The 240,679-nt window shown below is 37.9% G+C and overlaps 22 protein-coding genes and 5 long non-coding RNA genes across 35 annotated transcripts; 14 read left to right on the forward strand and 13 right to left on the reverse strand.

Moving 5' to 3' along the window:
- Positions 1–2,794: 2,794 nt before the first annotated feature.
- LOC133717437 (cyclic nucleotide-gated ion channel 1-like) lies at positions 2,795–15,188 on the forward strand. Its single transcript, XM_062144157.1, has 5 exons — positions 2,795–2,991; positions 13,319–13,623; positions 13,921–14,035; positions 14,245–14,301; positions 14,579–15,188. The coding sequence occupies exons 2-5, from the start codon at positions 13,586–13,588 to the stop codon at positions 14,930–14,932; spliced, it is 564 nt and encodes a 187-aa protein (XP_062000141.1). The 5' UTR covers positions 2,795–2,991; positions 13,319–13,585; the 3' UTR covers positions 14,933–15,188.
- Positions 4,912–7,970, reverse strand: LOC133713612 (uncharacterized). Of its 2 annotated transcripts, none has more exons than XR_009848151.1 (7): positions 7,771–7,970; positions 7,350–7,431; positions 7,150–7,247; positions 6,737–6,945; positions 6,329–6,387; positions 6,096–6,182; positions 4,912–5,341 (listed from the first exon to the last, which is right to left on the reverse strand). It is a non-coding gene; the product is annotated as an uncharacterized LOC133713612 (long non-coding RNA). The 2 variants fall into 2 exon arrangements; XR_009848150.1 differs by having other exon boundaries at positions 4,917–5,336; positions 7,771–7,967.
- Positions 15,189–16,263: 1,075 nt separating the features above from the next.
- Positions 16,264–19,641, forward strand: LOC133713552 (stemmadenine O-acetyltransferase-like). Its single transcript, XM_062139592.1, has 2 exons — positions 16,264–17,080; positions 19,053–19,641. Exons 1-2 carry the CDS (start codon positions 16,264–16,266, stop codon positions 19,589–19,591), a joined length of 1,356 nt encoding a protein of 451 aa, XP_061995576.1. The 3' UTR covers positions 19,592–19,641.
- A 30,822-nt stretch (positions 19,642–50,463) lies between these two features.
- On the forward strand, positions 50,464–54,415 carry LOC133715430 (probable methyltransferase PMT15). The gene is made up of 6 exons (XM_062141918.1): positions 50,464–51,355; positions 52,420–52,630; positions 52,705–53,002; positions 53,397–53,789; positions 53,896–53,973; positions 54,068–54,415. The coding sequence occupies exons 1-6, from the start codon at positions 50,699–50,701 to the stop codon at positions 54,312–54,314; spliced, it is 1,884 nt and encodes a 627-aa protein (XP_061997902.1). The 5' UTR covers positions 50,464–50,698; the 3' UTR covers positions 54,315–54,415.
- Positions 54,416–54,641: 226 nt separating this feature from the next.
- On the reverse strand, positions 54,642–59,742 carry LOC133715431 (plant UBX domain-containing protein 8). 2 transcript variants are annotated; one of them, XM_062141919.1, is made up of 11 exons: positions 59,555–59,737; positions 58,679–58,740; positions 58,121–58,547; positions 57,953–58,036; positions 57,786–57,866; positions 57,294–57,416; positions 57,043–57,192; positions 56,847–56,960; positions 55,889–56,032; positions 55,754–55,810; positions 54,642–54,920 (listed from the first exon to the last, which is right to left on the reverse strand). In XM_062141919.1, exons 1-11 carry the CDS (start codon positions 59,636–59,638, stop codon positions 54,813–54,815), a joined length of 1,434 nt encoding a protein of 477 aa, XP_061997903.1. In that variant the 5' UTR covers positions 59,639–59,737; the 3' UTR covers positions 54,642–54,812. The 2 variants fall into 2 exon arrangements, with proteins under 2 accessions (XP_061997903.1, XP_061997904.1); XM_062141920.1 differs by lacking the exons at positions 54,642–54,920; positions 55,754–55,810 and adding an exon at positions 56,251–56,296 and having other exon boundaries at positions 55,938–56,032; positions 59,555–59,742.
- Positions 59,743–64,210: 4,468 nt separating this feature from the next.
- Positions 64,211–65,629, reverse strand: LOC133716026 (senescence-specific cysteine protease SAG39-like). Its single transcript, XM_062142758.1, has 2 exons — positions 65,148–65,629; positions 64,211–65,007 (listed from the first exon to the last, which is right to left on the reverse strand). Exons 1-2 carry the CDS (start codon positions 65,575–65,577, stop codon positions 64,415–64,417), a joined length of 1,023 nt encoding a protein of 340 aa, XP_061998742.1. The 5' UTR covers positions 65,578–65,629; the 3' UTR covers positions 64,211–64,414.
- A 7,696-nt stretch (positions 65,630–73,325) lies between these two features.
- LOC133718139 (senescence-specific cysteine protease SAG39-like) lies at positions 73,326–74,540 on the reverse strand. The gene is made up of 2 exons (XM_062144954.1): positions 74,097–74,540; positions 73,326–73,949 (listed from the first exon to the last, which is right to left on the reverse strand). The coding sequence occupies exons 1-2, from the start codon at positions 74,524–74,526 to the stop codon at positions 73,357–73,359; spliced, it is 1,023 nt and encodes a 340-aa protein (XP_062000938.1). The 5' UTR covers positions 74,527–74,540; the 3' UTR covers positions 73,326–73,356.
- A 1,603-nt stretch (positions 74,541–76,143) lies between these two features.
- On the reverse strand, positions 76,144–77,516 carry LOC133717079 (senescence-specific cysteine protease SAG39-like). Its single transcript, XM_062143713.1, has 2 exons — positions 77,056–77,516; positions 76,144–76,941 (listed from the first exon to the last, which is right to left on the reverse strand). The coding sequence occupies exons 1-2, from the start codon at positions 77,486–77,488 to the stop codon at positions 76,349–76,351; spliced, it is 1,026 nt and encodes a 341-aa protein (XP_061999697.1). The 5' UTR covers positions 77,489–77,516; the 3' UTR covers positions 76,144–76,348.
- A 1,459-nt stretch (positions 77,517–78,975) lies between these two features.
- Positions 78,976–80,471, reverse strand: LOC133715930 (senescence-specific cysteine protease SAG39-like). Its single transcript, XM_062142633.1, has 2 exons — positions 79,984–80,471; positions 78,976–79,828 (listed from the first exon to the last, which is right to left on the reverse strand). Exons 1-2 carry the CDS (start codon positions 80,411–80,413, stop codon positions 79,236–79,238), a joined length of 1,023 nt encoding a protein of 340 aa, XP_061998617.1. The 5' UTR covers positions 80,414–80,471; the 3' UTR covers positions 78,976–79,235.
- A 1,525-nt stretch (positions 80,472–81,996) lies between these two features.
- LOC133716643 (uncharacterized) lies at positions 81,997–86,396 on the forward strand. The gene is made up of 5 exons (XM_062143326.1): positions 81,997–82,295; positions 83,898–84,763; positions 85,052–85,191; positions 85,522–85,734; positions 86,322–86,396. The coding sequence occupies exons 1-5, from the start codon at positions 81,997–81,999 to the stop codon at positions 86,394–86,396; spliced, it is 1,593 nt and encodes a 530-aa protein (XP_061999310.1).
- Positions 86,397–87,640: 1,244 nt separating this feature from the next.
- On the reverse strand, positions 87,641–88,554 carry LOC133714251 (uncharacterized). The gene is made up of 3 exons (XR_009848512.1): positions 88,439–88,554; positions 87,930–88,116; positions 87,641–87,825 (listed from the first exon to the last, which is right to left on the reverse strand). It is a non-coding gene; the product is annotated as an uncharacterized LOC133714251 (long non-coding RNA).
- A 4,507-nt stretch (positions 88,555–93,061) lies between these two features.
- Positions 93,062–94,685, reverse strand: LOC133716644 (uncharacterized). The gene is made up of 5 exons (XM_062143327.1): positions 94,426–94,685; positions 93,947–94,133; positions 93,632–93,859; positions 93,311–93,543; positions 93,062–93,227 (listed from the first exon to the last, which is right to left on the reverse strand). The coding sequence occupies exons 1-5, from the start codon at positions 94,683–94,685 to the stop codon at positions 93,062–93,064; spliced, it is 1,074 nt and encodes a 357-aa protein (XP_061999311.1).
- Positions 94,686–98,811: 4,126 nt separating this feature from the next.
- Positions 98,812–100,452, reverse strand: LOC133718572 (uncharacterized). 2 transcript variants are annotated; one of them, XR_009850382.1, is made up of 4 exons: positions 100,080–100,452; positions 99,472–100,001; positions 99,237–99,354; positions 98,812–99,130 (listed from the first exon to the last, which is right to left on the reverse strand). It is a non-coding gene; the product is annotated as an uncharacterized LOC133718572 (long non-coding RNA). The 2 variants fall into 2 exon arrangements; XR_009850381.1 differs by having other exon boundaries at positions 98,812–99,138.
- A 7,389-nt stretch (positions 100,453–107,841) lies between these two features.
- LOC133713723 (COP9 signalosome complex subunit 1) lies at positions 107,842–111,708 on the forward strand. Its single transcript, XM_062139759.1, has 6 exons — positions 107,842–108,379; positions 109,218–109,538; positions 110,064–110,180; positions 110,262–110,347; positions 110,746–110,980; positions 111,309–111,708. Exons 1-6 carry the CDS (start codon positions 107,978–107,980, stop codon positions 111,483–111,485), a joined length of 1,338 nt encoding a protein of 445 aa, XP_061995743.1. The 5' UTR covers positions 107,842–107,977; the 3' UTR covers positions 111,486–111,708.
- Positions 111,709–112,254: 546 nt separating this feature from the next.
- Positions 112,255–116,309, forward strand: LOC133713722 (probable pectin methyltransferase QUA3). The gene is made up of 7 exons (XM_062139758.1): positions 112,255–112,861; positions 113,549–113,752; positions 113,828–114,038; positions 114,129–114,390; positions 114,576–114,950; positions 115,574–115,669; positions 115,794–116,309. The coding sequence occupies exons 1-7, from the start codon at positions 112,433–112,435 to the stop codon at positions 116,014–116,016; spliced, it is 1,800 nt and encodes a 599-aa protein (XP_061995742.1). The 5' UTR covers positions 112,255–112,432; the 3' UTR covers positions 116,017–116,309.
- Positions 116,310–124,035: 7,726 nt separating this feature from the next.
- Positions 124,036–126,228, forward strand: LOC133717394 (uncharacterized). Its single transcript, XM_062144097.1, has 2 exons — positions 124,036–125,565; positions 125,749–126,228. The coding sequence occupies exon 1, from the start codon at positions 124,192–124,194 to the stop codon at positions 125,377–125,379; it is 1,188 nt and encodes a 395-aa protein (XP_062000081.1). The 5' UTR covers positions 124,036–124,191; the 3' UTR covers positions 125,380–125,565; positions 125,749–126,228.
- A 6,478-nt stretch (positions 126,229–132,706) lies between these two features.
- On the forward strand, positions 132,707–138,813 carry LOC133714303 (homeobox-leucine zipper protein ANTHOCYANINLESS 2). 2 transcript variants are annotated; one of them, XM_062140398.1, is made up of 9 exons: positions 132,707–133,625; positions 133,733–133,965; positions 134,062–134,179; positions 134,285–134,959; positions 135,129–135,230; positions 135,368–135,580; positions 136,897–137,074; positions 137,162–137,529; positions 137,915–138,813. In XM_062140398.1, exons 1-9 carry the CDS (start codon positions 133,407–133,409, stop codon positions 138,305–138,307), a joined length of 2,499 nt encoding a protein of 832 aa, XP_061996382.1. In that variant the 5' UTR covers positions 132,707–133,406; the 3' UTR covers positions 138,308–138,813. The 2 variants fall into 2 exon arrangements, with proteins under 2 accessions (XP_061996382.1, XP_061996381.1); XM_062140397.1 differs by having other exon boundaries at positions 132,709–133,625; positions 133,730–133,965.
- Positions 138,814–164,808: 25,995 nt separating this feature from the next.
- LOC133714698 (uncharacterized) lies at positions 164,809–165,272 on the forward strand. Its single transcript, XR_009848800.1, has 3 exons — positions 164,809–164,942; positions 165,051–165,126; positions 165,212–165,272. It is a non-coding gene; the product is annotated as an uncharacterized LOC133714698 (long non-coding RNA).
- A 639-nt stretch (positions 165,273–165,911) lies between these two features.
- LOC133718781 (ABC transporter G family member 37-like) lies at positions 165,912–167,743 on the forward strand. 5 transcript variants are annotated; one of them, XR_009850577.1, is made up of 6 exons: positions 165,912–165,998; positions 166,193–166,514; positions 166,563–166,616; positions 166,714–166,804; positions 166,913–166,996; positions 167,235–167,421. XR_009850577.1 is itself a non-coding variant. In XM_062145658.1 (6 exons), exons 2-5 carry the CDS (start codon positions 166,215–166,217, stop codon positions 166,956–166,958), a joined length of 465 nt encoding a protein of 154 aa, XP_062001642.1. In that variant the 5' UTR covers positions 165,912–165,998; positions 166,193–166,214; the 3' UTR covers positions 166,959–166,996; positions 167,235–167,421. The 5 variants fall into 5 exon arrangements, 2 of the variants coding, with proteins under 2 accessions (XP_062001642.1, XP_062001643.1); XM_062145658.1 differs by having other exon boundaries at positions 166,939–166,996; XR_009850578.1 differs by adding an exon at positions 167,474–167,743 and having other exon boundaries at positions 166,193–166,616; positions 166,714–166,996; positions 167,235–167,362.
- Positions 167,744–177,187: 9,444 nt separating this feature from the next.
- On the forward strand, positions 177,188–182,167 carry LOC133714131 (shaggy-related protein kinase theta). The gene is made up of 13 exons (XM_062140207.1): positions 177,188–177,629; positions 178,257–178,502; positions 178,658–178,750; positions 179,250–179,309; positions 179,415–179,687; positions 179,796–179,870; positions 180,222–180,278; positions 180,396–180,536; positions 180,738–180,788; positions 180,878–180,973; positions 181,067–181,150; positions 181,517–181,619; positions 181,704–182,167. The coding sequence occupies exons 1-13, from the start codon at positions 177,567–177,569 to the stop codon at positions 181,763–181,765; spliced, it is 1,404 nt and encodes a 467-aa protein (XP_061996191.1). The 5' UTR covers positions 177,188–177,566; the 3' UTR covers positions 181,766–182,167.
- A 346-nt stretch (positions 182,168–182,513) lies between these two features.
- Positions 182,514–183,924, reverse strand: LOC133714133 (probable mediator of RNA polymerase II transcription subunit 26b). The gene has a single exon (XM_062140210.1). It carries the CDS (start codon positions 183,904–183,906, stop codon positions 182,734–182,736), a length of 1,173 nt encoding a protein of 390 aa, XP_061996194.1. The 5' UTR covers positions 183,907–183,924; the 3' UTR covers positions 182,514–182,733.
- An 8-nt stretch (positions 183,925–183,932) lies between these two features.
- LOC133714132 (GDP-L-galactose phosphorylase 2-like) lies at positions 183,933–185,282 on the forward strand. Its single transcript, XM_062140208.1, has one exon. The coding sequence runs from the start codon at positions 183,948–183,950 to the stop codon at positions 185,265–185,267; it is 1,320 nt and encodes a 439-aa protein (XP_061996192.1). The 5' UTR covers positions 183,933–183,947; the 3' UTR covers positions 185,268–185,282.
- A 709-nt stretch (positions 185,283–185,991) lies between these two features.
- Positions 185,992–188,858, forward strand: LOC133714134 (uncharacterized). The gene is made up of 3 exons (XR_009848471.1): positions 185,992–186,900; positions 187,576–187,651; positions 188,577–188,858. It is a non-coding gene; the product is annotated as an uncharacterized LOC133714134 (long non-coding RNA).
- Positions 188,859–207,867: 19,009 nt separating this feature from the next.
- LOC133718215 (E3 ubiquitin-protein ligase At1g63170-like) lies at positions 207,868–211,409 on the forward strand. Its single transcript, XM_062145041.1, has 5 exons — positions 207,868–208,852; positions 209,182–209,298; positions 209,400–209,532; positions 210,433–210,597; positions 210,953–211,409. The coding sequence occupies exons 1-5, from the start codon at positions 208,359–208,361 to the stop codon at positions 211,127–211,129; spliced, it is 1,086 nt and encodes a 361-aa protein (XP_062001025.1). The 5' UTR covers positions 207,868–208,358; the 3' UTR covers positions 211,130–211,409.
- Positions 211,410–212,245: 836 nt separating this feature from the next.
- On the reverse strand, positions 212,246–213,074 carry LOC133715405 (BON1-associated protein 1-like). The gene has a single exon (XM_062141889.1). The coding sequence runs from the start codon at positions 212,922–212,924 to the stop codon at positions 212,385–212,387; it is 540 nt and encodes a 179-aa protein (XP_061997873.1). The 5' UTR covers positions 212,925–213,074; the 3' UTR covers positions 212,246–212,384.
- Positions 213,075–218,997: 5,923 nt separating this feature from the next.
- LOC133718407 (BON1-associated protein 2-like) lies at positions 218,998–219,739 on the reverse strand. Its single transcript, XM_062145245.1, has one exon. It carries the CDS (start codon positions 219,663–219,665, stop codon positions 219,129–219,131), a length of 537 nt encoding a protein of 178 aa, XP_062001229.1. The 5' UTR covers positions 219,666–219,739; the 3' UTR covers positions 218,998–219,128.
- A 10,739-nt stretch (positions 219,740–230,478) lies between these two features.
- LOC133716646 (BON1-associated protein 1-like) lies at positions 230,479–232,414 on the reverse strand. The gene is made up of 2 exons (XM_062143328.1): positions 232,395–232,414; positions 230,479–231,058 (listed from the first exon to the last, which is right to left on the reverse strand). The coding sequence occupies exons 1-2, from the start codon at positions 232,412–232,414 to the stop codon at positions 230,479–230,481; spliced, it is 600 nt and encodes a 199-aa protein (XP_061999312.1).
- Between the last annotated feature and the right edge of the window lie 8,265 nt (positions 232,415–240,679).

Consider the following 240,679-nt stretch of genomic DNA (forward strand, 5'->3'; position numbering starts at 1 on the left):
TAGTACTAATGTCAGACACGTTGGACTATGTTGGTATAGATCTCACATAGAAAAATTAGGGACCTTGCTTACGGGTTATAAGGATTTGGGTCACTCCATCCATTATCGATTGGTTTTGATGTAAACCCCATATTACTTTAACATGTTCTTAGAGCGGGTTATCCCATGTGCGCATTACTTCGCAACCACACAGGCTACATGTCCTCAATTGATTTTGGATGTGAACCTCAATTGCTAAGAAACATAGATGGAAATGCACCACACGTGCGGGGGCGTGTTGAGAGTATAGATCCGGCCACATGGAAAATGAGAACCTTGCCTATGAGTTTAAGGATTTGGATCACACTCCATCCATTGTCAATTGATTTTGGATGTGAACCTCAATTGCTAAGAACATAGATGGAAATGCATCACACGTGCGGGGGTGTGTTGAGAGTATAGATCCCGGCCACATGAAAAAATGAGAACCTTGCCTATGAGTTTAAGGATTTGGATCACACTCCATCCATTGCTAATTGATTTTAGATGTGAACCTCAATTGCTAAGAAACATAGATGGAAATGCAATTTGACGAAGGTCATGGCAAAGATGTATGCGCGAGCGCGCGCACACACACACACCATCCATTGCCAATTGATTTGGATGCGAACCTCAATTGCTAAGAAACATAGATGGAAATGCAACTTGACGAAGGCCATGCCAAAGATACACACACACACACACACACCTTGTAGTGAGGGATCTTTTAGCCATTTTAAGGGATCGCTCATTAGACCCACTTTTTGATCATATATTCACATCCTAACCGTTCAGTTTTTAGGTATATATGAGTAGATCATCTCTGCAAATTTTCATCAAATTGATAATCATTAAGGCCTTCATAACTGTGATTTACAATTATGAACGCGAACGGTTCATGTTTGACAGATTTGGTTCGTTCATTGACTTAATGTAGTTCGATACCTTAACGATCATCAATTTTGTTGAAAATTTGTAGAAATGATCTATACATTAGGGTCTAAAACTGAACGGTCGATATGTGAAAATACGATCGAAATGTTGGTCCCACAAGGAATCCTTAGTGGAAGGGCCCTAGATGTGTGTGTGTGTGTGTGTGTGTATACATACATATATAGTCCTTCTTGGCTAAGGATGTCCTTACCTTAGCTTAGGAACGGATTTCAAGTTTTTGACCACTTTTGATCATATATTCACATCTTAACCATTCAGTTTTTAGGTCATATTGTATAGATCATCTCTGCAAATTTCAGCCAAATTGATGGTCGTTAAGATATTCAAAACTGCAATTTACAATAATGAACATGAACGGTTCCGGTTCCACAGATTTGGTTCGTTCATTGGTTTAATTGAGTTCGATACCTTAACGATCATCAATTTGGCTGAAAATTTGCAGAAGTGATATATACATTAGGACCTAAAAGCTGAAAGGTTAAGATGTGAATATGTGATCGAAAAGTGGTCAAAACTAAAATCCGTTCCTAAGGCTAAGGTAAGGACATCCTTATCTGAGAAGGACTGTATATATATATAGCTAGATTTCATCTATATATATATATATATCTCTTGAAATTATCGGTGAGCTGTGACTTGGTTGGTAAGTTATATTTCTAATATTATAAAGGTCATGAGTTCAATTCTCACTGACATATGCAATGATGAGGTGGCTACGATTTTTTTTATTTTTTAAATTTTTTTTTTAAAAAAAATCTCTTGAAATTTTCAGTTATTACAAGTACCCATTGATATGAGATGCAGTCATGCAACAGCTTAATTGTTTATATTATTTTTAGACTTTAGTACAATTTTAATTGATTCTATAATTTTTTTTTTCAAATATTAATCTAATATATGATATCTATTTCTTCAACAGTGATTTTCAACGAAATTTTTATTTTCAGACCCTTAATATTTTTGTCAACTACTGTTTCTTTTTTATGTATATACATTTTTCATTTTTGTCTTCTTGGAATAGGGAGTTGGAATCCGGAAGAGGGAGAGCGAAGGACATAAAAGTACAAGTAGAAAAGGGGGAGCGGAAATTCTTAAAGACGACGATGAGCCAAGACATAGATGGAATACAATCTTTACAATATCATGTGCAATTGCGATCTTCATTGATCCTTTGTACTGTTACGCTCCTGTGATCCACGTCCACGAAAAACACAAGTGCTTGAAACTGGACCCAAATTTGTTGTGGACGTATATTGGTTTACGATCAGCCGTCGATGTCTTTTATGCAATCGACTTCGTTAGTCGGTGTATCACAGTTCTTAATTCCAAAGGGAAAAGAAGGAGCCCGTTAGTTGGTCAAAGGAGACAGTTGGGACTTCTGGACTAGAAGTAGCCGAAACACAGTTCTTGGTTCCAAAGGGGAGAAGAAGGAGCCCGTTAGTTGGTGCATGAAGACATTTGGGACCTTCTGGACTAGAAGTAGCCAAAAAGACAGAGGTTCTATATCTCATTCTAGTTTCTTTACCCCTTCAGAGGTAAAAGACGCCCCTTTTAAAGTAATTAATGTTTTAACGGTTGAAACTAGTTTATGAGATCATACAAATATGCTCTTTCACTCGTACACTTAAGGTTTAGGAAGTTTTACAGCTAGAGGTGTACATGTAATCTTTACGAAAAATATACACGATTGATTCTTATCATTAGCTTACAGGCCGGAATAAAGGCCTGTAATTGCGTCTTCATTCTATATAATCAGATTTTAATTACCTACTGTTTGCTATATCATCCCATTAATTGTCATATAATTTATGTGTGTAGGGACTGATACTATCCGCAAGATGCTCATATTGGGATCCTACTTATGCTCTGATAATTTCCACTCCAGTCCAATATTCCTTACGAATTTATCACATCTACGTAACGACGGTAACGTTGAAGCGGCGACGTCCTAACCAGACTAAAGTGGAAAAATGGCTAAAAGCTGTATTGGACTACCTTCCGTTCGTCCTTGCTTCTCATGTAAGTTTTGATCTTATACATCTACTCCCATTAAAATCAAATTTCATCAGTTATTTCTTCATTTATTTTTCACAGCTTAATAAAGTTTTTACTTTAGATTAATGCTTAATTGGAGTATTAGTAAAAGTTTAGGTTGTGAAATACATTTCGACCACATAACTAACAAATTAACTAGCTCTTAAAAACAAATTTATATCCTTTCAAAAAAAAAAAAAAAAAAAAACTGACACAGTCGGAAGGAACCCTAGGTTTACAAGCAATAAATCTAAAACAAGAATTCTGGATTCCACAAGAGATACATGAGAAAAACTCTCAATTTAATTGATAATATGATAAAAGATAAGTTCTGCAGCCGTTTAAGGTTGCTTATATATGAGAAAAGAAACCCTAGGGCAACTAACAATGAAACTCTAAAGTCGACAGATTAAAACAAAACAAATCCAAATCGAACTAAAAAAACCTAAAATAAAAAAAGAATCCTAAAAAGAATGCAAAACTAGCTAAAAATATTAAATCCCGAATCGGAAAATTAAAACGATATATTTTGGTCTAAATCTGTTAAGGCTCACTAAAGTGAGTCTTAAAGATCTCGTTGTTCTCATTCCAGAAAGGTATCATGCGTCTCAAACGGACATTCTGGCCAAAAGTTGATCCAATCTGATTTACAATCAAAACCTGACTTTTCGCACGAGAAACCTGAAAAATCCAAAACCGAATCTTCTTGAATTAATAACCTCATTACGCGTGAGTTACCTATTTTCCAATCACTTTTCTTGATTCTAGGCCGCTTCTTTACTTTTATGATTTTTGTACTAAATCGGGCTCATTCTCGTCATACTTCAAAAACAAATATATATATATATATATATATATATATATATATATATACGGAGCGGTTCCAAAGAGGACGTCCGCACTGTTGTTAAAGTGCGGACGTCGACGCTGCAGCTCGGCTCGGGGCGCAACGGAGCGGCGGAGCTTGCCGGATGGACGCCAGGAGTAGGACGGACGGGTCTGCAGTCGGTGGAGTCGCCGGCGACGTGGTTGCAGCCTTGCCCAGAAACCTGCAGTTGCAGGTGAGCTCGCTGCCTAGAAACCTGCAACTCCGACCTCCTCCGACCTCGAACGCTGCCCAGAACCGTCCGTCAAGCCTCCGGCCTCCGTCCGCCAAGCCCCGAGCCGCCGTCGCCGCCTGGAATACCGCCGCTGCGTCGCCGTCCGCACTTTAGCAAAGTGCGGACGTCCGCTTCAGAACCCGCCTGTATATATATATATATATATATATATATATATAGTCATTCTCTGCTAAGGAGGTCCTTAAATATTAATATCTAAAGATTTTCTTGATAGACCCACTTTTCGATCATATATCCACATCTCAACCGTTCAGTTTTTAGATTCTTATGTATAGATCACTTCTGCAAATTTTCAGCTAAATTGATAATCGTTAAGGTATCGAACTATATGAAATCAATGAACGAACCGAATCTGTCCAACCTAAACTGTTCGTGTTCATAATTGTAAATCGCAGTTTTGAATGCCTTAACGATAATCAATTTGGTTGAAAATTTGCAGAAATGATCTATACATTAGGACCTAGAAACTGAACGGTCCAGATATGATGTGGATATGCGATCGAAAAGTAGGTCTATCAAGAAAATCCTTAGATATTAATATCTAAGGACCTCCTTAGCAGAGAAAGACTGTACATGTGTGCGCGCGCGACCTGCTTAGCTAGTGCTCAATCACTCAAGAATTTTGTGGCTTTCAATTCATTGCAACTTCATTTGCAAGTTGTTTTAAACTCTAATATTTCAATGAAATCAGGAACGGAGACTGGATATTATAGTGAGGGGTCGAGTATAAAATTCATGATAAAAAAAAAACAAAAAAAAGTAATAAGAAACTAAAAACTGCAATATAGTCATCTACTAGTTGGATGCGCCCGCGCGTTGCTGTGGGCTTGTTAACTTTAGCGGAAGTTTGCACTAATTAATACAAAGGCAACATTAAATATTGATGGAGTGCTTCAAACCAGTTCATAATGCCTAATTGTAGTAATTTTTTGTAATCCATGCTTGCTTGAAAGACAAACTTTGAAGCTAAGCAGTAATCTTCCCATTGATACTGATCTGGGTTTGATATAGACTACTAATTCACCAATCTGGGTTCTTCTTTCCAGAGAAGAATACACACATGCAGAATTTAAACAATGATATTGCACAAACAGGTCATTAAATTTCAATTTCTGACATAAAATTACAGAAAACTGATCACCAAGCTTTATGGACCAAAAGCAAGTAATCCAAAACAAACCCAGCATCAAAAACCTCACCCATCGCAAGCTGCACTTGAACACATAGAAAATGCAGAAAAGTCAATGAAACCTTAAAATTAATAACACAAAAAGTGAGAACATCTTATTGAAATTTGCATAAATTTCTTGAGCAATAAAAAAGAAACAAATCTGATTCAGATCAAAAAACTAAAACTGAACCATATCCATATCCAAAAACAACAGAAAAATGCTCAATTTATTGCATACTGAAAGGCCGAAAACAGGTGTAAAAAACCTATACAATTTATGCATACTCAATTTATTGCATACTTATTTTAAGGTGTAAAAAAAAACCCCCTTAAAATAAAAACACTAACAGAATCTGCCAGAGAGTTAATACAAAGGTAAAGTAAGGAAATCAAAGTTAATTAGGTATATCATATATGCATATTCAAAATTCAATTCAACATTAGATAGAGAGAGTGAATGTCTTGTTTCTCATTTTTTGTTTTACTATTCTTTAAAGTTGAAACCAACTTAGATGGTTGATTCCGATAAGCAAGTGATCTTGTAAAAATCCATTCGAAAATCATAACAGCAATCTGTGGCCTGATGGAAGTAAAATGCCATGGCAATGAGTCATATAGTAACGAAGTCACATTCAATATGGGAATCCCTCATACATAAAAACACATAACACACCAGGCCAATCAGAAGTAACAATTATTTATCACCAATAGCATTGAAAAGAGTAATTTGCAATATATAAACCACACAAAGCAAATTTAATAGACACAGGCAATCAAACGCAATATAATTTGCATACCATTTGGCCAATTGGAGTTGTAACAACAGCAGGTATGTTTCTGTAACATAGTCCAGGAATCTCAACTACTCCCGACTGCTCAATCACCTGAAGATAATTCGGCATAAAAATTATTAATCGCAATTCACCACATTGATAAATCAGCTGCAAAGACCTCACATTCCATTCGCAACTCAAACTCGTAAACCAATTGAGCAACACAATTCGTAATGCAGAAGTTGATATTCACTTACCACACTTTCCTCAGCCTCTTTTGGCTGAGATTCTGCTTCAAACTCGTTTCTGTCATTGCCTGGAAAAAAAAAAAAAAATCAAGAAAAGCCTTTTAATGACTTATACAAATCAATAAAATCTCAATCAATATCAAAATTAAAACCAATTTCCTACTTCTTGATAACTCAATAATCCTAAACCAAGGATCCAATTCTTCTAACTTAATTCACCAAAGGACACAGAGTATTCCCCAGAAACAAAGTTCTCTACTTTCAAATACCCTACAATCTCAATTGCATGTATCTGTTGAGAAAATCCTTAGGTAAAATTGAGGATGTACAACAGAATGTTATATAAAAACTAATAATTGATCACTTTCAACTGCCACAGAAGATACGCAAAGTTATCACATTTAGTAAGAAGCAAACCTCATTCACATGCAGATCCACCGATGTATTTAACTCTGCTTGTCTAAGGAGAGCAGAATGCCCTTTCCAAGGAGACAATCCAACAGTAGATCCATCAACTTTCAGCTGTTGTTTTTAGCATTCTGTATCTATGTAATTGGCTTGAAAATCTGATTCTCTATAATCTAAATAACTATGAATTGAAGCTCCAAATGAATTCAAGATCAGAGCTGCAGAATCACAAACCAAGAAATGAAAACAATAACAAAAGTGGCTAACAGAAAGCACAGTCAAATTAAGTACAATATGACAGCAATCTTGTACACAGAGGAAAAAGAGATCAACTTTGTCATCAAAGCTAAAGAACTATTGCCACCTAAATACAAAAATATAAATGAATAAACACATCAACAAACAGAAGAATAGTAGCTTACGTCAAGCCAAGTATGTTATATGAACGTCACAATGTGATAAAATAAATCCCCTTGAACATCAAGTAGCTCCACTCTGTGTTCAGCCCAAGACAGTGCGGCTGGAGAGTGAGACAATTATACAATAAGTGAATAGTTAATTTGTTCAATGAATTAATACGCTTTTGCTTTCAAAATAAAAAGAACAGGGAGTACTTGTTTACCTGGCTGCGATCTGAAGACTCTGTTGAATGACTAAGAACAGAGCAAGTGACCTCCGGATGTGCAGACCACAGCCGAGAACACCTGGAACGAAAAAAAGAAGAAAAAAGAAGTGTTCATGAAGACACCAAATCAAGAATTGCTCGCAGAAATAACAACAAAGCAAAAAATGATATATACTAACACATGCATGAAACGATTTTCTGAATCTAACTAGTTCCCATATCTAATTCCACAAAACACAGCTCAAATGCAAACCCACACAAAACCCAGATAAAAAAAAGAAGGCTAAATCACCCACAAAACCAAATTCAAATGCCAAACCAAACACAGCTAGATAAACCTATGTACCCACCTTCATATGCACCACCCAAAATTGCATGCACCGAAATTCAAAACAAATCAACCAAATAAAAAACTTACCTGAAGGTCAAAATCTCAAAGATATCTGATTGCTCAATCGGATCCTCTGATTTGATCAAAAAGTTGCCCGCTCAATCGCAACTGAAAGATGAAAGCGGTGCGTCTGGCTCAATCTCGATCAAGAGATTTGATCGATATTTGAGAGAGAGAGAGAGGAGCGCGAGAGAAACGAAAGAAGGGCAAAACCGTCATTTTACAGTGCCGGCTCAGCTTTAACTCGACACTGTTAATAAGTCAATGAACAGTTAACCCACAAATAATATATAGTAAATAAATATTCTATAAAAAAAAATAATAAATTAAAATTTCAACATTAAAATGGATTTCGTCATTCTTACATATAGCTTTTTGAGTCTATAATAAACTTTTCCGCTATTTTTTTTTTTCTGTAAAGATAGTAGAGGAAAACAATAAATCAAGTAAGAATGACAATAATGAGTCAATCCATGTGTTCTTCCTAATGAGTAATGGAATAGATGTGAATCGGTTAATATTTTTCAAATTGATCTGTTGAGAGAGCAACCCAACGGTCCCAGTTGATAATTTTTTTTTTTTCCTCTGCCCAGTCTTATTTTCATATTTAAGTACATAAAACTCAGGTTCTTAACCTTTTTGGATAATTTGGGTCCATTTGTATTAGACTTTCATATGACATTTTTTTTTTTTAAAAAAAACTCAATGAAGTATATCAAACGTTATTGTTGATGCGCAAATATTGAAAAACAGAGCACGTAGTAAAGGCCATGAGTTCATGTAAATCAAATAGGACCATTAGCATGAACAAAAGCCTTTACTTCTCTATAGTGAACCCTAAAGTTCAAGAATACCGACGGCGGCAGAACTGGGACCGGCAGTCTCTCTCCATGTCAAATCAAGTAGGCCTCTGGCCTTTGTTAGATCGCTGTTTCAGAGGGAGAAGAAGTTGGCTTTCATGGCTGGGTCTGTACAACGATCGTTGTGTTTAATCAGATCTCGGGTTAGTGGGATTGCCAAATCGGGAAGTGGAATAGGTACATGTGTCTGGGTATCGACGCTGCCCAAAATCCTTTCCGGCGAGGCGCGGGAGGAGTCATTGAGGTCATGGCGGCGGGGATTCTCTTTTCCTACCGGTCCTCTGTGGGATTGAGGACTGTTGACCGCGTGTAACCGGTTGGCGATGTTGATGAAAGAGTGGAAAAGCCAACCGCCGGAGCTGTGGTCAAACGGGATGCCACTGGAGGACATGACGATGGTGGAGGCAAAGGAGCAGTGTGATTCTCCTCCTCTGTTGGCTTGAGTTTGGGCTTGGGCTTAAATTTGGGTTGATGGGGCAAAGGAGTCTTCCTGCTAGGTAAAACTTGATTTGGGCTTGGGCCTACGGGCTTAGGCTCATGTTAAGGCAATCTTGGCCATAATGTATTAGGGTATTAAGCATGCGTGAGGTTGGATTAACTTTTATGAGTCTTCTATGTCTTCTATGACGTTTCTAGTGTCTTGCTTTTACCATAATTGCGTGATTGGCAAGTGGGGGCTAGTTGAATGATTTATTTTCCGTAGGAGGCGAGATATTTTCATTCTTGTATAGACTCGCTTAAATGTGAGCGTCCCAGAGATTTTAATGATCTGCTCTAGCTTAGATAGTTTAGTTCGGATTTTCTTGCCGAGTTTTACTTATGTAAGTTATGGTAGACTCTAGCCTTTTGACTATTGATCTAATGAATTCAACTTCTATTTCAATGAAGTACATCAATCTGGAAAAACTCCCAACAAGAATTACTCTCCTACTGCTTTTCCTCTGCTCAGTCTTATTTTCATTTTTAAGAACTAAAACTCAAGTTCATGTTTAAACTTTACATTATTCTTTTCCATTCATTTCTCTTCTTCTCTCCCTTTCTCTGAACATTTTTTTTTTGATACCTCTCTAAACGTTTGTGCTCGTTCTCTAGCTCCCCCTTATCATTTTTTTTCTGGCTCAAACCTTTAAATAACGAAGCATAGGTATAATCTCTCCCAAAATTTGAGCTAAATTCTTCACATTGTTTTTCTGGAATGAAAAAAAGTCTCTAGGTTCACAACATTTAATTTATAGGATTGAGTGAAGCTATAAGATACTTGATAGATAACAAGTGGGGAAGGTTGAAAAGGAAGGTAGATAGAGAAAGTTGCGAACATTCCTCTTATTAGAAACTCAACTTTATTAAACTCAATGAACATCAATCTGGGAAAACTCCCAACAAGAATTACTCTCTTACTACTTCTTGACAACTTTCATATATATAATTATTGTTGTAAGTTGATAACTTGTTTTTAGGGTTAATTACATATAAGTGCATCTTTGAATGTTTTCTTAGCCATAAGGCCACCAACTAGTTTTTTCCCTCATAAGGCCAATAGATTAAAAAGGGTGTTATATTTTGGATATTAAAAACCAACATATTTACATAAATGCCACTAGAGTACAAAGTCAACAATTACTCTCTCTCTCCCCTCTCCGGCGAGGTCTCCGGTCGACCTCCTGCCAACTTCCGACGGGTCTCCAGCGACCACAAAAGCTACTGTCACTAGCACTAAAAGCTACTGTGGCTAGCAACAAAAGCTACTCTGATGAGATTTCCGGCAACCTCCGGCGAGATAACAAAAGATACTATCACCAACAACAAAAGCTACTACTTACTAAAAAAACCTATGCTTCTCAAAACCAAAAGCTACTATCCCCACCAACAAAAGTTACTCTCACAAACACCAAAAGCTATTGTGACCAGCAATAAACGCTACTCTCACCAACACCAGAAAACTACTCTCACCAACAGCAAAAGCTTCTCTCACCAACACCAAAAGCTACTCAAACTAACAACAAAAGTTACTATCACCAACACCAGCGAGCTACTCTTACTAACACTAGAGAGCTACTCCAGTATCAAAAGCTACTCTCACCAACGTAAAAAGCTATTATCACCACTGCAAAAAACTATATTCACCACCAACAAAAACAACTCTTCCAAACGTCAAAAACTACTATCACCACCTCAAAAAGCTACAATCATCACCACCAAAAATTACTCTTACCAACAACAAAAGATACTCATCAACATACTCTTCTCACCAAAAACATAAAGCTACTTTCACAAAAATCAAAAGCTACTCTCACTAACTCCGAAAACTACTCTCACCAACATTGAAAACCAACATTGAAAATCACTTCATTTGCTCTCTTTTTGAAATGATGCAAGACAAGTGCAAGTGCAAGACAACACTCTTGATTGGATATCAAAATTCAATGATGTCAAATGCAAAAATCGTCGGATTAGACAAGTAATTACTCGCACATTACACAGCCAATTCATATGAGGAATAACATTCATCATTAACAAAAACAGAAAAGATATCAAAACAAACCAATTCTAAAGATATCAAGGACATCGCCGGAGTCTTATTAGAGGCAATTGAGATGATGAAACGAAGGCGGTGGTGGGAAGGGATTTGAATCCGATTCGATTTCATCCAAATGTAGTAATATAAAAATGAAGAAAACTGTTCCGATTTCATTGAGGTTGAAGAATCAAGGACGTCAACGACGCCGTACAAAGAAGCAAAGCTTCTCATTGGGCTGTCATCCCGATCGGAGAGCTCTCTGACCATAAATGACTGATTCAAACTGAAGCTCAGATATGCAATCTCAGATCTCGGCGATGGGAACGAGGTTGAAACTGCCAGAAGAGGTTGGACTTGCCTTCGAAGGCAGAGACGATGTCGTCGCTGTCGATCTGTGGGAGAAGCAATGGAATCAGTCGACGACGACAGTGATATGTGGGAGACCGGAGTCGGTGGAGGGAGACAACAGCGAAGTCGAAAGGATCTGGGAGATCCAGTTGATTTTGTGACATCGGTGGGTGATTTGTGCACGGCGACCATGGGTGGTCCAACCGGTGGGCTCGGACAGATGTCCGGCTTCCTTTGAACTCATTGGTGCTGGCGGTGCATTGAAAGGATGGCCGGAGCTCGATTACAATTGAGGAACAACGACACCGCAGCCTTGAATTGCGTGTGGTGGCCGGAGCCTTAATCGGCGATGGGTGGCTGGGCTTTGGTCGGCTTTGTGTTGTGGTTCAATTGATGGTGACGGTGATGAGATGGTGGCCGGAATTGATGCTTTCCGGTGATTGCAGAGGGAAGAGAGGAAGAAGAGAGATCGGGGAGAGAGAGAGAGAGGAGAGAGTGAATTTATGTTTGTTTTGGCGAGAGAGGAACACGAAGGGTAAAATCGTCAAGGTGAAAATAGTTTGAAGATAGAAGTGGCCTTATGTGTACAAAAAAACTTTTGTGGCCTTATGACTAATTTAAGTTTCAAAATGACACTTGTGTGTAATTTTCTATTGTTTTTATTATCTTTGAGTGTTTCTATTGGGACCTCCAAATCTGCTCACTTGACCTCACTCTATTATGAATTATTAAATGGCATATATAACCTACTATAAAATGACTATTAAGGACAATAATTTTACCAAAAAATATTATATTTATTTTATGTAGACTTTCCAATTCAATAATATTAGATTGTATTCTTTATTATTTCCCTTATCTATTTTCATTTTCCAATTCACTACATACTCATTAAAGCATTCATATATATTTAATAAGAATTAAAAATATGATTAAGATAATGTGACATAAAAATGTATGATATATTGATATATATGTTGAACACATACTGGTGAGGGAAAACAAAATAAATCCTATTATAATTTATGACCTGAATCTAAGTCTATCCATTATATTTGCAAAAAAAAAAAAAAGAGTAGCAGTTATAAAAAATATATATATTTTTTAATAATTAATCATGAGGTACAAAAAGTAGAGAAAATAAATAAACATTAAGAAAAAATGATTTCTTCATTGTCTTTAACAGCTAAAATAGAAAAAATATATATAAAAAAACCACAGAATAGTTCATGTTATTTTCTTATTTATTAGAAATTAATTTTGAAAATCAATACCTTGTGTTTGATTTATTTTATTTTATTGGAAAAGCGATTTATGCATGTTGTTTGATTAAGGTATGTATATGTAGTTAATATTTATAGAGTAATTAAATCATTGAAATGACTACGTTTTTTATTTTAAAGATAATAATTTGTTTATGAGTGAGGTTATTTGAGGAACTTTAGTGAAAATTTAGTATTTAAAAATTTGATAAGAGGTGTAAAAAGCATAGAGGTGATCAAGTGAGTAAATTTGGAGGTTCCAATAGAAAAACTCATTATCTTTTGGAGAATGAAAATCACACTTTTTGTTGTTGTTGAAATTCTTATAGAAAAGACAAAAATTAAGTTAGTAAAGACAAATTTTAAGTTACTTAAAATAGAATAAGTTACTTAAAAAAACGAAACATAGAGTGTGAATTTCACTCTCCTTTCTTTTTTATTAAAATTTGGCCAAGTGAACTATATGGAGCCACAACTGCAATACATACATAAATTTTTCTCCAAATAGAATAATATAACTTAGACATTAAGGTTTTCATGCATACTTATGAATTCTGAGTATTAATTAACTTAATTCTATCATTCAGCTATTTGGAGCTTTGTGGTACCGTCTTGCTGTTCAACGACTGGTAGATTGTTGGAAGTCACATTGTCACATTCTCCTAGGAGATCCTCAATCTAACAAAAGTCGACATTTTTTCTGTGGAAATATTACCATACACAACAACAACAATCTCTCTAAATGGGATGAATTATGTCCGGTAAAAGAAGCAAATCCAAATGTCTTTGATTTCGGTATATATCTCCATGCTCTTCAATCTAATGCGACAAGTTCAACTCATGTCGTGCAAAGAATGTCACAATCTTTTTGGTGGGCCTTACGGAATCTGAGGTTAGCATACACCATCAATTGAGTTCATTAAAGAGAAAAAAGAAAATACAAACAATACTTCAAAATACAAGTTTTCGACCGGCGATTATCTATAAAGAATTTCATTTGTGCATTGTGCTTTAATTAATTCATGAGTCACCATTTAGTGGTCATCATTATGATAGATGGGAAAACTGAAACTAAATGATTGTCTTTGATCTAACAGATACAATAGATTGTGTTTTCCATTTCTAGTCTACGATGATGTTTTTTCTTTTCTATAAACACTGCAATGTTTACACTGATTTTATTTTACAGTTCTCTTGGTTCGAACCTCCAGACTAGTCTGTATACAATGGAAATCTTCTTGTCTGTGATGATATCTATAAGTGGCATGGTGTTATTTTTAGTATATCTAAATGCAAGGGTGCAGGTCAGTACTCATCAGTCTCTAATCAGAAATTTTAACTATACTGTATGCGGCATTATGTTCCGGGATTTAATGATGTGGGTCCCTATCTTGAGCACCATGCTCAAAATTGTACTTACTAGTTTCATATTAATAAAGTGATTGCCGTATTCCCCTTAAAAAAAAAAAAAAAACTTATTTCTTATTGATTGAATCAACTTAATTAGATGCAGGAGCCGCAAGAATTATTAGATCAGCCTAAATCAAAAAAGATGCAGTTGCTGAAAAAAGTAAGTAAATCCTTCTCTTTATCATGAAGATGTAAGTAATCCTTATCTTCGATCATCATGTATACCTAAGTTCTCATCCATATATTCTAGTATAAACAAAGATATAAGTGTTAGTTTGATACTTATTGGCCTCCCTAATTGATGATCAAGCTTTAGTGGCGGATTATTGATCATGCATGGTTTAACAGCTCCGGCCATATTGAAATAAATCTCTCTTTAGTTTTATCGCATCTTACTAATTAGTGTACCTAACTAACCAATAACACTGATACTCTAGGTGCCTGTGCTTGAAAATATTCCTGAAAATATTTTGATAGCAATCTGTGAGCATCTTAAGCCAGTGACATACACTGAAGACAGCTATATTGTTCAAGAGGGGAGACCCCTTGTGAAGATGCTCTTCATCGTGGAAGGCCTTGCATGGACTTACACAACCGGTAACATTGACGTAGGAACGTTAAAGAGAGGCGATTTTTACGGAGAAGAAGTTTTAACTTGGGCATTCCAATCTCCCTCCTTTTCTGGTTTACCCATCTCAACTAGAACTGTTATTTCCGAAGGAAAAATCGAAGCCTTTGCTCTCAGAGCCGGCGACTTGAAGAGTGTTGTCTGTAGTTTTGGTGGCATTTAAGGAAAAAGGTCGATGTTTCTTAGTTGGAGCTCTGGGGGCATTTGGCAGCGTCTTCCATACAAGAAGCTTGGCGCCTCCGTAATTCAAAGCCGCGCCTAAACTCCCAACTATGTGGGACATGATTCCTTGTCCCTAACTGCTGCTATTGCGTTTCAGCTCTGCTATTGCAATTCCATCGCTTTTGTTTGTAACTGTTTGTGTAATGTGTGTAGTACTCTTTTATTTTATTTTTATAGAATCAGTGGCTTTTGTTGTAGTTTTTTTTTTTTTTTTTTGTGAAAGAGTGGCTTTTGTTGTAGTTGTTTGTGTTATGTGTGTTGTAATTTTTAAATTCAACCAAAACGATTTGTCCATATAATTTAGATCTTTAGGTCTCAAGATCATGCCAACAGTTCTCAATTAATGTGGTGGTGGTAGTTATTTTTGGGATGATGAAGCTAGATTTCTCTATGGTTTATGCTTCAATTATTATAGAGTTGCGTTGTATTGTATTAGACTATTAGGACAAAATTGTTGGTATAGTACAGTTCTAGTTTGTTTTAGCTTAACTCTAGGGTCAAGCCAATTTGAGCTCATTTATGCTCTCAATCACTTTTAACCGGATGTCCTCTTAGGTAATTTTTATCGCTAATAGTTTAATTAATTTGACAGCTTCTTCCATACAAGTACTAAAAATGTGAATCTCACATGAGAAAATGAAAACTTTGCATATGTGCTTATATGAATTTGGGTTAACTTTATTCATTGTAAATTTTTCTGATTGTGAAGCCCACATTGTTAAACAACCTAGCTTATTCCATATTATGGTGGGTTTGTTAGTTATCCTTCTGTTTGTTAGTTCTCCATGTACGTCAGTTTAAATATTTGTGTAATGAATTCTAGAAAACTCATACACCCATTTACTCAAAGAAAACTTTGATGGAACCCTAGACCCCCCACAAATTTTTTTTTAATTTCAAACACTCTTGCTTGTTACTCTCGATTATAGGGTAGAAAGGATGGTTATCTATCAAAAAACTCTTCCATGATATTGAGGTTGGGGGGTGTGCGCCGACACTCTCCATGGTGGCCGATCACTAATTGCCTATGGTCGACTTTCCAAACATAACTTTACCGAGCATCCATGAGCAGCCTAGCTAGCTAGGTAAAGCTAAACAGAGTACGTATGCCTGCCAATGGATGGTTAATTTAGCGGCCACGTACGGCCGTCGCTATGGACGGCGCAATTCAGCACTACAAACTTCAATAAATACGAAAAAAAACTTATATAGTAAGATGTGGCTAATAGGATAGCTACAGCCAGCCACTTCTTTCTTTAGTTACTTTGCAAGATGGTCAACATTGAGGTCACTGTTATTTCCAGATACACCATTAAACCATCAACTGCTTCCTCTTCGCCTCACCTTCTACAACCTTACAAGCTTTCCATCTTCGATCAGCTCACTCCCAACACTTATGTCCCAACGATTTTCTTCTACCGCATTACTGTCCCCAGCTTCAATCTCCCTCAAACCCTAATCCACTTGAGAAACTCCCTCTCCGAGACCCTCACTCTGTACTACCCATTGTCCGGAAGGATAAAAAATAACCTCTACGTACATGACTTCGACGCGGGTGTTCCCTACCTTGAAGCTCAAGTCAATTGTCCCATGCTCGATTTTCTTAAGCTTCGAGAAACCGAATGGCTAAACCACTTCGTACCAGTCCATCCATTTCTCAAGGAAATGGATTCTGAGCTACTGCCCCTCATCGCATGTCAAGCCAACATCTTCGATGGTGGAATAGCAATGGGCATTTCCCTTTCTCACAAGCTCATTGATGGGGTAACAGCCAATGCTTTTCTCAAGACTTGGGCTGCTATTTTTCGTGGCTGTCGCCAAGAAATCATATACCCTAATCTCTTCCAAGCCTCATTGGTTTTTCCACCACGAGATAACTTGCCTAAAAGGTATGTAGCTCTCATGGAGAGGTTGTGGTTCGAGCAGAAAAAGGATTACGTTACAAGGAGATTTCTGTTTGATGCTAAAGCCATATCCGCACTTCAAGTCAAAGCAAAGAGCCAGCTCGTGCCCAAACCATCACGTGTTGAGGCACTTACATGTTTTCTCTGGAAACATCAAATGGCTGCCTCTCGGGCATTGTCATCAGGTAATTAGTTAATCTCGAACATCAGCCATTGTCATCACAGTAAGCCTAATTTCATATATAGTAACCTCATACTCGCAATGCATGTGTCTTTCAATTGCTATCCGCTTCTTTATTTATTTATTTTTCTTTTTTTTGTATTTATGTTTTTTTATTTTTTTTTATTAGATGACCATTAAATGATTTTATTGTGAGTTTTTATTTTTTAGACTAAAGGGTAATTTGGGCAATCCATATTTTGGTGAAGTTTGAACGATTCGTTTTATATACACTAGCCTCATTCTCATGCGATACACGTGTGATTGGTGAAGGCCCTTCAATTGTCACCAATTTCTTTTTTTATATTATATTTTTCATATATTATGAAAATAACTATCTAGATGGTTTCATTAAAAGTATTTATTTTCTAGACTAAATGGTATTTTGAATTATCTAAATTTTGGTGAAGTCTGAGCGCTTCGCTTTATAAAACAGACGAGTATGCATACTTGTGTGTGTCTATATATATATATAAGGATGATCTAGAGAGGACCTCCTTAAACTTAAAAAGTGAGTATAGTTAATAATCTAATCCATTCATTCTCTTATTAATCCTACAAAAAATTAGTCAAATCTGAAAATATTAAACCATTTGATTAGCACAATGTTCGTTTTGATTTTATTTGTCAGACTACACTTGTTTACACAATTTTGAGTGACCAAATGATAATGGATTTGATTGATTTTTTGTAAACACAATTCTTGCATAGGAATTTAAAGGATTAACAGTTGAAATCATTGAATTAGGTCATATACTAGCTAGTATAAAATAATAAAAATCCTCAAACTGTTAAAGTAAGGATGTTATTCCCTACTCCCTATAAATGTGTGTGTGTACACAGACACACTAAGAATAATTTTTTTTTTTTGAGAGAAGGACATCAAACTTTATCAAGCAATCGAAATTAACAATTACAATTTGAGAGTACAAACTCCCTAATACTTAGAGGAATAGAACCCACCCAAGAAACATCTAAACAAGAAGGCTAGGTTAGCAAGCTTATGAGCTGCTGTGTTGGACTCACGATAGACATGAGAGAAAGAAGCTCCAGGGAGGACTTGCAAAGATGCCACAATGTCATCAATAATGCGACCTAGAACAGAGGGTTGCCACCGCTGTCCTTGGTAGCATTTACCATAGTCAAACAATCAGACTCAAAACACACATATATACTAAGATGATCACAAAGTCATCAAGTGACCAAGAATTTTATGGTCACTCACCATTTGGATTTAATTTCAAAGGTTAAGATTAAAATACTTAAAATCAATTCTTTTAATCTCGACCCTTGATATTAAATTCAAGGGTGAAAGGGTGGGTGACCACAAAATATTTGGTCACCGATGATCGTGTGAACATTACTATATATATACTAGCCGGGCGTGTCATTTGGCTTTTTCGTCTTTTTGTTTTTTCTTATAAGAATGTGAAATAGTAAATAAACAATAAATTATAACAGAAAAAAAAAATTCTAATTAAAAAAAAAAAGTAGTTTTTTTTTTTTTTTCCAATTCTTATTGTCAAGCAGTTTTCTTGATTTATCCTCTTTTGCCATAAAATCCCATATATTTTGGCCATTTTGTTTGACACATATAATACAATTACACATAATTCTTGTTTAATGAATATATCTTTAAATACTTAAAAAGAAATTTATATCAAGACAAGGATAGAAATCTTTTATTTCATTTATGGGGTGATACAGATGAAATTGTGATGAGATTTGAACAAAGATGCCTTATGTTTAAACCTCTTCATTATAATTTTTTCTATATTTTTAAAAACTTCGTAACAAAGTGGCCCACAATAAGTTGTGAGCTCGAACGAGACCTAATTCATGATGGGCTTCGTGCTTAGCCTAAGTCAAGTGAGTTTCGTGCTCAGTCGCTCGATTGTCACCTCTGTATGCTAAATTTAATTTGGCAGCACTTGCAGGTACTTATCCAAAACTCTCTATAGTAGCGCATGCAGTAAACTTGAGGCCACGAATGAACCCGCAAATGTTGTTGGATAATACCATTGGGAATATCTTTTTGTGGGCTCCGGTGTTATTAGATATCTTGGAAGAGACAGCAACAAAGAGTAGTGATCATGAACTGTGTGACTTGGTGAACATGCTTCATGAATCCCTCATCGAATTTAACAATGAGTACTTGGAGACTCTGAAGGGTAAAGAAGGATTTGGAGCCATTTGTGACTTACTAGATTTGATGGAGGAAGGGACTTCTATAAAACCACCACCAGAGATTTATGCATTCACGAGCTGGACTAGAATTCTTAACAAACTCGATTTTGGATGGGGAAAGCCATTTCAAATTGGAGTCATCGGAAAAGTTGGACCTGTATTTAGAAATCTAACGATATTCGTACAATGCGATCAAGAAATTGAAGCATGGGTGACTTTGGAGGAAAAACAAATGGCTATGCTAGAAAAAGATTCTCAATTTCTAGCATTTGCATCTCCAAATCCCTAATTTTCAGGCACTGCTCTTTAGCTTGGTGATGATTAATTCATAAATAAGTTTCAAAGATTTTGTAATACACTCCACGTCGAGTTTGGTACTTTTTTATGCTCTCTTTTATACTGAATGTCTTTTTAAGTGATATTTATAGCTAATATTTCAATAAATTTCTTTTATCAAATAAAATAAAAATTAGCTATGTTCACTACTAGAAAAAGTAGCTACTGCACACAGATAGTCACATATTTTCACACCGATGAGTATTTGTGGCTTATAGTACCGTATGATACAAAAATCTGTGTGAACTAATAATACACATGGACACCATGTGGAATCAAAGGGTAATATAGGAATGAAGTAAAATTGGAATGCTATTGCACACGGATACCTGTGGGTGAAAAAATTGATTAGACATTCGCATAAGAGATTCCTGAACTCCATCATATTTAATTATCCTAACAGATACAAAACTCAGTGTGATTTTAACTACACACGGATATTTGTGTAATGTTAATAATCACGTCAGGAACCCTATCTCATCATGTACTATTCACACACGACTATCCATGTGCATCTTTGTTTACACACGAATGCCTGGGTGACCACAGATTTTGGTCACCGATGATCGTGTGAACATTACTATATATATACTAGCCATGCGTGTCATTTGGCTTTTCCGCCTTTTCGTTTTTCCTTATGAGAATGTGAAATAGTAAATAAACAATAAATTACAACAAAAAAAAAAACGGATTTTCTAATAAGAATAAGTAGTTTTTTTTTTGTTTCCAATTTTTATGGTCAATAGCAGTTTTCTTGATTTATCCTCTTTTGATAAAAATCATAAAAGTTTCGTATAACAGTATCGTGTGCCTTGCGGTTTAACATTTTACTTTATTTCTTTTCCACCATTCAAGTTAAATCTATCCACAATTGAGTAAATGATTAACTAAATAAGTAAACATGACATATATAGTATAAGTAATCATATTCAACAACATTAATAATAATTAGATAACAAACTTATTAAAAAACAAATTATTCGAATTTTGATAAAGCATTACATTCTATTTTTATTGACATGTTTCTCGCATTATGGGTAAAGGTGGCAAATAGATCAGGCTATTTTAAGTGCGTCTATTCGAAGTTTGGGCCAGCTCATTTATTATTGAGCTCTATTTCCTCAAATGTTAGGCCTGACCCACATTTGGACCTCGCATTGTGACAAGTCGAAATTAAATTAAATATTAAAATATTAGTTAGCAACTGTAGTCAGTAAAGTTTTATTCCTCAGATGAAATCAATACAAGCATGGGACTGATTTTGTGTACTCCCAGCACTCTCTCTAGACACAGGGGGGTGTGAGATACTCATGTACTCAACATGGCAATCAGTCAAAGACATATCGCTAGCAATAATAAACATAAGCCAAGAAGGTCCATCCTCCAACCATAACCCTCGCCCATTCTCTCGGGCTACAAGACTCGCAATGACATGTACAACTTTGTTTCCTTCACAAGGCGTGTGTCGTACATAAGTGATATGCAAAGATAAGAGCATCTCCAACCATTTAGCTATAAGTCATTTTGACTTTGGCTTTTTGGTAGAGGGATCTCCAACCATGCTCTTGCTTTAGCTATTTTGACTCTTGAGCCATAACTGGAGTCAAAATGACTCAACTTTGTAGAACGAAAGCCAAATTTCTTTGGCTGAAAAAATGGTGGGCCCCGCTGCATGTGCTGCAATTTCAGCTGAAGACGTTGACGCGCCTGAGGGAGAAGACAGTCTTGAATCGCGCAAGAAGACAAAATAATGGCATGAAGCTGCTGAACGCGCGAGACACGCGCTGATGGATGGCCGACACCTGGGGCCCGCCTGGGCAGAACTTTTTTGGTCTTCCAACGGTAAGAAATTGAACGGCTCAGATTCAACTTCATTAATTCTATTTAAAATGAAAGGCCCAGATTAATTCTTTCTTACCATAAAAAATTAAATATATATATACTGAATATCTCATTTGACGGTTCAAAAAATTGTATGGATAATCAACGGTTAATAATAAAGTAAATGTGTTTTAAACCAAAAGAAAATTTTATAAAAAATCAGAAAAATGTTTTTTGCCCATTGGAACAGTAACTTTAACAAATTCTATAAATACCAACCCTCTTCTTTATATTATATAACATAATTATGTATGACATATAAATTCATATTGTTGTTAATTAATTCTCGAAAATGATTAATTTATTAAATGACTTTGGCTTTTGATTAAAGATGGCTGGAGATGCAAAAATTGAATGATTAGTGATGACATTAGGGGAGTCATATTTTACATATGGCTTTGGCTTTTGACTAAATGGTTGGAGATGCTCTAAGCCGTTGTAGACCTGTAAATGGACCGGATTTGGATCGGATCGACCTAAATCCAACTTCGTTTACTTAAAAAAAAATTCGATCCAAACCCGCTCCGTTAACCCGGCGGATCATTGATAGATCGATCCAAATCCGTATCCACCGGATTAACGGATACCCGATCCGCTAATCCGACCCGTTTATAATTTCAAATATTTTAAAATTTTAAATAGTAATATTAAATTTATATCATAATACCTCACAAGATATTAATAAAATATTAAAACAACATAAAAAGTATCACCAAAAATAGAATTACATTATCAAAATTCTTAATGCTTCTTGGAATCTTAGGTGATGGACTGTCCCTTAGATTTCTGCAAAAAATTTGTATTAGAAATTCTTCATATTTTATATTTTATATATTTTTAAAATAATAATATATTAATAAAAAATAATATTTTATTATTACAAAAACGGGCCGGATCATTAACGGATCGGATCGACCTAAATCTGTATTTGATCCGTTAAATAAACTGGTTAACGGATTCAGATCATTAACGGATCAACGGATCAAAATTTTCGATCCAAACCCGTCCAATAGCCATGGATCTGGAGCGGGTTTGGATCAAAATCCAGTCCATTTACAGGTCTAGTTGCACATCTTCAACTATCACCCTTTCTGCCACATATCACTTATCCTTTGCATTAATGAATTGCACCGCCTCAAGACAATCCGTTTCAACCTCCAAATTAATTATTCTCTGGAAATTATACAAAGCTTTCTCTGTAGGAGTTGGTATAAAAAGGGGTCCATTCCTGTATTCATGTTTTTTTTTAACATGAACAGATCACACATGTACGTAAAAGAAAAAATCATTAAGTAGGGCACCTCTCTCTTCACATATATATTCCAATTAAGTTTACAATTCTCACAGTCAAAAGTTCATATAAATGTAGGTCTCACTCTCACAGTTCGCTCAAGTGATGAAGAATGTGGAGCAATGGTTTGGTCTAAGATATTAGATCAAGGTTTGATACGCACCTCCTGTATAACTAAAATTTATAAGAAAGAAATAACCATATACACCAAATGATGCTTCACCATGTACGTGCACTCGGCAATTTCACATCTGCATTTTAAGAACATGGAATTGTAAGATATCAAATTTCCAATATATGTTAGGAATTGGGACACGAACATGTCTTCCTTTCAATTCTCTAAGAGCAAGTCCACCGGTGTTGGATTGCCCGGGCAAAAAGAAAGAATGTTGATGTGGCTGCCTGGCTATGCAGAAAAATGGTTTCCACCGGCCCAAGCTTGACTGGGCAAAGCTTGGCTTTGCATGACTGAGGTAAAAAAAAAGGGCAAGTCTGTGACTTTTTTCTTGCCCAAGTCATGGAGCTGCCAGCTTGATATTGTGAGGAACGTGGGTGACGTCAGGAAGAAAAGCAAAGAGGCAGGACACTTGGCAGCGCTGGGTTAGCTTCTTAAGTGATTTTGATTCCAATGTGAACAGTAATATGAACAGTAAACAGTAAATGCAAACAGTAACAGTACTATATGAACAGTATGTGCTCAGCTCAATACAATGGTGAACTACGTGAACAGTAATTTGAACAATGAATTACGTGAACAGTGTTGACCGGGCAAGAAAAACAACGGGTGTAAACCTATGTCCAGTGGCAGTGAATAGTAACTTGACTGGTCGAATTCTTGACTTCTCGACTTTGTCTTTTCTTGACTACGGGTGCACTTGCTCTAATGCAGGAAGTGCAATAGGCAATAACCTACTGCTACTATTTCACTGTTTTGAGTAGTGGTGAGGCCAAATGAGTGGAAACTAATAAAAGAAACCTGCATCATTTGGGTCTGGGAAATAATCCTTTCCTAAAAGTGTAATTCAGTACAGTTATTGAGCGTTTAATTAAACCTTTCCAAATTGATGGTGATGTTTCGTAAGATGGCACGTTGGACGTACAGTGACTGATCGACAAATAATTGACATTCATCGTAAGATGCATGGCAAGTTGGACATAAAGGACTTGCATGTGGTTGCAATAATGAAGCCATTTATGCATGATTGTTTGTTGAGAGGTTCTTGCGTGGGGCAGCCGCACGGTCACGTAGTGCGGCTGACCAATCAGTACCCAAGAAGGGAGGTATTTTGGGTATTTCACATTAAAAATCAAGGACAATTCCGAAACAAAGACAAAAAACTCTGAGACTTGATTGGGCAGCCGCACCTAAGAATTAGTCTTGTTAATAATATCAGTACGTGAAGTATGAGGCAGATGGTTCGGGATAACGCTAGGGATGGCAATGGGGCGGGTTGGGGATGGGGATCACAATACCATCCCCATCCCCGGAGTCATTCTCTACCTCCATCCCCACCCCAATCCCCAATAAAAATATATTGGGGATTCCCCGTCCCCATCCCCACTGGGGACTAAGCCTCCAAACCCGCCCCAAATCTCCAATAAGAATTTAATAAATAAAATAATTTTTTTCTCATATTGCCTTTTTTAAAATCAAAATCTACAACGAATAAAATTAAAACATGATTAAATTCATAAATTATAATTCAGTGAGTGCAAAAGTCAAAACATCATTAAAGTAAAAGTGTAGCTATTAAAGTAAAGTAGTAAATGTATATATTTTTGATTTATATTATAAAAAATAAATCAATATATATATATATATATATATATATATATATATATATATATATATATATAAATTAATATATATATATATATATATATATATATACATATAAATTAAATATATGTATATCTTATTGGGGCGGGTTTGGGGATGGGGATCACAATACCATCCCCGCCCCATCCCCTATCTTAGATAGCGGGGATTGGGGATCCCCATCCCCATTCCCCATTTGTCCCCGAATTCTCCCCCCATTAGGGGCGGGTATCCAATGAAGCTCCGCCCCGCTGGAGATTTTTGCCATCCCTAGATAACGCTATGCTAATATGGTTAAGAGTTAGTTAAGCCTCAGTTGATTTCGTACCACCAGACTCAATAATCGCCAGGCTAGCAAGTTATTATGAACCATGATAGAAACTGATCGAGGTCCATTTTTGTTTGAGATTAAAGAAGTTGCTACATTCATTCAATCGATCAATTTTCTGTGGCATGCCCTTCACTTCAATCTTTTCCTCCAAATCCTTCCTCCATTTCTGACGTGTCAATGCGTAACATATAAGTTTCTAGATTCAGTTAGTTCGATTGAGTTATAGGAAATCTTTCATATTATATCTTTGAACTTTTTTTTTAATCAGATATATCTTTTAACTCTTAAAAACATCTTAAAGAACTTGTATTATATAAAGTCCAAACAAAATCTAATCGGACTTGCTTCTTCCATGTTCTGGTGGCTTTGTTATTTCTCCTCTTGTGTCAGTTTAAATATTTGTGTAATGAATCCTAGAAAATCTCATACATCCATTTTCTCAAAGAGAAACCTTAATGGAACCTAGACCCCCCACAAACTATTTTAATTCAAAAACTCTTGCTTGTAACTCTCGATTATAGTGTCGGTAGGAAGGATGGTTATCTATCCCCATCAAAGAACTCTTCCAATATATTGGGGGGCAAGCTGGCTAGTGGCTACCGACATTCTTCATGGTGTTCGATCAGATCCGATCAGTAATTGCCTATCGTCTCGACTTTCCAAACATAACTTCACCGAGCATTCATGAACGCTCAGACTAGGTCCGCAGGTCTACCTGCCAGTGGATGATTAATTAGGGGCCAGGGTCGTTGGGAGCTGCCAGGGTCTTTCCTTAAGTTTTCCCGTCCTTAAGGTTTTGATGTCCAGGGCGAAATTTTTCTAGTGTTCAGGACCGATCTTGAGATTTCTTTTGTTGACGATTCTGAGATTAATTTGACTTCGAAAAATTATGAATTAATAAAACGTTTTTAGAATAATCAACAGAACTAAAAAAAATAAGCAACAAAACTTCTATTATCTAAAATTTCAAAATTAAAGAACATCCAATAATATGGAATGTCAAAATATGTCTGCTCACCGTAGAAGAACAGAAAAATAGAGAGGAGAAAGATTATTGGGAGATGAAAAGCAGATAGGAGAAAAATTGGAAATGACAGATGATGCAAGTGAATTGAGGGATTTAATGACCATTGAAACCCCAAATTTAAAAAGAAATTTGTTTGATTAATTGATTTCAAGGTTTTGGAGAAAGTGAAAGACTCTGCAATAATGATGCTTGACTTTTTACAGTTGTCGATGTCTCGAAGAGTCGAAGAAGAAGAAGAAAAACACGCAGAAAATTTTGATTGTTTTACGTTCCTTAGCATATATTGCTATTTATAGATAAATATATCAGTATATATATAACCTTATTCTCAACAAAATTGTGCCCTACCTTCCCTTGGGCAAGGCAGGGCCGGGCAGCACCACATGGCTACCACATGGCTATGGACGGCGGAATTCAGGCCTACAAAATTCAATAAATACGAAAAGAACTGAAGAACCTCGTACGTACAGATATGGGGCAGTCTCTTATCATTGCCGCTGTTGAACTCTCTCCTGTCCAGCTATATATATATGTAGTAGATGTGGCTAATAGAATATAGAATAGCCACAGCCAGCCACTTCTTTCTTTAATTTGGGTCTGATATACTCTGCAAAATGGTGAACATTGAGGTCACTGTTATTTCCAGAGACACCATTAAACCATCAACTGCTTCCTCTTCGCCTCACCTTCTACAACCTTACAAGCTTTCCATTTTCGATCGGCTCATTCCCAACACTTATGTCCCAATGATTTTCTTCTACCCCATTACTGTCCCCAGCTTCAATCTCCCTCAAACCCTAATCCACTTGAGAAACTCCCTCTCCGAGACCCTAACTCTGTACTACCCATTGTCCGGAAGGATAAAAAACAACCTCTACGTACATGACTTCGACGCGGGTGTCCCCTGTTAGAAATCATGGTGTGAGGATGAAAGATTGAGAAGAGCGAAGAAGAATGGCTATGGAGGTGTGAACAAAACCGTAGAACCAGTGAAGGTGAGGAAGAAGATGAAGACGGAAGAGAGAGAGAGCTAAACAAACTTTACTATTTCTCTGAGTGTTTGTTACAATGCTTAGCTGAACTAATTACAACTGCTAATTGAGGCTATATACTATTCATGCAAAACAGGTTGCCTAATTTCCACTAACTAATTCTAGGTTGCAGCACAAGTATTGAAATTGACCTGTACTAAGGCCCTTGGTAAAGATGTTAAGATGAAGAATGAAGCTCCATCTATCAGTCAAGAAAAAGGTCAACCAGATCAACGTACAGATTTACAATCTGATCAAGAGACTACACGTGCCATACACTCAAGACATGACTCAAAAGATAAAAGTTAACCAAGCATATCAGCTGCATCAACAACCAGTGAACACGTGTCATTAATCCAACCGTTTTGTTAGAATTAGTTAGTGGAAATTAGGCAACCTGTTTTGCATGAATAGTATATAGCCTCAATTAGCAGTTGTAATTAGTTCAGCTAAGCCTTGTAACAAACACTCAGAGAAATAGTAAAATTTGTTTAGCTCTCTCTCTCTTCCGTCTTCATCTTCTTCCTCACCTTCACTAGTTCTATGGTTTAGTTCACACCTCCTTAGCCATTCTTCTTCCACAATGAACTTTGATGGACAGGGATAAGATCCATCAACAAACTTCAAGAGGCCATGACCCCTAAGATGATGTTGCATCTGAAAAACCCAAGTAGGGTAATTTGTCTCGTCCAATCTGACTGAGATGGTGTTGCAGGTCTGAGTGGGAAACACCATGATTTCCAGATCGAACTTGATCTGAGAGAAGCTTGATCTAAACAAAAAACTGAATCTTGAAGAGTAATCTAGATGACAATCACAAACAACCACAAGATGTAGCCACAAACGCTCAACAAGGTATGAGCAACACAAATTGCTATGAAAATAGCCCCAAATCTTGATTCACAAACAGATTTTCACAAATCAAGAACAAAGCAGATTATATCTGCAAGTAGAGAGATTTCTTTTTGACTGGTAATTTGATGATTCTAAAGGATAGTTTCTTGTTGGTTTTGCTTGATTTCTTGAACAATATCGGTTTTCTACTAGTAATTGAACAAAGAAAAATGAAGAACAAAGAAAGAGGAGGAGGAACTTAGGGTTTTGATCGGAGTTGCAGCGGAGATCTTGAAGAAGAATCGAAGTTGCAGCGGAGAACTTGATGAAGGATCGAAGGTCAGGCCACCATGGGCTTTGATACCATGTTAGAAATCATGGTGTGAGGATGAAAGATCGAGAGTTCAAATCAATTAAGTATTTCAATTGTGAAGATTCCAGATATCAGCCGAATCATAACATTTATAAATGAATCAACCCAAAAAAGGAAGATGAATCCTACTTGAATTCCACGTCTTAGAGAGCAAGTTAGCCTAGGTTTTGATCTGTATATATAGTAGCTTTAAACTCATTGTAAAGGGTCTGGCACCACACAAACAAATCAATATACAACTTTTACTCACAAACTTTTCTCTTGCTATCTCATAGGTACTTTGCCTTCCATTCAACTTTTACAACTTGTTTTCATTTCTAGTTTCTTAGTTTTCAATTCAGAACTTTACATTCAAGCACTTTACTTTCTTGTTCATTTATTTTATATGCACTTTAATTATCGCACTTAGGATTAGTTCGTAACATAGAGTTTTCGTCCGTTGATCTCTTTCGGCCAGTCCGGATTGGGTCAATGTGATTCGCTGTTCACACACATATCATCTCACAACGTTTTGACAACCGAGTCCATTTCACCTTCGTCTTCACCGTGATTTGCGAGTACCTTCACCCGATAGATCTCTCGCTTGTCACCCAAACCTTTGAGTTTACTCAAGAAGTGAACGTGATAGAAGATCCCGGTCAGGATTGACGCCTAACAGAAGCCCTTGCAACAGAGGCATTAGAACCTAGCGGCCGAGAGGGTTCCTTCCTCGGCCTACAATCACTTGAAAGTAGTCAGATACAAGCGCAAGTCATATCTAAACCTCGCTCGGCCAATAGGCCACGAGTTGGCACGCCCGCACAATTACAGAAGGACGATTCAACCACAAGTCCCTCGGCCTTCATTTCGGCCGAGACGATTTTGAGGCAAACAGTAATATCATCTACTGTGACATCACATTATTTAAGAATGCTCATTACTATTTCAGGTAGAATCTAGAACACTGATAAAAAATATTAGTGTACATAATATGTACATCTCCTAGATCTTCCAACATATAGACGGGTACCCAAGAAGCAGTTGAATTACACAATTCAATTCTTCTCCAAATCAGAATTATTTTCAATTGTCACTCTTAAAGAAAGATTGTTTTTTACCTATATACATTTTACTCAATTAATCAAGAACGTATCAGTGCTGCCCAAAAATAATACATATCTACATCATCATCGAATAGTTAGCACGCCTGCACTCAAGTAAATGATATAAGGGTAATGATTGATTGTACTTGCATGCCATGACCAGTCTGGTGAAAGACTACTTCAGGAGCCATCCAGTAAGATGTACCCTTCATAAGTTCATAGACTTTGCACCAGAAACAGTCGCCTACAATAATGCAGTAATTAATGCACGTCTCAATTAGATGAGATATGCAAAGTTGAACAAACCATGAATAAAAAAATAATGTAAATCTACATCGAAAATGAAGGAAAAGAAATGTATGTGTCAGCTCAACGACCTGTCGGGATACACCAAAATCTGCAAGTTTAATGCACCCTTTGACATCAACAAGGATATTTGCTCCTTGAAAGTTCAACCAAATGCATATTTACCACTTTAAGGGAAAGTATTAGGAGCAGTTAACAAATTAATCCAGCAGGTACCGCAAACTAGCTACCTTAATATCCATGTGCATGATTCTGTTATTGAGTAAATATTCAAGTCACAACAACAACTGCTTGGTGTATATTATTGTTAGCTTCTAAAGTTTAGAAGTCTGATACTTACACACTAACACACCTACAGATGCAAATGTAGTTGACATGAACTTACAGGGCAATATCTGAATTTCTCCAAAAGTGATTTTATAGATCAACCAGAGACAAATTCCAACCAAATATACAAGCTTTCCTCCTCCCTAGCGGTACCCAAATACCTCTGAGAAACCAGAACATCAGAAAAGTGATGACAGATTTCAAGAACTGAAAAGATGCAACAAGGTCTACTCACCACGATGTTCTGATGAGACAGATATTGTAAAAGCTTCAGTTCATCAAGCTCTTTGATGTGAGACTATTCATCACATTAAAATTGATAAGTAAATCAATACTAACTTATATCAGACATCAATTTTTAGGAAAACAAGCAATAATAAGATACCAAATATCATACTTGCCAAATCTTCAGAAAATTGCGGTTATCAGATTTCTATTTTTGGCAGAACAGTTATCAGATTTCTAAAGCGTAGAAGATATAGTAAGCTTTGTGATCAATGTTAGTGATCGATAACATATAGCAGACATTCTACAGCAATAAACTTAGTTCAACATTCTCTCTATTGCAAAAGAGCCATGTCACTGCAAGACTGTAGAATCTGACAGTGAGTTAATGTAGTCCTGATAAATTAACTAAGAGCAGATATTTCCAGCTGAACAGAGATGATGCAATAAAGGCCTTTGTAAGCTATAAATACTATAACCAATTGATCCCTAATTAATGAGAACAGGAATCTTTAGCCAGAATTCTCCCTTTTTGATTTTTTTTTTCTCTATGATTCAATCACATCTACCAAACAGTCTAGTTCTTGAATTTCTTCTTGTTATCATATATAGAGAAATCATCCCTATGGCTAGCTCTCCGTAATCCTATTTCCTTGCTCTCCGATCCTACACCCTTTAACAGAGATGACCGTGAGGAGAGTTGTGTTTCATTTCAGTAAAACATCTAGCCAGATGGCTTTCTACCATAGCTATTATGGTTAGAACACCTTTGTTTACGATTGTTGCTTCTCAAGGATGTAGCTATAATAATGATTAATGAACGGATGTGGTGCAATTTTTTTTCCTTTTTTCAATGAAGTGATGGAGATGGAGAACAAAAAAAAGAAGGAACAAGCAGCCTTTTAGCTTTAATTCAAAAAAGGCCTAACCTATGTTAATTGTAGATTTCTAAGGCCATCTCTAACCGAAAGGACTAAAAATAGCCCTGGAGCTAAATTTTAGCCCTAAAATCTTCACTATTCATCGATGTGACATTAACCGTTTCCAACCCATCAAGGCTAAATTATAACCCTAAAATATATTTTAAACATTTGAATGTGTTATATATATGTTCTTATTTTTTATCAAATTCTTACTTATAGTAATTGAAATCATTTTTATGATAAAAAATATTTTTCCGGTTGTACTTTTCAAATTCCATGTGTTACTTCACAAGTAATGTTGTAGATTTCTTATACGATTTCATATATGTGGCATAGGTACCGGTCATGAATAAAATAAATATTGAAAATATGACACATGGTAGTAGAAGGATAATGTGAAAAATAAGGTTGAGGTGATATGTATTTATAGTGTAAATTTTTTAAAACCATATGTGAAAAAAAAAAAAAAAAACCAACGGCTACATGACGTCAGCAACTCATGCATTGGTCAAGCTGACCCCAAACGTGGGCCATTGTAGCTTTCTGATCCATTTCTTTATAGGGCTAAAAGGCTAACCAAAAGGCTATTTTTGCCCCTTTGGGTTGCCCTTTGCCCCTCAAATTTGACCCTTTAGCCCTCCCCTCATGGGTTGGACACCATTTGAGTTATTTTTTTGGCCCTTTAGCCCTTTCCTCCCATGAGTTGGAGAAGGCCTAAGTTCTGGACCATGTCTTGGCAAGTGTTAGAATATAGAATTTCAAAGTTCAGTAAATTAAACGGTCATTAGAAATTGAATCAAAACCTCAGCATCCTCTGTTTGATCAGAACCTCAGAGAGAACCAAGAAGCAGATAAAATATATATTTTTAATCCCAAACTGAGACTGCACTATCTAGGGGAACTGATGAAAGCGATTTGAAATTAAGTAATAGATAGAACTGATCAAATAAATACGAACTTGAGTAACCAGTTTGGCCATAGATCACAAGCACAGCATGGAAATGAACTAATATTGGAAGAACCTATCTGAAATCAACTCCTAAGAAAAACCCATACAAAACCAAGAAGAAGAAAGGTAGACTATATTATATACTCAACCAACCAAAACCCAGAAAACATGAAACCAAAGAAAACAAAAACTCAAAATACCAAGTTAATCAAAGAAAATAATAATTCACAAGCCAATTCAACCACAGCCCAGAAAAGAAATAATAAGCAACACACATGCACCAGAACGAGAACAAAACCTAGAAGGAATCAACAGTTGAAGGCACAAAAAGAAAACCTCAAAACCCATAATTGACAAAACCAATACAAGATTGCACCTCTTTCACAGCAATAGGTTCTCCAGTAGAAAGATTTGTGCCCTTGTAGCCACGACCAGAGGCACCCCAACGGCCCAATAACGATCGACCTGCCCTTGCTCCATCGAAATGATCGGGAGGTGTGGTTTCTTGGGATGGAAGTCATTTGTGATGGGGATTATGAAAAGGCTTGAATGTCCGATGCGATAATTTATTGAAAATCACTAGTCTTGATGGAGCAGGCATTTCAGTGATAGAATCCAGACTAGGTCTAGCAACCCCGCCATTGAAAATCATAGCTTTTCATTACCTAGGTGGCTAGGTTTTCAGGCTACAATTTACAAATAACAAAACCACGTGAGCCAATAAATAAAGATTCAAAATTTTCATCTTTTTTTCCTATTGGGTACAAGACTTGGTTGCTTTAATTATATGGTCAAGAATTTCTCATTACATAGAAACCTCGCCTGCTTCACTTGGGGTGCAATAATTTTAGTTCACCTTGGGAATGTATATATCCTGCAGTTGTAGATTAACTTCTTGAAGCCTCTTTTCATAATTTGCTCTGCTAGGGTTTTTAAAACCTCTTACTTGGGGTCCTATGACGGCAGCGTCGCTGATCGTGGAACTCTCCTTCCTCTCGATGCCGTAGTGAGTGGCCGCGATGTGGTGGCAGATCAAGGCTGGATTGACCTGGTTGTCACGAAGATTGCTGCTTACGGCGGCAGTGGCGGTAGGTAGGAGACAGCACAGTCTTGGGCCTCTCAGGACTGTAGGGCTTGGATCTTTTGGGCTCGGACTGTAGGGCCTCCATCCTTTTTCACGAAAGGATGGTGAGCTTACCATTTTTTTTTTTCTTTTTTTGAGAGAGGGATGGTGGGCTTACTTGAGCTGAAAGGATCACAAAAAAAAAAAAGATCATGTTGTCTGCTTTATTCTTCTTCGAGGAATTTATCTTTTTTTGTTTTGAGCTTGGGCTTCATTTGATTCTTAGAGTATGCTAGGAGATTTCTAGTTTTATTTAGAACTTTAGAAGTGACTTTATTAGAGTAATTTTTATGGAATAGTTATTTTTGTCAATCCCATAGAGATAGACCGTTTTTGTATTGTTTGCTGAATTGTATAGTGGATCACATTTTCAACTAAAAAAAAATATAAACATAATTTGCAATGTTTCCCTTCATTTTTTTCTTTTGTCCTTTAATGTGCCTTGTCATCAATCAACATAAAAACAATAGTAAAAAATGTCACTTCATAAATTGATCATACATAAATATATTTATTCTGGATTAAATACATAACTAGAATTCTAACAAAAACTTACTCTCTTTTTTTTAATCTTTTTACAAATATAACTTAACATATTCTAAACGGAATCTTTTCACTCAAAATTATTAGGACCAACATCAAAATCAGTGTCATTGGGTATGCTTTGTCAACATTAATCATGTTGTTTTTTCAAAGTAAACCTATTAATTTCGGGAAAAAAAATGAATTGAGTTTTCAGTTATATTTTGGTCAAATATAATTTTAGTTTTCTCCAATATCTTTCTTTAATTAGCTATGTCATGTACATACACATTTTCAAATGATAGATCCTCCTTCAATAAATTTATTGTTCATTGTCATATTTAAAGTATGCAATTTTAAGGTAAAGTTCATGCTAAAGGAAACTGATATAGTGTTCATAGAAAACTAATTCTTTGTCACATGTTCAGTGATTAATGTAATCTCTAGTCATTTGTATTCCAATGTTTTGAATTCTTTCACTTAAAATGAAGGCCTTTAAATTAGGGTTAGGATAGACAGGAAATTCGATGTCTATAACCAAAAGTTTATAACAATGAATATTGCATGAAATACCACACCTCAACGAGCTCATAAATCATAATAGGAACTGATTTTGATGATGAACAAAAAGGTTAGGAACTCGATCATAATCGAGTCATTAGCTTAAGTCTGCCTTTATAGTTTCTTCTTTGACCAATCTTAATTAGCTTTTAAGCCATATTTTTAGATTAATCCAAAAAATTAATGGGAAGTTAATTGGTAAACATAAATTATTGCCCATGGTTAATTATTTGAACCGAATTTTGTAAACCAGTTTTGATTATCTTGAATTCTTGACAAAATGGTTGGAGAACAGAAAACAAAGTGTAAACAGTAGCAAAGAAAAAGTGAGAGCTCTTCCTCTCGGCCATCATCGAGTTGAAACCCTAGCCTAGGATTTCTAGTTCAGCGAGCGTCATTTTAGATTTTAATGAGTTTAGTTTGGCTTAGATATGTTATCTGATTTTTCCAAATTTTCTTATGTAAGTTCTGTTAGATTCTGACATGTTTTTATAACTTGATTACTAATGAAATCAATTCATATTCACAAAAAAAAATTGGAGAACAGAAATATATATGGTTGTAAAGCTAATAAAAGAGGGCCACGCCTCTTGCACTACCCGGCCCATATTTGCAAAATGTATGCTTCTCAGTTACTACTTGGGTTCAGTATGCTTATGTATATATCATGGTAGTAGTGAGTAAATTCACAAATTACATGAAGCGGATATATAAGTTGAATGAATTCGTCTGACGAGGTACATAATGTGGCGTTCATCAATGCTCCCGACCAATTTATTCTCGAAAAGTTTGGCTAAATTTGAGCACAAATTGTCAAGCTTTACAGCTCGACCGACATGTTTAAGTCTCATTTTACTCTGTTGGCTTACATCCTTCAATATAGTTGCTTAACATCCACTTCATACAAGATAGTTAGCTCCGTCATCACAAGTCTGGAACATATGAAATATATTATTCTGATATGAATAGAAGATGTTCTCAACACCGGCCATTAAAGGTATTAATACAGTCTAACCAGTTGGTCCACTAATTTCTATAGGGTCTTTCTAAATGTACCCAGCAAATTTTTTGTAGACCCAACAAATTTATTTGTTTATAAATGTTTTTAATTAAACCACCTAATTTCCCAAACTGCCCTTATCTTATACCCAGCAAAGAATCAAAGGCCATGTTTGGAGGTTAGATTTATATTTCCTAGATTCTAAGGGCCTGAGTATCGATATTGTGGGAAGTAGCTAGTCATGGATTAGTGTCTCTTAAGATTGTCTGATTGGAACGCAACGACAAACACAATCATATGGAACCCGTCAACCAAACAAGTTACGTATTTGGAAGGATCAAATTTTTTTATTGACGAGGAAAATGAAGAAGATAGTGCAGACCCGTTTTTGTTTGACCCTGTGACCCAGAAACAAAGTTACAATTGGCCAAACAAAACGAGTTTCCACGACTTCGCTGTTCATCTCTACCTTGATCTGGAATTGATTGTTCCTTTGTTTCCATCGATCTCATTGTTGCTCCCAAAGAATTTTTGGCTAAGCTGAGCTTCTTATTTCCTTTAATTTTTAGTTATCCAATTTCTAATCCAATTGTTATACTATTGCTCCAAACACCAAGTAAGATTGAGATTTTAAAATCCAATCTATTTCCAATCTAATCCAAGTCAGTCATCGATGCCAATCCATTCCAATCAAGTGTGCCAAACGTGGTCTTTGTTTCTTTGCTGGGTATAAGATAAGGGCAGTTTGGAAAATTAGGTGGTTTAATTAAAAATATTTATAAACAAATAAATTTGCTGGGTCTACATAGAAATTTGCCGGGTACATTTAGAAAGACCCTTTCTATATTAAGATCAATAACATATCAGATTAAATTTGGTCTTGCATTTCGTTTATATTCTTATGGATATGTTTTATCCTTTCCATGAAATGGAATTAAGCTTCACAATTTATTATGTTTGTTATGCATTCAAATAATTTCGTCCAATATCCCACTTCAGGTTTGATATATTCGACCACAAAACATATATACTTTAATGCTTCCAAACCGTATATACTCCAATTTCACATTAGCATTTTTATGAACATGGAATAGTAGGAAAACAAATTTCAAATATATGTTGGATATTAGGCCACGGACATGTTTTCCTTTCAATTCTCTAATGCAGGAAGTTCAAACCTACTACTACTATTTCATTGTTTTGCTAAGAATTAGCTAATACAAATTTGCAGGCCATGTGATTGCATATATACATCAAAAGAAAATGTAACATCACAACATGCTTATTGCAATACTCGCACTCTCCGATTGATAGGCATGTTATGATGTAATAATCAAACCATATGCATCAATCCATGGCCCTATTCCGACCTAAATAATGTACGTATATCTAATTTTGCAGGACTAATTTCAAAATTTCATAGGTGAAGAGGTAAATACATGTTAGCAGAGAAATAAGATTGGAGCTTTCGCATCCACGGCCTTACAGCTAGGACTCTAATATCATGTTAGGCACTTGGATCTTAAATCGATCTCCATGTTTTAAAATGTTGAGCGTGACATAGAGTCTTTCCATCACCTCTTTGTATATATGTCTACGTTTTGAAAATTAATGTTGAGAGTGATATATTGATTTGTCCCTTCATATTTTGCGCCCTTCTTTATTTCTGCCTCATTTGATATTACACATTAACATCAAACTCTACGTATCCTCACATTTGTTTCGTTTCTTTCCTTAGTGATTCATTGATTTGTATATTAGTGTGTATAGAGATGCCTTGTGAAAGAAGAGGTCCACGAAGAGCTGTGCTGCTAAATTAATATATATGGCCAGAAATAGCAGTGCATGGTAGTAACTTTTTGGCCATACCTTGGTGCTGACCTTATTGCTAACTAGATTTTAAACTATTAGTGACAAGCATATTAAGTGTTTTTGTATTAATTTGTATCCTGCAAAACAAAAATATATCTGGAAATGCTAGCTTGCATTGCATTTTGTAATCCTGAAAAGAGACGTATTACGTAGAGAAGGTTGTGAACTAGAACAAAACATTGTACATGACACATGACAAAGAAGACAAAGAAGACCTATATCTGACACATGACCACCAAGATTATTCGGAGGTTGAATTGGAGAGTGATTGCAGCCATGGCACATGACAATGAAGACCTATCTGACGTTGGGCTTATTATCAGTGGCACATGACCACCAAGATTATTAGAAGGTTGAATTGGAGAGTGATTGTTCACTCGTGATTGCAGCCATGGCACATGACAAAGAAGACCTATCTGACGTTGGGCGTATTATCAGTGGCGGAGCCACATAGGGGCATAGTGGGTCCCGTGACCCACTGGCTTTTGATCATACAAATAAAATTTAGTGACATTATATATCTAATTGCAAACTTGGTGCATTGGTTGGGCTTTCTTATGCTACTAAAGAGGTTGAGGGTTCAATTCTCCTTATTACTTTTTTTTGTTGTTGTTTGTTTCTGGTTCGTGTTTTATGCTTAGTTAATTATAAAAGTTTTTTTATATTAAATAATTATATATGTTTTTCTTTACTTAATATATTCATTTAAAAGAAAATCAAATATTGTTGTGATCTATTTTCTTCCTCTAAGCTGCAATGGAAGCCCTATGTTAGCTTTAGCATAAGAAATAGAGAAGCAGAGAGAATTGAAGAAGCAACGAACTGGTATCAAGTATTTTTGTAACTTGTTACAGAAATAGGAATACAGTTGCATCTATTTATACCTATAGCTAGAGATGTAGTACAGCTGTAAAAAAGTCTCCTAACTAACAAATAAAACTATACTAAATTTTTACTATTTTACTAACAATTATCCTTAACACCCTCCCTCAAGCTGATGGGAGAGAAGGTACCATCAGATTGCATCAACAAAGAGCCAAAGACTTCAGCAATACAGTAACCCATGATATTGGTTTCAACCAGGATTAATGAGTGGCAGTGATTGGCATAGCTTCATAGGATAAGCTGCCTGCCTACAATGTAGTGTAGTTTGATCCAAAGGAGTAGATAACAGCCGCCAAGTGCCTTGCATCGGAAAAGCTTCAATTTCCTTGAGCAGTTCTTGTTGCCATTTGGAGAGGTCAGAGGGAGCTGGAGTTGCATTGTTAATATGCAAGGGAAGACTTTGACTAGCATCTGAGACATAATTTGGTGGCTGAAAAGTATAGTTATGCCTGTACAAGCATTCAGCTGCACTGTGACCTGACTTCATGCAAATCTGACACTGCATATAAGATCCAGAGGCAACAATTTGCCGAGGAGCAGATCTTTGAGGACAAGTTCCAGCAATGTGTCCAAATCGTTTACATATTTGACAAATTTTGCCAGAACACACACTTTGAGAGTCACTAGATCTTGCTTGAGAAACTTTATTATTGTGCACAAATGGATCAATCCTCCCACCATCAGCACTGGACTTATTTCTCTGTCCATAGACACCATTATTCTTATGATCTTGACCACAAGAATCATTGCTTTTCTGAGAATTATCAGGAGCTTGCTGCATAAAGCCATCATTGGTCTGAAAGTCACCATTTTGACATGAAAAAGTACCATGTGGTTCAATAAAGCCTCCATTATGTTGAATTCTACCATTGGGTGGAATAAATTCTGTGTTGACTTGTGACTGAACCAAACCATTATTATAAGGAGAATAACCAACATCTTGAGGTTGGACATTGAACATGTATGGTGAAGGAGAAGGATAAATGATGCAGCCATTTAATGCAGCAGGAGTAGCACTCATCATAAACTCAGAATTAGGCATGTATTGCATAGTGCATCCAGTAGGAGAAGCAACACTACTCGTAAGCATCATAGTATTAGAGGCATGTACAGTACTAGTAGCATGAGTTGATACAGAAACATACCCAGGTGTGGTAGATATAACAGTCGGTTGAGCCACACAACCAAATTGAGTAACAGGTTTTGAAGAATTGCTTGTAAGAGTAGCAGCAGGTGTAGTAGATGAGCTAACCATTTCGGAATTAGGTAAATTATTATTCAAAGAATGAGAAGGTAAAGTACCTCTGGAATTATCATCAAATGCAGCCATAGCAGCCTCCAAAGACAAAGAAATGGACTTCACAGATTGATTAATCTCATCTTCCGCAATTAACAAGAGAGATCTTAATTCTTCCATTGAAACAGGGGATTTTTGTGTTTTGATCCTTATTATAGTTTTCATGGTAGCAAACTCAGAAGGCAATCCATTCAAAATCAAAATAACTATATCTTCATCAGGAATAGAAACTCCAGCTACTGAAAGTTGATCCCTCACAGTTTTAAAACGTTGCATATACTTGTCAATACTATCATTACCTTTTTGAATTTTCTGCATCGAGGTCTTGAGCTCAAAAGCTTTATATTTCGAAAGTTTACCATATCTCTGCTCGAGTGAAAACCACACTTCTTTAGATGTTTTACTCCCAACAATGAATGAAAGTGCATCAGATGACAAAGTAGCAGCTAGTAAAGTGATCAAAGCAGAGTCATTCTTCCTCCAATCCTTAAAGTCTTGTGTAAGCTCTGAGCTAATACAACCCTCTTTTGTTGTTTTGTATTGTGGGGGACACGGAATAGACCCATCAATGTATCCCATTAGAGCACACCCTACCAACATTGACTCGAGCATAAATCTCCAAGTTACGTAATTAGTGTCATCCAAGCGAATTGTGATTACATTGCTGAAGTTGGAGAGTAAAGAAAGCTGTAGCTCACTGTTCTGATGCATGATTCAAGGTGGCAAAATCTGACAATATGATTCCTTTAATGTAGAAAAGCAGAGAAAACAGGAATTCCTATCTTGAATAACCAGCAGACAACCTACTCCAAAACCTGGAGTAACAATAATATGAATGCTACTGAAATTTTCTTCACAAAACTGATAACCAAGACCAATTGTTAACAAGTAGTACTGAAGCCCTTCTTATCTTTGTATGAAATCAATGAATGCAAAACCCAACTTATCTCAAATGGTTCATATCTTGATTTGAAGTCAAAAGAACCCGGAGCTATACCAGAACCCAATCTTATCAAGATACCAATACAGCCACGAATTGAGGGCAGAGAGAACACCTCAACAAACTTCAATAATTGGCAGAAAACTTGTAATAACTGAGTAGCATTCTTCAATAGGAGCCCAAAATGAGCATATACTCCTCTCATACAAAAATACCCATATGCAGAACCAAAGAAAATTATCCCAAAAATTCAAGGAACTTCTGGTCTTCAATTAAAAGTCCTTAAATATAATCGATTCTAGCAATAAACTTGTAAGGAATTCAGGCAGTGAACACGAACTAGTATCAGATTGTTCAACAAGTAGTAGAATCAAAGTATGCGTTTCTTCAACAGATCTAGGGTTTTCACTTTTCTTCAATCTTTTAACAAATCTCCAGGAATAACCTTTTTCAATCAGTAATAGAGTGCATAGAACACAATTTCAAGGCTCCGATGTAAGAAATCAACAGCAAATGTCAACAATCTTGATGAAATTTCATAACTCGATCTATGAAAATGAACGATGAACTTATCTGAATAGCTTGAATGCTTGAATCATAAGCAGACAGAAATAGAGAGGATGAATTTCTTGAAGGAAATCTAGGTCGCCGGCGAAAAATTTCGATTTCAATCCCGATCGAACCTGGCTCTTTGATACCATGTTAGCTTTAGCATAAGAAATAGAGAAGCAGAGAGAATTGAAGAAGCAACGAACTGGTATCAAGTATTTTTGTAACTTGTTACAGAAATAGGAATACAGTTGCATCTATTTATACCTATAGCTAGAGATGTAGTACAGCTGTAAAAAAGTCTCCTAACTAACAAATAAAACTATACTAAATTTTTACTATTTTACTAACAATTATCCTTAACACCCTAAACCCTAGCCGCCCTGGTTTTGGGGTTCTCAAATGGCAGCCAACTCCGGCCTCGCCTATAAGTGGAGCCTTCCTCTCCATGCTTTGTGGCTTCTCTTCGGCCCTGCAACGCCGTTTGTTTTCGGCGAACACCCAACCAAAACAATCTCTTTGTCAGACTGATTTTCTCGACCATGAACCCGGATCTTCCCATGGGTTTGTTCGAAGAAGAACTGGCCTCCGGTGTTGGGGCGTTGAAGCCTTCCGACGCCGAATTGCAGAACAGGGTACATCGGGTCGGATCCGACCGAGTCGAGCGAGACTAAAGGATGAATGGCTCGAGTTGCGGGGACTGTCCAGATCTGGTGGGATGTTTCAGCCATGGCAGAGGAAATTCCTCTCTGTTCAGAGCAAGACGGCGAGGAGAATTCAGTTCAGACTTGCAGAGATGGCGGTTTGGAGAGGATTTTCAATCTGGATCAGCGCTGGTATTGTGGGTCGTGTGAAGTTTGATGCGGTGGCGATGGTTGCAGATGCACAGGCGGTGGTCAGAGTGCAAGCTGACGGGTTACAAGCGGCGATGGCGGTGGTGGTCGCGGCTGGGATAGTTACCAGAGAAGGGGTGACCGATTATGGGGTGCACAGATCAGTTGGGAGGCCCAACTCTAATTGGGTGCCCATATCAGTTCAGTGGCCCAAATCCAGATGGAAGCTTTGGGTGTCCAAAGCAAATTTGGAGGTTGCCTGGGTTCTTTCACAAATCAAACTAATGGGCTTTAACTCTATGGGATTTCGCATCTGGGATCCAGGAGGATTGTCTCAGCTACGTGCCATTTTTTTCTTTATGTTTCGGGATGTGTCTATGTACTATGTTTATTTTCATAGTTTTATAGGCTCACTCTTAATAAGTGTGCACTGGTTGTTTAATGGGTGGTGCTAGCATACCACGTCCTAAACTTGCCCTTGAGTTGGCAAGGGAAGGTATGTATCCGTGCCATTCTGGCTTGCGATGAATGAATGATTACTTGGTTAAAAAAAAAATATATATTGTTGTGATCTATTAAATGATTGCTTGATTTCATTTATTGAGAAAAACATTTTACTAATATAGATAAGGAGATTGTGTTGAAACGTTTTAAAATATAAAATTACGTCGATGACAATAACCATTTTAATGTTCGTGTTTTATGCTTAGTTAATTATAAAAGTTTTTTATATTAAATAATTATATATGTTTTTCTTTACTTAATATATTCATTTAAAAGAAAATCAAATATTGTTGTGATCTGTTAAATGATTGCTTGATTTCATTTATTGAGAAAAACATTTTACTAATATAGATAAGGAGATTGTGTTGAAACGTTTTAAAATATAAAATTACGTCGATGACAATAACCATTTTAATAGATAGAAATTTTATCTAGAGATTTTGTATGTTTTGATATATATCCATTTGTGCCCCAATAAACTTGAAATTCTGGCCCCGCCACTACGTATTATCGATGATTGTAAGTCATATTTGACGTTCTTTCACTCAACTGAGGTTAGGCATATTTTTCGTGAAGCAAATGGTGTTGCTCATATATTAGCACACCTTGCTAGCTTTAATTTTCTAAATGATGTTTGGTTAGATGAGACTCCTGTTATTATTCAGAATGTACTCTATGAGGATGTCTGTAATATTGCTAGAGGTCAAGACTCTATGTCCCCCTCTATGCATCATTTTCATTATAAGTCAAGCGTGGGGATGAGCCTCCCAGCTTGGCTGGGTTCCAAACCCCTTCAAAAAAAAAAAAAAAGTAACGTTTACAGGGTCTGACGGTCATCAGGTGACCAAGAATTTTATAGTCAATCATTCTTTGATTTAATATCAATAGTTGAGATTAAAAATACAAATTTTAAGTGTTTCAATCTCAAGTCTTGAAATTAAATTCAATGATGGATGACCACAAAATTCTTTAATTACCTGATGAACAAGATCTATTGTATATATTTTTGTGGTTTTTTCTAAACTCTATAAAAGAAAAGGTTGATTGTTTAAAAAGTAGTGATGAACTCTAAAACGGAGAAATTTGAACCTGGAAAGGGGCCAAAGACTGCAATCTAATCATATGATTACTCGTAATTAATTGAAATTAGGTAGATCGCCGTAAACATATAATATAAGGTTAACTATTCGAGTAGTACGTATTTCCCCTGTGATTAAGACTGATAAGAGTTGCAACTTGGCATAAGATGGCATGGCCCTTGCTTCATCGAGCTTGTTTTTCTTAATATAACTAGTGTTTAATTAATTCCTGTACGTTAAAATATTAATACATACAATTTGATAGTTGCCCAAGATATAACCCTCCCATGCTTCCCCTGCTAATCATGTTTACGTACGTTTATACTTTGCAGCTTGTAATTGCAGGACATTAATTTGAATGAGTCGTCATATATACTCTAATTCAAGCAATCCAGACTAGGATATATATATATCTGTGTGTGAACAATTTTAACATCATTTTGTGATATTTATTTATTATACCATGCATGTAACTAAATGATAGAATTTATTTTTACAGAAATGGCATCTGAATTATAATGTAAACAATAATCGGTTTGGGAAGAGTGAGTTATATAATGAAAGATACAAAATGATTAATAATTACTGAGTAACTCAGTTATATAAAATAATTTCATTTAGGAACCTATTCAAGATGGTGGAAAGATTCCAACAGAATCATGGGACTCCACCATATATAGCAAACCCAATTAACACCTATCACATAATATGCGCATCTCCAAATCATGAAGACATGAACCCAAACCAAAGGAAATGATATTTTAATTATAAATTAGATACGTCATTTTCTTGTTCAGAATTAGGGCTAAGTAGTGGCTAACTAGTGCTCTAATGTCGCGTTTGTTAGGGGGGATTGTGTTACCTAGGCTTAATTTCTTATTGAGTCCTGCACTCCTCAAGCTAGGCTTATGCTATATAGTGCCTTGACCCACGTTTGGTGCTAGCGGGATTAAGTATAGAACTGAAACCTTCAACACCACCAACCTGCAAAACCAGCGAAGCTCCAAACGGTGATCTGATCAAAGCTCCGCTATCAGGCACCTCTGGCAGGCGCACCGGTCGGGTTTGATCTATCTTCTGGTCGCCGACGTGCCTCTAGCCTCAGTTGGTCCGATTGGTGGGTGTGGAGAGAGAATTGAATGCCGAGGTCTCCGGCTGTTTCTCTACAAATTCTGGCGGCTCCGGCGATGTTTTGAGGTGCATGAGGTATGAAAGTTGATCTACTCTTCGTGTTCTACATGCTAGTTTACATGATTTTCGAATTTGATTATGTTTTGGAAGAATTGGTTTCTGGGTGTTTCAGCCATCGTTGGGTACACCGTATGTGGTGGTGGTTTTGGGTTTCTTTAGGCTAATTTTGATTCAATTATGAATGTTGGGGCTAGGAATGAGGTGTTTGTGCTGAATTTCAAAACGGGTGAAGATTGTGGAGAAGGCGAGCAGAATTAATTGATTCAATTTCTGGGTTGTTCATCAAGGTCAGTCAAACGATGAGAAGAAACTGATAAGAAATAACGAATTGATGACAAGCAATTGAAAACAAAAACGATGTAGACGGAGCTGAATTGCAGGTAAGGAGGTGAGAAGACGAGGTGAGGCTGAAGTGAAGAACGGAGCTTCCACAGTCCGATGAAATTTGGGGAGACTATGTAAGAAGGTGTTGAGGTTGATTCGGGGACTACATAGTCTCATTTAATGGAGTCCTGAGTGATGCCAAACAAGGGATTAGTCTGTTTATATGAGATAAGCCAGTCCAATCCCATCCAATCCTCCCTAACAAACGCGACCTAATAGTTCAATCTAGCTCCATCATCCTTATAAACCTTACGCATGTGGATTAATCAGAGATTCCATTTTAATTTAGTAGTAGGAATCTATAGGTCTCTTGCTTATGTTAGAATTATTGAGAAAGAAAAACCTCTGACATGTAAAGTCTCTACTTTAATATATTTCGTGAAATGGGAAATTTCAATAATCCAATGTGACTTGAGAACCATGTTTAGAGATCTAAATAAACATGAGAAAAGTAGGAGGTATGCAAAAATTTTCTTGTAATAACACTGTTATATCTTTTTTTTATCAATTGCTTAAATAGCAACATTTTTTTTAAAAAAAAAAAGGATCAAAGGGTTTCACTCCTGAAATAAAGTATATTATATACTGAAATATACGGTAGAATTTACGAGAAATATGATTGCATGATTACAAAATGGTCATGGGCATCTTTTCCTTCTGTCAAAGTTCGAACTCTAAAAAATCTCACAAGATCGAGTAGCAACTAGCTAGCTAGGATTCTATATCCTTTTCCTTGTACAATTTGACCTAGTTGAACAAACACTTTTTCTTGTTTTAAGATTTATGACGGTGCATGCGTGGTTGGCTACTGACTCTCCTCAAAATAACATGGTTCTGTTAATGTTTGGTGGAAGTAACATTTGTTTATTGAAATCTCATCATCCTCTCTAATATTCCTCCCTTAGTTGAAACTTGAAATCAAGTTCTTAATCTTTCACTATATATATTGTTTCTTTTTTACTTCACTCTAATTAACAACTTAGCAAGCCTGGATTGTTAAATAAAAATATCCATTTTTGTCTTTGCCAACAAATAACTTTTATCATCTTCTATTCGTAAGTTGATTTAGAAAGGAAATAAATCTGCTGCGCATATATGTCACATGTTACAGATATTAGGTATGAAATACTACAGTTTATATATTTATTTCTTTCTTAAACAAACCACAAATTCATTAAAAGAAAAGAGATCCACCAACGACTGAACCTTGGGTCAAATTAATACAGATCGAAAATAATACTAGAGATATCTGTATTAAGTATATGAGTTCTATAAAATTATAATTTTGAGGTAATTAAGCTCAGAGAGAGAGAGAGAGCATATCGATCACTTGGATCATCTCTAACAAATTACAAACCTGCTAATTGGTTCTGATCGATGCCGATTTCAAAGTACATATATGGTCAATTTCAGCCTCACCGGCCAACTCAAAGACTTTTTGTTAAATGGTTCTTTAAGTCAAAGACTCAAAAGATTCAATAGTTGACATCAGGATAGTCAATGTAGGAACTCTATACTGCATTTTTATGTCTTCTTTACATTTTGTTCTACTAAATGATTAAAATGGTTATGTTAATTTGCCAATGAAGAGAGCAAAAATATCAAACCAGTAGTTGCATTTTTTGTTTTAAATTTTTTTTTTCCTACGAGTACTATAATGTAATTAGGAAAAATTTCACAAATAGTCACTCAACTATGACTCATTCGACACTTTGGTCACTGAAGTTTCAAATATATCACTTTAGTCACTCAACTATTACACTATCAATCACTTAAGTCACTTTGTTAATTTTTTTCATTAAAAAAAAATTATAAAAAATACTATTTGGGTGACTTAAGTGATTGATAGTGTAATAGTTGAGTGACTAAAGTGATATATTTGAAACTTCAGTGACCAAAGTGTCGAATGAGTCATAGTTGAGTGACCATTTGTGGAATTCTCCTATGTAATTATATGTACATAGCAAAGAAGACATTTAACATCCAATCACCGCCATATATATTTATTTTGTTTATTTATTGTGTTATGACCAGTAGTCAAATATATATTTATTTGATTAATGATCAATTCCCACACATGAACGATTCATTATGTGCAGCTTCATTCATCGTGCATACAACTGATACTTTTAGAAAACATAATTTTTTTTTACATTTTTGATGTAATTATTTCGTATCAATTTTTACCAATGGAGATTAACTGCACCGTTGGCGTCCTTCACTCAAATTATCGCAATATTCGTGTCCTTGAATGTTCAATATTTTTGCAATCAGGGGCGCTTTGTATGCAAGTACGCAGCCAACGCAGAAGCACTTTTACGTTAGGATCGCGTGTTTGTCCGTGCAAAGTACTATTCTTTTCAGCCAAACCCGACTTTTTCCAAAACCTTCCTCACGCGCGCCACGCGCTTTTGCTTGTAGAGTACAAGTGATTCCCCCAACCATTGCCACCTCAGCTTCCAAAAATGGGCTTATTCCCCATCACCCCTTACCAAGCACCAACCAAACACACCACGATAAAATTGCTTTCTTCACAAATCCTATAAATTTGTGATCCAACCAAAAAAAAAAAAAAAAAATTTAATTTTTGGTTTGGCAACATAATTCAAATCATTTTGACCAATTAGGTGGTTTCATAGTTTAAACTATTCAATTACAAGACCCCCGACGCTCTGCCTTCTCTCTAGAAACTAGAGAGAGAAAGTAGATCTGAAACCATCCTCCCCCTTCTCTCTTGCCGAGATCTAGATCCAACCGGATCCTGATCTCTGGCTTGAGAGTCGGGGGAGCACTCTCTTGGTCGGGCTTCTAGTCCCAGTTCCTTTGTTGTTTTGTTTGCAGCTTATTTTCCCTTCCCACCTCTTCTCCGGCTAGTGGCGGTCCTGGAGGGGATGGTGGCTCAGGCTATTGGCGTGGCTTTTAGGCAGGGATGCGGCCCAGGGTTGGTGGATCTGTGCTCGATGCGGGTTCTGGCGTCTCCACTGGTTCTGGGATCGGGGAGGTGGATGGGAGCTAGCTCTCATGGCAGGGTCGATCCGGGTGAGGCTCTGTTCCTTTCTTCCGGGTTCCAGGGTGGTCGGCGATGTGGTGCGGTGGTGGTGCTGTGCTGGGCTACGGCGCGGCGGTGCAAGGCTACGGCACGGCGATGTGGGGCTATGGCGCAGCGGAGTGGTGTCGGCGGCGTGCGCTGCCAACCGGTTTGGTGTGCCACAGCGCCTCCGGAAGTGTGGTGGTTAGGCCGCGCATCTGTTTCTAGGCCTTGTCGGTGGTTTGTTCTTCGTAGTTGTTCTGTATTTAGTAATTTCTTTGTGCTCGTTGTTTTATTGTTAATAAGTCTATATCCTCTTGGATGGAATTGGTCACTATGGATTCCAGATTTGCTTCGTTCTACACCACCCCTAAACGATCTAACGCCCGTTGGCGGTTTATTCGTTCCCCATTTGCGTGTGGCTCGATTGCTGCGGCAAACACACACTGCTAAGTTACTCGGTGTCTCATGGGCGTTCTTGAGCCCTATGTGTGTCCCAACCGGTGTTGAAGGAGGCAAGATGGTGCTATGGCGGCTATTTCTCTTCCAGCTAGGACATGGAATCGGCGGTAGTAGGGTTCTCAGTAGGGAGATGTCTTCCACTTGGGGCTTGATAGCTATTTCTGTAGGGTTTTCTTATTTCAATGTTTGCTGGGCCTGTGTGCCTCATTTGCTGGGCCTGTGTGCCTCTGTATCTGGGCCTATGTGCCTCTTTATCTGGGGTCTCATGTACCTCTTGTATTTTGTTATCTGGGGCCTTTTGTGCCTCTTTATCTTGGGTCTTATGTACCTCTTGTATTTTGCTTGATCCTTTGGATCTTCTAATACAATTATTGACCAAAAAAAAAAAAATAGTTTAAACTATTCAAGGCATGATTATGTGAAGCTTCCAAAACTTGTTGTAGAAGAAGTTCTTCTTAACATTATTATTGATAATAGTGATGTAGATGGAATTGATTGTATTCTCTTGTACCTTGGAACCTTTGGGTACCAACCAAAAATACATGGTGCCAAAGTAGGAGTCTCCCCTTATGCATTAAGGAAGTAAATGAAGAAAAAAAAGGATAAAGTGCTCATTAAGGAAGCTAATAAAAATGCCAACTATATATTTTTCATTCGGACAATTCTTAAGTTTACCCATTTGAGTGAATGAGCATATTCACACTCTTTTGCAATTAACACATAATAACTTTATACTTTTCTAATCCAACCATCTACGTTGTATAACGTTATACAAATATTAGCTCTGTAAAAAATAAATCAAATTGAAGACTTTTTAGTTATTTATTTTCATGAAATACATGGACGGTTCATCATAATAGTAGTAAGTGTTGTTAGAACCATCCATTTCTTTTATTCAATTAAATAATTAAACAATTTCTGATTTGATTGATTTTTTACAGAGATGATCTTTAGAGGCTAATTTAAGATATAGACCGTTGGATTATAAATTTATTAAGTAAAAGTATGTTAATAGAAAATTGGGGTGAATATGCTCCTTCACTCAATTGTCCTTTTCATTTTGAGAGATATGGTGCTTGGGTGGAGCTCCTACGATGTTTGAGTGGCGGCTTCCTCTCAAGCGACGAGTTGGATTTATTAGCAGTGGTTCTTCGCAGTTAGAGCTGAATCAGCTAAATCTTGTTTTGGTGGCGGTTAGTTAGAAGTCTAGGAGTTATAATTTTTGGTTTCAGGCATTTAACTTGTAGTTGTGCCAAGCCTATTGCAAGCTTTATTCTGTTTTTTTTTTGGGCGTCTGTGTCTCAATTTATCCACAGAATTTATCTTTTTGTTATCTAATCGTTTCTTTGATCATTGAGACAGACATTTAGCAATGATATGGGACATTAAGGATGTATTGCCATCAATCATTTGAAAGATATTTTTGAGACTTCATATGGTAGCTTAAAGTGATGAAACATACTTCAAAGTACAAAATTTTCTTCTAGACATGGTGGTTATGAGTATCACTAGAACCATATCCTGACATTGTGAATAATAAATTATAGAGAATGTGACAGAGAAGCTATTAAAATTACGAAAGAAAAATCATAGAGATTTTAACTTTTTAGTCCTTATAATAAAGATTTTATAAAGAAGCTGTTAGAGTTATAAAATTTCATTCTCATTCATTGATTTTTCAACTTCATGTAAGTAAATATGTACCTGTACATGGCACGAGAAATACACTTAATGATATTTATCTGCAAGCTTTTATTGGCAACAGGATTTCACATCCAAAAGTAAGTTTTCAGGGATTCGACAACATGGTAGGGAATATGTCATCGAATCTCCTTATAGAAATTCATTCCCATTCATCCATTTTCAAATTCGTATAAGTAAATCCCGCCCTCGTGCATTCCATGGGAAAAACACAAGAGTATAGGACTGCCAAACCCTAATTACCACAGGATACGGTTCTTACCAATTATGGGAAATAAATTAACAAACCTTTTATTACCGACTATAGTACTGGCGTGTATATTGGACATTCTCTTGAAGACAAAAATCCATCAAACAATCCAAAAGATGCCCCAAAACAATTGAACCCAATGCCAATGCCACGTATTGAATTTGACAGTCTCCCCGCATTCAATAAATTCAGATCAAAGGGAGCCCCCTTCTACTTTCCTTCAAACCAACCCACCCCCAACCCCTCGCGCGTGTCTCTCACTCGCCTTCCCCCCTGTGTCCCAAAAGCTGCACACCGAGACCCCGCACACAGTTCGCATATAAAATCATCCTTGGAAACCAAACTTCGTCATCAACAACCCTTCACCTCCTTCCCCTCTCTCTCTCTCTCTCTCTCTATATATATATATATATATATATATACACACACCTATACATACACAACTCTTGATCAAGAGACTCTTTTCTGTCTCTGTAAACCATGGCGAAGTTCTCGCTGAAGCCGAAGCGGACCAACCTCTACTTCCTGACTCTGGCCACAGTGCTCTGCACACTCTGCTACCTAATCGGCGTCTGGCAGCACTCCGCCGGGACCCCCTCCTCCACCGCCGCCACGACCTCCATCACCTCCGCCGTCTCCTGCCCCCAGTTTTCCAAAAACATCACGACCCACCTCGACTTCGAGCCCCACCACCGCGCCGAGGACCTCCACGTCCCTCCCGCGACGGCGCGTGTCACCCACGTGCCTCCATGCGACGCCAGCCTCTCCGAGTACACGCCCTGCGAGGACGCCACCCGGTCCTTGAAGTTCGACCGGGACCGGCTAATTTACCGGGAGCGGCATTGCCCGGAGAAGCAGGAGCTCCTCAAGTGCCGGATTCCGGCGCCCCACGGCTACACCGTGCCGTTCCGGTGGCCGGAGAGCCGGGGCGCGGTGTGGTACGCCAACGTTCCGCACAAGGAGTTGACTGTGGAGAAGAAAAAACAGAATTGGGTTCACTACGAGGGCGACCGGTTTCAATTCCCTGGGGGAGGGACCATGTTCCCTAACGGTGCGGACGCTTATATTGACGATATTGGCAAGTTGATTAATCTCAGAGACGGGTCTATTAGGACCGCCATTGATACCGGTTGTGGGGTAAGTATTACATTTTCCGATTGATCATTATTTTCCGGTAATTAAGTTTCATTATAATTATTTTTGTTCTAATGGTTTCTCTTTTTCTCTTAAAAAAAATTGAGAATTTTGTCCAAATGGGGGTTCTTCTCTGAAAGGAAAATGAGTCGGATACCTTTTATCGTAATCAAAAAAAATTTACGTGAATTTATGATGAATTCGCATCTTTTTGAGTAATGAGATTTTCAAGCGGCAAAAATGGTAATACTGTATTTTTAGGTGAGTTGTGAAAAGAGTGATTTGGGTTGGAGGAGATTTGGTTTTATAGATTAATCTTGGTTTTTGTAAAAATGGAAAGTTACAGCTCATAAAAGGTGTGACCAAATCAGATTTAAGGTGTTTGAAATTGTTTTTTTTTTTTTTAACACTGTTTGAAAATTGAAATTGTCTTTAATAGTGGCATGAAAGGGCCAGATTTGTTGACCAGCTATGGACATAATTAATTAGGGGGTTATAAGAAATTTAAATTGTGTTTTCTTTTTGGTGTGAACTGTGAAGACAAAAAGGAGATTAGCAAAAATCTGGTGGGTAGATTCCTCATTAATTAGGAAAATAGGAAATGGTTTTTGAAAACTGTGTACTGATGCTATAATTAGTAGTTATAATGATACAAATAGCAATTTAATTCAGATTAGAAACTCTTTAAGAGAACATTAATGGGTTGGTGCAATACTATTTTTTAGCAAAAGTTCAAGGAAGAATTTGGTAGTAAAATCACTTTAGAAGAAGGGTTTGTTAAAAAAGTTGTATCCTTGACACTGAAGTAAAGTGGTTTCAATATATTAGCATTGGCATATGGGAAAGTAATTCTTGCAATGCACTCTTTTCTAATTTTAATAATTAATATGATTTCATATCTGAATTCAGTTTTCAGATTTTAAATCTAATAGTTAGTTTACTTCGTATCTGAATTAAATTTTCAGATGTTAAAAGTATTTATTGGTTGACTTACTCAGCTTGCTTTCTTAGCAAGTCACATTCTCATCATATAACTGGTTTTGATTTGTTTTTAAATTTTGATTCAGGTTGCAAGTTGGGGTGCTTACCTTTTGTCTAGGGACATTTTAACAGTGTCATTTGCACCAAGAGACACTCATGAAGCACAAGTTCAATTTGCTCTTGAAAGAGGAGTTCCTGCAGTGATTGGTGTAATGGCTTCAATTAGACTTCCCTATCCCTCGAGAGCTTTCGACATGGCTCACTGCTCTCGTTGTCTCATTCCGTGGGGCCAATATGGTAACTAATCACCTTCGACACTGTCATTAACTAATCGCGATCATTCTTATGAAATTTGGATTATGGTTATGCAGATGGGCTGTACTTGATTGAAGTGGATCGTGTTTTACGACCCGGGGGGTATTGGATTCTGTCCGGCCCACCAATCAACTGGCAGAATCACTGGAAAGGTTGGCAGAGAACTGAGGCAGACCTCAAAGCTGAGCAGGACATGATTGAGAGAGTAGCAAAAAGCTTATGCTGGAAAAAATTGAAGCAGAAGGGTGACCTTGCCATTTGGAAAAAACCCACTAACCATATCCACTGTCAATCCAATAGAAAGGTTTTCAAGAAACCATCCTTCTGCCAAGCTCAAAATCCAGACACAGCATGGTAATTATTTGCTTTTCAGTCCCCTACACATGCATTTCCTTGTTTTCATTCTTTTTGGGTTTCTATAGAATTTTGGTGGAGTGGTTTAGATCTTTGTTTTGAGCATTTGGAATCTCTAACTTTGTCATTGATACCAAAACCAATCAGATGAAAAAGGTAAAATGTCCAAGTCCTTTAGAACAAACCAAGTGTTTGTTAAATTGTCCAACTGTCTATACTATTCACACTAGCTGGTGTGTTAGTGACTTGGTGCTTCTTTTTTGTACTTTACTCCAATGGTTGTTTAGTGGCAAAGAATAAGTTAAATGAGTAAATGATAGACTTGATTGGCGTCAAAATGAATCATTGGTTTTTGAGGTTCTCTTAACACAACGTCTCTTTTTTCCTTTGGTAGGTATACTAAACTTGAGGAGTGTTTGACTCCATTGCCCGGAGTGAACAACATAAAAGAAGTTGCAGGTGGGGAATTAGCTAAATGGCCAGCGAGGCTAACTACAGTTCCTCCAAGAATTAGTAGTGGAAGTTTGAAAGGAATTACAGCTGAGATGTTCAGAGAAGACACGGCGCTATGGAAACAGAGAGTTGCACATTATAAGACCTTGGACTATCAGTTGGCAGACCCTGGGAGGTATCGTAATTTGCTTGACATGAACTCTTACTTGGGGAGCTTTGCGGCTGCACTGGCTGATGACCCTGCATGGGTTATGAACATTGTCCCGGTTGAGGCTGAGGTGAACACCCTTGGAGCCATTTATGAACGTGGATTGATCGGAACTTATCAGAATTGGTATGCTCTATAACATACTTGGGTTTTAGGTTCATAATCAGAAACCTGTCAGTACTCTGGTGTTATATTACCTTGTTACTGAAGCTATCTGCTTTCTTTCTGTCAGGTGTGAGGCCATGTCTACTTACCCAAGAACTTATGACTTCATCCACTCTGATTCGGTTTTCACTCTTTACAAGGACAGGTGACTAATCAGTCTTACAACCCGGACATGTTTAACTGACTTGTGTTTGAAGTATATGAAAGTTAACTAACTTGACATAATTTTTGTGTTGCAGATGCGAAATGGAAGACATTCTTCTAGAAATGGATAGGATTTTAAGGCCACAAGGCAGTATAATTTTCAGGGATGATGTGGATATAGTTCTGAAGGCCAAGGCACTCTTAGATGCAATGCAATATGATGCCAGAATTGTAGACCATGAAGAGGGTCCTCATCATAGAGAAAAGATATTGTTGGCGGCTAAGCAGTACTGGACAGCACCAGCACCAAACCAAAAAGGAGAAAGCAGTAAAGAATCATAGGGCTTCTCCGCTTCTTTTCTTTGATTATTACATTTTTCTGTCCATAATTTGACTATCAAATGATTTCTTTTCTGGCACCCATTTCTGTGGTGCGATAGTTACTTGGGATTGAAATCGGCATACCAATGAAAAAGTAAAGGTTTTTGGAAAAGGATACTCTTATTGACCATCATTTCCTTTGATGATAATGACTTAAGTTGAAACAAAATAAATGTCAAAGAAAAGTTCACAAAAATGATAGGGTATACGCTACCAACTAGTTCAACCAAAAACCACAAGTTAACTAGGACTAAGCTGAAAAACCAGAAGTTGCTTGAGACTAGAATATTAGACATTAATATACTATATTAAATTCTAATAAATCATATCATAAACTGTACTGCATGGAATTTTTAGGCTTCTTCAACATGACTTTAAACCTTATATACAAGAAAGAGCTTGGTATCAACTGTCTGATCTTATGGAAGCTGATCATGATTCAGGGGGGAAACTAGGCTATTAAATCAGTTCCAAAAATAATGCTTCTTGCTTGTTGGTCAGGCCAAGTTCTCTCAATGTTAATAAGCTGTTATTGGCAGTGAAAGCATGCCGAGGATATGACCTCACCTGTTCATGGAAATCAAGCAGCATAATCAGAATATGAAAAAACAATGGGAAATTCGCTGTCTATTGCTGTCACATAGACGAACAAAAACTACTTGACAAACTACCGCAGGGTTTAATACTCCAGATTTCAATAATAGAAAGACCAAACTATTATAATGTTCATTGAAATTAAAAACACCTCTGGATTTCATAGTCTAATTTGACTGTCCCATGGTAAAATGATAAAGGGACCACATTAGGGTCAGACGTCTCAATATAAAAGAAAATTATCCTGTTACTGAATATATTAATCCCATTGATTGCCTGCAGTTGGGCAACTGCAGGCAATTGGATGACATTCGTAAAATATCAATTATTTCTTTAGAATTTTGGGGAGTTGGAAGGTTTATCCATTGAGTGCTAAAATCCAATTAGCATTTTGGATCATATGACATATATTATTTCTCAATCAGCATGCTCAAATCATGATTCAAACAATTTCAGCTATTTAGAATGAGGTCAACTCCAACTAGCATAATTATTGTTTTACATCCTGAAATCTAAGCAAACAGCAACTCAATAGCATTCCCAAAGTTTAGTAGTTTACTAATGACAGCACTTTAATAAAAAGGAAAAATGGGAGCAAGATTATCAAGATATGAGGCATGGATAGGAACAGGAAAAAATATTTAATATATAATTATATATATATATATATATAACCCAATTTAAGAGCAAAGTGACATTTCATTCACTTCATTAATGTCCAATGCAAAAATCAATCAAAATAATTCTATTTTTACTCCTTTAATAATAAAAAGAAATGAAAATCAGATCAGAAGAAGAACATTTACCACTCTATAAGTTCCAGGCTCCACCACTCTACCAACATCTATGAAGTCAAAAAGAAGCTAAAAAGGAACAGAAGTTTAGTGAATTTTGGAGACAGAGAAATGTATATAAGCCTCTAAACAATTTTAACGTCATACCTGAAGCTTGTCAGATTTGCGAAAGCGACGGCTAAGGCGGCTGCCATTTGGCATCCGAACAAGAAGAGTCACAGCATTCTCATCATCTGGTGCTGGTTCACAAGGAAGTGAAGCACTTTTTGCATCTAGCCTTCTCTCAAATTCCTGTTATCTTATCTCGTGAGACAATAGATCATAGACCAAAAAAATAAAACATCTAGCAAGTGAAAACTAAAATGGTAAATCACTCCATCATAATGGCACAGCCTATATTTAACTATTACCTACAATCTGGAAATCATATCTTAACTACGTGATAGAGGAAAACTACCAATAACCAAACATCCAATAAAACTTCACGTATTGGTTGACTGAAGTAATACCAGCACTCAAGAGATCATATTAAGCAGTCGAGTTACAGCTTCGTATCTGCAGATGCAGACAGCATTTTAACTAAGTTATGGTAGACAGTGTGGTAAACTAAATCCAAATGACCTCGGATCTTTCACACATTTGACATATCCAAAATCTCCACTGACATCAATAATTCCACCATCAGTTCTAAACTATATGGAGCTTACGAGCATTAACATTCATTTTTATTTTTTGGTTATGAGTTCTTAGCATCTGACACAAATAAACCACATTTGTAATTGCCATTGGGATAAACATGAATCCCTATAATTACATATGTTTTATAAGACAAATTATTCTCACTTGTATTGTATATTAGCATTACATTCAAAAGCTTCCTGAGCCACATAAGGACATCAAGGACACACGACAGAATCAAGAATGCAACTGTTTCCCTGTATCCTCGCAATATTTAAGATTTTGGCCTTCTTATCTACCAAAATGTAAAAAACGAACTTAAGCAATTAACCAAATTTCAGTAATGTGAATCCAAAATCAATTGTAAATAGATTATTACTCTGAAAACAATATGGTAAAATACTGAATATAATCAGCAGTACACTACCATTGGCTCGATTCTTTTGTTGACATCTCCCTTCAACTGACAAGTTGCAGCTTCATTGACAGCATTCATTTCTTTCTCTTTATCAGCTAAGAGGGATGCACGATACTCATCATCCTGCAAGTAAATATTTAACAATCAAGTGCTGGACAATACAGTCACAAACTCATGATGGTGATTGCAAGCAGGAGATTAGAACCTGTTGTTCTCTGAGCAATTGCCTTGCTGATAGAGAGGATGAGGAAGAGCCATATATAGGCTGATTATTAGGAGTGTATGGAGATTTACCAAAAAGTGCAGTCTCAAGCATAATTGCTTCGTCAAGCTCTTTTGGAGATAAGCTTCCCAACTACAAGTATATATGTGATCAATTTGACTAGTCTAGCAGTCAACTTTCTTTTACATGGGCTAAATAAATAAAAAAGTAAGAAGTAAGAACAGAGATTATACCTCATCACTGTGAGTTGCCAGTTTTCCCTGCTGAAGATGACTACCACCATCACGCTTAGACTCTTCACTAACTAATTGCTGCTCTACAACTTCAGCTCCATTTTGCTGTGATGACCTTCCTTGCTAGAATCCACAAATATTTTTCATTAGCAAGGGGAGACAATCTACTAAAGTTTCATAATGTACTTCGTTTGATAGATGCATAAGCAGAATTTAGGCCTGACATGCTTTTTAAGACAGATAAGTAAGAAAAGCTAAAACAGTTACATGCAGCCTAAAATATTACTTGAGAAAATGTCTGCCAAAAATTAGAGAATGTTTCTTCTTATTTGTATAACATGAGACCTAAACCCTCCATTCTGCAGTGCATACAACCTGAAATTAAACTGTTTGAATGAAATTCTGATATAGTTATTATTACAAATATCTTTTCTACTATTTCTAATATTTGTATATGCAACTGAGCAACTCTACCATAAATTGAAGGTATACCTTCCATGTACTATAAACTCCTGGATCTTGATTCCTGTCGTTCAGCTGCATCTCACGTATTGCTTTCTCTTGTTCTGCTGTCTGAACTCACTTCAAATTACAAAAAATCAAGGACCTCAAAATAAGGAAGCACCCACCTCCCAGAAAAAGAAAGACAGATTAAGGACCTTCAAGGACAACGAAACTGCACGATCAAAATCTGAATTTTCTTCAGGAATTTTGTCAACCGGAAGCCCATTACCAGGAGATACCTGAATGAACAAATCTAATAAGAGTCATAACTTTAGAAAAAACAGAAGATATAGGCCAAGACAATTAGATTGGCAGGAGCATACATTGGGAGTACTGTTTCGCACATTCGGAGAACCCATTTCAGCTTCTCGTTTTGAAGCTTCAATAGCAGCTTGAATCATTTCTTCCTCCACATCATTGCCATATCTTGAGGCGTCCAAGTCAGTTCTTGCCACATCCGGAATTGTAGGCCTCTGTCCTGAGAGATAAGGCTGCTCATTCCCGGCATTGAAACCTACAGGAACCCCAGTTACCTCTCCTGGGTGTGAAGGTGATGGTGCCCGACCAGTTAATGCAGAACCAATCCGATTGTAGAGATCTCTACTGTAACTACGGTCAAGTAGTAATGAAGGCTTGAAACTCCTAGCAACAGAGAGAAGTGGCAGAAGTCCTTGTTGTGGTGCTACTTGATTCTGATTACTCACTTGAGGGAAATTGTACTGTGGGGGAGCAGTAGACGAAGGACTTGTACTGAACCAAAAAAGAACAAAGGTAAAACAAGTATTAAAGAGAGAAGACACAGACGCGGAATGTTACAAAAATTATCACTAAAAGTTGAGCAAGAAAATAAAAAGGAATGAGATGAAGTGAAAATGTGATACCTGTGTACATCTCCTTCCCTAAAATGTGCATTCACAGCTTCATTGAGATCGCCTCCATGTTCCTGTTGACAATCAAAAGCATACCAGAAGAACTCAGAAACTTAGTAACAAAGAAGTTACGTATGGAGGAAAGTACAATTCAATGTACACAGTGTAGAACATCAGGGTTTCATTCACAGTACATATACATCCTGATTTTCATTCAAGGAATCCAAATGAACTAGTCTACCTCATCAGCTTAGCTCCCAACCTTACAACCAAGTCACACCAGAAGCCTTGGTGATATGACTTGGTCTACAAAACCCAATGGTAAAGTCTAATCAACAAAAATCATAAATTCATTAGGCAGGGTTCATTAGCTCAAAGCACAAAGATTAGAGTGACTATATGTAACCTTGTTTAACTTGGACCCTCTAAAATGAGGAAAGTAGGAAAGAATCATAAATTCATTGTGTGCATACTTCTGCATTCCCTTCCAATCTTCTACATGATGAAATCAAATTCCATTTAAGTTCAACCTCTAAAGTTGCCCAAACAAATTCTTAATACAGCCGACATATATTTTAACTTTTTCTTCAGAAACTCAAAACTCTAGTAAAATATATGATCCACAGATCCTGCATACAATTTAAGCATGATTTCCTACATTCTAAAAAGTAAAAGATATCACATTTCATCCAACTTTACCTAAAAAAAAAAAAAAATTAGAATGGAACAAGAAACCACAGATTCTTGTGATTTTGAAATGGGATCGGTAGTATTTCAAGCAAGGGAGTAAAAGCTTGCAGACCCAATTTGACAAGTTACTGAAAGTTTACTAGAAATGACGATACAAAAAACTAGAGTAGCAATTAAGCAGGTGAGAGAAGAGAGAACCTCGAGCTTTAGCAGCGCGAGTGAGTGAGACGCGCCGGTGAGGCTGATGTAGGTCTGGATCATGTCCTCAGTTGGCCTCGGCATCGCTATTCAGGTTTCGATTTCAATAGAAAGATTGCACCTTTGGGTTATTCTTCTTTCTTTCTTTTGTGTGGGTGTGAGATTGCTGGAATCCTATGCTACAAAACAACGGCTTGCGCGCCTTTTTCTTCAGAGGACACGTGTAAAGCAGAGCAATCAGTGGTGAGCACGTGACATGGCGCCGAATTGTTGGAAAAAAAAAAGAAACATGACTGATATATGGATAGGAGTGGATTTAGTGCCGGAATGTTCATCCTAATTTTGCTGCAAAATATTCAATTTACGGCTTTGATTTTGGGGAAAGGTCGATTCCTAGTCTTTTCTTTGGTTGAAGGTATGGCATTAGAGTCTCACATTTCATCTCATTGTCTTGATCGACTTTCGGTTTGATTGCATTGTTATTATAATTATGAATTTTTTTTTTTTGATAATGGAGCCAGTAGGCGAATATATATTCATCAAAAGTCAGAATAGGCCATTACGTACATACCCTTCCGCTGTCATTTACAGACAAGAAGATAGTGGTAGTACCCACAACGGTACATAGAAACATAGACTCACTCATTGTACAATTAATACGTAGACATAGCGGGAATCCACCTTTGGTACTACGCCGGAGGCGCTAGAGAGATCCGGCCCTTCCAACCTAACTCTTTAACCAATAAACCTAGCTGCCTAGAGACCTCAATTGGTGTACACCTAGATCCACTGAGAATTAAGTCGACAAGACCAGACCAAATTCCAAAACTAGATGCACAAAGGTGCGTAGAATGTCCCTGGAAACGGAACCTTATTGTAATTAGAAAAACTAAAAAACATAGGATGGGTCTAGGGCAAAAACACCCCAGCCCAAAAGAGAGCAGTCCGAAGAGAATGGGCCCAACTCAAGGCCTAGCAGCCAAAGGATGACCCGAGCCTGCCACTTCCTCCCACCTCCAGCCATCGGCTACGCTGCCCGACCCACGACCGCCTCGACCTCCCCCACGGAACCGCACAGAAACACCGCCCAGACGCCGCCACCACGTTTCGAGCAGATTCCCCATAGCCACGTCTCCCCAGTGATCATCCCAGACCACCAAAGCCCCGCCGCCCCACCAATCTGCCGGAAAAACCGCCATGACCACGCCGTCACAGGTCCAGGAGATTCCCTGCCGAAGATGCCCACCGCCATAGGTCATGGAAGCCGTCGACAAGCACCACCTGCACAATTCGAAAAAACCCAGGCTCCATCATCACCCAGTCCGCACAAAGCCTCGAGCCACACCTGCATAATTATGATTGTTCCGACTGTTGTGATATATATTAATTTTGAAGACAGAAAATACTTTTGATCTTTCGCCTGACAGAGGTTTTGGACAGCAAATTTTGATTTTGGTTAGTGAGTCGAAAAGTCAATTGTTTAGAGTGCATTCCGACTCTTTAAAGATGGGTTATGATTTGAGGGAGTGTATTTCATGCACCGTCAGTGCATGGGTACTTGCAATATGAATTGATGTAATTTTTTTGATATTAAAATATATAAAGGAGTAGATTAGATGAGTGGCTGTTATTTTTTTAAAGATTAAAATAACTGACAGTGCAAGTGCACTGTCGGTGCATACAATCCTCTTCCAGTGCATGATTTGACACTATGGGTTTACTTCACATTTTTCCTCTCTCATATCGTGCAATTGCTTGATGGGTAGTTTGTGACTGCAAGTTGCACATATATACAAGACTGACTTGTGAATACCTGCAAGTCCAATGTCTGTAAAATTGTCCGAGGGGACTAATGTAGGGAAAGTAAATGATAGAAAATCTTTGAAACTTTGTGTCCTTTCTATGTACTTGTGAGGAATTTCCTTTAGTAATGATGAAAACCCCAAGATCTAGTTTCCACGAGCCTTTACGTGCGATCATTTGCAAAGTATATTAAATAAAATCAACGTTTTCTAACTCTTAAATGTAAAAATTAAGTACGACGTTTAAGTTTACAGCTCGTTTCATGTTCACGTTTTATATATGATTTCATGCATGTTAAAACGTGTATGTCTAGTTAATGTTGGTTGAATCACTACATTACGCGTTCACTCCTAGTGTTTGGCTCCAATTTTGCAGCTGGTCAACAGTCTCTTTTCTGCGCGGGCGTGCCAGCACCGTTCAGGTGCGGTCGTCGGGGGTGTCCCTTGACCTGACTTCTTTCAAGCGATTGTAGACGAGGAGACAACCAACCTCGTCGTGGGATTCTTTATGCCTCGTGGTGAGGGCTTTTGCTGAGCTTCTTGAAAATCACAATCGATACTCGATGTTGTAGATCGAGCAGAGCGAGAACCACTGGGAAGTAGAGAGAACTTGCTAAAGCGTGACTTTAGCTTGGCTGGTTTGCGAGGGCGTTACCCTTGCTTGGCTAGTTCCGTAACCGTTGTGGTCGTGGTACTACAATCGTCTCTCGAGGAGACTAGGACCGAAGTACGTTGACAGAGGGTTTGGTGGCACTGAAAGTCGGCTTCTGAGAAGACTAGGACTAGGAGTGTGATCACCGGTAAGAGAAAGAGAAGGAGAGGAGTTGCTCTTAGAGAGGTTGCTCTAGAGAGAACTTAGATCATCTTAGAGATGTTTGTTGAATTGTGTTTCATTATTTGGTCGCCGCACTACCGTCGGCTCCCGAGGAGACTAGGACCGAAGTACGTTGACAGAGGGTTTGGTGGCACTAAAAGTCGGCTTCTGAGAAGACTAGGACTAGGAGTGTGATCACCGATAAGAGAAAGAGAAGGAGAGGAGTTGCTCTTAGAGAGGTTGCTCTAGAGAGAACTTAGATCATCTTAGAGATGTTTTGAATTGTGTTGTTGTTCCTTGGTCGCGGCACTACCGTCGGCTCCCGAGGAGACTAGGACCGAAGTACGTTGACAGAGGGTTTGGTGGCACTGAAAGTCGGTTTCTGAGAAGACTAGGACTAGGAGTGTGATCACCGATAAGAGAAAGAGAAAGAGAAGGAGAGGAGTTGCTCTTAGAGAGGTTGCTCTAGAGAGAACTTAGATCATCTTAGAGATGTTTTGAATTGTGTTGTTGTTCTTTTGATACTTGTTGTAGCCTCTATATATAGGCTACCAAGCAACACTATTTGGCCTTAAAAAACTCATAATGGGTTAGGTTTTAGCACTTAAACATTAATGGAATGTTAGGTTTAAGCACTTAAAACACTAATGGAATGTTAGGTTTAAGCACTTAAACACTAATGGAATGTTAGGTTTAAACACTTACTGCTCCAATTTTGCTGCAGCTATATCTCCACCAAGAACTCAAAATGGGCCTTCGACCTCTTCACATAAAATAATCCACAATGAGTGTAGATCATTGTGGCAAATTTTCAGAGCTTTCTTCCATGTGGTTGGGCCGGAAACGCTGCTGGACCTCTTACAGGTCTAGTTTTCCAGTTTTGCTTCTGCAGAAAATTGGACTGAATGTTTGAAGGCCTTCCACTCAAAACTAGCTATGGAACTCTTCATAAGAAATGATCCTTGAGCTGTCTACAGAGTTTCAGCTCATTTCGAGTTCATTTGATCAGTCTGCCACCCCTCCTTCCTTGTTTATCTCGGTTTCTCCTAGCCGAAGTAGGAAAATGTGCTAAAGTTGAATTTTCATGCTTCCATAGTAGGCTTTATTTAGCCTCTAAATATATATTTCGAACTTGTCGACAATATATAGCTTGAGCCACTGACTTTGGCTCAATTTCTCCAAGACGTGCCTTGTCAGGTAAAAATGCTCATTTTGGGTCCAAACACCTAGATCGAAGAATTGAATGGAGATCGGTGTATATATGCAAAATAGTTTGTGCTAACTAGTCATGGGTGTGGATGGGATCATATGGGTCTTGACTTCCTTCCATTCTCTCTGATTATATTGACTTCAAGCCAGTAGTTTGACATCGACCCCTTGTAATTGTCCATCCCTTCTGAATTTTTTTTCAGCTCATATTTAATGGAAGGGAAAGAGTAACTATAACTTTACTGTAATGGAATCTCAGGTTCAACATATTACTTTAAAAATCAAATATCCATAAAACCAAAAAAAAAAAAAAAATCAAATCAAATATCCATGACACAAAGCAAATCCACCAGAATTCGAAGGCCTCTTCTGATTAATTTTTTGATATTTCTGGTGGTAACACATTACGGTGCAGGACTGCAGGGACCAACTCAGTAAAAAATTGTTTCAAATTTAGAAGACAACCAGAAGAGAGCTTTCTTCGATTCTAAGAGGGACTAACTCTACAGCAGGAAGTTGCGGAGTTACATTTTACGAGCTTTCATCAAGTCCGATATGAGTCCACACAGTAGTATGACCTGCGATCCAGTCTGTGAAAAACTTTTCCAGTATTTGGTATGAAACAAACTGATGAGAAACACATTAGTGAGGACATATATAAAGGGGGAGTCATTGTAGAATTTCATGGTATACATAACATCAGGACAATAAAATTCAGTTCCAGTACGTTAGTTAATGAACGAACAAAAGTGATATATCAGACACTAGATGTCCAAAACCAAGCACAATATCTCACTTTTGAGTTTTATCTAAGACTCAAGGCCAAAGGTCTGCAGATAGCAAATATATAATTTTTCTATTGATATAATGGTTTGATTTCATACATTGGCCGCACTAGTTTCTGTATTTCATGAAACTTGCTACTATTCTTACTGATCTATGTTCTTAGTATTACACACAAGTTCATGTACATATCATGATAAGTATATGTACCTACAATGGTAGTAGGGCTTTTGATTCGATTTCAATGGTACATTAAGCAGTGGGGTAAGAGGCTTCCATGGCAATACCACACAGACCTTCCGGTGCAGCAACATCTCTTTGCATTCTTATGTAACCTTCTTCACCCCATTGTGCACCCCATGAGTTCTTTACCAACCAGTACTTTGTCCCATCAGCACTCACACCATAACCAACAGCGGTAACACCATGGTCTAGACCCGTTCCACATGTTCCTGTGAAAACACCACTTGAATAGAACTGGAAGTCAGATCCACTAGCATCAATAGCAACAGAGATAGGTTGATTAGCCACGGCCTTAAGAAGGGCACTTTCGCTGTTTGCAGGCACATCTTCGTGGCCAGTTATTGTGGCTGCATGGCCTGCTTCCTTCTTGGCATTGCATGTACCATCGGCAGCCGTGTAGGGATAATTAGCCTCGGTATTAATACCATGATTTTGAATAACGAACTGAAAGGCATCATCCATAAGGCCACCTGCACAGCCTTGGTCTACACCTTTGACATCACAGTCAACAAGCTCTTGCTCAGACAAAGAGATTAGTTTACCAGTTGTAAGTTGAGTGATTCCTTCCATAGCTCCCACTGCTGAGAATGCCCAACAACTTCCTGTATACATTTCAATTGCAAATTTGTAACAGTTAGAATAGAGTTAATTAGCATCACGTACAACTTTTTTTTTTTTTTTTGCAAGTGGAAAATAATCTTATGACAAGAAAAAAACAAAGAGAGAAGAGTGTGTTACATACCACATTGGCCTTGGTCCTTGATGGGAGTTACAGCTCCCTTCTTTCTCCAGTCCATTGTAGCAGGCACAGTAGCATTTTCGTACTTGAAAGTAGTGGTCTTTGTGGAACATTCGTGCGCCTTGAATCGATTTCTTGAGGCAGTGAACTCTTCATTTGTAAGGTCTGCAAATTGGTTCAAACTCAACTTGTAAAGTTTGTTTCCGTCATTGTTGGAAGATTCTATAAATGCCTCATTTTCCTTGAATATCTTGAAGCGATCCTCCTTCTCGTTGATATCACTATACACACGTCCATAACCAGCTATCCATTGCTCATACCTCCCATACGCCAATACATCTTGGAGACTGCGAGAAGTGGCTTCGGAAGACCAAGCCCCCAACATGAGGACCAACGCCAAACAGATGCATTTTCTCTGGTTGGTGAACTCCATTGTAGGCTAGGATTTGAAAGTTGATGAATATGAGGAGGTGTGGTGAAATGGTAAGACTACTCAGACAGATTATATAGAGAAGATAATGGCCTTTGTATAATAACTCCGTGCCCCAAAATACGGTCTGCAATGTCCTTACTCCTTGCCCCAAAAAACGTTCTGATATGAACCTGCTGTAAGATTAATATATAGTTCATATGACTATTGTTCTAATTTAATGCTTGTCTTGCTAAACCCCTATTATCTATGTCGTTATGTGCATATGTAGAGCCGGCTAAGTAACTTATATGAAGACAGCGTAATAACCACGAGAATAAATTGACTTATACTGAGATAGACACAAGTCACAAGAAGTCTATAACTTAGTTAATTAAACATGTATTGTACTCTGATCAATGACCAAAATATCGAGTATTGAGGATATATCGATACTCTGAAAAATAGAAATTTCGACGGAAATATCGATATCGATAAATTTTTGAAAGAATGGGTGGAAATTAAGAGAAAATTATTGAAATTTTAAGTGAAACTTTGTGAGCTACTTATTTGTTCCATTATCTATTATATTTGGCAAAAAATGGTGAACAACCTTCATTTCATAGTGAATTATAGTAATTTAGAGTACGTATGCTGCCTCTAGTAAAATATATGGTACCAATTATAATTAGAGACTTAGTAAACTTGTAGAGTTATTCAATCAAATACAAACGAATTAATAATACTAAAACGTGGCAAAAGTATTTAGGAGATCTTGTAAAGCATTAAACTATTTAGAAATGTTAGAGTCAACAAATTAAAAATACAAAATTGCTAGAAATTATATCTTAGAAGTTTAAATTAACTGTAAAAAAAATTAGTAATTTTTTCCATGAAAAATACATTCTAATATAAAAAAGAGTATATTAGAACCAAAACCAACAGTCAGTCGAGTTGGTTGGGACCTTGTGCGTTTGCTGACTTTATTTTGGAAGGGCACAGGTTTGAAACCTGTTTATGTTCAAGGTTTGCTTGGATTTTCTTTGAGGAAATATTTTAGAATATTCCCTAAATTTCAAAAAATATCGCACATTTCCGTAAATATTGGGATATTTCGAGAAATTTTGTAAATATCTCCCAAAATTATGGTGGTAGGCAACAAAAATTTAGAGGATTCAAAAAAAATGAAATTTTCGCCGAAATATCAATATTTTAGTGCTTGACTCTGATTCAATTTGAAGTCAATGTCTTTTAAAAAATTAACTATAAACAATGTCCCAACACCGTTAAAATTTTGAAGCACGTACCAAGCAAACTACTCTTTGTATTAGGAAATACCATATATTTTGAGCAAACTAATATCGTGTTTCATTTTGAGCAATCAGTCTCACTTTTCAATCTCAGCTGCATCGATGGTGATGGCGGGGCTTCTAGCGGCGGTCTGGTTTTGGATTGGGTCTGCCTTGACGACGGGGTTAAAGGTTTCAATGTGAATCGCGGCGCTGCAGGTGTCGGCGGCGGTGCGGTGGTAGTGGTGAATGCAACTTTGGGTGCCCATAGCAGCTTTGGGGGGGGGGGGGGGGGGGGGAGGTTTTTGGGCCTTTAATTTGGCTTGGGCTCAAATTTTGCTGGAGTTTGTTTTGCAATTTTTAATTTTGTTTTTTGCTTGTTTTGGTAGATGGAGATCTACTTGTTTAGAAGAGATGTGGCAGACTAGCCCCCGTTTCCTATGCCTTTGATTTGTTTCATGGGTTTTTTAAGAGCTGTTCTGGTTGGGCTTAATAGCTTGAAAATATAGATTTACTCAATTAATGGTTTTTCTGTCAGCCCTATTGATGTAGATCGTTAAGTAATCTAGTTGAATTATAAACTTACATTTCTTCTTCTTAAAAAAATAAAAATAAAAAATAAAAAAAGTTCTCTCTTATCACTTCAGTAGAAAAAAATTATAAAAATAAAAAATCCACCCCACCCAAATTTTGATCAATTGATCCGCCACTACTGGTTAGCACTTTGAGTAGGTGCAGATTCGAGTAAACTTTAGTTGACCCGAAAAGAAAATCAAAACAGGATAACTGAACTCGAAATGAGATTGAGGCCATTAACTTACCGCTGAAAGAGGATTACCGACCAAAATTAATCTCACATTTGAACAGAAAACATGCATACAACAGTAGATCCACCCGATAAACCTTATAACGGCGATCTGGGCATGGCTAGGTGCAGCTGGAATCAATAACACAAGACAGTATGGAAAAGTAAGACGCTGAATCCCAGGTTCTTTACTCCAGCGCGTAGAGCCATGATAATTTGCATTATGATTTTGTGAACCACATGTCGCAGCTAGACAAGATATTCTATAGTTCAGAATTAAGACTATTTCGTCACACAGAACTGGTCAGGTCGATCTTGGGCCATTTTTTCTATTAGATCCTTTTTTCTATTAGATCCTTAATGTGTATATGATGATTGTTGTTAGTTGTTACACATCTGCGCCGCCCTCTATTAATATTCCACGTACTTGACCAAGAATTGTACCCTATATTTCAAAGAAGCCAAATGTATAATATATCTCGATCAATACTAATTGCACTTCATCAAGTGATCAATATATGAATGGAAATAGTATATTAATTTGCATGTACCAATTCATGCATGACTTGGACCCTTTCAACAAGAAAATTAGTTACGACTTGGACTCCGTAACAGAAAGAAGAGAAAGAACGAAAGGAGAAGAGAACAATTAAATACAAAACCATGACTTGGGAATCACATGAGAAATTTTGCATGGACTATTTCGTTATATGCTTGCACATATCTTTCAAGTCAAAGACTTTGACTTTGGCTTGGTTCCAATACTCAGCTTTTTGTCAAATAACAAATTGATTAAAAACTAAGACGTCGTTTTACCAAAGTAGCTATAAAAAGGGAAAAGGAGTAGTAGCAAAAGTACGTAGTCGCACAGTTAGTCCTTCCCTGTATAAGATAAAATGGTTCACCTCAAAGGCTGCGCTGTTTACATGATTGCCTTCATGCTTTTGCTAGTTTTGTCATCAGAGATGGCTTTTGCTACAGGTACTCTCTCTCTCTCTCTCCCTCTCCCTGCGTTTTATGTTGCCGGAGACGTTGAATTGATGATCGATGATTAGCTGATCAGAGATCATGTCTAAATAAGCAGGGTCTTCAACATAACTGGTATTGAATTTTTTTTCCCTTGCAGAAGTAGTGAAGAGCACTGGGAATAATATGGAGTACAGGAAGATTTTCATAAGGAAACTGTTACCATCCATTGACGTACCAAAGCCACCTGCTATTCCAGATAATCATGGTTGATTACTGAATACTGAATTGTTATTATTACCGATTCTAGTGGGAAATTAAGCTGTGTTATTTGTAATGATGTTTTTTCGTAATAAAGTTATATTTCCGGTATGTCACCACAATTGTAAAGCTAATAGAGTAGCCAGTCGTGCACTCTTCGCTAGTGGGTGCTTGTTAGAATACATGTTTGTAGTGGAGACTCCTATTATTATCTAGTAAGTTCTCTTGATGTGCTTTGTAATCTGGGGTATAGGCACCATGTCCCCCCCATGTATTCTGCTGTTTCATTAATCAAGGCTTGAGGGCAGCCGCACCGGCCCTTACTTCAAAAAAAAAAGATGGGAGATGTATTGTTATATAAATTTAGAAACTATTTATTTTATTTTTACATAACAACGTGTCTTTTTTTTTTTTTTTGAAAGGGGTTTGGAACCCAGCCTAGCTGGGAGGCTCAGCCCCACGCCCGGTTCCATTTATTGAAGTAATACTTTGCAACGGGGGGGGGGGGGACATAAAACCTGAACCCCGTGCTACATTAGAAAGATTACAAACATCCTCATAGAGCAAGATTTCAAATTTCTTAATGAGCTAAAAGCAAGATTTCAAATTTCTTCGAAACTACTGAAATTTCCATCGAAATTTCTGTAATTTGGAAGTACCGAAACGAAATTCATGTGTTATATCATTTCCGTCAGGAGTTTCCCAAAATTTTTTGAAATTTTCCGCGAAATTCTTAATTTCTGAAATATCTATACACACAAAATATATTTAAAAATTCACACAAAAATTTTGTCCAAAATTTCTCCAAAATTTCTGTGAAATTTGTATGCCACCGACAATGAAGTTTTTTACTCATATTTTCATAGAGAAAATATGAAATTTTGATTTTTTTTTTCCAATCAAGTTGAATACAACAAAAAACCTATTTGCTTTTATCTGCTACAAAAATCATTTCCAAAATTCATGTACTTGGGAGCAGTATTGTATGATACTAAATTGAAGCAATTCAACCATATGGATGAACCACATCGTAGTAACACTTATTCTTAATACTTTATATTGTTGTACTTATTCATTTTCATTCACAGGGTTTTGGTATTACGTTCCCCCTCCCAGTTGTATTTTTCTAATTATTAGTGAAAAATGTGTAATGGTCAAGCCTCCCACTGGGTTCCAGTCATAAATAAAAAATGTAAATCACATTCACATTATTAATATAAAGCACAATTATAATTACATATAGATAAAAACACTAGTTTAGCAACCTACTATAATACTAGTTAATTACTCGTACATATTAAATATCACAATTATATTATAAATGTATAATTTTAGAGAGGCTACATTGTAAATAGGTTTATTATAGGTTAGTTTAGTCTATGTAAAAGTTTCATTCAAAAATAACATTTTATAAAATGATTTCTTTATTTTTAACCGAAGTAGAAATTTTCTTAAATTTGAAGTACCGAAATCGAAACCCAAACCGAAATTTGAAACCTTGGGTAAGACTAGTATTGCTCAAACGGTGCTTTTATATGCATTGTCCGAATTCAACTTGTACGCCATTTAGTGTGGAACAATGACAATTCAACTTGTACGCCATTTAGTCAAGGTTGAGTGATTTATATATTGTGGAACAATGACAATTCAACTTGTACGCCATTTAGTCAAGGTTAAGTTGGTCAAGGTTGAGTGATCTATATATTGTGGAACAATGACAATTCAACTTGTATGTCATTGACAATTCAACTTGTACGCTATTTAGTCAGGTATGAGTTAGTAAAGGTTGAGTGATCTATATATTGTGGAACAATGACGATTCAACTGAATTCCAGCCATAAAAAAAAAAAAAAAAAAAGTAAATCACATTCACATTATCAATATACAGCACAATTATAATTACATATAGATAAAAACACTAGTTTAGCAACCTACTACAGTACTAGTGTTTTTGAAGCGCTCACGAGCGAGAAAATATATTCATAAGCCAGAATAGGCTGTTACATACCCTTCCCCTGCCATCAGACAGGCAAGAAGATAGTGGTAGTACCCATAGTGGTACATAGAAATACACATACTCATTGTACAATTAAATACGTAGAACATAATGGGAGCCCCCTTTGGTACTACGCCGGAGGCGCTAGAAGGATCCGGCCCTCCCAACCTAACTATTACCCAGTAATCTAGTCGCCTAGAGACCTCAATTGGTGTACAACTAGAAACACTGAGAATTAAGTCGACAAGACCAAAACCAATAGCTAAAGCTAGATGCACACAAGTGCCTAGATAGTCCCTGAAAATAGGGAATTATTGAAACAAAACTGACTTAAACAAAATAAATAGGGTCTAGGTCAAACAACCCAGCCCAAAATCACAGCCCAACAACCCAAGAAGGAAACCCTAGCTCAGGCCCAACAATGAAAGCTTGACCCAAGCCCACCGTCCATCTGCAGCCTCCAATGGTCGACCGCTGCCACCCGAAACCAGATCCCACCGCCGCAATCGGCACCAGCCCTCGCCACTGCCACTAACTCCAGCCTCGCCGCCGCACCGCAAGACCCAACCTCACTGCCTCAACCCATGTCAAAGCCCGACTGAACCACGTCGAAACCAGTCTAAAGCAGCCCGATTCAGCATGCCATCGCCACCGTCCAGCCCCTCCACCCACTGCCCGTCATGGAGATCCAAGAGGTGCCTCAGCGACACTCGATCCGCGTTGCACCGCCGCCCACTGAGGCCAAGATTTCTTCCGGTGCTCATCGCCAAAACCATCCAGCGCCGAACTCGAGCCGTAACCCCTCTCCCAGAAACTGCCGGGCCACTAGTTTTCAAATTCCCATCCGGCAGTCGCGTCGAGCAGGCGAGGCGAGCCAACGCCGCCCAAGCACGCCGCCGGACAAGAAGAAAGTTGCAACCCTAGACCAAGAGCGAATCCGGGTTTTGTGAAGCACTAGTTAACTTTCCTACTACAGTACTAGTTAATTACTCGTACATATTAAATATCACAATTCTATTATAAATGTATAATTTTAGAAACGCTACATTGTAAACAGGCTTATTATACAACATCGATTGACTCGGCACTACTTGACTTTCAAAAATCTAGACCTTTTTCTTTTTTTGTGCTTTCACTAACAAAAGATGTCATTGGAGTAATGGCAACAATAGATTCATATCAAAATCAATTTCCAAGTCTTCATCAAAAAAAAAAAAAACAAAGCATGGCAAGATAAGCTCAGAATTGAATCAAAGAGTTAATCAACATAAAAGAATACGTCTGAATTGTAAAATGAGCAAGGTGGGACTGAATCAGTATATATTGGTAACATATTCCCAAACTTCAAAGATAACCAAGGTGGAGACACTCCCAGAAGTCATTAAGATATGAAAAGTTTAATCATATAATAAAACTTTCCAGATCTTCATAGAGAAAACAATAGACAAAGCTACATACTTCAAAGATAACCAAGGTGCGTATCAAAAATACCTTTTTAACAAGTGATGATTTCCACAAGATTCACAGGTTGAGGTCAGCTCCAGGTCAGTTCGTCTTCTCAGGTCAGATCTTCTTCTCTCTTTGACGTCTTTTCATCTTCAGAGTGCGAGAGGAAAAAAAAAAAAAAGACGTCAAAATCTCACGTCTAGAGGGTGGATTTCTGATAGGGTTTGGTATTTATACCAAGCACCCTAGAATCCTACAAAATCAAGCATCTAATAAAATCTTTCAAAATCGTTGGGCTTTTGAATACCATCAGATTTAAAAGGACTTTTTAAAATCTTGATTGAATACCACAGGATTTTAAAGGATTTTTTAAAATCTTGATTGAATACCACAAGATTTTAAAGGACTCTTAAAATACAAAACAATCCTATAAACTCCTATGACACGTTTACTTACTTGGAATGGAAAATAATCATGAATCGGAGACAAGTGGAATGGGAGAAGAAAGGAATCGGTATTGATTCCGGAGGAATGATTCCTAAACCCATCTCCCCCCTTCGTAATCGAATTCCTGAGTATTCAGGAATCGATTCCTGATAAGGAGGTGGGACCTACATCCATTCTGATTCCTTCATGTGTTAGTAAACACAGGATTTCTTTTACCCGGAATCATTCCGATTCCTTTATGTGTTAGTAAACGCAGGAATGTTTTTACCCCGTAATCATTCCCTTTCCTTCCAAGCAAGTAAACGTGCCCCTAATTGAATACACCCCCCTTAGAATAGAAAAGAAGAAGAAAAAAACACTGAAGAGTTTTAATAGGGATGTAAGTAAATAAGGGTACAAAGAGAATTATTTTGAGTCCATTAATTATCTGATTTTTTTGTCTTGGTGGAATACACGCGGCGAGTAATAAATGAGAAAGATAGAAAAATAAAAGTTGGAGGAGAAAGCTGCTAGCATTCCTCCATGTGCATATATACCATGATAAATATATACCTACAATGGTAGTGGGCTTTGATTAAATTTTTATTGGTGTACTATGCAGTGGGGTAAGAGGATTTCATGGCAATGCCACAAACACCTGCCGGTGCAGCAACATCTCTCTGCATTCTTATATAACCTTCTTCACCCCATTGTGCACCCCATGAATTCTTTACCAACCAATACTTAGTCCCATCAGCACTCACGCCATAACCAACAACGGTAACACCATGGTCTAGATCCGTTCCACATGTTCCTGTGAAAACACCACTTGAATAGAAATGAAAGTCAGATCCACTAGCATCAATGGCAACAGCAATAGGCTGATTAGCCACGGCCTTAAGAAGGGCGCTTTCGCTGTTTACAGGCACATCTTCGTAGCCAGTTATCGTGGCTGCATGACCTGCTTCCTCCTTAGCATTGCATGTACTATCGCCAACCGTGTAGGGATAATTAGCTTCGGTATTAATGCCATGATTTTGAATGACAAACTGAAAGGCATCATCCATAAGGCCACCTGAACAGCCTTGGTCTTCACCTTGGACATCACAGTCAACCAGCTCTTGCTCAGACAGAGAGATTAGTTTACCAGTTGTAATTTGAGTGATTCCTTCCATAGCTCCCACTGCCGAGAACGCCCAACAACTTCCTGTATACAATTTGATTGCAAATTTGTAGCAGTTTGAGTAGAGTTTATTAGCATCATGTACATTTTCTTTTTCTTTTTTTGAAATGGAAAATGATATTATGACCAAAAAAAAAAAAAAACAGAGAGAATAGTGCATGTGTTACATAGCACATTGGCCTTGGTCCTTGACGGGAGTTACAGCTCCCTTCTTTCTCCAGTCCATTGTAGCCGGTACAGTAGCATTTTCGTACTTGAAAGTAGTGGTCTTCGTGGAACATTCGTGCCCCTTGAATCGATTTCTTGAGGCAATGAACTCTTCATTTGTAAGGTCTGCAAATTGGTTCAAACTCAACTTGTAAGGTTTGTTTCCATCGTTATTGGAAGTATCTATAAATGCCTCATTCTCCTTGAATATGTTGAAGCGATCCTCCTTCTCTTTGATATCATTATACACACGTCCATAACGAGCCATCCATTGCTCGTACCTCCCATAAGCAAATCCATCGTTGAAACTACGAGAAGTGGCTTCGGAAGACCAAGCCCCCAACATGAGGACCAAGGCCAAGCAGATACATTTGCTCTGGTTGGTGAACTCCATTGTAGGATAGGATTTGAAAGGTAATGGATATGAGGAGGAGGTGTAGTGAAATGGTAAGCTACTCAGACAGTTTATATAGAGAAGACAATGGCTTTTTTATAATATCTCCGTGCCCCTAGAAAGGGTTTGCTCTGTGCTTGCCCAGAAAACGTTCTGATCTGAACCTGTAATATTAATGTATAATTCATATGAATATTGATCTAATTTAAGGCACATGCTGGTGACGTTAATAAGTTACTTGCTAAACCCTAAAATCTGTCTTATAAGGGCATGGTGGTCAATTCTTTATTCTTCTATATGAGGACAGCTTTCTAACCATAAGAATGGATCGACTCATTCGAGAAAACGTACAAGTCACAAGAACTCAAGAAGTCCTTGGTTATTTAACATGTAGTGTACTCTGATTCAAATTGACGTCAAGGGATTTTATAAAACTAATTACTATGAAAAATGTCCAATTTCAGTTAGAAGTTCAGAACTTTGAAGCACCTAGGCGGCTAGCCAACTAGCTCCTTCATAAATTGTAAGATTTGTGCACTTTGGCACTCGGATAATTTATTCTCAATATTATACAGTATAGAGTAGTAAAATTATGGCACCCATACGGCCATACAATTTAATTCATGGACACAGGTGACAACGTGCGGAGAAAGACGGAGCCTGTGGTACATGGTGAATTTATGTTCCGAAATATAAAAAAAAAAATGACATGAATTGATTTTTGGAACAAATCGGATTGAAGATCTCAAATTGTGAAAGAAACTTTGGCTTCGGAAATTCTAGATCTAGAAATCAATTTTGGGACAAATTAACTGGAAACCTCAACTAAAAAAAAGGGAAACACTTGAATTGAGAAAACAAGAAAACCTAAATCATGACCCTGAAATCAAGAATAAAGTGTTTTCATACTTGTGTCTCAGCTGATTTTGACTCCCTATACACATGAGTAAAAGAAGAACAAGGTAACGACTCTTTTAAGAAAGTAGTTGATCTCTCTACCACACTCAAAGATCTTTACAAAACAGTGCAAATATTTAAAAGATAATTTTGGTCTTTTCTTCATTTCTCCGGTTCTTCTCTTCCTCTCTCATTTCTCATCCAATAACCTTCAGATGAGTTTATAATTTCAACATCCAAATCGGAACCCAAATGAATATAAACACATTTAAGAGAAAATCTGATAGAATCGACGACATCGACCCGTTTCTCTGTTGTTCAGTCTTCAGTCCATCAATTACAATTTTAAATTTTTCCAAGTCTACTTGGAAGGTTTGATTGGGCTACAGAAATTAGGAGGAAGGGAAGTAGAGGGAAAGTGGTGGATGTGATCATATTATTCTGTGCTACTGCATCTTTTAATCCATGATTTTCAGTATAATTGAAACAAATGAGGGATTGAAAACCCTCGTTAACGAATTTGGGAGATATGATGTTTCCCCTCAATTTGGATCAAAACTCAAATGAATCTGATATTTTGATACCAAATGGGATAGCAACCACAATATTTTCAACTTTTGAGTTTTGTCTAAGAGCCAAAACCATATATAGGAGCAGTGATCATACATAAAGTAATAGAGTTCTGCTGGTGGAGGCCTAGCTTAACATAGTTCCCAAAGGTTTCATGACAGCAAATATGTATATTTTCTATTGATATATATAGTGATTTGATTTCATACATTGGGCACACTTTCTGTAATTCATGAAGTTACTAGTTTTCTTAGTGATCTATTTTCTTAGTATTACACACATAAGTTCTTGTACATATCATGATAAAGATATACCTACAATGGTAGAAGGCCTTGATTCAATTTTTACTGGTTTACTATGCAGTGGGGTAAGAGGCTTCCATGGCAATGCCACAAAGGCCTCCCGGTGCAGCAACATCTCTTTGCATTCTTATATAACCTTCTTCACCCCATTGTGCACCCCATGAGTTCTTTACCAACCAGTACTTAGTCCCATCAGCACTCACGCCATAACCAACAGCGGTAACACCATGGTCTAGCTCCGTTCCACATGTTCCTGTGAAAACCCCACTTGAATATAACTGGAAGTCATATCCACTAGCATCAATGGCAACAGAAATAGGTTGATTAGCCACAGCCTTAAGAAGGGCAATTTCGCTGTTTGCAGGCACATCTTCGTGGCCAGTTATCGTGGCTGCATGGCCTGCTTCCGCCTTGGCATTGCATGTACCATCAGCAGCCGTGTAGGGATAATTAGTCTCGGTATTAATACCATGATTTTGAATGACGAACTGAAAGGCATCGTCCATAAGGCCACCTGAACAGCCTTGGTCTACACCTTTGACATCACAGTCAACCAGCTCTTGCTCAGACAAAGAGATTAGTTTACCAGTTGTAAGTTGAGTGATTCCTTCCATAGCTCCCACTGCTGAGAATGCCCAACAACTTCCTGTATACATTTCGATTGCAAATTAATTTCTAGCAGTTAGATTAGAGTTAATTAGCATCATGGAAAATAATCTTATGACAAAAAAAAAAATAGAGAGAATAGTGTGTTACATACCACATTGGCCTTGATCCTTGACGGGAGTTACAGCTCCCTTTTTTCTCCAGTCCATTGTAGCCGGCACAGTAGAATTTTCATACTTGAAAGTAGTGGTTTTCGTGGAACATTCGTGGCCCTTGAATCCATTTCTTGAGGCAGTGAACTCTTCATTTGTAAGGTCTGCAAATTGATTCATAGTCAATTTGTAAAGTTTGTTTCCATCTTTGTTGGAAGATTCTACAAATGCCTCATTGTCCTTGAATATCTTGAAGCGCTCCTCCTTCTCGTTGATGTCATTATATACACGTCCATAACGAGCTATCCATTGCTCGTACCTCCCATAAGCTAATGCATCTTGGAGACTACGAGAAGTGGCTTCCGAAGACCAAGCCGCCAACATGAGGACCAATGCCAAACTGCAGATGCATTTGCTCTGGTTGGTGAACTCCATTGTAGGCTTGAATTTGATAGTCGATGAATATGAGGAGGTGTAGTGAAATGGTAAGACTACTCGGACAGTTTATATAGATAACATAATGGCCTTTGTATATTATCTCCGTGCCCCTAAAAACGGTTTGCTATATGTGCTTGCCCAGAAAACATTCTGATATGAACCTGTAATATAAATATATATTTCATATGAAACTTGATCTAATTTAATCCATGTCACGATAAGTTACTAGCTAAACCCCTAATATCTATGTCCAAAAGTACATAGTGGTCAATTCCTCGATATGAAGACAGCTTAATAACTATAAGAATGGATCTATTCGTTTTAGAACACGAGTCACAAGAAGTCCTTAGTTAATTAACAAGTAGTGCACTCTAATTCGAATTGAAGTCAAGGGCTTTTATAAAACTAATTACTATAAAAATGTTAGACATCAACTAGAACTTTGAAGCACCTTAGTCGGCTATTGTAACATTTATGCACTTATCTAAGGCCACTTCTGCACCGGGATGATTTTTTCTCAATATTAGATAGTGAGTTTTTTTTTTTTTTTTTTTGAATAAATATTAGATATGAGTTTATGCTCCAAAACAAATAATAATAAATAAAAACAAAACAAAGAACAAAATGAATTGACTTTTAGAGCAAATCCACTTTGTTGAGAATATATACATCCCTCATGGGAAAAATGGGACCTTGCCATAAAGGATTTGGGCCTCTCCATCATTGTCAATTGGTTTTAGATGTGAACCCCGGATTACTTTATCTTAAAATCCCAAATTGTAAAGGAAACTTTGGCTTTGAAAATCTAGATCTAAAAATTGATTTTGGGACAAATCGACTGAAAATCCTAACAAAAAAATAAATAAAACACATGAATTGAAAAAAAAAAAAATCCTAATTCGTGAATCGTGATTGTGAAATCGAGAATAAACTATTATTGTGTTTATGTTTCTGAGTCTCAATTAGAAATCAAACTTTGGTCTCACTCAGGCAAAGTACTGTAAAACATTTTTCCCCTTTTCTCTCATAAAGTCAAAATTTTGCAATGCATAATTTTTACAGGAGCAATTCCAACACTCTATTTTAGTATTTTATCACTTCAACTTCACTTTTCTGAGGGAAAACGAAAAATTGATTACTCAATTGTCAATACAACCGCACCAAGTCAATGCCAGAGTTCAAGCCCAAAAAGCAAGAGCTACTGCCTAATCCCCGGGTCCAAAACCCACTTTATGGTGAAAAGCCCAATTCGTGACCAAGGCCTTGTGAATCCGAAAGTCCAGGATCTAAAGCCTTAATAAAATAAAAAGTTACAGACTACCGAAACGACGTCGTGTGTTCGCTCCACAACCCATCTCCCTCCTTATACACGGTAGTACGAGAGAGAAAGAAGTAGAACAGTCTCTTAGCACCACCATAGGAGCAGTGATCAAATATAAAGTAATAGAGTTCTGCTGGTGGAGGCCTTAATATAGTCCCAAAGGTTTGATGATAGCAAATATGTATATTTTCTATTGATATAGTGATTCGATTTCATACATAGGGCAAAGTAATTTGTGTAGTTCATGAAACTTAATTACAACTTTTCTTATTGATCTATTTTCTTAGTATATATTACAGACACGAGTTCATGTACATATATACCATGATAAATATATACCTACAGTGGGGTAAGAGGCTTTGATTAATTTCTATTGTATACTATGCAGTGGGGTAAGAGGCTTTGATTAATTTCTATTGTATACTATGCAGTGGGGTAAGAGGCATCCATGGCAATGCCACAAAGACCTCCCGCTGCAGCAACATCTCTCTGCATCCTCATATAACCTTCTTCACCCCATTGTGCATCCCATGAGTTCTTTACCAACCAGTACTTAGTCCCATCAGCACTCACGCCATAACCAACGGCGGTAACACCATGGTCTAGATCCGTTCCACATGTTCCTGTGAAAACGCCACTTGAATAGAATTGGAAGTCAGATCCACTAGCATCAATGGCAACAGAAATAGGCTGATTAGCCACGGCCTTAAGAAGGGCGCTTTCGCTGTTTGCAGGCACATCTTCGTAGCCAGTTATCGTGGCTGCATGACCTGCTTCCTCCTTAGCATTGCATGTACCATCGCCAGCCGTGTAGGGATAATTAGCTTCAATATTAATACCATGATTTTGAATGACAAACTGAAAGGCATCATCCATAAGGCCACCTGAACAGCCTTGGTCTTCACCTTGGACATCACAGTCGACCAGCTCTTGCTCAGATAAAGAGATTAGTTTACCAGTTGTAATTTGAGTGATTCCTTCCATAGCTCCCACTGCCGAGAACGCCCAACAACTTCCTGTATACAATTTGATTGCAAATTTGTAGCAGTTTGAGTAGAGTTTATTAGCATCATGTACATTTTCTTTTTCTTTTTTTGAAATGGAAAATGATATTATGACCAAAAAGGAAAGGAAAAAAAAAAACAGAGAGAGTAGTGCATGTGTTACATACCACATTGGCCTTGGTCCTTGACGGGAGTTACAGCTCCCTTCTTTCTCCAGTCCATTGTAGCCGGCACAGTAGCATTTTCGTACTTGAAAGTAGTGGTCTTCGTGGAACATTCGTGCCCCTTGAATCGATTTCTTGAGGCAATGAACTCTTCATTTGTAAGGTCTGCAAATTGGTTCAAACTCAACTCGTAAAGTTTGTTTCCATCGTTATTGGAAGATTCTATAAATGCCTCATTCTCCTTGAATATGTTGAAGCGATCCTCCTTCTCTTTGATATCATTATACACACGTCCGTAACGAGCCATCCATTGCTCATACCTCCCATAAGCAAATGCATCGTTGAAACTACGAGAAGTGGCTTCGGAAGACCAAGCCCCCAACATGAGGACCAAGGCCAAGCAGATACATTTGCTCTGGTTGGTGAACTCCATTGTAGGCTAGGATTTGAAAGTTGATGAATATGAGTTGGTGTAGTGAAATGGTAAGACTACTCAGATAGTTTATATAGAGAAGAGAATGGCTTTTGTATAATATCTCCGTGCCCCTAAAAAAGGTTTGCTCTGTGCATGCCCAGAAAACGTTCTGATGTGAACCTGTAATATTAATATATAATTCAATAATTCATATGAATATGGATCTAATTTAACACACATGGTGGTGACATTAAGTTACTTGTAAACCCCTAAAATCTGTCTTATAAGAGCATGGTAGTCAATTCTTTATTCTTCTATATGAGGACAGCTTCCTAACCATAAGAATGGATCGACTCATTCGAGAAGACATACAAGTCACAAGAACTCAAGTCACAAGAACTCGAGAGAAGTCCTTGGTTATTTAACATTTAGCGTACTCTGTTTCAAATTGACGTCAAGGGGTTTTTATAAAACTAATATATTCTCTATTCTAAAGCACGGGAGCTGGGTGAATAGTAACTCCCTAAGTGATTTGACGCTTTTACCCCAGTTTGTTTCTTAATTACAATGCTGCCATTCGACTTTCAGAAAGTGATGGCCACGGATTGCGAGAGAGAGAAAGAGGTTTTCTATATCACTCTGAAAGATTCTTAAGTAGGGCAGGCGGTAGGCCCAACCAATCAGTACTTATGCATGGAGGTGTTGTGGGTATTTTATTTTTATTATACATATATGGGTAGTTCGATCATGCTTCAATTCTAGCCCTTCTAAACAGGCTCCATAAGTTCTCTTTATGACACGTTTACTTACTTGAAATGGAAAATAATCATGAATCAGAGACAACTAGAATGAGAGTCAATCGGTATTGATTCCGGATGAGTTAATTCCTAAACCCATCTCCCCCGTTCGTAATCAAATTCCTTAGTATTCAGGAATCGATTCCTTATAAGAGCAAGTCCACTGGTAAGTTCTTGACTGGGCATAGTCAAGAAAAATCTGACTATATGACCTTGAGATGGATTCTGATGCTTCCACCGGTAGAAGATTGACTGGGCAAGGTTTTGCCTTTCTTGACTACAGCCAAGAAATAAGTCACAGCCATGACTATTTTCATGACCGATCAAGTATGAACGCCAGCTAGGCCCAGCAGCCATCGTGGCTGACGTCATGGAAACATGCAGAAGTGGACGACGCGCCTTGGGAGGGAGTGGAGGTCCAGGCATCGACGCGTGGCAAGGCAATTGACAGAAAGTGGAGCGCGCCAGAGATGGGCCAGCCTGCCACGTGGATTCTTCCCGTTGGTGGGTTTTGAATTCTGGGCCTAACGGTCAAGCAATCTCAGCCCTTCATTTCAATCAAATTTGCAATCCTACGGCTTACAATTAACATGTATATATATATATTTTTTTAACGTTATGAACGGTAATAAAACGGTAACAAACGGTAACAAAGTAAATTTTAAAAAATTCTAAACATTTCTCTATAAATACCTACCATTTATTTTACATCTCACACCCAAAAAATTATCTTTCATAGTAACCCAATTTTGTGATTCCTCCTCTTCATATAGCTCTCATCTTCCAAATTTATTTATATCCAATATGGCCGAAGAAAGGGGAAACACAGGTCCAGTGGCCGGACATGAGGGAGATCAAAATGAAGATGATAATATCCAAGACAAAAGGAGATGGACGGATGAGGAAGATGTTCAATTGTGCAAGTCTTGGAAAATTGTTGGGCAAGATCCGGCTGTGGGCACAAATCAGAAAAACAACGACTTATGGATGCGTGTGAGGCGACACTTTGTCGCAAATTGGCCCCAGAGCCGATCAGCTTCCTCTTTGCAAGGAAGGTGGAAATTTTTGAAGGTTGAACTCTATGAGTGGCATTGTGCATTAAGGCAAGCGAAAAATTGGTACAAGAGCGGTTCGAATGCGGTTGATGAGGTATGTATTTTTTGATAAATTGTCTAATTTGTTGATACATTAAATTAAAATATTACATGATAAATAATGTAGTTGATAAATAATGATGTAATTACAACGATGTTTATATTTGTAGTAATTGATTTTTTATTGTAAAACGGGATAGATACTTTTTTATTAAAATTATGACATTTATATTTGTTGATAAATCTTATTGATACATTATAGTAAAATATGTCTTGATAAATAATGTAGTAATTATAATATCGTTTTAATTGTAGTAATTGTTTTTCGTTATAATTAAAATATGTCTTCATTAAAATTATGACCTTTATATTTGTTGATAAATCTTATTGATACATTATAGTAAAATATGTCTTGATAAATAATGTAGTAATTATAATATCGTTTTAATTGTAGTAATTGTTTTTCGTTATAATTAAAATATGTCTTCATTAAAATTAAGGGAAATGATGGAAAAGGTCACTTTAGAGAGTGAAATGATAATAAGGTCACCTAGTTTCCCACTTGATAAGAAGGTCCATTGTAAATTGTTATTAATATTAGTTTAGTCCTTATGAATAATGAGGTCATGTTAAAAAATGTCAGTTTTTAATTTTTATCATTCCGATTCTGCCCCTAAGGTAATAAACCTTTATAACCTTCCATTTCAATATAGTGGAGCTCAAATTTTCTCTCTCCTTTGATCAGAAAGCTTCCGATTCGATTTGATCGGAGATCTCTTTCCGAGATTCTTTCTTCGCTGCCCTCTCCGTCGGAAGCTTCCGATTTCTCTTTGTGCCTCTGCGACGATCTGAAAGTGGTTTTGGAGCTTCCTCAGGTCTTTTCTCTTTTTCTGGATCTCTGGCTTCGTCGGTGTTTGTCTTGATCACGTTATTGTGTTCTTCTTCTTCGTTGACTCAGTGCTTAGTTACAGTCTCTCTATTTCTTCCTCTTTCTGGTTTTCTCTGATTTGATCGGTAAGCCATCTCTCTGTGAATTTGTTCGTTTTGGATTTTGCAGTGTATTTTTGTTGTTTGTGTTAAATTGTTGAATTGTTCGTTTTGGATTACTGTTTTCTTCTCCTTCGTCGAACTCAGTGCTATGTTGAATTGTTGATGATGTTTTGTGCTATTGCTGTACTATATTTGTTCTATACTGTGATTTTTTTATCAGTGACATGGCCAGTTACATTTTTAATACTGCTATTTTTTTCAGGAATTATCATTTATTTAGCGAGAGTATGATGTTGTTCTTCTGTTCAGGCATTAACAGTTACTTTGGCAGTGACTTGTTTGTGTTGATTCTGTTGATTTCCTTAGTAGTGACATGGATGGTGATTTGTTTTATTCTTGTGCAGTTGTTATGGATACTAGCTATGTTGTCAAGTTTATTTATTCTGGTGAAGCAGCGACAGTTCCATTGTTGCATAATTGGTCGTTTGTTGACCTATGCAATTCCATACGCTCTCGTTTTCCGGATTTGATTCAAGGCAATTTCATGTTGAGGTACATTATTCCTCTGGATTCTACTTCATGTTTTCTAGAGAGTGAAGTTGATATGAGAATGATTTTTAGGAATTTGGTTCGTTACAATTCTGATTTTGTTGAAGTGTTTGTGACTGATTTGCCTTCTATTAGTGAAAGTGTGGTGAGTAATACAGTGTGTGAGGATTCTAGTACCATGCTTGAGGAGAATGATTATTTGGGGTGTTATAGGGCAGAGGCACCGAAGAGTTATATGACGAAAGGTTGGGAGAGTTATATTCATTCTGAAGGCCAAAAGTTTGAGGGTGGGGTTGTTGAGTTTAGGGATAAGCTGCGTAAGTATGCTATAGAAATTGGCTTTTCATATGAGTTTGTTAGAAATGACAAGGTTCGTGTTATTGCTCAGTGTTCTAAGAAACATTCTCAAGGCTGCAATTGGCTGGTGAAGGCTTATTTATGTAGGGCTAATGGTTTCTTTATGATTAAAAGGTTGGTTAATGTTCACACTTGTCATGGTGTGATTCGTTTGCAGAAGAGTAAGATGATGGGATCCAAGGTTGTCAAGTCTATTGTGCTTGATAAGATTCGTGCCAATCCAAACAAAAAGCCAATTGATATAGCTGATGAGATCAAGAGTGATTATGGTTTGGATGTTGCTTATCGTACAGTTTGGTATGGTACAGAGTTGGCAAAAACAGCCCTACATGGTGATGAAGCTGAGTCTTATGCTCAGCTACTTTGGTTCAGTGAGTCTGTTATGAAGTCAAACCCCGACTCTAGGATAGTGGTTGAGTTTCATCGAGAAACACACAGGTTTCAGCGTATGTTTGTGAGCTATGGTGCATGGATGAAGGGTTTTCAATCTTGTAGACCTATTCTTTTCATTGATGCTACATTCATCACCAACAAGTACAAGGGGCAGATTATTGCTGCATCGGCAAAGGATGCCAATCAAGGTTGAATCTCCTTCATTACTTGTAGTTTTTTATTTTTCTTGTTTTCTATTTGCTGCCATGTCTTGTTTTTTTTTTTTGTAATGTAAGTGACATGGTTAGTTACATAGCTACTGACATGGTCACTTACATGTTCATTGACAGTTACATGTCCAATGACCTAAATGTTCTGTGATTTGAATGACATGTGTCTGGCCATGTCACTGTCAAGTAATTTGCAGTTATGTCAGCGACATGGTCAGTGACATTAACAGTTACATGGCAGTGACATTATTTTGTTTTTCTGTTCAGGCTTGTATCCAGTTGCTTATGCTATTGTGGATTCTGAAAATGAGAGTAATTGGAGATTTTTTCTTGAGGTTTTGGCTGAAGAGTTTGCAAAACGCCCTATGAGGAGGGTGATATTCATTTCTGATCGTCATGTTGGGCTTGTTAGTGCTTTCCCTAGAGTGTTTCCTAATAATCCACATGGGTTTTGTTTTAGACACCTGATGTCTAACCTTTCTGACAAATTTCCAGCTGGATCTTACCTCAAGGATCGGATTCCTTACTTGTTTATGTGTTGTGCTTATTCTCGCACACCGGAGATGTATGAGTTCAACATGGAAATCTTGAGGAGTGAAGGCGGTGACATAGTTGCTCAATTTCTGGAGGATCTTCCCAAGGAGAACTGGTGTATGGCTTACTTTAATGGTGAAAGATTTGGTGAAATGACAAATAACTTGGCTGAGTCTTTCAATAATTGGGTGTTGCCTTTGAAGAGTCTTCCTATTCTTGATATTAATGATGGCATTAGAGTGAAGTCCATGGCTTCAATTGCTTCTCGGAAGCAGGATGCTCATGAATGGTTGTCTGAGTTGTGCCCAGTGATTGAAAAGAAGCTGAAGGACAATTTGGAAGTCGGAAGGCATTGGAGAGTGAGCAGGTCTGATACCTATGTGTATGAAGTTCACTGCCAGAAGTACAATAGCATGGTAAATTTGGAAACTCGGTTTTATTCGTGTGGAGAATGGCAGCTGTATGGCTTCCCATGTTCCCATGCACTTGTAGTGATCCAACAACATGGTTCTTCCCCGTATTTGTATGTCAATGCGCTGTACAAGGTGGATAAATATCGAGAAACTTATTCTTTCCCAATTAATCCTCTTCCCTCTATTTCGAAGCAAGTGCATGATTTTGGTAGAGATGCGGTGATCTTGCAGCCGCCTTTGACTAGAAGACCACCGGGAAGGCCTAGAAAGAAGAGGTTCAGAAAAAGGAGCGAGAAAACCAGGGTGATCAAGTGTGGTAGGTGTGGAAAATGTGATGGTCACAACAGAAAGAGTTGTACAGCTCCGATATAGGTTCAATTCTGCCTACATGCCTTTAACAGTGACATGGCAAGTGACATAGCAAGTGACTCCAATACAGTTTGAATTTTTGTTTTGATTTTTCATTTTTTTCAATAAATGATAAGAAGTGCTTGTAAGGTGCTTACTCATTGGAATTTTTTTTTTTGACTATGAGACAGTTTTTCTGCTTTCTTCTTTTATAAATCCTTCAGTATTCTTTGTGTCTACAGGTTCTTAATAGTTACATGTACAGTGACATAACCATTTGTAAACTAATTGACTTGTCCATTGACATTAGTTTTTAGTTATCTTGTCGGTGACTTGTTCTATGACTTGTAGTTGGATCACTGCATATAGATTTGGTCATTGGCAGCGGAACGCTGCCGTTGCGGTGCAGCGGCACGCTGCAAATATTAATGAAAATTAAAAAATGAAGTAGCTACAACAACTTTGGTTTATTAATTGGCAGTGGAACGCTGCCGTTGCGGTGCAGCGGCACGCTGCAAACTGAAATAGGAATATCATTTTGGCTGTGACTTCTCTAGTGACTTATAGTTTTAATGTTTTTTGTCCAGTTACATATTCATCTACATGCTTAGTTACATGTTCAGTTACATGGTCAGTTACATATATTGTAAGTTACATGGTCAGTTACATGGTCAGCTACATTATCAGTGACTTGGTCAGTTACTTGAGTTTTACAGTAACTTGCCTAGTGACTTGGCCACTGACATTCAGTTTTCTTTTTACTTGGCCAGTGACTTAAGCAGTTACATAATGGGCAGTAGTGAATTTAACAATGACACTTTCAATTATATGTGGCCTTCATATTTACATAGTCAGTGACTTGCCCTATGAATTCAGAAGATGCATTAATCTTGAATAAAAAGATCCATACAAGTCATAGTCTGAACTAAACAACAAATTTCTGAAATTCTGAACTAAACAAACAAATTTCTAAAATTCTTAATTTGCTGAGTTCCAGCTCTGCTTATGTTCTGCAAATTTTTTGAATATTTGAGCTTTGAACTTCATCATCTGAGCTTTGGTGACTTTGTTTGGCAGCTTCTCCTCTTTTGCCATTCTGTCCATGTAATACATTACAAAAGGTCCGCAATCTAATCTGTTGACAATTAAAAATTTCAAGTTAATGATTTTGACCAACTTAGTAACAGTAAAGTTATCATTTTAAATTTTTGAATATAGACTTACGATCCTTGGTCTTGTTGGGGGCAGATTCTGGCATGGTTCAAAGGGATCCTTCCACCATCATAATTTTCCTTTATCCAGCTTATTGTTCTTATTTCGTCATCGCTCAATATACTTTCAACCATCTTTAATTTTGTGTGAGTGCTTTGACTCTTGTCAAATTTCATTCGGCAGCCTTGCTGCAGCATATCATCTGCTTGATCTTTCACTGCTCTCATCCACAGCTCGACCATTTCAACCTGTAGTTTTTAACAGATTAGTGAGTGATAGTTACATGGTCAGTAAGAAGTTTCTTACCAATTTTTTTATACTTTTAAAGCACTCCCCTGTTTCTGCTCTTCTTGGTTTCATTGAATCAAAATGCAGCCATTGCGGTATGTCCTTGTCAAAGACCAAGAGCGTGTGGTGAAATTCTTCATTATGGGTAATTGGGAAGAAAAGCATGCTGCATTTTCCCATGTTTTGGAACAGCGGCTCACACAAGTATTGATGGAGGTTTCTCACAGTTAAATGTATTGTCGAATACTATTTAAAAAAAGAAAGAAAGAAATACATAGAACAAGTTATAAATAAACAAAGAATGAGAGATAAGGATTCAATGTTTATGAGAAAGTGCTCGTCATACTTACCCAACACATGCTATGCATAAAAGCAGATCTTCCCAAACTTTGTGAACTTTCGTTTTGCAGTTCATCCTTCAACATTTCCCCATAGCAATCAATCCAGTTGTTTGCTATTGATTGATCGCTTATGAACATTTTGACATCTGCCCTTGTGATTTCGCTTCCAGGCTCTTTTCCCTCCCAGAATAATACGCTGCATAACATAGAACGTTGTTAGTCCTGTGACTTAGCCAGTTACTTTTCACTTGCCAATGATCTGGACAGTGACTTGGCCAGCTACATGGCAATTGCCATGATCTGGACAGTGAGTTGATCAGTGACTTAGCCAGCTACATGGCAATTGCCATGATCTGGACAGTGACTAGGCCAGCTACATGGCAATTGCCATGATCTGGACAGTGACTTGGCCAGCTACGTGGCAATTGCCATGATCTGGACAGTGACTTGTCCAGTGACTCAGACAGCTACATGGCAAGTTAAGTCACTATCTTGTGAGCTGTAACATGAAATATTACCTTTGTTCTGCCTTGTTCCAGTACTTCTCTAATTTGCTTTTAGTTGGGCTGTCAAGTAGGTTGTACAGTTGTCGTTTTTGCCAATCTATCACTTCAATTTCGTTTTTTTCTGTTTGTTCCTCATCATCCACATTAATCGTCAAATCATGTATCACTTCCTCCTGTGGCTTCTGTTCAGCTGTCTGTCCTTTTTTCTTTTCCTGTGCTGTGATTCTGGTCATTTTCGCCCTCTGCCTTTGCTCTTTCACCTCGTCCCACCAGAAAATATGATGTGTTTTTTGTACTCTCTCCTTTCTCTTCGTCCTAACCACATAACAATATAGGCCAATAGATTCTGAGTCCTGCCCTGATATCTCCTCTAAAATTGGCTTGATGAACTCAGCTCTTGTCATCTGTTCTGTAGGAGAAATGTAATTGACTGGTTCGACGTCAAAAACAGGCTGAACCTCTGGTGATATAATGATCTGATACTTGTTTGGCTCTGCTTGCATATCTTCCAAACTGACTTTTCTTGGAGGTGGAGTTTGAAACACGCCCGGAGGTGGAAACACAAACAATGCATTAACCCAAGCAGTATTCGGTGTGCAAGCATCTTCCGTCATTCTCAATTTAACCTCAGGAGAGGTTGGTGAATGAATCTGTGCAGCTGCTTGGGCAAGGCATTGAAGTGGTGACTGATGTCCTCGGTCGGTTGAGTGAGGTTCCGCAGATGCCATCTCAGATGCGCTTGCTGTGGAGCAGGCAGGTTGTGATTGAGTTCCCTGACTACCACCTTGAGATTTTGTGTTTTTGGAGTGCTTGCTGTCAGTTGGCTTGTCCTGAGGGGCCTTTGGTTTTGGCGGAGGGAAACTAGGTGGTGGGGGAGGAGGAGTTGAGTCGTTGTCATCACCTGGACGTGCTATTGGCGACTCAAACTTCTCAGTTAGTGCCATCACTATGCCCTCCAAGTGCTTCACTCTGTTAATTAGTGAGGCTTTCTCAATTTTCAGCACCTCATTTTCCAATAACACATCCTCATTCTCTTCTTTTATTCTGCCAATTTCCTTTTCTTTCTCCTTAACTTCTTTTTTCAAAGCCCTTAGCTCTTCTTCGTTTCCCTCTAGCTTTCTCTGTAATTCGTTCTTCTCTTCATTGGTCTTCCCTATCTCTGTCTCCATCTTCTCATCCTTAATGTTTCCACTGGTTCTATTTTCAACATTATCTTCTTGCCCATCATTCTTTTTTTCTTTACTTTCTGTGTCTGTATTAGACTCAGAATCTTCTTCCTCTGCATCTTCTTTAACTTTATCAAAGATTTTCTGAAACAAAATTACAAAAGTTGTCAGTGACAGAAATAAAACAGCAACACAATCATAGACATGCAAAGATACATGCACTGTGACATGAAAATATAACAATAACATGAGCAGTGACATAGTCAATGACTTGGTCAGTGACCTGACCAAGACGAGGTCACTGAACAAGTGACAAGACCCAGTGACAAGACCATTGACCTAGTTTATCTACATCAAATTAACATACCTTCAACTTTCCCATGGTGTTGAAATCCCCTTTTTTTTTTCTATCAGGGTCTTTAATTGCCACTTTCTTATTCCGTGTTTTTCGGTTTCTCTTCCAGAGATTGGCGGCACTACTCCCGTCTTGTGGCAAAACCAATTCTGTTTGGAAAATAAAAAATAAAAATAGAAAACTAGTTAGTTATTTTTCAAACAGCTGCTTACCCATATGAATATCACAAACATAACCAATGACATATGCAAATACAACAGTGACATTGTCAGTGACATAAACTTGACAGTAACATTAACAGTGACCTAGCCAGTTACCTGTCCAGTGACCTTAACAGTGACATGACACTGATCTAGTTTTTGTACTTACAACAGCATACGACAGCAAAATGATGCATAAACAAATTTTTAACAAGTTACGGGAATTTACCATCACCAATATCACGCAACCTGCCATGTTTTGGGATTCTTTTGCCTTTCGTTTAATTGATTTTTTAAGGAAGTCGCCAACTTCCTTTGCCCAGCTATATTTTCCCAGACTTTCCACCTCTTCACATACTCTTATATAGTCCCAAGATATTGTTCCTCCAGAGTTTGGGAACAGGAGTTTGATGAAAAGGTTCAAGAGTACTAATACGGCAACATTTCTGTCCCGTTTCGTTTTTTCATCCCCTGTTTCTGGAGTTTCTGCCAATGCCTTCTTCAAAGCTTCCTCTGCAGCCGCCTTGTTGATCCTCTGCTTTTTGTCAAAGTATTTAGTCACGAACTCAGATTTGTATGCCCCCTCTTTGGTCTTTGGTACTGATAACCCGGATGCTGGCACTCCTAAAATCATAGATATATCACTTGTTGACATTCTAAATTTCCTGTTCCCAAACACAAAAAGGTCTGTGTCACTGTTGTATGCTTGTAGCAGAAGTGTGATTAAATCATCTGATTTCTTTGCATCCTTTTCTTTAATTGAACCTCCATGGAATGCATCTATCAGCGTTGCAAATGGTGTTTTCTGCAGCAGCTCTAAAGTACCTTCAGTCAGGTTATTTTTGTTTTCTACAATTGTTTTCAGAAAAGCAAGCATTGTGCAGCGATACTGCACATAACCCTCTTTTACATATCTTTTCCTTTTCCCTGGGACTTTTTCCTCTTCATCATCCTTTGTATCTTCTTCCTCGTCAGTTTCTTCCTTCTTCTTTGTACTCTCTTTTTTGGTCTTCCTTTTATCCATTTTCTTCTTCTTCTTTGCACGAACTTCTTCTTCATCTTCATTTTCTTCCCTTTTTCTTCTTTTCTCCTTTTTAATCTTATTCTTCTTCTTACTGCGGACTTGTTCTTCATTAGATTGTTCTTCATCTTCAGTTCCTTCCGGTTTTCTTCTTTTCTGCTTTCCAGTTTTCTTCTTTTTATCCTTCTTCGTCTTGTTACGCCGGACTTGTTCTTCATCAGATTCTTCTTCATCTCCAGTTGTTCCTTCCTCATCTTCACTTGATTCTTCTTCATCTTCAGTTTTCTGCTTTCGCTTTTTTCTCTCTTTCAGTTTCTTCCATTTTATCACTTTCAACTTTTCTGCAATTGTTTCTTCTGGACTTTGTCCTTCAGATTGTTCTTCTCCAGATTCCTTACTTTGTTTTCTTTTTAGTTGGTCCATTCCTCGAACTTTTAAAAAAAAATCCTGTAAACAGTTAAGAAAATTAGAATTCAATAGTTATTTTTGACAGTTACTTAACCAATGACATATTTATGCACATGTTTATGATAGTGACATGACCAGTTACGTGACCAGTTACATGACCATAGCCAGTGACCAGTGCAGCGACATGGGCAGTGACAAAGACATTGAACAATGACAAAATGCTGAAATTTTCTCGCATCATCCCACATGTAATTCAAACAAAACTAACATGGAAATTCATTTTGTCATCAAATTCCACATGTAATTCAAACAGAAATCATCATTTTCTCTCATTAGATTCCGCATGTAATTTAAACAAGTCTCACCATTTTCTCATCAGATTCCACATGTAATTCAAACAAATGTCGCATGCAAATTCATTTTCTGATGAGACTCCACATGTAATTGAAATATGTCTTTTCTAATTCAAACAAAACGCAAGCTATTCAAATCGAAATTATATGAAAGAATGAGGAGGAAGTTACCGGTAAATTTTCGGTAAATTTGTAGAACCCTAGAATTTACTTGTAGGGCTCGGGTTAGATAACTGCCACTGGCAGTTTACTTGTAGTTGAATGGTTAGATAGGTAATTTCAAACATAGAAAGTGACATAAGCAGTGACTTTAATTTTTACAGGTACTTGTTCTATTTATTGGCTCATGACATTAGTTTTTAAAGTTACTTGGCCAGTTACTTTATAGGGTACATAAGGACATGAATTTTTTTTACAGTTACTTGCTTTATGTATTGGTTCATGACATTAGCTTTTACAGATTTTTAATTGAAACTTAAACTTTGTTTGTTGTTGTGCAGCGGAACGCTGCAGTTGCGGTGCAGCGGCACGCTGCATTTAAAAATAAAAAGATCAGTTTGGTAATGTCTTGTCTTTTGCTAGTGAGTGACTTTGTCAGTTACTTTGCCAGTGACTTGGCCAGTTACTTTATAGGGTACATAAGGACATGAATTTTTTTACAGTTACTTGCTTTATGTATTGGCTCATGACATTACCTTTTACAATTATTTTTGCCAAATCATGGCTGATTACTTGTTCAGTGTCTTGCTATAAGATCTGTAGACTTATTGATTGACTCGTTTAGTGTCTAGGCTAGTTACTTGGGCAATTACGTTGTCAGTGACATTGCCAGTTACTTGAAACGTACAGTAACTTGGTCAGTGACTTGACCAGTGACTTGGTCTATGACATACAGGTTGCCATTTCCAGTGACATTCAGTGTCTCTGTAACTTAGCCAGTTACTTACTTTAAAAGGTACCTAAGTACATGAATTCGTTTCAGAAGATCATATCAAACAAACTTTTATATACTGAAGCAATATCTGCAAGAAAATATTAAAAAATTGAAATTCTGATTGAACAAATGAATGGATATATATGATGAATCAATTCGAAAAAACTATATAACCTATCCTATTCCCTGAACAAATTTCTACGATTCTTCATGTGTTGAGTTCCAGCTGTGCCTACTTTCTGCAAATGACTTTACAACATGAGCTCTAAACTTCAAAATATCATCCTTTGTGAGCTTCTTTGGAACTCTCCCTTTTTTCGAAATTTTCTTCATTGTGTACATTACAAAAAGTCCGCAATCCAATCTGTTCATCATATAAAAATTGAAGTAAATGAATTTGAACTTTATAATGATTATATTGACATTTTTAAAGAGCTGTGTACTTACGAATCTTCTCCTTGCTGAGGGTTGTCTTTGAGTTCTGTCACTGCCATTTTTGTTTTATAGTTATTCTTGATCCACTTTATGCTTTCTCTCTCGGTTTCAGTCAATGGAACTTCCATCATTTTCAGTTCTTCTTCTGAACTGTTCTTTTCATCAAATTTCATTCTGCATCCCTGTTCCAGCATGTCATCGGCTTGTTCTTTTACTGCTGTCATCCAAAGTTCTACCATGTCAACCTGCATTTCCAACATCGCAACATAATCAATAACATGCTTTCTGCTTAAATGAAATATATGAAATTAGTATGACGAAAGTGTTCCATACCATTTTTTGTACATTTTTAAAGGATTTTCCAGTTGATGATTTTTTCGGTCTTTTTGAATCACAGTGGGACCAGTTCTTTAATTCCTTGTCAAAAATGAGCAGTGTATGATGAAATCCTGATTCATGTGAGATTGGGAAGAATATATAGTTGGATCTTGCCAGATTCTGGAACAGTGGTTCGCATAGGTACAGATGTACATAATACACCGTCAAATTTTCTGCAGAATTCTGTTTGTAAGAAAAAAAGAAGACAAGTTATTATCAATTAAGAATCATTTGCTTTGATTGTAGATTGATAATCGTTCCACTACTTACCCAGCACAAGGTATTCATAAAAGTTGGGACATCCAAGCCTTGTGATTCTTTCTCCAACAGCTGATCAGTCAAGAGAATTCCATAACATTCGATGCAATTGCTTGCTATCGGTTCGTCCATGATCATGTCTTTTAAATCCTGTCTTGAAACTTGTGCTCCATACTGTCTTCCATCCCAGAAGTATACTCTGCAAAGAATGAATAGTGTAAGTAACATAGATAGTGATGTCGTTTATTTAACAATCACATGGCCAATGACTTGGCCTGGCCAGTTGCTTCCACAGTTACATGGACAGTGACTTGGCCAGCGACTTTACTTGGCCAGTTACTTTGTCAGTTACATGGACAGTGACTTGGCCAGTGACAATAAGTTTAAAATAGAACTTTCGTCTTGGCCAGTTACTTTGATAGTTACATAAACAGTTACTTGGCCAGTTACAATAAGTTTAAAATAGAATTTTAACTTAATTAAAGCATTACCCTGATGGTGCATTTTGCCAGTATTTCTGGACTCTCCTCTTTGTGTCCTGGTCCATAAAATTGTATACTTTGCTCTCCTCCCAGTCTACGACCTCAGGAGGTAGCTGTTTCCCTTCTTGCTCTTTATTGATTTGTGCATTTTCTGCAGCGTCCATCTGTCTTATTGCTTCCAGAACATCCTCTGGTAGATCGTCCAACTTCTGTTGTGCTACCATCTGTTCTATCCTTTTAATTTCAGCCTCTGGCAGTGAGGCCTTCATCTGCTTTTCTTTTTCTTCTTTTTCTTCTTTTTCTTTCTTTTCAGCCTCTTTCAATCTCTCTTCAATCTCCTTTGCTTTCTTCTTTCGTTTTGCTTTCACATCCCCCCACCAGTAAATGTTGTCCTTTTTCTATATTCTTCTCCTATTCTTTAATCTCACAACGTAAGAGTAGAGACCCATTGATGATACAGTTTCACCAGAATGTTGCTCTGTAAGGCGCATTGTTAACTCGCCTTTTTTGTTCTCCTCTGGTGTCTTCTGCTATTTCTCTGGGCTCAACGTACAAAGTGGAAGGCCACGCGCAGCTACATGACTTTTTACTATCTGAAACATGTCAGGTTGTTTTTCCATTTCTTCGACTGTGAGCATGCAGACTGTGGGGCTCTGGAACAGTGAGTCCTTTTGCGATGGAGTTGTCGATTGAGTTTCTTCTTGCACTGTGCAGTGAGGTGGAGATTGAGCTGCTGCTGCTGCTGCACATTCTTCGACTGTGCAGATGCCATGGGACTGAGCTTCCTCAACAGTCGATTGATCTTTATTTTCTGCGTTTTCAGCAGCCTTAGATGCAGCTCCATTTGATTCATTTTTTTCTTATGCAGAGGTAGGTGGTGGGGAGCTGTGCTGCTGAGCTGCTGTTGAGGTGTGAGTCTTTTGGCTCAACATTTGCTCCAATTCCTTCAATTTTATCTCTAACTCCTTCACCGATGATGCAAGGCAGAAATTGTCAGTCACAAGTGTAGCATTTCGTTCCTCCAGATTCATCATGTCCTCCGTGATTTTCCTTAGTTCCTGTTCCTTTTCGTTCAGTTTTGTCTTCAAATTATCTTTCTCCACAGTGATATATCTTATCTCCTCCTCCTTTTTCTGAAGCTCTTTCTCCCACATGTTTTTTTCTGAAGTTGTTTCCTGTTCAGCCACCTCAACTTGTAGGTTATCTTCTTTGTTTTCACAATTCTGATCATCAGTTCCTTTTTCCTCTCCTTCCGGAACTGTCTTTGCTTCATCTGATCTATTCTCCTCTTCCTCGGATTCTGATTCCTCTCTATCCTCCTTCAGGTTTTCAAAGATTTTCTGAAAGAAACATATTCAATATGTCAGTGACATGCTATGTGACATGAGCAATGACATGTTTACAACAGTTATGAAGGCCAGTGACATGAAGTGTGAATTGGCCATTGACATGCAGTGTGATAGTGACTTAATCAGTGACTTTTAACCAAGATAGTTACTTGGCCAGTGACAACTACTTTGACAGAGAAGAAAATACCTCTAGTTTTTTCAAGCTGTTAAAACTTGTCCAATTCTGTATCAGCTTTTGGATGTCCCATTTTCTCATCCTATGATCTTCGTTCTCCCTTCCAGATATTGACTTGATTTTTCCAGTCTTTTGACAGAACCAGTACTGCTTGCACAAAAAACAAAAAAAAATTAGTCATAGTGACTTGACGAATGACATGCAGTTTGTCTTGATTAGTGACTTGACCAGTTACATTTCAGTCTGACAGTAACTTACCAGTATTATCAGAACGCAGCCCCCCGTATTACCATATGGGCTGCTTGACTCCTTTTTCTTTTTCAAAGTCTTTATAGACTTTTTTAAGAAGCTTCCAACTTCCCTTGCCCAGTCATAAGATCCGATCTTATCCAAATTTTCGCAGGCTTTGACGTAGTCCCATGAAATTGTTCCTCCTGCGTTTGGGAACATAAACTTGATGGACAAGTCCAGCAAGATTAATCTTGCCACATTTTTGTCCTTCTTCTCAATCCCATCCTCTGTTGTTGGATTGTCTTTCAGCGCATCTTGCAGAGCTTTCTCCACGGCTTTCTTGTTAATTCTCGCTGTGTTTGAAAAAAAACTGCTGGACAAAGTCGGACTGATATGCACCCTCAGAAGTCTTTGGGACCAAGTCACCTTTTTCTGGCATTCCTAGGATCTTTGAAATATCTCTTGTCGAGATCCTGAATTTCTTCTTTCCAAAGAAGAAGAGGTCAGTTTCATGGTCGTAGGCCTGCAGGAGGAGTGTAATGAAATCATCAGATTTCTTGGCTGACTTCTCCTCTATGTAGCCACCATGGAATGCATCGACAATATTTCCAAATGGTGACTGCCTGAGCAAATCTAATGTTCTTGCACTGAGATTCTTCTTGTTATCTTTAATTGTGTTCAAGAAACTTATTAATGTGCACCTGTACTGCACATGTCCTGGTTTCACATTTCTCTTCCTCTTTGGTGCTGCTTCAGTTTTTTGAAATAGCACCAAAGAGGAACCCTTGTTTGGTGATTGTTCTACTTTTTCTTCTTCTTTTGTTTCTTCCTGTCTTTTTTTTTTTGATTTCAAGCTCTTCTTGAGAATCTGCTTCAGTGATGGTTCTTCTTCTTCTGTTTCTTCCTGTCTCCTTTTTTTTTATTTCTTCAAGCTCTTCTTCGAATTCTTCTTTCTGTGTATCGTTCGATCGTGTTCTTCATCTTCTGATTCCACCTCTTGGTAGTCTTCGTCATCATCGCTTGGTTCCCTTTCTTTTCTTTTTGTTCTTGCCATTTCTGATGTTTAAATTCTGTTGAAAAAATAAGAAGGTTAGCATTGAGTTTGCAGTTACATAATCAGTTACGTAGTCAGTTACTTGGCCAGATACATATATTGTAAGTTACATGATCAGTTACATGGTCAGTTACAGCTCATGTCAATGACAACGTCAGTTACATGATCAGTTACTTGGCCAGTTACATATGTTGTAAGTTACAACGTCAGTTACATGATCAGTTACATGTTCAGTTACATGCATTGTAAGTTACATGGCCAGTTACATGATAAGTTACATGTTCAGTTACATACATTATAAGTTACATGGCCAGTTACATGATCAGTTACATGATCATTGACAGGAGTTTAACACACGTTGCCAATGAGTTGGCCTTTTCCAGTGACTTATCTGGCCTTTGACTTGTCTAGCGACCTGGCCAGTGACCTCACTGGCCAGTTTCATTATCTGAGCCTATAAAATATGTATTTGCACTAGCAGAATTTCCATTCAAGTAAAGCCTAAAGCCTAAACAGCATGACCACTACAAGAGAAAATGTCATCAGCGACAACCCAAAGTTGTTGTAAAAAGTCTAAATTTCTCGCTTAATTGAAAATGTGACGACTTTGGGTTGTCGCAACCAGTTGTCGCCTAATGTGTTTTACTGATTGTCAAAAACGACAAAATTACACGGTCGTCGCTTTTTCAATATGCGACGCAATTGGTTCCTCGCATATCACAAATTGTGAGACACACAAGTATGTTACCATAAACTATATGCGAGACTTTATATTTATTACTATTTTTAATATACGAGGCTTCGTTTAAGTCGCATATTCCATATGCGGGGCTTGTATGTTTCTCGCATTTTCAATAAGCGACACAATTCGTTCCTCGCATATGACATCTTGCGAGTCACGCAAGTGTGTTACAGAATGCTATACGCGAGACTTTATGTTTGTTACAATTTTTAATATACGAGACTTCGTTTACGTTGCATATTCCTTTTGCAAGGCTTATATGTTTGATCAAAAATTTATATGCGAGACTTTTTTTTGTTGCAACAAATAACTGTGAGGTTTCATTTTTGTTGCATAAGTTAATATATGACACATATATTGGTTGTAGAAAATTATATGCGAGACTTCTTGTTTGTCCCCTATAATTTCATCGAGTAACTAATTGTGTTGCATATTGAAAAAGAGACAACCATGTAATTTCGTTGCTTCTGACAATCAGTAAAACACATTAGGCGACAACTGGTTGCGACAACCCAAAGTCATTGCATTTTCAACTAAACGAGAAATTTAGACTTTTTACGACGACTTTCTAAACGAAAATATAAAATGCAAGATTAAATATTTGTTGTAGAAAATTATACACGAGACTTCTTGTTTGTCGCGTATAAAGATATGCAACATTGGTATAGTTGTCAAAAACAACAACATTTCATCGCTATAGCATTTTCACTATGTGTTCTTTTAGCGAGAAAACCAGCTATCCCTAAAGGTACCAAGTGAAGAGGAAGTTACTTTGTCATTCTTGATTCTCTAATCTATAGCAAGAGAATTCATTTCCGTAGCATTGATAGAAAGTAAAGATGAGTAGACAAAATAAGAATATATCAACCGAAAGTATTCTTTACAAGTTACAGTCAATACCAATTCAAAATAGTTAGATCAATAATAATTCAAAACAGTCTAGAGATACTTGTGTACTAAATCCAACATACTAGTAACCAAATTATTGGTTGTTGGTTTGCTGGAAAGTGTTGCAATGAACTCCTCATCTTTTTGGCATGCTCCTGATCAGTTCCCCAAATCTTTAAATATTGTCTACTCGCTCTTGCACTTTGAACTCATCACTATAGAGTGGAGACACATTTGCCGCGCTAAAAGTTCTTATTTAGAGGTTTTGTACAGGCCTGTGGCACTTGCAGGGCAAAACAATGACTCAGTTCTAAGAAATGAGAAGTGTTTGACAATGAATGACTAACTTGGCTTAAAAAGAAGATCATAGTGCAGACTTACCTCCACTATGATACCAAGTTCTCCTGATCGAGAAGTAATTTGAATGATAGCTTCACTGCATCTACCAACCTAGGAGTCACCAAACTCCATTGCAGCCCAGAAAGCTTCTGCATCATGCCTGCATAGTATCAGAACAGCAAGTATGCGAGTTGCTCAATCTAATCCCAAATTCCAACTAACTCAGTATTCTACCCAAAATTGAAATTTTTTTTGATTAAGTAAATAGAAAACATACCAAATTACATGATGAATTGGCCAAGAAACAATCACCTCAGTTCCAGTGCCAGCCAAAGCACTAGAAGTGGACTATTGTGCATCAAAAAGCTTCATTTTATTCCATGCTCCCGGACCAATTGTATCACTAAAGTCACAAGTTCCAGAATAAACAATTTCGTATTCACTCTAACTGAAAAGTAGAAATATTGTTACCTGCCCCAAAGAGACCTTCATAATTACAGTTCAAATAAATTATAAGGGAGGAGAATATAACCAAACACAGCTCCCCGCAGATACATCTTGAAACATAGAAACTCATGCATTGTCATAATCATCAACAACCAACCTTGGAACAAAACCAATTATCATAAGAAAGCACAAAAACGTTCAGAACCCTAACCTCTATTTCCAACACAGATCATTGCTCAACAAGATCTCTTTGAGCCCACCACATGCCTCATGACCCAACCTTAAATTACCATCCATTACCTGATCTATGCAATTTCAAAAGTCTATCTGGGGCGGCCTCAGATTGCTTCGATAAAAACCCTACAAAATAGAATCAATCAATGAAGAGTATAATTAAACAATAGAAAGCTGTAATTAAATCGGAAGCAGGAAACTCACCTTTGTTTTTCTTCGAGATGTGATGCACGGAAGGTGGTGGCTAGAAAAATTACCAGGTCCTATAGAACAAGAACTGAAATCAAATAGAACATGACGTTCCTCACCAAGTTGAGCGAGACCGGCCCCGTAGACCCCGACGGACGTCCCAGCAGAGAGGATCGCGCCGAACCATGTCCGGTAGTTGCCGCGGCAGACGGTGGTGACGGAGGTGAAGACGCCCGGGACGCCATTTCCGATGGCGAGGAGCATGATGGCGGTCATGGACGGCGTGAGGTTGGGAGCGGAGGTGAGCTTGGTGGTGACGAGAGAGAAGCGGGCCTGGGCGGCTATGATGAGGAATTGAGGATGCAAGGGGATGGGAAGAGGCAGAAGTGATTAGGTTTTTATTTTGATTTCACTTTGATTTTGGGATAGAATCCCGCTGATTTTGGGATAGAAGCCCGCTCATTTTTTTACTTAGGTTAGCTCAAGGTTCAGTTTCCCTCCAATGCATATAAAAAATAATTTAAAATTTTAGACTTTGGAAACACACTGCCACGGCAAGGCATCATGTAGCAAATTTCATTAAAGAGCAACACACCAATTTAGTACCGCCGTATGTGGCTGCGTTCTCTAAATAGACTAAATTAATTCAGAAGTATAGTCAAAGCATTTAGAAATCTGAGAGATTGAAATAAAAGTGTACTTATGGGGAACTGTAACTATTAGAAGATGGGATGCATGTGATCGACCTATTTTCTTTGTCTCTTGGTCAGTTTATGTTACGAAGTGTCCTTGTTATTTATGCTATTCATTTGATTCCCTACTCAATTGTAGTTAATCTCTATTAGATCTAAATTAAATAGTGAAGAATAAAAATCTAACTATGTTCACTTGCTTGTTCGCCCCTCCTCATGGTTAAAATTTTGATTTGGCACTGTACATACTAGGGAAGTCTCAACTAAGTTTGGCACTATCGGCCAGGCCCCATCGGTACTCCCATGTACTATGCCATGGGCCGGGTTCACGACCCACCATGGCGGGGTTCATTTGGGATGCCACCCCGGGCACCCAGGGCCCTGGGCAAGGCCAGCACAGCCCAACTATTTACACACAGGAGGACTGATATGGCATCAGAAGAACAACTAGTGTCCCACATCGAAGATGGGGGAGACTTCCTTCACATGCTCGAGTATAAAGGCATTAGCACAACCACCTTTTACGGGTAATAACTCCTTTGTCTACTATTTACTTACTATACACCTATATTAGCTTCTCACTCAGGCATCGGAGAGGTGTAAACCGTCCGGTACGGTTTACCCCTCTAAGCGTGTGTTCTTGGTACAGGATTTAGGAGGTGCATCGGTACCCCAGACGGTATAGCATTCTGTGTGAGGTACCCGGAGAAAGCCACCAGAAACAGGCACTTTTTCATTACCATGAAAATTTATAGAAGCAACACTTTACCTCTCTCTGTTTGATCAACCACGGACTAGTCTCTCTGTTTGACTTGGTATTACATATTCTCTTTTTTTTTTAGTTACAAGGATATCTTAAAAAGAACCAAACAACAAAAAGCAAAAACTAAGTTACAGCTTACAAACCTAACAAAAGATTTGGATATAGAAACTTCACAAAGATCATCATGAAAAGCAGTAGCAGCTTGGGGAAATGAAATATTTTTTTTTTCTTTGAAATCTTCATATAATTGAGGGATTTCTCCTCAATCGGATTTCATACAAAGAATTAAACTATCAGTTTATACAGGGATATATTGAAATTAAATATTTTAGAAAAGAATTTTCTTTTGAAATATTTAATTTATTAGCCTCACTCAGATTTGCCTTGAACAGATTTCTCTTTACTGAGATTGCCTCAAGTGGAATTTTCTTCACCCAAATTTTCCCCTTGAGGGGATTATTCCTCACCCATGTTTATCTTGCAGGGATTTCTACTTACACAGATTCACCTTGAGGGAATTTTTCCTTACCCGAATCTACCTTGAGTGGTTTTACCTTACTCAGATTTGCCTTGAGGAGATTTCACCTCACCTAAATCCGCTTTGAGAGGTTTCACCTCACCCAGATTCGCCTTGAGGAGATTTTGCCTCACCCAAATGCTCTTTGAGAGGTTTCACTTCACCCATATTCGCATTGAGGAGATTTCGCCTCACCCAAATCCGCTTTGAGAGGTTTCACCTCACTTAGATTCACCTGAAGAGAATTCCGCCTTACCCAAATCTGCCACATAATCATTAAGTAACAATCTGTAGAAGTCGTCGCCTAATTGTTTTTTTGTGAGAGGTTATCACATAAGTATTAACCGACAACACATACAAGTCATTCTCTAATTGATTTTCAGCGAGGAAGTTGAAGTTGTCACACAAATATTAAGCGACAACATGTACAAGTTGTCACTTAATTGGTCGTTTGCAAGAAAATTAAAGTTGTCACATAAACATTAATCAACCATTGATAGAAGTCGTCGCCTAATTGGTTTTTAGCGATGAATTTCAAGTTGTCACATAAACATTAAGAGACAACCCGTTGAGCTCGTCGCCTAATTGGCCTTTTGTGAGAAAATTAAAGTTGTCATATTAACATTAACCGACAACTCGTAGAAGTTGTCACCTAATTGATTTTCAGTGAGGAAGTTCAGGTTGTCACATAGTCATCAAGGGACAACCTGTAAAAGTCGTCGCTTAATTGGTCTTTTATGAGGAAATTAAAGTTGTCACATAAACATTAACCGACAACTAGTAGAAGTCGTCGCTTAATTGGTCTTTTACGAGGAAATTGAAGTTGTCACATAAACATTAACCGACAACTAGTAGAAGTCGTCGCTTAATTAGTTTTCAGTGAGGAAATTGAAATTGTCACATAAACATTAAACGACAACTCGATAAAGTTGTCGCCAAATTAATTTTCAGCGAGGAAATTCAAATTGTCACATAAACATTAAGCGACAACTCGATAAAGTTGTAGCCAAATTGATTTTCAACGAGGAAATTCAAATTGTCACATAAACATAAAGCGACAACCCAATAAAGTTGTCGCCAAAATGATTTTCAGCGAGGAAATTCAAACTGTCACATAAACATTAAGCGACAACTCGATAAAGTTGTCGCCAAATTGATTTTCAGCGAGAAAGGTAAGGTTGTCACATAATTATTAATCGACAACTCACATAAGTGGTCACTAAATCAGTCTTTAGTGACAAAAATCTAGTTGTCACATAAACATTAAGCAACAATTCACAGAAGTCGTCGCCTAATTAATCTTTTGCGAGGAAGTTAAAGTTGTCACAGAAACATTAACCGACAATTGGTAGAAATTGTCGCCTAATTAACATTTTGCGAGGAATTGGGTGTCGCATAATGTCATATGGGCGACAACTGTCAATTTCTTGCAAATTCCTACTTTATGCGACAAATTGGTTGTCGCCGATGGGATCATGTGCGACAACTGAAATTTCCTCGTATTTGGCAAGTTTTTGCGACGATTTTTGGGTTGTCACAATGAAATTCCTCGCTTTTGCTATTTTCTCTTGTAGTGGACACACAGTCATTATCTCCATATAAATTGTTATGTTACTGTCCATGTCTCTGTATCAAATCACACCAAAATGGAAACAGAGCCCCTCCAAAATCAAATGATACCCAGTCAGTAGCCTATGTCACTGGCTATGTTACAGCATCAAACTAAAATTTGAAGACAGTCATTGATCATCTCCACTCAAAAAAGCTTTAAATCTTCACTCAAACCAAAACTTGGAATCGAATTGTTTTGTTTCAGAATCAAATGCAGAAATAATTATATCATATTCGACTTATAATTCCAAAACTAAATACTATATCAATGACTCGAAATTAAGTAAGAGAAGTTTCTGAGAATCAAGGCTGAAAGATTACCCGGTCGAGGTAGACGATTCGAGTTCTGCAATTCTTCAAATCCCTAAAATTTGGGGCTTTTTCTGTGAAGTACTTTTCAGAGTCGGCGCTGCTTCACCGTTGAGCAAAACAGTCGTCGGAGAAGGTATGTGTCTAAGAATGTGGCCGCCAGATATTAATATTTCTCTATTTCGGAGTAGGTTTGAGCGGTTTTTTGAGGTTTGAATTTCCGAAGTAATGTGGAGAAGACGAAACAATAGTGCCGTTTTAGTCTACCTCTTACAAACCGCTAGAGAAAACTGACGGTGGCAGTTTTGTAATTAAATTGAAGTACAGTGGTAGAACGTGAACAGGTGACCTTAATTATCATCGGAACATTTGTGCTGTTTGAATTATAATAAGGCACTTCAAAATGACCTTTTTTATCATTATCCCTTAAAATTATGACCTTTATATTTGTTGATAAATCTTATTGATACATTATAGTAAAATATGTCTTGATAAATAATGTAGTAATTATAATATCGTTTTAATTGTAGTAATTGTTTTTCGTTATAATTAAAATATGTCTTCATTAAAAATTATGACTTTTATAATAGATGACCATTCTAATAGGGTTTATATTTGTAGTAATTGTAATTTTCCGCCACCTTTTTTTTTACTGTTTTTTTATTTATTTCGTAGCGAGATGAAGCACATAAATTGTGGCATGCCGGGATGAAGAGAAAAAAGAAGCCAAAAAAACACAATTTTCAGAGTTTTGCTAGTTACGCTGTTGTGGAGGGCTTTGCACAATTTAAAGACATTCCTAGTCATACATCTGGAGGAACATCAAATGAAGGAAATCAACATACGCCTACACAACCAATTCCTGGAAATTCTCCCATCAACTTGGACATGGATGTAGATGAGGTAATTGCAGGTGAAACTACAGATCCTAATGTGAGGCCTCAAGGAAGGAAGGCTGCGAAAGAAGCAATCCGGAAAGCCAAGAAGGCAGCGAACAACCAAAGTCCTTACTCAAGCAGTCTCGAGAGTATAGCGAACAACCAAATAGAGGCAACCAAGGGCAAGAAAAAACTCGACGACGAATTCGCTCGAAGTCTCCAAGAGGAAGAGAAAAGAGCATGTATCCTCTTGCAAATCGAAATGCGAAAAGAGCAACTCCTATTTCAAGAAAGGCAAGATCAAATTAAAGAGATGGAAGAGCGTATTAAAGAGAGGGAAGAGCGTATTATGGAGATTGATACAAGTAAAATGACGCCAAATAAAAAGCGTTATTGGTCAAGAAAACAAAAGAAGATAGCGGAGAAAGAAGATCTTGACGAGCAGCCGCCACCTTCTATGGGTGGATACTATCCGCAACCCAATTTTGGTGGTGCATTCCCACAACCAAATTTTGGTGGTGCATACCCACAACCTCCTTACCCCGGTGCATACCCACAACCACCTTACCCCGATGCATTCCCACAACCTCCCTTAACCAGTGGATTCCCACCACCTCCCTTCACCGGTGGATTCCCACAACCCCCTTACCCCGGTGGATACTATCCGCAACAACCTTACCCCGGGGGATATCCTACACAACCACAATTTTCATCTTTCTCTACGGGTGAGTCCACCAACCCTAACCCTAATGATGAGCCTTCAAACACAAATTGGATTTCTAGAGAGGATGAGGATTATGATTTGAATAATTAGGTTATTATGCATGTTTGTTATTGTATTGTACTTTTTCCTAGTTTTTCATTTATGTAAGCGACAATTTAATGAAATAAAAGTTGTATTTGGAAATTCCACGTATTAAAGCACACACCTTATATTCAAATAAATAGCACATAATAAACATAATACGATGACGAATTTAGATCACATTGACATAAAAAACATAGACATTGGCCAAACTAAAATGACACCAACTTTCCAAAACATAATACAAGCCAAATTCAAAGCACACAAACATAACAAAACATAGATATTAGCCAATTATTCCAACAAAATTTCATAATCTTGATCTAAATCTCCATGTTGCCTTGAACGTTCCAGAAATGCTCTATTAGATCTTCTTGAAGGTTTGAGTGACTGTTTGCACTTCTAATGGCATCGTATCGATCCATGAATCCGTTGAAGTAATAACCATCTCTACCAACAGGATCGAAGTCAGCACCAGTCGGTCCTTCCCAAACCACTCATTTCAAGATAAATTGTCGGTGGCTCATAATTTGTCCACCGAAAAATATTTTTGAAAAAAGTAAATTGCATAATTATGACATTAATTATTCATAAATATTCATTATTATCATTAAATATATTTTATTGTTAAAAAAAAATTCTAAAAAAACCTATGAACAGTAAAAAAAAAAAAGAACAGTGAAACCCACGGGTGAACCGTAAGTGTGAACAGTGCTGTGAACAGTGAAAATGTGAACAGTGTTGACCGGGCAAGAAAAACAACGGGTGCAAACCCATGTCCAGTGGCAGTGAATAGTAGCTTGACTGGTCGAATTCTTGACTTCTCGACTTTGACATTTCTTGACTACGGGTGCACTTGCTCTAAGGAAGTAAGACCTACACCCATTCCGATTCCTTCATGTATTAGTAAACGTAGGAATATTTTTACCCGAAATCATTCTGATTCCTTTATGTGTTAGTAAACGTAGGAATAATTTTACCCCGTAATCATTCTCTCTCATTCCAAATAAGTAAATGTGCCCTTAAATCATTGAAACTGATCAGACATGCTTCAGTTATGGCCTTTCTAAACAAGCTGATCGACATAAATAAACACACTTGAATATAAATATGTTTGAATGGCGAAGTAATCTTGTGCGTGATTTATGATTTTTGTGCAATAATTTTTATCAATCTCCAACTAAACAATTAAATTAACTTAATGACAATTCCAAATCACACAAAAGATATAATGTTCTACTTATTTGAGTTTAACTTCGTTCAATTTCCCTGTGTTTTCATATGGGGTTTTATAAATTCTAAAATTTCAAGCAATTTAGAAGTGAATTGAGAATAACAAAAAAGGTGGAGGACATTGGTAATTTCCATTCAATTGTGGAGGACGTTGATGAAGCTTGGTGGTGTGAAAGACGGGGAGGTGGGAAGATGATGAAATGAAAAGAGAAAGACACAAGGAATAAGGTTAAATTTGGAAGTTTGATGACAAAATTATAAGCGGAGGTCTAAATGCTAATTGTGGAGGTATGAATAGAACCTCCCAATAGTGAGTTTATGCTAAAAAAAAAAACAAAAAAACAAAACAAAACAAAGAACAAAATGAATTGACTTTGGATTTGGTCCACTTAAAATCCCAAATTGTCAAGGAAACTTTGGCTTTGAAAATCTAGATCTAAAAATCGATTTTGGGACAAATCGACTGAAAACCCTAACTAAAAAAAAAAACCTGAATTGAAAAAAAAAATCCTAATTCATGAATCATGATTATGAAATTGAGAATAAACTACTATTATGTTTATGTTTCTGAGTCTCAATCAGAAATCAAATTTTGGTCTCACTTAGGCAAAGTACTGTAAAACATTTTTCCCCTTTTCTCTCATAAAGTCAAATTTTTGCAATGCATAATTTTTACAGGAGCAATTCCAACACTCTATTTAATCACTTCAACTTCACTTTTCTGAGGGAAAACGAAAAATTGATTACTCAATACAACCGCACCAAGTTAATGCCAGAGCCTTACGTACACTAAAGTTCAAGCCCAAAAAGCAAGAGCTACTGCCTAATCCCCGGGTCCAAAACCCACTTTTTGGTGAAAAGCCCAATTCGTGACCAAGGCCTTGTGAATCCGAAAGTCCAGGATCTAAAGCCTTTAATAAAATAAAAAGTTACAGACTACCGAAACGACGTCGTGTGTTCGCCCCACAACCCATCTCCCTCCTTATACACGGTGGTACGAGAGAGAGAGAGAGAGAGAAATAGAACAGTCTCTTAGCACCACCACCTTCAGGTCCCTCGAAATTTCCCAAATCCCGGTTAGGGTTTCCCACACATTCCGCCGCAAATGGACGCCGACGACGAGACCTCGGGGCCGATGATCGACGACGAGATCTACGCCAACGGCGACGGGGGGGAAGACGAGAAGCGCAACCGTCCCATCATCTCCGGCGAGCCGCTGGACGTGGAGGCCTACGCGAGCCTCTACAGCGGGCGCACTAAGATCTCGCGGCTGCTGTTCATCGCCGACCACAGCCGGGGCAACGAGGCGGTGGAGCTGGAGGCGCTGCGGATGGCCTACGACGAAATCAAGAAGGGCGAGAACACGCAGTGGTTAAGAGACGTGGCGCAGAGGATCGATGGGAGGTTGGGGCCGGAGTATCAGATGGACTTGGCTTGGTGCGAGTCTGTGGATAGGAGAGCCGAGCAGAAAAGGGAGAAGCTTGAGAACGAGCTCAATGCTTACAGGGTACGCACCTCATTGCTCGCTTTTGTTTTTCTTGTGGTTCTGTTTCAATTGAATTTCTAGGGTTATCTATTATCAATTTGTTGCTTTGGGTTCTGGCTTTTGCTGGGTTTATTATGATGTGTGGCCTAATTGTCTTTGTATTGCTTGCGCTGTGTGTGGAGAGTGTGAGAGAGGTTTATATGAGAGAAGAATTTACTGCAATGTGTTTGCTATAATTTTTTGTTTTAGGGTTATATTGTATCTACAACTCTGGTTATGGATGGAGGTATTTTAATCAGGTTCAAGAGAGTCACATGCCATTGTTTGTCTTTAAGGCAGTGTTGGTCATCACTCCTGGAGTTTAGCTTATTTGCACATATTTTGGTGGATGGGAGTGGAAAGATTTAGAAGGGTTTGAATGAATTCTTTTTCTTTTTCTAGAAGTCAGAACGTTAATTTATGGTTGATGAGGAGGTGGTCGACTTTGCTTTTATGCTAGAACAGGCATCCTGGATCATGGATTCGTGATTTTTGTTTAATTGAAATAGATCACTGTTCTTTGGTGTCGTCAACAAGCTGAAAAAAAATCAGCTCTAGGACCAAAGTTGAAGTTGCCAAATGCAACTTTATATTTTGAACTTATTTTGTCGGAAAAAAACTTTCTGGATTTTGAGGTCTTGATGCTTTAATTATATTTAGTGGCCAGGAAAACCACACTTTAATGGTCTCTGTATGATGGGTTGTATGTGTATTTCTTTTTTGCTTGCATACCCCTAAGTATTAAAATACGTGCAGTTTTTTGAATTCCCATTAGCTCTTTCTATGATGTCTCATTCTGCCTTAAAATGCTTTTCTGCAGACAAATCTGATCAAAGAAAGCATAAGAATGGGCTACAATGATTTTGGAGATTTTCATTATTCTCATGGGCAACTGGGGGATGCTTTTAAGAACTATGTTCGTACTCGTGATTATTGTACTACATCAAAGCATATTGTTCATATGTGCATGTGTTCCATTCTGGTCAGCATAGAGATGGGTCAATTTACTCATGTCGCAAGCTATGTTAGCAAAGCAGAACAAACACCAGAAGCTCTGGACACAATTACTGTTGCAAAACTTCGCTGTGCTGCTGGATTGGCTCTCTTGGAAGCTAAGAAATACAAGCTTGCTGCTCGTAAGGTTTGTTAGCAGTTACATTATGGCTGTTCAGTGTTGCGTCTGTTTGCTTTCCTTTTTATAAGAAAACTCTTGTAGCTTTGTGGTTTAACTGAAGAGCTTAGGTCTGTCTGTGCTTGGTATGGTGATAGGATTTATAATATTAAAGCATGTGCTCATCTCTTTTTTGGACCAATAGCACTTGAGGAACTAGTGATGAGTACATGTGTGTGTGTGTGTGTGTGTGTGTGTGTATATCTGTATTTTACAGGAAGAGCTTGCGGTATAATTGTTGCTGATTTACTGTTGCCTGTCCTCTAATTTTCAAAATGGTTCCTTGTTATCCAAAATCTTAGTCTGTTGTCGGATATAAATGGTGCAATCAAACCCATTATATAGTCATATCATTTGAACCTCCATTGATAGAATTAAATGAATATATGCCTTCCATTATCTGTTGTTCTTGTGAGACTTCTAAGAATGTAGGAGAGCTATCCTGGTGTTATGACGTATTGTTTTAATCTATGTTATTCACTGTGGCATATGCAGTTCTTGGAAACTGGGCATGAGTTAGGAAACCACTACAATGAAGTCATTGCACCTCAAGATATTGCAACGTATGGTGGGCTTTGTGCACTTGCAAGTTTTGACCGAACGGAGCTGAAGGCATGACTATTTCTTTTTATTTTCTTTCGTTCTTTTTTGGTTGTTTACTGTCTTTTCTCATCAACTGCTTTTATTTGACAGAACAAAGTTATAGACAACCTGAATTTCCGGAACTTTTTAGAATTGGTGCCTGAAATAAGGGAGATCATCAATGATTTCTACTCGAGGTAATCTTCTATGATGGTATATTTTTAGTTTGATCTTGCCCTTTATTGTCTATCCATCATCTGGGTTTACATAGTTTCGATGTGCGGAATACTATATGGTGCAAAAATGTCAAGTTCTACTGAGAAATATATTGAAATATATATATATATATATATATATATATATATATATATATATATATATATATATATATATATATATATATATGAATCATGCTTTAGTTTGTTTGTTCCAAACATCTTCATCAATTGGCATTGGACACTATCCAATTCCTTGTTAGTATTGAATCTGATAAAGGCATGCCAGTGCAACTGATTTTAATCAATTCGTAGTGGAGCTGATATCTTATGTCAAATTATTTTAGTTTCAGTAACATTTGTTTTCTCTTCTATTGTAGCCGTTATGCTTCATGCTTGGACTACCTTGAGAATCTCAAAGCTAACTTGTTGCTGGACATCCATTTGCATGACCACCTTGAAACACTCTATGACCAGATCCGCAACAAGGCCCTTATACAGTACACACACCCCTTTGTGTCTGTAGATCTAAACATGATGGCCAATGCTTTCAAAACTGATGTTGCTGGGCTGGAGAAAGAACTTGAAGCTTTGATCACCGACAACCAAGTTCAGGTGTGGTTTGAAGTGCTATTTTAATCGTAATCGACTTATTGTTAGCTTCAAACAGTAAAAATTTAGAAACTAGGTTCATGCCCATTTGTCAAATATACTTTGTATTTTCTATATATTGGTTAACCTGCATAAGCAACATGGCGACCGGCCTTTATACCTGACCTCTAAGAGCATGACTGACAGTTTTTAAAATTAGTCTAGAATCAGTTTTTCTTTTGTATTTCTCTGTGGTAAAAGTTTGGGCTGGGATGATGTGGAACTTTAGAGTCAGTCTTATACATGTGTAATTGTTTGTTCTTTATTGAACCAACTCTTTATGTCACTGCAGGCTCGTATAGACTCTCACAACAAAATTCTATATGCACGGCATGCGGATCAAAGGAATGCAACTTTCCAGCGGGCCCTACAGACAGGGAATGAGTTTGATCGGGATGTGAAGTCAATGCTGCTCAGGGTAAATCTTATCAAGCACGAAATCAATCTTAAGCAATCAAAGAAGTCCTGAATTTATTTTGCGGACAATGTTTTAGTCTGGCCAACCTTGCTTGTGCACTGTTATTTTGGCATTTTCATCCGCATGGATGACAACTAGTATTAGCGGTGGATTTTGCACATTTAGAATACCAGGGTGGGAAAATATGGCAACAGTTACAATATTAGATGGTTGATGTTTTGTATATTGACAGTTATTTTCATGAGTTGCATGATTGCTTCAATTATTCAGATCATTCTGCCCCGCTGCTGCTACCTTCCTTCCTTTTTTTTTTTTTTTTCTTGTGCAAGAATACTCTGACTCCTTTCGGGTTTGAAGAGGGGCGCTTACTTACACTGTGCCACCACAATTGAGTTTCTTTTGATTCCTTCACTTTCTATGGTATTTGTGTAAATCATATCATTACTTTGTTTGAACATGTTAAAGTTTGGCCAAGTTCATGATATGATTAATGCAAATTAACCAGAGTAGAAGCTTTTGCCAGGTTCTTTGTTTGCTGAAGTAACCAGATCCTTTGAGTTGCTAGGCCTCAAGGTGCTAAGCCACCTAAATATTTTCTTCATTTGAAATCCCAATTCATTAGTCATCGATCTCATTAACAGATCTGATCTCCCAAAAAGAAAACATTACAAATTTTTTCATGCCAATAATTTAATCAATTATTTTCTGCTTTTGATTAGGACAACAAAGTTCAACTTAGGCTGACACACACTTGACTAGTTAAACATAATGGTCCACTCAACCTCTATAAAATTAAAAGCATGTTACTAAGAGGATCTACTAGTTATAGAAATGATAGATTGAAGCAAAAACAGGGAGCTTCACCACCTCTCACTCTCCCACCCAGCAAGAACTCATAAACCCTCTCATCCAAATCCACACCTCAAAATCCAATCTTTACCACAACCCAGAAACCCAACCCCCTCCAATTTGATCTCGGCGGATCCGAAATCCTCAAAATGGGCCACCTGAACCTGCCCGCATCGAAGCGGATCCCTCGGAACTGGCGCCTCCTGGACCTGGTCTCGGCGGCCTTCTTCGGCATAGTGATTCTCTTCTTCCTCCTCGTCTTCACCCCCTTGGGCGACTCCATGGCCGCCTCCGGTCGCCAGGCGCTGCTGCTCTCCACCAACGCCGATCCGAAGCAACGACACCGTTTGGTGGCGCTGGTGGAGCAAGGCCAGCACCAGCAGCCCATCGACGCCTGCCCCGCCCACGCCGTCGACCACATGCCCTGCGAGGACCCCAGGCGCAACAGCCAGCTCAGCAGAGAGATGAACTTTTACAGAGAGCGGCATTGCCCTCCGCCGGAGGAGACCCCTCTCTGCTTGATCCCGCCCCCCGACGGGTACAAGATTCCGGTGCCCTGGCCTCAAAGCTTGGAAAAGGTGTGTGCTTATTCGAAGATTCGAACAACTTGGTCTGAATTGGATGTGTTGTGTTTTGCTAAGCTATGATCTGAGATTTGTTGTGTGTTTTATAGGCTAATATTACTGTTAGATTAGGAGTAGGAGTGGGAGCCAATTAGGGATTAAGCTGCTTGGAGGATACAACTCTTTTATTGCGCTACTAATAGGTTATTGTTCAAGCGAAAAAGAAAAGGTGTAGTTGCTTGTTGAGGATAGTTAGACCCGCACAGGCATTCACATTCTGGCTTCCTCCTCTTGGTTAATATGACTGCTCGTATTCCTTTGCTTTTGGAGTTGACCATCATGTAACTCATTCGCTGTTTTTATGTGTTATTACGTTTCTTCAAACGATCCATATCTGGTTCATTGCCCAAATAAGTGAGACTTGAACTGCTTAATAGAGGCCTTTTCCCTTGTTTTCTTTCTTTAACTACTGATGGACTGAATGTGCTTGTCTTTGTAGTCCTCTTCTTAGGAAATATATTACAATGAAGAGACCATGTTGTGATGTTGAGTCATCTTTGTTATGGAAGTGTTTGTTCAACTGTTATATCCAACGATAGACTACGGATAGAGTGTTTCATTTGATGTTCTATATCAAAGACGTGAAGTAGCAATTTATTAGATCTTTATCAACATATCTTAAAAATTTTAATCTGTATACAGATATGGCACAGCAACATGCCACACAACAAAATTGCAGAGAGGAAAGGTCATCAGGGATGGATGATGTTGGATGGCCCGCACTTCATTTTCCCTGGTGGCGGCACCATGTTCCCTGATGGAGCTATACAATATATCGAAAAACTTGGACAGTACATCCCTATCAGTGATGGAGTTCTGCGGACTGCTCTTGATATGGGTTGTGGGGTAAAAGAGCGTTTTCCTGTTTTCTGGAGACCTTAGCAGTTATCATTTCAAATATTACAATTGGTTTTTGTACAGGTTGCTAGTTTTGGTGGGTATCTTCTGTCCAAAGACATTATAGCAATGTCATTTGCTCCAAGAGACTCGCACAAATCACAGATTCAATTTGCCCTAGAAAGAGGAATTCCAGCATTTTCTCTCATGCTTGGCACTCGCAGACTACCTTTTCCTGCTTTCTCATTTGATTTGGTGCATTGCTCTCGGTGTTTGATCCCATTTACTGCGTACAGTGAGTTCTTTTCACCTTTAGCCTCTCATATTTTTACAATATTTCTCTCCCTGCTACTTGCTCTTATCGTCAAGTAATCTGGATTTGCAGATGCCACATATTTCCTCGAAGTGGATCGCGTGCTTCGCCCACGAGGATACCTAGTAATCTCTGGTCCTCCTGTACAGTGGGCTAATCAAGACAAGGAATGGGCAGATCTCCAAGGAGTTGCAAGAGCATTGTGTTATGAGCTAATTGCTGTTGATGGAAACACAGCTGTCTGGAAAAAGCCTGCTGGAGATTCATGCCTCCCCAACCAAAATGAATATGGTCTAGAATTGTGTGACGAATCAGATGCCGCAAATGATGCATGGTAACTGTCTCAGAAAACCATTCTCAGTATGAAGTGATTTCTGTTTCCAAAATTCTTGTACAAGTCTTGTTTTGTTGTGTCAATAGGATTTTCAGTTGTTGAGTCACCATAATGATCTTTAACTAACTTGATTCTTATTCAAAGATTCTGTGGAATTGGTACCAATAAACTTAATTGTCATGCAGGTACGTCAAGTTAAAGAAATGCATGAGTAGGACATCTTCTGTCAAGGGAGAATATGCTGTTGGGATGATTCCAAAATGGCCAGCAAGGCTGACCAAACCTCCTGCAAGGGCCACACTCTTGAGAAATGGCGTTGATGTGTTTGAGGCTGACACTCGACGATGGGCCAGAAGAGTGGCTTACTATAAGAACTCTCTACACCTGAAGCTTGGAACTTCAGCTGTGCGTAACATCATGGACATGAATGCACTTTTTGGAGGTTTTGCTGCTGCACTGATATCTGACCCTGTGTGGGTGATGAATGTTGTTCCTTCTCGCAAGCCTTCTACTCTGTCTGTAATCTACGACCGAGGTCTCATTGGACTCTACCATGATTGGTGAGTACTGCAATATCCTTAACCCCAATATTTTCTTCACATAATTCTTCTGATGGAGCAGGCCTTATACCGGTGCTCTGCAAAATCCACTCACTATACTATCTTACATAATAAGCATCAATCAAGGAATAAACTTAGTTTTGAATTCTTGGATCACAGTATGTTTCTTGCCAGGTCACATTGCATGTATTTTAGTGCCACTCACCAGGTCACATTGCATGTATTTTAGTGCCACTCACCAAGTACCGATGCTCCTAGTAACCATCGATAACTAGTTGATGGTACAATAAATATCGTTTATCGCACAACTTGATGTGAAGTGTGCACCTTTTGTGTTATCCATTCTTTGATACCAGTATCCGCAAAAGTTTCTTATATTTGTTCTAGTTGCATTTCCGCATTTCCTTATAGAAAACTATAACACTGCTTTGTCCCATGGTTTGAATTTTGTGCTAATTGGTGAATGGGGAATCAAAGCAAACATGGTTTTCTACACAAAAGGAATAGAAAATATTTACTCAGTGTTACCAAGTGTGGTTGATGCTAGTCGCAATCTCTTTTTATGCATTCATTTTCTAAATTAGATCCCTTCTCAGTTGATATTTTTGCTTGATTTGGCTCAGGTGTGAGCCTTTCTCAACGTACCCTCGTTCTTATGATTTCATTCATGTAACCGGCATTGAATCACTCATAAAACATCCAAGTACAGGCAAAAACAGGTATTACACCCTTGATTTCTAGTTGTGCAACTGTTCTTTGATTCTTCAGGTTCTTGCTACATTCCTGCAGCAATATTTAACAGTTGCAGATGGTATATGCTCATGCTTCTTTATTTTTCTACAGATGTAACCTTGTGGATTTGTTGGTGGAGATGGATCGATTCTTGCGTCCTGAAGGAACGGTTGTGATTAGAGACTCTCCTGAAGTTATTGATAAAATAGGTCGCATAGCTCATAACGTAAGGTGGACTGCTAGCATACACGAGAAAGAACCAGAATCACATGGGAGAGAGAAAGTTCTTGTTGCGACCAAAAACTTTTGGAAGTTGCCTTCAGCATCCAACTGACAGCCAATACTGTTGCGATGTAGGTATAATTCCCTATTTTCCATTTATTCTCCATCTGTTGTCAAGTTTCCTCTCTGCATCAAATGGATGCAGTTTCTTTCTTACCCACCATTCCCTGTTATGTAAGGAGATATAGATTTAGGATAGGGAGCACCTGAAAGATGGGAAGACATGCAGGCTTTTTTGTTAGATAACACAAGAAAAAGAAAATGGTAATTATATGTTTAGTTTCCGTGGATAATGTAATTTGATGTCATTTATCACCAGTAAATTTGATTATTATTCTTTTATCAGACGGTAACATTGTTGGTGTGTTAACTCACAAATTATTGCAGTCCCACTTTGTGGCATATGATTTTAACAGGCATTCCATATACTTTTTGCATCTTATAGTTACTAAGTTTTAGTTAGTTGCAGGATTGCCTGCAGAGAACTTCTGAATGCACCACTTAATCTGATCATTATACTCGGTATCCAAAAAACATGTCTGTATTTTGACTATTTTCCAATTACTCTGGGCATGTAATGATTAAAGAATTCAAAGGAAAGAACAAAAAGGGCCAGCAATGGCTCAATTCAAGGTAAAGTCTTGAGTGTTGGATTTACTGAACATATTCTTGGCTGCATTTAGAAGATCCCTACTAGCAGTCAAATAATGTAGCCAAGTTGCAGATGACATTTAACTTTTGTAACATTGTGGTGGGATGAGGTAGGAGTTGTAGTTGGGTTCTAGTCTCATTTTAACTGGCAAATACAAAAATGTTTTCACAATATTAGGTACATAGACCTTTATTTTTAAGAATACTCTTCCAAAATGTAATCATAGCATTTGGTAGAGAGAGGGACATATCGTTTGCTCAGATGCAAAAACTTACCGTAATACTTCATTCGAGCTGTACTATGCATCTTGTCATGATGAAAACCATATTATTCCCAAAGTCATGATGGCATGATCTTGTCTTCTACTCAAGGGCGTATTGGAACCCATTGTATGGCATTAAGCCTGGTAAAGGCATAATTATCAAATTGCTACTCTAGGTTTTATTTCAGCCAATTTGCTATTCTAGATTTTCACAATTAGTCAATTTTGCTACCTTATGTTTTCAAAAATTAATCATTTGCTACATTTTCGTCATATTAATTTGTCCATTTCTTCATCCAAACATTGATTAATTTTGAAAAACTAAAGTAGCAAATGGCTAATTTTGAAAATTTAGGGAAGTAAATTGTTTAATCTTGAAAGCAAATTTGATAGAAGAGTAACAAATTGGCTAAAATAAAACTTAGGGTTGCAAATTAGCTAATTTTAAAAACCTAGGGTAGTAAATTGACACCAATGTGAAACTTAGGGTAGCAATTTGGTAATTATGCCTTTACTAGGCTTAATAGCCAATTTATGGTATTATGATTAAATAATATGGTAAGAGCAACTCCAACAGATTCCCCATATCTTGATTTTTCTCCATTTGAGGGAAAAATTGGCTTGTTTTGCTCCAACAGATTCCCTATAATTATCCCTTAGGGGTCATCATGGGCCGGGCTAGGGCCGGCCCTACCCTAAATTTTAGGGTTTAGGGTCCGGCCGGGTCTAGTCAAAGTCAACAAAATTTAGGGCGGGGTAGGGTCGAGCCGGGGCTTAAATATGCTAACCATTACCCGCCCTAAAAGCCCGATCTATTATGGCCGAAAGGGCCGGGTCGGGCCGACCTTCCGAATAGGGCCAAATAGGGCCGAAAAGGCCTTATTTTGTTTACTAAAAAAAAACTTACATTATTTTTTTTCCTCAAAATGTGGCTCAATGGTTATATATGTAATATAAGATATTGTTTTTGGTTGATCATATTTAACATGTGTGTGTCTGTTTGTGTGTATATATAGGAATTAACTTATAACATTTATTAATATTAGTTAAGATGGTTATATTCAATTAACTATTTCTCTAAATCTCCTAATATTAATTGTTATGAAACAAAGAAAATAAAAACTAAAGAAAACAAAGCTTAAGAAATCAATTACAAAGAAAGAGATAAATTGCATATTATAGAAAAAAAAGAAACATAATTAAAAAATAGAAAAAATAGAAAATTATTAGGGCTTATTCGGGCGGGCCGGGCCGGGTTGGGTTTCATTCTCATGGCCCATACCCTACCCTATTTTAAAAAGGGTCGGGCCGGCCCGCCCTAATGCAAGGGTCGAGTCGGGCTTCGGCCCTACGGACCGGGCGGGTTTAGGGCCTAAGGGCCAAATGATGACCCTAGGGGTCATCATTTGGCCCGCGGGCCTAAAAGCCCATGGGCGCCCGCCCGGCCCAGTGGGCAAAAGCCCGGCCCGGCCCGCAGCAAAGCCCATCTCGGCCCTGCCCATTGGGCACGAGGCAGGGCTAGGGCGGAGGGTTCAAAGCCCAGGCCCGGCCCGTTATATGCCCATTAAAGCCCGCCCGGCCCGGCCTTATAAGCCCACCCGAAAGCCCATTCAATTCTTGTATTAATATCTTTTTATGTAGTTATATTGAACTAATTATTGCATTAGGTCATATGTTTTTTTAATTTTGTATTTTATTTTGGTCAATCATTAACATATCATAATTTTTTCATAGCTTTTTGTATTTTTTTTAACAAAATATTATGACATATAAATATAATGGGCTCGGCCCTGCCCACCCAAAAAAGCCCGTAAGGCCCTGGGCCCATGGGCGGCCCTGGGCCTTGATTTTTAAGAGAAGCCCGGCCCGAAAAATAAAAAAAATATGTTTTGGCCCTGCCCGGCCCGGCCCGAGCCCATTAATTTTGGGCAGGGCCGGCCCTGCCCTGCCCATTGACGACCCCTAGATGACCCCTAATCCCTAAAATAGAGATAGTGATGAGAGAGAAAACAAAATTCCCTATATTTACAGCAATCTGTAAAATTTTAGGGAAGGATTTAGGGAAGAATTATGAAATCTGTAAAATAGAGAATCTGTTGGAGTTCGAGCAGAATTTTTTTTGGAGATTTTAATTTTTGCTTCCCTGTGAGCAACTCCAACAGCTTCCCTATAATTTTTGTATCATAGGGAAGCAAAAGTCAAAGCTTTAGTTTCTTTTTCTTCTCCAATTCCAACAGATTCCCTATTTTACAACAATCTCTAAAATCTCCATATTCTTTCTTAAAATTTTAGAGTTTGTTGTAAATATAGGGAATTTGGTTTTCTCTTTCCTCACTTTCCCTAAAATATGGATAGTTATAGGGAATCTGTTGGAGCAAAAGAGACTTATTTTTCCCTAAAATAGAGAAAAATCAAAATATAGAGAATCTGTTGGAGTTGCTCTTAGTGATAATGTGATATGTCAAGTCATGTTATTTGTCAAACAAATCGGTAATCAAACCGTCGAAATAAGTTGGTGATTCGATTTTCTTCATACTTCTCACTCTTCACTGCAGAGACTAACTCATGTGAATAATGAGGAAATTAATCAAAGTCCTCAAAAAAAAGACAGCTCTCTTGCTGGCCTTCTGAGATGGAGAAGAAGAAACTATATATCCTAGGAGATCGACCATGCAGCAATGCAAGTAGGTGAAGGCCAAACTGCCAACCGGCGCCTCTCACACCATTAATTCAATCCAAAGTCATTGGGACATTTCATTCATCACAAAATTACAAAAGAAGAGTAGGTCCAAATTGTAGATTACTAAAGGACGTAGCTGGAGTCATTGCTAACTCGGATGAAAGCAACAGGTTTTTTTTTTTTTTTTTTTTTCTTTTAGGTGACAATTGAAATGACAACACCACACATCACAACCCAAGAAGTTTATTTCAGCTTAATTTCTGGGAATTTTGCCCCCACAATTCTGGACTCCATTTCACAAGAGACTCTCTTCTTGACTTTCAATAATAAAGATGGTAACCTTTTGCTATCATAGCTATCATAGCAAGAAATTACTCTTCCTTTAATTGTCCAACCCAGTATCTGAACTGCTCCCTTTGGTCCAAAGGTGTGAAGGGGGTGAACATGAAAGCTTGGGGAACAAGGAGAAGGTAGTACTTTGGGGTCAAGGGTCAAAATCTTGGCCGTGATCTTACGATTAAATGGAGTTAATATTGTTTTGTTTGAAAACGATTTGCTTCTTGAAAATTTATTTCACAAGGAAAACTTGTTGGGAAACTTTCCCTAATGACCCAAAATACGAAGTCGTGTGAAAATGTAGACGAAGTCGTAAGTTTAATTCATAAATTTCTTCGAAATTCAATGCAAATGGGTCATGCTTAATTTGATCGATCTCCTTTCATGGCCGTTCTCGTGCCATGCTCGATGAGTCGTCGGACCTATAGAGTGAACAAGATCAATTACTTGAGTCGTACTCGGTTTATTTCTTGCTCGAATTGTGTCGAACCTATTTTAATTAGGTCATGCTTGTGCTAGTCTCATAAGCCTAGTCACCCTTTTGGTATACTATTTCAGTTAGTTCATACTATACCTAACAATGTGTCAATGTGTACGTTGTATTTAGGAATGGAGTATTGTCCTGGATGGAAGGCTGGACAAGAAATTTCTTTTGTGCTTTACCTCACATTGATTGCAGTGTGGAAAGCAAACAAAGTCCAAAGAATGAGTTCTATCATATACCTATTTTTAATGGTGATAACGATTGAAGATTAAGTTGCAATAAGTCTAAGTTGCAATACCTCTTGGATAGTTATGGTTATTAATTGTCTACAGGTGTAGATAGTTTTCATCATCAAGCACGTAAATGATGTAATCAATCATGGACCTTTTGTAATCTAGTTTGCTACATAATTAGGCCATCATTTCTTGCTTTTCCTTGTTGCTTTCGTGTCACACTTTAAGGAATTAGGAAGGTCACATCTTTTATAACAAATGTGTTATGCTTAAGTAAAAGAGATTTACATATATGAGTATCATATACTAACTAGCTAATAAGAAAAAAAAACCCCTAATAAATGGTACATGATTCTTAAGGAATTTATAACTTCATTTGTTCATAAGGACAATGCATGCTCTCTTGGAATGTCCAAGAGAAATGCTTAAACAAAAATGAAGTATCACAGTACGTGATGGCAAATCATACAATGATAGTATGTGAGAGTAACCTATAAAGGTTTGGGGCCAAACTAGCACCAATTAAGAGGCTTGATCATTAATTTAAACCATTATTACCGTGCATAAATTTCGAAACTTTAGCCTTTTCTAATAATGTTAACTCAAAGGATTATAACATTAATTAACTAGTCTTCAATTAGATTTATCATAGTTTGCGTACCATGTTGATGTTTAAACATCCGATAAAGAGTGCCATAAAATTAAATTTTCAGGTAATTTTTTTTGGTACAACATATAATTAAATTCTCTAAAAAAAAAGTACTTATAATTGATATTATAAGTGACCCTGTTTTTTTCTTAATCAAATGTCATTAAAAAAAAGTTTGAGCTGGTCTATTCTCAGGGCCATTCATGCTATAAGCTCAGAAAACAAATTGAAAGGAGAATTAACACTGCCTTTTCAAAATGCTACCGTACTGATCGAATATGGTTGAAAAGAGTATTGCCAGCATAGCTTTCTATATATATAATTCCTGCAAAAGAAAGAAAGACTGCTCATCATATTCAATGATGCAAACACATTTCATGATGGAACCTTCATAGTACTGTGAAAGTTGGAATGGCATGGAAGCTTCACAACTGCATCTTGGGGATGATGCTTCTGATCGATTTTGTGTGTGTGTGTGTGTGTGTGTATATATATATATATATATATATATATATATATATAATAGATCGAGTCACTAAGATGTACGTGTAGTTCTCTGTAGATTGCACTACAAGAAAAGTAGCCTACCACAACATCAAAATAACAACATGCTGTAAATGCTCATTGTTACTTACAATATTTCACAACGGGCAAAAGATGTGCGTTGTAGAAAACCATGTATTACCACATGGGTCATTTGCATGTTGTTAATTTAGTTATCAACAACTTACTTTGCGTGTTGTTATCTAAAAGTTGTTAATTAAATTATCAACAAGCAGGTGTGCACGTTGTTGAAAATTTTTCGGAATGACAACATGTGGCGAACGCTGTCAAAACTTTGAGATAAAAAAAAAAAAAAAAAATTGGTGAGGGGAGCTGTCAGTTTTATTCTAATTATTCTAAATTTTAGGAGAAATTTGAAATTTCATTGACCTAGCTTGTGAGAAGCGAGCTGTCACTAAACGCTCCCGCCACCAAAAGCTCTCAACTCATCGACTCATCAACGGTGACCTTCATAATGTTTGACGGGGTCGGAGCCACCTAGTTGTTTCCTTCCCTCTCGCCGTCAACTCTCTCAAGGTACTTTTCAAGCAGCTCTTCGTTCTCAGTTTTCAATTTCAAATTCTCAGTTTCAAATTCTCTCAAGGTATCAAAATCAAAAGCTCAGATATCAGTTTCAATTTCAAATTCTCTCAAGGTATCAACTCACTCACTCACTTGCAGCGTCTCTCAGATCTGCTCACTTCTCTCTCTTTGATTCCCAAGAAGATCAGCTCGCTTTTCTCTGCACATTACTCCCTTTGATTCCTGCAATGCTTCTCCAATTCTGATTACAGGTATTGTCTTTGACTTGTTGTTCGTTCATGGCTGTGTTTTGGTTCGGAAATTGGAAGCATGGGCAATTGAATGGGCAATTGAGTATATAGCTATGTGGAATTGAATGGGCTTCTCTTTCTGTATCTGCAATCTATGAATAGTTTTCTGCATTTTGAGAAAATAGGTAGAGCAAAGTCAATATGAGTTTCAAATTGATGTTCTTGTATGTGTTTGTGTATTTTACGTTGGAGTTTAGGCTTTGAGAAATTGGGCCTGTGGTTTTTGAGAGAATGTGTTGTAGTGAGCATGGGGGAAGAGAAAATTAATGCCAATTTGGGTTTAAATGTATCTGTTTCGGAACGATGAAAACCCTTTAGCATATGAAACCTATTACAGTATGTAAACAAATACTGCTGAATGGTGTAAAACACCTTTTTGAATGGTGTTGTAAACGTTGTTGTTTGTTGTGTAATTCTGGATTATACCATAAGCGTTTCGACTGCTTTGCTGAGCTTGCTGGTTTCTTCCCAGTGCAAGTCTCTTGGACTTGGAATTTTCCGTGATGTAGAGCTTGTCCAAGTCTTGAGGAAGAGATAATAGGATGTAGATCTGAGGTGAAATCTTTATTTGCTTTATCTGCAAATTTTGATTCTTGGATAACCTTTTTTGGGTTCTTTAATTAATTGTGTTTTCCAATTTGTTACTTTGGATTATTTTTCTGGGTTTGGGTTCTATGCATTAGTTTCGTCAGTTCAAAAGAAAAATAAATTCATTCAGAAATATAATGGTGGTGATGATTGGTTTCGGTTCTATACTTCATCATTATTGCAGTCTTCAATTAGGTAATTATTGTATATTGATTCCTGAAGAGCAAGCTTAGGTGTTCTCAGCAGTGAAAGAAATTAGTATGAGCATAGCAACTGCTTTATTTCAGATTATTTTTGTAAAATTCTGATTAGGTTCTATCCGATAGGCTAAATTTCTATTCAGAAGGCACCAGACTGTTTTCTAGCAACAGTGAACTTGAGGGTCATTCATCTAAGTGATCTAACCCAAGTTGATGAGTCAAAAATGATTTTTTGGATGATAAGAAAAATTATGAAACTGATAGTTTCAAATTGACCCACATATTTCCATTTCAAACTATCTAATAATCATCGGATACAAGTGTAATACCAGCTTCAAAAACACAACAGCATGCATTTTTAGTTTTTAACAATTTGACTAACAACGTTATGCCATCAGCAGCAGCCTTCTTTATATTTTAATTATGTAAACAAATACTGTCTAATTTGTTTGTTATCTGTACTTTCAGTATATTATATATTCATAGCATGCATCAATCTGGGACTGATTTTATGCTTTTCCAATTTTAGGCTTAGCAAGTTGACTTGGAGTCTTTGGCTGTTGAATTAGACGAGGAGAACAAGCGGCTTTTGAAAGAGAAGGTAATTGCTTTTGAATTAGACGAGGATTGCTTTTTGAGAAGGTCATCACTTGGTTGTTGCACTGAAACTTATTGTACATAGTATTTCAATTAGAATACTTGTCCTTGTCCTTGTGGTTCAGAAGGAATAGCAATTGAGTGGCACTGTGGTAGTGGTTTTTGTTAAGATGGAGAAAGAATGGCTGCAATTTGATAGATTTAAGGATGAATACAGAGTGGGAGCTCGTATGTTTGTGGATAAAGCAAGGGCAGATTATGGGAATTCTGAAGATGAGATTATATGCCCATGTATCAAATGTAGAAACTCTGAACACCACCACTTTGAGATAGTCTATGAGCACTTGGTAACAAGAGGAATGGATCCTACTTACAAAATTTGGATTTGTCATGGTGAAACAGGAAGTGAATCCAATCATGAAGATCTTGAGATTCCTGAGACATATAAGTTGTTTAAGGATTTATGTTTTCAACATGATGAAAATGATGAAGATGATGAAGATGTAGATGACACTATTGAGACTAGAGAGGCAGAAATTTTAAATTTAGTAAGAGAAGCTGAAACTCCCTTGTTCTTTGGCTGTACAAACTATACGAAGATGTCAGCATCAGTTGCTTTATTGAAGATGAAAGCAAGACATTATTTGACTGATATTGCTTTCGATGACATTCTTCGCACTAGCCGTAGTTTCTTACCGGAAGATAACACACTTCCAGAGTCCTTATATTCAATGAAGAAGCTAGTGAAGGCATTTGATCTTGGATATGAGAAGATACATGCATGTGTCAATGATTGCTGTTTATTTAGAAAAGATTTGCAGCATCTGGAAAATTGTCCAAAGTGTGGTGCTTCAAGATGGAAACTTAATGAAAGCAGTTCTAAAATTCAAAAAGGCATCCCTGCAAAAGTTTTGCGTTACTTTCCAATAATACCAAGGCTTAGGAGAATGTTTGCTATTACTGAAACAGCAGAACAATTAAGGTGGCATTCGAATAATAAGAGTCAAGATGGTAAGATGAGACATCCTGTTGATGCATTAGCATGGGAAACAATAAATAGAAGGTGGCCATCTTTTGCATCAGATCCTCGAAATATCAGATTTGGCCTTGCTACCGATGGGTTTAATCCATTTCATGATCTTAGGTCTACGTACAGCTGTTGGCCAGTCATTTTGACAATATATAACTTGTCTCCATGGTTATGTATGTCTAAAGAAAGTCTCATGTTGACGTTACTCATACCAGGTCCTAAGCAACCGGGTAACGATATCGATGTTTATTTGGCACCACTAGTCTGGAAGGATAATCTTTTCCCTCCAACATATCCTCCCAGTCCCTACCCTATCCCGCCATTTTAACACCACTTCTCCTTTCCCAGCCCTTTAACACCAAAGCTTAACGGTGAGCCTCTTCCACCACCACAGCTCAATCCACCGTCCACGTGTCCTCAGAACCCAGCCGATCCCCGACCGCACCCTCGTCAACCTCCAATTGGTGCCGAAGGATCCTCTAGCCGGCGCCGTGAAATCCCGAGATCTCAAAAGGTCGCGCAATCTAGCCTCTCAATTTCTCTGTTATACTAATTTTGATTCTATGGCTGCAATAGAAACTGTTAGTTACTAATTTTCCTTAGGGGTGGGCATCTGTTCACTGCAATTAGGTTAGGGTTTGGTAGTTTATACTTAAATCTACGTGAAATTTTGGAATATTGACGGCATTAATTGCAGGGCTCCAAGCAATGATCTTGAAAATAGAAGATGTGCACTTTTGAATTGGAACAATTATGAAGAAGATGAAGTAGTGGCTGAAGGGAAGATCTCTTCAACAAATCCAAGTACAAAAGTTCATTGTGTGCCTCTTGGACGAGATTGTTAGAAGGTTTGGGCTGATGTGGTGTTTGATAAGTATCAGACTATGGAAGTGTATAGAGCAACCATGGATGCCAAACAACTTGGTGAAGCTGTAGGAAGCACTCTTGCATGGCCCAAAAGCTCCATTAAAATGCTCCCTTAGTAGTTGAAGTAGCAGGTACATTTTGCTTTACTAGAGAATATATGTAGGTCAGGAAGTACCATGCATGTTTTGTCAATGCTGATGAACAAAGAATCTAGTACAAAGTTTTGTAAAGAACATATGTATAAGAGAATGTGGCACTCCGCACTCCTAATGAAATGTATATTTTTCATACATGGTTAGTGTGTATTAATATTGGCATGTGAATGTGTTTAAGTAATGGTGAATGTTTATAGAGGTACAGGAAAGCAGAGCCCAGCAAATTGGGTGCAATAATATGTACTGAAATTTATAACAACGTATCCAGTAATATGACAACATGCCATGTATGTTGTCGAAAACTAAAGACAACATGCTGAGAGTATTGTTAAAACTTACAACATGCGCTTGAAACATTGTCAAAAATTTATGACAACGTGCAGAGCTTATTGTTGAATAATTACAACAACATGCTTTGCCTCTTTTTGACAACGTGCAAAGCGCGATGTTAAGAACTCGTGGACTTTTAATGACTCTGGCATCTACAACATGCGCCAAACGTTGTCAAAAGTGATTGACAACGTGAATTGCATGTTGTTAAACATGTTTTTTCTTGTAGTGTTGTAAAGGAAAATAATGAAAAGCTGTACTGGATTCTGGGTGTTGGAGGCAGCCGAATATGGTGTGTGAGGAAATTATTGGTTATGGGGAATAGAGGCTTCGTCATATATATATAAACGACTATGAATGATTGAGAATAGTCAATAATTGTGACCAAACCCAATAAACCTGGGTAGGATGGGAGAAATGAACAAACACAACAAGACAAGCAAATAAATTTGCATGCACTTTGATTGGAGTGAGGGGAAGAAGGAAATTGTAATTGTTATTAGAATCGTTCTACTGGTTTGATCGATCAGTTTCTTTGTGTACTAAGCAGTGGTGGTAAATAGAAGTAAGTAAATCAAGAGACACACATATGAACATGTATGAAAATGGAATACTTCGAGTGTTAACAATAATGATACAGAATTTGCTAGGTTGGGGATGAGATTACGATACCGGCCATTTTTATTCTCGAGCTTAACCCGTGTCCATTTCTCCTATCCAATCCATTGATAATATTTGGAGATCCCCCGTTATCAACCCATTGAGGACCTTACCTCCATTCCTCCCCAATCTCCATTAGTTCATTGCATTGTACAACACTTGTTCCAATTATTTTTCTTCTAACCTGCAGTATGATCAACAATTACCAAAATTAATATATCGAGTACGATTTTTGAGAGTATATATCCTGCATGTTTATTGTTATTATATATGCGGATTTAGGTGACTTTAGGCTGATGACAAATATAGGGGATGTGGGATCACAATGCCTAATTCTTATTTTTTTTATTTTTTATTTTTTGCAACTGAGTTTGAAATCCAGCCTAACTATTGTTGAGAATATATACATCCCACATGAGAAAAATGGGACCTTGCTAGTGGGTTTATAAGAATTTGAGCCACTCCATCCATTGCCAATTAGTTTTGGATGTGAACCCAAGTTTACTTTATCATTGTATCAAAGCCACGTTACTCACGTGTGCATGCCTAACTGCCACACGGGCTCCACGTCACCCAAAGTTATCCACGTGTATGGCTTGAAAATTCGCCACACGTGCGGGGGCGTGTTGAGAATATATACATCCCACATGGGAAAAATGGGACCTTGCTAGTGGGTTTATAAGGGTTTAGGCCACTCCATCCATTGCCAATTGGTTTTGGATGTGAACCCCAGATTACTTTATCAACTGTGAGGTTCAACTCCACGTCTAATAATATTATTAATAAGTAAAGGATAATTATACAGCAAGGGGGGCATATTACCTACACCTCGAGTACTAGTACAAGCGTCCTCATATAGTGCATCATGGATAATCACAAGAGCCTTGTCTAACCAATAGTCGTCTAAGAACTCAATGCTAGCAAGGTGTGCCAATCTATGGGTATCATTTGCTTCACGATAGATAGAGCATAAATTAAAAGAAGAAATTGCCCGCAAATATGCTTTGCAATCATCCACAATACATCCAACCTCAGAGAAGTCCCTCCGTACCTCCTTTATTTTAGAAAGTAGGGATCGGGGATATCTATCTTTGTTACACATACTTTCGTGAAGTTCACATTTTCTTCTAATTTTTCAAATATTGTCTTTATAATTGAATTTTATTATTTCTCATTTTGACTGTTTTTCCATATTTAGTTCTAATACATTGAATCGAGCTACATTTTTTTCTGAAATTTTTACCATATCGAGGCCAATGGCAGCACATTAACAATTCACATGACACACTTGACTATATATTGATCTAACAGTTTCCAATTAAACTGAAATTGTTTGGATTTGAAAATTGAGAAGTTACATGTTCCCTTTTTTTTTTTTGCAATTACATAAAATAAAACTCAAAGTAAATCATTCTCAAAAAAAAAAAAAAAATCAAAGTGAAGAATCAAACTCTTGTCATTTTTTTTTTTTTTTGGTCTGAGACTCTTGTCTATGGGAAAATAAGTAGTGCTGGTTTGAATCATTGGTTTGGTTCACCTGGAAGCCATGCAAGAAGAAACAAAACACATAACAGGTAGGGGAACTCCCATGAGTCTGTTGGCTAAATGTAGTAAAATTGCAGTGCAGAACGAGCCAAATTTGCAATGAATATTACACAACAAAAACTGAACTGGCATGGAAGTTTCAAATTCAACAACAACGTGGAGGAGTTGCCTGTGGTAATTGCATCTTTCAACAAATTTAGAAGATGCCTGTGATTTTCTCCTTAGATAAATCTCATTTGGAGGAGATTATATGATCAATTGTGATCTAAATTAAGGTACTGAAGGTAGCCAAATATGGTTCAAAATTTGATTTTTTTTTTTGTTTTTGAAGGGATATGGTTCAAATTATAATGAGAAGGAGTTTCAAATGTAATAATGTAGAACAGATGGAAAAAGAAACGGAAAAAATGAGTTTGCATGGATTTTAACTTGAGAGGAAAAGAGGAAAAGAGAAAAGGAGAAAAAGAACACATGAAGACAATGGATTGAGTTGAGTTTTCATGCATTTTAAGTTAGAAAGAGATAAAAACGTAACACGACTCTATTGGAGCTATTAGAGGGGAGAAATGATTCAAATGAAGAAATTGTGATTGTGTTTTGTAGAAATATGTATAGTACTTTTCTAGACCAACTAAAAAATTATTGAAAATATAACAAAATTAAATCCTTTAAACTCATTTGAGTCTTGTAAGTTACATGACTTACATCAGAATCTTTTGGTGAATGCAATTTCAAATTTTGGAAGGTCTAAGATTTTTTCTCTCGGGTTTAATTTAAAAAGATGGATGTGCTAGAGGTGTGGTGTGTAGTATCCTGGTACGAGGGGTGTGCTAGTATAGCTAGTATGCTCTATGTAATGACTTTTTCTGATGTCTAGCTAGTATGCTAGACAGCTGGTTGCTGGATTGCAAATAATAGATGACATTTTTAACTCAATTTTTTTTTTTTGATTATGGAGAACAAAATTTACGATATTCTAGACTATATTACTTCTCTATAAATACTTCAATTAGAAGTGGTTTTGTTAAACAAAAAAAGAGATTCGTTGTTTGATAAAATTTCAAGCAATTCATTATGTGCTCGGTTTGTTTGAGATTGATTTTCAGAGACTTTAAAGCGCTTTTCAAATAATAATATTAATAATAATAAATATCAAAAAATTACAAATAAATAAATAAATAAAATGTGTCTTGGATATTTTTTTTTTTTTTTGAAAAGGAGTTTGGAATCCAGCCTAACTGAGAGGCTCAACCCCACGTCCGTTATTATTATTAATAATAGTAGAAATACTTGAGGCTTCATCTTAATAAAACGCTTTTATTGAATTTGAAAAGCGCTTTTAGGCATTGCAACAGATAAAATGTATCAAAAAGTGGTTTTTATAATTCAAATAACTTCCTACTCTTTTTGCCAAACTGACCGTTTATTTCAAATATTATCAAAAGTGCTTCCAGACTGCTGGAAGCACTTTTACCTATTTTTGAAATAATTATAAGTCTCTATCCTAAATCGGCTTATGCTAAATAATTATTCCTTAGATGCTAAATTTGAAATCAATGCTTGAATCAAAATCATTTTTGTTTATCCATGAGCTTGGACTATGTTTTATAACATTAGCATTGATTGTACACAATCAATTTAGGCACTTTCTTAAAAGCCCTAATTCTTTTTTGTGGAGAATGAACCAACGAAGAGAGGCACTGCGGCTGACTTTCAGTAAATTCCTTCTTGTTTAGTGGCGATCCGATGCCGTGATGCTGTCGGACGGGTAATGGATGGATCAGTGCCCATTGACCTTTGGTTGTCTGGCTTGTGGTTTTTTGACAACGGAGGTTTTTCAGGCTGTTCGGGTCGATGCAGCAGCAAATTGGTTTCTTGCCCACTATGTAGGACAGGGCAACGACGGCGGCAGACTGGGTTTGGTTCTAAGACAATGGCGACAGCTGTGCGTGCTATAGTTGGGATGTAGCAGCCTGCTTTGGTTTTGAATCTACATGTGTTTGCTGCATGCCTGCTTTGTCCTATTGATGGCGGTGCGTGATGGTGTCTTTCCTACAGCGGGACGAAGGTTGGCGGCGACGTCGATGTGGAGAAGTCTGCAGCGGATCGTGGCAGCTTTCATTGTACGGGTGGTAGGAAGGTTGTGGAGATCGAAAGACGCTGGGCCTTGGGATCTAATAAAATTGTTTTGTCTATTTTTATCAATTTCCTATTTCTAGGAAGCTATTCCCAAAGTTTTATTTTTTTAGACTTGGCCTATTTACTGTGTATTTTCGTAGTTCATAGGCTCGCTTTTAGAATAAGTGAGCATTGTTTGTCTAATGAGTGGTGTCGGTGAGCTGTGACTTGTTGGTAAATTATAATTCTAACATTGTAAAGGTCATGAGTTCGATTCTCACTGACATGTGGAGGAGTCTGCAGCGGATCGTGGTAGCTTTCGTTGTACGGGTGGTAGGAAGGCTGTGGAGATCGAAAGACGCTGGGCTTCTTGCTGTTAGGTCTTGGGATCTAATAAAATTGTTTTGTCTATTTTTATCAATTTCCTATTTCTAGGAAGCTATTCCCAAAGTTTTATTTTTTTAGACTTGGCCTATTTACTGTGTATTTTCGTAGTTCATAGGCTCGCTTTTAGAATAAGTGAGCATTGTTTGTCTAATGAGTGGTGTCGGTGAGCTGTGACTTGTTGGTAAATTATAATTCTAACATTGTAAAGGTCATGAGTTCGATTCTCACTGACATGTGGAGAAGTCTGCAGCGGATCGTGGTAGCTTTCGTTGTACGGGTGGTAGGAAGGCTGTGGAGATCGAAAGACGCTGGGCTTCTTGCTGTTGGGTCTTGGGATCTAATAAAATTGTTTTGTCTATTTTTATCAATTTCCTATTTCTAGGAAGCTATTCCCAAAGTTTTATTTTTTTAGACTTGGCCTATTTACTGTGTATTTTCGTAGTTCATAGGCTCGCTTTTAGAATAAGTGAACATTGTTTGTCTAATGAGTGGTGTCGGTGAGCTGTAACTTGTTGGTAAATTATAATTCTAACATTGTAAAGGTCATGAGTTCGATTCTCACTGACATCTGTAATGGTGGGGTGGGCAAAGGGTTTTTTTTTTATTAAAAAAAAAAAAAAATTAGTGGTACTAGCATGCCACGTCCTAGACTTGCCCATAAGATGATAAGATAATGTATGTATCTGTGCCATTCTGGCTTAAGTTGAAAGAGATTTGATTTGTTTGATTCAAAAAAAAATTGAGGTACTTTCTTATATAATGAAGAAAATGTGCCATTAAAAGAAAAATCGGTCATTAGTTGATCACTTTTGGCGATTTTTGCTAGATTATCCAGTCAAAACATTATTGAAGATTTATTTCTTTTCTTTTCCCAAATACATTCAACGTTGACAAGTCAATACATTTGACACATATAACGGTTTTTGAAAATCTGTACATTCAGCATCTTAAAAAAGAACCTACATTTCAACCCTTACGTAACGCTCCCTGAAAACCCTTCTCCTACCGAACTTTTATTCTTGCACAAAAATCTAACAATTGCATTTGATAATTTTTTTTTTTCCTTTTATTACGACTTTCTGTGGAAGTCATTTACGCGTTTACAATGTTCGACCGGATCATGTTACTTATTTAAATGAGACACAATCCAAATTGGTCTGATTTTCTACAATATTGTTCCATAACAAGCAAAAATTAAGATCTTAACTATCATCCACCTTATGATAAAATTTTCCATCATCAGGACATCACCTACCCACCAGACCATTATGTATATATATAGTTATATACACTCACTCTTCCTTCTCCACTCTGCTAAGGAAACTGTTCCGAGTGACCGTAGAAAAGTAAAAAATCAGTATATGTAAGATTTTGCCGTGGAAAATTCAGACTTTGCTGTAGAAAATTCAGACCTCCGAGAGTGAAATCCAATTGGGCGTACCAAGTTGAGACTTGAGAGAGAAAGAGAGAGTGGGGAATAGATCTGTGACAGCCCTCTGCCACAGTTGGCTTCCTTATCTGTAACCCCCCCAGAAGCAAAAAGCCAGTGTGTGTGAAAAAAGGTTACAAATTTTTTCACAGACTTTTAGAGGGGGAGTGAGGAGAGTCAACCATCTCTTTTTGGAGCTTTGTATTTGTAAGGCTTCGAAGACTCCACATACTCTATCATCCCCTTTCTCTCTCTCGCACCTTTTCTCCTTTCTCTCTGCAAAAATCTCAAAAGCCTTTTCCTCTTCCTTTTCCTCTTCTCTCTCTCCTTTTTTTAATCCCTACCAGCATAGTCAAGCATGCAGCAGTGAGAAACTAGGGTTCCCTTTCTTATTTATATTTTTTTGGTTGGTGCCCTTTCGCAGACCAAAACAGCAGCAGGCATTTAAGCTTCTTGGGTCAGTCACCAGCTTAAGAGTCTTAGAGAGAGAGAGAGAATCTAAGCAGGAAGAGAGAGAGAGGGATAGAGAGCGAATAGCTAAGCAGGAAGGACCAGTACTTTGAAACGGGCTTGCCTTCTTTCTCTTTCTTTCTCTCTAGAGAGGGGAGCTGGAGACATTTGCCGTTTGTCTCCTCTACCTCTCTCTCTCTCTCTCCTTTACTCAGTTTTTCCGAGATACCCATTTGGTTTTTCTCTTCTATTTATATTTTCTTTGATTTCGCGTCGATTTGGTTTCCTGGTGGGTGTAAAGAGAGAAAATTACGTCGGGGGTTTTAGTCCATTTTGGGAAGTGCAGCCTGTAAATCTGTAAAAAGGGGGAGGAAAATCTGGAGGCTTGAAAGAGAAGGTTTTGGGTTTTATTTGATGAGTTTTGGGGGTTTTCTTGACAATAGTACCGGCAGTAGTGGCGGTGCAAGAATCGTCGCTGATATTCCTTACAACAACAACCACCACCACCACCACCACCACCACAACGCCAACCACACCAGTATGCCCTCTGGTGCAATCGCTCAGCCTCGACTCGTGACTCAGTCTCTCACCAAATCAATGTTCAACAACTCACCAGGCCTCTCACTCGCTCTTGTATGAAAGATGGCGGTTCTCATCACTTTCTTCTCTTTGATTTTTTTTTTTTTTTCAGAGGGCAACAACTGATCTGGGTTTGTACTGATTTTTGTGTTGATCAGCAGACTAATGCCGACGGAGGCGGAGACGCGCCGAGAATGGCTGAGAATTTCGAGGCGAATAATAACGTCGGCGGGCGGAGGAGCCGGGAGGAGGAGAACGAGATCAGTAGATCTGGCAGCGATAACATGGACGGCGCCGGCTCCGGCGATGAAGGAGACGCCGCGGATAACAGCAACCCTCGTAAGAAGAAGAGATACCACCGACACACCCCGCAGCAAATCCAAGAGCTCGAAGCGTAAGAAAAAAAAAAGATCCTTTTCTTTTCTTTTTTGCTTTGGCTTAAAAATTGTGTCTTTGATGAATTGCCTGACTGGTTTTTCTTTTGGTTCAGGTTATTCAAGGAGTGCCCTCATCCTGATGAGAAGCAAAGGTTGGAGCTTAGCAGAAGGCTAAATCTTGAGACCCGGCAAGTCAAGTTCTGGTTCCAAAATCGCCGAACCCAGATGAAGGTATAGTCTTTACTCTATACTCCTTTGGTTCTTTTACTTTTGGTACTTTCGGTTTGTTAATCAAGTTGTGTGCTGATCATGTTTTGGTCGTTTTGGGTGTTTCAGACTCAACTTGAACGGCATGAGAACTCTTTGCTGAGGCAAGAGAACGATAAGCTTCGAGCCGAAAACATGTCCATCAGGGATGCCATGAGGAACCCAATTTGCACAAACTGCGGCGGTCCGGCCATGATAGGCGATATTTCTATTGAAGAGCAACATCTCAGGATTGACAATGCCCGATTAAAGGACGAGTTAGACCGGGTTTGTGCACTTGCCGGCAAGTTCTTGGGCCGCCCAATTTCGACTCTAGGTCCATCAATGGGGCCCCCACTGCCGAGTTCAGCTCTAGAACTCGGAGTTGGGAACAATGGGTTCGGTGGGATGAGCTCAGTGGCTACAACAATGCCATTGGGACCCGATTTTGGAGCGGGGCTTGGGGGTGGCATGCCGATTGTGGCTCACACTAGGCCGGTGGTGGGAGGGCTCGACGAGAGGACTATGTTTTTGGAGCTAGCTTTGGCCGCCATGGATGAGCTTGTGAAGCTGGCTCAGACTGATGAGCCACTTTGGCTGAGGAGCTTGGAAGGTGGGAGAGAGGTGCTGAATCACGAGGAGTACATGAGGAGTTTCACGCCTTGCATTGGGTTGAAGCCTAATGGCTTTGTTACCGAGGCTTCTAGGGAGACTGGTATGGTCATCATCAACAGTTTGGCTCTGGTTGAGACTCTGATGGACTCGGTAAGCAAACCAGTTTGTATTGAAATTTAATACAAAATTAATTACAGCATGAGAATTTTTTGTTTTTGGTTGGCTTTTTTGTGTATATTGAGTTTCCCAATGCTTGTTCAATTTTTGGCTTATTTCATGTTCATATTTAAGTGTTAACATTTTGGTTTATTCTTCACAGAATCGATGGCTGGAGATGTTTCCTTGTATGATTGCCAGAACTTCTACCACTGATGTGATTTCCAGCGGTATGGGAGGGACTAGAAATGGTGCACTTCAACTGGTGAGATCATAATCCAAGATAAAATTAAATGAAAAATCAGTGTTTTCGTAAATCGAGCCAAAATAATGTAAGAGAGACGTTATATACAAAATAGTTAATGATTAGTGTCAGCTAATTAAATTTTTTTCTTATTTTAGATGCATGCTGAGCTTCAAGTCCTATCGCCTTTGGTTCCAGTCCGTGAGGTCAACTTCCTCCGCTTCTGCAAGCAGCACGCCGAGGGTGTGTGGGCGGTGGTGGATGTGTCCGTCGACACAATCAGAGACAATTCTGGTGCACCCACATTTGTAAACTGCAGGAGGCTCCCTTCTGGCTGTGTTGTACAAGATATGCCTAATGGTTACTCCAAGGTAAATTTTCAGTAGTTATATGCTTTAAATATATTCCTAAAAAATAGAATGATATGCCTAATGGTTGCTCCAAGGGTACTTATATGCTTTAAATATATTCCTAAAAAATTAAATGATATTCTCCTATGGTAAAATGGAAAACAAAGTAATTTCTTTCTAATTATCTGGGATGGATTTTCCTAGGAAGGCAAACCACAACCAAGTACAGGTTCAGTTGCATTTACATGGCTCTTATTAGCTTGCTGGCTTTATATTTATTGTGATTTTTCCAAAGTGGGTGTTCTTCCCCTTTGGCCTTTAATGAGTTTGTTGAAGCTAACTGCAACTGCAACATTGTAGCTTAGTTGTGAACATTAAGTGAGGCATGCCAAACCCCCAAGTCAATATCATGAGCTTGGTATAGTTTAGACTATAGTATTTTCACATTCCCAAGTTCCAATTAATTTAAAGAGCTCATGCATCAAAGAACTTTGTTTGTCTAGTGATTACTCACCATATCACCAATCTGTCAGTATGCTTAAATCAATATTACTCTGTATCTTTCCAATATTTTATGCCCCTCGCAGAATCGGAACCTTCCTCAAAATCTTATCATCTGGTCTCGAATCATATTCTAATCAATCTCCAGAAAACTTAAATAATCAAACTCTGTTATACTTGAATATTAGTATTTGATGACCCTCCCCCTCCCTAGGATTTGAGAAACCCAATAGTTTATTAGCCGAAGCCTTTACCCCAAAATTTCTGTACCTTGAACACATTAATTTCATATACCTCTATAACCAAAAAGCCTTGTCATCTTCAAAATTTGGTTCCATTCAATAAACTATGGCATTTGTAGGTTTCTATTCCAATCTTTGATGCTGTCACAGTGTGTAATGGAAGGACCCTGTAGTCAAACTCCGAGACTGCCTAATTTTGTTTGTATATGGCTCTTCTAGGGTGTCCAAGTATAGACAAGACCATATAATATGTTACACATCTCGATGTCACCCTCTAAATCTTGCGCAACTTTATCAACACCCCAAGTTTTATATTCCATGTCCTCTCATGAATATTTTCTTCCATCTTAGATTTAGATCCAGAAACCCATTTTGTCATTGGACCCTACGAGGGGGAGAGGCACCAACAACTATGATTTCTGGTTAGCTGGATTGATGAGTGAGCCTCCAATCTAGCTAGGCACATAACTTATTGTTTGCTTTGTATTTAAGTTCTGGGTTTTGTTAGGTGCCAACTGTACTAGAGCACCACAGTGTTTGGTTTAAGCTAATGAAGAAGAATAATGATCGATCATGGTGACAATAATGCTGCAGGTTACATGGGTTGAGCATGCAGAGTACGACGAGAGCCAAGTCCACCACCTGTACCGACCCTTGTTGAGTTCCGGCATGGGGTTCGGCGCGCAGAGGTGGGTCGCCACGCTCCAGCGCCAATGCCAGTGCCTCGCTATCCTCATGTCCTCCACGGTCCCGGCCCGCGACCACGCCAACAGTAAGCTAATTAACTCAATCATTCGTGCGTTTCTCCCTGCTGCCTGCTTTATTGTTGTTTGACATCATCATGGTTTTTAATGCACAGCCATCACTCAGAGCGGGAGGAAGAGCATGTTGAAGCTGGCGCAGCGAATGACTGACAACTTCTGCGCCGGGGTCTGCGCCTCGACGGTCCACAAATGGAACAAGCTGCACGCCGGCAATGTGGACGAGGACGTCCGCTACATGACCAGAGAGAGCATGGACGACCCCGGCGAGCCGCCGGGCATTGTGCTCAGCGCTGCCACTTCGGTCTGGCTCCCAGTCTCCCCACAAAGGCTCTTCAATTTCTTGCGCGACGAGCGACTCAGGAGCGAGTGGGACATCCTCTCCAACGGTGGGCCCATGCAGGAGATGGCCCACATCGCCAAGGGCCAGGACCAAGGCAACTGCGTCTCCCTCCTCCGCGCCAGAGTGAGCTTTTTCTCTTTTCTCTCTCTCTCTTAATAATTTGCTATAATATGACGCATGTGTCCCTTGGGGAGGGTGAGGTCAAAATTGTGTGTGGGGATATAATGGAAAAAGGTGAAAGTGAAATGGTGAAAAAGGGACAGGTTTGGAATTTGGAGTTATCTATGAGGACGTTGTGGGGGGAGCAGAATAGGGACAGTGTCTGTTTCGCTGGTCTCCAAAAAAAGTCAAAATTTCTTAACAGGACGATTCGTCAAACTTTCTGACGTAAACTCTGTGACCTTTTTCACCTCTATTATTTATAAGGCTTTTGACTCTTAAAGCTCAATGGCATATGCCCGTAATTAAGTTCAAATCCGATGGTAATGTGGGTTTTGTGAATATGCAGGCCATGAACTCAAACCAAAACAGCATGCTGATATTACAAGAGACGTGCATCGACGCGGCCGGGTCGCTTGTGGTCTACGCGCCGGTGGATATTCCGGCCATGCACGTGGTGATGAACGGAGGGGACTCGGCCTACGTGGCGCTGCTGCCGTCGGGGTTCGCGATAGTCCCGGACGGGCCGGGCTCGCGTGGTTCGGAGGCCAAGGCGGGCCAGGGCAGCAGCAACGGCGGCGGTGAGGCCAGAGTGAGTGGGTCACTGTTAACGATGACGTTTCAGATATTGGTCAACAGTCTGCCGTCGGCGAAGTTGACCGTGGAGTCGGTGGAGACTGTCAACAATCTCATCTCCTGCACCGTTCAGAAGATCAAGGCCGCGCTCCAGTGCGAGAGCTGATGAGCTGGTCACGTGATCGGGCTGATCGTCGTCGTCGTCGTTTTTCCGTTTTTAAACATTAGTCGTGTTGTGCATGTGGCCGGGGTGTGGTTTGGTTTAGGCGGTGTAGTTATGTTTTCTTTTATTTAGGTGGTTGGTGCGGCGGTGCTGAGTAAATGTGGTGGTGGCGGGGGTGTTGAGTCAAGAACGAACCGCGCTTGAAAGAGTCCTTGCTTTTTGGTAGTCCCAGTCGGCGCGTGTAAACGCACGCTCCGGTTGTGATCTTAGCACGAGGCAAGGCTGGTGGTTCGGGTATTGACTCGGGTCCAACCCTCGAAAAGGTTATCAGTTAAAGAGGCTCTAAGTCAAGATGGAGAAGAAAAAGGGTCTTTTTGGAATCTTATAGGTTTTAAATTTTAATTTTCTGTTGTTGTTTATGTTGGTTGACCAGGATTTGACCGTTGTAATGGGTTTCATTTTCATGACAAATACATATTTAAGATTTGGGATTTTTGGAGGTTTTTAAATATTTCTAAGAACTTGATTATGTTAATTACCAAATTACGTTTTATCCTTATCTTTATCGGGTAATTTCTCTTTCCAAACTCCGCATTCAACCAATTGTAACGTTAGCTCTTAGCTATATATCGGAGAGTAAACTTTAATCATACGAACCGAGTCAAATAAAGCAAACTTTAGTCACACGAACCGTTATAATTCTATTTAATTTTTTAAGTTTTGTTTAAAAAATGTGCTATGATAATGAATCATGAATGGGGAGGGGGGGAGGTGTGCAGAAGCTGTTGGAGAAATGGTTGCCATCATTTAATGCTGGGTTCTTGGCTTTGTGTGAGAGCTGTGGTAAATGGGGGATTAACTTGTACCAAGCATTGGAGGATCTGACAAGGTGTGTCACGTAGTATAGTCACAGGGAAGGAAAACCCGAAGCACAAAGACTGGGAATGTGACAGCAACGCCGTTTTGGTATCAGAGAAGTCAGGAGGAGGAAGGAGCATGGTTATTTACAGGGGTTTTTTTTTTTTGTTTTTACAGTGAACTGGTGCTTGTTTGGCTCATACCCGGTCATTTGATAAACTCCGGTCTTCAGCCGCTGGAAAACTGGCTATGAAAGCTTATGGGAGGCCCGCAAGATATGAGAATAAAATATTTGATGAATTGTCGCAGAGAATCTAAATCATAACTAATTGAGTAATTAAAACAATCTTAGTCACAATGAGAACCGTTATACTCGGCATGTCCAAGTCGCTTTGCGCCTTAACTTGGATAGAAAAATGCCAACGGACCTCGTACGAGGCTCACAAAGTGATGACACGAGGTGTCTAACGAGCTGTTTCAAAGGAACTAAAATCTAAATGATGGAGAAACCAAAACAATCTATTATATAAGAATCTTTATCTCGCTTTCAAAAAGAAAATTGAGTAGCGAATTTTTCATCATTTAGATAGCTAGTCAAAAATCGATAAAGTTTTCGTACTTCGTAGGCCTTAATCTATTGAAGGGAGGACGATGAGAGGAAAACCCTATAAATGTAGAAGTAGAAGGCAATAAAGTCAAGAAAATGAAAGCTATACATCCCAAAGACGCTAGGGAAACATCTTCAATCAAGCAATTCCTCATAGTCAAACTGATCATGGCATAGAGTCTCAGTTCAAGAATCTCATCTCCATCCAATTCCAATTAGACTCCAACTTTATCACAAACCCTCCTGCTAAGTTTATAAACCAGTAGTAGATATCACATGCAGGGTGGGTTCCATCATTACCCAGATCGACCTTGAAACCCTAATCTGTCAATTCTTCCACAGTAGGAGAAGTAGTACTAGCTAGCTATCTTTGAGCTTAGCTTTCCTCTCTATTATTTGGGTTTGTGGGACATGTTCATATTGCTGTGAATAGATCACTCTCTGTGTGGTGTAAACTGTGAAGTCCTGGAGGGACCATTACCATATAAGCTAGTAAAGCCTCCTTAGAAGTTCAATAAGTGGAAAACGACTTTCACGCTACCAAAAGAATAGTGTATACTTGTCTTTTAATTTGAGCAGTTTCTATCAACAAATTACATGTTCATGTCAATCTGGTGTGTGCACCACCACTCACCGGTAATGGCGGATAAGGGCGGGATGAGAAGTCCGCAATCTCACTACTCTATTTGTTTGTTTCTCCTAGTCCAAGTTTTTTTAGAACAACTCATCAAATACTTTAGTTTAGCTTCATTTTGTGCAGAGTGCGCTTTTTCTCACCCTAAGCCTTATTTAGCATGTTAATGAAATTATTTTGAGCTCAGCATGAAGCATCATAGTTACCAAAAGAAAGCCTCTTTTGGATTTTACAAATATTTCATCTGGATACACATGTAAATTGCTTCCTCACTGTAGCTAGGTACCCTGAATAATTCCAGCAAATCGTGGGTAATACAATAACATTTTATAATTTTATTACAAAAAATTGAGAATGCATGACAGCTAATCGTTCATGATCGAGTTGAATTCATGACATTCTACTTAATTATAAATAATAGACTAATGTTAGTATACCATCTGATACAGGCTAATAATCCTAATATAATAATTTTAGATTGTATCAAATGTGATTACATGAGAGGTGCTTATAATGCCACATTGATTTGTAAAGACTTATTTATTGGTATATAAAGAACAAAACTACAATCCGCATGTATCATGTGTATATCAACCAATGTTGTACTCCATTAAAAAAAAAAAAACTAAAGTTCATATAGAGTCATTTAGATTAAAGGACAATTCTTCCAAATTACTGAAACACTTTTGTCTAACTTTATCAACAAAAAAATATTGATATTTCAATTGATGCTCAATACTTTCTTTGAAATTTTCTTAAATATTGAAATTGTCATATAAACTGCAATTATAAACCTTATTTAAATAGGATGGTTCTAGTTGGACCTCCAAATTTGATATTTGGACCTCTCCTGCTTATTAAACCTCTAATTCATTTTTTTGAATACTGAAAAAGCTAAGTGCACCTCCTTAAATTTACCAAAACACACTTGAACAATTAAATTTATATCTTCAACAATTTGCTGTTCTTCTTTTTTATCTCTATCAATTCAACCACAAAAAATGTTGTGAGGGAGCTGTCTAGATTTTTGGTGTACTTTCAGTGGAGGAACCAGAAAGTGATTATTGGAGGGGTCGAATAATTAGACAATTTTAAAGATATTTTAAGTTAATCCATATCATAGTTTTTTTTTTTTTTTGAGAATTTTTTTGTTTGTTTGTTTTGCAATATGGACAGTTCTAAAAAAGACTTTGGTTCCCAAATAAGTAATATATGTATTGATTAATATAATTAAAAGGAGTTGATATTGGATCTTAATTAGTAATAACTACACCTAAATATTCAATGAATTTAGTTTAAGAAAATTTCAAATCAGATAGTTTTGTATTAAATGATAGGGCAATGTATAGAGATTAATTACTTTTACTTAATCATTTTAGGTAAATTATAAAATTATATAGGTAATATAAAAAAATTCCTTAATTTTTTCTCTCCTTATCCTTATTTGTCTTTTTATATGAGTTGATAAGGCAGACTTAGAAAAAAGATGGAGGTTCAAATATCAAATTTTGAGGTCCAACTAGAACCACCCATTTAAATATGCTATTACCCTCTTTTTTCCTTCTCACCATTACCGGTTCCTTTTGGGCACCCGGCCAATACGGCTGGGCATCGACCTCTCACAATGGAAGCTGCAAAAATACTTGCCGGAATTGCTCTACTCCGATCCCATACATCAAAGATTGTGCAAGTACGAGGAGGGGTATGTGATTCAATCCCTTTGATAGTTTGATTGCTTGAAAGTGAAACAAAACATTAATGCAGGGAAGTACCCGAGGTCACATAAGGCACCATTCCCAAATTATATTCCCAAAATCGCTGTTAAGGAATATATGAGTTAGGTTGATCTGGTTGGCTTTGCTCTGCTTAATCATGCAAACATGTATATGTTTTCTGCTATGCGCAATTTTCCTTCATGCTACATTTTACCCTATATAGCACACGCAGGCCTACTCACGTTGATGGTATTGATTGGCTAATTACACTGCCGCATGAGATCAATGGAGCTGCCTCTATCATTTCCTTTATGAGGGCCATCACTTTGCAATGTCTCCAAAACCCTAAGTGGGAGAGAATGCCAACGTGTGAAGTTGGCCACACCTAACAAAAGAACCTTATAATTAAAGGCTCACTTCATTATGCAAATGCTAGAGGGATCTAGTCCATGATAGACTCTTAGGTCATCTCCGATGGATCCGAAGCCAGATGCCAGGATGCAAAATTCCACAGGCTATATGTGGTAGATTCAATGAATTAAGGGTTTGTTGAGATAAATAATTGATAGAACAGATAATGTATGTACCACATATTTACATACAATTGCAAAATTATAGATGTAGGTGAAAGAGAATCTTCTTCCATATCTATTTCTTTTTCTACGTAAGCATGAAAATAGTTGACATCTCCAATGTTTCACTTTTTCCTTTAAATGTGGGACTGTGGGAGCAAAATATTTGATAAAAATGTATTCAACAGTGTTTAAGCTGAGGGGACGAGGGATGGACAAAGATAAAAATATATTCAACAGTGTTTAAGTTGAGGGGACGAGACAATGACAAAATATTTGATGAATTATCTCAAACAGTTTTAAATACAAAAATTGAATATGAACTAAACAGATTAAAATGTGACTTTTATTTCGCCTTCAAAGAGAAAAATACAAATTCATTTTGTAAGGATATCTCTTCAATTGATTTATTTTGATTTTTATGTCGGTCTATATACATGAATGATATATAGATACAAGAAAGTCTTTTTTCCCCTCCTCTAGCTTTGAATGAGAAAGTGAGAGGTCGGTGGGCACATGAAGAGATCAATACGAGAACTCTGTTTCTCAGAGCTTTCGATTGGAAGTTTGCAACTTTAAGCACACTTTGGTGCATTATTGAATAGATGAGTAGGGCCATTGCCAGGCAAGAATAGGCCCTGATTTGATCAATGAGTCTCTTATAGAAGTAAAAGACCACCCTTTTCTAGTTTTCTGTAATAATTAAAAAAAAAAAACACCACCCTTTTCTTATGCATTACCAAATTCAGAAGACGAAGAAGTTTCAAGTTATTGATCGAACTTCGGACTATGCCCCGCAGCGTCCTCGTTTTAGCAAGCGATTTTCGACAATTGATGCTCCGATGGTGTCGGCGGCTTCTTATCGGACTGAAGTGATCCAATATGTTGCGTGTTGCACCATGTGTGCACCTTTTGGTGGTTGACAAAACTAAGCTGGGTGTAGTTAGTAGTCTCTTGGGTAAAAGGAAGTAAAACCATTGGGTTTGGACTTCGAACTTTGCTCTTTTGCGTCCATAGAAACCGGGTCTATGTTTCCTTAATTGGGCTAATAGTTGGTTAGAAAGAGCAGTGCATTTATTGGGCCTAGAAATCTATTCGGATATTTCTATTCAACCCAGAAAGCCAATAAACTTTCCAAATTGGAGTCTGAAGACTTGAAAAATCAAACAATTTAAAGAGGGTGGTGCTATTCACACACATTTTTTCTCTATTCACACACCCCTTCTAATTTTCTATTACTTTAATTCAATTTTTTTTATAAATTACTCTAACTACCCTCCCTTGTAAATATATATATATATTTTTTTCTATTTGGCAATTCAATCATGAATCAAACATCATTATAAAATAAATCAAATTTTTTTTTACTTATAAATGAAGGAAAAATAATACGTTTATTAAGTGGAATGACATGTATTATTAGACAAAGAATATGCTTCCCAGGTCTTCACCCAACTGAATCCAAATTGTAAAGTTTGTCCTCATACTTTGCAAAGTACGAAACTCAATGCTTATTTGTTTATGACTCTTAATCCAGGTGCATCATCCTCAAATAAAAAAATATGGAATCAGCGTTTTATCCACTTCATCGGTTCAGCCACAAGCTTCCACACTGCAGCTGATGATGTACACAAAATTTAGAGATGCTCTACATAATATTGAATGCAATGAGTTGCAATCTTCATGAGGGGACAAAATTATGTTCTACTAAAATAATATAGTAGAACAAATCATGTTTATAATCATAAGGCCATCATTATTAGGCTGTTGTAAAGTTCTATAGTTGCTCAAGGATTCAAATACACCACATAATTTCAGTTAGAATCTTACCAGGAATAATGGATTCAAAGGGGCTCGAATGATCACTGAACTCACTCTTTTTCTTTCATGTCTCCATTGCAAATCAAATGTAAAATTTCTCAAAAGATGGGTCTAAAGTTTCTTGTTCTACCATGATTAAACTTCAAAGCATCATATTAGAAAGATAGAATGACTATGCTAGAGAAGTTTTTGATGAAAAAGAAAAGAGGGAATCGAAAATAGTTTTGAAGTCTTCTGTGTTTGCGGGAAAATAAAGGTTTAGAATTTGAGGAAGATTGACTTGCCAAATTGAAAAAAGAAAAAAGAAACATAATTATAAAGAAGGGTAGTTAGGGTAATTTTTTTAAAAAAATTGAATTAAAGTAATAGAAAAATAGAGGGGGGGGGGGGGGTGTGTGAATAGCACCACCCTTTAAAGATTGTTCAATTATATCTAAATTGTGTGTTTGGCCCAAATTTTAATTACTTATCTGAGTTGTAATAGGGTTAGTCTTACAGATATTCTCGGAGATATCTTCGTAGATATCCAAATCATTGTACGATTATGTTTCCTTGTAAGACTCTGATTCTATGCTTGTAATCATCATAGGCCTCTATTATCAATGAAAGACACAGCTTATTCTCTCCCAATTTTGATTTCTTAAAACACGTTATCAATACGAAATCCTAACCCTGAAACCCTAAATTTGTAAACTCGAAACCCTAGAGTGAGCCATTTATGTGCCTCTTGCGCCGCCACAACTCACTAAGATGGGTCCTCATAGACGAATAGGCTACTACGTTGGATTTGAGACTCTAACAATCATCTGCCACTTCATATCCTTGCTAGACGATCTTTTAACGTCATGTCTTGTTGATTGTCACTTTGATGAGACAGTCTTCCCGTCATTAGGGGGAGATAAGAACACGGATGTTAGCAGGAACTGAAGGAATTGTGTCCTAAAACAATCATTTTGATGTAATTATTATTGTAATTATTATTAATCAAAAGGGCAAGTTTATTGTTCATTGCTTATATTTATATTTGATTGAACAAGGTCCAAGGAATATGAGTTAAAGAGAAAGTAATCTAAAGAGTTAGATGTGTGAGACCTTTACTCTTTCACACTCTTATCCTAAAAGGTTCCTAGTCATAGGATTATCACTTGGACATTGATAATCCGGAAAGACTAGGACATACTATGTATGCTCAATATGGAGGATGATATGTCTCTTGTCATTTGTGTAGAGACACTAATACAAGTATGTGGGTGCTCTTAACTTAAAGAGTACACTGAACGCGATCATTAGAGTTCTTGTATGGAGTCTTACTTACATGTCAAACTTGAACTCTAAATTGCAATAATACAAATTAGTCCTTTGACCTGAGACACCATAGTTGTCTTATGAGTGAATGGATTATCTCTTGATGATGCAATAATATTGTGTCCCTTAATGGATATAATAGATGCATTCATTGGTATAATCAATTCGGTCATGGAGACATGTGAGTGTACAACAAGGAATCTCTATCCTTAAGTAAATAAGGTGTATGTTCAAAGATGTGATTCAATGAGTCTTTGGCCAAAGCAATGAATGAGATTTAAAAAGGAGTTTTTTTTAATCACATTCTAAGAATCACATAAGAATGAAAATCACATTAGGGGATTGACATATCAATTCCATACCCCGATGATGTGATTTAGAACATCGTGTTAGAGAAGGACCGTATTGTATTGTAATTCCAATTGAATAGGTTCTTTGTCATTCTACATTAACTAGGGTAGTCATGATATGTTGCAAGACGTCACTCATGACTTGTGAAGTCCCCGAGGATTAATAAACATTTATTATCCTAATAACAAGGGAGAATCAAAAATGGAGTTTTTGATTCGTAAACAAAATAGAATGGTTTCTATAAACTTCACTGCCTTGTTAATTAGAACCTAAGAGATCGCACACCATATAAGTGGATCCTTGAGATTGTATATGAAGAAGATTAAACAAGAGTTGGTTATGAGCAAATAATTAATTAGATTTATTATTTGGACATAATTAGAATTTTCGGGTAAAACCCGAACCTATTGGGCCTAAACGATTGTCGGATTTTGGTGTGGACTTGGGCTTCACTAAATGAGATTTAAATGAAAGCCCAAGACACATTTTTAGTGCCCAATAACATGTATGGACCAGCCAAAATATTGGCTTTATGAAAGTCAATATTTTCTTTTAGTAATTGGAGTTATTTCCTATTATATAAAAGTGAAAGCATAGACATAATAATGATAGTATCTCTACACCATTATTTTTCAGATTAGAGAGAGAGAAAGAGTTCTCTCTTGGTCCATTTTTCAGAAATTAAAGGAAAGAAGAACACTTGCATAATTTCTTCTTTTCTTTCATCTTTCTTCATCTCTTGATTCACTTGGTGAAGATCCTTAGAGGCCATATATTTTTGTGGCTCTACTTGTTACATCAAGGAGAATATTACAAGCACAAGGAGTACAAGAAGGAGCTCTTAATTCAAGGTGCTTCAAGGTGGAGGAAACACACACAAGGAGAGATCAAGGAGAGGAACTTTGGTGGTTCACTTGGATCGGATTAAAATCACGCTCCAAGGGTGAGTAGAACATAAACTCCCTCTTTATTCTTCCTTACTATGCATGCTATGTTTATATACATATCACAATAAGCCAAGATCATGGGTTAAAGGAATGGATTTTATGTTTAGTTAGTAGTTTAATGGTTAAACTAATTCCGCACTAATTAAAAAGTTTTGAAATCCATCCATTCCTTCAATTGGTATCAGAGCCATTGGCTTAATTTTGATATGTTATAAACATGACTAAGTATGTTGGTTGATGTGATTTTCTTAAGCTTAGAGTAATATGTAATTTAGATCATAAAATTTGCTTTATCATAAAAGTTATGAAGCATGTGATGTAAGGTAGATTTTATGATAGCTTAAAAAAGTTTTCTGGAAATTACATGTAAGAAGTGGTTTAAGTTTTATGAAACTTTGATGCATATGAGATATGTATTAAGGGATTCTATATGTTTCTTAATTAAGGTGTTAATCTTAGAAACATGTTAGATTATATATGCTTTAGGGTATGCATGATTTTTGGCTTCAAAGATGAAGTAAACAAGTGTTCAATGGAAGAACACAAAGCTGAAATTTTATTTCCAGCTTTGGAACATGTCTAATCTAGTTATGAACTAGCTAATTTTTCATGGTGTTTGTTTTTCACTTTTGATCCATAAATTCATGAATTCAAATTTACCTAATAGTTAATGATGACATAAAATCATTTCCATGTTTCCCTCACCAAAAGGTTGGTAGGGTTAGTCATCTTTACTATTAGTTTCTCTAAATTACCCACCAAAAGTTGGAATGAGATAAAAGACATGTCTCCCTAAATCACTCACCAAAAGTTGGTGAATCATGATGTAAAACATCATCCCCTAAATCACTCACCAAAAGTTGGTGATGCATGATGTAAGACATCATCCCCTAAATCACTCATCAAAAGTGATGTGAGACATCATCCCCTAAATTACTCACCAAAAGTTAGTGTTGCATGATGTAAGACATCATCCCTTAAATCACTCAATTAATTTACTTGCATTAAATTAAAGTAATTTTAGTGGTTAATTTATTTTGAATAAGTTAATTATGCTTGTTTAATTAACCTTATTAATCTTGGTTAATTAAAGGATGATTATGGACTATGGCCTAATATAATTGAGCATGCGATTGGCCGACTATTCATTTTGAATGAATGTGGTTATGTAATTAAAGTAGTTAATTCATTTGGGTTATGTAATTAATTTAGTTAATTCATTTGGTTGTGTAACTAAGTAGCTTATTTAATTTATTCAAGTTTGATTAAATTTAAATGGGAGCTTGTATGCCCCTTATCCACTCTTGTAATTGAAGATGGAGGCACATGAGGATGATTCAAAGAAGAAGTTTGAAGTCATCTAGCCTTGAAAGAAGTTCAAGTGCAAAGTGTAATAGCTTAGCTTAGTTATTTAATTGTCGTAATCGTTACGCGTAATTAAAATCAACCACCCAAACATGACCTTGATCCAACATATTGGCTCATGTTGGATCAAACAACAAGTCCATAATCATCCTATGTGACCTATTATAATTGCATGTTCGTTGCACTTGATCAAGTAATTTTATACTTCCCATGATTCCATTTGAAAATGTTTTTGATGAAATCAAATTGTTTTTCCGAAAAACAATTAAGTGGGAGTATTTTATTATAGATCAAGTATAATGAAAATGTGATTGCATTAGGATCAAAGCAAATGCAATGTGATTGTTATTAATGAGATTATTAAAGATGAGACTTTAAAATTCCCTCAAAGTGATATTAAGTTGAAAAACGAAGAAGACATTATGAATGCTTCTTTGTGGCCTTCCAACATTATAATCTCCTAGTAGATGTTCTTGCATGTGAATATCATTCCGAACGGAGGTATTTCTTGCTAGGAGCATTAAAGAGAGGTTATTCAACATTTGATGTTGTAAGGTAGGGACAAATCTTGGTCAATATTCTATTATGATGAGATTTAATTTTTGATCTCTATACTTACATGAGATGTTGGGTATAGCTTAACTAGAGTAATTTATCAATATCCTATTATGGTGAGACTTAATTACTTTAGAGGCCAAAGTTATGGATATTCACATTTGATGTGATTGGATAAGAGTATCCTCTCATGGAAATTAAGTTGACTTATAGTTCTATTATGATGCGGTTGGCTTAATGAAAATGAGTCTTCCATACTCACTAAGAGTTTTAATTTATACTCTCGAATTCCTTTGAGGGATTTGGAATTTGTTAAAATAGTGAGAGGGTGCCATTTGATTCTTAAGACCCGAGTGATCACTTGGTTTTAAAATCAATCTCACTTCTTTTATTTTATGTTATGTAGACTGCAATATGTCAGGACATCCTATCACCAAAATTCTCAATGAAAATCGTCTTGAGGGCCCAAACTTCAATGACTGGCTCCGCAATTTGAAAATTGTATTGACATTCGATAAGATCGCTTATGTCTTACAAAATGCACCTCCTCACACTCTATTGGCTCAAGATGCAACCGATGAGCAACGTGTTGCTTATCAAAAACATAAGGATGATGACACACAAGCTAAATGTGTTATGCTTGCATCCATGAACTCACAACTTCAGAAGCAACATGAGAATATGGATAGCGCCAGTTCTATATTACTCCATCTCACTGAATTGTTTGGTGAGAGAAATAGAAATGTGCGCTTCACAGTAGTCAATGAGCTTGTTAAGACAAAGCATGTGAGGGGTGCACCTGTTCATCAACATGGTCTAAAAATGATAGGCCTTATTGAGCAAATTCAAGACCTTGGATTTGCACTTGATGCGGAGCTAGCTCAAGATCTTCTTCTTTCCTCCCTAGATGATTCATTTTCTCAGTTCATAATGAACTATAATATGCAACAAATGGATCATACTCTTTCTGATCTTCTCAATATGTTGGTAACAGCTGAGAAGCAAATTAAGAAAGAGAGTGGGAGTGCGGCTATTATCGCTTCTTCTTCATCCAGTAAGTCCAAATGTAAAGGCAAAGGGAAGAAGAAACAAGTGATAAAGCCTAAGGGAGTAGTCCAAAAGAAGAAGAAGAAGAAGGAACAAAAGGAACCAAAAGGTATTTGTTTCTTTTGCAACAAAGATGGGCACTGGAAGAGGAATTGCAAAGCTTATCTTGCATCCTTGAAGAACAAGTCTTCAACAGAAGGTATGATCAATGTGATTGAATCAATATTTACAGTTAATAATACTTCCACTTGGATAATTGATTCAGGTGCATCCCACCATGTTTGCACTTCGTTGCAGGACCTAGTGGGAGCAAGGAAGCTTAAAGCTGGAGAAATTTCCCTACGTGTAGGAAATGGCACAAGAGTTGATGCCAAAGCCGTGGGGACTTATATTTTGAAGTTACCATCAGGAGATACATTTGAGTTAAATAATTGTCTTTATCTTCCTATATGTATAAAGAACCTTATCTCTATCTCCATGCTTTTGAAGGATGGTTATAGAGTAGTTTTTGATAAACTAAGTGGTTTTGTATCTATTAATGAACGCATGATATGTCATGCTAATATTATTGATGGTCTCTTTCATCTAGCTTTAGATGGTAGTATTAACTGTATGAAGGAAAATGCTTTGGGATCTAAGAGAACTCGAGAAACGGTTAACCCCATTAAAATGTGGCACCTTAAACTTGGTCATATTAGCCAAGATAGAATTCACAAATTATCCAAAAATGGATACTTAGAGTCATTAGGATCTGATCCTATGCCTACTTGTGAGTCTTGTCTAAAAGGAAAAATGACCAAGTCACATTATGGTGGACAAAGAACAAGAGTTAAAGAACTCCTAGGCCTAATACATACCGATGTATGTGGTCCTATGTCCACTATTAGTAGAGGTGGATTCTTATACTTCATAACCTTTACCGATGATTATTCTCGGTTTGGTTATTTATACCTTATGAAGAACAAATCTGAAGCCTTTGAAAAGTTCAAAGAATTTAAGAATGAAGTTGAGAAACAAACCGACAGAAGTATTAAGGCTCTAAGATCTGATCGAGGAGGCGAATACTTAAGCAATGAGTTTATTGATTATCTCAAACAAGAAGGCATTGTTTCTTCATTAGCTCCTCCTGGAACACCACAACTCAATGGTGTCTCTGAAAGGAGAAATCGAACTTTGTTAGACATGGTTCGTTCCATGATGAGCTATACTGATTTACCTATATCCTTTTGGGGATATGCACTTCAAACAGCAATTTATTTGTTGAATAAAGTGCCTTCCAAGTCCGTCCCTCTTACACCATATGAGATGTGGCATGGGAAGAAACCAAGTCTCAATCATATTAAGATTTGGGGTTGTCCAGCTTATGTCAAAAGACTAGAAGCAGGCAAGCTTGAAGCTAGATCAAGCAAGTGTTTATTTGTGGGATATCCTAAAGATAGTTTAGGATATTATTTCTATCAACTTGAAGAACAAAAGGTGTTTGTTAGCAGGAATGCCACTTTCCTTGAAAGGGACTACGTCCTTGATGGAAATGTTGAGCAAATGGTAGAACTCAAGAAAGTGTCCAACAAGCCACAAACTAACACTCCATTTCCCATTGAACAACTTCCTGAACCAACTATAACACAAACTCCAAGAATTTCTAGTAGGATCCGGATACCTCCCAAGAGGTATGGTTTGTGTCATGAAAGCCTTGGGGAGTTAAATCTCCTTGGTGACAATGAAAACCTGCATGATCCTTCTAGTTATAATGAAGTAATGTCAAACGTTGACTCAAAGAAATGGCAAGAAGCCATGGAATCCGAGATTGACTCTATGTATACCAATCAAGTCTGGACTCTCGTTGACCCTCCACCTGGTATTAGACCAATTGGAAACAAATGGGTCTTCAAGAAAAAGATAGGCTCATATGGTAAAATAGAAACCTACAAAGCTAGGTTGGTGGCAAAGGGCTATAAGCAAAGAGAGGGCATTGACTATGAAGATACGTTCTCTCCTGTTGCCATGGTTAAATCCATTCGGATATTATTTGCTATAGCTGCTCACTATGATTATGAGATATGGCAAATGGACGTAAAGACTGCCTTTCTGAATGGCAACCTTGAGGAAGAGCTTTATATGGATCAACCTGAAGGCTTTGCGTCTAAAGATGACATTCATAAAGTGTGTAAGCTTCATAGGTCCATCTATGGACTCAAGCAAGCTTCAAGGAGTTGGAACATCCGTTTTGATGATGCAGTCAAATCTTTTGGTTTCACACAAAACATGGATGAACCTTGTGTTTACAAGAAGGTCAGTGGGAGTGCTATTGTGTTCCTTGTACTTTATGTAGATGACATCCTACTCTTTGGGAACGATGTAGGAATGTTATCTTCAATTAAAGTTTGGTTGTCCAAGACCTTCCTTATGAAGGATCTTGGAGAAGCTGCCTATGTACTAGGAATAAAGATCTATAGAGACAGATCAAAAATATTAATTGGATTATCTCAATCCTTGTACATAGACAAAGTGCTGAATAGATTTCACATGGAACAATCCAGGAAGGGTTTTCTGCCTGTCAGACATGGCATTCACCTTTCTAAGAAAATGTGCCCACAAACGATTGAGGAAGTGCAAAAGATGAGCAAGATCCCATATGCATCTGTAATAGGGAGCCTCATGTATGCGATGCTATGCACAAGACCTGATATCAGTTATGGCGTAAGCATAACTAGTTGATATCAGTCCAATCCAGGTTTAGAACACTGGAATGCTGTTAAGAATATCCTTAAGTACTTGAGAATGACTAAAGATTTATTCCTCGTTTATAGAGGTGGTGATTTGCAATCAGAGTTGCAAGTGGAAGCATACACAGACTCAGATTTTCAATCTGATGTGAATGACAGAAAATCCACATCAGGGTTTGTCTTCACCTTGAATGGAGGTGCAGTAAGTTGGAGAAGCTGCAAGTAAAGTGTTACTGCAGATTCCACTACTGAGGCAGAATATATTGCAGCTGCAGAGGCTGCAAAGGAAACAGTTTGGATGAAAAAGTTCAACACTGAACTTGGTGTGGTTCCTACCATTGAGTCACCGATTCCACTTTACTGTGACAACAATGGGGCAATTGCTCAAGCCAAGGAACCAAGGTCTCATCAAAAATCCAAACACATCGAAAGACGTTTCCATATCATAAGGGAGATTGTTAATCGTGGAGACGTTAACATTCTCAAAGTAGCATCTGTTGATAACATATCGGATCCATTCACTAAGCCTTTATCACAAGCAAAGCTAGAACAACATCTTGAGAAGATGGGTGTACGTTTCATGGCTGATTGGGTTTAGTACAAGTGGGAGATTGAAGGAATTGTGTCCTAAAACAATCATTTTGATGCAATTATTATTGTAATTATTATTAATCAAAAGGGCAAGTTTATTGTTCATTGCTTATATTTATATTTGATTGAACAAGGTCCAAGGAATATGAGTTAAAGAGAAAGTAATCTAAAGAGTTAGATGTGTGAGACCTTTACTCTTTCACACTCTTATCCTAAAAGGTTCCTAATCATAGGATTATCACTTGGACATTGATAATCCGGAAAGACTAGCACATACTATGTATGCTCAATATGGAGGATGATATGTCTCTTGTCATTTGTGTAGAGACACTAATACAAGTATGTGGGTGCTCTTAACTTAAAGAGTACACTGAACGCGATCATTAGAGTTCTTGTATGGAGTCTTACTTACATGTCAAACTTGAACTCTAAATTGCAATAATACAAATTAGTCCTTTGACCTGAGACACCATAGTTGTCTTATGAGTGAATGGATTATCTCTTGATGATGCAATAATATTGTGTCCCTTAATGGATATAATAGATGCATTCATTGGTATAATCAATTCGGTCATGGAGACATGTGAGTGTACAACAAGGAATCTCTATCCTTAAGTAAATAAGGTGTATGTTCAAAGATGTGATTCAATGAGTCTTTGGCCAAAGCAATGAATGAGATTTAAAAAGGAGTTTTTTTTAATCACATTCTAAGAATCACATAAGAATGAAAATCACATTAGGGGATTGACATATCAATTCCATACCCCGATGATGTGATTTAGAACATCGTGTTAGAGAAGGACAGTATTGTATTGTAATTCCAATTGAATAGGTTCTTTGTCATTCTACATTAACTAGGGTAGTCATGATATGTTGCAAGACGTCACTCATGACTTGTGAAGTCCCCGAGGATTAATAAACATTTATTATCCTAATAACAAGGGAGAATCAAAAATGGAGTTTTTGATTCGTAAACAAAATAGAATGGTTTCTATAAACTTCACTGCCTTGTTAATTAGAACCTAAGAGATCGCACACCATATAAGTGGATCCTTGAGATTGTATATGAAGAAGATTAAACAAGAGTTGGTTATGAGCAAATAATTAATTAGATTTATTATTTGGACATAATTAGAATTTTCGGGTAAAACCCGAACCTATTGGGCCTAAACGATTGTCGGATTTTGGTGTGGACTTGGGCTTCACTAAATGAGATTTAAATGAAAGCCCAAGACACATTTTTAGTGCCCAATAACATGTATGGACCAGCCAAAATATTGGCTTTATGAAAGTCAATATTTTCTTTTAGTAATTGGAGTTATTTCCTATTATATAAAAGTGAAAGCATAGACATAATAATGGTAGTATCTCTACACCATTATTTTTCAGATTAGAGAGAGAGAAAGAGTTCTCTCTTGGTCCATTTTTCAGAAATTAAAGGAAAGAAGAACACTTGCATAATTTCTTCTTTTCTTTCATCTTTCTTCATCTCTTGATTCACTTGGTGAAGATCCTTAGAGGCCATATATTTTTGTGGCTCTACTTGTTACATCAAGGAGAATATTACAAGCACTTCTTCATCTCTTGATTCACTTGGTGAAGATCCTTAGAGGCCATATATTTTTGTGGCTCTACTTGTTACATCAAGGAGAATATTACAAGCACAAGGAGTACAAGAAGGAGCTCTTAATTCAAGGTGCTTCAAGGTGGAGGAAACACACACAAGGAGAGATCAAGGAGAGGAACTTTGGTGGTTCACTTGGATCGGATTAAAATCACGCTCCAAGGGTGAGTAGAACATAAACTCCCTCTTTGTTCTTCCTTACTATGCATGCTATATTTATATACATATCACAATAAGCCAAGATCATGGGTTAAAGGAATGGATTTTATGTTTAGTTAGTAGTTTAATGGTTAAACTAATTCCGCACTAATTAAAAAGTTTTGAAATCCATCCATTCCTTCAGGAACGACATGAATTGTCGTGGCCTGTCCCCACTATGTCTCATCTTGATTCCTGCTAAAGTGACAAGATCACACATATCTGCTGCAAATACGTCTGCAAGGATGAACGTCCCTACGAGAGAACGTAGTGCCACCCTACATGGAGGTAGGCATGGCACCAACGCCATAGAGAGTGGCACTTTGGCGTTATATGTCATGGCCCCAATTAGGATGCTCGGGAGGCCTGTGGGTTCGAAGGATACTTTAGCACAACCCAATCATTTGATCATCGACACTCAAAATCCGTTTCATGAGGATGTTCTGGATTAAGGTTATCGTTGGGGGACGCCTCAACGTCAGAACCTACTCCTGAGAATATAGAGCTCTCTGAAGAATACACTAGTGTACATGAGATGTGGGATAAAAACTTCATCATGACTGATGATGTATTCACGCATTTCATTACGCATAGTTTGTTGAGTCCGATGATATCGAACCATGCTCCGTTGATGAATGAATGTCAACGTAGAGAAAATTGGCCTAAATAGAAAGATGCGATCCAGGTTAAGTTGGATTCTCTAACGAAGATGAAGGTTTTTCGAGCTAGTGATGCTAACACCTCCTAACATAAAACTTATTAACTAATGGGTGTTTGCCTCAAAATCGTCTCGGCCGAAATGAGGGCCGAGGGACTTGTGGTTGAATCGTCCTTCTGATATTGCGCGGGCGTGCCAACTCGCGGCCGAATGGCCGACTGAGGTTTAGATCTGATTTGCGCTTGTATCTGACTTCTTTCAAATGATTGTAGGCCGAGGAAGGAACCCTCTCGGCCGTTAGGTTCTGATGCCTCTGTTGCAAGGACTTCGGTTAGGCGTCAATCCTGACCAGGATCTTCTATCACGTTCACTTCTTGAGTAAACTCAAAGGTTCGGGTGACAAGCGAGAGGTCTATTGGGTGAAGGTACTCGCAAATCACGGTAAAGACGGAGGTGAAGTGGACTCGGTTGTCAAAGCGTTGTGAGATTATGTGTGTGTGAACAACGAATCGCATCGACCCAATCCGGACTGGCCGAAAGAGATCAATGGATGATAATTCTAAGTTATGAACTACTCCTAAGTGCGAAAAGTAAAGTGCATATAAAATAAATGAATAAAAAAGTAAGGTGCTTGAATGTAAAGTACTGAATTGAAATAAGAAACTAGAAATGAAAAACAAATTATAAAAGTTGAATCGAAGGCAAAGTACCTATGAGATAGTAAGAGAGAAGTTTGTGTAAAAGTTGTATATTGATTTGTTTGTGTGGTGCAGGACCTTTTACAATGAGTTACAATGTGCTATATATACAAGTCAAAAACCCTAGCTAACTTGTCCTCCAAGACGTGGAATTGAAGTATGATTCTCATTCCTTCTAGGATTGATTCGTCTCATAAAATCCTGACTTGGCTGATATCTGAAATCTTCACAATCGAAATCTATAATTGATTCGAACTCCTTCCTTGCGAGGATTCCTCAGTCGATATTGTTGCCTAAACTTGGCCGAACACTTTTAATTCTCATTTCGGCCCACATGCGTAACCACCCTTTTGAACTCGGACTAAACCAAACATATGGCTGCATGGTCCAACTCACTGATTTTTGGGTCGTCCGTTCCTAAAACCTCAAATCAAGCTGGGTGACCGACCGACACTTTTCCCTCAGTTGTATGACTTCACTTTTCCCTCGGTCGTCCGTTCCTAAAACCCCGAATCAAGCTGGGTGACCGACCGACACTTTTCCCTCGGTTGTATGACTTCACTTTTCCCTCGGTCGTCCGTTCCTAAAACCTCAAATCAAGCTGGGTGACCGACCGACACTTTTCCCTTAGTTGTATGACTTCACGAACTATTTATCTTGAATGGGTGCCAACTCAGTCCCGTTTCTTCTAAACATGGTCGTACACGAGAGTAGCTAAATTTAGGTCCAAACATTGCCCCCCCAGTCTCATAAGCTTTGGCTGTCAAACCAAGTGGTTATGAGACTTGAGTAGAATACCTTAGATAGCTCGGTTGAACTGACTTGAAAGAAGTTTCGACGGGTGACCCAGACCCGTAACTCTCGAACAAGACATTAAAACTTGCGGACTCAGCCGAGTTGGCATACTACCTTGGACTTAACTTACCTGTCCGAACTCGATGGTGATGTATTGCTCAGCCGCGATATCATGCTTGGCCACAAGCCTTCCCGAACTTAAATTCTTTCCCATGAGCTCAACCGCACTACACCATTGATTGGAGATCTTAAACTTGGTTGAGCCATTTAATTGTTAAAACAGTCAGTCATGTTGGCCAAGATAAAAAAGCTCAACCAATACTTTAGACTCGGTTGAGTCATCTTGAACGAAAAGCTCGGCCGAGGTGAACCAATTGGAGGCAAAGCTAGCTGGTAGTCAACAACAAGGTTTGTGATTTCAAACGTGTCAGCTGGGGTGTAGTCTCCACAAACTTTGCATGATTCTAGATATGACCGAGTTGACCAAACCCAAAGAGTGTTACTAGGCCGGTCAACATGATTATATATGTACCAAACCCATAACTTTGACCAAGGCTTCCCAGACATGTGCATGATTCTTCAATATGATTATATATATGCCATCAAACAATCATGAATATGTAGTCACGTGCTTCAGCCGACTGCATGCAATTATAATTATATAACATAATTACTTGGCCTTGACATGTAAAATTTGAAAGACTTGGCCGATATATCCCAGGTTTGAAACTTGGTCAGGTTGCCTGGGATAACAAAAATTACTCGGCCATGGCATACGGCTCGGTTCATGCTTACTACTCGGCCATGACTTACTACTCGGTCATGTTTACTACTCACCCAAGACTTATTACTCGGTCAAGACGTACTACTCAGTCAAAAATTCTATGGTACTCCAAAATTTGGCTGAGGTGTCCACTTGCTTTGGCCAAGGCTTTTGACTTGGTTGAGTCCACATCTTCCTGTCGAGGTTGACTTTAAACTTGGCCGAGGTTGTTTTTATGCTTGACCGAGTTCTCATCTTTGGACGAGGCTTCCAAGATAATGGCTTAGTGGTGATGGACACAATTATATAATCATATAATGGGTATTATATGTAATGGGCATTGAACATGGAGCTGGGTTTCTGGTTGCAATTGCATGAACTTCTAGTACAATTGCAAGCAACCACAATTATATAATATAATTGCATGACCTTTTAGTTGCAGCTGCATGCAACTACCATTATATTAATAACTCGGCCGGCATCGTGTATGTCAAATACTACAACTTGGTCTTGTAGTTTGAGGTAGGAAAAAGTAACTCGGCCAGGACTTGAGACTCGGCCATGTTCTGTGATATTTAGAACCTTGGCCGAGACATCCCAAACTGCGAACTAGGCCGAGAAGCAGCCAAAGCTTGCCCGTTTTGAAAACTTGGCCGAGATATCCAAGATACAAAGCCCAGCCGAATTAAATCAATCTCATATCTTTTTCTTTCTAGGACCAAACAACAGATGATCTTGGTTTGGAGTTACTTCAATTTCTTGATACGCTAGACAACAACACGAGCCCAGTAGAGAAAAAGCTTGAAACAACCGAAACCAAGAAGGCACTTGAGTCGGTCAGACAGTTTTTGGATTGTGATACGAGAGCAGTAACCGAGGCTAGTTTTCTTGCTTTCAAGGAGGCGGTCGAAGTACTTATTTCAGCCAAACAATTCTCTCAGGTAGAAGCTTATGAAATTCATGTCCGTTTGGCTGTTGTAAATTTCAGTCTCTCTCCTTGTCTCGAAGCCCAAAAAGAGTTTGAAGCCGGCGAGAAGTCGAAAGTGAGTATGATGACATTCGCCAGTCTACCGATCTTGGCCAACTTCATAAGTTGAAGACTTCTTTGGACGAGGAAAGGCAAAAAGTGCTTGATTTGAAGAAGCAGTTTGGCCGAACCTGAAGAACAAGTCAAAGCCACTTCGGCCGCTATCCGAACCATTGTTCCCCAACAAGATCTCACTAGGTATAGCTTGGTTTTGTCATCGGTCAGGTCGTACAACAAGAAGAGAGGCATCTTGAAGCGAAAGGTCGACCAAGGTATGCAAGACTTGAAAAATATTAAGGAAGTTCTTCGGTCAACAAAATTCTTGGCGGACTTGACCGACTTCTCAAGTACTTCGGCCAACCAAACTCTTGGATAACTTGACCGACATTATTATTCCAACCAAATTCTTAGTAGCCTCGGCTGACTTCTAAAGTACCTCAGCCAACCTAACTCTTGATTAAAACTCGGCCAACACTTCTTGTCTACCTCGGCCGACCCAACTTTTGGTTAAAAATCGGCCGACATTTCTTATTTACCTCGGACGACCCAACTCTTGGTCACCTTGGTCGACGTTTAATTTTTACTTTAACCAACCAAATTCTTGGTCGACTCGGCCGATATTTCATTTTACTTCAACCAATCAAAATCTTGATCGATTCGGCCGATATTTCATTTTGCTTCATCCAACCAAATTCTTGGTCTACTCGGCCGACTTCTAAAGCACTTTGGCCAACCCTTTTTTTATTTACTTCGGCCAACCAAAATCTTGGTCGATTCGGCCGACTTTTGAATTTCGGCCAACCAAATTTTTTCTAACTCGGCTGACACTTTCTTTCTTACTTTGGCCAACCAAGTTCTTGGTCGATTCAGCCGACTTTTGAATTTCGGCCAACTGAATTCTTCGTCGATTCGGCCGAATTCCAAAGCACTTCGGCTGGCTCAACTTTTTCTAACTCGGCCGAGTTTAGTTCATTTTGGCCGACAACAAACATAGAAGTAAAATATGGACTCTTACCAACACAATTTTTTTGAAAATAAAATTTTTGCCGAAACTAAAGAAAGAAAATAAAAATGTAAAAATTCTTGTGGCCGTTATGGAGGTGGCCAACGATGCTTTATTTTGAACTCAGAAGTTCCTTTGTTTTTGGCATTTGGTTCAAGCTTTTGGAGGCCGTAAAGTATCATACTCAAATCCCTTGTAGTATGTTCTTCTTTTTCGGCCACTATGTAGGCCGATATTTCAACCTCTGGACATGTACTTGAATCACGAACTTCGGCTTTTACCTTTGATTTTGCTGATTTTGATTTTTCAAGGTCAGTTTTGTCTCCAACAATCATGTCAAAATGTTCAATTTCTTCAACTAATTGGTCTTTGTACTCAATCACATGATTGTCTACTTCTTCGAACACACTTGAATGACCAATTTTGGGCTCAATCTTTAATTCAGCCAGCTGCGGAGCTTCTCGGCCGACTTTATCTTCTACAACCGAACTAAAAATTTCCTCGTCGTATTGGATGCATGGATGAAGTGGACGAGATACCATTGAAATCATATATGCATTTTGTTGTGCTCGATATTCTTCCTCGGACTTTCTCCTTCTCTCCATGGACTCTTCCTCATACCTTCGCCAATCATCGTCTAGCTTCTCTTTACGTTTTCGAAAGTATTCATCCAACTCTTCTTGGGTTCTTTGAGAGTTTTCATACAAATTGTCTATATTCTTCTGTATTGACTCCATGATTTTCAAACAATTTTGTTGGTGATTTGAAACAAGTTCGGGCCGTGGATCGACTACATATCCGGCCATTTGGTTAGTCCATGTTCCATCCACATGATGGCCGTTAAAACCATATTGAGGTTGGGTTGTTGGTGTCGATAAACTCCATACAGCGTGACTATTCCAATCAACAAAACTATTGTATGTGGCATAGCCGTATCCACTATTGGCATCATATATTGAATTAGAGCCTTTTGCATTCGGCTCATAGAAACTCATTTGTAAATATGCTAATACATTAGTGTCCCACTGGGCGTGCCAAAAGATGTTTGCCTCAAAATCGTCTCGGCCGAAATGAGGGCCGAGGGACTTGTGGTTGAATCGTCCTTCTGATATTGCGCGGGCGTGCCAACTCGCGGCCGAATGGCCGACTGAGGTTTAGATCTGATTTGCGCTTGTATCTGACTTCTTTCAAATGATTGTAGGCCGAGGAAGGAACCCTCTCGGCCGTTAGGTTCTGATGCCTCTGTTGCAAGGACTTCGGTTAGGCGTCAATCCTGACCAGGATCTTCTATCACGTTCACTTCTTGAGTAAACTCAAAGGTTCGGGTGACAAGCGAGAGGTCTATTGGGTGAAGGTACTCGCAAATCACGGTAAAGACGGAGGTGAAGTGGACTCGGTTGTCAAAGCGTTGTGAGATTATGTGTGTGTGAACAACGAATCGCATCGACCCAATCCGGACTGGCCGAAAGAGATCAATGGATGATAATTCTAAGTTATGAACTACTCCTAAGTGCGAAAAGTAAAGTGCATATAAAATAAATGAATAAAAAAGTAAGGTGCTTGAATGTAAAGTACTGAATTGAAATAAGAAACTAGAAATGAAAAACAAATTATAAAAGTTGAATCGAAGGCAAAGTACCTATGAGATAGTAAGAGAGAAGTTTGTGTAAAAGTTGTATATTGATTTGTTTGTGTGGTGCAGGACCTTTTACAATGAGTTACAATGTGCTATATATACAAGTCAAAAACCCTAGCTAACTTGTCCTCCAAGACGTGGAATTGAAGTATGATTCTCATTCCTTCTAGGATTGATTCGTCTCATAAAATCCTGACTTGGCTGATATCTGAAATCTTCACAATCGAAATCTATAATTGATTCGAACTCCTTCCTTGCGAGGATTCCTCAGTCGATATTGTTGCCTAAACTTGGCCGAACACTTTTAATTCTCATTTCGGCCCACATGCGTAACCACCCTTTTGAACTCGGACTAAACCAAACATATGGCTGCATGGTCCAACTCACTGATTTTTGGGTCGTCCGTTCCTAAAACCTCAAATCAAGCTGGGTGACCGACCGACACTTTTCCCTCAGTTGTATGACTTCACTTTTCCCTCGGTCGTCCGTTCCTAAAACCCCGAATCAAGCTGGGTGACCGACCGACACTTTTCCCTCGGTTGTATGACTTCACTTTTCCCTCGGTCGTCCGTTCCTAAAACCTCAAATCAAGCTGGGTGACCGACCGACACTTTTCCCTTAGTTGTATGACTTCACGAACTATTTATCTTGAATGGGTGCCAACTCAGTCCCGTTTCTTCTAAACATGGTCGTACACGAGAGTAGCTAAATTTAGGTCCAAACAATGGGTCTTCGTTAGAAAGCGTGATGAGAAAAAGAGATGGTAATCTCGCCTTATAGCGCAAGGCTTCTCACAAAACACCCTGGAATCGACTATGATGAGACATATTCTCTTGTAATGAATGTCTTTGTACTCCACTATCTTGTTAGTTTGGTAGTTTCTGAATAACTGAACATGCAGCTTACGAATGTAGTCACTACGTATCTCTATGGGGATCTAAATACGAAATATACATGAAGGTTCATGGTAAACTTCATTCACCTAAGTCAAGTGGCTCTAAACCATGGAGCGTGACACGTTAAAAGGAAGCGCGCAATTTAACCCTGCATGTAGTTGTTAGTATAGAATAAGTAGGGATCGTTCTAGCCGGGGATTGAGGGTACACCTGTAATTGCAAAAATAAATTAATAAACATAAAAAGTATTATTTACAAAAATAAAACAAAGAATTAGAATATATACAAGTAAACACAAAGAGGGGGTTTAAGATTATAAAATAGAAAATTAAAATAAATAAAATAAAGAAAATGTAAAAACATATATATAAGGGTGGAACGTAAGGAATAAAGATCAAAACCATATCCATATGAATGAAATCCAATTACAATTCCTATAGTTGATTTTCTATGTTATGAGAAATAAGTTGACCATGTGAAACGTTAATAAGCAAACGATTTCCCATTTTTTACTTTCCTTCAATATTTAATCTAAGTGAAAGCACCTAAATTAAACCTATTGAACATGCAATCATAGTCTAGAAAGCTAGCTAATCAAGAACACATTCAATGCATGAAGAACAAAGAAAGGATGTCAACCAAAGTGCACAACCTAGTATGACAAAGCTCATCTATTTGCAATCCTTCTTAATTGATTTCGACTTTTGTCTAAAGCTTTTACTACTTAAATCTAGCTCCAATTACATGCATATATCCTAAGTTGGCCACCAAAGAACACATACATATAAAAGTTTTCTATAAAACAAAATCAATTAAGCAATCTCACATAAGCAACATATAAATCAACATATAAAAATCACAACTTTATTTCAAAACATAAAAATGAGCTTTAAACTTTGCCCTTAACGTCATGTTAACTAGAATTCATAACTCTACGAATCAAACAAAGGAAAATAAAAGAAAGTATGAAATACACCGTGAGAGATGGATGACAAGCCTTGAGACGAAGAGCTTGAAGATCCTTGAAAGCAAGCAATCTTCTAGGGACGACACAAGGATGGATGGCGGATAAAATCTTGATGTATTGCATGACTTCTTCTCCTCTTTGGTTGAGACGCAGAGCTTCTGAAGACTAGAGAATGGAGAGAATTTTTCTGAATGAAGAGGTGTTGTGGTCGTTTGGTTGTTGTGTTGTGTTGTGGTGTGTTGTTGTGGTGTTGGTGTTTTGGTGTGTTGAATTGTGTAGAGAATGCTCTTATTTATAGGAGGATGGCAACTTAGTCTCCAAGTCTTCAAGATTGATCCACACAGCATTAACCAATCAGATAATGTCACGTCAGCTCTGCTATGTCATCCAACCAATCAAAAAGCTCCAAAATCAATCCCTAATATTTTGTTGCTGAATTTTCCATGATTTAATATGATTTTATTCACAATTTTCAGCCAAATGTGTAGGCATGAACCTAGACAATGTATCCGGACGAATTTTGGACATTTTCTCTCATAAATCTCTCCATGGCTTTATCCTTACACTACCAGAAAAGTTATCTTTTACGGCGCGCAATTTACGGCATGCATATATTGTGCGCCGTAAAAGACAGTCTTTCACGGCGTGTTTCCATGTGCGCCGTAAATGACTTCCGTTTCTGGTCTTTTACGGCGTGTTTTTAATGTGCGCTGTAAATGTTGCATTACATTTACGGCATGTTTTTTTTGCGCGCTGTAAAAGACTTAATCTCTGGTCTTTTACGGCATGTTTTGAATGTGTGTCGTAAATGTGATAAAATTTTAGGACCCGCTCAAATTTTTAGCCAAATTCTAATTTCCCTCTTTCATATAGAAACTGACGCCAAAAAATATAGATAAGGCTCTCCTCTCAAGCCTTAGCTCCGAGCTCAGGCCACCACCACAACCCTCTTCTACTCCTCTCTCTGAAACCCTAGAATCATGTACGGCGGCGGTGAGTACACTCAAACCCTACCAAAACCTACATTCTCTTAATTTCTCCGTCTCTCTATATCCCTGGAGTTTGACGGCTTGATGCCCTAAATCCAAAACGAGTCATCCTCCGATGTCCCTTCTAGATCCCCATCACACTCTGCTCCAGTTTTCTAGGGTTTCAATTTTCAATCTCAAGAGGAAAATGTTGAAGCGGAAGGCGTCACAGAAGAAGATGTTCTCCCCATCATCTCCGGTACGAGCCCTTCAAGGCCATCACCGACCACAATCCAAGCGGTCGTCATCAGGTCTGGGAGCCCAATCTCTAGTCCAAGGTTATGATTTATATATACTTCTGATCCTCTCCGTCGATTCGGTCTGGGTCCTTCAATTGATATTCACTCTGTTTGTTTTAGGTTGACCCAAATTTCAAAAGAGGCGGAGCAGACCACACTCACCACAGTAGTGATCCATTTGAGGCTACGTCACCGAGTAGGTTTTGTTTTTATTTGATTTGATTCATTGATTAATCAGTTTTAATTGATTTAATTAAGTGAATTCTATTTTCGATGTTTAGGCTTCGTCACAAACCTACAATCTCGATGCGAATCTCTGCCTTCTTCGTCTCTATCAGGTGAGTGGTATTGTTCTATTCTCTACCGATTTACAATTTAATTGTTTCCATGAACAATTGAGTAGTGCACTAGTTGTTTGTAACTCATTAGTGGTGGGATTTCTTCTGCAATTGTGCTGGGATTTCTCTTCTGCAATTGATTATGGTGTTTTATTTTCTTCTCTTGGTGAATGATAACTCATTAGTGGTGTCTACTGGTCAATGATGGTAGAGGGGTGGGTGAAGCCCTTGATGAAACAGTGTGCATCAAGGGATTACAGAGAATGTGTATTTTACACTGAAATTTATTGACCTTTGCTTTTCAGAGTAGGAAATGAATCAACTTCCGGTGGGAGAGAAGGAAAGGAATCAAATACAACAGATAAAGTGACTAGCGTTGGCCGGCCTTGGTTTCATGCAAATATAAATGTTTTAGTCCTAGACAGTGAAGGAGATGCTGAATATTTTACAGGTTATGACTCAGACAGTTGGATGCAAGCCTCAAGCATACAAGCTAGAAATTCTCAGAGATATCAGTGGCATCATCAAACCATCAAGGTTAGAATTTATGAAAATGCGCTTGATAAAATCGGTTTTTTTTTATTTGCTTGACAAGAGTTTATGGGTTGCATTTACTTACTGCCTTACTGGTCTCAATTTGTACAGGATGACTCTATTGCTTGGCCCTCCAGGCTGTGGGAAATCCACTTTATTACAGGCGCTTGCAGGGAAACCTAACCATTCTCTCAAGGTTAATCATTGCAGTACTATTCTACTGTTTTAATAAACTAATAACAAAATTGAAAAGAAAAGCATTAATGTATACATCTGCTAGCATTACTTCTATATCAAAAATTTAGCAAGAAAATAGCAAGTTGTACAATCTCTATTTCAAGAAAAAAGAAATATGTATATGAGCTCAATCATGTATTCATAAATTTTCAGGTCCGGGGAACTGTAACCTACAATGGTTATAAGCTCAATGAGTTTGTTCCATGCACAGAAGACATCAGCTTATATAAGTCAATATGTCTTGCACATTTCTGAAATGACTGTGAGGGAAGCACTGGATTTCGCAGCACGCTGTCAGGGTATTGGAAGCAGAGCAGGTGCCCTATTTTCTTCACATCTTATGGCCATAGTCATATTCCATAAAACTAGATTTAACTTGGAAGCTGTTACAACGACATATATAATGAAAGAAGTCACCAGAAGGGAGAAGCAAGAAGGAATTGTCCCAGATTCAGATATTGATACTTATATGAAGGTATGACATTTGAGAACAGAAGTTCTAGTTCTTTTCTGAACTAAACAGGCCATTTCGGTAGAAGGGTTGAAAAAATCTCTCATGACAGACTACATAATAAAGGTATTTCTCCTAATCAACTCGAAAAATTAAAGTCCCATGCATATATACTCTGATTAACAGCAAGCTTTAATTCTACTATGTTCTGCTTCTCTTATAGATCCTTGGGCTAGACATTTGTGCTGAGACAATCGTAGGAGATCCAATGCAAAGAGGAATTTCGGGTGGCCAAAAGAAAAGACTAACAACAGGTAATGTAATTAAACTGCCTGTGAGACCTTCCTAATAAATTTACCTGCTTTACTTCTAACCATGAAATAGTTTGGATATCACCCTGCATTGACACTTGATGAGGTTAGTTTGCTGTATCCGACACGGCCAATAGTTTGCTGTCTGCAACCATGAAATACTTTGGATATCACCCTGCGTTGACACTTGATGAGGTTAGTTTGCTGTACATTTGGATTTGAGGTTGGGGATTGGTGTACTGAACGTGTTATTATAGTCTTTGCCGACTTCTAAATAAATGGGTTCATTTGATGATGTTAAGGTGATGAAATTGATTCAGTTCTCATTTTGTGCCTGATTCAATATATACTCTTAAGAGTCTAGATCGTAGAAGAGATGGAAGTCATTATATCCCAACCATTGGGAAATTCATGGCGTAAGTCTTTATTTCAGGTCAAGGAGTGGGTACCACTAGCAAGGAACACAAAAAACATCGGCAAAGATCAAGCAAGGTCGCATGTTTCTTCAGATTGTACTCTCAAGTACATAATAGAACACCCATAACCTATATGTGAGTTCAGGTAAAAAGAAAACAATTGGTGCATTTATATTACCCGCTGCAAAGCGCGGGCTCTGTAACTAGTGACAGACTAGATTTCATTGCTCTGTTTCTGTTTGTTTTGGTTATGCAGGTAAAAGTTGGCATCAAACATAATATGAAGATATTTAAAAGGCCACAGCATGGATCACTGACCATTTATCTTTTGCAATCAACAAAGACAATTCTAATCTAGGATGCTCTCTGTTAATCTAGAATGTTTTACATTTTAGGACGATGATGATAAATTGTTGGTTAAATTAAGTTGTTTTTATACAGTATTGTTGTCGGCATATTAATTTACATTTTGTAATGTGATATTGCAGTTTGTTATCTCTATTTTCATCTCAATAAATTGTATAGATTTATATAGATTTTGAAATGGTATCCAAAATTTACAGGAAAAAAAAAAATCGGTGCAAATATTACATGCTGTAAATATATCCTACAACCACATTTACGGCGTGTTTCAGATATCAATTACGGCGTGCTTTTGACATCAATTACGGCGTGCTTTCTTATTTTGAAATGAAATAAAGAATCTCTAAAAACCTTTTACGGCGCTCATTGTTGTCTTTTACGGCGTACTTTTGAGATCAATCACGGCGCGCTTTTGATATCAATTACGGCGCACATATTTGGTCATTTACGGCGCGCTTTGTATTTGAAAATTGAAATTAAGAATCTCTAAAACCCTTTTACGGCGCTCTTTTATGTCTTTCACGGCGTTCTTGTATGGTCTTTTACCGCGTTTCAGAAACACGCCGTAAAAGATTTTGGTCTTTTACGGCATGTCCATTTACGGCGCATTTTTGTGTGCCGTAAAATGTCTTTTACGGCGCTCTTTGCGGGCCGTAAAAGACCATTTTTCTGGTAGTGTTAACATTCTCCCCTTGATTTTCTCCTGATTTTCACATTAAAATTGCATATTTTATTCTCTAATTTCAGCCACATATCTTGAGGGAATTAAGGAACGAATCTGGACTTGTTTTGAGCCTTATCTTGTTGCACAATCCCTTGAAACTCTCCCTTGATTTTCTCAACGTAATCTCCTTGATTTCCCATGCAAAAATCAGATTTAATCTCCCATAATATCTCCCACGTCATCTTCAAGCCATGTGGTCTCCTAATGCCTTCAGGTTTCCTAGCCTCATCAGGATTCCTGCGTTGACTGGGATTCCTAGTCGGACCAGGAATACTCCATTTCTTCATTTCAGCTCATTTCTGCATCCCTTCTGCCTTTAAACTAATTTCTTCTCCATTTATTCGATGTACCTAGAAAATAGAAACTAAATTAAAAATGATTAAGTAAATGAAATAACTAAGCAAAATATGGGGAAATAACTATTAAAACATCGCATTAAAATGCTCCTATCAGAGCGCGTTTGCAATGAGGTTGAGACGCTCACTAAAGTGACTACTTGATTGGGAAGGGATATGCCCGCGCGTTTTCATGACAAGTTTCGGATTCTATCGCGGTTCATGTTGGTGACATGATCTTCTTTGGAAACCCTTAAGGAGTTAAGGAAAACCGCTGAACACTTGAAATCCGAGTTTGAGATGAAGGATCTTGGGAGAACACTTAGGCGTTTTGATAAGGTCAACCCTTCAAGCACGCTTATGATCGTCCGTAGTCTTGATCCTAAAAGGATACTCTTCGTCCGAATGATGATGACGAAGATGTGCTAGAGGCAGAAGTGTCCTACTTGAGTACAATAGGCGCATTATTGTACTTAGCTCAATGCACAAGACCGGACATCTCATTTGTAGTGAACTTGTTAGCTAGACATAACTTTGCGCCAACACGACGCAATTGGATTGGTGTTAAAGATATCTTTCGATACCTAAATGGTACGATTGAAATGAGCTTGTTCTATCCCTACAGATTGACGATGAATTCGGACCCATCACATGTTAGGGACGCCACCAACTGTGGTCTGCGTTCCCTCTCCCCATCCCAAAACAACATTAGTGTTTTAGAATGTTTTGCTGATGTTAGATATCTCTTTGATCCACACAAAGGTCATTCCTAAATTGGTTAAGTGTTCACCATGAGTAAGACCGCGATATCTTGGAGGTCTACAGAACAGACCCTAGTTACTATACTTTTGAACCATGCAGAGATTATTGCTCTTCACGAAGTAGTTCGTGAATGTATGTGGATTGGATCCATAGTTACGCATGTTTGAAGCAATTGTGGTTTGAAGTCTACCACAAGATGAGCCTACGAGCATTTATGAGGATAATGTCGCTTGCATTGAACTAATGAAGCAAGGCTACATCAAAAGTCACAACACCAAGCATCATCAGCAACAACAGACTCTCCTCAAGATCAAAGTGAACAAGATTCGGTCTGAGGACAGTGTGACAGACTTGTTCACTAAGTCATTGCCTAAAATCTACTTTTGAGAAACATGTTAGTAACATCGTTTGGGGAAGTTATCTGAACTCCCATGACCATAGTCATCAGGGGGACATGTAGACATTAGGGGGAGATGTCTACATGTATGGTCTTGAAACGTGAAGGGTGTGTTGTACTATTTTTCTTCTTCGACCAAGGTTATTTTTGTCCCACTGGGTTTTTGTTACTCGGCAATGTTTTTGACGAGGCAACGAGAGGAGCACCGCGTTTGGGCGACACAAGAGGGAGTGTTCAAGTATATCTGAATTGTGTATCTGGCCCAAACTCTAGTTACTTGTCTGAGTTGTAATAGGGTTAGTCTTATAGATATTCTCGGAGATAACTTCGTAGATTTCCAAATTATTGTACGATTATGTTTCCTTGTAAGACTCTAATTCTATGCTTGTAATCCTCTATACAAAGAGGCCCATATTATCAATGAAAGACACAACTTATTCTCTCCCAATTTCAATTTCCTAAAACAAAGATTTTTATTTTTTATTTTTTTATTTTTTAAAGATTTGTCCACTATGCTTTGAATATAAAAACCAATTGCATTCCTCAATGGTAGATAGACCTAGTTGAATTCAAAGTTTGGAAGTTCACATTGATGTAAGCTTGATGGATGAATAGAATCTATCAAAACCCTTTGATGTCATGATGATTTGGTTTTTATAGGTGACCTCCATATCCAAATATTTTAAATTTTACGATTTATTAAATTTTAGTCAAATTTCAACGATTTGATGTCAATAGGACAAAAGTATTATCATGTAAAGGAATAGGAGTAGCACTGTTACAGCTCTAGTTGAAACAAGCAGTAAAGAATTCTAATTACTCATATACAATTTTAGATACTTTTTTGAATCTAAGGAGGTCAACCATTTATTGAAATTGAAAAATTACAAAGATACGATGCCAAAAGGCATACATAAAGAAAATAAACAACGAAAGGAAAAGATGCAAAAATTGCATCTGAAATATGAAGACTTGAAAATGCAAGAGCAGCAGCGTTGCTGCGCTGATTTTACACTATGGATTGCAACCGTGTAGTGAATTGAGTAGTCAGTGGTTTGACTACCCATGCAACCCTAACGCACAAATTGACCAAAACCAATTCGGCGTCGGAATGAGGGCACTTTCTTACCTAAAGATCGAAGCCGGCCAAGGGTGTCAGAACATGGCTGTGTTGGCAGACGATCTTTCACAAACAGATACCATAAACATGAGTCTTGAATCCAATACCAGTAACGCACAAGAACCCCAAGCCAATCTAACAACTGATAAACAGCCCACCAAAAATAGTGAGTTAGAGTCCAAGCCTAGTCTCCACCCGGATCCCAGATCTGAATCTGTTTGCAAAGATCACCCGGATCCCAGATCCAGACACTTCTGCATAGCCACTGGCGTGATCCCATACCACCAACCCAGCACCACCTCCGGCTCGATCACTGATAGCCAGTCCACCAGCGGCGTGGAGAAGTCAAAGAAAGAGGTCGGACCAATCTGCATAAACACGACTCGAAGCCAGAATCCCCAACATCCCACAATCCCCAAACAGCCGAGCTCGAAGAGGATACCCAGCCGATGCCACCGTCAGCCAGAACACCACCGTGAACAACCTCTGAAGATCATGAGTGGCAGAGAGAAAACCCACTGAAAGATGTCGACGATGCCCAACCTCGATACGAGATTGCCATCGTCCAACGGCCTTGAAATTGCAGACGACCGTCGCCGTCAACCACACCGCCACCGCTACTGTGGAAAGCGACGAGAACGACTGGGTACAGGCCGAAACCCGATAGTGACTACATGAAGATGAAGCATGTGCAGGAACGACGGAACGAAAAAGCCGCCGAAACCCAAACCCTAGTAGAGCTAGGTCATCTAAATATATTAGCACATGATAACAAGGTGAGGAGTCTACTATATTTTATATATCCCAAAAGAAAAGGAGATAACCAAATAATGAGAAACAATATAACGCTGATGAACCAAAAGTTTTAGTAGTACTTGTGGCATTGATACTTGATAGGAGCATAAAATGCGACGAATTTATAGTTTAATCCTTTACACTTTTGCTTTGTTATTTCGTTAAAAAGATCAAACTAACTTTGTTATTTTCTTAGGAGGTTTGTGGATCAACCATGGAAAAATAGGAGCTCAATTGTGGCAAGTTAAGGCTCAGATGTATAATACTGATGCAAAAGATGAAGGACAACCATTTATGTGGTCAGAAACAAGAAGGGAAGCTTGTGGAAAACTTCGTGCAAAACAGTTGCTGAGAAGCAAAATATGAAAACTGGAATCTGCCTTATTTTCTTCTATATTTGGACCCCATTTTGAAGATATTTTGAGTGCACCATGGCAGCAATTCTTGACTACATGTGAAAACCAGATATTTCACTACAATAAAGCCAAATCAAGTGATCATAATAGTCAAGGATCAAGTCAGAAACGTTGCACAAAGTAGGCATCCTGATCAGCTTTCCACCTTCAGTCTTATCTATGAAGCATATTGGAGCTGTCTTTTGGAGACTTTGTTGGAAAGTCTTTTGGAAGGATATTGTTTGGACGTCAATAAATGATATCATAGGGCATTATAGGCCTAAGAAACGTTCAGAAAGATAGCTACAAGGTCGGTGTACAAGCCCATAAAATTGACCAGAAGATAAGGAAAATCTGGAAATTTCTGACAGACCTTATCTTGAAGGTTTTTCAAGGCTGCTTTTGGGCAGCAAGTTGAGGGGATTTTTAGAAGATCTTTATACACTCTTAAAGATCAACATCAAGGCTGTTATCTTGTTAAAAATCACATTCAAAGCTGAAATGAAACCGAGTTAAAAGAAGGGCTAAAAAGGCAATCCTAAGTGAGGCAGATAAGGAAGTCACCTTCCTTATCTCTTGGCAGATTGTTTTGAGGCTTCTTGGGGATCCTTTGCTGAGTTATACACGTTTTATATGAGCTGTTAGCATGTTTTATATCAGCTGTAAAGGATCTACAAGTCAAAGAATTCAGCCTAAGAAGAGAAAATCAAATAGAACAAGTAAACAAGCTTGGCCTAATTGCAAGAGTGCCCTTGAAACTTGCAACTCCTACATAAAGGGGCCTCCTTCCATGTTTTATAAATAGAGTGACCAACCACATACAGACCAGATCACATAAAAAAAGAACCAGAGACACACCAAAGAAGAAGAAGAAGAAGAAGCAAGACTGCAAAATCACACCAGAGACGATCGATCACTGTTTCTCAAAGATTGATCATTGATCGTATTTTTCCCAATTTCTGATTTTTGTTGTCTTCCTTTTTCATGAACTCCTTTGTGTTTTTGATTCCTTTTATGTGTAACTAAATTTCCAGTAGCTAGGGAGCTGTTGAAGCCCCTAGACATGATCCATAACATGCTTTGATTTTCGGTTTGTTTTCAATTAATAAAGTTGAGGTTTTGTTTACCAATTTCTCATTGATGAATTCTATGTTTGTATGCTTTGGAGGACTACTTAGTATGCATGCTAGGGTTCTAATACTTTGATGGTTTGATGCCTGGATCAATAGTTGGATTCCTCAAATTATCTAGAGAAGTAATTGGTAGTTTTCACTAGCAAGTAAACAAAACCCTAGGTTTAGCAAGGCTCTAAGTTATTTGCGATGCCTAGTGATTGCTCAAACTCTTTTAAAACTTAATGATCTCTGCATGTTTAATCTAATAAACGTACCTTTAGGTTGCATTGCTTGGGAATAGTCTAGGTGTAGAGCACTTCCTGCCTAGCGTACAAAGTAAGAAAGAGTAATAGGTTGTGTTCAAGCGTACCGAGCCAATCTAAGCATCTTCAACTAAGTTAATTGGTGATAAATTGGACAAAGTGTGTTGTGTGTGATTGTTAGGGGTGGATACTTCCTTCCTAGCTAGTTTCATTATCTTGATATCAACCAACTTCAAATCTGCTTCAGTTTCGTTTTTCTTTCTGTTCTCTGTTTTTCTGTATTTTATTTCCATAGAAAATCAACTCCAAAATTCACCAAATTTTGTGTGCTAGACTCTTTACGTGTCTAGTATATCTCTGTAAATTTTCGTATTTTTCTGGGTTGTTTTAGTTAGGTTTTTAGTTTGTTTTTCTACTGCGGTTCAGTAGGAGCTGCAGTCACGTTTTTGTGACTTTTGTTGAAGCCTTTAGTTTATCTTAATCCTCTGCGGGAGACCCTTATTTCCCTATATTACAATCGACATATTTGCAGGAGAATAAGGAAAATCAATAGCTTTAAAAAGAGCTGTCAATACTTGTACTTGTACTTGTACTTGTGGCATACATAGAGTATACATTCACAAATTTCAAAAAAATGGGCGTTCATTTTCAACATGCGATTTTAATGGCCTAAATAGTTTACTTTTTAATTTATATTAAGTTAAATGATTCCATATGTGAACATTCATCTTTATTTTAGAATAACATTTAGACGATTCCATGTTTGTTAACGCTGACTAGTTATTTGGACCAGTGGCGGAACCAGGATCTAAAAATGGGTTAGGCTAATTTTTAGTACATAAAAAATTTTGCGAACTTCTATATTTTTGAGGTTTGGAACCCAGTGGGAGGCTCATCCTCACGCCTTTATTTTTTTTCATTCAAAACATACAATAGGGGGGGGGACATAAAACCAAAACCCCGTAAATTAAAAGTTACAAGCATAAATCCAAAACTAACTTAATCGTACTCTCTGAGACCCACTCACTTCAAACTCAGCAATCACAGAATCATTATCAATACTATCGCCGAACTCCTTTTCAATGTAAAGAACCATCAAGTCATCAAGAAACTCATCTTCAATCTTATTTCGAAGTTTGTTTTTTATGATATTCATAGATGAAAATGCTCTCTCTGAATAATATATGTATCAATATTAGAATAATATGCAAAACAACAAAATAATATGTATAATGTATCAATTCCCTTTGACAGTTCGACATTTCTATCTTTTGAGTTTTGACTCTTTCATATAATTGATAATCAAACAAGCTGCAACTCTGCAAGCCCAAGCATATAAATGAAGACCCACAGACTGACAGACGCATAATCAAACAATTAAGACTCAACAACTTAACAAGCCACATAAATTACATAATCAAACAGCAAAGCAATTTCATTCCAATTTCCAAAGGAAGACTCACAGATGCAGTCACAGACGCAGTCTGAAATCTGAAAGCAGTCACCATTCCAAGACACCGACTCACCGAGTAACCTCGTCGACCTCCGAAGTCCGGACTCCGAGTCTCCGATAGTCCGATCTGCTTGTCTTCTTGAGCAGCTGCCGGCTGAGCTCCTCAATTTCAAGCCAAAACACAGAGGTAAGATACTAAGATACTCAATTTCAAGCAAAAACCATCAATTTAAATATGAAATTCATGAAATTTGACTGCTTGTTTGAAGAATTCGTACCTGTACTGAGTTGAACGAAGTGGGTTTGCGAAATTTCAGATGAGACTTGAGAGAGAGAGACTGAGGACTGAGGATCCGTCAGAACGAAGGCTTGTTGAGGTCTTGAGGAGCGAAGCACTGAAGGACGAAGTCGAGCGAAGCACTGAGGACTGACTACTGAGGAGTGAAGATTGAGAACGAGGGCTCGGTCTGCACTCAGCAGGTCACCGAGTAATTTTTTTTTTTCCTATGGGCTTAAGGGTAAGAGCAGATATACCTATACTTAAGGCATTTTCAGCCCAAATCTCGGTTGGGCTATAGCCCAAGTAGCCTACTACACAGTTCCACCACTGATTTGGACAATTCAAGCACAAATTCTCGTATCCATCTTGGATGAATCTAATTCTAAATCATTTGAGTTGAAGTTGGAATTGGGTAAATGACACAAATAGCTATTTAGTTTTCGCTCATTTAATACATAACTTACCCACTTAAAAAAATATCACTTTAATTACTTAATTTATATCTTGTTTTAAACTTTAATTATTCGTCAATTTTTTCATAGAATCAATATATAAATTGGAAAAATTCAAGCTCATCTCTTCAAAATACCGGTATTTAGCAGGCTCACTATTTTGGCTTCTTAGCTATTTTGGAGAGTATGTTTAGCTTTTTGTCTATTTTAGCAGCTGCACCAGACTCTAAGTGACTCTCTATAATAACTTTTAGCTATCTCGCTCATAAATATAGAGAGCGAGATGAGATTCTCTATAATTTAAAACATTCATTTTAAGTTATTTTATGTAATTTATAAATACATTCAAACTATTTAATCTTTATTTAAACAATAATATAAATTCAAAACTAGCTAAAATAGAGAGCATTGATGCAGACATATTTTTAAAGTGACTTTTTAGCTATGTTAGCTAAAATTTAACACAAAAATAGCTAGCATTGATAAATATGCTGTTAGAGTAAGAAACTAGGGCGCAAATTAAAAGTCTCTTAGGATTTTTGGAGAATCGAATTAACCCTCCTCGAATCCATTAGAACCGCATCAGCTTGCACTCCTATGCCATAAACAAATGAAATGCTCTTTTTATAATGACAGAAAGCACTCCCATCATTACACCAACACTGCCCCTTCACGTAGCCATCATTGCTATACGCATTCTCAGTGCTCCCTCCCCCTCGAAACCTGGTTAGCAAGAAAGCTAAACAAAATGCACCAACAACTTAACTTTTATGTTTTCTTATAAAAAATAAAAAAAAAACTTAACTTTCTTTTCTTTTATTACAAGGAAATCAAAAGACAAAGGATAAAAAACTTAAATTACAATTAATTTTGACTTAAATAAGCTTAATAAATCAACTTTCAATAGAGGAATGACATCAGAGGGGGAGAGCTAAAGAATTTGCAGCTATGCTCATAACCATCTCAATACTTGCTAACAAATCAGCCACTGAATTAGACTGAAAGATAATTATGAGACTTGAATTCATAACTTATATCATCAATTAAATAGTCATCGCTATCGTAATCTCATTTATTATTTTTAACAAATTTTGCAAGTTTTAAACAGCTAATCTTCTCTGGTGTGACCGATTCTCAAGGGAGTTATTATTATTCTCAGCCAGCACCGTTAATTAGATCCCAAGTAATTTCAAAAAAAAAATAAAAGCCCAAAAAACTTGACCGCAAAAACAAACCGTCCAAAATGACCGGTCAAAAAGACCCCCCCCCCCCCCCCCCGGCGAATATTCCGTACGCATACCAACCCCTGTCCCCCTCAGGGCTACTTCCGTAATTCCGCACCCGCCCCCCCCTTATCAGCAAAATCGCAAACACCCGCCGTCCGATCCCCAAAATCACACGCAATCGACGGCTGGAGCCCCCAGTTTGACCGGTGGCGGGTAATAAAGAAATAGCGAAAGGCTGGTTTTTTCTTCGGTCCAAAGTTTGACCGGAGAAAGGAGAAAACAGCTAAAAACAGAGGGGGGAGAAATTTTTAGAGAGAGAAAGCGAGAAAACCCCCCAAAAAACGATTCTAGAGAGAGAAAAAGGAAATCGGAAAAACTCTTAAGAGGAGAGAGAGAGAGAGAGAGAGAGAGAGGGGCTTTGAGTTTTTCGTTTTTTGTTTTTCCTTCTTCTTCTTCTTCCTTTGATTTTGAGGTTTTTTTTTTTGTGTGGTGTGAATCAAAGGAAGAGAGGAGGAGGAAGGAGAGAGAGGAAGGCGTTTGCATTTCTCTCTCTCTTCTTTGGTGTTTTTTTTTTCCGTTCTGTTTCTTTTGTGTGGAAGGAAACTTAGGGTTTCGGGGGGGTTGTTGTGTAGCCGGATTCGGAAGACGGAAGCTGTGAAGAAGAAGAAGATGAATATGATGCGTAGGCTCAAGAGCATTGCTTCGGGTCGGACCTCTGTTTCGTCGGACCCGGTGAGTTTCGATTTTTTCTGTGTAGATTGAGTTTTTTGTGTTTATATTTGCTCAGAGCTTGATTCCTAGCTCGGAGATATATGTAGAGGTTGTGGTTTTGTAATATGTAGAAGCTTGCCTGAGCTGAGATTTAGTCGATTAATTTTGGATTATATGGTACAGAAATAGATATTAGCTTTGATCCAAATTATATCTGAAAAGATGGCCAGTCATCACGGATTTTTGTGCATTTATATGGATTTTGAGGATCATTTGGTTTGTGTTTGTATTTTCTGTTACATTTGATCTCTGTTCTTTGGAGGTTCACTCTGTGCACATTAATTATGTATGTCTTTAGGATCATCAATGTGGAGAAAATGACAGATTGTGTTGAATATGCAAACTTGACAATGTGGTATATTTAATTGATTGTTTTGCGTTATACTACGATTGAATTTAAGCCTCACTCGTTTATGTTAATGCTGCCATCCTTAGTACTCTCTTACTCTCCAAATTTGATGTGCATGTTAAATTATGGTAATAGCTGTGGCTCTGAGATAATACAGGAGTTCTTTTTGTCATTATTTTGGATGTGAATTTAAATTTGATTCAGGATATCGATCTCTTATAAGATTTTTCCTTTTTCAGAGTGGCGATTCCAGCTCAAAGAGATCAAAGTTTGATCAACAAACTGAAAAGAAGGCTACTGTTGAGAGAAGAGCCACCGACCAGATTACAAATCCAACATCAATCGAATCAGCTGCAAGCACGTCCAGTGCATCTTCAGTAGCTAAGATACAGGCCAAAGAAGAAAAATCTACTGTTGATCAACTTCCGAAAGATATGCATCAAATGAATATTAGAGATGATAAGGTGAACAACCATGTTGAAAAGGTAAATTTTTTATAGGTTTTAATTTTTCCATTTTTCTTCTCTTCTTGTACACCGCGTATGTATTAATTATACTGCTATTTAAGTCTGGGGTAAAGTTTTCAACAAGCAAATCAGGATTGGTCACCAAGTTAATGGTTGTAAATTTCCCTTAACAGGATATGGAAGAAACTATCATAAATGGTAATGGAACAGAAACAGGCCATATCATTGCGACGACAGTAGGCGGTCGAAATGGACAACCTAAACAGGTGACTTCATTTCTATGGTTCAGTGGCGTTGTATTTGACAAGTGTTTCTTAATTTCATGGATCTGAAATCTTTAATGATACCATACTGCAAAGTTTTGATGTTGAATGAATTTTGGCTATTATAAGTAGGTTCTTTTATAGGATAGAGTTTATATTTGGGAATCCTTTTCTGGTTTGGTTTCCTCGGAGTTTACAGATTGATTTTTTCATGCTATTTTATCTGACTGGAGAACTGTTGCCATGTAGCTGATGCTTTCCTTCACATTATAATTTTGGAGCTTGTTATGTTAGAGGACAGTACACCATGTCCCTTGCGTTGTATTCTATGTATTAATAAATTTTGAGCTTCTTATTAAAGAAAATGGATTTCAACTTCTCTCTGCATGATTGTTTGTGTCTTGAATCTTTGGTTCATTTAAATGCCATTGTTAGATGCTAATCATGCTATATCTTATTTGAGAGCTATTAATCATAATGTTATATTTCTATTTGGTTACAGACAATCTCTTATATGGCAGAGCGCGTAGTTGGCACTGGTTCATTTGGAGTCGTCTTTCAGGTACTTAGGATTATTTACATCTGTCCATTATAGGTTTTGTTGGTTGTCTTTTCACCGACATATTGGATTCAATCTCTCTCTTCCTCACTATACTTTGTTCTGCAGGCCAAGTGTCTGGAAACAGGTGACGCAGTTGCAATAAAAAAGGTGCTGCAGGATAAAAGATATAAAAATAGAGAACTTCAGATCATGCGCTCACTGGACCATCCCAATGTTGTTCAATTGAAGCATTGTTTCTTTTCAACTACCGAAAAGGACGAGCTGTACCTTAACCTTGTCCTTGAATATATATCTGAGACTGTTTACAGAGTGTCAAAGCATTATGTCAGGATGAACCAACATGTTCCCATTATTTATGTGCAGTTGTACACATACCAGGTGATTTTGGATACCATCTGCTGATTCCTTTTATCTCTTAAATAGTTGGTTATGAGGTTATTCTTATGCCTATCCTGGGTATTAATTTATATGTTTTCTCTCCTGTAGATTTGTCGGGCATTAAATTACTTGCACCATGTTGTTGGTGTGTGTCATCGTGATATTAAGCCACAGAATTTACTGGTAAGATAATCATGCACTTTTTTATTATTTTGATATTAATGCTGATACATATGAACCACAATTAGTTTTCACATTCACACAAGTCTGACTATATCAGACCAGAGAAAAAACAAACAACTAAACAATTCCTTTGGAGTCAAAACCAAGTCTTTCTATTTAAACAAAAGGGATGGATACCCCCACACTATATGGGCTGGTGGTTGACTTAACACCCAAGTTTGGATAGACAGAGTAAGTTGAAGTAAGAATGCATGATAGCTTTATATTTCTTGTCTATTTATCTGGTTCAGTTGTTCTGAGATTGTACCTTAAGTCACTATACGGAGATTGAGGTTGTGTTGCATATTGCAGGTCAATCCCCACACTCATCAGCTAAAGATATGTGATTTTGGGAGCGCAAAGATGCTGGTATGTCTACTATCCTGTGAATTTGAAGGGACTGTGATGGTATCTAGGGACATTTTAGTTAGTAAGTTAAAAAAGATGGTATCTGGTACTCATGAATATTTAATTTTCTAATTTCAGGTGCCAGGTGAAGCCAACATATCATATATTTGCTCACGATATTATAGAGCTCCAGAACTCATATTTGGAGCTACAGAATATACAACTGCCATTGATATGTGGTCTGTTGGTTGTGTATTTGCTGAGCTTCTTCTTGGGCAGGTGAGTGTATATTTGAAGTGTTTATATCTAAGTTGCACAGGTTTAAATAAAGTGCTTAACTGCTAGTTTTGTATGCCGGGTGGTTGGGCAGGGAATTCTATTTCGTTACCTGGGGAACATGCACCTTTTTTTTTCCCTTTGTTTTCATTGTTTGAAACACTTGACTATTTCTCATATATGCTGGGTCTTGCATCATTGCAGCCACTGTTTCCTGGGGAGAGTGGTGTTGATCAGCTGGTGGAAATCATAAAGGTATTGGATGTATGGTGATCTTGTTTCTTGTTCAGGTGATAGCTTTGCTATTTTGCATTCTAAGTTTGTTTATTCTGGAATGATACTAGATTCTTGGAACACCAACCAGAGAAGAAATCAAGTGCATGAATCCAAACTACACTGAGTTCAAGTTTCCTCAAATTAAAGCTCACCCCTGGCATAAGGTCTGTCCAGTAATTTAATTTAGAGTATCTATGATCAGCTTTTCACCAACTGTCATTAGCAGTGAATCTTATTGTGCTGCTTGTAACCTTCAGATATTCCATAAGCGAATGCCCTCTGAAGCTGTGGATCTCATATCAAGGCTGCTCCAGTATTCACCAAATCTGCGTTGTACTGCTGTAAGAAAATAAATTGCTTTTAATAAATTTTGTCAGAACCTTGTGAAATGTCTAGTTGCATTAGTATAAGATTAGTCCTTCCTTTCCCAAATAAGATATATATATATATATATATATTTCAACCGTTTTTCAACCCTTAGCAAGGAATGTTAAGAGTGCAATCCACCACTTCATATGGTGATGTTGCGGCTTTAGCATTCAATTGCATAGTTGACTTACACGTAGGGTTATATCTCACCAGATGGTTGTAGGCATTCAATTTGAAATGGGAATTGGAATGGTCATACACTCCAGTGATTTATTCGGACTCTGATTGTTTCATGTATATTTTCTTCAAAGTTGTTTCTAAATTGTTTGCTGTTTCAGTTAGAGGCTTGTGCGCACCCTTTCTTTGATGATTTGAGAGACCCAAATGTTAGCTTGCCTAATGGACGGGCGGTACCTCCTTTGTTCGATTTTACAGCTCAAGGTAAGCTATTGGATTATTCCTCCAACATTATTGATTTAAAGGTTTTTAAGTCTTCTCTTAATCTTGATGTCAAATGCTCTGCAGAATTGGCCGGTGCATCCACTGAACTCCGACATCGTCTCATACCTGAGCATGCAAGGACTTAATTACTGAACCTAGGGGTGTCACATATTTCCGTGATGTAAATGCATTTTTGATTGATTGGATGCTCACGAGCTGTGCTGCCTTTACCCTTCTGCAAATCAATCAGGACAGGAGCAGTGAGATAAGTTCCTGGCGGGCTGTTTGCACAAACGGATGGAGGAATTTTTTCGGGGGCAGTGGGGCTGCTTGGCAACGAGATTCTAACACCAGTTTTACATTGTATCAATGGACGCCTTGACTTGTGAAAGATGAGTTGTTTCATATATGTTACTCTTTTGTCATATAGGTGTATGGGTATTGTGGAAATTAACCTAATGCGATCACTTAGATAAATTAGGTTCTCACTGTATACTGTTCCTCTGTTACAAAGGAATTCAAGTATTCAAGTTGTTTTCCCCATTTGAGTTGCGGTTGTTTATTCCAATCTATTTGCTCCTTCCTGCATCAGTAAGAAAATGCTGAAGCATAGTTATAATAGTTTATACCAATTTTATTAGGAGATTTGACATGCACATCGATCAGGTAAAGGTGTCATAATTTCTGTCGGAGCTTAAGAAGCATATGGCTTATATTTGTAACTCGGAAGCAGAACCAACTTATGAAAAAATTCTGAATCAAGTTATTTATTGAAAGAGTCCTTCGAAATAGCTTTACAAAGATCAAATCAGAATATGGATATGCTTAGCTAATATATATGCTACAATCCTCGGTACATGTTCACTACTCAGAAGTTCTCTTGCCAGAGCCTGATGAGGACCTCAATAAGCAATGGTGTGTAGATGACAAACAGACCCGAGATGATAAGTTGCAGGCAGCCATTGATTCGGGATACTGCTGGAGATCGATTGTATTCGTTTTGAAATTAGATGTCAAATGGGCAAATCCTACTATTTTATTTCAGAGAAAAACCTCTCAAAGAATATATGCAAAAAGGGTTCTCGTTCACTATCAGAAATATAGGAATATCTCATTACTTGCCGACCACACCAGCTTGCTTTTTTAATCTGTGCAACTTATCGGATATCCGTCCATGTGCTGAACCAGGTTTCTTTCCATGTTGATTAGTAGTTGGTTCCCACACTTTAGGCCCTTGCTTGGGGAGATCATCCAAGACTTGAACCATCCTTTGCTTCTTGGTGTTCTCAATTTGCTCATAACGCTCATGGAGTTTCCTTTTTGTGGCTTCGATTTTCACTTGCGCTGCAACTTCATCATCCAAGCGCTGCATCTTTTCTTCATTGTTGTTTGAGGCCTTATTTGGCTTCACAGCTACAACTTCTTGTTTCTTGATCACTAGTTGTTCATTCTTGTTTTGTTTGCTAAGAACATCTGAAGAGGACTGTTTAGAATTTTGGGTAGCCAAATATTCACTTACCACGACTTTCCACCCATCAACAAGTGTTCGAGCAAGATCACGAATCTGCTTGGATCCATGCTTTTTGAGACCACTAACAACTTTACCAATTGCGGTTGCCTCAAGAGTCTCCACAGTCATAGTCATCATCTTTAGTCTCGTCAGATACTCGAGCATTGAAGCGTCATTAGCCTTTTCCTTATCACTGTTTTCAAAAATTTCCTTGATCCTCAAGACCTCTGCATCAATATTTTGAGAAGCGTCATCAATCGAAACACGATCGGCCTCATCACTTAGGTTGCTCTCTTTATTAACATCAGCCTCAAGTAGTCCTTCACAGCCATCGCTATCGGATCCACTTTCGCAACCACCATGAACTGATTCTTCATCATTGCCTAAACACTGAATAGAAGACAATCGTGCAACTATTCTGTCCTTTTGTAAACTGAAGTCTTTTGGAAAATCAGAAGCGGCCACCTTGATGGCATGATCAATTATACTGAAAATATTCGTATCTTTCGCAGTTTCAAAGTAATTCCTCCAGTAATTCAGTGGCCGAGACTTGGTCCTCGCCATGGTCGAAAGACAGAGAAAAGGGAAATACGAGATGGGGTTAAGCTGTGGGTTATGGTAAAAAGCAGTTATATAGAGATTAGGGATATATACCAATCTCAATAGGAAAAGAATTCCTTGTCTCAATTGGAAATGAATGCCTTGTCTCAATAGGAAAAGAGAAAGCGTGGGCTTCAAGATAACCCTAAAGAAATCTACTTCTGCTCTAAAATCCATTTAAAAATTAAACTAATATCATACTAAAAAAAAGAAGAAAGATGCTGAAGATCAAGAAAGTTCCTACTGTGGTTTCTAATTACCAGAAAGATGAGGCGGATGAGGGGCGCCGAGTTGGGCTTTGTGGCCGCAACTGCCTTAACAAATGTTGCATTCCAGGAGCAAAACTTCCATTGTATGCTTTCAAGAAGCAAAACAACTCACCTGGTGATGAGAAGCAAGAGGCTCCCATTGCTTTTCTTGATTCATTAGTTCTTGGAGAGTGGGAGGATCGTATGAAGAAAGGCCTATTTCGATATGATGTCACTGCCTGCGAAACCAAGGTGATCCCGGGTCAGTTTGGCTTCATTGCGCAGCTCAATGAGGGCCGCCACCTTAAGAAGCGTCCAACCGAGTTTCGAGTTGACAAGGTCCTCCAACCTTTTGATGGCAACAAGTTCAACTTTACTAAAGTTGGCCAAGAAGAGGTTCTGTTCCAGTTTGAAGCGAGTGAAGATGGTGAAGTTCAGTTTCACCCTAACGCACCTATTGATGTTGAAAACTCTCCAAGCGTTGTTGCCATCAATGTCAGTCCAATTGAATATGGGCATGTGCTGTTGATTCCTCGTATTCTTGAGTCTTTGCCACAAAGAATTGATCGTGAGAGCTTCTTGCTTGCACTTCACATGGCGGCAGAAGCAGGGAGTCCTTACTTTCGATTGGGTTACAACAGCTTGGGTGCATTTGCCACCATCGATCACCTTCACTTCCAGGCTTACTACTTGGCCTTAACCTTTCCCATTGAAAAGGCTCCTACCAAGAAAATAACCAGTTTGGATGTTGGGGTGAAGATCTCTGAGCTTCTGAGCTATCCTGTTAGAGGTCTAGTTTTTGAGGGTGGAAATACTCTGGAAGATTTGTCAAACTCTGTCTCTGATGCCTGTATTTGCCTTCAAGCGAACAACATTGCTTTCAATGTCCTCATATCCGACTGCGGAAAGCGGATCTTTCTCTTGCCACAGTGTTATGCTGAGAAACAAGCTCTTGGGGAAGTTAGGGCAGAGCTTCTGGATACTCAGGTGAATCCAGCTGTGTGGGAAATTAGTGGACATATGGTGTTAAAGAGGAAGAAGGACTATGATGAGGCATCTGATGAAAATGCTAGGAAGCTTCTTGCCGAGGTCTCTCTTTCTGAAGAGAGGTTCCAAGAGGTGAATGCTCTTATATTTGGAGCCATTGCTTGTGCTGGTGATGATGGGAATGCAAATTCACTTAACGATCCAGATGTGAATCCTCGCTATCATGAAGAAGTCAGTGCCATTAACAAAAGCTCCCGTCATGCTATGGAGTCCCGGACCCAGGAATGCCTTGTTCTGCAGTAATGAGCAGATTAGTGGTTTTGTTCCTGTGAATCTAGTATTGCAGTTTGCCATTTGGGTCTATGTCTGTACCTTATTGATGCTAACCGATGCCTAAATAAGCAAAAATCAGCTCTACTTCTGCAGGTTGTATGTTCTGCATTACGAGTTTGATCTATTTGATTAGGGGGATTTATGCATGGCTACTGTCTTTCTTTTTTTGAATCGATTCATCAAATGGTTGTCATTAACTCAAGTCAGGAAGGCCATTCATATCCCTCCGCCATCATGAAAGAAATGCAAGAGGTTGTTGGTTACCATATTGGTACATAGGGTTAGACCCTCCAATTTACAAGCAGCGGTTACTTATTAAAATTAAGTCTATAAACTATATAAAACAAGAAACACAGTAAATAGACGCAGTTCAAAATAAATAACATAAAACTACATTTTCTCTATGCCCTTTTAAGCTAGGGCTAGGAGAGGCTTCTCTGAGTATAGCATACGCAACAACTCCTCTGTAGGACGTACCTTCTTCGACTTTGGAGGATTTTTGTTTTTCAACCCCAAAGGGTTTGCCACGCTTCTTCTTAGCAGTGGCTTGTTTAGGTTGGACTTGTGGGGTGTGCAGCATCACTTCCTTGGGCATCATCCTCTTGGCACAATCATTCCGCTAGTGAGCTGTGCCTGTTGGTAAGTTATAATTTCTTGTCATGGGTTCGATTGTAATACCCGAAAAATTCAAGTTAATTTCCGATGACGTTTTGGAAATGATTTCGTGGTCGTGGACACGAGTACGAAGCTTAGAGGAGTGTGGAATTAGTTCGAACGATTTTATTTTGAAAACTGAACGTTTTAGGGGGGTCAAAGGAGTTGACTTTTTATACATTGGGAAATTGGGAAAACTTCCTTCATGAAAGTTGTAGAGCGCGTCGATACGAGTTCGTGGACATATGGAACGTAATATTCGGAGTTCGTATGAATAAGTTACGAATATTTGAAAATTGGGATTTTCTATAAATATGAAAAAAAAATCCGAATATTGCAAATGAGGACAGAATTTCTGGAACTCCAGAAATTTCTCCCCATTTCTCTCCCGAGCCCAGCCGCGACCCCCTCCCTTCGTCACCTTCGTTCTTCCTCATCCGGCCACCGATTGATGTGAAACAAAGTGGGTTTTTCTGGTCTCGACCCCCTTTACGAGTTTGTAGAAGAAATCGAAGTGAAATACGAGCTGTATGAGGCTCTACAAGGTCGAGAAGAGAGCCTCGTCGGAGACGAAATCGCTCTTCCCCACTTTTTCTGGGCTCTACTTTGTCTGGCCATATCTTCCTCTACAGGCCTCCGATCGACCTGATTCCAAAAGCAATTTTTCTCACCGTGAAGTTTTCTACAACTTTCCAGAAGACATCGACTTGAGATAACCATCGTGGTGGCCGCTAGAAGACCGAGAAGCCGCACAGCCGAGCTGGAAATCGTCTTCCTTCGCCACCTTGGTTCTCCCAGCTCCGGCCACTATAGCTCGAGTTCTTTGAGGGCTTTTCTAGCCCAGAGGAAGTAGAAGCTATCCCCAAGAAGGCTTGCAGCGATTTAATCCGGGGTGATCGAATTTTGAAGATTGGGAAACTAGGGTTCTTCGGGTTTCAAAACTTGCGAGGTAAAATTCTACTTTTTGGCTTATAATCTGACTTTGGTGTAGTTATGAAAAGTGAAATTGGAGTTGAGTTGAAGGACTTTGATGTTGGGAGTTTTGTCTAATTTTGACTTTGGATGGGTGGCGGTGCCGCCACTGTGATGGTGGTTTCCGGCGACCTCCGGACACCCCAAGGACAGTTTCTGTCCATTTTTGTGTTCTACGTGTCGATACGATCGTTTGCATATATAATTCATAATTTTTGGATATCGTATGATGAAGTTATGAATTTTTAAGTTTCGATCGATTTCGATCGTTAGATTTGTGATATGTGAAGTTAGGACCGTCAGATGGACTTGTAGTTTTGATACGATGATCTTATGACTGTCCCAGTGGCTTTGTGTGGTCATGGGCGAAGATCCGACCGTTGGATCTTCGTATAAATGCAAAACGGTGATTAGGGAGGCGATTCGTGAGAATCCGTCCGTCGGATTTTTGTATAAATTTGTGAAGATGTTAGTAAGGACGATTCAGGAAGATCTGACCGTTGGATCTTCGTGATGATTTTTGGGGGGTGATCCTAAAGGCGATCCGTGAGGATCCGACCGTTGGATCATCATTTAATTTCGATCCGACCGTTGGATTGTCGTTTGAGTATGTTTTTGAGCTATTGGCTAAGTTAAGGTCATGTGTGATTAGGTGATTGACGGTCTCCCTTGGGTGAACGATTTCGGTGTGTATTGTGTTGAATTGAAGACGCAGCGGGAATATCGAGGTGAGTAAATCGCACATGGTTCATTCACGAACCGAAATTCGGTGATTTTATTTAATTGAGAAATTGTGGAAATTGTTTTACTAAAATAAATATTTGTTTTAAATTATATGGACTTGATCGACTACGGTCCATAGGTAAGTAAAATGTATTTAAACTATAAAAATGAATTTCTAGATTTTATTGCATGTGAACTATAGTTGGTATTAGTGGTCACTCTTGTGTGGGTGACTACGTATATATATATTTACGTGGAATATATATTGGATGGTGTGATTTACTGAGTTATATTTTGAGCATTACCCTTGGAATATGTGATTTATCTTAGATGTTGTGTTGTCTATGATAATGGGTAATTGAGTAAAGTGCGATAGTTGAGTCGTTGAGATGAATTAAATGAAGAGTCGAGTGAATTGAGAAAAGCAGTCATTCGTAAGGTGAACCTTGGCCCAGGTGACACTTTACGATACAGTTAGAGCTCTAGTCTGTCTGCCGTCATACTGCTTGGGGGATAAACGAGTTATCATATGCCCTTGGGTATGACATGACATACTGAATGGGGTGATTAATATAATTAATCATAAGCCTGTAAGTATGATATACTGAATGGGGTGATTAATATAATTAATCATAAGCCTGTAAGTATAATATACTGCATGGGATGATTTATATAAATAAATCATAAGCCTGTGAGTATATATTGAGTAAGAAGTTGTTTATTATTGAGTAGTCATGATGAGATGTGAGTTGATTGATGCTTGAAGTGATGTTGTACACTTCAATTCTTATGCAAAACAAAATTAAAATGTGCTTGAGTTGATTGTGTTACTTTAAATCGTGCAATCCTTTCATTTACTCATACGAGCTTTGCAAAAAGCTTACCGGGTTTGTATTGTTGCAATCCCGGTACACTATTCAAACGGTGTAGCGGGTAATCCTGCAGGTCAGGAGAATCAGGACGGTGATCGTGCGGGTTAGAGAATTTGTTTTAGTTTTACAGCAATTGTAATTGTGAGGTGAGTTATGCTCATTTGAGCCTTACAATATAATTTGGTGAGAGTGTGCTGTAATAAACAAATTTGAGATTTGGTTTATGTAATATCGAGCGATGTGAGGTGTGGTTGTTTTGAGAAAAAAAAATTCAGGTTGTATTTATGTGAGTTGTATTAATTCATGTTTCGGATTTTGATTTGTATTTAAAATTCGGGGCGTGACATCGATTCTCACTAGCATATGTAAGAGTTGGGTGGGCTAAGAGTTATTTTGAAAAAAAAAAAAAAAAACATTCCAGCTGGTGTTCCGATAAGTCCTAAGGACCTAGCAATAAACTTAACAGGGAATTCAGGGACCTTTACCTTCTTTGTCAAGGTAGAGTCCTGTACGTCTTCTCATTCTGCAAAGCATTTAGCAGAACTTTGAGTTTCTTTGGGGAAGAGAAAGGGGAATTTGGCATCCCTCTTTTCAGAGGTTGCGGTGCTACCTCGACTGGAACCAAAGCTAGAGAATTGTTACTACTTTCTGCCTGCAAGTCCGAGTACTTGAGTATACATGGCTTGCGTGTCTTGTTTCCATCTCTCGGACCAAAGAGGTTTCGAGCAATCGGAGACAAGATGGGTGCTTGAACACCTTGAACCCAAAAAGCTCCATTTGTGAAACGTGCTCTAGCAAAACCTGCAAAAGGGTTAGCCAACTCCGACCTATTTCTCTATGTTATTTCTAGTTTTTTCCTCTGTGGTGTGGTAGCCGAATGGTAGACCCCCTGTTCATGATAGAATCATAGATCACGTTGTAGCTGCAACATTTGCCAATTAGGTTTTCAAAAAAAATATGAGATACATACCACCACACCAGGAGCTATTTTTTTTTTTTTTTTTCTCTAGGAGAAAAGGCTTCGAGATCTCATGAGCAACATGAACACGAATCTTACCAGTTGTATCAAACAGTTTCTGATCTATCTTCAGAAAATTCCCAACAATGGATGCTACATTTGTAGTTGTGTTTTTAACCTCCAGAGTCGGGGGAATGTTCCCTAATGGCGAAGGCATATTCTGTGTGGCATTCAGTAACCACCGACTTGGGCTGCGCCCCTTGTATCTCTAGGTTGTTTACTGGGCAATGTTCCTCTGTGGGTTAATTGTTCGTTTTTAATGGAATTTCCCTTTAATAAAAAAATTATAATAATAATAAAAATATGGTCCCGGACACCGAATTAATTAATTATTCTTGCCCTAACAGAAAATAAACGACACATCAGACAGTGACTGGGAAGTGGGAACTGTCTACCGCCTCTTATGAGAGAGAAATTATTGCGTATGTCAGCCGTACCACGCGGCGTTGCGGTTGACCGATTAAAAGCCAGAAATTTTTCTTTCTTTTCTAAAACTATCTCTGTTTTTTAAAAATAAAATATCTAAAATGCCCTTACTAGGCCGCAGCGCCACGCAGTACGGTTGACGCACTTAAGAATCTTTCTTTATGAGATTTTCTTCGGCATTTCTTGACATGACATATATGACTAAATAAATACAAAAACCCCCACAAGACCCCGGACCCATCCGCCCAAATCCCAAATATTCCAATTCCATGGTGCGTAATTAGTTTATCTTAACTATCAGTGTCCTACTATTCTAGCTAGGTTAATTGATAATAACTCCACATTATAATATTCATCTGCTGACAGAGCCGTTTACTAAACCCTAAATCATGAACAAGAAAGTAGATATCCTTTTGTTGTTGTTTTTTTTTTTTTGGGGGGAGATAAGAAACATAGATATCCTTTTGTTTTGGGGGAGACCTATTAGAAAGTAAATCTCCATTTGTTTTGGTGGATGGTTAATTAGTACTAGAAACACACATGCTCTGTTGGATGGATGAAGGTACTCACCGACTGACGAGGTTTTCACACCAAAAAAGTCGGGAAGAGGCACTTCAGTTTCGATCACTATCGACCACTTCTAGCTCTCTAAGCGCGCCTTCGCCTTAAACGCGTTCGTGTTTTGAATAATATTATTTAATCCTGCATCAACGACTTTGAGCAACTGTTTTGGTTGGTTTGGTTTCGTAGCTTAGTTTCTCTCTTGCTTTGATTGGCTCCCTGCTCTTATTTTATTCAATTTCACCAAGCGCCTGCGTGCGTACACTGGAACAACACCCCACAACTTTATAAAGAAGAAAGACGGGAGATGAGGCGGTGAGATAGATTAAGAAACGCACAGAAGCAGCAGAAATGGTGGTGAGGTTGCAGAACAACAATGGAGGAGACCAAACTGTCTGGGCCGAGACAGAGCCACATCTGGCGGGCCGCCAGAAGCCTATGCTGAAGAAGGAGGGCAGTGTGTTTCCGGCGAAGAGGAGGTTGGTGAAGACCATGGCTTTCACTAAAATTTTCCACTTCTTTGTCTCTCTTTGCTCTTCTGCTGGAGGAGGAACCGCCACACCCAAATCCCCAAATGGCAAGAAATCCAAGCAGATAGTCCCAGACCCTAAACCATGATCGATCACACAAAGGTAATGCATCACCGGCAACAACTAACAAGTCCGGCCTATCCGGTGGAGCTAGCGCTCGTCGTCCGGACAGTCTATGATCATCCGGCCATCGTCTATTATGATATATTATCTCTCTCTCTTTCTCTCACCATCACACGCACCATTTTCTTTAATTTTATCTGTCTTCATTTACCAGGATCCATCCGCCATCAATATTATGTTACATATATTATAGGTCAGCTGTTGAATCTTAATGAATATGATCTTGAACCTTTAAATTTCTTCCTGATGCAACATATATTCTTGGACTTCAAAATTATTATTGGCTCTGACCCTCCTTTAGCTAGCTTGATTAAGTTAAATAATGTGTTGGATGAGGAATTAATACATGTGCCCATGCATGATGACCCATTCATTGATTCATATATAGATTCATACATAGACCCAATAGGGATTGAAGAGCACAAATCATAATGAAGGAATATTGGAATCTCATGCCAAACCCTAAAGAGCTGATTAATTAAATTAAGTGGTCAACAAGAATACAACAAGGGTAAATGACAAATTGTTCACTAAGGTGTGACTCATGTCATTATCAGCTGATTCATTCATGGATGGACCTTTTTAATTACTACTCTGATTCCCTTCGGGCTTCGGGTTATTGGGTTATATTATCTGCGTGTTCAGGTGGTTTGTGCCACTACCATTAAAGCGTTTTGAACGGCGCAAAGAAATATATTGACTGCGTGCGCCTTGGAGGCACTAATTAGTAAGCAAATGAAGACGATGAATAAAAAAAATTTATAGACGCACCTGGGAAGATTGTAGGCACCTAGCTTGTGTGATATAGAATAAAAAGTTACCATAATATAGTCTAAGATCCGGTCAGTTACTGGAGATAAATAGTACAGTACGTAGTACGTACTAAGCCCCAAAAATTAGCACATGTAATGAATTTTTTATGTAGCAAAAAAATTAAAAGGAATCGAATATATATCTTACTTGGTTTAATCTAAATTCAGTTTCTCACACTCGTTCACCACTTTGACCAAGTTAACCTCAAGAGTTGTCAAGACAAACAGGTGGTTAATTTTGACTATTTTCCCTATTTTATTTTCTCAATCTTGTCAATTATATTTTTGATCCTTTTTTTTTTTTTGCGTAAAGATCATCTCAATTGATCATTAAGAAAACTCAAGTTCGAATGTATACGCTTCCATCGCTAAAGATAAAATAAAGCAAATAAGAAACATCATTAATGTACGTGAGATAGTACCACTTATTTGACATCAAATCTCACTTATTCTAATAACGAGCTAGAATATGACAAAGCACACATAGCGCAGGGACCGGGACAATATAATTGGACCATATAATAAAGCTCTTGTTTAAAATTAGGGGTTGTGCCCGTTTGCCCAAAATCCCTTGGTATTTTGCCCAATCAATCCATCATCCTTGTATTTTGCCCAATTACACTACTTTTAGGGGAAAAGACCCATAAGGGTAGTCTTTTCTAAAGTAGTGCCTAGTGTATCCTAAGCTGACTTTTGGGTTCAATTTCACCTTTTTCTTAGAAAAACCTGTTTCAATTTTTGAGAAAAACAAAACTAGCCTTCAACATGCCAACGTTTTTCACCTAACGGTTACTTTAACAGGCGGAATCACTGCTGCTTGTTTCTATCCAAAGCTGAGGCAAATTTTTCTAATAATCAGAAAATCTTGAACTTAGAAGATAGTATAGGATACGAGCCAAACATGATTATGATAACAGAAATTAACTTGCTAATTTAAAACTTTGATGAAGTGGGTGAACACACTGAAATTATTTATATAAACATAATTACAAGCTAAGAATTCAGAGCCTCATTCTCAGGTAAACAGCTAAAAAGCTGTTTAGCTATCCATGAGAATGATTACAGTACTTACTTGTAAATGGAAGCACACTTCCTACTAGACAGGAAAGAAAGATCAAACTGCTACTTCGTGAGAGAAGACTCTTCTGCTCAAGTTTTTAAGCTTATCTTACAGAGGGTGGAAGTTTTTGATGTGTGGGGATTTTTCGATACCTTTTCAAATGAAATGCAAGCTCCTTATATAGAGAGCGGACTCCAAACTTAAATTCAAAACATCAAATATACAGTTCAACTCCGTGATTTCCTGCTTTCCTGAGTGCTCCTGTTGGTGGAGGTCGGACAAGGAAAAGGCAGGTTCCTTTTTAGGTGAAATGTTTTTCACCTTTCTTTTTGAAAAGCAAAAGTAGCTTTTGGGAAGAGTCCAAAAGTACTTTCGGTGTTTTCTACACCTGCTGCTTCACATGTTCTCGTCTGTTTCAGAATTATGGCCTAAGACAAAGGAGTTGTTGTCAGCTTGGGCCATTCTATCCGTTGTGGCATTATCTTCAACGTCTGTATCGACATACATCTTGTAGTGGTTGTCATTTTCAAGACGTTCTATCCACTGCATGCATGCCATCGTTGAGTCTATCTCTTTTCTGGTGAGAGATAGAAACAGGTCACTGCTGACTACGTCAGGATGATCATAGGCAGTGATAATAGTTTTTTCTCCTGCTGCCAGGAAGGTATTGTTGATATCTTCAGAGATGATCTTCTTCATATATTCCAGGGCCATGGCTTTCATCCATGGGATGCTTGAATTTGGTTGTCCGTTGTACCCAACACAGGCAGGTTGTAGATATTTTCTTTGAATAATTCTCACATAATGATAAGGAGAAATGTATTCAACCTCGCCGTTTGCCTTTCTAATCCATTCTGGAGGAGTGGATCTGAACTTCAGTCGAAGTGTACAGTCATTTTTTCTGATATTTTTGACTGTGTTGACAATGATGGGCGGCAAACCTTTTAGATCATCATTTGTTTTGCTCCATAGATTATGGACAAAACCATTTTCAACAAGCCAAAGCTTGTGTTCTTGAGGATGTTCACTCTGAACATTAACCAAGTATCTTCCAACGTATGCTCCTGAGACAATGAAGAGGGTTGGAGGAACAAGGTCTTCTGAATTGTGTCTTCCTATCAGATTGTGGAAATCATGCCAATCTGATTCAGTGAGTGCCATGATAGGGATCCTAGCACTTTCTGGATGTTCAAGGAAGTTAATTTTTTCTTTCTTATCAGCACTCTGCTGTAATTCTTCGAACTGTGGTCTTGCATTCTCGTATAGTTCTTCAGCTAATGCAAAGAGAGCTGGAAACATGAGACCACTGCTTCTTTCCTGAAAGGCAAACAAAAGATTATCCAGAATTGCCTTCTGGTGGTAAGCTAATCTCCTGCCAGTTCTGAACACAGGAGTATCGAACGTTCGAAGTTCATAATTGAAAACATTTATTACTCCAGTTGGAGTAGGTTTGCTTTTTGGCAAAGCAACAGCCTTTAACGGTCTTGATGAGCCTTTACCGTCTGCCGTTTGAGACGGGCTAGTCAATCCTTTACCCTGGGATTGATCAGTTGTGGCTAAGCCTTTTGAACTTAGCAGGAACCTCTTGAGGATTTGTTCTTTGGGATCCTCATCGGTTTCATGTTCTTTCCCAGCTCTTCTGCTTCTGGGATTGCGACCTTCGTCGTCTTCATCATTTCTTTTACTGAACATGGCTAATTCCCTTGTTAAGGCGTCTGGAAGATAGTTCTTGTTTCCTGCAATTAATTCAACAACATAATCATATTGGTTAAGGAATAATTGCCAGTTAGCTAGTCTTCCTCTATCAGCAGCTTTATCAAGTTTGAAATTTTTGAAATTCTTTACTCTGGCACAATCGGTGCGGACAGTAAAGGGTTTTCCAAGGAAAGCTGGAGAATTTAAAATTGTTTTTTTGACAGCCAGAATTTCTTTTTCCCCTGTGGGATAATTCAGTTCTGCAGGGCTGAACTTGCCACTACAAAATTTACAGATCTTTTCAATGTTAGTTCCAGGCGCTTTCGCCAGAACAACACCGGACCAGTAATTATCACTCGCATCTGTCTGGAGGATAATCTCATCATTCTCTTCTGGTTGTTGAAGAGGAGGGAGGTTTTTGCAGAGATTTTTTATCTGCTTCACAGTTTTTTCATCATCTTCTGTGAAGTTCCATTTTCTTTTGGAACTTGTTTTAGGTGATAACATTGCTGTTAACCCTGAGATCTTGGGGATGAAATCTCTCCCATAATTTATGACACCAAGGAATCTCTCTAGACTTTTGGCATCAGGAATTCTATCTGGGAATTTCCAGATTTTCTCAAGGATGTGAGGTTGGAGTTTTATCACTCCATTTTTGATATTTATTCCCAGGAAATCAACTTCATCAAGGATAAAGAAGATTTTCTTTTCTCCTAGGATAATTCCATGCTGAACTATCAGCTTTACAACCTCATAGAGGTGTTTCATGTGTTCTTCTCTGTTTTTGGAGAAGACAAGGATGTCATCTATGTAGACGACGCAAAACTCCATGCTTGAAGATGTTGTCCATCTTTCTTTGGAAGATTGAGGGAGCTTGCTTGAGACCAAAAGGCATTACCAACCATTCGTAATGTCCTTGTGGTGTTCCGAATGCAGTGAGAGGCACACTCTCAGGATGCATCTTGACCTGCCAGAAACCCGACTTTGCATCGAATTTCGAAAAGACTTTCGCTCCTCTGAGCTGGTTGATCAGTACTCTTACTTGAGCAATTTGATAACCGTCTTTGACAGTCTTTTTGTTGACATCTCTGTAGTCAATCACCATTCTAGCTTTTCCTCTTAGCGTTTCTGCATGGTTTCTCACGTAGAATGCTGGAGCATGATGAGGGCTAGTGGAAGGTTGAATTAATCTCTTGTTCAGGAGATCTTCAATATCTTTTCTGAATTCTTTTTGGTCTTCCTCTTTGTATTGAGGAATGGCTTTGACATGACAGATAGCATTCATGTCATGCAATCTTAATTCACAGACCACTGGGTCTTTTTCCCAAAACTTTTGAGGATCTACGTCGATGTTCTGCTCGAGTAGTTTCTTGATTTTCTCAAGAGTGGGAATTTTCTGAGACTCAAGCTTATTCTGAAAGTGCTTGAGGTTATGCTCGTGGATGAAACTAGCTTCTTCTTCTTCACTAGTTTCTGCTTCTTCTTCTTCTTCAGAAGATTCTTCAACAAGTAATTCTTCTTGTTGTTTGATTTGGAGTATGGGTTCAAATTTGGGTTTGTAGGTAAGATCACCACTATTCTGTTGCGATCTCTGATATTGGGTAGTGAAGTTTGGTCCTACCACACTTTTGGCTTGAGTAAGCCTATCTGCCCAGAACACCCGTTCTCCTTTTCTGAAGCCTATTGCTTCTTCATCCTGAATAAATCGTTGTTGGAGAATGAAATCATTACCCAACAAGAAATCTGCGCCTTGGCCTTCAGATTGCCAGACGTTATGGATGATAAATGTTCCTCCACCAATGGTGATATGAACATTTTTTGCTACTTTATTCATGGTGAGATGGCTTCCATCAAAAGTAACACCAGTAGCTGTAGTAGCTGTTTTCTTTTCTTTTTTCCAGAGTTTTTCTGGAATTGCAAATCTCTTTGCAACTGTAAATCCTGATCCATTATCTACAAAGGCATGTAGATGATATTTTTTATGATCAGGGAATTTTAGTCCAATCTCTATGTAGTTGCTGTATCTACTTGTAGAGACGACTTTCGATTGCTGAAGCTCATTTTCTTGAGCTTGTTCCTTTGGAATGAACGGTTTACATTCTTCAGGAACATTGTTCTGAGTGGGAGATTTATCAAAACTAGAAGGTTTTGTATCATCCCAGTCTGTAGGAATTATTTCTTTGCTATCTGGATTACTGAACCATGACGGAGGGTCATATCGGACTTTATAGTCAAACTTGCCAGAAGGTTGGCCAAGTAGATCCCATGTTTCAGTAATTGTTATAGCTGCTTCTTGCTTTTCTAAGAGATGAACAGTTTCTGGTGGTTTCACCAGTTCTATATTTTCTGGTATTTCAACCAGTTCAAAGTTGTCATCGATTTTTTCTTCGATGATGTCTTCATTTTTCGAGGAAGATGGTTCCATGATTTCCTGGAACAAAGTTTCTACTTCTTTCTCTTTTTTCTCAGAGAAATATTCTTCATATTCTTGTTCAACCAGTTGGCTGACAAGTCCATTCTTGGTTTTTCTTCTTGCTTCAGCTATGAAGCATTCTTTGTGATAAGTCTTTTTTGACTCTTCACAAAACATAGGGAGACCATTCTTTTCGTGACATAAGCAGTAGTCGCAAACGAATGTACCAGGGTTCACCTGATAAGAAGACATTAAGGATTCTGTCTTGCTTTCTTCCCAGTTTTTGATTCTTAAAACATTCATTTGTCTGGATTCGAAGTACTCTACTTCAGAATCTGTCTCAGACTCAGATGAATCTTCTTCTTCAGACCAGGCAGAGTAAACTGACCTGTCGTCTTCTTCATCATCAGAATAGGCTATTTCGTAGCCTTTCATATTTGCCGATTCTACTATATGCTCATATTCTTCAAAGAGAGCCTTAGTAGATCTTTTTCCCTTTTCCGGGCATTCATTGGCATAGTGCCCTTCAGCTTTACATAACCAACATCTGCAAGCTTTCTTGCTTGGTTGCTTATGTTGATGAGTATTCTTCTTTTTCTTGAAGAATTTCTTTTCAGGATTTTTCTCCTGTTGTTTCTTGTAATTGGAACTTTTCTTGAATTTCCAATTCTTCTTCTGATTACTCCTTTTGAATTTTTTAGAGTAATATTTTCCTTTCTTCTTTCTGTAGAACTTGGATTCATGACATCCCCAGTTGGTTGGCATATCCAGTATTCCGTAACAGAAATTTTCAACTCCTTTGAGTTGTTTCTTGGCCATCTTAGCTCTAAGATTGGCTTTGCATTGTTCTTTTAGTAATTGCCGGATTCTGTCGGCAATTCCTCCAACTGAAAATCTTTCAATTGGTTTTTCTGCTATGCTTTCTCGCATAGCTGTTCTCCATGGTTCAGGGAGTTTCCTGTGCAACAGGTTGACTAGATCAGTGCTTTCTAGTTCCCCAATTGTACAGTAATATTCTTGAAATTCATTCAAGTATTCTTCAAAATATCTCATGTCACAAATTTTGAGAGCATAGATATTTGATTTGGCTGTTTTTCTGGCCTTTTCACTCATATTTGCAGAATCTCCACAGAACTGATCGTACAGGGGTACTGCAAAATCATACGGAGATTTTGAAGCTTTGATATCTTCAAGCCATTCTTTTCCTCTGGCCGTTTCTTTGAAAGAGAAATAATATTTCTTTGCTACTCCTGTGAGAGTAGTTTCAAAGTACATCTGAAGATCAGGAGCTTCAAATTTTCCAAAGGTGAGAGCAGATGCCATCATCAGGCTGTCTACCCATTGGTCAAGAGTTTTTCTCTTGTCTAGAGTTTTATCCAGATCTAACCAGATACCAAAATTGGTAATTGGTACTCTGGGTATCTTGTCCTCTGGGACAAATCTTTGAGAATTTCTTTCTCCATTTCTGCCCGTAGGGGCCTTTTGTATAGGGAGTTTTACCTTTCCCTTTTCTCTGGTGATGGAAGTTTTGGAGCTTTCTCCTTCTTCCATTTCAACATCCTGGTAGGGAAGGAGTTTTCTTTCCTTTCCTGGATTGAAATTTTTCATTTCTTCGATTAGTTTTTCTAATCGTTCTGGATTTTCACAATTCTCAGCTTCTTCATACAGATCATAGAGCTTTTGTGCTCTAAGCATGTTGACTGGTCTGTTTAGATCAGCTTCAAGGTCTTCTTCAGTAATTGGATCTTCAATAGTGGATTTTGTGCCACTAGTACTAGCTTCTCTAGTGCTGTAGCTTCTTCTGAGAAGATTTTTGTTTATCCTGATATTCTCAGGACAGACATCACTTTTTCTGTGATTGTCAAAATTTAGACTGATTTCTCCAGTCTTTCTGCTTTCATAAATTTTGGCTTTTGCACTTTCTGCTGGTAGCTTCGGACCAGATAATTTCCATTCAATAGGAAACGTTACTTCATTCCAAGTAACCTTGTGGATCTGTTGTGAATGGTTCTTCTGACTGGTGAGGAATCCAGTAGTAAGACCAGGGATGTTTGATATCCTTGTCTTTGGCTCTACTGTAGTACTCATCAGTTTATAGTATATCCTGTATACTATTGCCAATTCTTGCATATCTTTTTTCATAGATATGCCATCTGTCTTGACTCTCAGTCTGAGACAGTGAGCTGCATCTTTCAAGCTGGTAGAGAAGTTGGGGAAGCAGTTGAAATATGCTACTTGGTTGCACAGAGATGCTTCAAGGGTTCCCAAGAGACTAGCTTGAAAATCTTCCAGTCTATTGTCTTGTAAGACACATAGAACTAAACAGTTTATGCCTTCACGAGCTAGAAGCTTTATGCCTACTTGGACTGCTCCAATATGCATAAATTGATATTTTTTTGATCTGGCTCTGGCGACTTCATCTGGAGTGATCATTAGTAGATCTGTTTCTCCTATTGTAGAGGGGGTTGTAAATTCCAGCAATTTGAAATGATGGCTGTCCATCAGGTCAAAGGTTCCCCTTTTGTATATTTGTTTGAAATCTAGCTTTGGAATTGAGGCGTTTTTTACCTCTTGCTCGATTTCATTGTATTCAAATTCTTCAGAATTTAGGAGTTGTACTCCTTTCTTTTTTCCGAAGATGCTCATCATATTGACATTTCGAGTTTCTTTCGGGTTTTCATACCGAATACTAGTAGAACTAGTTGAGGGATCCAGAAAAATCAAGTTTGGAACAGGATTCTCTGGTCTTTCTAATGGTTTGAATCCATTAGCTTTCTTTTTTACTGTAGGCACTTTCTTGTCCTTCAGTATAGTTTTCATAGAATCCAGCGTTTTTTGCTGTTCAGTGATTTTTTTACTAACACTTGTTAGCTTTTCTTCTTCCGTTTTTGGAAGATCTTTGATATAATCCAGTTTGTTTTCCAGTTTTTCTAACTGGTGGATTATAACAGGAATTTTTTCTAGATGTTCTTGATATCTAGATATTTCTTGCTGCAGGATCTGATATTTTTCATCAGAAGATTTTAATAGAGAATTCAGTCTCTCTATTATTAAATCAGACATTGTCCCCATTGGGGATTCCCCTGCTGAGCTATTTTACAAGCTTTGATACCAGTGATTTGCGGATCTAACCAATGCTCAGGTAGTCAAGAGGTTTTTGTTCCTCTTCAAGTACATATAAAAGATTATCAATATCTTCTTCTAATTTATAGATCCTGGTTTGGAGTCTATAAATAATATCCCAATAGTTGGGAGTTTCTCTGTTAAGACGTTCTCTATAGTCTTTCAATTTTTTCAACTTTTCTCTTTCTTTTTTCAATTCTTTGCTAGTGCTTTTACAAATAGCATTTAATTCAAGTCTGTCAACGATCGAAATTATGAATAGTAAAACTAACTGTTTACCTTCGAGATAGAGGATGAAATTTAGCTGCAATTATAATTTAGACAAATAAATTCAAGATGGGCCCACCACGTTTCATAAAAAAAAGTAATAGTAAAAGCATGAAATAGAGAGAGAAGGGGGTATTAATGGTATAACTAATTGGTGAAAGGAATAGTTGGGAAGAAAAGAGAAAACTTTTGTGTGAATGGGGTTGAAAATAAGTTGGTGGAGTGTATGGGGTTGTATTTGGTATTCTATGGGTAAGTGGTCATTATCCCTTAAAATTATAGTATTATACGAGTACGTAAAGATCTCTTGTCGCACAAATAAAGTATACAACCAAGGATAGCGGCTAATTGTGGTTTGGGCGGGTGTGCATACATAATTACATATGTATTGAACTCGGCAGCAATGTACAGTTTGCCCAAAAGAGAAGCCCAGTATCCATGGATTGGGTTTTTTTTTTTTTTTTTTTTTGAAAGGATCAATGGAATGAGATTAGCAAAAAGGAAAAATGAAAAGCCCAATTATGTAAACTGAAAATTTTCAAAAAAACAAAGTCAAATGAAATTTTGGAAATAATGTAATTGAAGACTGAAGAGTGAGTGAGTGACCACCAAATCTATTCATGATTGGCATCTATTTGTTTTCTGTCATGTGAAATGATTCAACAAGAGGGCAAAGATCTAGAATTTAAACACAGTGATTCTCTCTCTACCCAAATTTGAGCCTAGGACCCAAATAATGTCAGTCTTCTTCTTTGAGTAAGTATCGGCGGTAAGTCAACTTGAGGTAAGAAAGGGAGATTAATGAAGGAGATTGAGTGATAAAGTATAAGAGAAATCTGAGATTAATTGGTAAGAGAGAGATATAGGTTTTCTAAATTCTGAAGTGAATATCTTTGTAATCTTTGAAGATATTGTTCAGTCATTAGTGAAGATTTATTATTGGAGTCATTTTCTTCATGTTATCGTAAAATCCTTTACAAATTCCTATGCTTTAGTTTCAAGATCAAAAAAATTTCCTTTCTTAGCCCACATTTCCTCTCCTTGACCAACATGAATCTGTTCGTATAAACAATTGAAAGCCACTAGTCAAAATGGAATCGTTCCATCTATTGTTCTATCCTATATGTTGGTTTCACAACGTACCCTAGCAATTGTCTAATTCAGGAGGGCGATCCTGAATACAAAGATCACTTGGCTAACGGAGTCCCCTTTTATAGACAAAATGAGATTGATTGATTTATAATAGACAAAATGGGATCAATAAATTTATAATCACTATTATATAAAGACAATTCTTATAAGCTTGAATTTCTATTTTCTAATGTGGGAACAACATCTCACATTCTCACATAGTTTTTTATACGCTGTCCTCTCTCATGCATGACAAATTTTCAAAGCAAATATGTGAACAACTTATATAATTATATTAGATAACATAAAATATGTTAATCTTTTGCATGTGGAGAAAGAGTCCTGAACCTCAAATCAAAACCAATTGTCAATGATTTAATGCCCTTAGAAACTCTATTGATTGCACGGTCCCCATTGTTCATTGTGGTGTTGTAAACAATGAACACAAAAGCTGCAGCTAGATCAAAAGTATACACAAACTGGCTGAATGACTTCTTGAGTTTTATTGAAACACAAACTTGGCTTAAATAGCCTTACAATATATAGTCCTAACTGAAAAACAAAATAGCAGCTTACGTTGTGCACTATCTAAGCAACGTGATAAATACAAATTGAAATAATCAAACAACTGATACCCTAGAAACTAGGGATTATTCCAACAGAGAACAACTAAGTAAACAAGACTGAGTGAGACCCTTGAATTTAGCCAACAACACCATCAATCCCTCCCTTAAACTAATTACTCACAGTAATTTGTTTACACCTGCAATGTCGCAAACTCCCAGCTTCTCTTTGATCTTCTGAAATGTATCCAATTTCAAAGGCTTAGTTAGCAAGTCTGCCAATTGTTCTTGAGTGCCACAGTACATCAGCTCGATAGTACCTTCCTTTGTGAGATCCCTCAGAAAATGAAATATCACATCAATATGTTTACTTCTTCCATGCATCACCGGGTTCTTTGAAAGCTTGATCGTAGAACTATTATCACACATCATAGTAGTACGACCCTCTTGAGCATGGCCTAGCTTCTTCAAAACTCTTCTCATCCAAATAGGTTGACTTGCACACCCCGCAGCAGCCACAAACTCTACCTCTATGGTTGAAAGAGTAACTATGGGCTGTTTCTTTGACAGCCAAGAAACCGCACTTGAACTTAATAAGAAAACATAGCTTGAGGTGCTTTTCCGATCCTCTATGTCACTTGCATAATCACTATCTGTATAGGCAAGCAACTCATCTGTCCCTCCCTTCTTATACAGAATTCCAAAACTGGTTGTGCCTCTCAAATACCTCAAAATCCTCTTGGCAGCTTGAAGATGCATCTCAGTAGGTTTGGTCATGAACCTGCTGATCAAACTTACACTGAACATTAAATCCGGCCGAGTTGCCGTGAGATACATTAAGCTCCCAACAACTTGCTTGTAATAGGACTCATCAATTCATACTCCATACTCATCTTTATGCAACTTGAATCCTGGTATGATCGGACTACCTACTAAACTGCTCCCATCCATGCCAAAACGTTTCAACACATCCATGGCATACTTCTTTTGACATCAAAAACATTCATCATTGAATTCTTAAAACCAACCATCATGTCTTCATCATCACCAGTAAAAATCAAATCATCGACATAAATACTTACAATTAGTACCTTGCCTTCTGCACTTCTTTTGGCGAATAACGTCTGCTCATTTGAACACCTCTCGAAACCTTCATCAATGAAATAAGCTTTTATACGACTAAACCAAGCTTGAGGAGCTTGTTTTAGCCCATATAGAGCTTTGTGAAGCTTGTAGACCTTCTCTTCACTACCCCTCTTCACATATCCCTTTGGTTGTTCCACATATACATCCTCACTAAGCTCACCATGCAAGAATGCAGACTTGACGTCCAGATGATATATTCTCCAACCTTTTTGAGCTGCAAGTGCCACAATCATCCTCACCGTGTCGATCCTTGCTACTGGGGCAAACACCTCGGTGTAGTCTACTCCATGTTGTTGAGAGTATTCCTTCGCTACTAACCGAGCTTTGTACTTATCTACCTCCCCTAGCTCATTCAACTTTGTTTTGTAAATCCATTTGACCCATATCTTCTTGCATCCAGCTGGTAAGTCGGTGAGTTCCCAAGTCCAATTCTTCTCTATTGAACTGATCTCTAAGTCCATTGCACTCCTCCATTTTGAGCTTACCATTGCCTCCTTGTAACTTGTAGGATCTCCAGCTTGAACTAAAGCCATGTTAACCTCATTTTCTTCCTCAGATAAGCCTTCCCCGGTGGTGTAGTCTTCCATGTAGCTTGGAATTCTTCTGTCTCTATTACCTCTTGCATTTGAAGTACCAATTTCGGCATCTTGTTCATTCCTTGTAGCTTGAATAACTTCATCACCACTTCCTACAGCTTCTTCATTTTCTTCACTGATCTCACCTTCAGTACCATCTATTTCTTCTTCTTCATCCATGTCACTCTCGGTGTCACCCCACTCAAGATCTAATAACACCTGCTCCTCATAATCAACACTCCAATCCCACTGCCTTTCTTCCTCTAAAACCACATCTCTACTAATCACGATTCTTCTCCCAATTGGATCATACAGTCTATAGCCTTTACTCTCCTCGTTGACACCCAAGAGCACACAAGCAAAACTCTTGTCCTCCAACTTTGTACGTCTAGCATCTGGTACACGTACGTGTGCTACACAACCAAAAACTCTAAAGTGCTCAACCGAAGGCTTCACTCCTGACCATGCTTCTTCTGGGGTGATATTCTTGACTACCAAGGTAGGACATTGATTCAACACATACATGGTCCAATTCGCTGCTTCGGGCTAGAAATTTTTAGGGATTTTCTTTTCTGAAAGCATTGAACGTACCATGTTCATTACCGTGCGATTTTTCCTCTCAGCTACTCCATTCTGTTGCAGAGTGTATGCGATTGTCAGCTGCCTCTTAATCCCACTGTGTCTACAAAACTCTTTAAACTCATCGGAGTTGAACTCTCCTCCTCTATCTGTGCGTAGACATTTGATATACATACCAGTCTCCTTTTCTACCAACTTCTTAAAGCATTTAAACGAATTTAAAGCTTCTGACTTTTCTACAAGGAAGTAAACTCATGCTTTTCTACTAAAGTCATCGATAAAGCATAATGAGTACCTCTTTTTGCTGTTTGAAATAGGATTCACCGGCCCACAAATATCAGCATGAACAAGTTGTAGCTTTTCCGTAGCTCTCCACGCACTCTTCTTTGGAATGTCGACCCACAAATATCAGCATGAACAAGTTGTAGCTTTTCCGTAGCTCTCTACACACTCTTCTTTAGAATGTTATCTCGGTGTTGTTTCCCAACCATCTGTGCACATCACTGTGGTTGGTGCAAGCTGAGGCAATCCACGCACCATATTCTTTGTCTGAAGTGTCTTCAAACCTCTATAACTCAAATGGTCATATCGACAATGCCACAGATGAGTGACATCTTGTGAGCTCGTGTGGAAACATGCAGTCTTTTGCTCTTGTGTAAACCAACAGCACGAACATCCTATTAGCAGACATGCTAGTTTGGATAATTAAGCCCCTCTCTGGATGATAGATTTTAGCCATTCCTGCATGAATTAGGATCGCAAGACCCCTCTCTTGCAACTGTCCGATACTTAACAAATTGTTCTTTAACTCTGGCACATAAAATACCTCAGTAATAATATGACTTACACAGTTCAAATGAAGCCGAACATTCCCTTTGCCTTGTACTGCCATTCTAGTATTGTTTCCGAGTTTAACATTCTGCCTGAACCCCTCATCCAAATTGCAAAACATCGTTGCATCTCCACTCATATGATTCGAACATCCCGAATCCAAGAACCAAACATCTTCACGCTTTGCCTCATTCATCTCCACATATGCCATCAGTAACATCTCTTCATGTTATTAATATAACCTTTAGTGTTTTTTTTTTTTTGAAATAATGGTAATTCCATTGATAATAGCGCATGCCAAGAAGGCCATTACATACCCATCCACTAACACATAACAATGGCCAGAACAAGGTTTCGTGGGGAGCCACAGTGGTACATAGGATAGACCAACCATATTTGAACTTATCGCTCACATAAAAGCGAGCCTATAAGCTATGAAAAACATAGCGAATAGACAAGCCAAAACTACACTCGTTAGGCTCCTAATACAAGGAAACTTATTGTAATTAGACAAAAGCTAAAAACATAGGTTTGGGCCAAGGGCCTAAACAATAACCCAAATTTAGAAGCTAATGGACTAGGGTAGGACCCCAGCCCAACAACTCGAAGCCCAATAAGGTAATCACCTAGGAGATCCCTTCAGGCCTATCATCTGGTTTAGTCCAATCCAAACCATCCGCTCCCATCCCCTTCGTTGTACGTCACATTCCGGCCTAGTTCAGGCTGACCCAAGCCATTAGACCCGTCTAGTCGCAATCCCCACCGCTACGACATCTCTCCGGGCTATTCAACCGTCTCTAGCCACGCCGCCGACCTGCGTCATTACGGAACAAAAACCATCACCGATCGAAACCCATGGCGCCGTCGGTCCAAAAAACTCTTCACGGAGATCAATTTTCGGTTTGTAACGCCACGACCACCTCCTCACCACCAGCCCAGCCAAACCTTCTGATAAAACACGAGAAAAACTCCTTCGACAAAGTCCTATGGGAAGTAGAGATTGATCTCCCGTTCGGCAGCAAAAATCCCAAGACGATGGCGAGGCCGGAGGCCAGTCCGAAAGTCCGGGCACCGTCGGACGAGAACAAGTTTGCAGAAACGGAGTCCCCGGTCTTAGGGTTTCTCTGGGTGAGAGAGAATTCTGATATTGATTTATCGTTGAAATATAGCTTACGTTTTTTAGTGTAGAACATCTTTTGAGCACTTTTAACAACGTAAGCTATATTTCGAGTTAAAAGATAACTAAAAAACTGAAATATAGTTATAGGTCTAATAATTTTTCTCCAGCAATACTAGTTATTTCAAATATTTTATCATTAATTTCAAGCATTGAGATTAAAACACTTAAAATTTATTCTTTTAATCATAGCCAATAGCCACTGATATTAAATCAAAGGGTGAATTACAAAATTGTTAGTCACCTGGTAACCGTGTGAATACTATATAGAAATTTAGATACTTATGTATGCATGTAGATATGAAAATTGCAAGTACCAAAGGCACGTTTGGTTGTAGATCATATTTTTGAAGCGAATTATGAAGAAATATTACTTTAATGTCTTGTACTCGACCCCTAGCAACACTTGAACACATTTTCCACCCTCTGACTCCCATATGAGGAAATCATTTTCATATAATCTAATTTTGGACCAAACTAACTAGAAGACCCCTTGGCGTCTGATTCGGCAAAGTTGTTAAGCAATCATAAGTTCATAACACTTTACAAATATCTGCTGACACACTTTAGAATTTAGTTCTTTCACTCTCACTCACGGACAAAAATCACACACAGACGTAACAACTGTATTATGCGAATAAAACAACTGTATTTGGAAAAGGTGTGAAGAAATTATAATAGTTTACACTTGTCTGGTGAACACACCATATACTAAGAAATCACACGCACATATACTAATTTTGTGACACGAAATTTAGGGAAGCAAATATACCATCTTTATGGCGTGAAATTTAAAGAAACGAATATACCAAATTTGCGGCGCCAATTAGTAAATGAAACAAAATGTCTGGATTCAGTTCAGACATTCAAGATAAGAAAACCGCACGTACATATATCAACTTTGTGGCGCAAAATTGTCAGTCTAGCTTGTTGTATTCCATTTGCAACTGAAAATTTTACAAGCTTTCGAGCACACACCTACCCAAGAAAGAAATTCAACATAGAGACATATCATCTTTGCGGCGCAAAATTAAAGAAATGTCTGTTCAACTTCCTGTATTCTACTTACAACTAAAAAATTTGTATCAATTTTACGGTATGAATGAATAAATACAAAAACATCAACATATATAATTAATGCATCTTTAGACTTGGTGAATGTGTGATTAGACTCATCAACCTAGTTTGCCCAAAAACATAATAACACCCTCTTGTACCTCTTCCTTTTCTTCATCTTAGCAACTTTTACAAGTCTTTGTTTTTTGTTTTTTTTCTTTTCTTAATATTGCTCTATATGATAAAAGGAAAAACAGAAGAAAATAAATCGAGATCTGAAAGGAAACATGTAAAAGCGCAAGCACAAGTTTCCCGTGAGGTCGTGCAAAAAGAAACAGAAGACAGCTTCTAATCCCATCTAAAATCCGGAAGACACCACCTGATTCACAGAGCTCAATCTCATAAAGAAGAAGATACAAACAAAACCCAAAAGCTTCTTTAATTCCCCGAAACCGTCACCACTTTCCATGACAATCCCAAACCGAATGCAGAAACCTCCCGCTTCATCAGCAATCTCAGCTCCTTTCTACACGAACCTCCACCTTTCATCACTCCCTCACTCCAATTTAATGCCTTCAAGTCTTCCACTTCAAACCTATCTCACTTCAATCTCAAACCCATTAACACAACCCAACTTTCCTCTGCACATGTTCTTCTCCAACCTCCAACGCCACTGATTCATCAAACCACCCACAACCCACTTCTTCAAATCCCCCACCAACCAAAACCCAGTTCTCAGAATCTTGTTTCAGCCATGCAGGCGGCATGGGACACGAGAATGGCAATGGACCCCATGCCCAGGGTGGGCTACTCAATCGCCGCCGACGAGCTCCTCCGCAACCGGCGGCTCATGCGGCGGGCGCCGGCCCCAGTACGCGGCACCGGTTGGCTCCTGCGCCGTGTGATGAGGCTGAATGAGCAGCCGGTTCGGGCCGGGGAGATTTCCGGGGAGGAGCTGCAAGTGGGCCACAGCAGCTCCTCCTTGAAGTTGTCTATAATTCTGGACTTGCTGTGGAATCTGTCGTTTGTGGTGGTTGGGATCACAATGCTGGGGCTGAGCGCGGCGGAGAAGCCTCCGGTGCCTTTGAGGTTTTGGGCGAGTGGGTATGTGTTGCTTTCTGCAGTTCATATTGGGTGTGTGGTTGTAGGCAAGAGAAGAGAGTTGGGTTTCGTCTCAGAGAGTTGGAGTTCTGGAAGTGAAGGCGAAAATGATGAGAGTGAGCAGGCCCGGGCTGAGGAGTATAGAAGGTAGAGGTTCTTGTTTTCGTCTTAATCATATTAGTTTTGTAAAATTTGAATTTTGATTTAGATGTTGCATGCAAGATATGGTTGCTGATACAGAGTTACATACTTGTCAAGCTTTGAACTTTTTTACTTGTTTAGATCCATAAAAACGAGCAGGTAATGAATTTCATGATGTCCTTAAGATTGATACTTAGATTGGTTTTGTTGTTTCTGATTAAAGTTTGTGATGAAGATGAAGTTGGACTACTATAATACTATTGGTGTTGATGAGATTTTGTTGTGGATGTGATTGTGCAATGAAAATACATAACAATCCTCATTTCCTAATGCAGAGATTTCGCAAAGACTCTGAGTACGGCCAATTCCATGGCTTCAGTGGTTTGGTGGCTCGCTGGATTCTACTGGGTGGTTGGTGGTGAAGCTTTAAGCAATGCTCCTCGTCTATTCTGGTTAAACCTGAACACATTTTCCTCTGAAGTGATTTCTTCTGCATGACTGTCTGAAGTGTGTTTATGTGTATTTAACTACTTACTAAACATGTCTCTTGCAGGCTTTGTGTTGCATTTCTACTGTGCGATATCATGATCTTCATTTTATGTGTTGCTGCCACATGTCTTTATTGTCTCTCGGTCTGCTGTTGTCTGCCGTGCATACTTGCAATCTTACCTGCTTTGACAAATAAGGTAGACAACAGTGAGAAATGTCTTCGAGCTTTAGTATTATTGTGTAGAAAGTGTTAACCTTATATAATCTGTCCTCTAAGTGTGTGATATTCACCTGAAATTGAATTCAAATGGAGAACTTTGTATCTACATAACTTATGTGGTCCACTTGATTATATGAAATAGCATATTATGTTATGATAGGCAAGCTAATAAATCTCTCTTATATTGAGTTATGCATATTAATCTCGGATTTTGGCAATATCTTAATGGCACATGATGATACTTCACTATGTGGCGACAATAAGCTAACAGCTTGCTGCTCATAATCTACAAACTGTGTGATACATACAAATTCTTGCCAGCTTGCTAAGATTTTAACTTGTTTCTACGCACCTTAGTACTTATTGCTCTTCCTCCCTCTCTTTGTATAATTGGCATCAGTTTGAATCCCTTGAAAGAGATTATTTCTGTATTGATAGACATTTTTCTTTTTCTTGAATAATTTGAAGGAAGTGCCTCTTTTCACAATATTTGTGCATCCATATTTGTAACTATGTACATTGCTAAAGGACTCTCCTAAACTGTTAGCCAATTCTTGTTTGAAAGGAACTGCAATTTTGTTCCTCTGGACTTTTTATGGGGACCACATGTAATTCTTTTACAGTTTTTAGATATAGAACAAGAAACAGGGAAAACACCAAAGGTTTCCGTATAGTCTATATATATACGCACGGATGATGCTTTACGTTGCATGGGGTAATTGCTTCAGTTGTATTGTTTAGGTTATTTGCTAATGACAACAAGCTATTTGGCGTTTTCTTTATTGAATGTGCTTATCATGTACCAATGATATACTGGAATTTTTTATGCAATTATATATATGACTCGGCTGATTATTGCACTTGTGCATGGAATCAGGATGGGGCTACAGAGGAAGAGATTAATAGCCTACCCAAGTTCAAATTCTGTAGGATTGATGATTTTAGGATAGTTAATGGTCAGTTCCAAGAATTATCTGGAGGATCTACAACCGAATTTGATACCAGTGCTCCAAATGAGCATGTTAGTTCCCAGGATTATGCTGTAAGTTTCCTTGTGCCGTTCTGTAAAGTCTATATCTGTTACACAGTGCTTTGTAGTTGTAATATGGTATATAATTCAGGCAACTCAAGTAGCATAACTGGTAAGTAATAAGTAATAACTGGTGCGCTAGCTTTGGAATTTTAGACTTCCGTTGGTATTCCTTCCCCCGTGCTTCTCATCTTTCCCAAATTTCTTTTTATTTTATTTACAAGAGATTGGGACCTCAAAGTGAATTATATGTTATTTTCAACCAAAGTGCTGGTTTTGGGTTTGATTTTGCAGTCCATCATGACAAAGAATTCTATGAACTAGACAACACAGCTCTTAAGACATGGATTTTTGTTATTACTTGCAGGACTGCTGCATCTGCCTGGAAGTCTACCAGAATGGAGAAGAACTGCGCCAACTGCCTTGCCATCATCATTTTCACTGCGCCTGCATAGATAAATGGTTACGCAAGAGAACTACTTGCCCTATGTGCAAGTTCGACTTCTTGAAGCCTATATACGGAGATGGTAGGATAATCGTGTGAAGCACATCGATCAAGTTCATCTTCACTCTTTAGGGTGCTGATCAAACCATCACTCCGGCTTTCCTTGGTTCATCTTCGGTGCTGCTAGAGTTTATCTGCTATAATATCCTATTGTTGTTTATTCAGTGTCGATATCTATTATCCATGTGTGTGTGTGTGTTAATGTAATGTAAGCTCGTTGTAATGCTGAAAAATAAAAATATACTAGACTAATGAAAATCACTGTGACTTGGGCTTCTTGGAAATCATCAGAAAATGAAATATGCTGATTTGGGTAAAATTTGTAGTAGACGAAGGAATTAGGAAACCAGTAATAACTATTGGTGTTTCTTGGAAAGCTCATTAATAGATAAATAAGCTTTCTATGACTCGTTCAAAGGTCATTCCTACTCCTACACTGATTAAGTCAAATGGGTCACGCGGCCGTTACTCAACCGTTACTGCAGCCCTTTCGATGACTATACCATGAAGTTTCCTGGCCGTTACCTAAAATCCTGAAGTGTCCTTGCCGTTACCACAAAACCCTGAAAATTGAAGGTTCCTAGCCGTTACCTTAGAACCCTGAAGGTTCCTATCATCTTCATCTATTTGTTTAGTTTGAGCATAATTTTCATGTTTAAGTTGGGCACAATCTTCATCTACTTGTTAATTTGAGCATAATTTTCATGTTTATTAGGCATAGTTTTTGGGGCAAGCTTTGTTAATCTTCCTTGTTGCTAGTACTACATCACATACTTGATTGAACCGCTACCCAACTCTACACTGCTAAAATTCAAAATCGAAAGGGTTAAAGTTACAACCTCAGCATGAGACTTGCATTACAATGGATTTTTGAGACTCCTCTACTATATGACAAATTTCGTTATTTCAATGGTTATATTCGTTTCTTCAAATCGATCGATCATGTTAGCATAAGTAATCGTGGTGATGATCTTCGTAGCATTGCATAAAAAATAAAAATACTACAATGGATTTTTGAGACTCCTCTACTATATGACATATTTCGTTATTTCAATGCGTTTCTTCAAATCGATCTATCACGTTAACATAAGCAATTGTGTTGAAGATATTCGTAGCATTGCATGAAAAATAAAAATACTTATATACATACGGAAATTTAACAGCGAATAGAATTCTTTATTAAGTAAAGAATGAATTAAATTGTTGCATAGATTTAGATTTGTAACCATTGAATTTGATATAAGCTTTTTTTGATCGAGTTCTTGATGAACAATTTGTCACCGTGACTTAACAATCAATATTGAACTCGAGAATAGCTATTCCAATTCACCGGAACCCCAGTTACGACGCCACTGTTATCCACCGCCGGATACCCCAACTTGGTCTGCGACGACGTCGTAGCGCAACCACTCGACAACTTCCTCGCGTACGTCGACGTCGCACCTTCGTCCACCTTCATCCTCACCGAGATATTCATAATCCCATTCCTGACACCTCTCTCATCCCTCAGCCTGTAACTCAGAAAATGCATGTAGCTCTCGGGCACCCAACCGCCGATGAAGTCCGTTAACGGAATAGTCGCCGCTCCGATCGTCCTCGCCCCGTTCTGGCATTGCACTTCCATGATCACATTCCTGGCTTGCGCAGGAACCTCGATCACTAACTTCTCATTCCATCTTGGCCCTCCGCCTTCGGAGTCCGTCTCCGCCGTCCGGTACGATTTGGAGGCGGCGTCGGTCCGGACGGTGACGAAGGAGTTTTTCTTCAAGGGTTTGCGATTGGATTGGAGGTTTTCGGCTGCGATAACGGTCAGTTCTATATATCGAGTTGCCATGGTTGTGAAAAAAAACTATGCAACCAAAGTGCTTGATAAATTGTTTTAAGAAAAGTGAACGATGAATTGCTTCAGAAAATTTGTTTGAGAAGTTTGGAGAGTTGGGAGCGTATTTATTGTGGGGAAATAGGAAGATGGATTTGTTTGAGAAGTCTGGAGAGTTGGGAGGCGTATTTATTGTGGGGAAATAGGAAGATGGATAGAAAGGAGAGAGAAATAGCGAGGTGATTCTGTTGGATTTGTTTGGGTTGACCTTGCGTTTGGACTGCGCTGTGAGGAGTTTGAAAGTGACAGGAAAGGTGAGAGAACCTTCAAATTACACGGAAAATCAATTTTGGCGTGTGGAAGTAATTAAAAGAAACTTTCCAAGTCATGTTAGGAAATTCCAGAAAATTATAATAGCCTCTGTGGAAATTAAAAATTCGAGATTGTATTACGAAGGTATGTTTAGACCCGTTTGTAGGTTTTTTTATATAGTTTTATTGATAAATATATAATATATGTGTGTGTGCGTGTGGGATAAATCATATTTTATCTGAAATTTCAATCAAATGTCATTGAAACTTCGATTAGGGGATTATTATATACTGTAAGGTAGATTGAATATTTAATGGTGGCATTGAAGCCTGGATGAGGGCATTGATTCATTTGGTGGTAATTTACCAATATTTGTAGTTAAGTGTTTGAATGTGGAAGGCATCATCTTGTTCACGTTTCCTTCTAGTGTACTAGCTGGCTAGATTATGTTTATCGTGGTGTCTTTTGACTAGACGAAGTGCTATACAAAATGACTAGTACTGCTTTACAAAAAGAATGACTAATATATATATATACACGTTTTAAGAGAATAGGATATCAAGCCTTTTATAAAACCAAATGTAGGTAACAACAAATATAACCTGTCCGCAAGGGTCACGTCAATATTAAATCATGCTAAGCTACCCTAAAGCAACCTAAATGGCAATGCTATCACCATAGTAACAAGCACCAAGAACCAAAGAATCAAGATAATGAAAGGGCAGAGAAAGAAGACCGCCCTAACTTATTCTACAAACCCGGGACCTACCTATGCAGAACAACCTATTAAAGAGAAAGGCCCAAGGCTTAAAACGCAAAAAGATCCAAAGGCAACAGCTGGCCCAGACAGCTACGAATCTTCATAACTAGCAAGGCCCAAGAGCTTGAGGAAACCCGAGGCCCAACACTTGCAGAAAAACCTTTCCATTCCCAGCGACAGCAGGCCACGCCGGGCGCCGTCCACTATCCCGGCCAACCGGAGCAGCACCCTGACTAATGATCAAAAGAGTCTTTCATGCCAAGAACTTTGACTAGTCTTTTTGGTTTTTTGGTCTCAAGAACTCAACAGGGTATGGAAGTTGTTGTTGTTTTTATCTTATAGGAGAACAATAGAAAAAGCCACTGCCTACTTCAGTCGGTCGGTGATAACACCTGCTATACAAGAAATTTAATCATAGAACTTGATTTCAATAAACTTTTTGGAACACAAGATCCAAAAACTCCTTGCGATGATTTTACTACAAAAAAAGAAACAAGAGGCCAACAACGAAAAAAACTACAAGATAGCACCGATGCAAATCGCCCTGGGCTTAATCCATCGGTGTTTCTACTTTCTTTGTGCCCTGTCTTCTCTAAGTTTATAGAGCGGCTGTAGAGAAATTATTTTTTATCTTTTATAATTAGTCTTCAAGATGATTGGAAAAAGTTTAGTGATTAACCGGATCGAACAACAAGAAAGAATTAGTCAAATATGACTAAATGATATTTGTTGTATAAACGTGCTTTGTGACAAAGACAATTCATAAACAGTTATCTCACACTCTTCATAAGTTCATATGTCAGTCTGTTTTATTGCTAAATCCTCTCTAAGAAAAGAAATGAAAGTGGTGTGTGCCTGAATTCGTTGTAGTTTAAGTCTAGTTTCTCCGGCCTTTGGTTCTTCAAAAATTTGCATTATACTATACTAGCCCCTTAACATGTGCCCCGCACATGTCAATTAGCTTTTATTTTTATTTTTTTAAAATTAAAAAAGTTACAACAGTTTCTTTCCTGATGTTGGTGAAGTTTCTCCCTTTTTAATGGGAAGTATTGCAAATTTTTGAAATATGACATAGTCAATTGACTATTTTATCTTCATATAGAAATAATTTATTTATTAATATCTATATTATGTGAGACATACTCAATTGACTATCTTATCCTCATATAGAAATAATTTATTTATTAATATCTATATTATGTGAAGGCAAATATGATAGTCTAAAAATTTAACTATTCCCTTTAGAATTGACTTAATTATATAAGATATTTCAAAACCTCTCGTCTTGGAGCCCTATTGTAAATGCGTATTTGTTCAATGTTCACCCCCCCTTTCTATGGTTTACTTTAATTGGTCAGTTGGTTCGTCACACCCTCTTAGAAGCCGCAGTATTTGATCATATCATCCCAAGTATGAAGTATCCAAGGACTTTTATCATTAGATAGCCTTGCCACGGGAACCAGAGAAACCCATGGCATCTCATACCTTGGGAATTATGCAGAACCCGGCTTGCAATAGTAGCTCGAAGTAAAAGTACTGTAGACGACGACCACGTTGTTGGTCTTGGACAAGTCTTTGACGATTTCAACTCAAATACTCAGACAGATGAAGTTTGATATTAACTGTAATTTCCTTGAACTTGTGCATAAAACTCTCTGGATCCAGAGTCACAACTCACAACTGCACCCACGCGTCAGCTTATTTGCGTCAGACAGAAAAGTATTCCTCCTTTCTATTTCCACAAGGGAATCTCAATGTAATTTCCGCAACTTTTGCTTTTGTATATAATGACAAAGAAATCAAGTCGAATCCTAAACAACCAACAAACTAAGAAAGAGTTGGAAAGACCGAGAAAAAAATGATCGCACGAGTATATTCATAGCTGTAAGCGCGCTACGCTACTTAATTAGGGCATTAAAGTTCAATATGTCCATAGAAGAAGTAGAAGAACTAGCAAAAAACAATCTCTATGGCTGTATGACATCAAGATTATCCGCTATAAAGTTCTTCACTTTAAAAATATGACTCAATAAGCATGCATGGTTGTCGACCAAGTTCATCCAGTGCTGATCAAAGCATCATTTTGGCATTCCCGGCCTTGTTCATATTCAGTGGTGCTGAACCTTCTTAATGTTGTGTATTCAGTACATATCAATGTAGTATATTGCGTATGAACGTACGTGAATATGTATGTTAATTAATGTAAACTCCTCCTTATGCTGAAAAATAAAAAAAACACGGTAGCCTCTAAAAGCCACTGGTAATTGATGCTTCTTTTCCATCATATATAAGCTGATTTGGGTAACGTACATTTCTAGCAGAGAAAGTAATTAGGAACCAGTAACAATTTAATCAACAAACCATGCATGTGCTTCTTGGAAAAACTTCTCCAAGAAGCACATGAGCTCTGTCTGTACCTCTTTGTTTATTCCACCTAGCCAATGACACAGGCATGCATGAGATCATTCCTACTAGCTCCTACACTGACTAAGTCAAAATGGGTCATGTGGCCGTTGTTACTCATTACCTAAAACCCTTGGATCGGAGTTTCCTGTCATCTTCGTCTACATAATTAGGTCGAGCATGATTTTCACGCGCGTTTAAGTTATACCTAATCTACTGTGTAAGTTTTCAGTTTTGTCAAGATAGCCTCCTTGTTACTACTAGTATATATCACAATATCACATGTTGTTCTTTTCATGACTAATTACATATATGTTGACTATAATAGGTATGCATGTCACACGCAGTTCCCGTTAACAGGAGAAAGAAGAACGAAACTCCACCACAATAAAACTGTAGACGGTTGAAACGTTGAATCGAAAGGATAAAAATTTGGGCGCGCCAATACAAAAGTTCGGGATTTTGAATTAATAATTTAATACACTCTTTTATTATACATTATATAACATACTCTTTTGAGAGGAACATACTCATTATTTTAATTTCTACAGTTAAATTTGCTAGTACTTTTTAGTTTTCCTCGACAATCATTAAAATGAGAATTTAACCCTTCTTTGAAAAACTATACTATCTTTTTAGTCATGAAATTGAGTTATTAAATTAGCATGAGAGGACTAATTGCCTTCCGTTGCATGCATTAAAAAGACAAATTTGTAGCATGTAAATAAATTTTCCTGATTACGAATAGTTTGTCATATACCGTCTTGTTAATTTATTGCTAAATCCTCTCATCTGAGAAGAAAATTGAAAGTGGTATGTGCCCAAATTCCTAGTAGTTAAGTCCGATTTCCCCTTTGGTTCTTCAATTTTACATTATAAATTTCAAGACCTCTTGTCTTCCCTCTTGTAAATGCATATATTTGTTCAATGAATCAATGTTCATCGGTTCATCCCCCTTGTATGGTTTAATTTGGTCAGTGGGTGCGTACACCAATTAGAAGCCGCGCGCAGTAATAGATCATCCTCAACCCAAGTTGGATCATTTTTTTTTCTTTTTTCAACTTTCATAAAACCTTCTTTTTCAACTTTCATAAAACCTGCACGCGGGAATCAGAAACCAATTGCTTACCATTACTTGGGAATGCAAAGCACGGGTTGCAATAGTAGCAACTAGTAAGTTTAGTTGATGCCGACGACGTTGTTGGTCTTGGACAACTCTTTGACGATGTCAACTCAAATACTCCGACTGATGAAGTATGATATTAACTGTAATTTCCTTGAACTTTTGCATACAACTTTCTCTGGAGTCACGACTGCACTCATATACGTCAGCTTATTTGCGTCACTTGGGTTTTATGAATGCAAAAGTCTCCGGGAGACAGAAAAGTGGACCTCCTCTATATTTCCACAGATAAAGTCATTCTAAATTCTGCGCAACTTTTTTCTAATGACGGAAAGTCCAATCCCAATTACAACTATGTAACAAACTGACCAATATTTAGAAAGAGCAAGGTCATTCCCAACCCATCCTTAAGCTCAAGAAAAACTTATCGCACACGAAAAGTATATTCATGGCTGTAGCTACACCACTCATGAGGTCATTGGAGTCCAATATGTCCATAGCAGAAGGAGGACTAGCAAAAGCAATCTCAGACTACACTACAACTATAAACATATAATTAACATCAAGATGATCTGCCACCAAGTTTTTCAATCTAAAAATGTGACTCAACAAGCACAGTTCAGTTCATCTTTACGTTTTAGAGTACTAATCTGGGTAATATTTTAGCAGATGAAAGGAATTAGAAACTAGTAAAACGTAATTAAAAAAAAAACACCAGGAGCTATAAAAAAAAATAAAAAATAAAATCACCAGGTGCTTCTCCGAAAAGCTTACCCCTTTGTTTATTTCACAGATTAATGACACAGGATGAGTGGATGACTATCTCAAGGTCGTCATTCCTACTCATCCACTGATTAAGTCAGGATGGGTCATGCATGTGGCCGTTGTTCCTCGATCATTATTGCACTTTCGATGATTTGGACCAAAAGTTTCCAACCGGGCTGCCGATTACCTGAAACCCTGAAGTTTCCTATCATCTTCATCAACTTAATTACGTCGAGTATGATTTTCACGTTTAAGTTATACCTAAATACCTAATCTAAAGAGGAAGTTTTGTCAAGCCTCCTTGTCATTACTAGTATCATCACATAGTTGTTTTTTTCATGACTACATACATGTTGACCCATAACAAGTATGCCACACCCAATTTCCAAGAAAGAAGAAACAAACAAGAGGAACAAAACTCCACCGCAACAAGATTCTAGATGGTTAAAAATATGAACTCGAAATTAAAAAAACATCAAAATTTTAGCGCCAATACAAAAATCCGACTTGATTATTAACTAATATGCTATTCTATTAGATAGAGCGTAATTTAGAGTTTTGCATAATAAAAATTTATTTTTCTGCTGATCCGCATATCAAAATGTATACTATTGCATGTATTGAAATATTAATAGTACTTTTCCGAATCTTTTCCTCTCGACCATACTTTGATTGAGAATCCTTTTTTGATTTCCAAATTAGCATGAGGGTTTTGCCTACCGTTTGCATTAACGAGACAAATTTGGATGTAACCAAAAAAAAAAAAAAAAAGAGACAAATTGGAGCATATAAATAAATTTCCTTGATTATGATCAGTTTGTCATATTGTGATCAATAACAACAGCTAATATTGAACTCAAGGATAGCTATTCCAATTCAGCGGAACCCCAATTGCAACACCACTGTTCTCCACCGCCGGACACCCCACCTTGGTCTGCGACGACGTCGTAGCACACCCACTCGTCACCTTCCTCGCGTACGTCGACATCAAACCTTCCGGAACCTTCATGCTCACCGAGATATTAATAATCCCATTCCTCACTCCTCTCTCATCCCTCAACGTATAACTCAGAAAATGCAAGTAGTTCTCAGGCACCCACCCGCAGATGAAGTCCGACACCGGAATGCTCGCCGCTCCGATCGTCCTTGCACCGTTCTTGCATTGTACTTCCAATATCAGATTCCTAGCCTGCGCCGGAAGTTCGACCTCAATCTTCTCGTTCCACCTTGGACCGCCGCCTTCGCAGTCAGTCTCCGCCGTCCGGTACAACTTGGAGGTGGATACGGCAGCGTCGGTCCGCACAGTAACGAAGGAGTTTTTTTTGAAGGGTTTTCTGTTTGATTGCAGATTTTCTGCGGAGAGAACAGTGATTTCTACAGATCGAGACGTCATGGTGTTGAAATGAATTTTTGATGAATTACTTCTGCTAAGAAAATTTGTTGAGAACTACTGAACTAGTGAGAGTAACGACTCGTGTGGATTGTTATATATAGGGTAGGAGCTAGGAAGACGAATAGAAAGGAGAGAGAAACAACGATGTGATTTCTGCTGTGGGATTAGGATAACCAATTGGGGGGAATTATTAGGTGGTCCCGGATCATAATACACGTGGTGGTCTGAATTGATTTTATTTCCGGAACCACAGAATAATTAACTCAGAATGAGTTTCTTGAGTTGACCTTTGAATTAATTGAGTGGCAGTGGGGGGAAATTATTAAGTGGTTCCGGATCATAGTACACGTGGTGATCCGGATTGATGTTATTGGTACATACGATTTGTGTTTGTTTCTTATTGATTTTTTAATTTAATTTTTCTTTTCTTTTTTCACCCCTGCATGGTCCCCATGAAATTCGAGTGTCATTGGCTTGGACAATTACATGGCAGTGCCACGTGAGGTGTGAGGGGTTTTGAAAGTGATAGGCGGTTGCGAGGAGTATCCTCAAATTAGAAGGAAAATTCAATTTTGGCGCGTACAGGTATAAATAGAAGAATCTTCTAAGTCATGTTACGAAATTAGAAATAGTCTTTGGTAAATATATTTGAAAAGTAAATACTTCCAACCACACATTGTTTGAAAATTGACAAATAGCATCATTGAAGTTTCGATCTTGTGGGGTATTTTGTAGTTAAGTATTATCAAGTGGAAATCATAATCTTGTTCTTGTGTCTGTCACTTTACTCGACTATGTTGTTGTGCTTCATTATCATATGACTCGGAAAGATGTCAAAATTAGTCATTGGGGTGAAGCTTACTAGACATCTAGTCATCTATGCCACTTTTAATAGTATTCTCTCTTACTTACTCTTTTGCAATGTGTTTAATTGATTCTTCTTCAATTGAATTTTAAAATGCGTTTTCCAGAATTCTATATACTTTAGCTTAGATTTAAAGTTCACATTAAACAACAAAGTAGAATGGTTCAAACTTTAAATTTAGAAAACATGGTAGAGATCGAGCCACCATTTGGATCGAGAAACTAAAGTAGTGAGTCATTTAGAAATGTTGCTGAGGTTGATTTTTCATAACATGCCTTGCAGAGTAGCTGGGGATGGATTATATGCCAACTCAGCTTTGGTTCAAGATAGATCTTTTGTAGTCAAAACTTAGATTTATGCGTTTTTTAGAGTTATTTGCTTTAGATTGTTTGGAATTAGTTATAGATGTGAGATTGTTAGTTTGAGTGTGGCTTTTGTCCACTTTAGTTTTACATGGTAACTGAAGTTTTTGCTTTTTGCAATTTCATCGAGTTGGGAGATTCACTTAACTTATTAGAGCTATCTTCTCCCTAGAGTAGAAAGTAATCTAATGAGAAGTATTTGATTTGATTAAAAAAAAAATCATTATTTTTCACATTAAATATGGTTAAGACCTTTCAGTTTTTAGATTATTAATTTAAAAAAATCAATGATATCAAAGAAAATTTAACAATTTTCCAAGGATATTAAAAAAATGCAAGATTTTAATCAAATGGCAAAAATGCTAAGATGATCCCCTAGATTTATATGTTCCACCTTTACCTACCCACTACACCCATCTTTGATGTCAATATTTGAATATGTGACTTTAGCGGTATTAATTAGACCAGCTAACCAACAAGCAGCCACGACTAAAAACCTTTGCCACTAGCTCGACCGAATAATCACGGGTCCATTAATTCTTGTCTTATTTATTTATTGATGAATCCTCTCATCTAAGAAAAATTATCAGTGGGTGTGCCTCAATTCCTCGTAGTTGTATCTAAATCAACTGGTCTTAGAGCCCCTCTTGTAAACCTTTATGTTCAATGTTCATCCCCCCTTGTACCGTTTACCTGGGTCATCAGTTCGTGGGCGCATCCACCTTCTTAGACGCCGCAGGATTTGAAGCACACGTACAGCTAACTTCTACTTGCCATTTTCTGATCCTCATCCTATGTATCTATCATGTAGTTTTGTAGTAAAAGCAGTATACTTGCACTGTAGTTGCACACGGGAATCAGAAACCTATCTCATTCTTTAGACTATGCGAAACATGCATGCAATAGTACGTTAGGGACCAAGAACGTGTGGAGTGCAAGTAGTCAAATTGGCGATGTTAATTATAATCATTGACGATGTCAACTCTTACTCTAACCTACTGAAGTTTCTTTGCTGGTCAATTTCTCAACTGAAATATGGATATAATTTCCCGGAGATTTTCTCAACTTAGCATCACAACTTCTCAGCTCATGCGTCATCTTGGTTGCGTCAGAATTGTGTTTATGAATGAAAAGGGTAACCCAGCCAATCTCAAGAAACAGTGTTTCCCATTTCTATTTTCCCCAAGCTAAATATTTGTCCTTTTTTTTTTTTTTTCCTTTAAAGACGAAAGTCAATCCCAAAGTAATTAACAAACCAACTAAAAATAATAGAGAAACTGGATGGTTGGCAAACTCGCCGCCATGTTTTAGAGAAGATGAGTTTAACGTAGATGCTATAACTATTTTGGGTCACAAGTTAAGTGGAAGCCAAATTTGTGCTCAATGTGCTCGTAAACGTGCTTTCGACTTTTGATTTTGATTGATTTACCTTAGGTTTGGTTAAAAGAACTTTCTTTGTAATTTGTTATATATATTTTTTTCTGCTAAACCAAGAATTAACTAAAATAAGCACTATACAATACTGGTGATTTGAATTTCGGGACGTATATAACATATTTCCCTGCAGAATCTAATTGTCCAGCTCCTCACTGAATTGTGGGTGCTTAAATATAGCCCCCCTCTACATTTATGCAAGGAAATTAGTAAGTAATCATGCAAATGAGAAATGAAGTACGTATTCTGCAAGGACTAGCTACTAGCTAGCTTCTTCTTCTGAAATGAAGTACTCTGAGGGACATAACATTTCATGCATCTAGCTAGAATTCTCACTTGTTGGTAGCTTGAAGGTTCACCCACTATTCTGTCCTGTAGCCTCCATTCCAGATCCTTGAAGACAAGAAAACTTACTAAACACAACAAAAGTTTATTGTAAAACCCTAAGTTGCAAGTGATACAATTAGCCTGGTGTGTGTGTGATACATATACATATATGCTTGGTGCAAACACAACAAAAGTTTATTGTAAAACCCTAAGTTGCAAGTGATACAATTAGCCTGGTGTGTGTGTGATACATATACATATATGCTTGGTGCAGCTGCACCATCGCGGCTGTTTCAAGTCCGGCCCTGCCTATTAGCCGGTATATGATTACCATATGTTGTTTGTTTCCAATAATCGCAACATAAAAAAATAAGATAAAGATGAATGATAGTCTTCTTAAAATTTATCAATTTTATCTTGTAGACATGGAACGATGACCAGCAGGTAATGGACCAAGAGTATATATATATATATATATACATGTTTGTTTTGTTTTGTTTTTTTTTTTTTTTTTTGCGCCAAATAAAAGTACAAAATCATGTATTTTGAAAAACTAAATATGAAATTAATAACAAAACAAAAGAATATGAATATTTATTTCCTATATAAATTTTTGAATTGCAAAACTAGTTAAACATAAATTTTTTTATCACTAGAACACAGTGAGAAACTAGGCCATCACGCCTTTAAATTTACAAAGCATCACTGAAATCTTGCCCGTCTCGCATTTTTAGCTGCGAAAGTACAAATAATGTTGTCATAATCAAGTTTAATTTGGGTCAGTTTTCCATACGGAGAAGGAAAGGGAATAGTTATTCTTATGAAAAAAGGAAAGGAAAAAAAAAAGTGGGCTAGGCCATGGGGTCCAAGAAAAATTAACTTAAGTAATTGGAGAAAAATAAAAATAAAAACAAAAACTGAAAGGGTGAAACTAGGTTTGATTTTAAGGCCCAGTCACTTCACTGATTTTTTCAAAAAAAAAAAAAAAAGTGAAAGAGGAGAGGGATTCGAACCATGATGGAGAGGACTCAGACTGCCTCAAATTCCGTATATATACACTATTTATAACATATATACAGAAGCTCCGGAGGCCCCCGGGAGCACTTGGCCTGAGACGGATGCCTCAGGCGGCAGTCCTCAGGGCCGGCCCTGATATATATATATATATATATATTTTTTCCAAAACCTGAAGCTAGGTTGCCATAATTCTTGCAAATAAGGATCATGTTCATCTTGCAAATGTAAATATGTAAGGCCTTCTCCAACCCATGGGTGTAAAGGGCTAAAGGGCTATAATTTATAGAAAATTACACACAAGTGTCATTTTGAAACTTTAATTAGTCATAAGGCCACTTAAATTTTTTTGTACACATAGGGCCACTTGAGGCTACAAAACAGTAGATTTTTATTTTACTATACCCATTTTGCCCTTAGCCCCAAATCAGATCAAAATATCTCTTTGTCTCTCGAATTGAGAATCGGATTTTGTTCTCTCTCTCTCTCCCCCCGACGAGCTCGTTCGCTTCTCATTGTCGAATAACCTCTCTGACGTCGAAAGCTCTCCCTCGGCGGCAATCGACTATTGCACAGTAAAGCTCAGCGCTGGCCGGATGATGTCGATGGAGAGAAAGCCTTGTTGCAGATCGGAGCGAAACGAGACGGCATCGTTTCACCATCTCCTCATCTTTCTTCCGCGTTTTCTCCGATCTCGACGCCGATTCAAAGCAGATCGAAGAAATCAAATCAGTCACCGGAGGGAATGGCTTCATCGACCACAGTCAGAGTCTCCTCCATCTTCCGCAGCGGCCATATCGTCATCCTTGTCGTCCACAAGATCTGGTATGTGAGTGCGGGTCATGGATCTGGTATGCGAGTTGAGGTCGTGGATCTGGAGCTAGGCTCCGGCAATCTGGAGTGACGCGAAAATGATGTTTAACGGCGACCAATGGTCTCTCTCAGTTCCAGGCGCTGTGATCTCTGCCGGAGACAGCTTTTCCCAAGGTGTGGAGAAGGAGGTGGAGGAGCGGGTTCAGAGGCATTTTTCTGGTGAGATTGAACTGTTGGTTTGACGACGATTACAGCGAGGCGTCTGAGAGATTACGGCAGGCGATTACGGCGAGGTCTGGTTCCAATCCGCCATTTGGTTAGAGAGCTATCCTCCGTCTCGTAAGCCCCTCTCTCGAACGACGTCGTTTTTGGTGTGAATTTCAGTATATGTTGAGCGTTTGTTGAATGATTTCTCCATGTTTTATGCACAGAAAGCTACTTGTTCTGACCTTGAAAGAGAAAGATTGATACTGAAATATTTGTTTCTTTGATTAGTAAGTGATTAAGCTGTTGGGATTGACTAGATATGTCAATATGAATAATTTCATGTTTTAAGCAAAATGTTGATGCTCAAGGAATGCTGATGCTCTTTACAACTGTTATAAATGGCTATTTAACCAAGGGATAGTAGCTTTCTATTTTCTTATGCTAGTATATTTTCAAACTAATGTTAATAGCTTTTGTTTTCATTTTGATAGATTTCACGTTAGTAGCTCTTTATAACTGTTATAGTGGTTTTTCAACAAGGTGATAGTAGCTTTCTATGTCTCTGTTAGTATCTTTTTAAGCTGATGTTAGTAGCTTTTGTTATAATGGCTTTTTAGCACATTGACAGTAGGTTTCTACATTTATTGTAATAGATTTTCACAACTATGATAGTAGATTTTTAAAAGAGAAAAATTCAGTCACCGTCCCCAGACTATGCTGCCAAGGCCAATTTGATACCCGAACTCTCAAAAGTATCAATGTGATACCCAAATACCTAAATTGGCATCAACGTGATACTTCCGTCAAAAATTTCTAACGACTCCGTCTGTTTGCTGACGTGGCAAGCACGTGAGTCCCAAAAAAATGTGAAATGACCAATTTACCCCTGTTTTAATTATTTTTTTTTCTTTTCATTTCTTCTTCTTCTTCTTCTTTTTTTTTTTTTTTTTTTTACAACATAAAGAATCAATTCCATTCCACTAATTTAACAATCCATACAGAGTAATCTCTCAGTATCCAACTCTGCAAATTCTCATCATTCTGGTTCCTAAGACTTCATGTTATAAACAATTAAACCAAACATCTTATCCTCGTCCTTCATATCAACAAGAGCAAAGCTGATCTTCTATGCTGAAACAGAGATGACCCAAATCTGGAGCAATCATCCCACTTCTACAGTTCTCAAATCAAAGCTCCATAGTTCCAGTTCTCAATCCAACAAACAAGTATGAATACAAAAAACAATCCAAAGCAGCTATAGTTCTTAGACCCCTGAGTAACACAGTTTATCCTTCCGATCATCCAATTCTTATCATTCTTGAATTCAGGTTTAACCAACAACCAAAATCGTACTAAGAGGTTTCTTTATGATCAGAAATTAACTGAAGAACATCAATTGATCAATACACCACATCAAACTTCGAACACACACAGTAGCCTCAAAATCCCCAAAATTCCAATTCGTCCAATCATAATCAAAACTGAAAATTGATGGCACAATCATGTAGAGCTCGACAAATAGAGGAACACCAATACCTTATTTATCGTCAACAGTTGCCGGAAAACACATAACATGACCGGAAAACTCAGAAACTTCTCCCATTTGATTCTCTCTTTCAAGTTGATGGATGGACACAAAGATACCACAGGCTTCTTCACCTCGCCAAGACGAAGCTACTGCCACTGGTCTCGCTTGCAGCCGTGGCCAGAGTCGGAAAATAGGTCGAAGAACCCGAGAAGCTTTCGGGCTTCTATTCTCTGTCACCGGAGCTCGTCTGTGAAAACCAAAGCCACAGGGATGACGGCAATGAACCAGAATATTAACCAAGAGTTTCTACTTTGCTGCTTAAGGAAGAGAGCAACCAAGAGTTTGAGGCTCTTCGATTGAAAACCCAGAAAGTAAAGCCCAAACAGATCGATTAGAACCTTGCTCCGTCGTCTTCGATCTTGTCTCCGCCGCCTCCTCCAGTGGGAAACAACGGCGTCGTTTTGGGGATGGTGATCCTCGTCGTCTTCTGAATCGACGGCTGCGATGGCATCGTCGTCGTCGACCCATAACCCTCTGCCCCTGGTTCACAATTCGCCGTTGGGAAGCAGTTGCGAGTGGGAAACAACGGCGTCGTTTTGGGGATGGTGATCCTCATCGTCTTCTGAATCGACGGCTGCGGTGGCATCGTCGTCGTCGATGTTGGTGTCCGAATCGACTGGTCTTGGAGGAGTACCAATAGCTGCTATGGATATAAAGGCATGGTGGATAGCGAAGAAATCAAGGATGAGGTTGTTGAGAGAGATGAGACGGGGGTCGAGAGAAGGAGAGAGAGCGAGAGACTGATAGCCTCCAAAGCCATCAAAACCCAGAAAAACCAGAACCAAGAGAGAAAGAGAGAGGAGAGAGAGAGAGAGATGGAGCTTTGTGCTCCATTCTGTTTTTTTTTTTTTTAATTAGTTAGTAGTAAAAGACTATTCTACCCTTCCATATAGGATCCACGTGTTTGCCACGTCAGCAAACAAACGGAGCCGTTTGAGATTTTGGACGGAAGTATCACGTTGATGTCAAAATAGGTCTTTGGGTATCACATTGATACTTTTGAGAGTTCGGGTATCAAATTGGCCTTGGCAGCATAGTTTGGGGACGGTGACTGAATTTTTCTCTTTTTAAAACTATAGAAGTAGCTTTTTATTTTCATAGCTTTGTTAGACTTTGAGAATAGTTTTCTCAGTTTATGAGAGTAGCTTTTTTTCTACTTGGCAGTAGCTTTTGGTTTTTGTGAGGGTAGGTTTTGGTGTTGGTTAGTATAGTTTTTGTTTTGCTTGATAGTAACTTTTGGTGATGGTGAAAGTAGCTTTTGTTACTGGTGATGGTGACAGTAGCCATTTGTTGCTGATGAGAGTATATTTTTGTATCCGTGACAGTAGCTTTTGTTAATGGTGTTAGTAGCTTTTGATTTTTGGGAGCGTATGTTTTATTGGTAACAATAGCTTTTGTTGTTTGTGACAGTAGCTTTTGTGACCTCGCCGGAGGTTGTCGGAAATCTCATCAGAGTAGCTTTTGTTGCTAGCCACAGTAGCTTTTGGTGTTAGTCACAGTAGATTTTGTGGTCGCTGAAGTTTGCCGGAAGTTGGCCGGAGGTCGGCCGGAGTTGACCGGAGACCTCGCCGGAGAGGAGAGAGAGAATGGTTGTTGACTTTTTACTCTAGTGACATTTATGTAAATATGTTGGTTTTTATATCTAAAATATAACACCATTTTAAATCTAGTGGCCTTATGAGGGAAAAAATTAGTTAGTGGCCTTATGGCTAAAAAAACATTTAAAAAACATTTTATATCTACTAGTATATATCACATGTTCTTTTCATGACTAAATACATATATGTTGACCATAACAGGTATGCATGTTACACGCAGTTCCCGTTAACAGAAGAAAGAAGAACGAAACTCCACCACAATAAAACTGTAGACGGTTGAAACGTTGAATCGAAAGGATAAAAATTTGGGCGCGCCAATACAAAAGTTCGAGATTATGAATTAATAATTTAATTACTCTTTTATTATACATTATATAACATACTCTTTTGAGAGGAACATACTCATTATTTTAATTTCAACAGTTAAATTTGCTAGTACTTTTTAGTTTTCCTCGACAATCATTGCAATGAGAATTTAACCCTTCTTGAAAAACTATACTATTTTTTTAGTCATGAAATCTCTTTAGTCATCAAATCGAGTTATTAAATTAGCATGAAAGGACTAATTGCCTTCCGTTGCATGCATTAAAAAGACAAATTTGTAGCATGTAAATAAATTTTCCTGATTACGAATAGTTTGTCATATACCGTCTTGTTAATTTATTGCTAAATCCTCTCATCTGAGAAGAAAATTGAAAGTGGTATGTGCCCAAATTCCTAGTAGTTAAGTCCGATTTCCCCTTTGGTTCTTCAATTTTACATTATAAATTTCAAGACCTCTTGTCTTCCCTCTTGTAAATGCATATATTTGTTCAATGAATCAATGTTCATCCCCCTTGTATGGTTTAATTTGGTCAGTGGGTGCGTACAACAATTAGAAGCCGCAGTAATAGACCATCCTCAACCCAAGTTGGATCATTTTTTTTCTTTTTTCAACTTTCATAAAACCTTCTTTTTCAACTTTCATAAAACCTGCACGCGGGAATCAGAAACCAATTGCTTACCATTACTTGGGAATGCAAAGCACGGGTTGCAATAGTAGCAACTAGTAAGTTTAGTTGACGCCGACGACGTTGTTGGTCATGGACAACTCTTTGACGATGTCAACTCAAATACTCCGACTGATGAAGTATGATATTAACTGTAATTTCCTTGAACTTTTGCATACAACCTTCTCTGGAGTCACGACTGCACTCATATATGCGTCAGCTTATTTGCGTCACTTGGGTTTTATGAATGCAAAAGTCTCCGGGAGACAGAAAAGTGTTCCTCCTCTATATTTCCACAGATAAAGTCATTCCAAATTCTGCGCAGCTTTTGTTTTTCTAATGACGGAAAGTTGAATCCCAATTACAACTAAGTAACAAACTGACCAATATTTAGAAAGAGCAAGGTCATTCCCAACCCAGCCTTAAGCTCAAGAAAAACTTATCGCACACGAAAAGTATATTCATGGCTGTAGCTACACTTCTCATGAGGCCATTGGAGTCCAATATGTCTATAGCAGAAGGCCGGAGGGCTAGCAAAAGCAATCTCAGACTACACTACAGCTATAAACATATAATTAACATCAAGATGATCTGCCACCAAGTTTTTCAATCTAAAAATGTGACTCAACAAGCACAGTCGAGTGAGTCGACCAAGTTCATCTTTACGTTTTAGAGTACTAATCTGGGTAATATTTTAGCAGATGAAAGGAATTAGAAACTAGTAAAACTTAATAAAAAAAACACCAGGAGCTAAAAAAAAAATCACCAGGTGCTTCTCCGAAAAGCTTATCTCTATGTTTATTTCACAGATTAATGACACAGGATGACTATCTCAAGATCGTCATTCCTACTCCTCCACTGATTAAGTCAGCATGGGTCATGCGGCCGTTGTTCCTCAATCATTATTGCACTTTCGATGATTTGGACCAAAAGTTTCCTACCGGGCTACCGATTACCTGAAACCCTGAAGTTTCATATCATCTTCATCAGCGTAATTAGGTCGAGTATGATTTTCACGTTTAAGTTATACCTAATTACCTAATCTAAAGTGGAAGTTTTGTCAAGCCTCCTTGTCATTACCAGAACATCAAATATTTTTTTTTTCATGACTACATACATGTTGAACCATAGCAAGTATGCCACACCCAATTTCCGTTGAAAGAAGAAAGAAGCAGGAGGAACAAAACTCGCCGCAACAAGATTCTAGATGGTTAAAAATATGAAATCGAAAAAACACGCCAATATAAAAATTCGACTTGATTATTAATTGGCTCTTCTATTAGATAGACTGTAACATAGAGTTTTGCATAATAAAAATTTATTTTTCTGCCGATCCGGATATCAAAATGTATACTATTGTCACATTTATTGAAATATTAATAGTACTTTTCCGAATCTTTTCCTCTCGACCATACTTTGATTGAGAATCCTTCTTTGATTTCCAAATTAGCATGAGGGTGTTGCCTACCGTTGCATTAACGAGACAAATTTGGATGTAAGTCATGTAACTAAAAAAGAAAAGAAAAGAGAGAGACAAATTTGGAACATATATATAAATAAATTTCCTTGATTATGACCAGTTTTGTCATATTGTGATCAATAAGATCAACTAAATGCTAATATTGAACTCGAGGATAGCTATTCCAATTCAGTGGAACCCCAGTTGTAACACCACTGTTCTCCACCGCCAGATACCCCACCTTGGTCTGCGACGACGTCGTAGCAAACCCACTCGTCACCTTCCTCGCGTACGTCGACATCAAACCTTCCGGAACCTTCATCCTCACCGAGATATTAATAATCCCATTCCTCACTCCTCTCTCATCCCTCAACGTATAACTCAGAAAATGCAAGTAGTTCTCAGGCACCCACCCGCCGATGAAGTCCGACACCGGAATGCTAGCCGCTCCGATCGTCCTTGCACCGTTCTTGCATTGTACTTCCAATATCAGATTCCTAGCCTGCGCCGGAAGTTCGACCTCAATCTTCTCGTTCCACCTTGGACCGCCACCTTCGCAGTCAGTCTCCGCCGTCCGGTACAACTTGGAGGTGGATACGGCAGCGTCGGTCCGCACAGTAACGAAGGAGTTTTTCTTAAAGGGTTTTCGGTTTGATTTCAGATTTTCTGCTGAGAGAACAGTGATTTCTACATGTCGAGACGTCATGGTGTTGAAATGAAGTTTTGATGAATCACTTCTGCTAAGAAAATTTGTTGGGAACTACTAAACTAGTGAGAGTAACGACTCGTGTGGATTGTTATATATAGGGTAGGAACCCTAATAATTCCTAGGAAGGAATAGAAAGGAGAGAGAAACAACGATGTGATTTCTGCTGGGATTTGGAAACCAACTCGGAAGGGCTTTCTTGAGTTGACCTTTGGATTTTAGTGGGGTGTAGGGCTGTCAATGAGTCGTATCGGGTTGGGTTCGTGTCAGGTCAAGGTATTTATCGTGTAGTAAGATACAAACTCAAACTCAATCCATTTAATAATTGTGTCAAAAATTTAAACTAAAACCCAACCTATTTATTAAACAGGTTACCCGTTTCCAACATGAATAACTCATTTAACAAATACGTCGTGTCGTGTTAGACAAAATGGGTCATTTTAATAATTGTGTCAAAAATTTAAACCAAAACTCAACCTATTTATTAAACAGGTTACCCGTTTCCAACCCGAATAACCCATTTAACAAATATGTAAGGGTTAACAATGCGACCCTATTTAACTAAAAAAATGCATAAATTGATTAAATTCACTAAAAACTCTACAAAACGAAGAATATAAATAATTATATATATTCATAAATAATTAAATCCAATAATTATAAAGCAAAATATTTCAAATTGCCTAATCCTATGATCAAATACTCCCAACGTCTAAAATTTCAAAAAGAAGTATAGCATAATCAGGTTATACGGATTCACTTTGTGTTGGTGGGTTGACCCGTGGCCGACCCATTTATTAAATGAGTCATGGCGGGTTAACCCACGACCGATCCGCTTTTTAATCGTGCGGGTTCAACCCGTTTTATTTCGTGAGGGTTTCGAGTCGTGTTATCGAATCGTGTCGGAATTGATAGCCCTAGGTGTGAGATGATATGCGGTTTTGTGGAATATCCTCAAATTACAAGGAAAATTCAATTCTGGCGTGGAAGATTTTTCCAAGTCATGTTACAAAATTAGGAATCGTCTTTGGTAAATATATTTGAAAAGTAAACACATTGTTTATACGAAATTCCAACCACACGTTGTTTGAAAATTGGCAAATAGAATCATTGAAGCTTCAAATCTTGTGGGGTAATATACCAACTATTTGTAGTTAAGCATTTTCAAGTGGAAATCATCATCCTGTTCTTGTTTCTTAATTTCACTTTACTCGATTATGTCGCTGTGCTTCATTATCATATGACTAGAAAAGATGTGAAAATTAGTCATCAAGTCATATCTTGGGGGTACTTTCTCTAACTTTTTCCAGTGGAGTGAAACTTACTAGACATCTATGCCATTTCTAATAGCATTCTCTCTGACTTACTCTTTTGCAACGTGTTTCATTGATTCTTCTTCAAATGAATTTTAAAATGCGTTTCCCAGAATTCTATATACTCTAGCTTAGTTTTAAAGTTCACGTTAAGCAACCGTAGAATGGTTTAAATTTAGAAACCATGGTAGAGATCGAGCCACCATTTGGAGAAACTAAAGTAGCTAGTGAGTCATTTAGAGATGTTGCTGAGGTTGATTTTTCATAACATGTTTTGTAAAGTAGCTAAGGAGTAAGGATTGATTATCGGGCAACTCAGCTTTGGTTCAAGATAAATCTTCTGTAGTCAAAACTTAGGTTTATGCGTTTTTTTTCGGGTTTATTTTACTTTAGATTGTATGAGATTAGTTACGGATGTTAGATTTTTAGTTTTTTTTTTTGATAAGATGTTAGATTTTTAGTTGTGACTGCGGCTTTTGTCCACTTTAGTTTTACCATGTAACTGAAGTTTTGTGCTTTTGCAATTTTATCAAGTTGGGAGATTGAGAGATTCGCTTATCTTAGAACTTCTTCCTAGAGTAGAAAGTAATCTAATGAGTGTCAAAAAAAAAAGTATTCTAATGAGAAGTATTGGATTTGATAGAGAAATATATATATATATAAAATTATTTTTCACATTAAATATGGTCAAAACCTTTCAGTTTTTAGATTATTAACTGAAAAAAATCACTGGTATCAAAGAAAATTTAACTATATTCCAACAATATTAAATAAATGCAAAATTTTAATCAAATGGCAAAAATGACAAGATGGTCCCCTAGATTTATATATATTCCACAATTATCCATTAACTGCATGTAGAGAAGATGAGTTGAACGCAGATGCTATAACTATTTTGGGTCACAAGGTAAGTGGAAGCCAAATTTGTGCTCAATGTGCTCGTAAAGGCGCTTTCGACTTTTGATTTTGATCGATAACTTGGGTTGGTTAAAAGAACTTTCTCTGTAATTTGTGTTTTTTTTTTTGTTTCGCTAAACCAAGAATTAACTAAAAAAGCACTATACAATACTGGTGATTTGAATAAAAACATATTTTCCTGCAGTGTCTAATTGTCTAGCTCCTCACTGAACTGTGGGTGCTTAATTTTAGCCCCCTCTACATATATGCAAGGAAATTAGTAAGAAATCATACAAAGGAGAAAATTAGAAATGAAGTACTCTGCAAGGACTAGCTAGATTCTTCTTCTTCTTCTGAAATGAAGTACTCTGAGGGACATAACATTATTTCATGCATTTAGCTAGAAATTCTCAATTTTTGGTAGCTTGAAGGTTCCCCCAGTACTATTCTGTCCTGCAGCCTCCAATCCGGCCAGATCCTTTTGTTTGAGCCCAAAAGTATTTTTGGCAAGATTCTTTTAGGGGATTTAGCGTAGCAGGCCGATACCTGCGGCCCAAAATTAAGCCTGCTTGGGTTTGGGTTATAGCTTCACCCATTCCGAGATCCATGAGGAAAACGAGCCCTTATTGGATTCAAGTGGCGGAGATTGAATAGGAAACTTCAATCAATAATCCTTCTATGTCAAGGAACAGTCGAAACCCTAAGCTATAAATACCAGGTTTCAAGGACAAAAAAAAAAGACAACTCTTCAATCAATCAATCTCAACGATTATTCAAAGTCTCTCCGAAGCAAACTTACCTTCAACCTAGTTGAAAACCAGCGAAGCAAGGGTAACGCCCTCGCAACCCAACGAAGCTAAAGTCACGCTTTAGCAAAACCAGTGCTGTCACGCCCCTGATTTTTAACACAAATAAAAATCGATATATAATCTCATAATTATACATGCGTGAACGTTCAGCCATCAATACCAAATACCTGGAAAACTTTTTCCCCTTATACAACATACATATTGATGCCCTGAACCCACTATGTCAATATTGACCCGCCCACAGAGTCATATATTACATAAGCTTACGAATTAAATTGTCAACAACAAGATAAAACGGAAAAGCTCCTCAGAGTTTACTACATAGCGGAAGTCATGACAATGGCAAAGCCAATCAAGTTTGCTTCCTACCAGTTCTGCTGCCAACAAGCTACCTCAGCTTCAGCCCCGATTATCCTACCCTGCAGGATTAACACCTACACCGTTGGAATGGTGCACCGGGTTGTCACACAACAAACCCGGTAAGCTTTTGCAAGCCCGTATGAGTAACTCAAAACAACTCACACCAAAACTACGGGATGAAAGCCCGCACGTTTCGATCGAGGAAACAACTCACACAAATCACGTTTAAATCAATAAACAAAGATTCACCACGAAGCCCCTAATACATGAATACATATGTATATATATATCCCATAATATATATATATATATGTACACACATAGTCATCCACTCAGAAATGCACGTTTAAATCAATAAACAAATCACGAGATAAACTCACACGAATCACGAGATAAACTCACTCAAATCACGTTTAAATCAATAAACAAATCACGAGATAAACTCACACGAATCACGAGATAAACTCACTCAAATCACGTTTAAATCAATAAACAAATCACGGGATAAACCCACACGAATCACGAGATAAACTCACACAAATCACGTTTAAATCAATAAACAAATCACGAGATAAACTCACTCAAATCACGTTTAAATTAATAAACAAATCACGAGATAAACTCACTCAAATCACGTTTAAATCAATAAACAAATCACGGCGGACAGACTAGAGCTCTAACTGATCGTATCCACTAACCCGGCCAAAGGCGTGGATTCCCGATTTTCCCACCCACGATCACTTTCGTGATCCACGACCCTCAACTCGTAAGTCTATGGATCCACGGTATAAATACCAAAACATTAAAGGAGTTACACTGGACCCAAAATGTTACACGAATCTAAAATGAAAGATTCCCCGTAATTGATCCCTATCAATTACTCCCGGTTCAAGACCCACATTTAAATAAATCACCCGTGAACTAAAATGTTCCACAATACACAACACTTTTCAAAACAAAAGGAAATCAACCCTTTCACCAATATTGTTTCACGAAAAGTCACACCCAAAACAATAAAATGAACGCACCCAATTATTGTTTTATCACACAAATCCACCTACACATATATATTTCACGTAAATATATATATATACGTAGTCATCCACTCAGGAATGTCTACTAATACCAACTATAGTTTGCAGTTAACTAAGTAACTAACAAAACGATAAGGTAAGCCCGTTCGTAAATGAACATTGTGAGATTACTCACCTCAAAACTCCCGCTGCGTCTTCACACCACTAGACTACTTACAGAATGCACTCTGTCAAGCACCTAAGGAAAGTACAGCCGTGATTCAGTAAATGAAACACAAAGAATAACGTTCGAAACCCTAAATCGAACCAAAATTCCCAAAGTGACGCCAAATGAGGCGAAACTACATCCGAGACCACCCAATGTCTCCGGAATACTTCTATGATCGATATGTCCAAACCACAAGTCGATCGAACGCTTGGATCCTCACGGATCGAATAAATTCACCGATATGAAACGGTTAAAATCATAACAAATCCATACGAACTCCAAAATATGCGTATTATATATCAAAACGCTCGTATCGACGAGTAGAAGACATATAATACAAGAAACAGTCCCATACATGGCCGGAACACCGCCGCCGGCCAAAACTCCATATTTCACAAAACTCCCAACATCAAAAAGCTTCATCTAAGCATGCTTGTGAATTCTCATAACTAGCTCGAAGTCAGAAAACAATCACAAAGGGTCGAAAACTACCTCACAAGGTTTGGATTTTTGCTCAAACTGAGTTGAACCGATTTCCACGTAAATCGATCCAAACAAACACCATATATCGATCCAGAAGGTTGCTCTGAGCCCACAACAAGAAGCTTGAAGCCGTGCCGTCGCCGGAGCTAAGTTTTCCGGTCGGGTCCGAAAACACCAAACTTTGCCGACTTGCAGCGCCGCCGTGGAGGAGAATCGCCGCTAGAGGACACCAGAGGGACGACCAGAGCAAGGATACGAACTGATCTGGAAAATTTCTCGGCCGGAGACCGCCGGAAAAGTCGGGTCGGGTTTCCGGGTTCGGGTCGGGTCAGACGGAAATCTTCGTTTCTGAAGGAGTCGACCGAGAGAGAAAAGAGAGAGAAAAAAGAACTTCCGGAAAAGGAAAGTGGGAAATGAAAATATTTTCTGATTTTCTCTATTTATACTAAAACGGAAACTTCTTCCAATGGCCATAACTTTCTCATACGAACTCCGATTGACGCGTACCACATGTCCACGAACTCGTATCGACGCGCTCTACAACTCTCGTGAAGGAAGTTTTCGGAGAATCTCAACGTATCAAAAGTCAACCTTTGCGCCACCCCTAAAGTCATATTTTCCGAATAAAAATTCGTCCGAAACACTTCCGCTCCATCCACGAGCCACGAAACCATCCAATAATCACCAATTAGATTCCGGAAAGTCCTCGGAAAATAAATACGAATTTCCAGGGCATCACAAGTGCTTTCTCCTACTTCCCGGTGATTGCTCTGCTTAACCTACAACGTTAAGTATCGACTCGGTGACACAAGAGATCACACCACAAGCCCTTACCCGTAAGGCAAAAAGTCATTTTCTGAAAGGCATAGAAAAGAACCTGGCGACGAGGTTGGTGCTCTCCTCGTCCACAGCGTTTGATCAAGAAGTCAAGTCAAGGGACGCCCCAACGACTGCACCCTACGGTGCTGGCACGCCTGCGCACTCAAAAGAGACTGTTTGCACACCAGACTGCTTTTTGGAGCCAAACACCTTTAAGACAAGAAAACTTATTAAACACAAGAAAAGTTTATTGTAAAACCTTAAGCTGCAAGTGATACAATTAGCCTGTTTGTGTATACATACATACATACATACATACATATACATATATATATATATATATATATATATATATATATAATATATATATATATATATATATATATATACAAACTTGCTCAAACGTACGGATTTCCCATTTTTACCCACTTTCCGATCATATTTTCACATCTTAACCGTTCCGTTTTTAGATCCTAATGTATAGATCATCTCTACAAAATTTCAGCCAATTTGATGATCGTTAAGGCATCCAAAACTGCAATTTACACGAACGAACCGAATCTGTCGAACCGGAACCGTTCGTGTTTATAATGGTAAATTGCAGTTTTGGATGCCTTAACGATCATCAAATTGGCGGAAAATTTTCAGAAGTGATCTATACATTAGGATCTAAAAACTGAACGGTTAAGATGTGAAAATATGATCGGAAAGTGGGGAAAAACTGGAAATCCGCACCTTTTGCTTAAGTGCGGATATCCGCAGCCAAAAAGGGCTGTATATATATATATGGATATCCGGTTTGACAGATTCGGTTCGTTCGTGTAAATTGCAGTTTTGGATGCCTTAACGATCATCAATTTAGCTGAAATTTTGCAGATATGATCTATACATTAGGACCTAAAAGCTGAACAGTTAAGATGTGAATATGTGATCGAAAAGTGCCCAAAAACTGGAATTCTGTTCCATAAGCTGAGGTAATGATATCCTTACCTGAGAAATATTGTGTGTATATTATATATGCTTCACGTGATTGGAGGCCTGGTGCAGCTGCACCAATGGTGCCTTTTCAAGCATAGCCCTGCCTACTAGTCTGTATATGGTTACCATATGTTGTTTGTTTCCAATAATCGCAATATAAAAAAAGAAAATAAAGATGAATGATAGTCTTCCTCTTATAATTTATCAATTTTATCTCGTAGTCATGACCCTGCCTCAAGCTAGGTTGCCATAACTCTTGCAAATAAGGATCATGTTTAGTTTGTGCAAATGTAATATGTTTCATATATCCTAAAAGAGTGGTTCTAGTTAGACCTCCCCATTTGTTATTTAGACCTCTTATAATTTTTGTAAAATTTTATTTCCTATTTTACCCACTAAAAAGATAAGAAGAGAAATAATTTCCTATTCATTACAAACCTAGCTATTTGATCTTCCTCGCAATGAGACCTTAAAAAACAACAAGAATTAGTCTTTGGGTATGGATCCGGGAAGCCAAACCTCCCTTTTGAGCAGCAAAATGAGTAAAGAATTCATCAAATCATGCTTTCATATTCCATATTTTCTTCCTTGCACATAACAAATTCTCTATTTCATTCCAATTTAGAAAAGATCATCACATCATCATCAAAACTGCACCTCCCTCCAAAAAGGTTCAATCTTTGCCTCATTAAACATTATTGATGCATCAAAAACCAAAATAAAGACCAATTCTTTGTGCGAAGCAATCCAATTTTGGTACCTCTCGCTTTCTCAGACCCAGGAAGTACAGAGCTCACTTAACCCAATTCAATATCATGTTTTTCTTCGATTATCGTTTCAACTTATATAAAATTATAAGGATTAATTTCAGTTTACCCCCCTGAGGTTTGGGGGTGTCATCATTTCACCCCCTGTACTTTCAATTTTGAATTTTTACCCCCTAAACATTCCAATTTCAATCAGCCGTGTCCAATTTCTACTATTCCGTCCAAATTGGACGTTAAGTTTGACTTTTGAGGGCTAAAATGATAATTTCAACATAAAAAAATAAAAAAAAATAAAAAAAAAAAAAAAAAATTCTGTTTTTTAGTTTTTTTTTTTTTTTTTTTTACTTTTTTTATTTATTATTTTGTCTTCAACCTATACACCACAAGTTATAATAGGTTTATAAAAACAAAAAAAATACTCTAGGTGGTTGAAAGCCGCTCGCTGGTCTACGATATTTGTGATATATCTCTGATAAAGTAAAGAATTTTAGGATATATCCCCAATAAAGTGAAGAAATATTTGTAAAAAATAATTTTACACTTTATCTGTAAATAAATATCTGTAAAAAATGATTTTACACAAATATTTATTCACTTTATTGGGGATATACAGATATTTACAGATAAAGTGTAAAATCATTTTTTACAGATATTTCTTCACTTTATTGGGGATATATCATAAAATTCTTCAATTTATTGGAGATATATCACAAATATCATAGAGCAAAAATGATTTTACACCGATATTTCTTCACTTTATTGGGGATATACAGATATTTATTTACAGATAAAGTGTAAAATTATTTTTTACAAATATTTCTTCACTTTATTGGGGATATATCATTAAATTTTTTTATGTTGAAATGACCATTTTAGCCGTCAAAAGTCAAACTTAACGTCCAATTTGGACGGAATAGTAGAAATTGGACACGGCTGATTGAAATTGGAAAGTTTAGGGGGTAAAAATTCAAAATTGAAAGTACAGGGGGTGAAATGATGACACCCCCAAACCTCAGGGGGGTAAACTGAAATTAATCCAAATTATAAATATGGATTTGGCAAGCCTTCAATTTGAACCTCAACCCAACCACATACTTAGCTAATAAGTCCCAATCAATCTCAAAATCAAGAACAAGTAGTCAATGATTATGGAAGCCATTATTGTTTATATAGAGATGGGGTGGAAAAAGAATGAAAAATAAAACTTGTTGATCAATCTCCATGGCCTTATATTAAAAGAACAGAGAACCTTAAGTGGGTTGAACAAATGAGAGAAAGAAGATTTGACTCTGTTGGGGAGAACACATGATTAAAAGAAGTAGTTTTTATTAATTTTTTTTAATTTATAGAAGGGGCAAAATAGAAAAAAAAAATTTACAAAAATTAGAAACCCCCAAAATGACAACAAAAAAAGCACAATAATGCACAAGTGACAAACGAGAATATGAAACAATAAGAATAATGCGTACAAGATTAGGCTCAGAGTCAGATAATGGAAACTGATAATAATCCTTATGCCAGATAAGAATTTGCTAGTTACATCTGGAATTTCATGTAGGTTGTTTGTGGAGGCAATACAAATGAAACTTATTTTGAATCCCATATAAGAGAAGAGTTAACAAACATTCAGAGATGGTTTAGCAAATCTGATGCAAACATTATTAAGAGAGTTAACCAACATTCAGGGATATAAGGAAGGTTGCTACTTGCTTCCACTCGATCTCTTTTAAACATGTTTTCAGATATGCGAATTTTGTAGCTGATGCAGTAGCAAATCTAAGTCATACTTCTATTAATGATGTTTCTTGGACTGATAGAGTTCCTTTGGAAGCCTCAAGAGCGTTGTTGTTTGACCGTGTAAACTCTGGTTGTCCTATAGATTTTAGCATTTAATTTAATTTATCTTTAAAAAAAAACATTCAGAGATGGTTTTAGAAAATTGTACAAAACTAATATCGTACGATGTCGTTTCATGAGGCGCCAA

This window comes from Rosa rugosa, chromosome 6 (genome assembly GCF_958449725.1).
Source record: "Rosa rugosa chromosome 6, drRosRugo1.1, whole genome shotgun sequence".
Taxonomy (NCBI): domain Eukaryota; kingdom Viridiplantae; phylum Streptophyta; class Magnoliopsida; order Rosales; family Rosaceae; genus Rosa; species Rosa rugosa.

What these genes read in the sequence shown, in the direction of transcription:
- LOC133717437 (XM_062144157.1), top strand. Translation starts at nt 13,586, where the DNA reads ATGTCACAATCTTTTTGGTGGGCCTTACGGAATCTGAG. An exon ending in TGGGCCTTACGGAATCTGAG is followed by an intron (nt 13,624 to 13,920) that starts GTTAGCATACAC and finishes TTTATTTTACAG; the next exon opens with TTCTCTTGGTTCGAACCTCC. An exon ending in AGATGCAGTTGCTGAAAAAA is followed by an intron (nt 14,302 to 14,578) that starts GTAAGTAAATCC and finishes CTGATACTCTAG; the next exon opens with GTGCCTGTGCTTGAAAATAT.
- LOC133713552 (XM_062139592.1), top strand. Translation starts at nt 16,264, where the DNA reads ATGGTCAACATTGAGGTCACTGTTATTTCCAGATACACCATTAAACCA. An exon ending in CTCTCGGGCATTGTCATCAG is followed by an intron (nt 17,081 to 19,052) that starts GTAATTAGTTAA and finishes CAGCACTTGCAG; the next exon opens with GTACTTATCCAAAACTCTCT.
- LOC133715430 (XM_062141918.1), top strand. Translation starts at nt 50,699, where the DNA reads ATGGCGAAGTTCTCGCTGAAGCCGAAGCGGACCAACCTCTACTTCCTG. An exon ending in CCATTGATACCGGTTGTGGG is followed by an intron (nt 51,356 to 52,419) that starts GTAAGTATTACA and finishes ATTTTGATTCAG; the next exon opens with GTTGCAAGTTGGGGTGCTTA. An exon ending in CATTCCGTGGGGCCAATATG is followed by an intron (nt 52,631 to 52,704) that starts GTAACTAATCAC and finishes ATGGTTATGCAG; the next exon opens with ATGGGCTGTACTTGATTGAA.
- LOC133715431 (XM_062141919.1), bottom strand. Translation starts at nt 59,638, where the DNA reads ATGCCGAGGCCAACTGAGGACATGATCCAGACCTACATCAGCCTCACC. An exon ending in CAGTTTCGTTGTCCTTGAAG is followed by an intron (nt 57,867 to 57,952) that starts GTCCTTAATCTG and finishes AAGTGAGTTCAG; the next exon opens with ACAGCAGAACAAGAGAAAGC. An exon ending in ACAAAAGAATCGAGCCAATG is followed by an intron (nt 56,033 to 56,846) that starts GTAGTGTACTGC and finishes ATAAGATAACAG; the next exon opens with GAATTTGAGAGAAGGCTAGA.
- LOC133716026 (XM_062142758.1), bottom strand. Translation starts at nt 65,577, where the DNA reads ATGGAGTTCACCAACCAGAGAAAATGCATCTGTTTGGCGTTGGTCCTC. An exon ending in CAAGGACCAAGGCCAATGTG is followed by an intron (nt 65,008 to 65,147) that starts GTATGTAACACA and finishes AAATGTATACAG; the next exon opens with GAAGTTGTTGGGCATTCTCA.
- LOC133718139 (XM_062144954.1), bottom strand. Translation starts at nt 74,526, where the DNA reads ATGGAGTTCACCAACCAGAGCAAATGTATCTGCTTGGCCTTGGTCCTC. An exon ending in CAAGGACCAAGGCCAATGTG is followed by an intron (nt 73,950 to 74,096) that starts CTATGTAACACA and finishes AATTGTATACAG; the next exon opens with GAAGTTGTTGGGCGTTCTCG.
- LOC133717079 (XM_062143713.1), bottom strand. Translation starts at nt 77,488, where the DNA reads ATGGAGTTCACCAACCAGAGCAAATGCATCTGCAGTTTGGCATTGGTC. An exon ending in CAAGGATCAAGGCCAATGTG is followed by an intron (nt 76,942 to 77,055) that starts GTATGTAACACA and finishes AAATGTATACAG; the next exon opens with GAAGTTGTTGGGCATTCTCA.
- LOC133715930 (XM_062142633.1), bottom strand. Translation starts at nt 80,413, where the DNA reads ATGGAGTTCACCAACCAGAGCAAATGTATCTGCTTGGCCTTGGTCCTC. An exon ending in CAAGGACCAAGGCCAATGTG is followed by an intron (nt 79,829 to 79,983) that starts GTATGTAACACA and finishes AATTGTATACAG; the next exon opens with GAAGTTGTTGGGCGTTCTCG.
- LOC133716643 (XM_062143326.1), top strand. Translation starts at nt 81,997, where the DNA reads ATGGCCGAAGAAAGGGGAAACACAGGTCCAGTGGCCGGACATGAGGGA. An exon ending in GAGTGGCATTGTGCATTAAG is followed by an intron (nt 82,296 to 83,897) that starts GCAAGCGAAAAA and finishes AATGATTTTTAG; the next exon opens with GAATTTGGTTCGTTACAATT. An exon ending in GCCAGAAGTACAATAGCATG is followed by an intron (nt 85,735 to 86,321) that starts GTAAATTTGGAA and finishes TTGTGTCTACAG; the next exon opens with GTTCTTAATAGTTACATGTA.
- LOC133716644 (XM_062143327.1), bottom strand. Translation starts at nt 94,685, where the DNA reads ATGAAGGCCTCACTGCCAGAGGCTGAAATTAAAAGGATAGAACAGATG. An exon ending in TGGCAAAATGCACCATCAGG is followed by an intron (nt 94,134 to 94,425) that starts GTAATGCTTTAA and finishes CATTCTTTGCAG; the next exon opens with AGTATACTTCTGGGATGGAA. An exon ending in TTAAAAATGTACAAAAAATG is followed by an intron (nt 93,544 to 93,631) that starts GTATGGAACACT and finishes TTGGAAATGCAG; the next exon opens with GTTGACATGGTAGAACTTTG.
- LOC133713723 (XM_062139759.1), top strand. Translation starts at nt 107,978, where the DNA reads ATGGACGCCGACGACGAGACCTCGGGGCCGATGATCGACGACGAGATC. An exon ending in ACGAGCTCAATGCTTACAGG is followed by an intron (nt 108,380 to 109,217) that starts GTACGCACCTCA and finishes GCTTTTCTGCAG; the next exon opens with ACAAATCTGATCAAAGAAAG. An exon ending in ATCAATGATTTCTACTCGAG is followed by an intron (nt 110,348 to 110,745) that starts GTAATCTTCTAT and finishes CTTCTATTGTAG; the next exon opens with CCGTTATGCTTCATGCTTGG.
- LOC133713722 (XM_062139758.1), top strand. Translation starts at nt 112,433, where the DNA reads ATGGGCCACCTGAACCTGCCCGCATCGAAGCGGATCCCTCGGAACTGG. An exon ending in GATCCCATTTACTGCGTACA is followed by an intron (nt 114,039 to 114,128) that starts GTGAGTTCTTTT and finishes CTGGATTTGCAG; the next exon opens with ATGCCACATATTTCCTCGAA. An exon ending in GATGCCGCAAATGATGCATG is followed by an intron (nt 114,391 to 114,575) that starts GTAACTGTCTCA and finishes ATTGTCATGCAG; the next exon opens with GTACGTCAAGTTAAAGAAAT.
- LOC133717394 (XM_062144097.1), top strand. Translation starts at nt 124,192, where the DNA reads ATGGAGAAAGAATGGCTGCAATTTGATAGATTTAAGGATGAATACAGA.
- LOC133714303 (XM_062140397.1), top strand. Translation starts at nt 133,407, where the DNA reads ATGAGTTTTGGGGGTTTTCTTGACAATAGTACCGGCAGTAGTGGCGGT. An exon ending in GAAATGGTGCACTTCAACTG is followed by an intron (nt 135,231 to 135,367) that starts GTGAGATCATAA and finishes TTCTTATTTTAG; the next exon opens with ATGCATGCTGAGCTTCAAGT. An exon ending in GGCCCGCGACCACGCCAACA is followed by an intron (nt 137,075 to 137,161) that starts GTAAGCTAATTA and finishes TTTAATGCACAG; the next exon opens with CCATCACTCAGAGCGGGAGG.
- LOC133718781 (XM_062145658.1), top strand. Translation starts at nt 166,215, where the DNA reads ATGGTTATAAGCTCAATGAGTTTGTTCCATGCACAGAAGACATCAGCT. An exon ending in TGACAGACTACATAATAAAG is followed by an intron (nt 166,617 to 166,713) that starts GTATTTCTCCTA and finishes CTTCTCTTATAG; the next exon opens with ATCCTTGGGCTAGACATTTG. An exon ending in AAAGAAAAGACTAACAACAG is followed by an intron (nt 166,805 to 166,938) that starts GTAATGTAATTA and finishes CACGGCCAATAG; the next exon opens with TTTGCTGTCTGCAACCATGA.
- LOC133714131 (XM_062140207.1), top strand. Translation starts at nt 177,567, where the DNA reads ATGAATATGATGCGTAGGCTCAAGAGCATTGCTTCGGGTCGGACCTCT. An exon ending in TTGGGAGCGCAAAGATGCTG is followed by an intron (nt 180,279 to 180,395) that starts GTATGTCTACTA and finishes TTCTAATTTCAG; the next exon opens with GTGCCAGGTGAAGCCAACAT. An exon ending in GTTCGATTTTACAGCTCAAG is followed by an intron (nt 181,620 to 181,703) that starts GTAAGCTATTGG and finishes AATGCTCTGCAG; the next exon opens with AATTGGCCGGTGCATCCACT.
- LOC133714133 (XM_062140210.1), bottom strand. Translation starts at nt 183,906, where the DNA reads ATGGATTTTAGAGCAGAAGTAGATTTCTTTAGGGTTATCTTGAAGCCC.
- LOC133714132 (XM_062140208.1), top strand. Translation starts at nt 183,948, where the DNA reads ATGCTGAAGATCAAGAAAGTTCCTACTGTGGTTTCTAATTACCAGAAA.
- LOC133718215 (XM_062145041.1), top strand. Translation starts at nt 208,359, where the DNA reads ATGCAGGCGGCATGGGACACGAGAATGGCAATGGACCCCATGCCCAGG. An exon ending in TACCTGCTTTGACAAATAAG is followed by an intron (nt 209,533 to 210,432) that starts GTAGACAACAGT and finishes GCATGGAATCAG; the next exon opens with GATGGGGCTACAGAGGAAGA. An exon ending in TTAGTTCCCAGGATTATGCT is followed by an intron (nt 210,598 to 210,952) that starts GTAAGTTTCCTT and finishes TATTACTTGCAG; the next exon opens with GACTGCTGCATCTGCCTGGA.
- LOC133715405 (XM_062141889.1), bottom strand. Translation starts at nt 212,924, where the DNA reads ATGGCAACTCGATATATAGAACTGACCGTTATCGCAGCCGAAAACCTC.
- LOC133718407 (XM_062145245.1), bottom strand. Translation starts at nt 219,665, where the DNA reads ATGACGTCTCGATCTGTAGAAATCACTGTTCTCTCCGCAGAAAATCTG.
- LOC133716646 (XM_062143328.1), bottom strand. Translation starts at nt 232,414, where the DNA reads ATGAAACACGTTGCAAAAGA. An exon ending in ATGAAACACGTTGCAAAAGA is followed by an intron (nt 231,059 to 232,394) that starts GTAAGTCAGAGA and finishes TTTTCTTAGCAG; the next exon opens with AAGTGATTCATCAAAACTTC.